The sequence below is a fragment of the Rhinatrema bivittatum genome, chromosome 1 (assembly GCF_901001135.1).
Source record: "Rhinatrema bivittatum chromosome 1, aRhiBiv1.1, whole genome shotgun sequence".
Classification (NCBI taxonomy): Eukaryota; Metazoa; Chordata; class Amphibia; order Gymnophiona; family Rhinatrematidae; genus Rhinatrema; species Rhinatrema bivittatum.
This window is the reverse complement of record NC_042615.1, coordinates 838,837,118-839,053,456: the sequence shown is the minus strand read 5'-3', so window position 1 is coordinate 839,053,456 and position 216,339 is coordinate 838,837,118. Positions and strand designations below refer to the sequence as shown.

At 46.4% G+C, this 216,339-nt stretch overlaps 2 protein-coding genes across 10 annotated transcripts; one reads left to right on the top strand and one right to left on the bottom strand.

Moving 5' to 3' along the window:
* The first annotated feature begins 5,023 nt into the window (after positions 1-5,023).
* Positions 5,024-128,155, top strand: LOC115079733 (NACHT, LRR and PYD domains-containing protein 3-like). 9 transcript variants are annotated; one of them, XM_029583550.1, is made up of 12 exons: positions 5,024-6,179; positions 8,268-8,377; positions 13,067-13,227; positions 25,554-25,734; positions 54,765-54,836; positions 77,934-79,638; positions 84,441-84,527; positions 101,169-101,336; positions 113,518-113,685; positions 117,524-117,610; positions 118,341-118,459; positions 120,058-120,188. In XM_029583550.1, the coding sequence occupies exons 2-11, from the start codon at positions 8,308-8,310 to the stop codon at positions 118,414-118,416; spliced, it is 2,775 nt and encodes a 924-aa protein (XP_029439410.1). In that variant the 5' UTR covers positions 5,024-6,179; positions 8,268-8,307; the 3' UTR covers positions 118,417-118,459; positions 120,058-120,188. The 9 variants fall into 9 exon arrangements, with proteins under 9 accessions (XP_029439410.1, XP_029439393.1, XP_029439403.1 ...); XM_029583533.1 differs by lacking the exon at positions 118,341-118,459 and adding an exon at positions 127,669-128,155 and having other exon boundaries at positions 5,034-6,179; positions 120,058-120,225; XM_029583543.1 differs by lacking the exons at positions 101,169-101,336; positions 118,341-118,459 and adding an exon at positions 127,669-128,155 and having other exon boundaries at positions 5,034-6,179; positions 120,058-120,225.
* Positions 128,156-136,908: 8,753 nt separating this feature from the next.
* LOC115079728 (sphingomyelin phosphodiesterase 5-like) lies at positions 136,909-198,582 on the bottom strand. The gene is made up of 7 exons (XM_029583519.1): positions 197,079-198,582; positions 186,026-186,098; positions 185,055-185,195; positions 166,748-166,837; positions 156,555-156,618; positions 153,361-153,516; positions 136,909-137,521 (listed from the first exon to the last, which is right to left on the bottom strand). The coding sequence occupies exons 1-6, from the start codon at positions 198,165-198,167 to the stop codon at positions 153,366-153,368; spliced, it is 1,608 nt and encodes a 535-aa protein (XP_029439379.1). The 5' UTR covers positions 198,168-198,582; the 3' UTR covers positions 136,909-137,521; positions 153,361-153,365.
* Between the last annotated feature and the right edge of the window lie 17,757 nt (positions 198,583-216,339).

The window sequence follows — 216,339 nt, the reverse complement described above, 5'->3', positions numbered from 1 at the left end:
TACCGGTACCGAGGAATGGACCTGCTGATTTTCATTGTGAGGACTTAACTCCAGGAGCAGATGGGGGGTTACTGGATCTACCAAAAAGTCAGCCTCGAAAGGACTGAGACCAGGACTGTTGTCTACTCGTTTGCCGAAAGGAAGAACCGGTAGACCAGGGGGTTCAGAATCTCCAATTTCCCAGGAATCGAGACCGAGCAGAAAAGGAGCTCCTCGATCTGGGCCGATCCTCTGGTAGTTTATGTACTTTATTCTCTCCCAGGGATTGAATCATGTCCCCCAAGTCCTTTCCAAAAAGCAACTTGCCCTTGAAAGGCAGGGAACCCAGCTGAGCTTTGGAAGACACATCCGCAGAACAGTTTCTCAACCATGGAAGCCTGCGTGCTGAGACAGCAGAAACCATAGATCTGGCCGATGTCTGTAACAGGTCGTAAAGAGCATCAGCACTGTAAGCAATTGTCGCCCCCAGACGAACTGCCTGTAGAGCTTCCCCATCTGAAAGACCTTCATTGGCCTGTAAATGTTGCACCCAGCACAGGAAAAACTGCTGCACATAGCAGCCCGCACTCCCAGTGCTGAGACTTCAAACATTCTCTTGAGCTGCAGCTCCAACGTCCGATCCTGCAGGTCCTTCAGGGCTGTTGCCCCTGTGACTGGGATGGTGGTCTTTTTGGTACCTGCAGACACCGCCACGAAGAAGGTCCAAAGCATGCTCTGACAGAGGATATTGCTTATCCATTGCCTTGCTAACCTTCAATCCCAGGTCAGGAGTGTCCCATTCCCTGAACAATAAATCAGTGACCGAGAAACGAAAGGAGAACGATGTGGTCGGACCCCGCAGACCCAAGAATACTGGATCCATAGCTCCCATCCGGGATTCTTCTGGCGGCACCTCAATGCCTAATGCCCCCAAAATTGCAGGAATAAGGGGACCCAGCTCCTCCTATCTAAAAAGGTGGACCACCTTCGGATCATGCCCCCCAACTACATGGGAGCTGCGGGGAGAATCCTGCTGCTGATCAGCATCACCGTCAACCCCTAGCGTGGTTTGATCATCCGGGACCGAAGCCTCTGAGGAGGAGCCTGGGGTGCTGCAGAACGTAAGGGGCGCGTACCCTTTGATGCGCCAGCGCCACCCGTGGGCTTGGACTTCTCCCCCGCCTGCGTCTTCCCCGCTTTCCTGGCTTATGAAGCAGTAATATAAATTCTGATGAAAAAGAGGAGGGCGAGGAGTCAGAAACCCCCTCGGGGCTGTCCTCTGCCGCACCCATGTCTAATCTCAGCGTTCGCCCCCCCCCCCCCCCCCACCTTGGCTCGTGTGGCAGCTCTGAAAGAGCTTAAAATGGCTTCCATTCCCGCGCTCAGTGGGAACGGATCAAGAGAAGGAGCCCTGCGTCTCTGCCCTGTAGTTACAGCCGTGCGAGTGCTCCCCCTCCGTCATCCCCGGCTGAAACGGAGGTTCCTCCCCCCCTCCCCGGGGAGAGACGATGAGCACAGACCCTCGCGCGTGCCCCAAGCCGCAGGCCCAGCAAACGTCTCCTCGCGGCACGGCTGAGGGAGCCCCGGAGCGCCGAGACAGCAGGTGCACGAAAATAGCAACCGTGGGGGAAGGGAGAACCGATCACACAACACTTCAAAATTAACCTGTCCAGTCCTGGTCCTGCCGGGGTATCACCCCAGTATCAGCCCCAAAGTGGCACTTAGAGGCAGTAGAGTCCTCGACCCCGTCTTAGAAGCCTCTAGCACCGGGGGGGATGGTCCCCTCAGGACCTGACAAAACCCTGGGAGGATAAAAGAAATCTTCCTCAAAGAGCTGTAAATTTTTTTTTTTTTTTTAAAGAAGTCAAAACAACCTGCCTGCCTAGACTGCCTATCTCATTTTTATTTTAAAGGAACACCTCCCTAACTGAACAGACTGTGGGTTTTGCACCTCCAGCATGTGCTGGAGACAGAGAAATACTGAGGGACTGTAGGTGGCACCTCGGGGTTTAGGGCAGAGTCTGTTAAAACTTCTCTGTCTCCATCTGCTGGAGGGGAGGCCAAACCCAGGAGTCTGCACTGATCCGAGGTCGGACAGGGAAGGGTTTTCTCTCCCTGCAATCTTTGGGCGCATCCTTGCAGTTAAGTTATCCATGCAGATGTATCATTAAGTTAAATAATGATACATTTATATTTCTTGTACCTGAACATCTTAAATTGTTCCTTGCTTCTCCTCTCCCCTAGAGAGTACTATGGCTTAGGCAATTTAAAGGCAGGTTAGACCTGCTATTTCTCCTTTCCTGGGCTCCTTTGTGCTCCTTCCCCATGAAAAATGACTTGGGGTCTGTATACCATATATTTATTTCCTATTTCTTTTATTTCTGCTGTTTCTGTTTCTTTTCTTTCTACTGTACACAGATGTTAAATGCTTTCTCATTATTTTGAAATTATTTAAAAAAACAAATGTTAAGAAGCAGAAGAGCCTGCTAAGCACGAGTAAGAGCAGCGCACGGATGCTGGAGGAGCCCTGGGGTGAGAGACCCTTTACTCCCTGTGCCTGGAAGGGCTTTTCCTGCCCACCGGGACCCCCATCTCACCTAACCCTCTCCCAACTAAGCACAGAAAAGACTGCGGTGCTACAAACATTTCCAACTAATTTATCAGTAAAGACTTTAATTTTCAATCCTAAGCCAGGGCGTCCAGCGTCTTGGGCAAGCAGCACTCGGAGAGAAGAGATTACACCTCTCCCAGCCATAAGCAGAAGGAAGTTATCCCCCTGCACTGTGCCCTGAAAGGACCCTCCCCCCAATAATGCACACCCTGGGGAAGGGGCCTCAGAGAAGAGCTAGCAGGGTCCCTGCCCCAGAGAGCTTACACACTGCCTTATGGGCAGGCACAGGGCTGCGATTACACAGGGAACCCGCCCTCTCCCAGCCTTAAGCAGAAGGAAGTTATCCCCCTGCACTGCGCCCTGAAAGGACCCTCCCCCTAATAATGCACACCCTGGGGAAGGGGCCTCAGAGAAGAGCTAGCAGGGTCCCTGCCCCAGAGAGCTTACACACTGCCTTATGGGCAGGCACAGGGCTGCTATTACACAGGGAACCCGCCCTCTCCCAGCCTTAAGCAGAAGGAGGTTATCCCCCCTGCACTGCGCCCTGAAAGGACCCCCCCCCAATAATGCACATCCTGGGGAAGGGGCCTCAGAGAAGAGCTAGCAGGGTCCCTGCCCCAGAGAGCTTACACACTGCCTTATGGGCAGGCACAGGGCTGCCATTACACAGGGAACCTGCCCTCTCCCAGCCATAAGCAGAAGGAAATTATCCCCCCTGCACTGTACCCTGAAAGGACCCTCCCCCCCCCAATAATGCACACCCTGGGGAAGGGGCCTCAGAGAAGAGCTAGCAGGGTCCCTGCCCCAGAGAGCTTACACACTGCCTTATGGGCAGGCACAGGGCTGCGATTACACAGGGAACCCGCCCTCTCCCAGCCATAAGCAGAAGGAAGTTATCCCCCTGCACTGCGCCCTGAAAGGACCCCCCCAAATAATGCACACCCTGGGGAAGGGGCCTCAGAGAAGAGCTAGCAGGGTCCCTGCCCCAGAGAGCTTACACACTGCCTTATGGGCAGGCACAGGGCTGCTATTACACAGGGAACCCGCCCTCTCCCAGCCTTAAGCAGAAGGAGGTTATCCCCCCTGCACTGCGCCCTGAAAGGACCCCCCCAAATAATGCACACCCTGGGGAAGGGGCATCAGAGAAGAGCTAGCAGGGTCCCTGCCCCAGAGAGCTTACACACTGCCTTATGGGCAGGCACAGGGCTGCCATTACACAGGGAACCCGCCCTCTCCCAGCCTTAAGCAGAAGGAAGTTATCCCCCCTGCACTGTGCCCTGAAAGGACCCTCCCCCCCCAATAATGCACACCCTGGGGAAGGGGCATCAGAGAAGAGCTAGCAGGGTCCCTGCCCCAGAGAGCTTACACACTGCCTTATGGGCAGGCACAGGGCTGCGATTACACAGGGAACCCGCCCTCTCCCAGCCTTAAGCAGAAGGAAGTTATCCCCCCTGCACTGTGCCCTGAAAGGATCCCCCCCAAATAATGCACACCCTGGGGAAGGGGCCTCAGAGAAGAGCTAGCAGGGTCCCTGCCCCAGAGAGCTTACACACTGCCTTATGGGCAGGCACAGGGCTGCTATTACACAGGGAACCCGCCCTCTCCCAGCCATAAGCAGAAGGAAGTTATCCCCCTGCACTGCGCCCTGAAAGGACCCTCCCCCCAAATAATGCACACCCTGGGGAAGGGGCCTCAGAGAAGAGCTAGCAGGGTCCCTGCCCCAGAGAGCTTACACACTGCCTTATGGGCAGGCACAGGGCTGCGATTACACAGGGAACCCGCCCTCTCCCAGCCATAAGCAGAAGGAAGTTATCCCCCCTGCACTGCGCCCTGAAAGGACCCGACCCCCCCCCCAAATAATGCACACCCTGGGGAAGGGGCATCAGAGAACAGCTAGCAGGGTCCCTGCCCCAAAGAGCTTACACACTGCCTTATGGGCAGGCACAGGGGTGCGATTACACAGGGAACCTGGCTTCTCCCCGCCATAAGCAGAAGGAAGTTATCCCCCCTACACTGCGCCCTGAAAGGACCCCCCCCCCCACCCCCCAAATAACGCACACCCTGGGGAAGGGGCATCAGAGAAGTCCATTACCTGCTATTAAGTTCACTTAGAGAATAGCCACTGCCATTAGCAATGGTTACATGGAATAGACTTAGTTTTTGGGTACTTGCCAGGTTCTTATGGCCTGGATTGGCCACTGTTGGAAACAGGATGCTGGGCTTGATGGACCCTTGGTCTGACCCAGTATGGCATTTTCTTATGTTCTTATGTTCTTATGAGAACAGCTAGCAGGGTCCCTGCCCCAGAGAGCTTACACACTGCCTTATGGGCAGGCACAGGGCTGCGATTACACAGGGAACCCGCCCTCTCCCAGCAGCTCTGATGTTTACTCTTATGACTAAAGGGAGGCGGAAAGGCAGAGCAGGGAAGTCCCGTGGCGCCTGCACTGAGGGGAGGGAGGAGGAGGCGGCTCTGATCAGACCGGAAGTGCTGCTGCTGCAGGAAAGTGCACGCAGCCTCTGCCTATGGGGTGTCTGCTGTCTCAGGACTCCCACACCCCCTAACTGGGGCTCTGCTTCTCATTAAGCTGGGGCTCGGGGGGGGGGGGGGGGTTAACTTTTTTAACTGGGGCTCCTTTAACTGGATGCCGATTCCCCTCAGCTGGGTCTCTGGGGCTTTTGATCTCTTTTAACTGGTGCTCTCTTTTAGGAGGGGCTCTGGTGCTCTGGGTCTCTTAGCAGGGGCTCTGGGGCTCTTTTAGGACGGGCTCTGGGGCTCTTTTAGGAGGGACTCTGGTGCTCTGTGTCTCTTTTAGGTGGGGCTCTGGTGCTCTGGGTTTCTTTTAGGAGGGACTCTGGTGCTCTGGGGCTCTTTTAGGAGGGGCTCTGGGGCTCTTTTAGGAGGGGCTCTGGGTCTCTTTTTACTGGATGCTGATTCCCCCAGGCTCTGGCTCTGATTCCCCTCAGCTGGGTCTCTGGGGCTTTTGATCTCTTTTAACTGGTGCTCTCTTTTAGGAGGGGCTCTGGGTTTCTTTTAGGAGGGGCTCTGGTGCTCTGGGTCTCTTTTAGGACGGGCTCTGGTGCTCTGGGTCTCTTTTAGGAGGGGCTCTGGGTTTCTTTTAGGAGGGGCTCTGGTGCTCTGGGTCTCTTTTAGGACGGGCTCTGGTGCTCTGGGTCTCTTTTAGGAGGGGCTCTGGGTTTCTTTTAGGAGGGGCTCTGGTGCTCTGGGTGTCTTTTAGGAGGGGCTCTGGGGCTCTGGGTGTCTTTTAGGAGGGGCTCTGGGGCTCTCTTTACTGGATGCTGATTCCTCCGGGCTGAGGCTCAGGCTCTGATTCCCCTCAGCTGGGGCTCTTTTAGGAGGGGCTCTGGTGCTCTGGGGCTCTTTTAGGAGGGGCTCTGGGTCTCTCTTTACTGGATGCTGATTCCCCGGGGCTGAGGCTCAGGCTCTGATTCCCCTCAGCTGGGGCTCTGGGGCTTTTGATCTCCTGTATCCGGGGCTCTGTGAGCAGCGGGTAAGGCAGGATTGCTTCTCCTCTCAGGATGTGGATTATGAATGGATAAGTGACTCCCTTCATCCGAAGGACACATGGTGAGTGCGCTCAAGTTTACCTTCCACTTCTTACTCACTGTCAGGCTGATACAGTACGGTGCTCTCCGGCGGCGCGCACTGCTAACCCGCGATTGGATGCGCGTTTTCCATGCGCTAGCTTTACCCCTTATTCAGTAAGGAGCAATAGCGCGTCGAAAACGCACGTCCAACCTCCTGAAACTAATAGCGCCCGCAACATGCAAATGCATATTGATGACCCTATTAGTTATGCGCGTGGGATACGGAAAGTAAAATGTGCAGCCAAAGGTAGGCGCTAATTTCTGCCGGGGCCGGGGAAGTGCACAGAAAAGCAGTAAAAACTGCTCTTCTGTGCACCTTCCGAGTTAAAATCACAGCGATATTAAGTCGGAGGCCGCAAAAGTAAAAAAAAAGTTAAAAATAAAAAAAAATTTAAATTGGCTCACGGGTTGAAAACCGGACGCTCAATTTTGCCAGCGTCCGGTTTCTGATCACGTGACTGTCGGCGGGTTTGAGAACCAACGCTGGCAAAATTGAGCGTCGGCTGTCAAACCCGCTGACAGCCGCCGCTCCTGTCAAAAAGGAGGCGCTAGGGACGGGGAGGGGAATGTGAGAGGAGAGACTGAGACAGGTCAGGGAGGGAGGAGAGGCTGACAGGGAGGAGGAGAATAGAAGGGGGAGGGGAATGTGAGAGGAGAGACTGAGACAGGTTAGGGAGGGAGGAGAGGCTGACAGGGAGGAGGGGAATAGAAGGGGGGAGGAGAATGTGAGAGTAGAGACTGAGACAGGTTAGGGAGGGAGGAGAGGCTGACAGGGAGGAGGAGAATAGAAGGGGGGAGGGGAATGTGAGAGTAGAGACTGAGACAGGTTAGGGAGGGAGGAGGGGAATAGAAGGGGGGAGGAGAATGTGAGAGTAGAGACTGAGACAGGTTAGGGAGGGAGGAGAGGCTGACAGGGAGGAGGAGAATAGAAGGGGGGAGGGGAATGTGAGAGTAGAGACTGAGACAGGTTAGGGAGGGAGGAGAGGGCGAGGCACATGAGGGGGAGGGCATGGGACAGGTTATTTATTTTAATGTTTCTGTTGTGATCAGAACAGAATCAGAGTTAGGAAGCGGGAGCGGGAGGAGAGAAGCTGGGTTATGGAGAGGAAGAGGGAGGAGCGGAGGAGAGAAGCTGGGTAAGGGAGAGGAAGAGGGAGGAGCGAAGGAGAGAATCCGGGTTATGGAGAGGAAGGGGGAGGAGCGGAGGAGAGAAGCTGGGTTAGGGAGAGGAAGAGGGAGGAGCGGAGGAGAGAAGCTGGGTTAGGGAGAGGAAGAGGGAGGAGCGGAGGAGGTTGGGTTATGGAGAGGAAGAGGGAGGAGCAGAGGAGAGAAGTTGGGTTATGAAGAGGGAGGAGCGGAGGAGAGAACTGGGTTATGGAGAGGAAGAGGGAGGCGCGGAGGAGAGAAGCTGGGTTATGGAGAGTAAGAGGGAGGCGTGGAGGAGAGAAGCTGGGTTAGGGAGAGGAAGAGGGAGGAGTGGAGGAGAGAAGCTGGGTTAGGGAGAGGAAGAGGGAGGAGTGGAGGAGAGAAGCTGGGTTAGGGAGAGGATGAGGGAGGAGTGGAGGTGAGAAGCTGGGTTAGGGAGAGGAAGAGGGAGGATGGAAGGAGAGCTGGGTTAGGGAGAGGAAGAGGGAGGAGTGGAGGAGAGAAGCTGGGTTAGGGAGGGATGAGGGAGGAGTGGAGGATAGAAGCTGGGTTAGAGAGGAGAGGGAGGATTGTAGGAGAGAAGCTGGGTTGGAGGGAGAGGCAGATGGAGGAGAGAAGCGGGTCTAGGGAGGACGAGGAGGAGAGAAGGGGTAGGAGGAGATGGAGAGTGAGAAGAGAGCTGGGGTTAGGGAGAGGATGAGGGAGGAGTGGAGGAGAGAAGCTGGTTAGGGAGAGGAACGAGGGAGGAGGGAAGAGAGAAGCATGCGGTTAGGAGAGAAGAGGGAGGATAGGTGGAGGAGCGAGAAGTTGGGTTATGGAGCGGAAGAGGAGGACGTGAGGAGAGAAGTTGGGTTATGGAGAGGAAGATATGAGGGTGCGACCCCTGCTCATCAGCTGAACGTTCTTGTGTTTTGTGTTTCAGGCTGCGGAGCTGCAGGGAGCTGGACGGTAGGACTGGCGAGATGGACTCGGGGGTCAGAGAGAGGGGTCATCTCCCTCCCGGGCCCCCTCTGCAGGACACCAGAAGCTCAGGTATGCGGAATCTGCTGTAAGTGCTGCCTTTCCTGCCATGAGCCGACCCGTGGCACGTTAAACGTTTTATAATTCAGAACTTTTCTAAATTCTCTGCAGATCTTATGTCAGCAAAATCGTTAATAAAAGTAATGGAGCCCCAGGCGATAAACCCCTCCAGTTCCAGGCGAGAGCCTTTTTCCAAGCAGGAAATAATGAATGCCAGATCTTTAGCAAGCACTGACCGCGACAGAGAGTCAAAATTATATAACAATTATATTATTTCAGGGGCAGGCAGCAAAAACACAGGCAGGTTACACTCACTGTCAAAGTGCGGCTGTAGGCATGAGTCGCTTTCAAAGTTTTCCTACTAAATTTACCTGAATATAGGTTTGCACCTACGAAAATGTATACATGTGAAGGAGAATGTTCAAAACATTATGGACTTATTTTCAAAGGAGTTATGCACATAAATGTAACATACTATTGTAGCAATTTTCAAAAGCCATTTACATTCGTAAAGTGCATTATATGTATCTGCTTTTGGAAATCAAGCCCTTTGTGCATAGAAATTACCACATATATTTATTTATTTATTTTTAGCTTTTATATTTGTTGCCAGAGGATGTGGTTAGTGCAGTTGGGTTCAAAAAAGGTTTGGATAAGTTCTTGGAGGAGAAGTCCATTACCTGCTATTAATCAAGGTTACTTAGGGGCGGATTTTCAGAGCCCTGCTCGCGTAAATCCGCCCAAAACCGGGCGGATTTACGCGAGCAGGGCCCTGCGCGCCGGGAAGCCTATTTTACATAGGCCTCCCGGCGCGCGCAGAGCCCCGGGACTCGCGTAAGTCCCGGGGTTTTCGGAGTAGGCGTGTCGGGAGGCGTGTCGGGGCAGGGCCGGAGCGCGCGGCGTTGCGGGGGCGGGTACGGGGGCGTGGCTACGGCCCGGGGGCGTGGCCGCGCCCTCCGTACCCGCCCCCAGGTCGCGGCCCGGCGCGCAGGAGGCCCGCTGGCGCGCGGGGATTTACGCCTCCCTCCGGGAGGCGTAAATCCCCCGACAAAGGTAGGATGGGGGTTTAGACAGGGCCGGGCGGATGGGTTAGGTAGGGGAAGGGAGGGGAAGGTGAGGGGAGGGCAAAGGAAAGTTCCCTTCTAGGCCGCTCCGATTTCGGAGCGGCCTAGGAGGGAACGGGGGTAGGCTGCGCGGCTCGGCGCGCGCAGGCTATACGAAATCGATAGCCTTGCGCGCGCCGATCCAGGATTTTAGCCGATACGCGCGACTACGCGCGTATCGGCTAAAATCCAGCGTACTTTTGTTTGCGCCTGGAGCGCAAACAAAAGTAGGCTGTTCGCGCTCGTCTGAAAATCTACCCCTTAGGGAATAGCCACTGCTATTAATTGCATCAGTAGCATGGGATCTTCTTAGTGTTTGGGTACTTGCCAGGTTCTTATGGCCTGGTTTGGCCTCTGTTGGAAACAGGATGCTGGGCTTGATGGACCCTTGGTCTGACCCAGTATGGCATTTTCTTATGTTCTTATGTTCTTGCATTGGATACAAATCAAACCGGTTTACAGTGAACAGTAAGAACTTGCCAGTGGGCTTTACAAAGAACAAGATACATCTAAGCAAAAACTTTAAGTAACATAGTGTGCAACTTAAGTAACAATATATACACATTGGTAGCCTCTGCTCGCATGCTTATAAATGTAAAAAACGCACATATTTCACATGCACATGTGTAGAAAAGGGGCAAACACGCAAAGACGCTCACATACATTTCCCAGCGTGCTCAGGTGTTTTTAGACCCAGTAATTATCTGGCGTAAGGGCTAATAAATGTGATTATTGTGTGGTACTGACCTGGGTGGGAGGTCTCTAATGACCTGAACAAGGGCTGGGCAAATTGATGGATGCACTGATAAACTGCTTATTCCCTGTATGTCCCCGGATCAGTGCAGAGCCTCCTTTCCAGCAGGTGGAGACAGAGAAAAACTGGAAGGGTGTCCTATATCAGGACAGTGCTCCCCCTGTGTCCCTTCAGTATTTCTCTGTCTCCAGCAGTTTTTGGTTTGCGGAAGTTTCTTCTTCCTCCTTTCTCCAGTTGTAAGGATCAAGCAAGCATTTGTTAATTCTCAGTATTTAAAAAGTGAAAGAAAAAAAAGTTTAGTCATCAGGAGCAGTTTCGTTCTGACTCCTCGCTCTTGCTTGGGCCTAGGGGGGCCCTGTCCCCTTGATTCCTTCAGCCTAGGACCCTGTTTCCCGGTGGCCTCTTGCCTGTCTCTGGGGTGATACTGGAGGTCCAGTCCCTCCCCCGTTGAGACCCCTGAGAAGTTTCATGCCTTGGGTCTCTTGTTGTCAGAGAAGTAAACTTCCTCTGTCACTTTAAGCTGTCTGGAAAAAAAAAAAAAGGGAAGTTTGTCTTTTTTATTAATCAGTACCTTGGACAAGGACCGGCAGCTTACGGGGGCGGAGAGCAGTTTTCCCTCTCTCCCGCTCGCAGCCAGGCAGCAGCTCCTCACCCCCCTCCTAATGCTGCGATCGCCATTTTGTATTGCATGCGAGGAGCCGGCTTCGCGGCTCTCCCGTGACAGGGCACGTTCTAATTGTTTAACTGGCGGCAGGGTCCCTCCTCGGTGCAGGTGAAGTCAGCTGCCCGCGTTCCAGCCAGCAAGCGCGCTGCTAGGCCGGCCCTGAAAACCGCGGGAACGGCGGCCATCTTGTTTCTTTACCGGACAGGGGAAGGGATTCTGAAGTTCAGCAATCCCCCCCTGATTTAAGCCCACTGGACTCTCCGGATTTGATCCCGGACCCTCAGGACGATATCCCCCTCCTCCAATGCCCATGAAAGCCCCCTCTCATTTTCCCACTGGTTTTGTACTTCTGTTACACAAAGGTTACGTCGCTAGCTTGCCGCAGCAGGACGATCCCCCCAAAGACCCCCCACCGGTGAAGCTTTCTATAGGCCCCACCTGCAAAGGTGCTTAGGGTATCTACAGACTAAGGACCCAAACTCCCAGGGGACTAATCGGGTTCAGACCATACCAGGGGTGCAAATCCCGCCGGATCTTCCTACCCCACCTCCTCAGCTTCCAGACCCTGCTCCGGATGCAGAGACTTCGACTCAGAGCCCCCCAGTCGAAGGGGATAGCCTGCGGGTCTTAAGCTTGTTCCAGCGGGAGGAGCTGGACCCGCTCATCCCTTTTGTTCTAGCCGAGGTGGGCATAGATGCCCCTCCGGAGGAAGCCGCAAGTACCCCAATTTCCAGTAACATGGACCCTGTCCTGGCAGGACTGAGAGCCCCTCCACATACCTTCCCTTTTCATCCTATGCCAATGCAGTTACTACTTCGGGAATCCAGGTTATGGGTGAGCAGAGCAGTGGACAAGCTCTGTCCCCTCCCGGACCACTGCCTAGAGATGCTCAAGGTCCCAAAGGTGGATGCTTCGGTTTCCACTGTCACAAGGAGAACCACCCATCCCGGTGGTTGGGGCAACGGCTTTGAAGGATCTTCAGGATCGGAAGTATCTCAAAAGGATCATTGAAGTTTTGGCACTCTGTGTTCGGCCGGTCTGCAGCAGTCTCATGCAGCAGGCAGGTCTCAGGTGGGTTCAACAACTACTCAGCACCCAGGACCTCCCGTCTGCAGAGGCGGAACAGGCGGAGAGGCTGGAGGCGGTGGTTGCGTATGAGGCTGATGCCCTCTATGATCACTCAGGGTGCAGGCCAGAGCCATGGTTTCAGTGGTGTTGGCCAGATGCCTCCTCTGGCTGAGAAATTGGGCGGCAGACTACTCTTCTAAATCGCAGCTGGGCCCTCTCCCATTCAAGGGTAAGTTGCTTTTTGGGGAGGACCTGGAACAGCTTATCAATTCTTTAAGCGACAACAAGATTCATAAACGGCCTGAGGACCGCCCTAAGCAGTCCTTTTTTCATTCGTGCTCTCGTTTCAGGGGGCAGCGCAGGTACAGCAAGCCACGGGGGGCTTCACAAAGAAATTCCTCCACTAGATCTCAATCATGGTCTCATTCCTTTTGTGGACGACGGCCGTTCCAGGATGGTACCCCTCAAGCATCCACCCCAAAGTGAGGTTCCAATAGTAAGAAAAGTAAATCAAGTGCCTGTAACTAAAAACTCACCTGAGCTAAAAAATTCTAACTTATCCCTATCAATTAAAAAGCAGAATGAAAATGCAAACAAAAAACAAACTTTGAAATGTTTGTATGCTAATGCCAGAAGTCTAAGAAGTAAGATAGGAGAATTAGAATGTATAGCAGTGAATGATGACATAGACTTAATTGGCATCTCAGAGACATGGTGGAAGGAGGACAACCAATGGGACAGTGCTATACCGGGGTACAAATTATATCGCAATGACAGAGAGGAGCAGTCGGGAGGAGGTGTGGCGCTTTATGTCCGGGATGGCATAGAGTCCAACAGGATAAACATCCTGCATGAGACTAAATGCTCAGCAGAATCTATCGGGGGGATTTTAAATCCCCGGTGCTTGGAAATTGCAGCAGAGCTGAGCGCGCACTGAGCACAATTTCAGAATGACCTGGCCACGCACACATCTGCCGGCACATGTGGAAGAGCCGGGATTTTGAAAAGGTGTGGGCCGGCCAGGGCATGTTTAATGAGTGTCCCATCGTGGAATGCTTGTTAAACGAACTTCCTGTTAATACGTCTGAGCACACTATCCCAAATTCTCCTAGATGCTGAGCTGAGGCAGATTCTCACCTCCTTTGATGACAGAGACCTGCGCAGGATCACCACCTTATACCAGCCAAGACTGCAGCAAGCAATGAACGAAATTAGCTGCACCATCTCTGCAATTCTACACCAGAAAAACCTGATCACAGACACAGAGCAACAGGTAATGAGAGTGACAGCCCTGAGAGACACAGGAGGGACTCACAGACACAGAGCATCAGATAATGAGAGTGAGAGACAGAGTGAGAGTGACAGCCCTGAGAGACACAGGAGAGACTCACAGACACAGAGCATCAGATAATGAGAGTGAGAGACATAGTGAGAATGACAGCCCTGAGAGACGCAGGAGGGACTCACAGACACATTGCATCAGATAATGAGAGTGAAACAGCATCAAATAATGAGTGAGAGACAGAGCGAGAGTGCTAAGAGTGAGCATGAGGGAGGGGAGACATGGGAGGAATTCACAGACAGAGCATCAGATAATGAGAGTGAGAGACAGAGCGTGAGGGTGGAGAGACACTGGAAGGACTCACAGATACAGAGCATCAGGTAATGAGAGTGAGAGACAGTGAGAATGCTAAGCGTGAGCATGAGGGCGGGGAGACACGGGAGGGACTCTCAGATATAGAGGGGAATAGAAGCCTGGCTGTTTCATGGTGATTCTTGGATGACTGGATATGGAGATCTTTGACCTGTGTTGTTCTGGAGATGTTTGACCCGTGTTGTTCTGTGCTGATCTAGTTCTGGAGATGTTTGACCTGTGTTGTTCTGTGCTGATCTGGTTCTGGTTGGGATGTTTGACCCGTGTTGTTCTGTACTGATCTGGTTCTGGACATGTTTGACCCGTGTTGTTCTGTGCTGATCTGGTTCTGGTTGGGAATGTTTGTATCTTTATTGTCCTTTGATTTATGTGTCTGGGTTCTTCAATGTTTGTGCTTTGTTTCTTTGTTCGATGTTTTTATTACTTATTTTACTGTTTTTATATGTACGTGTTTATTTGCTTGCTCAGTTTCTTTGTGTAAAGTTTGTAAGCTGCTTTGGGTGGCCTGTGTAGGACGGGGGCAGTGGGTTAGAAATGTAAAAGCAGAGTAAGGGAGGAAGTTCTTGGGCAGATTTGCTTGCAGCTCGGTTAAGGGCCACAGCATCACTGATTTATGCTATGAAAGAGTAACTGCTTCATTGTCCAACCTGGATCTTACCTGGGGAGGGAGATTTCTAACAGCCTCTGAGGGCTGAAGTCTGCGTGCATGCTTTAGCCCAAATTTTCAGAGCAAACTTTCAAGCGCACACATTTATATGTAAATAGTTTCCCCGCCTCAGCTCCAGCACGGCAATGCTACGTGGATCAGTCCAGACTCCTGGGTTCTGCCTCCCCTCCAGCAGATGGAGACAGAGAAAGTTTCACTGTCACTGCCGTATAAGCTGAGGTGCCACCTGCAGTCCCTCAGTATTTCTCTGTCTCCAGCAGATGGAGGAAGTGCAAAGCCTGCAGTCTGTCTTATTGTAAAAAAGAAAAAAGATAATGTCTACAGCGAGGGAAGAAGAGAATCCATAGCAGCCTCCCGGGGGGTCATTAGGTCCTGGTGGAACCATCCTTTCTGGGCTGCGAGGCGGACGAGCAGGGGGCCGGGGACACAGATTCCTCTATTGGGATAATTGAAATCTCCCATTATTACCGCACTACCAATTTGGTTAGCTTCCCTAATTTCTCTTAGCATTTCACTGTCCGTCTCAGCATCTTGACCAGGTGGACGGTAGTATACCCCTATCACTGTAGTCTTCCCTGACACACAAGGGATTTCTACCCATAAAGATTCAATTGTGCATTTAGTCTCATGCAGGATGTTTATCCTGTTGGACTCTATGCCATCCCGGACATAAAGCGCCACAACTCCTCCCGACTGCTCCTCTCTGTCATTGCGATATAATTTGTACCCCGGTATAGCACTGTCCCATTGGTTATCCTCTTTCCACCATGTCTCTGAGATGCCAGAGAAGGGCGACCAAAATGATAAAGGGGATGGAACAGCTCCCCTATGAGGAAAGGCTGAAGAGGTTAGGACTTTTCAGCTTGGAGAAGAGACGGCTGAGGGGGGATATGATAGAGGTGTTTAAAATCATGAGAGGTCTAGAATGGGTAATTCCCTGTACGTGCCCTGATCAGTCCAGACACCTGGGTTGTGACTCCGCACCAGCAGATGGAGACAGAGCAAGACCTGTCGGGCTCCCCTACATATAGTAATGCGCCACCCACAGCCCCTCAGTCTTACTCTGTCTCCAGCAGATGGGGCAGGTTCACCCACAGCCTCTGGGATCCCTGGGTAGCTTTGTTAGTTAGTCAAGAATCTGTTTTTCTTTGGTGAGAAGTTTGAAATAAAAAATAATAATAATAATAGAAGGCAGGAGAGAGGAAACGGAAGTAAGAAGACTCCCTCGCCCTGGGAGCCTCCCAGGGGGTTGAAAGGTTCTGAGGGGACCATCCCCCCTGGTTGAGGACCCGGCCTTCCTCTGGTAGCAGCGTCGGGGGTGACACCGGGGAGCCCGGTTCACTCACCCCCACTGGAGCAGGAGGCTCAGGCCGGGGGACAGTGGCGGCAAGTAAAAAAAAAAAAAGCGTTGTTTTTTCTTCTGCTTGGCCTCGCCGACTCTCCGTGCTTCGTCGTCGCCTTCGCTGCATTTAATTAGTTTTAATTAATTTTAATCCTACTCTGTTTTGGTGCTTCGCAGATGCCATGGGAATCTTCTTGCCGCGCGATGGAATCTGCTCGAGTTGTGTTTCGGGCGGGGGGGCCGGTCTCGGCCGACGTTATCGCCGCCGCACACCGGGCAGAACGGGGAAGGCAGTGCTGAGCCGTTCCCGCTTAGCGTGGGAATGGTGGCCATTTTGGGTGCAGTTCGGGAGGCCATGCGGAAGGCTGCCGGTAATGGCGGCATGCGTCCCGCGCTTTCCCCGCAGCAGCGGCCCCCCCGGGGGGGGGGGGGGGCTGCATCGCCGGTGGACGTTAGTCTAGAGGAGGCATCTTCGGGTTCGGAGGCTTCCTTTTCTTAGGATTTCGCGCTTCTTTTACGCAAGGTTCTGAAATATAAAAAATCCAAACGGAAGGCGAGTAGGGCGTTCGCCACGGGGGGCTCGGACGGACAGTCGGGGTCCCGGAAGAAGAAAGTTAGGGATAGGTCCCGGAGAACCTCGGACCCACCGAGGGAGAAGCGCCCTGTGCGGGGTATCACTCAGGATGCTGACACCGAATCTACATCATCGGATGAAGCGGACCCGTCTGTAGGGCCCCTGGGGGGGCCGACGGGCCGGATGAAGAGGGGTCAGTCCAGCCCGGTACCGGCAAGGGAACGCCGGCGGTGGATGGTGATGACCCGAGGGTGGTATGCTTGTTCCGGAAGGATGAATTAGCACCGCTTATTCCGGCCATTCTTCAGGAGCTTGGTGTGGATGCCCGGTGCTGTTGGACCTTACAGGTCTGGCAGTGGCTTTCCCGTTCCACTTCTCGGCGTCGGACATTCTATTCCGGGAATGGGATACCCCGGAGTTGGGCCTGAAAATGAGTAAGGCTATGGATAAGCTGTATCCACTTCCAGAGGACGCGCTGGAGCTCCTTCGTCTTCCCAGAGTGGACGCAGCGGTGTTGGCAGTAACGAAGAGGTCAACGATCCCGGTCACAGGGGCCACGGCACTCAAGGATATCCAGGATTGGAAGCTGGAGTTGCAGCTTAAAAAGGGTTTTGAGGTTTCGGCTCTGGGGGTCTGCGCGGCTATTTGTAGTAACTTTGCCCTGCGGGCAGGGCTGAGCTGGGCCCAGGTGCTCCAGGCCAATGCAGATCTCTCTGAAGAGGAGTCTGCACAAGCGGATCACCTGGAGGCGGTGATCGCTTACAGTGCGGATGCTCTGTATGACCTGCTGCGGACGTCGGCCAGAGCCATGGTTTCAGCGGTTTCCGCGCACCGTCTGCTCTGGCTCTGCAATTAGGTGGCAGATGGGTCCTCTAAGGCTCACCTTGGCTCGCTACCGTTTAAGGGGAAGTTGTTGTTTGGTAAAGAGTTGGATGACCTGATGCAGTCGCTTGGAGAAAACAAGGCCTTTAAGTTGCCTGAGGACAGGCCCAGGGCTCGGACTTCTTTCACCAATCGGTCCCGGTTTCGGGGGAATAGAAGGTCGCGTCCGCAGAGATCGTCAGGTTCCTCTTACCGTTCCGGATCCTCCAGGTCGTCTTCGTGGTCTCAGTCCTTTCGTGGGAAAAAGTTTGGGAGGCAAGGTGGACCCTCGTCGGGAACGGGGTCCAAGGCGTCCCAATGAAACGCGGACGGTCCATTCCTCGCGGCAGATCCCGTCGGTCGTGCCAAACGTAGGAGCCAGGTTGGCGTTTTTTCCCGAGGAATAGACCAAAATAACAGCGGACCAGTGGGTCCTCAGCATGATAAGTCAAGGTTACGCTTTAGATTTTGCACGGATTCCTGCGGACAAGTTTCTCGTGTCACCTTGCAAGGGCCAAGGCAAGCGTGTAGCGGTGAGAGACACTCTTCGACGGCTGGAAGACCTGGGCGCAATAACCCCCGTGCCCCCAGGGCAACAATGGACGGGCCGGGACTCCATTTACTTCATCGTGCCAAAGAAGGAGGGCACGTTCAGACCAATTTTAGACTTGAAAGGGGTCAACAGGTGTCTTCACATTCCATGCTTCAAAATGGAGATGATTCAGTCGGTGGTAGCCTCGGTTCGGCCAGGCGAATTCCTGGCTTCATTGGACCTCACGGAAGCATACCTTCATATAGGCATCCAGCTGTTCTATCAGAGGTCCCTCAGGTTCTGCATTCTGGGCAGACACTACCAATTCAGAGCTCTTCCCTTCGGTCTTGCCACCGCTCCCCGCACATTTACCAAGGTGATGGTAGTGGTGGCAGCACAGCTCCGGAGGGAGGGGTTTCTGGTGCACCCCTACTTGGACGATTCGGGCCAAGTCCGAAATACTGTGTTGACAGGCAGTCAACAGAGTCCTACAGCTCTTGCGCTCCCTCGGATGGGTGGTCAATCTCGCCAAGAGCCGTTTGGTCCCCACCCAGTCCTTGGAGTATCTGGGAGCTCTGTTCGACACAAAGTAGGGCAAGGTGTCTCTCTCCATGGAGCGTGTGTGCAAGCTTCAGAGTCAAGTGAGGCGTTTATTGTCGCTACGGATTTCTCAGGTGTGCGATTATCTGATGGTTTTAGGCTCTATGGCATCAACGCTAGCTTTGGTTCCCTGGGCCTTCGCTCATCTATGTCCATTGCAATCAGCATTGCTCTCCCGATGGAAGCCGGTGTCAGAAGAATTCCACCTCCTGCTCCCACTCACGGCCCAGGCGAGGGCCAGTCTTCAGTGTTGGCTCAATCCCGACCATCTGACGTGCGGGGTTTCCCTGCTCATGCCCAACTGGACAGTAGTCACGACGGACGCCAGTCTCTCTGGCTGGGGAGCGGTCTGCCTTGGACGCTCGGTGCAGGGACAGTGGTCCAGGGCTCAGTCACGGTGGTCCATGAATCGCTTGGAGACCAGGGCGGTAACGCTAGCGCTGCAATCCTTCCTACTGCTGATTCGAGGGAAGGCGGTCAGAGTGTTGTCGGACAATGCAACTACCGTGGCGTACATCAATCGCCAAGGCGGGACGAGGAGCCAGCTAGTGGCGGAGGAGGCGCAGCGCCTGATGCGCTGGGCGGAGCAAAATCTCAGCAACATTGCGGCGTCTCACATCGCCGGAGTCGACAATGTCCAAGTGGACTTCCTCAGCCGTCATCATCTGGATCCAGGAGAATGGGAACTGGCGGAGGTCGCTTATCACCTCATCTACAAAAGGTGGGGGACGCCACACATGGATCTGATGGCCACCGCTCAAAACACAAAGGCTCCACGCTTTTACAGCCGACGGAGAGAGCGAGAGGCCGAAGGCGTCAATGCGCTGGTGCTTCCCTGGCCCACAGACGTGTTACTGTATGTGTTCCCTCCTTGGCCCCTGATAGGCAAGGTTCTTCGGCGGATAGAGCTGCATTTGTCGGATGTGATTCTGGTAGCGCCGGATTGGCCAAGGCGGCCTTGGTTCGCGGATCTACTCCACTTGGCAGTGGAACCTCCCCTTCGTTTTCATGGATCCGCGGCTCTCCTCCAAGGACCCGTTTGTTTGGAGGACGCGGATCACTTCTGTCTCGCGGCATGGCTTTTGAGAGGAAACGCTTGAAGAATAGAGGATATTCGGATGCGGTGATAGCCACCTTGTTGAGATCTAGGAAACAGTCTACGTCCTTAGCCTACGTTCGGGTTTGGGCGGTGTTTGAGGACTGGTGTAGGGATCGTAGGGGGGATCCTATGTCAGCGTCCGTATCCGATGTCCTCGCTTTTCTTCAGGCGGGCCTCTCGAAAGGTCTCTCTTTTAGTACCCTTCGGGTCCAGGTAGCGGCACTCGGTTGTCTCAGGGGCAAGGTGCAAGGGGTGTCCCTGGCACTTCACCCGGATGTAGCGTGTTTTCTTCGGAGGGCTAAGCATTTATGTCCTCCGTTGCGTCATCCTTGTCCGTCCCAGGCAAAGTGATTCTGATAGCTGTGAAGTGCCAAGGCGGCCATGGTTTGTGGAACTAGTCAGCCTCGCAGTGGACAGACCCTTTCAGCTCGCTCATCTATCAAATCTTTGACATCAGGGCCCCGTTTGTTTAGATCAGGCAGATCGATTTTGTCTAGCGGCCTGGCTTTTGAAAGGCAGTGCTTGAAAGGCAAGGGTTATTCAGACACAGTCATCATTAGACTGTTACAGTCTAGGAAGACATCCACTTCTCTAGCATATGCGAGAGTCTGGAGGGTTTTTGAGACCTGGTGTACCAGTCAGCGAGTGGATCCTAGGTGAGCCACGGTGGGGCATATTTTGGCCTTTCTCCAAAATGGTTTGGTTAAGGAGTTATCCTTCAATTCTCTCTGGGTCCAGGTGATGGCAAAGGATGTCTGCGGGGTATGGTTCACAGAATTGCTCTTTCGGCTCATCCAGACGTGGTACATTTTCTTTGAGGAGTGAAGCATTTACGCCCTCCGGTCTGACAGCCGTGTCCTTCCTGGAGCCTGAATGTGGTCTTAAAGAGTATGTACGTACCTTCCTTTGAACCTCTGAGGCGTGCAGCCATGAAGGATCTCGCACTGAAGGTGGTTTTCTTGGTGGCTATCTGTTCAGTTTGCAGGGTTTCCAAGTTTCAGGCGTTATGTTGTAGGGACCCCTTTTTGAAAATCTTGGACAATGGGGTTTCCTTGCGAACAGTTCCTTCTTTTTTACCTAAGGAGATGTCATCTTTTCACTTAAATCAATCAGTAGAGCTCCCATCCTTTTCAACTTTGGATCCTTCGGAGCGGTGCTCTAAATACTTAAGACATTTAGATATGAAGTGCACCTTGATGCGGTATTTAGAGGTTACCAACAGTTTCCGCTTGTCAGATCATCTTTTTGTTCTGTGGAGTGGTGCCAAAAAGGGGCAAAAAAGTGGTTAGTACAGTTAGTATAGCTGTGTTTAAAAAAGGATTGGATAAGTTCTTGGAGGAGAAGTCCATTACCTGCTATTAAGTTCACTTAGAGAATAGCCACTGCCATTAGCAATGGTTACATGGAATAGACTTAGTTTTTGGGTACTTGCCAGGTTCTTATGGCCTGGATTGGCCACTGTTGGAAACAGGATGCTGGGCTTGATGGACCCTTGGTCTGACCCAGTATGGCATGTTCTTATGTTCTTACCATTGCACGGTGGTTGAAGGAAGCTAATACTTCGGCGTATATCTGTCAGTGGCGCCCGGTTCCGGAGGGACTTCAGGTGCATTCTATTCGCTCTCGATCGGCCTCCTGGACCGAGTGTCAGCTGGTTTCTCCACAGAAGATCTGCAGAGCGGCTACTTGGAAGTCATTGCACACTTTCGCCAGGCATTATCGTCTGGATGTCCAGGCTCTAGTGGCCAGGGGCTTCAGTGAAAGTTTGCATCGAGTGGGACACTCTCAGTCCCATCCTGGTTAGGGAAGCTTTGGTACATCCGAGGACTCTGGACTGATCTGGGTATGTACAGGGAATGGAAAATTGGTTCTTACCTGCTCATTTTCGTTCCTGTAGTACCACAGATCAGTCCAGAGTCACACCCTCTGGAGGATTTGGGTAGTGAGGAGAGTCCGCTCGATCTATCTGTCTTTTTTCTGTTCTCTCTCTCTGAAGAATGGAAGAGGTTCCGTTAGTCCTCCACTATTTTCTCTGGTGTGGGAGCAGTTTCATTTATAGAGGTTTTTTCCTTCTCCCCCTGCTCATTTGGGAAGAGCTGCCAGGGCCCTCACAGGGAAGATGGACCAGGAGCGTCAGGGTGTCCCCAAGGAGCGGGAACTGGTGACGTACTACTGGAGGCAGAGAAGAACACAATCCAGTCCAGAGAATCAAACCACTGGGCCCGGCAAGCGGAAGTGAACGAAATCAGAGTCCAGGCAAAGTCTGAGGCAGTGTAAAAAGGCTGACACCCCCCCCCCCCTGACTAATTGACCCCATAAAGACCAGCTCTAAAAAGGTCATAAGAGTAAGAGGTTTATTTATGGAGGAAGGTGAGGTTCCTCCAGGAGCAGAAGCAACACAAAGCAAGTGGTATATCTGAGCGTGCTCAAAGATCTGACGTGTGTGCTCAGCAATTTAAGGGTTTCGTTTAGCCAATCAACAAATGTCTGCAAAAGCCCACCCATTACCTTATAGCCAATTAATAAATTTTAGCATGTGTGTGTGCCCTGTTACTATGGGCAGGAGCCTCTTGTTATTATTAGCAGAGAATAAGACCAAGTTAACTTTCGTTTTCCCAAGAATGATGTCATCTGTGCTGGCTGGTTCTCTGGTAAGTTTAGTTTTCATAGTGCTTCATAGTGCTAGCGTCATGTGTGTAGGATATATCAATCTACTATTATTACAGCAGGCAGCGAGTAACAAAGTCAAAGTCCAGGCAAGAGGTCCGAGGCAGGCAGCGAGCAACAAAATCCGTATCCAGTCCAAGTCAAGCCAGAAGACAGGGAATCCAAGCCAAAGGTCCAGGGCAGGCAGCAAGCAACGAGATCCGTAACCAGTCCGAGTCAAGCCAGAAGACAGGGAATCCAGAAGAAACAAAGCAGGAAACCACTGGAACCTTGTTGCAAGGCAATTTCCTGGCTTAAGGAAGAGGTTTAAATCTCCCTGGCTGATGATGTCATCTTCCGGGGCCGGCCTGGTTTTCGCGCCACGGCCCCTTTAAGGGGCGGAGCAGTCGCACCGCGAACCGTGCTCGACTGGCCGCATCAGGAGGGACCCTGTGCCGGCGGACCGACCAAGGTAGGGGGGCCTGGCCGAGGGCCACCACAGATAAACTGCATTTAACACTTGTTGCTTGCTGTTTTACTCGCAATATTGCCTTATTGCACCTTAGTAAATCTAGGCCTAAGCTTTTAAACCCTCTGAGGATAATATTGCAGTGTGGTAAATGACCTCCTTAGATTTATCTATTTATTTATTTAAAGGCTTTTATATACCGATGTTCATGTACTCGTACATATCGCGTCGGTTTACAGGGAACTAAAGACGGAAATTGCATCGAACATGTAGGTACAAATAACAAAGCAAAACTTCGTATGGAATTATAGATAAGGCAAAGAAATTGTCTAACAACTATTACAAGTCATAGTCAATTAATGATAGTAATGGATAACCATAAAACTTAAATTTACAACAGACTTAGTAAACTCTAGCATTGATAGCCCCCCCAACCAGCCACCCTCCACTCTTTCGAACGAGATCAGAGACCTAGGCTTCCACCTCGATTCTTCCCTCAATTTGAAGAAACACATCAACCACACAATCAAAGAAGGCTTCTACAAACTAAAAATCCTCAAGAAGCTCAAACCACTTCTTTTCCACCACGACTACCGCACAGTACTCCAATCCCTCATACTATCGAAGCTTGACTACTGCAACTCCCTCCTCCTCGGTCTACCCACCTCGACCATTAAACCACTTCAGCTACTCCAAAACGCCGCAGCCAGATCCCTCACAAACTCCAACCGATCCTCCCACATCACCCCCACTCTAAAAGCATTACACTGGCTCCCCATCTCACACAGATCTCAATACAAAACCCTCACTGTATTACACAAAACCATCAACAACCATAAAACCAAATGGTCAAAAAACCCTCCCCAACTTCATCAAAGCCAGAAATGCCTACACTCCCAAAACACAGGCCTCCTGGTCATTCCACACACAAAACTTGCCCACTTGTCCTCCACTAGACAACGCTCCTTCTCAGTAGCCGGTCCTACCCTCTGGAACCAGTTACCCTCCCACCTCAGACTGGAACCCTCTCTCCAAACATTCAAAAAACATCTGAAAACATGGCTGTTCCAGAAAGCCTACCAACTAGCGACCTAACCCCTCCTCCCCTCCCTTACCCTCAAGAAAGCCTCACTGTAATAATAAGTAAGACATAAAAAAAACAAAAAAAAACACCTTGTATAAAGTTCTCCCCAATTGTTACTATGTACAAATACTGCCCTTACGCTTCACTATGTTTCACTGTTAAATTGTTAACCTGTGTTCCACTGTTATACTGTTCCTACACTTGTTTTAATGTTACAATGTAAAAATGGTACGACTCCCGTCATGCTATTATCCTGTTATAATGTGAACCGATGTGATGTACCCCAACGAATGTCGGTATATAAAAGCAAGCAAATAAATAAATACATAAATAAAATAAATCATAACGCATTGTAAGCCCTTTAGGGATATTATCACAGCTTATAAAATAACCCCTTACATTTACGTTTACATTTATTGAAGTTTTTAATTGCTTAACACAATGAAGGCCTGAGTGATGGGCAGAAAATACATACATAATAAAATTCACATAAAATAAGAGCACAGTAAAATTATAATATCAACTAAAATATTCACTTTAAATTAAATAACACTGTAAAATCATAAAGTACTAAAATTAATATTGCAACACTAAAGCAAAATAATATAAAGTCAGAAATCTGAAGGTAAAAACATAACGAATAAATCATTAAAAATAGCATAATTTAAACAAATGTTTTTACTAATTTTCTTAAATCTTTATACGAGTCTGATTGTCTTAAATCGAATGGGAGAGTGTTCCAAAATGCGGGTCCAGCAACTGAAAATGCACAGTTTCGAGTGATGTGTAGCCGCACCACCTTTGGGGAAGGAATTTCAAGAAAATCATGATGCATTAACCTTAGGGCTCTGGTTGGTTGATAAAATTTAAGCATTAATAATGTCATAGCTTAGTTGATGACCCCCTTAGGTTGTAAACTCTCTGGGGATAATGTCACCACTTAGTTGATGACCCCCCCCCTTAGGTTGTAAACTCTCTGGGGATAATATCACAGCTTAGTAAATGACCCCCTTAGGTTGTAAACTCTCTGGGGATAATATCACAGCTTAGTTGATGACTCCCCCTTAGGTTGTAAACTCTCTGGGGATAATATCACAGTTTAGTAAATGACCCCCTTAGGTTGTAAACTCTCTGGGGATAATATCACAGCTTAGTTGATGACCCCCTTAGGTTGTAAACTCTCTGGGGATAATATCACAGCTTAGTTGATGACCCCCTTAGGTTGTAAACTCTCTGGGGATAATATCACAGCTTAGTTGATGACCCCCTTAGGTTGTAAACTCTCTGGAGATAATATCACAGCTTAGTTGATGACCCCCTTAGGTTGTAAGCTCTCTGGAGATAATATCACAGCTTAGTTGACGACCCCCCCCTTAGGTTGTAAACTCTCTGGGGATAATATCACAGCTTAGTTGATGACCCCCCCCCCCCCCTTAGGTTGTAAACTCTCTGGGGATAATATCACAGCTTAGTTGATGACCCCCTTAGGTTGTAAACTCTCTGGGGATAATATCACAGCTTAGTTGACGACCCCCTTAGGTTGTAAACTCTCTGGGGATAATATCACAGTTTAGTAGACGACCCCCTTAGGTTGTAAGCTCTTTGGGCCAGTTTACAATCTGTACCTAAATTTGTAACTTGTCTTGAGCACGCGCGTGGGTTTGGAAAGGAGAGTAATTAAATTCACAGTCTAAGCCCAGCCCAGGCTATGCCCATAAAAAAGTCGAAGTCTCTGCAGGGATGAGGGAAACGTCTAGAAGAGATAAGAAGAAAAGCAACTCATGGGCAAAAGGAACTGGGAGCAAGCAGCAGAACAGGAAGGAGACTGACAGGAAGAAAAATTATTACCCAGTTAGGAGGTGCTACAGACTTGAGCAATCAGGGCTGATTTTTAGAGAATAGGGGCTGCATCTAAGGCAGACACGTTGTAAAATAATGAGAATGCAAGAAGCAGCCAGCCCGCAGTGACATTTTAGCATTGGGAAGATCTCAAAATACATAACTGGAGCTTCCTGCTGATGTGAGAAACCGTTCTCTTTCCTTATCTGATGTCTTTTCACTTCTCTCCAAGGAAATGAAAAGGTTGGACGAGACCCATCAGAAGGTGGCAGCCTCAGAGCACCTATTTAAAGTGGTCCTTGGAAAGCAGAATGCAAAAGCTGGGAGAGCAATGTGGGAGGAGATCATCAACTTCCAACACAATCTTCACTGCCAGAAGCTGAAGAGCATCCTCGGTGAAATTCACGCAAAAGGTGCAGTATTCATCCACCATCCAACACCATAGAGACCTCTAAAAGTACTTACAGCATCTATCCACCACCCAAAATCAGAGAGACCTCTAAAAATACTTACAGCATCTATCCACCATCCAAAACCAGAGAGACCTCTAAAAGTACTTACAGCATCTATCCACCACCCAACACCATAGAGACTTCTAAAAGTACTTACAGTATCTATCCTCCACCCAAAACCAGAGAGACCTCTGAAAGTACTTACAACATCTATCCACCACCCAACACCAGAGAGACCACTGAAAGTACTTACAGCATCTATCCACCACCCAACACCATAGAGACTTCTAAAAGTACTTACAGTATCTATCCTCCACCCAAAACCAGAGAGACCTCTGAAAGTACTTACAGCATCTATCCACCACCCAACACCAGAGAGACCACTGAAAGTACTTACAGCATCTATCCACCACCCAAAACCAGAGAGACCTCTGAAAGTACTTACAGCATCTATCCACCACCCAAAACCAGAGAGACCTCTGAAAGTACTTACAGTATCTATCCAACACCCAACACCATAGAGACTTCTAAATGTACTTACAGCATCTATCTACCACCCAAAACCATAGAGACTTCTAAAAATACTTACAGTATCTATCCACCACCCAACACCAGAGAGACCTCTAAAAGTACTTACATTATCTATCCACTACCCAACACCAGAAAGAGACCACTAAAAGTACTTATAATTTCTGTCCTCCAGGCTACACATGAGAGAGCCCAGCAAAAGTACTTACAGTATCATAAGAACATAAGAAAATGCCATACTGGGTCAGACCAAGGGTCCATCAAGCCCAGCATCCTGTTTCCAACAGTGGCCAATCCAGGTCATAAGAACCTGGCAAGTACCCAAAAACTAAGTCTATTCCATGTAATGGCAGTGGCTATTCTCTAAGTGAACTTAATAGCAGGTAATGGACTTCTCCTCCAAGAACTTATCCAATCCTTTTTTAAACACAGCTATACTAACTGCACGAACCACATTCTCTGGCAACAAATTCCAGAGATTAATTGTGCGTTGAGTAAAAAAGAACTTTCTCCGATTAGTTTTAAATGTGCCCCATGCTAACTTCATGGAGTGTCCCCTAGTCTTTCTACTATCCGAAAGAGTAAATAACCGATTATCCACCACCCAAAACCAGAGAGACTTCTAAAAGTACTTACAGCATCTATCCAACACCCAAAACCAGAGAGACCACTAAAAGTACTTACAGTATCATTCCACCATCCACTGTCAGTGTAGCATGGTGGCAAGAACTAAATAGTGAGATGGAGATAAAGGGAAATAATCCCAAAGCAATGCAAACAACGAATTTTCCATAATAGATACATTTTTATCTAAGGAATCAAAGTGCTTGTGTGACTAACTAAAATATTTTAATACGTTTATTTTTTATTTTAATAAGAAGGAAATAAAATTTAGTCGATAAAGCCAAACTTGCAAATGGGTATGAAAGCTCCAATCATTGGTCAAGAAACCTCCAAATTTGTTGGCAACACTTGCTTGAATGTAATGTGGCAATCTGCTAATCTGTCAAATACTGACGATTCATATAAATAGAACGTGCACAGAAAACTTAAACATGTTATACTCATCTTCCCATGTGAATTGCTCGTATTGTCTATAAAACTAGAAAAATGCTGAATGACTATAAAGAAACAGAGCCGATGTGGCCCATGTTCTGCAACAACAGCTGCTTATGAGATTAAAAATTGGATGAACAATATTCACTTAAATAAATATGTAAAAAGGGCAATTAACCTGCTGAGAAGTATAAGCCTCAAAGTGATAACGCGTTCTCTTGTGAACGGCAAAGCAGAGGGAATATTTTAAAGAAAAAAAACGTATTTTAAAAACCCAGACAATAGGCCAATAAGTCTTTGATAACAGATGAGTGATGTAGGATATCATGCAACTGAATGCTTAGATCAAAAAGGCATAATTTTTAAACAAAGCATCTAATCCAGCTGAAATATTCCAAATTCATTCATGAGAAAAAGGGAATACAAAAGTTACACTCTGATGCTTGAACTAAATCTTCAAAACCATCCTTTTCTGATCTTAGCTTTGAGAAGTTCTTTGATTGTGTTTTCTAATTTGGTCTTTCAGGAAAATGTTAAAGCAAGCCTGCCTGTGTCCAGGGGCGGATTGGCCTATCGGGGGATCGGGCATCCCCCAGTGGGCCGGTCGCGCTAGTCACGTGGTCTCTCCTGGGCCAGTCTTCATCGGGAATCCACCGCTGCCTGTGTCCTCAAACATGTGCATTGACACGTGACTGGAGATAAGCTGGAATTTTAAATCATGCGCACACTTTTATTTTAAAATACGCCTACCACATGTAAGCATGTTCCTAATTTTAAGCACTTGACCAAACCTACTTTGTGTATCTTCTGTAGGACTTTGGTGGCTTAAATGAACATATGCAAGTGGATTTTAAAATATGTTGGCATGAGGGACATTCACAGTTTATCCAATTAGGCCATCAGTTTCCCAGTCAATCTGGTTCTGCAGCCTGCCCTCTCCCCAGTTGACCTGAACCCCTCAGTCTATTGTGTTAGGTATCAAACCCGACTTCCGCAGACTTGTTCCTCATCCCGAGCAGCATTAAAGTTATGCGGCTAAGAAGCCAACGCACGCCGAGGCCTCCGGTTCTAAAACACGGAGTTATGCTCATAACTGTTGACCCCCAACCCAGAACGCCCATTCCCTGCCCAGGCCCCACCCAATTTCAGCCACCTTTTACCCTTTGTGCATGCATGTATATGCGTGTAACTAACAGCTTTTAGAATCTACATTATTCACACGCAGCCCACGTACTCACAGATATGGGCATTTTAGTGTAAACAAAACTTTTAAAATAGACCCCACTGTGAGCACCACTTCAGTTGTTTGAAACAGAGGTTGAAAACCAGACTGGAATGAATCAAGAATGGCTTGAAAAGAGAGATAGTCAAGGCAGCAGAAGTAAGCAGCTCATTCTAGTAGTTTGGAATTAAAAGGGAGGAGGGAGATGAGATGATAGTTGTCAGGGCAGGAGGGTTATTTTGAGGAGGGGTGTGCTCAGGAACAGTAGCAGTTGAATGTAGTAGACTGAGGATGTGACAGATGGGAGGGAAGACTGCAGACTAACTACAGCTGAGGAGATAGGTGGGAATGAGGTCAGAGGAGCAAGTAGTGAATTTGGAAGAGGAGAGAAGATGGGCAGTTTTCTCCATGGTGATTTTAGAAAATGAGAAGAGGGAGGTAGGAGCCAGAGGAAGGTTGAGAACTTGATACTAATTTTGTGAACCTTGTCATGGCCATAGTCATCCATACTCTGGGCAAACAGTGAAGTGGGAGGTGAAAGGTGAAGGCAGTTTGAAGAGCGAATTATGTGATTAAAGTCAGCAAAGTTTCTTTCCACATTAAGAAAGATGGAAGGAAGGCAAAACGATTACCATCATAGTTAAAAGGTGAGGTGAAAGAGGCTATTTTAGCTAAAAGATTTTCATTCAAAAATTGGAAGAAAGATCCAACAGAAGAAAATAGGATAAAGCATAAACGTTGACAAGTTAAATGTAAAACACTGATAAGACAGGCTAAGAGAGAATTTGAAAAGAAGTTGGCCGTAGAGGCAAAAACTTTTAAAAATATATCCAAAGTAGAAAGCCTGCGAGGGAGTCAGTTGGACCGTTAGATGATTGAGGGGTTACAGGGGCACTTAGAGAAGATAAGGCCATCGCAGAGATTTTTAATTTAAATATTTATTAATTTTCAATATTCACATTACAGCAAATATATTACAGTTCGTAGATTCTGTAAATAAATTTTAAACAAAAAGACTTTTCATCACTTACTCGGTCTAAATATATCATAACTTGTTTTATCTACTATTCCAAGAAAATGGGGGGAGACTAAACCATAGGCGGTTTACAAGTATTTCTTATCATTTTAAACAAAGAATATTGACCGTCAGGAGACTGCAGGAGAAACTTCTACATTAAGCTTCGACTACAACTGAGTCTGGGGGATTACTAGGCTCAAGAAACCTCTGCAATTGGTCAGGTTCAAAGAAAAAATATTTTGCGTTCAAATGCTTAATTACACATTTGCTGGGATACCTTAGACTAAAACTGGAACCCCTTGCTACAACATCAGACCTGAAAGTCAAAAATTTCTTACGCCTCTCCTGGGTCACACGAGATATATCCGGGTATATCCAAACTTTACTTCCATAATATACCACCTCTCTGTTTCTCATGTATCTTTTTAATATTAAATCTCTATCAGAGGAAAAAGTACATTGTAGAAATAGTCATTCTTTTCTTAATTTCTGTTTCCATGGACATTTCCAGGATTTGAGTCAAGTCCAATACGTTTTCTTCTTCTTGCTGCTGATCTTTCCTTCTTTCTTCTTTACTTGGTAAGTAATATACCTTAGATATTACTGGCAATCCCTCAGATGGAATCTTCAAAATTTTAACCATATACTCTTTCAGCATATCATATGCAGATATTTCTTTCATATATGGAAAGTTCAGAACCCGCAGGTTCAGATATTTTATTTGATTTTCCAGGTTCTCAAGTTTTTTCAGATTTATAGTCTCTACCCTCATGGTTTCCAATTGGACTTTTTCCATTTTTTCTAGACGTTGCTCAGTTCCTTTTATTATCTCAGTGTGATCCATTATATTCTTCTCCAGGTTCAATATTTTACTGTTAGATTGTAAAGTTATGCTGGTTAAATCCATAACTGCTTTTTCCAGGCCTTTTATTGCATGCCATAGCGATTCCAGTGTAAAAGTCGTCGGCATTTCAACAGGAGTGTACATAGCCAGCAAGGGCCTTTGAGCCGTTTCTCCCCTCTCAGCGGTTTCCCCACTCACAACCTCCCTTAAAGATCTTTCTTCATCGTCTGTACTGGCCTGGGGTAAATCCCTTTCAAAAACCTTTTCTTTAGACAATGTTCCAGGTAATATTTGTATTTCAGGTACACTTAGCCATCGCAGAGATTAAATGATTTCTTTGCTTCGGTGTTTACTGAAGAGGATGTTGGGGAGGTACCCGTAATGGAGAAGGTTTTCATGGGTAATGATTCAGATGGACCTGAACCAAATCATAGAAGATGTAGGCCTGATTGACAAACTGAAAAGTAGTAAATCACCTGGACCAGATCGTATACACCCCAGGGTTCTGAAGGAACTCAAAAATGAAATTTCAGATCTATTAGAAAGACATGGTTTAATGCAGTGGTATCAACCAGTATGTCGCCAAGCACACGCCCCCTACCCGAGCAAAATAGGTCCTCGACCCGGGCTTAAAATGCTGATAGCCCGAGCGGAACGTGGCAGGACAGCTGGAGTCAACGGCACCGGCATGCTTTCTTCTTCCCGCCCCCCCTCCGCAGCCTGGAAGAGGAAGTGGTGATCAGCGGGTGCGTGTGCAGGAAGAAGAGACCATGCTAGTGCAGGCAGCATTGACCCGAAGAAGAGAAGAGAGGCACAGCCTGAGGAATGAGCAGTGTGGTTCGGAGAAAAACGAAGAACAACGTCAACCCCCCGCAGCCGATGGGACTTCTTTCTCCGCAAGGGCTGAAAGTGAAGGAGGTTGCTGCTGCCTTTAGGGTTTGAAGTGGAAGAGGCTGCTGCTGTCACTAGTTTTGGGGGAGGGGGGAGTGAGTGAATGAGCAAGCATATGTGTTTGAGGTGGTGTGTGTGAGTGAGACAGCATGTATGTGAATGATTGAGAGCCTGTATATGTGACACATAGAAACATAGAAATGACGGCAGAAGAAGTCCAAACGGCCCATACAGTCTGCCCAGCAAGCTTTGACATTTATTTTTTTCTCATACTTATCTGTTACTCTTGGCCCTTATTAGTAACTTTTTGGTTCTATTTACCTTCCAACCACGCCATTGATATAGGGAGCACTGCTGGAGCTGCATCTAAGTGAAGTATCTTGCTTAATTGGTTAGCGGTAATAACCACCGCAATAAGCAAGCTACTCCTACGCTTATTTGTTTACCCAGACTATATAATTCAGTCCTTGTTGGTTGTTGTCTGAATATAAATCCTCTTTTCTTCATCCCCACTGCCGTTGAAGCAGTGAGCTGCGCTGGATATGTATTCCAGTATCAGACTTAATTGATTCGAGGTAGTAACCGCCGTAACAAGCAAGCTACACCCATGCTTATTTGTTTACCCAGAAAGAGAGTATGTGTATGATGAAATTTAATGTGGACAAGTGCAAGGTGTTGCATATAGGGAAAAATAACCGTTGCTGTAGTTACACGATGTTAGGTTCCATATTAGGAGCTACCACCCAAGAAAGAGATCTAGGCATCATAGTGGATAATACTTTAAAATCGTCGGCTCAGTGTGCTGCAGCAGTCAAAAAAGCAAACAGAATGTTGGGAATTATTAGGAAGGGAATGGTTAATAGAACGGAAAATGTCATAATGCCTCTGTATCGCTCCATGCTGAGACCACACCTTGAATACTGTGTACAATTCTGGTCGCCACATCTCAAAAAAGATATAGTTGCGATGGAGAAGGTACAGAGAAGGGCAACCAAAATGATAAAGGGGATGGAACAGCTTCCCTATGAGGAAAGGCTGAACAAGTAGATGTGACTCAGTTATTTTCACTTTCGAATAATAGAAGGACTAGGGGGCACTCCATGAAGTTAGCAAGTAGCACATTTAAGACTAATTGGAGAAAATTCTTTTTCACTCAATACACAATAAAGCTCTGGAATTTGTTGCCAGAGGATGTGGTTAGTGCAGTTAGTGTAGCTGGGTTCAAAAAAGGTTTGGATAAGTTCTTGGAGGAGAAGTCCATTAATGGCTATTAATCAAGTTTACTTAGGGAATAGCCACTGCTATTAATTGCATCAGTAGCATGAGATCTTCTTAGTGTTTGGGTACTTGCCAGGTTCTTATGGCCTGGATTGGCCACTGTTGGAAACAGGATGCTGGGCTTGATGGACCCTTGGTCTGACCCAGCATGGCAATTTCTTATGTTATGTTCTTATTGAGAGCCTGTGTGTGAGAGATAGCATGAATGGAAGTGCATGACTGAGAACCTGTATGTGTAAGTTTTGATTGAAAACCTGTTCCCTGTACGTACCAGGATCAGTCCAGGACACCTGGGTTGTGACTCCGCACCAGTAGATGGAGACAGAGCAAAACTTGTGGGCGGAGCCATATATGCCCCTGTGCCAGTCACAGCCCCTCAGTCTTACTCTGTCTCCAGTAGATGGTGCAGGTTTGGTCACAGCCCTGGTTCCCTGGGGTTTTTTTCTTATAGTCAGGGTTCTTTGGTTAGTTAGTTTGTCTTACTGTTAAAAGCTATTTTCTGTTCTATTTGGATTCCCGCTGGTCCTGCCTCCCAGGGGGGTTTTGAAAGTCCTGAGGGGACCATCCCCCCCTGGTTGAGGCCGCTGCTAGGGTCGAGGACCCGCCTTTTGCAGTAGCAGCGTCGGGGGTGACACCGGGGAGCCCGGTTCACTCACCCCTGCTGGAACACAGGCCTCAGGACCGAGGACAGCGGCAGTAGTTAAAAAAAAAAAAAAAAAAAAAGTTTTGGCTGCTTTTATTTTGCTGCGGCTCCTGTTTCCTTTCAGTGCCGGCTCTCCGTTCCTTCGGGGGGGGGGGGGGCTGTTGGTGCACTTCCGCTGCGATTATTTTAATTTAATTGCTTTTATTATTTTTTTCCTCCTTCTTGTTTGTGCGGCTCGTGGCATGCCGAGAGGCTCGGCTTGCCGCTCCTGCGGCTCTGCGCGCGCGCGGCTCTCTATTTATTTATTTATTTATTTAAAAACTTTTATATACCGGTATTAGTATGCATACATCATACCGGTTTACAATGTAACTTTAAAGGTAGAAATTACAATGAACAGGGAGGGCGAACAAGGAGGAGTATACAAAGAGCAGGAGGTGGAGGAATTAAAGCAATAAATAAAAACTGCAACGGACTATTTACAGGAATATACAAGGCGTAGGCAAGATACTTGCAGAAGTCGGTGTACTTAATCAGGGTAGGCTTGTCGGAAGAGCCATGTTTTAAGTTTTTTTCTGAACTTGGCGTAACATGGCTCTAGCCTGAGAGTGGTAGGGAGGGCGTTCCATTGTTTAGGGCCTGCAATGGATAGTGCACGGTCCCTAGTAGAGGAGAGGTGGGCTTTTTTCAAAGGGGGAATGGAGAGGGTGCCTTTGTTGACAGTGCGAGTGGGTCGTTCAGTGCGTATAGGACGAAAGGGTTCATCCAACCAATTGGAATTGTGCGAGTGGATGGACTTGTGCACTATGGTTAGAATTTTGAAGAGAATTCGGGATGCGATGGGGAGCCAGTGGAGTTCTTTGAGTATTGGGGTAATGTGATCAGCTTTCCTTGAGTTGGTGATGACCCTGGCGATGGCATTCTGGAGCATTTGTAAGGGCTTGGTGGTGGAGGAGGGTAGGCCAAGGAAGAGGGCATTACAGTAGTCCAGCTTTGAGGAAAGGGTGGCTTGGACGACGGTGCGGAAGTCATGATAGTGGAGGAGGGGTCTGAGTTTCTTCAGGATGTGAAGCTTGAAGAAACCTTCTTTGAGGATGGAGTTGATCTGTTTTTTGAGATTGAGTTGTTGATCTATGATAACCCCAAGGTCTCTTACTGTGGGTTGGGGTGTTATGACGTTGAAAGCTGGATCGTTGGAGATCGGTGGTTTGGGAGGGAGGTGAGGAGAGATAAGGAGCAGCTCTGTTTTGGAGGAGTTTAGAGCGAGGTGGATGTTGGTGAGGAAGTCATTGATGTTGGCAAGACATGTGTTCCAGAAGGCAAGGGCATCTGAGAGAGAGTTGTGAATGGGAATGACGATTTGAACGTCATCTGCATAGAGGTAGAATTTGAGGCCGAGGTCTGTGAGGAGCTGACATAGAGGTGTGAGATAAATGTTGAAAAGGGTGGAGGAGAGGGAGGAGCCTTGTGGGACACCTTGAGACAAGGGATAGAGTGTGGAGTTGGCGTTTCCTATCTTGACGGAGAACTTTCTGTTAGATAAGTAGGATTTAAACCATAGTAGGGCTAGGCCTGAGATGCCTATTTCGGATAGCCGGTTGATGAGGAGGTTATGGTTGATGGTATCAAAGGCAGCTGAGATGTCGAGTAGGGCGAGGAGGTAACAGTTGCCTCGGTCCATGCCTATGAGTAAGTGGTCCGTGAGGGAGAGCAGGAGGGTTTCTGTATTGAGGTATTTACGGAAGCCGTATTGGGCTGGATGCAGAATGTTGTTGCTTTCTAGATATTCTGTAAGTTGGATGTTTACAATCTTTTCCATAATTTTGGATAGGAAGGGCAGGTTAGAGATAGGGCGGAAGTTAGCGGGGTCTTTAGGGTCTAGTGTTGGTTTTTTTAGGAGGGGCTTGACAATAGCTTGTTTAAGAGCATCTGGGACAGAGCCTGAAGAGAGGGAGGAGTTTATGATGTCTGCGATGGGTTTGGATATAGTGTTCGGGATGGAGAGGAGGGATTTTGTGGGAATGGTGTCTGAAGGGTGGGAAGCTGGTTTAAGTTTTCTGAGAATAGATTCCACTTCTTTAGCGGAAGTCAGGTCAAGGGTTTGGAGGGTGGGTGAAGTGGGGGAAGGTTGGAGGGAGGGGGAAGGGGAGGTGGATGGAGAAGGGTGTTGAAATCTGCGGAGGATGTTGGTGATTTTTGTGAGGAAATACTGGGCGATTTCTTCGCTCTTAGTGGAGGCATCATTCTCAGGGATAGTGGGCTGAGAGGATTTGGTGAGGTTGGCAACATAATTGAAAAGGGCTTTCGGGTTGTACATGTATTGGTGGATCTTAGCTGAAAAGTAGTCTCTTTTTGTTTTGAGGGTGGTTATTCTATATTGGTGAAGGGTAGTTTTGAAACTTGAGGCGAGTTGGGGTGAGGGGGCTTTACGCCAGTTTCTCTCACGCTGCCTGAGGGTATTCTTTAGGGATCTTAGAGACTCTCCAGAGTCTCTAAGAGACTCTAAGAGTCTCTAGACTCTAAGAGTCTAGACTCTAGACTCTAGACTCTAAGAGTCTCTAGACTCTAAGAGTCTCTAGAGACGGAGTTTGCTCCGTCTGCGTCTCTGGCGGCGAGGGTTCGTCGGGAGGGCGCTCCGGGGGTCCGGGCTAGGGTGCCGCGATCGCCGGCGTGCGAATCGGCCGTCGCTGCAGGCCCGGGGGACCCTTTCCCGCTCAGCGCGGGAGTGGCGGCCATTTTAGCAACAGGCCGGGAAGCCACGAGGGAGGCAGCAGGAGATGGCGGCTTGCCTCCCGCGCTTTCTTCACAACGGCGACCCGCCGGGAGTGCCCCGGGGGAGCGGGGTCTCCCGCGCATTCCGGATCCGGGGAGTCCGGGTCTTCCTACTCCTCAGATTTCGCGCTTTTATTGCGAACGATTTTAAAATGCAAACGCCGCAGTAAAGCCAGGAAGACAGGTGCGGCGAAGGGATCTGGTAGATCCACCAGATCCCGGAAGAGGAAATCTATCATGGCCCCTGATGGGGTCGCCATACGACGAAGCCGTCCCTTGCGGGGTGTTCCGCAGGACACGGACTCAAGCTCTTCCTCTCAGGGAGAGGATGACCCGGCCGAAGAGCCTCTGGAGGGGGCTGATGGGGCGCCGGATGAAGGGCCGGCTCAGCCAGCGGCGGGAAAAGGAAATCCTGCCGTCGAGGGGGACGACCCCAAGGTGGTTCGCTTGTTCCGTAGGGAGGAACTGTCCCCGCTTATCCCGGCTATACTCCAGGAGCTGGGGGTGGAAGCGCCTGCGGTGGTGCCCAGACAGGGGGCTAATATGGACCCAGTTCTCCTGGGTCTCACGGGGCCCGCAGTGGTTTTTCCGTTCATCTTTACGGCCTCGGACATCCTGTCTCGGGAGTGGGACACTCCGGAGCTGGGTCTCAAGGTGAGCAAGGCCATGGATAAACTTTACCCGTTGCCTGAGGAGGCGCTGGAACTGCTCCGTCTGCCGAAAGTGGATTCGGCGGTGTCCGCCGTAACGAAGCAGTCGACTATTCCTGTTACGGGAGCCACGGCTCTCAAAGATATCCAGGACAGGAAGCTGGAGGTACAACTAAAGAAAAATTTTGAGGTGTCTGCTTTAGGGGTCCGTGCAGCCATTTGTAGTAATTTCGCTATGCGGGCCAGCTTACGCTGGGCGCAGACTCTGCAGGCCAACGCAGGTCTCTCGGAAGGGGAGGCCAGGCAAGCTGATCAGCTTGAGGCGGCGATTGCTTATAGTGCTGATGCGCTCCATGATCTCCTTCGTACTTCGGCTAGATCTATGGTTTCGGCGGTGTCGGCTCGTCTGCTCCTCTGGCTTCGTAACTGGGCAGCGGACGGTTCATCCAAGGCCCATTCAGGGGCCCTGCCGTTCAAAGGAAAGTTGTTGTTTGGCAAGGAATTGGATGAGTTGATGTTGTCCCTCGGTGAGAATAGGGCGTTCAGGCTGCCGGAGGACCGGTCTAGATCTCGGTCTTCTTTCTCGGGCCGTTCCCGCTTCCGCGGCGGCAGGAGATCCCGTCCGCAGAGGGCCGCTGGCTCTTCTTACCGTTCGGGGCCCTCATGGTCGTCCTCTTGGTCCCAATCCTTTCGATGGAAAGGATTCGGTCGGCAGGAGCCCCGGGAGGCGCGGGTCCAAAATCCTCCCAATGAGATGCGGCCGGTCCATCCCTCGCAGCAGCTGCGGTCGTTCGTCCCAAACGTGGGAGCTTGGCTGCAGTTGTTGGCCGAGGAATGGGCCAAAATAACGTCGGACCAGTGGGTTCTCGACGTGATAAGTCACGGTTACGCGTTAGATTTTGCACGGATCCCATTCGACAAGTTTCTGGTGTCGCCATGCAAGTGCCCCAAAAAGCGCGCAGCGGTAAAGGGTACCCTCCAACGCCTGCAATCCTTAGGGGCAATTTCCCCCGTGCCCATAGGGCAGCAGGGCTTCGGCCGTTACTCCATTTACTTCATCGTGCCAAAGAAGGACGGCACCGCAAGACCTATCTTGGATCTGAAAGGTGTACACAGATGCTTTCGCATTCCACGCTTCAAAATGGAGACTATTCGGTCAGTAATTCCTCAGTCCGGCCCGGCGAATTCCTGGCATCCTTGGATCTCACGGAGGCGTACCTTCACATCGGCATCCAGCCATCTTACCATCGATTCCTCAGGTTCTGTATCCTGGGCCGACATTATCAGTTCCGAGCCCTTCCCTTCGGCCTGGCCACGGCTCCCTGGACATTCACCAAGGTGATGGTGGTGGTCGCTGCTCAGCTCCGGAGGGAGGGGTTGATGGTACACCCCTACTTGGACGATTGGCTGATTCGAGCCAAATCCGAGACTCAGTGCCGGCAGGCAGTCAACAGGGTTCTCGCTCTCTTGCGATCCCTGGGATGGGTGGTGAACCTCAGCAAGAGCCACCTAGTTCCCACTCAGTCTCTGGAGTACCTGGGGGCTCTGTTCGATACCAGGAAGGGCAAAGTGTTCCTGTCCATGGACAGAGTTCGCATGCTTCAGGGTCAGGTACGCCGATTGTTGTCACTGTGGTTTCCACGGGTCTCCGATTATCTGACTGTTTTGGGTTCTATGGCTTCAACTCTAGCGTTGGTCCCTTGGGCTTTTGCTCATCTGCGCCCTTTGCAATCAGCGTTGCTTTCCCGTTGGAAGCCGGTGTCGGAGGAGTTTCATCTGCCACTTCCGCTTACGGACCAGCCACGGGACAGCCTCCTCTGGTGGCTAGAAGCAGACCACTTGACTTGTGGAGTGTCTCTCCTGGTGCCCAACTGGACGGTGGTAACCACGGATGCCAGTCTCTCCGGCTGGGGAGCAGTCTGCCTAGGCAGGTCGGTACAGGGCAGGTGGCCCTCGTCCCAGACTCAGTGGTCCATCAATCGTCTGGAGACCCGGGCAGTGCGTCTGGCTCTACAGTCCTTTCTGCCGCTGATACGGGGAAAGGCGGTTCGGGTGTTGTCGGACAATGCCACCACCGTATCCTACATCAATCGCCAAGGGGGAACAAGGAGTCCTGTCGTGGCAGAGGAGGCGCAGCTCTTGCTAGCTTGGGCAGAGCGCAATCTCAGCGGCCTAGCGGCGTCTCACATTGCCGGAGTCGACAATGTTCAGGCGGATTTTCTCAGCCGTCATCATCTGGATCCCGGAGAGTGGGAGCTGGCGCCGGAGGCTTTTCAGCTGATCTGCCAAAAGTGGGGGACGCCTCATATGGACCTCATGGCTACCTGGCAGAATGCCAAGGCGCCCAGGTTTTACAGCCGTCGGAGAGAGAGAGAGGGGCCGAAGGCGTCGACGCGTTGGTCCTTCCGTGGCCGACGAATGTCCTGCTGTACGTGTTCCCTCCTTGGCCGATGATCGGCAAGATTCTTCGGCGCATCGAATTACATCCGGCAAGTGTAATCTTGGTAGCGCCAGAATGGCCGCGGCGACCGTGGTTCGCAGACCTCATCCAGTTGTCGATAGCGTCTCCCCTTCGCTTCCAGGGGTTTCCGGGCCTCCTCCGTCAAGGCCCTGTTTGTTCGGCGGATGCGGATCACTTCTGTCTCGCGGCATGGCTTTTGAGAGGCAGCGCTTGAAGAGGAAAGGTTATTCGGATGGGGTAGTCGCTACGTTGTTGCGGGCCAGAAAGTCGTCTACCTCTATGACTTATGTTCGCGTCTGGGTAGTCTTCGAATGGTGCGCAGAGCGCAATGTGGAGAGTACAGGTGGCGGCTCTTGGCTGTCTGAGGGGCAAGGGGCACAGGGGTTCCCTGGCCTTGCATTCGGATGTTGCGCGTTTTCTCAGGGGGGCTAAACATCTTCATCCTCCATTGCGCCATCCCTGTCCGTCATGGAATCTCAACTGGGTACTCTCCGCGTTGTGCTCGTCTCCTTTCGAGCCCATTAAACGGGCAACGCTCAAGGATCTTACGTTAATGGTAGTTTTCCTTGTCGCTATTGCATCGGCGCGGTGCGTCTCAGAGTTGCAGGCTCTGTCCTGTAGGGAGCCGTTCCTTCGGATCTCGGATTCTGGAATCTCTTTGAGGACGGTCCCTTCTTTCTTGCCCAAGGTGGTTTCGGCCTTCCACGTGAATCAGTCCATTGAGCTTCCAGCTTTTCCCATTCACGATGCGTCGCTGCCACAGATGCAGGAGTTGCGGAAGTTGGATGTCCGGAGGGCAGTCCTCTAGAGGTCACCAATCCGTTCCGGGTTACGGATCATCTTTTTGTTTTGTTCTCAGGCCCAAAGCGTGGGGGTCCGGCTTCCCGGGCTACGATTGCACGCTGGCTCAAGGAGGCCATTGGTTCGGCGTACATAGTATGAGGAAAGTCTGTGCCGCAGGGTCTCCGAGCACATTCTACTCGTGCCCACGCTGCTTCCTGGGCAGAGGCTTCTCAGGTGTCGCCCCAGGAGATTTGCAGGGCGGCTACTTGGAAGTCGTTGCATACCTTTACACGTCATTACCGGCTGGATGTTCAAGACACTGCCGGGGGTTTTGGAGAGAGGGTACTCCGTGCGGGACTCTCTGCTTCCCACCCTCGGTAAGTTAGCTCTGGTACATCCCAGGTGTCCTGGACTGATCCTGGTACGTACAGGGAAAGGAAAATTAGTTTCTTACCTGATAATTTTCGTTCCTGTAGAACCAAGGATCAGTCCAGGATCCCGCCCCAGCTGCTCTGAAGAATCGGAGAGTCCGCTCGTTGAGTTATTCGGTTGCTGTTTTCAAGGGGTTTTGGACATGGCTCCCGTTGGGGATGGGTTTTGTAGTTAGTTTACCTGTCCTATGCTACTTTGACATTACGTAAGACTGAGGGGCTGTGACTGGCACAGGGGCATATATGGCTCCGCCCACAAGTTTTGCTCTGTCTCCATCTACTGGTGCGGAGTCACAACCCAGGTGTCCTGGACTGATCCTTGGTACTACAGGAACGAAAATTATCAGGTAAGAAACTAATTTTCCTTTTGTGTGAAAGAGTATGTGTGTGATTGCGATCCTTTCTGTGTGAGAGAGATCATATGTATGTATGATTAAGAGCCTGTGTGTATAAGTAAGAGAGAGACCATGTGTGTCTGCATGTGGTTGAGAGCTGGTTTAGGTGAGGGAGCATGTGAGTATGTGATTGAGGGCCTGTGTGTAAATGAGAGAAAGAGAGAGCAGTTGTGTGTAAACGTGAATGAGAACCTGTGTGTGTAAGCGTGAAAAGAGAGCATGTGTGTAAATGTGTAATTAAGAGCCTTTATATGTGAGAGAGAAAAAGCATGTGTATATATGAGTGATTGACAGCCAGTGTGAGAGAAAGAGAGAGAGAGAGGAGAAAGTTCCAAGCAAATCATCCCTCCTGCTAATTCAAAACAATCTCAGGGCACCTGGATATCAAACGTTCCCAGGTATGCAGAGCAAAACATTTTTTGTATCCTTATTATTTTTCATTATTGGGCCTTTGTGTCTGCTATTTTGAAATATTTTATTGATATCCAGAAATTTTTGATATGAGTTTTTTAAATTATTGGATATTCCACTCATCAGCTGTTTAGAAATAATCTGTTCTTTTTGTTAGTATGGTTTTACTGCTACTGATTTTATATTTCTTGATTTTGTTTTATAAGGACTGGTGATGTTTCTTTTTTTCCTTTGTTACACTGCATACAGAGACTCTGGCTTGTTGCGGTTTCCAATTCAGTTTTTTCTGCATGCTTCTAGTTATGTGTTTTGGTCTCTTTATTCTTTGTTAGGTGAGGGTCAGCACATGTGATTCAGGTGAGGTTCTCTGCTGGCGTGTAGTTTCTGTGTAGGGCTCTATAGCAGCCTGGCTTGGTACGTTTTCATAAGAGGAGGTGTATTGGTGTCTTAAGGCCTGGTGTAATATTTTCAGTGTTGCCTTTTCTTAAGAAGGTGTTTACTGTTTGAGCACTGGAAATTGGTACTGTTTTGGTGTGGGATGTTTACTATTTATGCAATTTCTGTTCAGACAGTATGTGTATCTTTCCCTTCTGTCATTCTTAACAATAAAAATAATACTGGGCCTTTATTTTTTATTTCCGCCGTGAATTGTAATGAGCAGTTGTCACACATCTGAGGGTGGTTATTCAAGTGTGTCATGATGGGAAAAAGGTTGAGAACCACTGGTTTAATGGAACAAAGTCAGCTTGGCTTTACCCAAGGCAAGTCTTGCCTCACAAATCTGCTTCACTTTTTTGAAGGAGTTAATAAACATGTGGATAAAGGTGAACCAGTAGATGTAGTATACTTGGATTTTCAGAAGGCGTTTGACAAAGTTCCTCATGAGAGGCTTCTAGGAAAAGTAAAAAGTCATGGGATAGGAGGCGATGTCCTTTCGTGGATTACAAACTGGCTAAAAGACAGGAAACAGAGAGTAGGATTAAATGGACAATTTTCTCAGTGGAAGGGAGGGGACAGTGGAGTGCCTCAGGGATCTGTATTGGGACCCTTACTGTTCAATATATTTATAAATGATCTGGAAAGAAATACGACGAGTGAGGTAATCAAATTTGCAGATGACACAAAATTGTTCAGAGTAGTTAAATCACAAGCAGATTGTGATAATTGCAGGAGGTCCTTGTGAGACTGGAAAATTGGGCATCCAAATGGCAGATGAAATTTAAAGTGGATAAGTGCAAGGTAATGCATATAGGGAAAAATAGTGAGAGGAGTATACTACCATCCACCTGGACAAAATGGTCAGACAGATGATGAAATGCTAAGAGAAATCAGGGAAGCAAACCAATTTGGCAGTGCAATAATAATGGGAGATTTCAATTACCCCAATATTGAATGGGTAAATGTAACCAACACACATGGGAGTTCTACCCATATAGATTCTACTGAGCATTTAGTCTCTTGTATGATCTTTTTCCTGTTGGACTCTATACCTTCCCGGACATAAAGTGCCACACCCCCACCAAGTTGATCTTCCCTATCATTGCGATATAATTTGTACCCTGATATAGCACTGTCCCATTGGTTATCCTCCTTCCACCAAGTCTCTGTGATGCCAATTATGTCAATCTCATCATTTACTGCTATACACTCTAACTCTCCCATCTTACTTCTTAGACTTCTGGCATTGGCATACAGACATTTCAAAGTGTGTTTTTTGCTTGTTTTAACAACCTGCTTTTCAGTTTTTAGGGATAATTCGGAACTCATTAGCTTCGGTGATTTTTTACATATAGGCACATGAACTATGTTTGCTTTTAATGGAACCTCTCTGTTGGGATGCCCTAACTCTCCTGTTTCATTACTATCCTTCAAGGATACATTTCTCCGAACCATGCACTGCTGAGTGACTGTCGGCTTTCCCCCTTGTTCTAGTTTAAAAGCTGCTCTATCTCCTTTTTGAAAGTTAGTGCCAGCAGCTTGGTTCCACTCTGGTTAAGGTGGAGCCCATCCTTTCGGAAAAGTCTCCCCCTTCCCCAAAAGTTTCCCCAGTTCCTAATAAAGCTGAATCCCTCTTCCTTGCACCATCGTCTCATCCACACATTGAGACTCCGGAGCTCTGCCTGCCTCTGGTGACCTGCGCGTGGAACAGGAAGCATTTCAGAGAATGCCACCCTGGAGGTTCTGGATTTCAGCTTCCTACCTAAAATACTAAATTTTGCTTCCAGAACCTCTTTCCCACATTTTCCTATGTCGTTGGTGCCCACATGTACCATGACAGCCAGCTCCTCCCTAGCACTGTCTATAATCCTATCTAGGTGACATGTGAGGTCTGCCATCTTCGCACCAGGCAGGCGAACAATGGATGATTTTAATGATAGGTTACAAATTTTTACTAATAGGTCTGAAATGTCATTTTTTAGTTCCTTCAGAATCCTGGGGTGTATACCATCCGGTCCAGGTGATTTACTACTCTTCAGTTTATCAATCAGGCCTACCACATCTTCTAGGTTCACCGTGATTTGGTTCAGTCCATCTGAATCATTAACCATGAAAACCTTCTCCGGAACGGGTACCTCCCAAACATCCTCTTCAGTAAACACCAAAGGAAAGAAATCTTTTTTTTTTAAATTATTTATTTATCATTTTATAAATACAAAACATCATAAATGTTGCATTTAAGGAAAAGTCATGAGATGACAGTCACAGAAATATTTAACAAAAGAAAAAACAATCAATGAAATAAGTAAATTCTACTTATTTAACTGACTTCATCTTCATTACATTATCAATCAATAGGAGAGATGCTATGAATTATCCATGAAATTAACTGGGAGAAACAAAAACAATACTACATACAAATTCAGATAATTATGTGGCAAATCCTATCACATCTACTCTTTATTCCATTACTGGATAATAGGAGATGATGTAGGCAGTTTTCTCTGGTCTATGAAAACCTTTAATTGGTCTGGATTGAAAAAAATAAAGGATTCCTCCTGTTTAGAAATGAAACATTTACATGGGAAATGCAATCTGAAGGAGAGTCCCATAGAAATCAAATCCTGGCGAAAGGCTAGAAAAGCCTTCCTTCTTTGCTGTGTTTCCACAGCTAAGTCGGGAAATATCTTAATTGGCTTCTCCAAATATTTATTTATTTATTTAGCACTTTTATATACCGATTTTCTAGTAACAGAATTACTAATCAATTCGGTTTACATTCTAAACAATAACAATGACAAGTTGATGTCTCACAATGAACAGGTAGTTAGAACTTGGGTACAGATATATGGGGTTAATAACATATGAAATAGCATATAATAACATATGAAATAATAACATATGAATAATAATATATAATAACATATATGAAATAATAATAATAACATATGAAATAGCATATAATAACATATTATAATAATAACATACATAATAATAACATATGAAATAATAATAACATATGAAATAATAGCATATAATAACATATGAAATAGCATATAATAACATATTATAATATAGGAATAATAATAACATATAACATAATAACATATGAAATAATAATAATAACATATGAAATAATAGCATATAATAACATATGAAATAGGAAACCTATTAAAATATTTCTTCATGATTTGATTTAAATCCTTAATTGAAAAAAGGGTCACCAATAATGTTCCCCAATCAATTACATTTACACTGGAATCCTCCAGAAAATTAGTCAAATTACCCTGAAACATTTCTTCAGATGTACTTCTTATTCTATACTTAGGAAGAAAATAACAATTACTGACTATGGGTGATTCACCAGGGATAAATCCCAGCGCTTCATGAAAAAATTTCATAAGGGTAACTTGAGAATTCTCTCCGGTCACTCTGGGAAAATTTAATATACGTATATTTAAGCGCTTGGCATTATTCTCCAGTATCTCAATCTTCCTAGCCATTTGATCACTATCCTTAATAACAGCTGTTTTGAAATCTTGTGTTTTTAACATTTAATTTTCTCATTAACCTCTTTAATATGTGATTGCATATGTCTAATACTTAATAAATCTAATTTCCCTTCTAACTCTTTGGAAGAACAAAAGGATAGATGCCAATAGTCTATAAATATCCTTTATTAAAGTGGAGACACAAGGGTAGCCCGACTCTGGCCGAGTTTCGCCGTATCAGAACGGCTGCCTCAGGGGCTTACAGATGTTCTCTTCAATTTTCAAATTAAACAATTTGTGTATAAAGGATCATATAAACCATTATATGACCAACAAGAAGTAATCTTTTGTGCACATTCACAGATCAATCTCCACTTGTGCAGACAAACAATGCTTGTTTAATTTGAAAATTGAAGAGAACATCTGTAAGCCCCTGAGGCAGCCGTTCTGATACGGCGAAACTCGGCCAGAGTCGGGCTACCCTTGTGTCTCCACTTTAATAAAGGATATTTATAGACTATTGGCATCTATCCTTTTGTTCATCCTGACGGCTTTTATAGATCGCCTTCCTTTGTGTTTTTTGGGTCCTTCTAACTCTTTTACATTAACAGATAATCCTGCCGTCAGCTCCCATATTGTCTCCAGAGTTATTTGTTCAGGACGAACAGGCATACTTACTCTCCTACTACTACTAGAAGTAGTTGTATCGAGACCAGACCTAGTTTCCACAGAGGGTGGCAAAGGGAGTTGTATATCCCCTATACCTGCTCCGTGGGAACTGCTATCTAACAGGACTGCTTCAGTTGCCTGTAGAACTATTCTCTGAACTGGAGGTAGTCCCTCATTGGGACTTAGAGACGCCTCCTCTGTGGAGACAGGTTGACCTCCCAAACCCCCTGTCTCATCAGGCTCCTTAGCTCTCCTAATCTCTTGTATAGGTGAGGCCATAAAATTAGTGATAGTCTGCTGTATGGGGGACGCAAAAGAAGAGGGCAGAGAGGGAAAAACCCTGACTTTCCCTTTTCTTTTTGCAGGCATGATGTTAAACCCCAAAAGCAGATCTCACTCAGGACTCTAAATTGCCACACAAACAATGAACAATTCCAAGCTGGATAAGAGATATTGGAATTACATTATCAGAAAAGTCTTTAAAGGCAATAAGGCAGACAGTCCCGCAACTCCCGGCAAGATCCGGCGAAGTCCGGCAAAGTCCGTTGAAACATGCGCCCCCCCTTGATCGCGAGCTTCAGCGGCGCGCCGGCTCTGCCGCGCGCCGCAAGCAGGCCTCTTTTGTAGGCCGCTTCCGGGTCCTCGTCCAGGGACCGCCCTCTGGGTCACGTTGACTCCGCCTCCGTCGGGGCTCCGATTTGCCCCCGGTCACAGCTGCTGGATATTATCTCGAGTCAGCGGCTGGAAACCTTGCAGGAACCAGGTCTTTCTCTCTCCTCTCTCCGAAAGAAATCATTTAATCTTTCCGCGATGGCCTTATCCCCAGTTCCTAACAAACTGAATCCCTCTTCCTTGCACCATCGTCTCATCCATGCATTGAGACTCCGGAGCTCTGCCTACCTCTGGGGACCTGCGCGTGGAACAGGGAGCATTTCAGAGAATGCTACCCTGGAGGTTCTGGATTTAACCTTTCTACCTAAGAGTCTAAATTTGGCTTCCAGAACCTCCCTCCCACATTTTCCTATGTCGTTGGTGCCCACGTGTACCACGACAGCCAGCTCCTCTCCAGCACTGTCTAAAATCCTATCTAGGTGACGCGTGAGGTCCGCCACCTTCACACCAGGTAGGCAAGTTACCAGGCGATCCTCACGCCCACCTGCCACCCAGCTATCTACATTCCTAATAATCGAATCACCAACTATGACGGCCGACCTAACCCTTCCCTCCTGGGCAGTAGGCCTTGGGGAGATATCCTCAGTGCATCACCTGGAGAGCAGGTCCTTGCTACAGGATCCTTTCATGCTGCATCAGGTTGATGCTTTCCAATCATGAGACCTTCTTCCTCCAAGGCAGCACCAGAGCTGCCAGTCTGAGGTTTTGTAGGTTGTCTGGATCCAGCTTGGTCTTTTTTAGGATGGGCTTATTGCAGATTTTAGGCAGTCTGGATAGTGTGGACACTGAAGCATTGTGTATCTATGCAATGATAAGCAGTGCTGGGTAGCATGGACACTAATGCATTGTGTATCTGTGCATGGATAAGCAGTGCTGGGTAATGTGGATACTGAAGCATTGTGTATCTGTGCATGGATAAGCAGTGCTGGGTAGTGTGGATACTGAAGCATTGTGTATCTGTGCATGGATAAGCAGTGCTGGGTAATGTGGATACTGAAGCATTGTGTATCTGTGCATGGATAAGCAGTGTTGGATAGTGTGGATACTGAAGCATTGTGTATCTGTGCATGGATAAGCAGTGTTGGATAGTGTGGACACTGAAGCATTGTGTATCTGTGCATGGATAAGCAGTGTTGGATAGTGTGGACACTGAAGCATTGTGTATCTGTGCATTGATGAGCAGGGCTGGGTAGTGTGGATACTGAAGCATTGTGTATCTGTGCATTGATAACCAGGGCTGGGTAGTGTGGATACTGAAGCATTGTGTATCTGTGCATTGATAACCAGGGCTGGATAGTGTGGATACTGAATCATTGTGTATCTGTGCATTGATAAGCAGTGCTGGATAGTGTGGATACTGAAGCATTGTGTATCTGTGCATTGATAACCAGGGCTGGGTAGTGTGGATACTGAAGCATTGTGTATCTGTGCATTGATAACCAGGGCTGGATAGTGTGGACACTGAAGCATTGTGTATCTATGCAATGATAAGCAGTGCTGGGTAGCATGGACACTAATGCATTGTGTATCTGTGCATGGATAAGCAATGCTGGGTACTGTGGATACTGAAGCATTGTGTATCTGTGCATGGATAAGCAGTGTTGGATAGTGTGGATACTGAAGCATAGTGTATCTGTGCATTGATGAGCAGGGCTGGGTAGTGTGGATACTGAAGCATTGTGTATCTGTGCATTGATAACCAGGGCTGGGTAGTGTGGATACTGAATCATTGTGTATCTGTGCATTGATAAGCAATGCTGGGTTGTGCGGATACTGAAGCATTGTGTATCTGTGCATGGATAACCAGGGCTGGGTAGTGTGGATACTGAAGCATTGTGTATCTGTGCATTGATAAGCAGTGCTGGGTAGTGCGGATACTGAAGCATTGTGTATCTGTGCATGGATAAGCAGTGCTGGGTAGTGCGGATACTGAAGCATTGTGTATCTGTGCATGGATAAGCAGTGTTGGATAGTGTGGATACTGAAGCATTGTGTATCTGTGCATGGATAAGCAGTGCTGGGTAGTGTGGATACTGAAGCATTGTGTATCTGTGCATTGATAACCAGGGCTGGGTAGTGCGGATACTGAAGCATTGTGTATCTGTGCATGGATAAGCAGGGCTGGGTAGTGTGGATACTGAAGCATTGTGTATCTGTGCATGGATAAGCAGTGCTGGGTAGTGTGGATACTGAAGCATTGTGTATCTGTGCATGGATAAGCAGTGTTGGATAGTGTGGATACTGAAGCATTGTGTATCTGTGCATTGATAAGCAGTGCTGGGTAGTGCGGATACTGAAGCATTGTGTATCTGTGCATTGATAAGCAGTGCTGGGTAGTGCGGATACTGAAGCATTGTGTATCTGTGCATGGATAAGCAGTGTTCCCTGTACGTACCAGGATCAGTCCAGGACACCTGGGTTGTGACCCCGCACCAGTAGATGGAGACAGATTAAAACTTGTGGGCGGAGCCATATATGCTCCTGTGCCAGTCACAGCCCCTCAGTCTTACTCTGTCTCCAGTAGGTGGTGCAGGTGTAGTCACAGCCTCTGGGTGCCCTGAGGACTGATACTTAGTTTTTAGTCAGGGTTATTTTACTTATTTTGTTTATTTTAAGCTCAGTTGGTAGTTTTTGATTCTACTTCTGCTTAGAGTAGTTTAAAGAAGCTGTCCGTCCTGCCTCCCAGGGGGGTGGGAAAGTTCTGAGAGGACCATCCCCCCCTGGTTGAGGACGCTGCTGAGGGTCGAGGACCCGAACTACTAAAGCAGCAGCGTCGGGGGTGACACCGGGGAGCCCGGTTCACTCACCCCCAACAGGAGCAGGAACCCCAGGACCCTGGACAGCGGCAGGTTTGATTTAAAAAAAAAAAAAAAAAAAAGTGTTTTTAAATTCTTTTGTTTGTGCCGGCTCTCCGTTTCTTCTTCGCCGGGGGGGGGGGGGGAGAAAAGGTCCTCGGTTCGGCAAGGGGAGGGGAGTTTTTCGGCATTCAATTCTTTAATTTTATTTTTCATTTTTTCTTCACGTTTTCCCGCCGCGGCCGCGAGAATGCCTAGAGGCACAACTTGCTGTGCTTGCGGCTCTGCGCGCGCGCGGCTCTCTCGTGAGGGAATTTGTTCTGCATGCGTCCCGGGCGGGGAGGGACCCTCTAACTCAGGTAGGGGGGTCCGTTCCCGGTCGGTGCGGTCGCCGTCGTGCACTCCCGCCGCTTCTATCGCGCCAGCTGACTCCTTCCCGCTTAGTGCAGGAGCGGCGGCCATCTTGGCATCAGTTCACGAAGTTGTGCAGGAACCTGCAGGGGTTTCTGCCGCGCCTCCCGAGTTATCTCCTCAACAACGGCCTTCGGGGGGGGGCTTCCGCTGGGGGGGCTGAGTCCCCGGATGAGGCTGGCGAGGAATCGGACTCCTCAGATTCGGGGTCGTCTTTTTCGGCGGATTTTGCCCTCCTGCTGCGAAAAGTTTTAAAATATAAGGGCCGCAGGCGCAAGGAACTTCATGGACACTCTAAAAAGGATACTCCAAGGAAGAAAAAATCTCGGGATGACTCTGCGACAGGAACTCGGACACCAAGAGGTATCCCGCAGGATACAGAATCAGAGTCCACCTCACAAGATGAGGTAGATCCGCCCGACGAGCCCCTGATGGGGGCCGATGGCGCGTCAGGGGACAATTCTGCCCAAACAGGGCTGAGCAAACCTTCGCAAGCCGGTGATGGGGACGACCCAAAGGTGGTACGCCTTTTCCGAAGGGACGAGCTGTCCCCGCTTATCCCGGCAATCCTCAGCGAGTTAGGGGTTGAAGCCCCACCGACAGTCTCGCGCCCCGGAGCAACTATGGACCCGGTCCTGCTAGGACTCACTGGTCCAGCGGTAGCCTTCCCATTCCATTTCTCGGCGTCTGACATTTTGTTTCGGGAGTGGGATACTCCTGAACTAGGTCTGAAGGTATCTAAGGCAATGGATAAGCTCTACCCTTTGCCAGAAGACGCACTGGAACTTCTTCGGCTTCCAAAGGTGGATTCAGCGGTGTCGGCGGTAACTAAACGTTCCACGATTCCGGTCACTGGGGCCACAGCCCTTAGAGACATACAGGACGGGAAGCTTGAGGTGCAGCTCAAAAAGATCTTCGAGGTCTCAGCGTTGGGAGTCCGGGCTGCCATTTGTAGCAACTATGCCATGCGGGCTAGTTTGCGCTGGGCCCAAGTTCTACAGGCGAATGCAGGTCTTTCTCCTGAAGAGGCCACGCAGGCGGATCGCCTAGAGGCTGCCATTGCTTATAGTGCGGATGCTCTCTATGACCTACTACGTACTTCAGCAAGATCCATGGTCTCTGCAGTCTCGGCGCGTCGCTTACTTTGGCTTCGCAATTGGTCGGCGGATGGATCCTCCAAGGCTCACCTTGGAGCCCTGCCCTTCAAGGGGAAGTTGTTATTCGGCAAAGAGTTGGATGATCTCATGCTTTCTCTTGGAGAGAACAGAGCTTTTAAACTCCCAGAAGACAGGTCCAGAGCCCGATCCTCCTATCCGTCCAGGTCCCGGTTTCGAGGTAACAAGAGATCTCGTCCTCAGAGGTCCTCGGCTCCTTCTTATCGCTCGACTTCTTCCTGGGCCTCTTCGTGGCCACAGTCCTTTCGTGGGAAACGTTACGGCAGACAGGGAGGCACCCCGTCCGGCACGGGTCCCAAAGCCTCTCATTGAGATACGGCGGGTCCATTCCTTAAGGCAACCAAGAACCTCCGTTCCAAACGTAGGGGCGAGGTTGACTTTATTTTTCGAGGAATGGACCAAAATAACATCCGATCAGTGGGTCCTCAATGTAATAAGGCCCGGTTACGCGTTAGATTTTGTACGGACTCCAACGGACAAGTTCCTGATGTCGCCCTGCAAGTGCCCAAAAAAGACCATGGCAGTGCTAAGCACTCTCAGGCGTCTGGAGGACTTAGGAGCAATCGTCCCCGTACCTCCCGATCAGCAAGGTGCAGGTCGTTATTCCATCTACTTCATCGTGCCAAAGAAGGACGGCACGTTCCGGCCAATTTTGGATCTCAAAGGGGTAAACAAATGTCTGCGCATTCCACACTTCAAGATGGAAACAATTCGGTCAGTGATTGCCTCAGTTCGTCCAGGCGAATTCATGGCCTCTTTAGATCTCACGGAGGCGTACCTCCACGTCGGAATTCAGCCGTCTTTCCAGAGGTTCCTCAGATTTTGCATCTTGGGCAGACACTACCAATTTCGGGCTCTTCCCTTCGGCCTCGCCACAGCTCCGCGAACATTTACAAAGGTAATGGTAGTAGTGGCGGCTCATCTTCGACGAGAGGGGTTCCTGGTACACCCCTACTTGGACGATTGGCTGATTCGGGCCAAGTCCGAGACCCGTTGCCGTCAGGCGGTGGCCAGAGTCCTTCAGTTGTTGCAGACCTTAGGTTGGGTTGTCAATCTCAACAAGAGTCAGCTTGTTCCTACCCAGTCCTTGGAATACCTGGGAGCTCTTTTCGACACGAAGCAGGGCAAGGTTTTTCTGTCCGCGGATCGTGCACGCAAGCTTCAGTGTCAAGTGCGTCGATTATTAAGTCTTCAGCTGCCGCTGGTTCGCGATTATCTGACGGTTCTGGGATCTATGGCGTCCACACTGGCGTTGGTTCCTTGGGCTTTTGCTCATCTGCGACCATTACAATTTGCGTTGCTCTCCCGATGGAAGCCGGTATCAGAAGAGTTCCACCTACCACTTCCACTCACGACTCAGGCGCGGGAGAGTCTTCACTGGTGGCTCGATCCAGGCCATCTCTTTTGCGGAGTGTCTCTGTTGGTCCCCGACTGGACAGTGGTGACGACGGATGCCAGTCTCTCCGGTTGGGGAGCGGTCTGCCTAGACAAGTCGGTACAGGGCCGATGGTCCTCCGTCCAGTCGCAGTGGTCCATCAACCGTCTGGAAACCAGAGCGGTGCGCCTGGCTCTGCAAGCCTTCCTCCCGTTGGTCCAAGGGAAGGCGGTCCGTGTGTTGTCGGACAATGCAACAACAGTATCATACATCAATCGCCAAGGAGGGACAAGAAGTCCACTTGTGGCGGAAGAGGCAAAGCTTCTGATGAGTTGGGCAGAGTGCCATCTCAACTCCATAGCAGCATCTCACATAGCCGGGGTCGACAATGTTCAGGCGGACTTCCTCAGTCGACACCACCTCGACCCCGGAGAATGGGAGCTGACGGAAGATGCCTTTCATCTCATTTGTGATCGGTGGGGGCTGCCCCACATGGACCTGATGGCCACGTGGCACAACGCGAAGGCTCCTCTGTTTTACAGTCGACGTCGGGAGCGAGGTGCCGAGGGCGTCGATGCGCTGGTTCTTCCTTGGCCAACCAACGTGTTGTTGTACGTATTCCCTCCGTGGCCAATGATAGGCAAGATCTTAAGGCGCATAGAGTTGCACCCGTCCAACGTGATCATGGTAGCGCCGGAGTGGCCACGGCGCCCTTGGTTTGCGGATCTCGTTCAGCTGTCAGTGGATGCTCCCCTTCGGCTACAGGGGTTTCCGGGGCTTCTTCGTCAGGGCCCCGTTTGTTTGGAGGATGCGGATCACTTCTGTCTCGCGGCATGGCTTTTGAGAGGCAACGTCTAAAGAAAAAAGGCTATTCAGATGCGGTGGTAGCCACGTTACTGCGGTCCAGAAAGCAGTCTACGTCCTTGGCTTATGTACGTGTCTGGGTAGTTTTTGAGGAGTGGTGTATCAGCCGAGGGCTAGATCCCATTTCCGCTTCCGTCTCTGATATTCTGGCTTTTCTTCAGGCCGGTCTAGCCAAAGGGCTTTCTTGTAGTACCCTTCGTGTACAAGTGGCGGCGATTGGTTGTCTGCGGGGTAAGGTTCGCGGTTCCTTTCTGGCCCTGCATCCCGATGTCTCTCGTTTTCTTCGGGGGGCTAAACATCTTCGTCCACCACTACATCATCCATGTTCCTCCTGGAATCTTAATTGGGTCCTTTCTTCTTTGTCTACGGCTCCGTTCGAACCCTTAAAACGGTCTACTATTAAGGATCTTACTTTAAAGACCGTTTTCCTGGTTGCGATTACCTCGGCTCGGAGAGTCTCGGAATTACAGGCTTTGTCTTGTCGGGAGCCATTCCTGCGGATTTCAGATACGGGAGTTTCCCTGCGGACGGTTCCGTCTTTTTTGCCAAAAGTGGTGTCACCGTTTCATTTGAACCAGTCTATTGAGCTTCCTGCTTTCGCAGGTACTGAATATTCGGACCCACAATGGAAAGAATTGCGGAAGTTGGATGTGCGGAGGGTTCTCCTCCGATATCTAGAAGTCACTAACCCTTTCCGGGTGTCGGATCATCTCTTTGTTCTATTCTCGGGCCCAAAGAAAGGAGTTCCGGCTTCCAGGACGACAATCGCACGGTGGCTTAAAGAGGCCATCGGCTCAGCGTACGTGTTACGAGGAAAGCCTATTCCGAACGGTCTCAGGGCTCATTCGACAAGAGCTCATGCTGCGTCTTGGGCGGAATCTTCTCAGGTTTCGCCTCAAGAGATTTGTAGGGCAGCTACCTGGAAGTCCTTACATACCTTCATTAGACACTATCGGTTGGATGTTCAGGCTGCGGATTCCGGGGGTTTTGGAGAGAGGGTACTCCGAGCGGGACTCTCTGCTTCCCACCCTCGGTAATTTAGCTCTGGTACATCCCAGGTGTCCTGGACTGATCCTAGTACGTACAGGGAAAGGAAAATTAGTTTCTTACCTGATAATTTTCGTTCCTGTAGTACCAAGGATCAGTCCAGGATCCCGCCCGTGCTGTTGTGAAGAATCGGAGAGTCCGCTCATCTCTTTTGTTAACTATTCCGGTTATTGCTTTGCTCCCTCGTTTTGGGGTTCTGTTCCGGTTGGGGGTCCTTGAATGGCTCCCTGTTAAGGTTAGTTATTTAGTTTGGTTGTTCTGTTTTTTGTCTACTTTGACATTACGTATGACTGAGGGGCTGTGACTGGCACAGGAGCATATATGGCTCCGCCCACAAGTTTTAATCTGTCTCCATCTACTGGTGCGGGGTCACAACCCAGGTGTCCTGGACTGATCCTTGGTACTACAGGAACGAAAATTATCAGGTAAGAAACTAATTTTCCTTTGGATAGTGCGGATACTGAAGCATTGTGTATCTGTGCATTGATAAGCAGTGCTGGGTAGTGTGGATACTGAAGCATTGTGTATCTATGCATTGATAATCAGGGCTGGGTAGTGTGGATACTGAAATATTCTCTCTTAACTGAGCATAAGACTGTAGGAGAAGCTGTGCATCTCTCTGTATTTTGAGTTTTGCCTGTAATTAATTGCTGAATTTTATCACATTCCAGCTGGTTCGGCTTTACTTCAGGAAATCACTTTGAAAACTCTGGGAAGTGATGCTGTCCAGGAAGACCTCAAAGGTGAGATGTGATTTTTGTGTCTTTTTCCTGACAGTGGAAGTGTCTGCTCCCAAAGCATAATGCACCTGGTTAGTTCTACCGATTGCAAACTAATCTGTGTACAGAGGGTATGCATGTCTGATTCTCAGTGTCACTGGGGCTGCATCCGTGGAGAGACAGGAATGAGTGCGGAAGAGAGCAGGAGCTGAAGAAATGGCACTACACTGGGTAAGGACATGCACAATGTAATGCAGCATAGCAGCCGTCCCATCTATTTATTTATTTCCAGGTTTTATAAACCCTCGTTCCAAGTGAGAATCACTAGATCACAATGGTTTACGGTTTAAACATTCACAAATATGAGAGAGCACATCTAGAATGCTAATTGAGGCGTGGTTAAGAGGTAATAATTGTAGGAGATGGTAACGTCTCTTCATACAATTGGTTTCATAACTGTGATTTACGAGGGCATCATTCTGTTAGTTTGTTATTTAGATATTATGTATTTGAGAAACTGGACGGTTTATTTTATTATGAGATTATGTAATCAGACAGTTTATGTTTGGAACAGCCAGGTTTTCAGGTCCTGTTTGAATTTCTTTTGTCTCTCGTCATTCTTAAGTCTTCAGGCATTGGGTTCCTTAGCTCAGGAACCACTACAGACGGTGCCCGTTCTCTTCTTTGCAACAAGTGAGAGGTTTGTAATGTTGGGGTTGAGAGGAGACCTTTATTTTCTGATCTCAAAGTTCATGCAAGTTTGTGCTGTTTAGGTGACACCCAAGCAGATCATTGATATTGAGGTTAATGTTATTGAATGCGAGTTGAGTTGAAAGGTGGTGGGACTTGGTGATCAGAGGGAATAACTGAATTCCCAGATGGCTTGAGAGCTTTGAGGGCCTTCGTGTGCCCTGGTACCACAGTGGATCAGGAATCCGGCATGAACCAGGCTTTTGGACCACCATTTCCACAGCAAAGGCTTCAATTCAGTGTTTGCACCAGTAAAAGGGTTGAGAGGCATGGGCTGCTTGTATCAGCCTCCAGTCTGGGGATGCACCAAAGGATGGTCCCAGGAACTTTTTTTCTGGAAAAGAGATGCCAGTTCTCACATTCAGAGCCCTTCTTGGGGGTGGGATGGGAAGGGACAATGACCTAGAGCCGGATGGTATACACCTGAGGAATCTGAAGGAACTCAAAAATGAAATTTCTGATCTATTAGTTAAAATTTGTAACCTATCATTAAAATCATCCATTGTACCTGAAGACTGGAGGGTGGCCAATGTAACCCCAATATTTAAAAAGGGCTCCAGGGGCGATCCAGGTAACTATAGACCAGTGAGCCTGACTTCAGTGCCGGGAAAAATAGTGGAAACTATTCTCAAGATCAAAATCACAGAACATATAGAAAGACATGGTTTAATGGGACACAGTCAGCATGGATTTACCCATGGCAAGTCTTGCCTCACACATCTGCTTCACTTTTTTGAAGGAGTTAATAAACATGTGGATAAAGGTGAACCGGTAGATATAGTATACTTGGATTTTCAGAAGGCGTTTGACAAAGTTCCTCATGAGAGGCTTCTAGGAAAAGTAAAAAGTCATGGGATAGGAGGCGATGTCCTTTCGTGGATTAGAAGCTGGTTAAATGACAAGAAACAGAGAGTAGGATTAAATGGATAATTTTCTCAGTGGAAAAGGGTAAACAGTGGAGTGCCTCAGGGATCTGTACTTGGACCGGTGCTTTTCAATATATATATAAATGATCTGGAAAGGTTATCAAATTTGCGGATGTCACAAAATTATTCAGAGTAGTTAAATCACAAGCAGACTGTGATACATTATGGGAGGACCTTGCAAGACTGGAAGATTGGGCATCCAAATGGCAGATGAAATTTAATGTGGACAATAACCCATGCTGTAGTTACACGATGTTGGGTTCCATATTAGGAGCTACCACCCAGGAAAAAGATCTAGGAATCATAGTGGATAATACTTTAAAATCGTCGGCTCAGTGTGCTGCGGCAGTCAAAAAAGCAAACAGAATGTTATGCATTATTAGGAGGGGAATGATTAATAAAACGGAAAATGTCATAATGCTTCTGTATCGCTCCATGGTGAGACCGCACCTTGAATACTGTGTACAATTCTGGTCGCCGCATCTCAAAAAAGATATAATTGCGATGGAGAAGGTACAGAGAAGGGCAACCAAAATGATAAAGGGGATGGAACAGCTCCCCTATGAGGAAAGGCTGAAGAGGTTAGGGCTGTTCAGCTTGGAGAAGAGACGGCTGAGGGGGGATATGATAGAAGTCTACAAACTCATGAAAGAACTTGAACAAGTTAATGTGAATCAGTTATTTACTCTTTCAGATAATAGAAGGACCAGGGGGTACACCATGAAGTTACAAGTAGTTTAAAACAAATTGAAGAAAATTCTTTTCCACTCAGTGCATAGTTAAGGTCTGGAATTCATTGCCAGAGGATGTGCTTTCAGCAGTTGGTGTAACTGGGTTTAAAAAAGTTTTGGATAAGTTCCTAGAGGAAAAATTCATAAACTGCTATTAATAAATAAGCAATATTAGCTTGAGATTTATTTAATGTTTGATTACTTGTGACTTGGATTGGCCACTGTTGGAAACATGATGCTGGGCTTGATGGACCCTTGGTCTGACCCAGTATGGCATGTTCTTATGTTCTTATGTTGACTATTGCAGTTCTTTCTATGTGGGCCTGCTTTTAAAGAAACTTCAAGCAGGACAGAATGTACCAGATTACATAGAAAGATATAAATGACGGCAGAAAAGCACCAAATGGTTCATCCAGTCTGCCCAGCAAGCTTCTTATGGTAGTATCTGTTGCACGTGCACGTTACCCCCATGTTTCTCATGAGGATAGCAACTGCTGCTCTGTGCAGTTATTCAATGAGCCTTCTTGAAAATTCAGACTCTGCTGCTTGAGGTGCTTTGCTTATGGTCTTGGCCTTAGAAACAGTCCTGTGATTTTTCCCTTATGTCTGCATATCAGTACCCCAGACCGTAAAAGCTAAGGCCCGTGCTAGTGGTCATATGAATCCAATTCCTCTTCCACTCCCTCTCCACTGCCATCAAAGCGGAGAGTGATGTTGCAGTTGTGTCAAAAGCATCAAGGTTTATTGGTTAAGGGTAGTAATTGCTGCTTCATGCAGGTTACACCTATGCTTAACAGTTCCCCTGACCATAAGTGTCGGGACCCTCCTTGGTTGTTGCTGAATCCAGCTCCCTTTTCCCCCTGCTATTGAAGTGGAGAGCAATGTTGCAGTAGTATCAAAAGTGAAGGCTTATTGGTTAACAGTAATAACCAGCAAGTTACCCCCATGCACCCTTTCCTGCATTTTGTCCTCCAGCCTTTAGGGATCCACAGTGTTTATCCCATGCCCTTTGAATTCTTTGATTGCTTTTGTCTTCACCACCTCCCATAGAAGCGCATTCCAGGCATTCACCACCCTCTCTGTGAAAAAATATTTCCTGACGTTGGTTCTGAGTCATCCCCCTTGGAATTTCATTTCATGACCCCTAGTTCTACTGATTTCTTTCCAGTGGAAAAGGTTCAAAGTTCATTCATCTTTAAAACCTTTCACGTACCTGAAGGTCTGTATCATATCTCCCCTGCACCTCTTCTCTTCCAGGGTGTACATATTCAGATCCTTCAGCCTCTCCTCAGAAGGCTTCCAATACTGACCCCTCACCATTTTGGTCGCTCATCTCTAGACCGCCTCCATCCTGTCTTTGTCCCTTTTGAGATATGGATTCCAGAATTGAACACAGTACTCCAAGTGAGGCCTCACCAAGGACCTATCAAGAGCATCATCACCTCCTTTATAATAACATAATAACTTAAGAAATTTATTTATTTTTATTTATTTAATATCTTTTCTATACCGACGAACGTTGGGAACATCTCATCGGTTTACAGGGAACAGAACTTAGCAACAGGCTTTACATTTGTCACATGATTATAATAGGAACAGTAGAAATAACAATAATAACAAAAACAATAACATACGAATATTATGGAAGTTATACAAGTAATAATTAACTAAGTGGGATACATGATAGTGGTTAGTCAGAAGAGGGGCAGGGAGATTCTGCTAGATATGATTGATATCAACATTTGTAGGACCATGCTGGGTCAGACCAAGGGTCCATCAAGCCTAGCATCCTGTTTCCAACAGAGGCCAAACCAGGCCACAAGAACCTGGCAATTACCCAAACACTATCTTACTAATTATTCCTCTCTCTGTGCAGCTCAGGATTCCTTTGGCTTTAGCTATTGCTTTGTCACATTGCTTTGCCATCTTCAGATCTCTAGACACTATTACCCAAAGATTCCTCTCTTGGTTTGTGTTAATTAATTTTTCATCTCCCATCACATACAGCACTTTTAGATTACTGCACCCCAGATGCATGACTCTGCACTTCTTTGCATTGAATCCCAGATGCCAAATCTTGACCACTCTTCCAGCTTTCTTAAATCCCTTTTATTCTCTTTACTTTTCCAGGCATGTCCATTCTATTGCAGATCTTAGTATCAATCACAAATAGACAAATTTTATCTTCTATCCATTTCACAATGTCGCTCACAAAGACATTGAACAGAACCAGTCCCAAAACTGAACCCTGTGACACTCCACAACACAGTTTTCTCTTTAGAGTAGGTTCCATTTACAATTACACTCTGTCTCCTATCAGTTGTCCATCATGAGTATTGAAGGCGGTCTTCCATTCGTTGCCCAGTTTTATCCGGACCAAATTGTATGCTCCTCGAAGATCAAGTTTTGTGAAGATCCTGGCTCCCTGTAATCGATCCAGGAGTTTGGGGATAAGTGGTAGGGGGTACCGGTCCCGGTGGGTAAAGGTGTTGAAGCTCCGGTAGTCTATACATGGCCTCAATGAGCCATCCTTCTTAGCCGCGAAGAAGAATCTGGCTCTGGCCGGAGTTGATGAGGGCCTGATGAACCCCTTCTTGAGATTGTCTTGGACGTACTGAGTTATAGCTTGCATCTCGGGCAAAGACAGAGGGATACACTCGACCTCTGGGAGGAGTAGAGCCGGGGAGTAGATCGATAGCACAATCGAAGGGTCTGTGCTCTGGTAATGTCTTGGTTTTTTCCTTGTAGAAGAAGGACGAAGAAGGTAATTTGTTCTTCATGAAGGACCCCCGTGCGGAGGGTCATTAGGGCGGTAACTGAGGTCAACAAGCCAGGAAGAGGACTTCCATGTATGGAGGAAATCCGCAGCAGTGGGGTTCTCGGGAGTACCGAGAGCTGTAGTTGTCTCACCAATTCTGCCAGGATGAAGTTCCCGCCAGCCCCCGAATCAACGAAAGCCAGCGTAGAGAAACAACCTCTGGAGTAAGATAAGAACACTGGAACCGTGCATTGGGGAGCAGGATTCACACAGCCTAGGGTCAGCTCCCCTGTGACTCCTAGGCTTGAGAGTTTTCCGGATGTTCCTTGCATTGAGCCAATAAGTGGCCTTTGCCACCGCAGTAGAGACAGAGTCCCAGAAAGCGTCTCTCCTCAGGGGTGAGGGGACTGTGGCCTAATTGTATGGGTTCCTTAGATCAAGCTGTATGGGCTTCGGTAGCAGGAGGTGCCAGCGGGCGTGAAAAGGATGGTACCAATGGAACGGGCCTACATCCAGGTTTTACTTATTTTATTTATTTATTTATTTATTTAACGGTTTTATATACCGACATTCATCAAAGATATCACATCGGTTCACAGCGTAACAAGAAACTAGTGCCAGTGACGGCGCTTTACATCGAACAGGTTTAACATAATACAATTAAAAAATATTGGAACATAATAACTAGAGCAAGAGGAAAGGAAGGGGAAATAAAACATTAAACTAAAATTAGAATAACATGATTACAAGATAGTAAAAGCAGAGAAAAAAGGGGGAAGAAGTGACAGAAGAATAAAATTAGATTAGTAAATTATTGTAAGCGAAGATTGCAGGTATATACAAAATGTACAATTATAGGGAATAATATAAAATAACAATAGTTCAGGGAAGGGGAGAGGTGAGATGAGAAGGGGAGGGGGAGAGGTAGGGAATGGAGGGGGGAAGGGTAACACAGGAGGGAGGGAGAAGAGGAATGGTGTAAGCTTAGGTAGAAGCCGGTTCAAGCGGGGGCTCACCCGCTTATAGTGAAAAACCAAGTCAAGGGGGACAGAGAAGGGAGGGTGTAGATGAGAGCACGGGGACTTTAAGTATATGCTTTGGTGAAGAGCCAGGTCTTGAGCTTGCGCTTGAAGGTTTTTGAGCATTCTTCTTGGCGAAGTTCAACTGGCATTGTGTTCCAGAGAATAGGCCCGGCGATAGATAATGCACGGGCTCTCGTGGAGGTTAATTTGTAAAGTTTGGGTGAGGTGGTGGGCATGGTGGCGAGATGAATGTGTCTAGTGGGTTTATTGGCTTGGTGAAATCGGAGGGTGTCATTGAACCAATTCATTTCAGGATTGAACAAGGCCTTATGAACGAGTGAGAGAGCCTTATATTGTATACGGGAGGCTATGGGAAGCCAATGTAGATCTTTTAGGACCGGTGTGATGTGGTCGTGTCTGTGAGTGTTGGTCAAAATCCGGGCTGTTGTATTTTGTAGTATTTGAAGGGGGTGGATGGCATTGTTGGGGAGTCCGAGGAGAAGGGAATTACAATAGTCGATTTTGGCAAAGATAATGGTTTGTAGAACCGTACGGAAGTCAGGGGGATGAAGTAGAGGTTTAAGTTTTTTAAGGGTGTGAAGTTTAAAAAATCCATCTTTTATTATACTACTGATGAATTTCTTCAGTGTGAGGTGGCCATCGAGAATGATACCCAGATCTCGGACTTGTTGAGCAAATGGGATGTGTGAAAGAAGAGAGGGGTTCAGTTGGTTTTGGGGTGAGATAAGCATAATTTCAGTTTTAGTGGTATTGAGGGCTAAGTGGATGGAAGATAGGAGATTGTTTATGGATTGAAGGGTATCTTTCCAGATATCCATGGTTTTTGAAAGAGAGTCGGTAATGGGGATGAGCAACTGTACGTCGTCAGCGTATATATAGTGAGGGAGGTTGAGGCTAGAAAGGAGGTAACAGAGGGGTAAGATGTAGATATTGAAAAGGGTTGAGGAGAGGGATGAACCTTGTGGGACACCTTGCTTGAGGGGTATGGCCTTGGAGATATGATTTCCTAACTGAATTTTGAAATCTCTGTTACTAAGGTAGGAGTTGAACCAATTGAGAGCAACACCTGTGATGCCAATTTCAGTTAATCGCTGTAGGAGAATGGAATGGCTGATGGTATCAAATGCAGAGGAGATATCAAGAAAGGCAAGGATATAAGATTGTCCTTTCTCAAAGCCTTTGAGTATATGATCTGACAGAGAGAGTAAAAGAGTCTCGGTGCTATGAGATTTTCGAAAACCGTACTGAGAAGGTGCAAGGATGTGGTTGTCATCGAGATAGTCGGTAAGTTGTTTGTTAACGGTTTTTTCAAGGAGTTTGGATATGAAAGGGAGATTGGAAATGGGGCGGTAATTGGCTAGATCAGAGGGGTCTAGTTTAGGCTTTTTTAGAATAGGTTTGACGATTGCTTGTTTAAGGGGGACAGGTACCTTTCCTGAGTTAATGGACAGGTTGATGATGTTAGTTAAGGGTTTAGCAATGAGGTTAGGTATTGCGAGGAGATGTTTGGTGGGTATTGTGTCAGTTGGATGGGTGGAGGGTTTGGCTTTTTTAATGAGAATTTCTATTTCTAGTGTAGAAGTGCATGATAGAGAAGATAGAATATTAGTGTTATTTCTAGTCTTAATTTGGTTGCAGATGGGTTCAGATTGTTGGGTGGGAGTGGATGATGCATTGGTGAACCTGGATATCAACTTGTCTATTTTGGTTTGGAAAAATGTGGCAAGTTCTTTACATTTAGATTTGGCTACGTCATCTGGGACGTCAGAAGCTGCTGACTTGGTAAGAGAGTTAACGTACTCATATAGCACTTTAGGATTGTATTGGAATTGGTGTATTTTGTTAGCGAAGAAATCTCGTTTTGTATTGTTAAGTTTTTCTTTATACAGGTGTAGGGAGGATTTGAATTGTGCCAAATGTTTATGAGATGGGTCATGGCGCCAAATCTTTTCGGATTTTCGAAGTTGTTGTTTGAGGTTTTTTAGTTCGTGGGAGTACCAAGGTTTCTTTTTGTTGTTGTTTTGTGAGGAGATGAGTTTGGCTTGTAGGGGGCACGTGGAATTGGCTATATTATTTGTAATGTCATGCCATGAAGCCAGTGCTGTGTCAGCGTTGGAGAGGTCTAAGTGATCAAGATTGTTTGAGACTGCTGAAATAAGGTCATCTCTAGTACAATTTTTTCTGTAGTGGATAGTTTTATTTGTGTTATCGAGGCGTGTGGGTATCTTGATGGAGAGAGAAGCATTGATAAGGTGATGATCTGACCAAGGGATGGGTGTTTGGGAGGGAGGGTCAGTTTGAATGAGGGCATTAGTAAAGAGGAGATCGAGGGTATGGCCTGCCTTGTGAGTAGGGAAATCAATGGATTGTTTGAATCCAAGAGCATTTAGTGAGTCGAGTATAGCGTCACATGATGGGGTCCGGGGGGAGCTATCAACATGTAAGTTGAAATCGCCTAATATGATTGCTGGGGTGTCGATAGAGATGTTCTTAGCGATGTATTCTATAAGGATTGACGGGTTGCTATGTAGAGTTCCTGGGGGGGCATAGACGAGACAGATTTGTAGAGAGGGGGACTTGAACAGTCCTATTTCAATTTTAGGTGGGGGAGGGATGGGGAGGAGAATCATATTGAATTTTTTCTTGATGGCTAAAAGTAAACCACCTCCTTTCTTTTTTGCCCTGGGGATAGAAAAAATGTCGTATGTATCAGATGGGAGCTGATTAAGGAGAACCGTATCAGATTCCTTAAGCCAGGACTCTGTTATGGCACAGATATCCGGATTTTGGTCTATGAGTAGGTCATTGAGTAGAGGGGTTTTTTTTGTTTAGTGACTGGGCATTGAGGAGAACAAGAGAGAGAGCGGTAAGACCAATGATTTGGGTGAGAGGGGGGGAGATCATGGAAGGGAGGATGGTTTTTAGATGTGAGTAATGCCGTGGGTATTGGGGAGAGTTGGGCCTACATTTGTTGTATTTGAGAATGGTGATTTGGTATTGATGCATGCTGAATGGGTGTTAGGATGTAGTGTATGAATGGAATTGGGTGCTGATGAGAGAGATAGGAGGAGGTTCTTATCTTTCAGATTATAGAATGCACTGAATCAGAGGTGAGAAAATGGTGAATGTGTGGAAGGGGGAGAGAGGGAGGATTGGAAATATTTGATGGAACGAATTCCAGTGTATAAGGGAGTGGAAGAGGAGAACTATGAGTCACAGCAATTGATAGAGTGTGGTAATAGAGAGGTGTACAAAACTTTTCAAATACAGTAGAGGTAGTTATCCTAAATCCAGCAGTTATCAAATACAGTGGTTATCAAGAACATTGCAGTTGACAAGTACATGGCTGTTATCAAATACAGTAGACTTTAGCGAGCTCGCTGCTAAAGTCGACTGTCAATCCGGCCTGTCAACTCAATCAGAGATTCAAGGTCATCAGGTAATTCTCGAGCTGCTGGTTCATCTATGATCCTGGAGGACAGGTCCTCCAGGAAGATACTTTGCAGGCTGTCCTCATGCCAGCCCAGCTCAGTGGCCAACATGCGGAATTTGACTGCATAGTCAACCCAGGGGTCGAGAGCCCTGGCGTAAATGGAGGAGTTCCATGGCGGCCGTAGAAAGCCGAGCCAGCTCATCAAAAACCTGCTTGAAGGTTAGGCAAAGCACTGGAGGTCTCTGAGCAAAGAGACGCCTCGCTTCCAGAGGGGGGAAGCCCATGCCAGGGCTCTGCCATCCAGCATGTACGTGGTCTTGACTTGATCGGACGGAAACTGCGTTGGTTGAAGCGAGAACCACATAAAGCAGTGGTTAAGGAAGCCCCGGCACTGCTTGGGATCTCCAGTGTAGCAAGGAGGTGCGGGTAGATACAGAGACAGTGAAGGCACTGGGGCTGGAAGTGAAGGAGAGACCGCAGCCTGTGGACTGGAGTCCAAGAGGTTGGTCAGCTGCTCCATGGTGGCTGCCAATACGTCCAGGAAATGCTGCTGCAATCACTGAGCCAGGCCTGGAGGCCAGAGAGGTCCGCCAGGTCCATGGCCTTGGCAAGCTGTTGGAAACATGGACCCTTGAGCCGGCTCAAGGATAGAAGAGCCACTGGAAAGAGCCTCACAGTGGTACTCGAGGCCGGGAGGTGGAACAGGACCAGGAGACCTGACAGGACCTTCACCTATACCAACCCTCGTTCCCCGCAGGTTGAGCCTTTGGGTGCCAGGGCCAGCAGGACTTAGGCGAAGGTCTCCTGGTGGAGGAAGTCTGAAGAGCAGTCCAAGTCGAGGCAGGCTGAAGACTAGAAGAGGGGTTGAGGCGGGCAGCAGAGGTGCAAGACGAGGAAGCATTACTCCAGCATCGATTATTTTCTCATCTCTCGTCAACTGGTTCCCTCCATAAAGTTAGCGTCTATTTGTCCTATCCTAGTCTCTGATCATCATCTATTCTCACCTATTCAATCTGACCATCGGTGGCACTTCAACCCCACCCTTTTGGCTGATCCTTCTTTTATTGGTGAACTCCAGCCAAAGATTGCAGAATATTTCCAGATCAATTCCACCCCAGATGTCTTACCGGATACTATCTGGAATGCCTTCAAAGCCACTATCAGATGTCAGATAATCAGTCATGCGACAATGCTTAAATCTCAGAAAGCTGTTTTACTCAATTTACAAGATGAAGTTGATACGCTAGAGCAAGCTCACATTATATCGCCGACATGTGACACTCTTACATCTCTCCTGAAAGCAAGATACCGGTATAACCAACTGACACTATTATAGGGGTTTGAATCGCGGACTTTTTCGCATCAAGAAAAACTCTTAGTTGCTCAACTGAAAAAAATATATATAATTCTGGTCCCTTTTTCAAAACACATTTGCAAGGGAACTTTAACAAATAGGAATAACCTAAATCAATAGCGGCTAGTCATAGAACTAAAAAACTTCTACATTTTGCTTGCGTTGTAGGGGCCAGATCCGGAAAAATTTTTACTGTCGCACTCATGAATTGCATAGGAAATAATTGAAAATACTTTTTCATAATAGTTTGAATATCCAACCTAGTACTAAAAGACACTAGTAAAGTAGCTCTGTCCATTATTTCAATAGATGAACTTTCTAGGATTTCGGTCAGATTTTCTTGCAGGTTCAGTCTAACAGATGGTGGCCCAGATTTAGGTTAAAAATAACATTTATTGATAGAAGGCATATTTTCCTGGGTGAAACCTAATATTTCTTGAAAGAATGTCTTTAATGTTGTAAACGGTATTTCTCCCAATACCTTGGGGAAATTTAAAATCCTTAGGTTTAAATGTCTATTACAATTCTCCAGGGTCTCCAGCCTTCTCTCTGGTGCTTCCCTGTCTTTGACTGTTGCAGCCTTAAAGTTCATGTTTTCCTTGTCTTTTCCTTCCAGAGCAGAAACCTTTACTTGAGATTGAATTTCTGTTGTAACTTGATCGTCCAGTTTCATATTTAACATGTTAACTGCAGTCATAAGTCCAGCCATTAAATCCCATATAGTGTTGAGCGTGACTACTTCAGGGCGTATCGGGGTTGCTAGGGGTGTGAATTCAGGGGGTTTTCCTCGCAGCAGCTGCAGGTTTTCTGCTGGTGGTCTCCCCCCACACAACCCCTGTCTCCGACCGAGTACCTGAAGTTCCAGCGTTGTTATTCACTTCACTCGGTGCCGCTCCTCCTTGCTCCGAAGCTTCAGTCACGGATCCCTTCTCTGCAGGTGACCCAAATGTGGTGCTCTCGAACTGCGGTCCGGGGTAGGACAGCAACCCAGCTCTGAAGGTTGGTGCTTGCCTCAGATCTGGGCTCAATGAAGTCTCCTCCGGTATCAGCGGTCCTCTCTCCCCTGCTGATACAATGGGCTCCTCAGCTCGCGGGGTTTCTGCTGGTGAGCTCAGAAAATGTGTTATCTCCTGCTGCATTATCGGTGAAGGCAGCGGTACAGTTGGGTACAAACGTACCTTTCGCTTTGCGGGCATCTGCTCAGAAGGTAACGGAATTCAAAACGGCAGAGAGTCACTCGCTCTGAGCTCTGCGTGCGGCCATCTTCTGATTTAACCTCTCCTGAGGTACCATTTGTAATCTCACTCTATCATACATACGGTGCTCAAGGCCACCTTGCTTCTCGTTTGTATAAACGTATTAAATTGTCAATGTCTACCAGGTTCGTCTCAGGTCTGCAATCTCTCTGGGCTATGGACCTCGATACCACCTCGATATTTCCAACTGACGGAGTCTCTTTACCTCGGACTCCGTCAGTTGGAAATATCTTTGGCAGGTGTCAATTCGCATATCACTTTCTTCTAGTTTGACTCAGACATTCTTTTTTATTATGCATAGGGCGCTGTGGACTCCCTGGAAACTACACCGCGCTGGGTTGGTCGCATCACATGCCTGTTGGTCATGCCACACAGATAAGGGCACATTATCTCACATGTTATACTACTGCTCTTATGTGCACCATTTTTGGACCCAAATTTGGATCACTATCTCTACAATTCTAGGTATCTCCCAACCCATAACCTATTCCTTGGTCATTTTAAGAAGTGCTGAGCCTGCAGTACATCTCCCGACGGCTCCCGATAAACTACTAGACTTTCTTTTATTAGTGGCATTACATATTATACTAGCCGATTGGAAACACAGTGATATGCTCTCTGAACACATGTGGTGGAATTCTGTATGCCTATTTAGTAAATATGGAAAAGCCATGGCGATAAAGTTTCACAGGCTATCGTCTTGGAGTCAGGTGTGGAAGCCGCTTGACGATTATGTAGCATTGCTTTCTTCATGATCTGGGTGGCACATACTTGTCAGCTCCCTCACTATGCATTGCTTATTTTCCCATTCTCGTCCCATGCTACGGCTGCTGCTCCTTCTTTTTCCTTCTTATCTCTTCTTCCCTCCCTACGTCTCATTGGACTATCTTCCCTATCCTCCCCCTTTCTTTATATTTAATCTCTTTTTATTAATTTTTAAACAATTTACATCAAGAACATTTTTTATATTAAATAAGTATACATTCCATATACAAATACAAAACAGTAACATAGTCTTATTACTTTTATCTAATTTGGATATGTATACTTTTAAGTCCACAATGTGAATTCCAAGTCTTTTTCAATAATAATTCTAACTTCGGAAATACCGAAAGACACAATACAAAATAGATTATTTAAAGATAGCACTTTAATGGGTTTATGTCTATACCATAAGGGAATGTAATCTCAGATTTATCTAAGGCAGTGATTTTCAACCAGTGTGCCGCGGTACACTAGTGTGCCGCAACACATGGTCGGGTGTGCCGCGGGGAAAGTTCCCCAAACTATAGTGCCCCCTGTGCAGGGCCGGCGGAAGCACTAGGCGAACTAGGCGGTCGCCTAGGCTAGGGCGCCAGCTTCCCGGGGGCGGCACTGCCCCAGTAAAATTAAGAGAGCCGCGCTTTCAAGCATGTGAGTCCTTTGCTGTCAGCCCGGGCGGAACGCAGCAGGACAGCTGGAGTCAGCGGCACCGGGCGTGCTCTCTTCTTCCCGCCCCCCCCCACCGCGGTCCGGAAGAGGAAGTGGAGAGCATCGGGTGCCTGCGCGGGAAGAAGAGACCACGCTAGTGTGGTCTCTTCTTCCGCGCAGGCACCCGATGCTCTCCACTTCCTCTTCCGGGGGGGGAGGAGAAGAGAGCACGCCGGGCACGACTGGAGTCAGCCGGGTGCCTGCGCGGGAGTCATCGGGTGCCTGCGCGGGAGTCTTCCTCTTCCGGGCCGCGGGAAGAAGAGAGCACGCCGGTGCCTGCGCGGGAAGAAGAGGCCACGCTAGTGTCCGACGGGAAGAAGACTGCAGCGCGGCTCGGAGGAAAATGGAGTTTCAACCGCGGCCGATGGGACTCCGCCTCCGCGAGGGCTGAAAATGAAGAGGTTAGCGTTGGGAGGAGGCTGCTGCTGCTGCTAGTTCCCGGGGTGGGGGAGAGAGATAGTGAATGAACGAGCAAGCATGTGTGTTTGAGATCCTGTGTGTGTGAGTGAGAGATTGCATGTATGTGAATGATTGAGAGCCTGTGTATGTGAAAGAGAGTATGTCTGTGATTGAGAGCCTGCCTGTGAGAGAGAGAGCATGAATGTAAGTTTACCATTGGGAACCTGTATGTGTAAGTTTGTGTGAAAGAGTATGTGTGTATGATTGAGATCCTTTGTGTGTGAGAGAAATCATGTGTATGTATGATTAAGAGCCTGTGTGTATAAGTAAGAGAGAGATCATGTGTGTCTGTGTCTGATTGACAGCTGGTTTAGGTGATGGAGCATGTGAGTATGTGATTGAGAGCCTGTGTGTAAATGAGAGAAAGAGAGGACATGTTTGTAAGCATGTGAATGAGAGTCTGTGTGTGAGAGAAAAAGACAGCATGTATTTATGTGATTGAAAGCCTGTGTGTGTGTGTGTGTGTGTGTAAGCGTGAAAAGATAGACAGCATGTGTGTAAATGTGTAATTAAGAGCCTATATGAGAGAGAAAAAACATGTGTATATGTGAGTACTGAGAGCATGTGTGTATAGGTGTGTCATTGAGAGCCAGTGTGAGAGAGAGCGCTGGTATGTGACTGAGAGAGGAGAAAGTTCCAAGCAAACCACCCCACCTCCTGCTAATTCAGAACAATCTCAGGACACCTGGATATCAAATGTTCCCAGGTATGCAGAGCAAAAAAATTTTTGTATCCTTATTATTTTTCATTACTGGGTCTTTGTGTCTGCTATTTTGAAATATTTTGTTGGTATCTGGAAATGTTTTATATGAGTTTTTAATTATTGGATATTCCACTCATCAGCTGTTTCGAAATATGTTCTTTTTGTTAGTACAGTTTTACTGCTGATGATTTTATATTTCTTGATTTGTTTTATAAGGATGGGTGATGTTTCTTTTTTCCTTTGTTACACTGCATACAGAGACTCTGGCTTGTTGCAGTTTCCAATTCAGTTTTTTCTGCATGCTTCTTGTTATGCGTTTTGGTCTCTTTATTCTATGTTAGGTGAGGGACAGCACGTGATTCAGGTGAGGTTTTCTGCTGGCGTGTAGTTTCTGTGTAGGACTCTCTAGCAGCCTGACTTGGTCCGTTTTCCTAATAGGAGATGTATTGGTGTCTTAAGGCCTGGTGTAATATTTTCAGAGACTTATTGTACTTTAAAAGTGTGATCTTACATAAAATGCACACATTTACTTGTATTTAGTTTTAAACATATTGTATGGCTCTCATGGAATTACATTTTAAAATATGTGGCGTTTATGGCTCTCTCAGCCAAAAAGGTTCCTGACCCCTGGTATAGAGCTTAGCCACTACTGCTGCTTCTGGTGTGTACTACAGCCTGCATGGAAGAAGAGTAAGAGAGCTGCTGGAGGGGGTAAGTAAAGATGGCTTTTTAAGTTCATTTTTCTTGATTGACTGCCATTTTAATTATTTAATATTATGTGATGTGTCTGCTTTTTTTGTTTGAGCAACAAGTATAGCTTTGGTTTATGTTTATTTTATATATTTTTATTTATTTATTTATAAAAGAGTTTCTATACCGTCGATAAGACAAATCATCTCAATGGTTTACATGGCATAAAAATGTCAAATAAGTGTTCTGTTATAAATACAGACTTCGTTATTTTCATTAATGCACAATGTAAGTTAATTGTGTGTGGAGGCGGGGGGGGGGGGGGCGGCATAGCTGACGTTTTGCCTAGGGCGCCTAATACCCTTGCACCGGCCCTGCCCCTGTGTTTTGTTCCCCTACGATGCGCAGTCACGCTTCCTACAGTGTAGGAGCCGTGTACAATAACACATGCGCGAGCTTTGAACGCTCGCGCGACTTAATGACATCACCGAGCTGGTACTTGTACTCTGGCCTCATGACCATAGTATTTCTCATTGTACCCCTTTATATTGCAGTATATACTTGGCAGAGGTCCTTTAAGTGTGGCAGATAATGTAATACTCTTCTATTTTAGTGTGTGGCTGCGCACACTATCTCAGCAGTGATGGAGAAGTATTTGAGAATGGAAAAGGCAAATGCCGAACAGGACCCTGGACACAATTCTGACCTAGATGAAGGCCCTAGTATGAGAGGTCGACAAAAGAAAAAAGACAAGACGGTGAGCTCAAGGCAATACAGTGAAAGCTATCTTTCATTTGGATTTACTTTCACTGGGGATGCGACAGCACCAACACCACTGTGCTTGGTGTGTGGTGAGAAGCTATCCAATAGCGCCATGGTGCCAAGCAAGCTTAAACGCCATCTCCAAACGAAACACTCTTCCGTTCAAAACAAGCCGATGGAGTATTTTGTACGCTTACGTACAAACAATGAGAAAGAAGCAACTTTTTTGAGAAAAAGCACACAGGTAAATGAGAGAGCCCTCAAAGCTAGCTACCTTGTTGCTGAACTCATAGCTAAATCAAAAAAGTCTCACACTGTGGCAGAAACATTAATACTACCAGCTTGTAAAGCTATTGTAAATGAGATGCTTGGCCCTGACGCAGCCAAAGAGATAGCTAAAGTGCCTCTCTCTGATAACACAATTTCCAGACGGATTGATGACATGTCTGCTGACATTGAAACAGTTGTTTTGGAAAAGGTGCGCATCAGTAAGAAATTTGCCTTGCAACTTGATGAGTCGACGGATATCAGTGGACATTGTCAGCTGTTGGCCAATGTGCGTTTTGTGGATGGAGAAGCCATTAGAGAAAACTTCCTATTTTGCAAGGCACTGCCAGAAAAATCAACAGGAGAGGTAATATTCCAGGTCACATCGGAATATCTTGATAAAAGTGGGCTTACATGGGAAAACTGCACAGGTGTCTGCACTGATGGAGCCGCAGCCATGGTCGGGCGCATCAAAGGCTTTGTAAGTAGGGTTAAAGAAAGAAACCCAGATGTTCTTGTTACCCACTGTTTCTTGCACTGTGAGGCCCTCGTTGCAAAGACCTTACCAGCAGATCTAGTTCCTGTGTTGGATGATGTTGTGCGCATAGTGAACTTTGTGAAGATGCGACCTTTGCGATGTCGCTTATTTGCGTCTTTGTGTACAGAAATGGAAGCGGAACATAAAATCTTATTGCTCCACACGGAGGTCCGGTGGCTGTCACGCGGCAAAGTGCTGGCCCGTGTGTATGAGTTGCGAGAGGAACTTAAAATATTTCTGACAAACGAGAGGTCCGATTTTTCAAAGCTGCTTGCAAGTGATGAGTGGTGTACAAAGCTGGCATACCTGGCTGATATATTTCAATATCTGAATGAACTGAACACACGGATGCAAGGCCGAAATGAAAACCTGCTTACAAGCACTGATAAAATGAACGGATTCCGTTTAAAGGTGCAGCTCTGGCAACAACATGTTCAGGGTGGCAACCTTCAGATGTTCCCGCTCACCGAGAAACTGCATGATGGCAACACTGCTGCAATGTGCGAGGTGATTGGCAGACATTTGAAAACTCTTGAGGAGAAATTGTCGTTTTATTTCTCTTCAGCCTTCACAGAATGCCTTGACTGGGTTAGGGACCCATACAGTTCATTATCCGTTGCTGGAAAGGACATGACTTTAAAGGAGCAAGAGGAACTCATTTAACTGAAGCAAGATCGCGGTTTAAAGCTAAACTTTGCTGATCTTCCTTTAGACAGTTTTTGGTTATCTGTTGCCAAGGAGTTCCCCATTCTGGCCAACAAAGCTATTTTGACATTGCTCCCATTTTCAACCACATATCTATGTGAGCTGGGCTTCTCAAGCTTGACTGCCATAAAAACTAAAAACAGGGAGAGACTGAGAACTGTTGAGGAAGAGCTTCGTGTGTGTCTTTCCACCATTCCTGCCAGGATATCCCTTTTGTGTTCATCGAAACAGGCCCAGGTTTCACACTGAATGAGTATAGATACATTTAGAATCTATATTTTTAAACATATGTATAATATGTACTGTTTTAGTGTCATTTTGTGCCATTTTGGTTGGTGGTGTGCCCCGGGATTTTTTAAGTGTAAAAAGTGTGCCGCGGCTCAAAAAAGGTTGAAAATCAATGATCTAAGGTATCCAGAAGGTAAATTACCATCATTTCTTCAATTTATCAGACAAAAACTGTTTTAATTGGGAGGGACAATAGAAAAGGAAAGAGTTCTCTTTATGTTTAATATAACATTTACAGGGGAAAAGGAGTCTAAAACTGGCTCCAATCTGTAAGACCATAGAAACTGTTTCCTCTTCTTTTGTGTTGTTTTAGAAATGTCCGGATATATCTTGAGTATCATTTTCAGAAAAGGCACCAAACTATGTTTAAAAAATAGCTTTAACAACCATTCCTTATCTGATTCTAGGGCCAACTTAATAACTAAAGTTGCCAGTTGGGCTAAAACTAGGGATGTGAATCATTTTTTGACGATTTTAAAAAATCGTCAGATATTTTTTAAATCGTCAAAAATCGTTAAGAGTCGCGATACAATAGAAATTCCCCCCATTTATCGTGAAAAATCGTAAATCGGGGGAGAGGTGGAGGGCGGGAAAACCGGCACACCAAAACAACCCCTAAACCCACCCCGACCCTTTAAAACAAATCCCCCACCCTCCCGAACCCCCCAAAATGTTTTAAATTACCTGGTGGTCCAGTGGGGGGGGGGGGGTCCCGGCACGATCTCCTGCTCTCGGGCCATCGGCGCCATTTTGGCTGCCACTAATATAAATGCAGCCGATGGCCCGATTTAAAAAAAAACAAAAAAAAAACCCCACCCGACCCTTTATAAATGACCCCCTTAGCCTCCCCCACCCTCCCGATCCCCCAAAAACATTTAAAAATTACCTGGTGGTCCAGTGGTGGTCCCGGGAGCGATCTCCCATTCTCGGGCCGTCGGCTGCCACTCATAAAGATGGCGCCGATGGCCCTTTGCCCTTACCATGTGACAGGGTATCCGTGCCATTGGCCGTCCCCTGTCACATGGTAGGAGCGCTGGCCATCCAGTGCTCCTACCATGTGACAGGGGCCGGCCAATGGCACGGATACCCTGTCACATGGTAAGGGCAAAGGGCCATCGGCGCCATCTTTATGAGTGGCAGCCGATGGCCCAAGAGCGGGAGATTGCTCCCCGCGCGCCCGCTGGCCCACCAGGTAATTTTAAAAGGTTTTGGGGGGGTTCGGGAGGGTGGGGGAGGCTAAGGGGGTCATTTTAAAGGGTCGGGTGGGGTTTTTTTTTATCGGGCCATCGGCGCCATTTTTGAGTGGCAGCCAAAATTGCGCCGATGGCCCGAGAGCGGGAGATCGGTTCCTGCGCCCCCACTGGACCACCAGCTACTCGTAAAATGTTTTGGGGGGTTCGGGAGGGTGGGGGAAGGTAAGGGGTCAATTTTAAAGGGTCGGGCCTCACTAAAAAAAAAAATTAACGATGTGAATCGGAACCGATTCCGATTCACATCGCCACCGATCAGATTTTTTTCTCCCTCCAGCCGAACCCAATCGTTAAGACGATCAGGCACACAATTCATATCCCTAGCTAAAACCTCATCCGATGTTTCAAGTATCTCAGTAATATTTAAACCTTCTTCTGCTACTATTTCCCTTGTAGGGGCATCAATAGTCTCTTTACCATTACTTTGTTTTACCCCTTCTATCTTCTTTTTAACAGATACATAAAATGCCCGTGTCAGTGGTGGAATAAGGTCTTCCTTAACCTTCAACACTTCCGTCACATATCTGTTAAACATCTCTCTGGGTAAAATATGTGGTGGTCTAGGAAAATTAACTAGATGGAGATTTCTCCCTTTCAGGGTACTCTCCATATTTTCTAATTTATTTAATAATACCACATTATCTTTAACCAAGAGATCATGTTTATCCTTATTAGCATTCAATGATAGTCTCAATTCAGAGCTTTGTTGGTTCAAGTCTTTAGTTATATTTTCCCAAGTTTTTATCCTCATTTCATGATCTTCTAGTTTAGTAGTTAAAGGTGCCAATTGTTTTATAATCAGGTTTCCAAAACCCTCAAATGCTTCCCATAATGTTTCGTTAGAGAAAATTTTGTACCTAATTTGGAGGGTGTTGAGGTAATACCAGATGTTATTAATCTGAATATTCCTTCATCTGAGCTACCATTACTCAGTTCATACCAATCAGTTCTCAATCCCAAGCTCTCTCCACCCGGGGACGGGATCCCTGTCAGACTCCCAACATCTGCAACTTCGGCAGGTGTCGCCTCCTGTTTCCCCACCAGATTTTCTTAGCTTAGGGTTAACTGGTGCTTCTCTTAACATGGGGGATAATGTTGTTTCCAAGTCAGGTAGGGAACACAACCCCTCTTCTATAGTTCCCTGCCTTTGCGACTCCACATCCGATGTGTAAACCCCACGGATCACGTGGCTATCCATTGGGCCAGCCCTTGACAGGTCGGGAGTTGCCCCAGGGTTAGCTTTGTCCCTAGCCCGTCTTTTCCTAGCTGAATGGGGCATTTAATTCTAAAGACCAGGAGAAGTAACTTTATATAAGAAATATAAATAATGCACCACGTTTCCCGTGCTATCTATGACCCAATTCGTACTTGGATCCAATGAAGGCTCCCAGGAGTTAAAGAGAGATAATTCAAAATTACGAAGGACCAAAAACAAAAGAGCTAAAAAGCAAAAAGTAAAGAGAACTTAACTTAATGATACAAAAATAAAACAAAGCCGCGTGCCGGTATCGACTGCGCGCCGCAGTAGGGCAGATTTTATAGTCCCTCAGCATCGCTTACCGCTGACATCACAGTGGGTGTTCCCGACTGAGACCATCATCTGGGCCGGTCCAAGCCTGTCTCACCCCCAGTAAGGCCTTCTGTCCCACTCACACTGCTGCAAACGTTCTCTTTCTCTCGTGGAGCCTCAAAGATTAAATGCAGTAGGGCAGATTTTATAGTCCCTCAGCATCGCTTACCGCTGACGTCACAGTGGGTGTTCCCGACTGAGACCATTGTCGGGGCCGGTCCAAGCCTGTCTCACCCCCAGTAAGGCCTTCTGTCCCACTCACACTGCTGCAAAAGTTCTCTTTCTCTCGTGGAGCCTCAAAGATTAAACGCAGTAGGGCAGATTTTATAGTCCCTCAGCATCGCTTACCGCTGACATCACAGTGGGTGTTCCCGACTGAGACCATCATCTGGGCCGGTCCAAGCCTGTCTCACCCCCAGTATGGCCTTCTGTCCCACTCACACTGCTGCAAAAGTTCTCTTTCTCTCCTGGAGCCTCCCTATCCTCCCCCTTTCTACTCCTCTTTCCCTTCCTCCTTCTGTCCTCTCTTTGGAAAACAAGGGGTATGAGACAGGTTTCTTTTTTCTGTTGTACACGTGTGGTATATCTTCGCTTGTTTCACATGTTTACTTATATTTGTAATTATGTTAACCTCTTAATAAAGAGATTTAAACAAACAAAAAAAAAGCTGATGGAGATATTCTGATGGTCATAGAATCAACAGCTCATATCTCTTTCTTTCTCTACACCTTGCTTTCCCCACTTAGTCCTCCCAGCAAACATATAAACATAGAAATGACGGCAGAATTCAGGTTTTTCCTGACACTGTGCCCAAGAAGTATCATAGAGTCTGCGCCCAAGTGTTTGTAGCTACCCGCATTCTCATAGCAGCCAAATGGAAAACGGGGGACATCCCCTCCCTTAAGGAGATTCAGGGGAAGCTTCATTTATATTATCGGTTGGCTTACTTGACAGCCTCCAGACACCACCGGCTTACCTCCTTTACCACTTCCTGGAAACCTATTGCGATTGCATTGGGCTTGACATAATTCCTTTAAGTCTCTGGATTCGTGATTGGGAGGTACTCCTACCAATCTAGACTTGGTTAGCTTCCTATAGTTTATAAGTGTTTTGCTCTACGCCATTACTCACTGAATGATGCTCTGTACCACTTATGATATTCACTTCATCACTTGTCTTATGTTTATAGTCTGCATACCAGTATACTCAATGGCCTGTGTTTGGTGAACTGACGGACTTTAAGTTGAATTTTGCTACTCTGTCAGGGGGGAAGGGGGGGGATGGGGGGATAACGCTCAGGGGATTCTGTAGGGGTCGGTGTACTCCTAACCTGCTGAGTTGTTCTAATGTTTGCTTCTTATGTGGCTATGTATTATTTGTTATAAATCGAATAAAAATTGTCAAATTCAAAAAAAGAAATGACGGCAGAAGAAGACCAAACGGCCCATCCAGTCTGCCCAGCAAGCTTCACACATTTTTTCTCTCATACTTATCTGTTTCTCTTAGCTCTTTGGTTCTATTTCCCTTCCACCCCCACCATTGATGTAGAGAGCAGTGATGGAGCTGCATCCAAGTGAAATATCAAGCTTGATTAGTTAGGGGTAGTAACCGCCGCAATAAGCAAGCTACACCCATGCTTATTTGTTTTACCCAGACTATTGTTTTTCTTCTCCCCTGCCAATAAGCAAGAAAAACTGTTACTCCAGGGGAGTAACAGTTTTTCTTGCTTATTGGCAGTTTTTCCTGCCAATAAGCAGGAAAAACTGTTACTCCAGGGGAGGTGTGCACTGCAGCCCCAGCCAATCCTCTGGCTTGGTTCCTCCAGAGGCCTACTCCTGACACTCCTTCCAAAGACCAAACAATTCCAGAAAATCCCAGCCACCAAATCCCTAGGGAAAGGGCTATCTACATGTCTCCTCCTACTAGCCAGCCCCTTCTTGTGCCCTAGGATGAACTCGTTGAACCAGAACATTCCATATTGTAAAACATAGAAATGTACTTTTAACCTCAAATTTTAAAACACAGGCCTAGTAACAGCTTAGCCCATAAACTCATATAGCTAGTGTGCCATCTAATGATCCGTAAATTAATAAATATATAAAATATCTGCTCTGAAGAATTGAGTATGTATTCCAGGTGGCAGCTGACACATCTCTGTTATATTTCAGAACCTCACCAGCTTCACAAGGAAACGCTAAGGGACAGAAACCAGAGACTGGTGATGAACACAATAAGTGGCCGAGAGAAGGTGAGGAGCCTCCTGCTGGAGGATCACTACACTGACCTGGTTGTGATCTCCTCCCTACGAGAGATGAGGGTGGTGGAACATGAGCTGCTGGTTCGTGGACGGGACCATGAGAGGTGGCGGCAGCAGGTGATCAGGAAGGAGCTAGAGACCCTCCAGCACCATCAGATCTTCAGAAGCTGCTTTGGGATTGAGAGCAAGTCAACCTCGGTGGCCATCAGTGGAGTAGCAGGCATTGGAAAGACCACCTTACTGCAGAAGATTGTCTATGATTGGGCCATGGGCAAGATTTATCCCCAGTTCCATTTCATCTTTCATTTCAAATTCAGGGATTTAAACTCTTATGGCAGTACAAACATCAGGACCCTGATTCTGGACTCTTACCCGTACCTTTGTGGGGTCCTGAACAAGATCCTGCAGGACCCCTCCAATCTGCTATTTATATTTGATGGCTTGGATGAGTTCAAAGCTTCCATCAGCTTCACGGACTCTCTTGAGTGTAATCCAGGTGTTAGCGTGTGTCCTGACCCCGTGACCCTCTGCCCCATTCCTGACATTGTGCGTTGCCTCGTCCAAGGGAAGGTGCTGAAGGGGAGCTCGGTGCTGATCACCACTCGCCCCACGGTGCTAAAATCCCTGAAGAAATCTGTCATCCACCTGCATGCAGAGATATTGGGCTTCAACGCCGAGCAGAGGAAAAGATACTTTCTGAATTTTTATGATACAGAAGCGATTGGAGAAGAGGCCTTCCAGTACGTGGAGCAGAATGACATTCTGTACACGATGTGCTATAATCCCTCCTACTGCTGGATCATCTGCTGCTCCCTACAGACCACCTTCAGGGACAGCCCTGGGGAGCAGCAGCGTCCCAGAACCATCACTGAACTCTTCTCCAACTACATCTACAACATCTTGCAGAACCATGCCCGGGAGGATGGCCACTCACAGGAGGTCCTGCTCCGGTTAGGAGACATGGCCTATCAGGGCGTATCTGAGAGAGTCATCGTCTTCAGTGAGAGCCACCTGCAGGAGCACTCATTGCAGCCCTCTCAGTTCCTCTCCGGCTTCCTCATGGAGATCCTGCAGACGGAGCACTCCCTGCAAAGGGAGGCCTACTCCTTCTTCCACCTCACTGTCCAAGAGTTCATTGCTGCTCTGACCCGCTTCATCTGCACTCCTCCTGAGCAGGTCACACAGCTCCTGGACAGGGCGGGCAGCATCAAAGATGGAAAATTTGAAATCTTCCTCCGCTTCTTTGCCGGCCTGTCCTGCCCATGGTATCAAAAGCTTGAGCCATTTTTTGGGGAGCTGCCTCATGCTACCACCTGCATGGTCATTGACTGGGTGGGGAAGAGGCTGCTGAGGAAGACGAGGAACAAGAGGAAGCTGCTGAATGCCTTTCACTGTCTGTACGAGTGTCAGAACAAAGGCCTGACCCAGACCATCGTCAGCAAGATCAGGAACATTAACCTTAGCAAGATGAGTCTAAGTCCTGTGGACTGCTACCTGCTAGCCTGGGCCCTTGAACCCTGTGAGCTGATTGGGATCCTTAACTTGCAGTACTGCCAGATGACTGCTGAGGGGCTGAGGAGGCTGGTTCCTGTGCTCCACAAGTGTACTGAGCTGTGGTAAGATCTCATACATATGTATTAGTGGTGGATGTTCTGCTGACCAAAGACTCCTCTGTACACACGTATCACCAAAAACGTTACTCCCACACATTATAAACACGCATGGATTACCACACATTCTACACTATCTTTTGATATCATGCTACCTATCTTTTCCCTCTCTTCTCCTGTCTCCCCTTCCCCTCTCCTCTTTCTGGCCTGCTCCCATCCCATGCTCCCTGTTCATTGTAATTTCCTCCTTTATTTGAGTTACCTGTAAACCGGTGTGATGTGCCATACGAACGTCGGTATATTAAAAGTTGTTAAATAAATAAATAAATAAATACACACTGTATCTATGCATGGATCAGCACTCTGCACTCACTAACTATATATCCATGCACGGAAAAGCACACATTCTACACTACACACTGTATCTATGCATGGATCAGCACTCTGCACTCACTAACTATATATCCATGCACGGAAAAGCACACATTCTACACAACACACTGTATCTACGCATGGATCAGCACTCTGCACTCACTAACTATATATCCATGCACGGAAAAGCACACATTCTACACTTACACACTGTATCTACGCATGGATCAGCACTCTGCACTCACTAACTATATATCCATGCACGTAAAAACACACATTCTACACTTGCACACTGTATCTACGCATGGATCAGCACTCTGCACTCACTAACTATATATCCATGCACGGAAAAGCACACATTCTACACTTGCACACTGTATCTACGCATGGATCAGCACTCTGCACTCACTAACTATATATCCATGCACGGAAAAGCACACATTCTACACTTGCACACTGTATCTACGCATGGATCAGCACTCTGCACTCACTAACTATATATCCATGCACGGAAAAGCACACATTCTACACTTGCACACTGTATCTACGCATGGATCAGCACTCTGCACTCACTAACTATATATCCATGCACGGAAAAGCACACATTCTACACTAGACACTGTATCTACGCATGGATCAGCATTCTGCACTCACTAACTATATATCCATGCACGGAAAAGCACACATTCTACACTACACACTGTATCTATGCATGGATCAGCACTCTGCACTCACTAACTATATATCCATGCACGGAAAAGCACACATTCTACACTTACACACTGTATCTATGCATGGATCAGCACTCTGCACTCACTAACTATATATCCATGCACGGAAAAGCACACATTCTACACTTACACACTGTATCTACGCATGGATCAGCACTCTGCACTCACTAACTATATATCCATGCACGGAAAAGCACACATTCTACACTTACACACTGTATCTACGCATGGATCAGCACTCTGCACTCACTAACTATATATCCATGCACGGAAAAGCACACATTCTACACTTACACACTGTATCTACGCATGGATCAGCACTCTGCACTCACTAACTATATATCCATGCACGGAAAAGCACACATTCTACACTTACACACTGTATCTACGCATGGATCAGCACTCTGCACTCACTAACTATATATCCATGCACGGAAAAGCACACATTCTACACTTACACACTGTATCTATGCATGGATCAGCACTCTGCACTCACTAACTATATATCCATGCACGGAAAAGCACACATTCTACACTTACACACTGTATCTATGCATGGATCAGCACTCTGCACTCACTAACTATATATCCATGCACGGAAAAGCACACATTCTACACTTACACACTGTATCTATGCATGGATCAGCACTCTGCACTCACTAACTATATATCCATGCACGGAAAAGCACACATTCTACACTCACACACTGTATCTATGCATGGATCAGCACTCTGCACTCACTAACTATATATCCATGCACGGAAAAGCACACATTCTACACTCACACACTGTATCTATGCATGGATCAGCACTCTGCACTCACTAACTATATATCCATGCACGGAAAAGCACACATTCTACACTACACACTGTATCTATGCATGGATCAGCACTCTGCACTCACTAACTATATATCCATGCACGGAAAAGCACACATTCTACACTTACACACTGTATCTATGCATGGATCAGCACTCTGCACTCACTAACTATATATCCATGCACGGAAAAGCACACATTCTACACTTACACACTGTATCTATGCATGGATCAGCACTCTGCACTCACTAACCATATATCCATGCACGGAAAAGCACACATTCTACACTACACACTGTATCTATGCATGGATCAGCACTCTGCACTCACTAACTATATATCCATGCACGGAAAAGCACACATTCTACACTTACACACTGTATCTATGCATGGATCAGCACTCTGCACTCACTAACTATATATCCATACACAGAAAAGCACACATTCTACACTACACACTGTATCTATGCATGGATCAGCACTCTGCACTCACTAACTATATATCCATACACGGAAAAGCACACATTCTACACTACACATTGTATCTATGCAAGGATCAGCACTCTGCACTCACTAACTATATATCCATGCACAGAAAAGCACACATTCTACACTACACACTGTATCTACGCATGGATCAGCACTCTGCACTCACTAACTATATATCCATGCACGGAAAAGCACACATTCTACACTACACACTGTATCTATGCATGGATCAGCACTCTGCACTTACTAACTATATATCCATGCACGGAAAAGCACACATTCTACACTACACACTGTATCTATGCATGGATCAGCACTCTGCACTCACTAACTATATATCCATGCACGGATTACCACACATTCTACACTACACACTGTATCTAAGCACAAATCATCAAACACTCTACATTCATATACTGTATTTATGTTTAAATCACCTAAAACTACACACACACTCTAAAACCACGAATGAATCAACAAGCACTCTATACTCACACATTATAGCCACACATGGATCACCACACGTTCTACGCTGACACATTATATCCACCCATGGATACCACACACTCTATATTCACACATTATGTCCACTCATGGATCACCACACACTCTACACTCACACATTATGTCCACTCATGGATCACCACACACTCTATACTCACACATTATGTCCACTCATGGATCACCACACACTCTAAACTCACACATTATGTCCACTCATGGATCACCACACACTCTAAACTCACACATTATGTCCACTCATGGATCACCACACACTCTATATTCACACATTATGTCCACTCATGGATCACCACACACTCTACACTCACACATTATGTCCACTCATGGATCACCACACACTCTATACTCACACGTTATGTCCACTCATGGATCACCACACACTCTAAACTCACACATTATGTCCACTCATGGATCACCACACTCTACGTTGACACATTATATCCATCCATGGATACCACACACTCTATATTCACACATTATGTCCACTCATGGATCACCACACACTCTAAACTCACACATTATGTCCACTCATGGATCACCACACACTCTATATTCACACATTATGTCCACTCATGGATCACCACACACTCTACACTCACACATTATGTCCACTCATGGATCACCACACACTCTATACTCACACATTATGTCCACTCATGGATCACCACACACTCTAAACTCACACATTATGTCCACTCATGGATCACCACACTCTACGCTGACACATTATATCCATCCATGGATACCACACACTCTATATTCACACATTATGTCCACTCATGGATCACCACACACTCTACACTCACACATTATGTCCACTCATGGATCACCACACACTCTATACTCACACATTATGTCCACTCATGGATCACCACACACTCTAAACTCACACATTATGTCCACTCATGGATCACCACACTCTACGCTGACACATTATATCCATCCATGGATACCACACACTCTATATTCACACATTATGTCCACTCATGGATCACCACACACTCTACGCTCACACATTATGTCCACTCATGGATCACCACACTCTACGCTGACACATTATGTCCACTCATGGATCACCACACACTCTATACTCACACATTATGTCCACTCATGGATCACCACACACTCTACGCTGACACATTATGTCCACTCATGGATCACCACACTCTACGCTGACACATTATATCCACCCATGGATACCACACACTCTATATTCACACATTATGTTCACGTATGGATCAGTTGTTGTGTGTCCCATCCATGGCAGGCCCACGACTCACCTGCAGTGCCCGGCTCCCGGACCTGGCCCGTCCTCACTGGCGACAGTAGGCTGCCTATTGCAGACAGAGAGATCGATCTGCCCCCAGTTGTGCTTGCCTTATAGTTTGGGTCATTATAAGATAGAAGGTGGAAGAGCAGACGGAATAGAGGAGGGGGAAGGGCAGACATAATGTGCGAGAGGAGCAGAGGAGGGCTGGCTTTGAGTTGGGATTTGGCGTAGGAGATGCAGTGAAAGTCCTTTGCTGCTGGGTATAGAGAGACGGGGACTGGCAGTGCACGGTAAACATGCGACCAGGCATCCCACCCTTTCTTAGTTTCATAACTGCAGACCAAAGCAAGGAGGGTGACTGTTTTGGGGAGTTCACCACCCCATCCTCTCGAATCCGTCTGACATTGAAGCAGGGGGCTTAAAGCAACCCTTGCCCGTGGCATCGTTTTGTCCTGCATCTGCCCTGGCTATGTTTTTATATATTTTTGTGGTTTGATGAGTGCTTTGAGTTTTTTCCTGAGGACATTAGCGAATATAAAACTTGTGTACTTTCTCCAATTTGATATTTTATATACCACTTTGTGGTTTATGTTTTCATGCTCAGGCTGCAAAGTGCGAGCCTGGGAGATGCGGGAACAGGCATCCTTTGCGAGGCACTGAAGAGATCAGACTGCAGAATATGGAACGTAACGTAAGTAATGAAGAGAGGTGCAATAACAGTAATGCTTTTAAACTAGAACAAAGGGGAAAGCCGACAGTCGCTCAGCAGTGCACGGTTCAGAGAGAGGTATCTTTAAAGGATACTAATGATGCATTAGAATTAGGGCATCCCGACAGTGAGGTTCCAATAATAAGAAAAGTAGTCCTGTAACTAAAATCTCACCTGAGCTAAAAAATTCGGAGAAATGTATCCTTGAAGGATACTAATGAAACAGGAGAGTTAGGGCATCCCAACAGAGAGGTTCCATTAAAAGCAAACATAGTCCATGTGCCTATATGTAAAAAATCACCGAAGCTAATGATTTCCGAATTATCCCTAACAACTGAAAAGCAGGTTGTTAATACAAACAAAAACCACACTTTGAAATGTCTGTATGCCAATGCCAGAAGTCTAAGATGGGAGAGTTAGAGTGTATAGCAGCAAATGATGAGATTGACATAATTGGCATCACAGAAACTTGGTGGAAGGAGGATAACCAATGGGACAGTGCTATATCAGGGTACAAATTATATCGCAATGATAGGGAGGATCAACTTGGTGGGGGTGTGGCACTTTATGTCCGGGAGGGTATAGAGTCCAACAGGATAAAGATCATACAAGAGAGTAAATGCTCAGTAGAATCTATATGGGTAGAAATCCCATGTGTGTTGGGTAAGAGTATAGTGATAGGAGTATACTACCGTCCACCTGGAAAAAATGGTCAGACAGATGATGAAATGCTAAGAGAAATCAGGGAAGCAAACCAATTTCGCAGTGCAATAATAATGGGAGATTTCAATTACCCCAATATTGACTGGGTAAATGTAACATCAGGACTTGCTAGAGACATAAAGTTCCTGGATGTAATAAATGATTGCTTTATGGAGCAATTGGTTCAGAAACCAACAAGAGAGGGAGCTATTTTAGATTTAATTCTTAGTGGAACGCAGGATTTGGTGAGAAAGGTAACGGTGGTGGAGCCACTTGGCAACAGTGATCATAACATAATCAAATTTAAACTAATAACTGGAAGGGGGACAATAAGTAAATCTGCAGCTCTAACACTAAACTTTCAAAAGGGAAACTTTGATAAAATGAGGAAAATAGTTAGAAAAAAACTGAAAGGTGCAGCTGCAAAGGTTAAAAGTGTTCAACAGGCTTGGACATTGTTTAAAAATACAATCCTAGAGGTGCAGTCCATATGTATTCCATGCATTAAGAAAGGTGGAAGGAAGGCAAACAATTACCGTCATGGTTAAAAGGTGAGGTGAAAGAGGCAATTTTAGCCAAAAAAAATCCTTCAAAAATTGGAAGAAGGATCCATCTGAAGAAAATAGGATAAAACATAAGCATTGTCAAGCTAAGTGTAAAACATTGATAAGACAGGCACAGAGAGAATTTGAAATGAAGTTGGCCATAGAGGCAAAAACTCATAATAAAAACTTTTTAAAATATATCCAAAGCAAGAAACCTGTGAGGGAGTCGGTTGGACCATTAGATGACCGAGGGGTTAAAGGGGCTCTTAGGGAAGATAAGGCCATTGCAGAAAGACTAAATGAATTTTTTGCTTCCATGTTTACTAATGAGGATGCTGGGGAGATACCAGTTCCAAAGATGGTTTTCAGGGGTGATGAGTCAGACGAACTGAACGAAATCACTGTGAACCTGGAAGATGTAGTAGGCCAGATTGACAAACTAAAGAGTAGCAAATCACCTGGACCGGATGGTATGCATCCTAGGGTTCTGAAGGAACTAAAAAATGAAATTTCTGATCTATTAGTTAAAATTTGTAACCTATCATTAAAATCACCCATTATACCTGAAGACTGGCCAATGTAATGATCCGGGTAACTATAGACCAGTGAACCTAACTTCAGTGCCGGGAAAAATAGTGGAAACTATTCTCAAGATCAAAATAGTAGAGCATATAGAAAGACATGATTTAATGGAACACAGTTAACACGGATTTACCCAAGGAAAGTCTTGCCTAACAAATCTGCTTCATTTTTTTGAAGGGGTTAATAAACATGTGGATAAAGGTGAACCGGTAGATGTAGTGTATTTGGTTTTTCAGAAGGCGTTTGACAAAGTCCCTCAGGAGAGGCTTCTAAAAAGTCATGGGATAGGAGGCGATGTCCTTTCGTGGATTACAAACTGGTTAAAAGACAGGAAACAGAGAGTAGGATTAAATGGTCAATTTTCTCAGTGGGAAAGGGTAAACAGTGGAGTGCCTCAGGGATCTGTACTTGGACCGGTGCTTTTCAATATATATATAAATGATCTGGAAAGGAATACGACGAGTGAGGTTATCAAATTTGCAGATGATACAAAATTATTCAGAGCAGTTAAATCACAAGCAGACTGTGATACATTATAGGAGGACTGTGATACATTATAAGACTGGAAGATTGGGCATCCAAATGGCAGATGAAATTTAATGTGGACAAGTGCAAGGTGTTGCAGATAGGGAAAAATAACCCTTGCTTTAGTTACACGATGTTAGGTTCCATATTAGGAGCTACCACCCAGGAAAAAGATCTAGGCGTCATAGTGGATAACACATTGAAATTGTCGGCTCAGTGTGCTGCAGCAGTCAAAAAAGCAAACAGAATGTTAGGAATTATTAGGAAGGGAATGGTTAATAAAATGGAAAATGTCATAATGCCTCTATATCGCTCCATGGTGATACCACACCTTGAATACTGTGTACAATTCTGGTCGCCGCATCTCAAAAAATATATAATTGTGATGGAGAAGGTACAGAGAAGGGCTACCAAAATGATAAAGGGAATGGAACAGCTCCCCTATGGGGAAAGACTAAAGAGGTTAGGACTTTTCAGCTTGGAGAAGAGACAGATGAGGGGGGATATGATAGAGATGTTTAAAATCATGAGAGGTCTAGAACGGGTAGATGTGTATCGGTTATTTACTCTTTCGGATAATAGAAAAGACTAGGGGGCACTCCATGAAGTTAGCATGTGGCACATTTAAAACTAATTGGAGAAAGTTCTTCTTCACTCAACGCACAATTAAACTCTGGAATTTGTTGCCAGAGGATGTGGTTAGTGCAGTTAGTATAGCTGTTGTTATGGGAGTCTCTGTTTAGTGGACCCTTGGGCCGACCTGCTGGAGACTTAGAAAGGTGAACAATGTCTCTGTAGCAAAGCAGGCCGGGAGGCAGAATTTCGGGCAGGACGTAGATGCTCTTCACCCTGGAAGTTGGCACTCCCCCGGGAGGAACCCGTAGGAGCCCAACCGCTGGGACTTAGGTGGCTTCACCCATGGAAGCCGAAGCCCCCCCCAGGAGGAGCCCGTAGGAGCCCGGCCGCTGGGACTTAGGCGAGTAGTGGATCAGGACAGTTAACTGGAACCAGACTAAGACAGTAGCAAGTGGGTTCGGGTTCTGGAACCAGGCAGGAACTGTAGCAAGATTCGGGTACTGGAACCAGGCAGGAACTGTAGCAGGATACAGGTACTAGAACCAGGCAGGAACTGTAGCAAGCAGGCAGGAACCAAGCAGGTACTCTAGCAAGCAGGCAGGAACCAGGCAGGTACTGTAGCTAGCAAGCAGGCAGGAACCAGGCAGGTACTGTAGCAAGCAGGCAGGAACCAAGCAGGTACTGTAGCAAGCAGGCAGGAACCAGGCAGGAACTGTAGCAAGCAGGCAGGAACCAAGCAGGTACTCTAGCAAGCAGGCAGGAACCAGGCAGGTACTGTAGCAAGCAGGCAGGAACCAGGCAGGAACTGTAGCAAGCAGGCAGGAACCAAGCAGGTACTCTAGCAAGCAGGCAGGAACCAGGCAGGTACTGTAGCAAGCAGGCAGGCAGGAACCAGGCAGGTACTGTAGCAAGCAGGCAGGCAGGAACCAAGCAGGTACTGTAGCAAGCAGGCAGGCAGGAATGGAGCGACAAAGCCAAGCGAGTCTCTCCGGGGCACAGCGCAACAGGAAATCGGGAGGCTAACCCGTTGCAAGGCAAAGACTGGATGGCCGCGGCCGGCTTATCAAGGCCCCAGCATCTAACGTCAGGATTTGGGCGGAGTCACCGCTGGCAGGAAATGGCCTAGAAAAGCACCCGTGCCTAAGCGCAGGGCGTCTACAGAGGACCTCGCAGCGGCGCAGCCCCAGCGGGGACACCGCCATCCAGGCCGCGAACTAGGCCTCAGAGAACGGGAGCAGGTAAGGATCTGGCCGCTGCGCTCGCGGCCAGAACCGCATCAGAACCTCCCCTCTTACGCCCCCTCTTAGCCAGTCCGGGTTTACTTGGATGGTGCAAATGGAACTGCCGTAGCAAGTCCTTGTCAAGGATGTTACGGGCCGGTTCCCAAGAATTGTCCTCGGATCCACAGCCCTGCCAGGCAAGCAAGTATTCCCATCGGCGTTGATGAAACCGGACATCCAAAACCACTTGATACGTGACCTTGTCTGGTACTGATGGATCCAATGGTTCAGGAGCCCGGGAGTGGCACCTGTATAACACAAGAGGCTTCAGCAATGACACATGAAACAAGTCATGTATGCGCATGGAGGAGGGTAGGCACAGACGGTACGAGACTGTTCCCACTCGTTCGGCGACTCGAAAAGGCACACAGAATTTCGGAGCTAGTCTTCTAGATGGAATACGTAGCTGTAGATTTCTGGTGCTAAGCCAGACACTGTCTCCTGGGAGGAAGATGGGTGCTGGCTGACGGTGCCTATCTGCCCACTTCTGAGTGGCCAGAGCGGCTTTACGGATCTTTTCCTAGGTAGAGATCCACAAGAACCGAAGCCGACGAGCTGAGAGTTGCACTGCCGGGAGTGCACTAGGTTCAGGCGAAGGTAAGGGTGGACGAAGTTGCTTCCCATAAACAACGAGGAACGGCGAACTTCCAGTGGCGGCATGCATGTGATTATTATACGAGCACCCACAGGAGTAGTTCGGCCCAATTATCTTGTCTTTCATTCACAAAGGCACGAAGAAAGGTCTTCAGGATTCGATTGGTTTGTTCTGTTTGCCCATTACTTTGAGGATGGAATGCTGATGAAAGACTAAGTTGCACCTTGAAGCGTTTACATAGGGCTTTCCAATAACGAGCTGTAAACTGTGGTCCTCGATCAGAGACTATATCCTGCGGGAGACCGTGAAGTCTAAAAATATGCTGGGCGAACAGGCCAGCCAGGTCAGGAGCAGAAGGTAGATTAGGCAGAGGGACAAAGTGCGCCATCTTGGAAAATCGGTCCACGGTTACCCAAATGACCAAATTACCTCCTGAGGCAGGAAGGTCCACGACGAAGTCGGTTGAGATGTGGGTCCAAGGTTCCACCGGGATGGGTAATGGTTGCAACAAACCCCTGGTCTTCCCGATGAGCGGTTTTTGAACCGCACAGGTAGGGCATGAGCCCCCAAAGGCTTGGACGTCTTGTCTCACCGTTGGCCACCAGTAAAAACGGTTTAACAGGTCCAAAGTCCCTTTCCAACCAGCATGGCCCCCAGTGAGGGAGTCATGGGCCCAGGTGAGAACTGCTCTTCGGGAGCGACGTGGAACCACGGTCTTCTCTTGAGAGGATACTGAGGTTAAAGCAAGGCTTACTTTTTCAGGATCCAGGATATTTTGAGGCGTATCAGGAGTCTCTTCCACCTCAGAAGAGCGCGAGAGCGCATCAGCTCGAACTTTCTTCGACCCGGGTCTATAGCGTAACGTAAAGTCAAACCGGTCAAAAAACAGCGACCACTGGGCTTGTCTTGGATTCAGGCATTGGGCTTGCTTCAAGAATGCTAGGTTTTTGTGATCGGTGTAAATCGTAACTGGGTGGTTGGCTCCTTCCAACCACTGTCTCCATTCCTCTAGAGCAAGTTTCATTGCTAGTAACTCCTTGTCACCAACACAGTAGTTGCTCTCCGCCGGGGAGAATTTCCTTGAGAAAAATGAACAGGGCGACAGCTGTCCAGAATCAGAGTACTGACTCAGTACTGCCCCCACGGCCACATTGGAGGCATCAACTTCCACCACGAAGGGCCGGCTGGGATCTGGATGGCAAAGGCAGGTGTCTAACAAGAAGGCCTCTTTGAGGGCTTCAAAAGCTTGACAGGCAGAGGCAGGCCAATCCACCGTGTTAGCCCCCTTTCGGGTGAGTGCAGTTAACGGGGCCACAATACGAGAATAATTGGGGATAAAGTGACGGTAGAAATTGGAAAAGCCGAGGAAGCGTTGCAACGCTTTAAGACCCCTCGGCCGGGGCCAGTCCTTAATAGCCGCCACTTTCTGTGGATCCATTCGAAACCAGTTGCAGAGACTATGTAGCCTAGGAACGGCAGGGACATTTTCTCAAAGCTACACTTTTCCAGCTTTGCGTAGAGACCATGCTCCCTAAGTATCTGGAGCACTTGACGGACATGCTGACGATGTGACGACAGATCCTGGGAGTAGATTAACACATCGTCGAGGTAAACAATTACACAGGTGTTCAGAAGGTCCCGCAACACCTCATTCATCAGGTGCTGGAACACCGCTGGGGCATTACACAAGCCAAAAGGCATTACGAGGTACTCATAATGCCCGACGCGGGTATTAAATGCGGTCTTCCACTCGTCTCCAGGACGGATCCTGACTAAATTGTATGCTCCTCGCAAGTCCAACTTTGTGAAGATCTTTGCTCCTTGAAGCCGATCAAGGAGCTCCGGGATTAACGGGAGCGGGTAACGGTCTCGCTTGGTAATAGAATTTAGGCCTCGATAGTCTATGCACGGCCTCAATGAGCCATCTTTCTTGCTGACAAGAAAGAACCCTGCCCCTGCAGGTGACTTGGACGGGCAGATAAAGCCCTTGGCTAGATTCTCCGCAATATATTCAGACATGGCCCGGGTCTCAGGTATAGATAAGGGATAGACCCTTTCTCGAGGAGGCATGGTACCAGGTAGCAAGTTTATAGCACAGTCATACGGATGATGTTGCGGAAGGATCTCCGCCTTGGTCTTGGAGAATACATCCTTGAAGTCCTCATAAGGTGCAGGAGGACCCACGGCAGAGTGCATCAAGGGAAGTGCAGAAGTCTTAGGCACTTTCATACAATTGGCTAGGCAAAAAGGACTCCATTTGACAATCTGTAGCATATCCCACTGGATCGTAGGCGAGTGTTTCTGTAACCACGGCAACCCTAGCACCACGGGGTGGACAGCCTTCTCCAGGACTAGGAAGGCTATCTCCTCTGAATGGATCGCCCCGGTGTGGACCGTAATGGGTGCGGTGGACATCTGGACAGGTCCGGGAAGAAGCGTCCCCTGGATAGAGGTAATTCGTAACGGGACCTCCCGTCTCTGTGTCGGAATTCTCAGCTGGGAGACTAAGTCCTGCAGGATAAAATTACCTCCAGCTCCAGAGTCCCGGAACACCATTGTCTCAAAGGAGCCCCCGGGATATTCCAAGGTAATCGGGACAGTACATTGAGGAGCTGTAGCACAGCCTAGGAGGAGCTCCTCCCGACCTCCTAGGCTTTGGTGTTTTCCGCACGCTCCTGGCAGCGTGCCAGGAAGTGGCCCTTCTGGCCACAATACAAGCACAAGTTCAATGAACAGTGACGTTGCTTTTCTTCAGCAGAAAGCGGGGCATGACCCAGCTGCATAGGTTCGCAGGTGGAAGCGTCTGGACGAGGAATCTTGGGCGAGGACACAGGTCTCGGCCCACGAGGCGGACTGTAGTGAGAGGAGCGTTGCTCCTTGGCCCGTTGCTGTAGGCAGCGGTCAATGCGGGCAGCCATCTCGATCAAGGCATTGAGGTCCTCCGGCAGATCTCGGGCTGCAATTTCATCCTTTATGCGTCCGGAGAGGCCTTCCAGGAAGATGGCCTTAAGACTACCATCTTGCTAACCTACCTCTTGGGCCAGCGTCCTAAAGTCCATTGCGTAATCTGCCAGGGAGCGAACCCCCTAGCGAAGTTGCAGCAGCTCAGACGTAGCTGTGGCTACTCAGGCGGGCTCATCAAAGGCCCGGCGAAAGTTCGTGATGAACTGTTGTAGGTTCGTTAACGAAGAATCATTGTTCTCCCAGAGGGGAGAAGCCCAAATTAAGGCTTTTCCATCAAGCAGGGACAGGATATATGCCACTTTCACCGCATATGAGGGAAACTGCCGAGGCAACAAGGAGAACCGTACAAAACATTGGTTCAGGAAGCTGCGGCAGGTCCTTAAATCACCAGCGTAGAGGGAGGGTGCCAGCAGCTGCGTCACTGAAGAGCCTTGGGTCTCAGGTGCTGGGTCTGGGGCAGAAGCGGCCCTGGCATCCAATCGGGCCGCTAACTCCCCTACTGAAGCGGTAAGGACCTCGAGGTACTGTTTTTAATACTGCAGCTGCTGGGCCAACCCAGGCAGGTCCATCGGCCGAGTCCATGGCCTTGCAATCTGTTATGGGAGTCTCAGTTTAGTGGACCCTTGGGCTGACCTGCTGCAGACTTGGAAAGGTGGACAATGTCTCTGTAGCAAAGCAGGCTGGGAGGCAGATGTTCGGGCAGGACGTAGATGCTCTTCACCCTGGAAGTTTGCACTCCCCCAGGAGCCCAACCGCTGGGACTTAGGTGGCTTCACCCTTGGAAGCCGAAGCCCCCCCCAGGAGGAGCCCATAGGGGCCCGGCCGCTGGGACTTAGGCGAGTAGTGGATCCGGACAGGTAACTGGAACCAGACTAAGACAGTAGCAATACTGTAAGTGGGTTCGGGTACTGGAACCAGGCAGGTACTGTAGCAAGCAGGCAGGCAGGAACGGAGCGACGAAACCAAGCGAGTCACTCCGGGGCACAGCGCAACAGGAAACCGGGAGGCTAACCCGTTGCAAGGCAAAGACTGGATGGCCGCGGCCGGCTTATCAAGGCCGCGGCGTCTGATGTCAGGATTTGGGCGGAGTCACCACTGGCGGGAAACTGCCTAGAAAAGCACCCAAGTGGCGCACGCGCGCGCCTAAGCGCAGGCCGTCTACAGAGGACCTCGCAGCGGCGCAGCCCCAGCGGGAACGCCGCCATCCAGGCCGCGAACTAGGCCTCAGAGAACAGGAGCAGGTCCAGGAGCCCGGAGGTAAGGGTCTGGCCGCGGTGCTCGCGACCAGAACCGCAACAGCTGTGTTTAAAAAAGGATTGGATAAGTTCTTGGAGGAGAAGTCCATTACCTGCTATTAAGTTCACTTAGAGAATAGCCACTGCCATTAGCAATGGTTACATGGAATAGACTTAGTGTTTGGGTACTTGCCAGGTTCTTATGGCCTGGATTGGCCACTGTTGGAAACAGGATGCTGGGCTTGATGGACCCTTGGTCTGACCCAGTATGGCATTTTCTTATGTGAACCTGGCAGATGCGGGGAACAGGCATCCTGTAGGAGGCATTGAAGAGATCAGACTGCAGAATATGGAACGTAACGTAAATAATGAAGAGAGATGCAATAACAGTAGTAAAGTCTTACTAGAGACTAGTGTTAAGAATGCCAGAGTGAATGAGAAAGTAGTGAATAAGAAATAATAAGAACATAAGACATGCCATACTGGGTCAGATCAAGGGTCCATCAAGCCCAATATCCTGTGGCCAATTCAAGGCACAAGTATCTGGCAAATACCCAAACACTAAGTAGGTCCCAAGCTACTATTGCTTATTACTTAATAGTAGTTTATGGATTTCTTCTCTAGGAACATATCCAAACCGTTTTTAAATCCAGTTACACTAAGTATTGTAACCACATCCTCTGGCAATGAATTCTAAAGCTTAATTATGCGTAGAGTCAAAAAAGAATTCTACAATTAGTTTTAAATGAGCTACTTGCCAACTTCATGAAGTGTCCCCTAGTTCTTTTATTATCTGAAAGAGTAAATAAAGGAAAATTGTTTCTTACCTGATCATTTTCGTTCCTGTAGTACCACGGATCAGTCCAGACACCTGGGTTTTGTCTCCCCCCCAGCATATGGAGACAGAGAAGTTTTAAAACAACCCTGCCCTATATACCAAGGTGCCACCTACAGTCCTTCAGTCTTAAGAACATAAGAACATGCCATACTGGGTCAGACCAAGGGTCCATCAAGCCCAGAATCCTGTTTCCAACAGTGGCCAATCCAGGCCATAAGAACCTGGCAAGTACCCAAAAACTAAGTCTATTCCATGTTACCATTGCTAGTAATAGCAGTGGCCATTGCGGAAAGATTAAATGATTTATTTGCTTCGGTGTTTACTGAAGAGGATGTTGGGGAGGTACCCGTAATGGAGAAGGTTTTCATGGGTAATGATTCAGATGGACTGAATCAAATCACAGTGAACCTAGAAGATGTGGTAGATCTTATTGACAAACTGAAGAGTAGTAAATCACCTGGACCGGATGGTATACACCCCAGAGTTCTGAAGGAACTAAATGAAATTTCAGACCCATTAGTAAAAATTTGTAACCTATCATTAAAATCATCCATTGTACCTGAAGACTGGAGGATAGCAAATGTAACCCCAATATTTTAAAAGGGCTCCAGGGGCGATCCGGGAAACTACAGACCGGTTAGCCTGACTTCTTACTCAGTATCAAAGCATAATGGATCAAAAACCAAACTATGTACAGCTAAATAACTTTCTCATATCTAAGAAAGCTCAGCCAACCCCCAACTGGAAACAGAACTCGCTGAACCAAGAGAACAAGCGATCAACAGATTGCAGTGCAATTACCAAAAGAAATGTTGAACGAGCGGACTCTCCGTTACTTCAGTGTATACAGCCATGGGCGGGGCTCTGGACTGAACCGTGGTACAGGAACGAAAAATTATCGGGTAAGAACCAATTTTCCTTTCCCTGTACATATCCGGATCAGTCCAGACTCCTGGGATGTCCCAGACCTAACTTACCTAGGGTGGGAGCCGGAGAGGCCTGCTCGGAGCACTCCTTCTCCAAATCCTCCAGACTCCAGATCTCACACATCCAGTCTGTAATGCCTCGCAAAAGTGTGTAACGACTTCCAAGTAGCCGCCCTGCAAATTTCCTGAGGCGAACCTTGATGACATTCCAACCAGGAAGCAGCTTGTGAGTGGGTAGAATGGGCAAGAAGTTCAACTGATACCATTTTACCACGCAGTAAATACGCGGAACTTATAGCTTCCTTCAGCCACCAGTCGCTAAGATCCCCTTCCAACAAAGAGGAGCCACATAAACTAATTGCACACAGAAATGTCTGAAAAAAATAATAAAATTTAAAAAATATATTTAAATTGCAAATATATACAGAAGCGATCTGCCTCTTCCAAACAAACAGGCAGGATGCAGGAGGATAGTGAGTGAGGATGAGAGGGGATGCAGGGTGAGTGAGTGAGGATGAGAGGGGATGCAGGGTTAGTGAGTGAGGATGAGAGGGGTGCAGGGGGTTAGTGAGTGAGGACAAGAGGGGATGCAGGGGGTTAGTGAGTGAGGACGAGAGGGGATGCAGGGTGAGTGAGTGAGGATGAGAGGGGTGCAGGAGGATAGTGAGTGAGGATGAGAGGGGATGCAGGGTGAGTGAGTGAGGATGAGAGGGGTGCAGGAGGATAGTGAGTGAGGATGAGAGGGGATGCAGGGTGAGTGAGTGAGGATGAGAGGGGGTGCAGGATGAGTGAGTGAGGATGAGAGGGGATGCAGGGTGAGTGAGTGAGGATGAGAGGGGTGCAGGGGGTGAGTATCAGAGGAGGTGCAGGATGAGGGATTGAGAGTTAGGGGCTCAGAGAAGGATGCAGGAGGATAGTGAGTGAGGATGAGAGGGGATGCAGGGTGAGTGAGTGAGGATGAGAGAGGGGTGCAGGGGGTTAGTGAGTGAGGATGAGAGGGGATGCAGGGTGAGTGAGTGAGGATGAGAGGGGTGCAGGGGGTGAGTATCAGAGGAGGTGCAGGATGAGGGATTGAGAGTTAGGGGCTCAGAGAAGGTTGCAGGAGGATAGTGAGTGAGGATGAGAGGGGATGCAGGGTGAGTGAGTGAGGATGAGAGGGGATGCAGGGTGAGTGAGTGAGGATGAGAGGGGTGCAGGGGGTGAGTATCAGAGGAGGTGCAGGATGAGGGATTGAGAGTTAGGGGCTCAGAGAAGGATGCAGGAGGATAGTGAGTGAGGATGAGAGGGGATGCAGGGTGAGTGAGTGAGGATGAGAGAGGGGTGCAGGGGGTTAGTGAGTGAGGATGAGAGGGGATGCAGGGTGAGTGAGTGAGGATGAGAGGGGTGCAGGGGGTGAGTATCAGAGGAGGTGCAGGATGAGGGATTGAGAGTTAGGGGCTCAGAGAAGGATGCAGGAGGATAGTGAGTGAGGATGAGAGGGGATGCAGGGTGAGTGAGTGAGGATGAGAGGGGATGCAGGGTGAGTGAGTGAGGATGAGAGGGGTGCAGGGGGTGAGTATCAGAGGAGGTGCAGGATGAGGGATTGAGAGTTAGGGGCTCAGAGAAGGATGCAGGAGGATAGCGTGCAATTGGCCGCTGAAGACACGTCCTCAGCGGCCAATTGCACGCTTTCCCCGTGCAGGCGGCCATCTTTTTGTCTTCGTCGGGGGAGCTACTGATGGCTACTGATGGCTCAGAAAAGTTTGTTTTTTTTTTCACCTACCCGCCCGCCCGATCGAACACCACCCCCCCGATCCCGATTCCGCTGCCGCTGCGGTGAGACACAGCGGCAAAGCAAAAAAACCAAAGGCAGGAAGTAAGTCGCTTCGCTGCCTCCCTCCTCCCGGTGCCTGTCATTCCAAATGACATTTCAAATGTCATTTGAAATGACATTTGAAATGACAGGCACCAGCGCACCCTGGTTACTGTATAGGCGCTGTATTAAGCGCTTATACAGTAAAATGGGTTACGCGGGCATAACCCTTCCCTAACGCTTCACAGCCGCGGCTTGCATTTGCATGCGATTAGAAGAGAGAATCAGGCGCTAGGTCAAGAGAACTGTGCGTGCGGGGAGGAAGGGTGTGCCTGACACTGCCGCACTGCTTCTACCGCGGCCTTACAGTATCGAGCTGTGAGTGAGGTGTGGGGGATAGGGAGTGAGTGTATCAGAGGGGATGCAGGAAGGTGGTGAGGGGGTTGTTTGGAAGGGCTGTGGGGTGCAGTGAGGGAATGGAGGGGCTGTGCTCTGTGAATGAGGAGATTGGAGGGGTCTGTGGGGGGGGGGGGAGTGACTGAGAGGAATGGAGGGGCTGTGCTCTGTGAATGAGGAGATTGGAGGGGTCTGTGGGGGGGGGGAGTGACTGAGAGGACTGGAGGGGGTGTGGGGTATGAATGAGCGCGTCGATGTCTGGGGGAGTGGTGTGAGTGGATTCCTCTTCCCTCTCCTCCTCTCATTCCTTTCCATCTCCTCCCTCTGTGTCTCTTCTCCTTCTAGCCCTCCTGCTTGAGAGTCCCTCTCCCCACCCCCTTCTCCTCCCACTTCAGCACCAGTCCCTAAGATCCCCTTCCAACAAAGAGGAGCCACATAAACTAATTGCACACAGAAATGTCTGAAAAAAATAATAAAATTTAAAAAATATATTTAAATTGCAAATATAATCAAATTTGCCAGATAATTGCTGCAGAATCTTGAAAAATCTGAGACAGGAAACGGGGCTCCGGTCCAGGCAGGCCTAAGCCTCGCTGGCAGCTTCTTCCAAGAGAGACTTTTCAATATCCTCTCTCTCCCTCCATAAACTCTCAATTGGCGTCACTTGGATTCATCAATTAATCTTATCTCTCCCAGCCATCAGCTTCAAGTCTGCCCGGACTACAACTCTCAGCTTCCACCATTTCATAAAGCAGCCTTACTTTTCTTTTGTTCTTACTTTCTCCTTTACTGTTTCCTTTAGAGATCCCTCTACCTGTACCACAGTCTCAGCTCCATGACACAGAGATACAGTAATGGGCAGCTTTACGTGCAGTGCCAGTGATGTGCTCTTTCCTACCTCTCTCACTCCTCAGTCTCAGCTCCATGACACAGAGATACAGTAATGTGCAGCTTTATGTGCAGTGCCAGTGACGTGCTCTTTCCTACCTCTCATTCCTCAGTCTCAGCTCCGTGACACAGAGATACAGTAATGGGCAGCTTTACATGCAGTGCCAGTGACGCGCTCTTTCCTACCTCTCTGTCTCAGCTCCGTGACACAGCAGTTTTATGACCAGTGCCAGTGACGCGCTCTTTCCTACCTCTTACTCCTCAGTCTCAGCTCCGTGACACAGAGATACAGTTATGTGCAGATTTACGAGTGCCAGTGATGCGCTCTTTCCTACCTCTCTCACTCCTCAGTCTCAGCTCCGTGACACAACAGCTTTACGTGCAGTGCCAGTGACGCGCTCTTTCCTACCTCTCTCACTCCTCAGTCTCAGCTCCATGACACAGAGATACAGTAATGTGCAGCTTTATGTGCAGTGCCAGTGACGTGCTCTTTCCTACCTCTCATTCCTCAGTCTCAGCTCCGTGACACAGAGATACAGTAATGGGCAGCTTTACGTGCAGTGCCAGTGACGCGCTCTTTCCTACCTCTCATTCCTCAGTCTCAGCTCCGTGACACAGAGATACAGTAATGGGCAGCTTTACGTGCAGTGCCAGTGACGTGCTCTTTCCTACCTCTCACTCCTCAGTCTCAGCTCCGTGACACAGAGATACAGTAATGTGCAGCTTTACATGCAGTGCCAGTGACGCACTCTTTCCTACCTCTCACTCCTCAGTCTCAGCTCCATGACACAGAGATACAGTAATGGGCAGCTTTACGTGCAGTGCCAGTGACGTGCTCTTTCCTACCTCTCACTCCTCAATCTCAGCTCCAAGACACGTAGATACAGTAATGTGCAGTGCCAGTGACACGCTTTTCCTACCTGTCTCACTCCTCAATCTCAGCTCCAAGACACGTAGATACAGTAATGTGCAGCTTTACATGCAGTGCCAGTGACGCGCTCTTTCCTACCTCTCTCACTCCTCAGTCTCAGCTCCGTCACACAGATACAGTAATGTGCAGCTTTACATGCAGTGCTAGTGACACGCTTTTCCTACCTCTCTCATCCCTCAGTCTCAGCTCCAAGACACGTAGATACAGTAATGTGCAGGTTTACGTGCAGTGCCAGTGACGCGCTCTTTCCTACCTCTCTGTCTCAGCTCCATGACACAGCAGCTTTATGACCAGTGCCAGTGACGCGCTCTTTCCTACCTCTTACTCCTCAGTCTCAGCTCCGTGACACAGAGATACAGTTATGTGCAGATTTACGAGTGCCAGTGATGCGCTCTTTCCTACCTCTCTCACTCCTCAGTCTCAGCTCCGTGACACAACAGCTTTACATGCAGTGCCAGTGACGCGCTCTTTCCTACCTCTCTCACTCCTCAGTCTCAGCTCCATGACACAGAGATACAGTCATGTGCAGCTTTACGTGCAGTGCCAGTGACGCGCTCTTTCCTGCCTCTCACTCCTCAGTCTCAGCTCCGTGACACAGAGATACAGTAATGTGCAGCTTTACGTGCAGTGCCAGTGACGCGCTCTTTCCTACCTCTCTCACTCCTCAGTCTCAGCTCCGTGACACAGAGATACAGTAATGTGCAGCTTTACGTGCAGTGCCAGTGACGTGCTCTTTCCTGCCTCTCACTCCTCAATCTCAGCTCCGTGACACAGAGATACAGTAATGTGCAGCTCTATGTGCAGTGCCAGTGATGCGCTCTTCCTACCTCTCTCACTCCTCAGTCTCAGCTCCGTGACACAACAGCTTTACATGCAGTGCCAGTGACGCGCTCTTTCCTACCTCTCTCACTCCTCAGTCTCAGCTCCATGACACAGAGATACAGTCATGTGCAGCTTTACGTGCAGTGCCAGTGACGCGCTCTTTCCTGCCTCTCACTCCTCAGTCTCAGCTCCGTGACACAGAGATACAGTAATGTGCAGCTTTACGTGCAGTGCCAGTGACGCGCTCTTTCCTACCTCTCTCACTCCTCAGTCTCAGCTCCGTGACACAGAGATACAGTAATGTGCAGCTTTACGTGCAGTGCCAGTGACGTGCTCTTTCCTGCCTCTCACTCCTCAATCTCAGCTCCGTGACACAGAGATACAGTAATGTGCAGCTCTATGTGCAGTGCCAGTGATGCGCTCTTCCTACCTCTCTCACTCCTCAGTCTCAGCTCCGTGACACAACAGCTTTACGTGCAGTGCCAATGACGTGCTCTTTCCTATCTCTCTCACTCCTCAGTCTCAGCTCCGTGACACAGAGATACAGTAATGTGCAGCTTTACGTGCAGTGCCAGTGACGCGCTCTTTCCTACCTCTCTCACTCCTCAGTCTCAGCTCCATGACACAGAGATACAGTAATGTGCAGCTTTACATGCAGTGCCAGTGACGCGCTCTTTCCTACCTCTCACTCCTCAGTCTCAGCTCCGTGACACAGAGATACAGTAATGTGCAGCTTTACGTGCAGTGCCAGTGATGCACTCTTCCTACCTCTCTCACTCCTCAGTCTCAGCTCCGTGACACAGCAGCTTTATGACCAGTGCCAGTGACGCGCTCTTTCCTACCTCTCACTCCTCAGTCTCAGCTCTGTCACACAGAGATACAGTAATGTGCAGCTTTACGTGCAGTGCCAGTGATGCGCTCTTCCTACCTCTCTCACTCCTCAGTCTCAGCTCCATGACTCGTACATACAGTAATGTGCAGCTTTATGTGTGATACTTGGAACTCTTGTCTTCCTCTTCTCTCCAGGTTGGCCAGTAACAGTCTTACAGATGCCTGTGCTCCAGTGATTGCTGATGCCATTTGCTCTAGTCAGTGTCTCAAGTATTTGGCTCTGCCAGAAAACTCCTTCACCAGCACTTCTGTCTTGAGTTTTAACAGCATCCTCCTAGGCTGTGGCAGCCTGAAGGAAATCCAGTGAGTGATTATTGCCTCTCCAAAGTCAGACATGGAATATTTGGTGTAAGAGCTGTCTCTTTTCTCTCTGTCCCTTTCTGAGTGGACCATGGAGAAAACTCTTCTTTGCACATTAAGCTAATGTTTATTGCATCTAAAATTACCCAACATTGTGCTGCGGCAGTCAAAAAAGCAAACAGAATGTTGGGAATTATTAGAAAGGGAATGGTGAATAAAACGGAAAATGTCATAATGCCTCTGTATCGCTCCATGGTGAGACCGCACCTTGAATACTGTGTACATCTCAAAAAAGATATAATTGTGATGGAGAAGGTACAGAGAAGGGCTACCAAAATGATAAGGGGAATGGAACAACTTCCCTATGAGGAAAGACTAAAGAGGTTAGGACTTTTCAGCTTGGAGAAGAGACGGCTGAGGGGGGATATGATAGAGGTGTTTAAAATCATGAGAGGTCTAGAACGGGTAGATGTGAATCGGTTATTTACTCTTTCGGATAGTAGAAAGACTGGTGGGCACTCCATGAAGTTAGCATGGGGCACATTTAAAACTAATCGGAGAAAGTTCTTTTTTACTCAACGCACAATTCAACTCTGGAATTTGTTGCCAGAGGATGTGGTTAGTGCAGTTAGTATAGCTGTGTTTAAAAAAGGATTGGATAAGTTCTTGGAGGAGAAGTCCATTACCTGCTATTAAGTTCACTTAGAGAATAGCCACTGCCATTAGCAATGGTTACATGGAATAGACTTAGTTTTTGGGTACTTGCCAGGTTCTTATGGCCTGGATGGGCCAGTGTTGGAAACAGGATGCTGGGCTTGATGGACCCTTGGTCTAACCCAGTATGGCAATTTCTTATGTTCTTAGGCATTCGGTCAGACCACCAGAGGTATCTTTGGTTTTCAGTTCTGCATCAGCATTTTCTGTTTCGGGCTCTATCCTTCTGTCTGGCTACAGCACCCAAGACATTCACTAAGGTGATGGTGGTGGTGGCAGCCCATCTCTGCAGAGAGTGGTTACTGGTGCATCCTTACTTGGACGATTGGCTGATCCATGCGAAGTCAAAAGCGCTTGCCCAGGAGGCAGTTCAGAAAGTATTTCAGCTCCTGCAATCCCTAGGCTGGGTGGTCAATCTCAAACCTAAGGTAGAATCTGCTGTAATGTGTAGGTTACCCCAATGCTTGTCAGTGTCCCAGACTTTAAAAGTCAAGACCCTCGTTGATTGCTGTTGAATCCAATTCCCCATTATGCCTTGCCATGGAAGCAGAGAGCAATGTTGGAGTTGCATCAAAGTATCAGTATTATTAGTTAAAGGTAGTAACTGCTGCATCAGAGAGTTATCCTCATACTTGTTTCCCCAAATCATAAATCTCAGGGGCCCTCATTGGTTGCTGTTCAAATCCAATTCCCCCTCTCCCCCTGTCCTTGGAGCAGAGAGCAATAATGAGTTGCATCAACAGTATGAAGGCTTCTTGGTTAAGAGTAGTATCCGCCGCACCGGCAAGTTACCCCCATGAGAAGGCTTCTTGGTTAAGAGTAGTATCCGCCACACCAGCAAGTTACCCCCATGAGAAGGCTTCTTGGTTAAGGGTAGTATCCACCACACCAGCAAGTTACCCCCATGAGAAGGCTTCTTGTTTAAGGGTAGTATCCGCCACACCAGCAAGTTACCCCCATGAGAAGGCTTCTTGGTTAAGGGTAGTATCCGCCACACCAGCAAGTTACCCCCATGAGAAGGCTTCTTGGTTAAGGGTAGTATCCACCACACCAGCAAGTTACCCCCATGAGAAGGCTTCTTGGTTAAGGGTAGTATCCGCCACACCAGCAAGTTACCCCCATGAGAAGGCTTATTGGTTAAGGGTAGTATCCGCCACACCAGCAAGTTACCCCCATGAGAAGGCTTATTGGTTAAGGGTAGTATCCGCCACACCAGCAAGTTACCCCCATGAGAAGACTTATTGGTTAAGGGTAGTATCCGCCACACCAGCAAGTTACCCCCATGAGAAGGCTTCTTGGTTAAGGGTAGTATCCACCACACCAGCAAGTTACCCCCATGAGAAGGCTTCTTGTTTAAGGGTAGTATCCGCCACACCAGCAAGTTACCCCCATGAGAAGGCTTCTTGGTTAAGGGTAGTATCCACCACACCAGCAAGTTACCCCCATGAGAAGGCTTCTTGGTTAAGGGTAGTATCCGCCACACCAGCAAGTTACCCCCATGAGAAGGCTTCTTGGTTAAGGGTAGTATCCACCACACCAGCAAGTTACCCCCATGAGAAGGCTTATTGGTTAAGGGTAGTATCCGCCGCACCAGCAAGTTACCCCCATGAGATGGCTTCTTGGTTAAGGGTAGTATCCGCCACACCAGCAAGTTACCCCCATGAGAAGGCTTATTGGTTAAGGGTAGTATCCGCCACACCAGCAAGTTACCCCCATGAGAAGGCTTATTGGTTAAGGGTAGTATCTGCCGCACCAGCAAGTTACCCCCATGAGAAGGCTTATTGGTTAAGGGTAGTATCCGCCACACCAGCAAGTTACCCCCATGAGAAGGCTTATTGGTTAAGGGTAGTATCCGCCACACCAGCAAGTTACCCCCATGAGAAGGCTTATTGGTTAAGGGTAGTATCCACCACACCAGCAAGTTACCCCCATGAGAAGGCTTATTGGTTAAGGGTAGTATCCGCCACACCAGCAAGATACCCCCATGAGAAGGCTTATTGGTTAAGGGTAGTATCCGCCACACCAGCAAGTTACCCCCATGAGAAGGCTTATTGGTTAAGGGTAGTATCCGCCACACCAGCAAGTTACCCCCATGAGAAGGCTTATTGGTTAAGGGTAGTATCCGCCACACCAGCAAGTTACCCCCATGAGAAGGCTTATTGGTTAAGGTTAGTATCCGCCACACCAGCAAGTTACCCCCATGAGAAGGCTTCTTGTTTAAGGGTAGTATCCGCCACACCAGCAAGTTACCCCCATGAGAAGGCTTCTTGTTTAAGGGTAGTATCCGCCACACCAGCAAGTTACCCCCATGAGAAGGCTTCTTGGTTAAGGGTAGTATCCACCACACCAGCAAGTTACCCCCATGAGAAGGCTTCTTGTTTAAGGGTAGTATCCACCACACCAGCAAGATACCCCCATGAGAAGGCTTATTGGTTAAGGGTAGTATCCGCCGCACCAGCAAGTTACCCCCATGAGAAGGCTTCTTGGTTAAGGGTAGTATCTGCCACACCAGCAAGTTACCCCCATGAGAAGGCTTCTTGTTTAAGGGTAGTATCCGCCACACCAGCAAGTTACCCCCATGAGAAGGCTTCTTGTTTAAGGGTAGTATCCGCCACACCAGCAAGTTACCCCCATGAGAAGGCTTCTTGGTTAAGGGTAGTATCCACCACACCAGCAAGTTACCCCCATGAGAAGGCTTCTTGTTTAAGGGTAGTATCCACCACACCAGCAAGATACCCCCATGAGAAGGCTTATTGGTTAAGGGTAGTATCCGCCGCACCAGCAAGTTACCCCCATGAGATGGCTTCTTGGTTAAGGGTAGTATCCGCCACACCAGCAAGTTACCCCCATGAGAAGGAAGGCTTATTAGTTAAGGGTAGTATCCACCACACCAGCAAGTTACCCCCATGAGAAGGCTTATTGGTTAAGGGTAGTATCCACCACACCAGCAAGTTACCCCCATGAGAAGGCTTATTGGTTAAGGGTAGTATCCGCCACGCCAGCAAGTTACCCCCATGAGATGGCTTCTTGGTTAAGGGTAGTATCCGCCACACCAGCAAGTTACCCCCATGCGAAGGCTTATTGGTTAAGGATAGTATCCGCCACACCAGCAAGTTACCCCCATGAGAAGGCTTATTGGTTAAGGGTAGTATCCGCCACACCAGCAAGTTACCCCCATGAGAAGGCTTATTGGTTAAGGGTAGTATCCGCCACACCAGCAAGTTACCCCCATGAGAAGGCTTCTTGGTTAAGGGGAGTATCCGCCACACCAGCAAGTTACCCCCATGAGAAGGCTTATTGGTTAAGGGGAGTATCCGCCACACCAGCAAGTTACCCCCATGAGAAGGCTTATTGGTTAAGGGGAGTATCCGCCACACCAGCAAGTTACCCCCATGAGAAGGCTTATTGGTTAAGGGTAGTATCCGCCACACCAGCAAGTTACCCCCATGAGAAGGCTTCTTGGTTAAGGGGAGTATCCGCCACACCAGCAAGTTACCCCCATGAGAAGGCTTATTGGTTAAGGATAGTATCTGCCACACCAGCAAGTTACCCCCATGAGAAGGCTTATTGGTTAAGGGTAGTATCTCTGCCACACCAGCAAGTTACCCCATGAGAAGGTTTATTGGTTAAGGGTAGTAACCGCCACACCAGCAAGTTACCCCCATGAGAAGGCTTATTGGTTAAGGGTAGTATCAGTCACATCAGCAAGTTACCCCCATGAGAAGGCTTATTGGTTAAGGGCAGTATCCGCCACACCAGCAAGTTACCCCCGTGAGAAGGCTTATTGGTTAAGGGTAGTATCAGTCACATCAGCAAGTTACCCCCATGAGAAGGCTTATTGGTTAAGGGTAGTATCCGCCACACCAGCAAGTTACCCCCTTGAGAAGGCTTATTGGTTAAGGGTAGTATCCGCCACACCAGCAAGTTACCCCCATGAGATGGCTTCTTGGTTAAGGGTAGTATCCGCCACACCAACAAGTTACCCCCATGAGAAGGCTTATTGGTTAAGGGGAGTATCCGCCGCACCAGCAAGTTACCCCCATGAGAAGGCTTATTGGTTAAGGATAGTATCCACCACACCAGCAAGTTACCCCCTTGAGAAGGCTTATTGGTTAAGGGTAGTATCTGCCACACCAGCAAGTTACCCCCATGAGAAGGCTTATTGGTTAAGGGTAGTATCTGCCACACCAGCAAGTTACCCCCTGAGAAGGCTTATTGGTTAAGGGTAGTATCCGCCACACCAGCAAGTTACTCCCATGAGAAGGCTTATTGGTTAAGGTTAGTATCCGCCACACCAGCAAGTTACCCCCATGAGAAGGCTTATTGGTTAAGGGTAGTATCCGCCACACCAGCAAGTTACCCCCATGAGAAGGCTTATTGGTTAAGGGTAGTATCCGCCACGCCAGCAAGATACCCCCATGAGAAGGCTTATTGGTTAAGGGTAGTATCCGCCACACCAGCAAGTTACCCCCATGAGAAGGCTTATTGGTTAAGGGTAGTACCCGCCGCTCCAGCAAGTTACCCCCATGACAAGGCTTATTGGTTAAGGGTAGTACCCGCCACACCAGCAAGTTACCCCCATGACAAGGCTTATTGGTTAAGGGTAGTACCCGCCACACCAGCAAGTTACCCCCATGAGAAGGTTGCTACTGGTTGTTTAATCCAGATGCTGGCGCCTCCAGCGGGTCGAGGAGCAAACCCCGCGGATCTCTTAAAGAAGTCCAATCCAGTAGTCGTGAGCCAGAGAGATCCACAGCCAGTCCAGGGGTCAAGAGCCAGAGAAGTCCGCAGCCAGTCCAAGGGTCGAGAGCCAGAGAAGTCCGCAGCCAGTCCAGGGGTCGAGAGCCAGAGAAGGTACGTCGCCAAGCCAGGGATCATGGAACCAGAGGGGATGTCAGCCGGACCAGGAATCAACTCAGGAAGACAAACAGGAACCAGGAACAGAACAAACGCAGGAGCCAAGAAGTCAAGGCAAGGTCTGGAGGTCCAGACCTTGCTTAAATAGTCCCCAGCCAATAGGGAACCGCAGGAAGGAACCAGCTCACATCCTGTGAGTGTTCCTTTAAATTTAGGGCCAGAGCCACCCACGCAGCCCTAGCAGAAGTCTTGGGGCGGGGCGAAACGCCGCGGCCATCTTGAATCTGCAGTGATAGCTGCCGCTGAGGAGCCCAGGAGACCCGCCTAGTGCCGGCGGTCCGACCAGCCCCTGGGGATGGTGGTAAGTGCTGTTCGCGGCTTGCCACGGCCGGCATCTATTTATTTATTTATTTATTTTAAGTTTTTTTATACCGATTTTCCTGCATAAAATGCATATCAAACCGGTTTACAATGAAACAGAATGAGCAGGAAGTAAAATTCCTTAGTCTAATACATTTAAACATTTAATCTATAACAGTACCCCCTCCTTTAGGCCTCCCCCTAGAAGGCTTGGGTTTTTCTGGATGGTTGGTGTGAAAAATCTTGAGAAGATCCTTGTCCAGAATATTAGTAGCGGGCTCCCAGGAGTTCTCCTCAGGCCCAAAACCTTCCCACGCCAAGAGATATTCCCATCTACGGCCCCGTCTCTGAACATCGAGAACCTCTTGGACTTGATATGTCGGGTCTTCCTCCAGCTGAACGTGCGAAGAGACAGGAGCCTTCCGAGATGGCCAGTTGAGGAGCAGTGGTTTCAACAAAGAGACATGGAAAACGTTGTGTACGCGAAGGGAGGTGGGTAGGCGTAGTTGATAAGTTACAGGACCGATCTGCTTAGTCACTGGAAAAGGACCGATATACCGGGGAGCCAATCTCATCGAAGGGACCCTCAAACGAATGTTTCTGGTGCTCAGCCACACCTTATCACCCGGATGAAATTGAGGTGCAGGTCTCCGATGTCTATCAGCGAACCTCTTAGCCGTAAGAGCCGCTTTACGGAGCATGCGTCGAGTGTGCACCCATAACCGCTGGAACTGAGTGGCAGTAAGTTGAGCCGCCGGAGAGGGCACCGCCAGAGGTAGGGGCACCGGTGGTGTAGGTTGGTAGCTAAACACAACTTGAAACGGGGAGGATCCGGTTGAGGTACACTTGTGGTAGTTATGGGAAAACTCCGCCCAGGGCAACAATGCTGCCCAGTCATCCTGTCTAGCATTAACATACGAACGCAGAAACTGCTTGAGAGTACGATTAGTCCGTTCTACTTGACCATTGGCTTGCAGATGAAAGGCGGGCATGAAATCTAATGAAATTTGAAATTTGGCACAGAGATTCCGCCAGTATCGGGCAGTGAACTGGGAACCTCGATTGGAGGAAATGTGTGAAGGCAGGCCATGAAGTCGGAATATATGTGACATAAAAAGTTGAGCCAAACGAGGAGCAGAGGGAAGGGCGGGCAGGGGTGTAAAATGAGCCATTTTAGAGAAGCGATCAATCACTACCCAAATAACTGTGTCCTTCAGAGGCAGGTAAATCAACCACGAAGTCGGTGGAGATATGCGTCCAAGGTTTGGTCGGTGCCGGCAATGGTTGTAAACTTCCCCACGGCCGTCCCACTGGAGTCTTATGTTGGGCACAAATGGGACAAGAGTCCACATATGCCCGAATATCTTTGTACATCCCTGGCCACCAATAGAAGCGCTGAAGGAGGTCCCGTGTCCTCTTGCGTCCAGGATGTCCAGCGAATTGGGAATCATGTCCCCATTTCAATACCCTGTTGCGGAGTCGGCTGGGAACCACCGTCTTCCCCATCGGAACCGGAACAGTAGCTGCCAGAATGATACGGGCTGGATCAATGATGGTCTGCAACACCTCTTCTCCATCCTCGCAGACAAAGGACCGGGATAGTGCATCTGCTTTGACATTCTTACTGGCAGGTCGATACCAGAGCTCAAAATCAAAACAGGAAAAAAATAATGCCCAGCGGGCTTGCCGTGGGTTAAGTCATTGGGCTTGTAGGTAAATCAGATTCTTATGATCAGTGAAGATAGTGATTTTGTGCTGGGCCCCCTCCAGCCACTGTCGCCATTCTTCCAATGCGAGTTTAATGGCTAATAATTCTTTGTCGCCAATAGCATAGTTGCGTTCAGCGGAAGAGAACTTCCTTGAAAAATAGGAACAGGGGTGAGACGTACCCTTGACATCGGTCTGGCTTAATACCGCTCCTACACCTTCGGTGGATGCATCAACTTCAACTGTGAATGAGCGGCTTGGGTCCGGATGGCGAAGACAGGGCTGTCGTAAAAAGGAGTCTTTAAGGGCCTGAAATGCTTCTTCGGCAGCAGTGGGCCAAGTGGCGATATTAGCTCCTTTACGTGTGAGTGCGGTGAGGGGTGCAGATAATTTGGAAAAGTCCTTAATGAAATGTCGGTAGTAATTTGCAAAACCAAGGAATCTCTGCAAGGCCTTTAGCCCCTTCGGTTGAGTCCATTCTTGTATACTTTTTAGTTTAGTGGGGTCCATTTGAAAACCGCGTTTAGAAATAATGTATCCCAGGAACGGCAAAGACTCTGTTTCAAAAATACATTTTTCCAGTTTAGCATACAACTGATGGTCCCGGAGTCTTTGTAGTACTTGTAGCACGTGTTGACAATGAGTAAGTAAGTCCTTAGAAAAAATCAAAATATCATCAAGATAAACCACAACGCAAGTATATAACAGATCCCTAAAGATTTCATTAATAAAATTCTGAAAAACTGCAGGTGCATTAGTTAAATCAAACGGCATTACCAAGTACTCATAATGTCCGTCTCTGGTGTTGAACGCAGTCTTCCACTCACCCCCTTCTTGAATTCGTACCAAATTGTATGCACCACGTAGATCCAGTTTAGAAAAGATTTGAGCTCCTTGCAGACGATCAAATAATTCAGCAATAAGAGGCAAGGGATACCGATCCTTGATAGTAATAGCATTGAGTCCTCTGTAGTCGATGCAAGGGCGTAATGTCCCATCTTTTTTTTCCACAAAAAAAAAATCCAGCCCCCGCGGGCGAAGTAGATCGCCGGATAAATCCTTTTTGCAGATTGTCCCGAATATATTCAGTCATGGCTCGAGTTTCGGCAGCGGACAAGGGGTAGACTCGCCCACGCGGGGGTGTGGAACCAGGAATCAACTTGATAGCACAGTCGAACGCCCGATGAGGCGGCAAGACATCGGCCGCTTTCTTAGAGAATACATCTGCAAATTGGTTATATGAAGGGGGTAATTCCCCCAAAAGCGAGGCGCAGACATAACTGGAAGCGGAACCGGAGTCCTTCAAACAGGTTCCAGAACATTCGGGACCCCACTGTATCAGCTGTAAGGAAGTCCAATCAAATTGGGGGTTATGGCGTTGCAGCCAAGGTATGCCCAATACCACAGGATGAATGGCTTTGTCGAGGACATAGAAAGTAATTTGTTCAGAATGGTCCGGTGCAATAAAACAATTCAGGGGTTCCGTCTGATGCGTGATTCTGCCTGGTAAAGAATTGGTAGTATACTAATTTTTAGTGATAGGTTGGGATGTATGGTATGGGATGGTATGATTGGTACAAGTGGATTGATGCGTCGTTGTTGGTTTTAATTTGTAATGTTTATAGCACATAGTGGACCTTATGTAATACTGATATATAAAATTTATGTTTAAATAAAACTCATTATATACTTAATGACTGGCATCATAATTTGCCGAGTCCTCTGTTTTAGTAGTTTAACTTTGGGAGGGTGCACGCATGTTATAAACTCCGATGGCTGTGCAGACATGCGCCGGATTTTAAAATCCATGTATGCATGTCTGGGCAGCCCGCGGAGGGGGAGGGGGATTTTATAACCTGCGTGCAGTGACACAATCAGGCCTTCCCCACTTCCCTCCCACTCCTCTCCAATTAAGGATTGGGAGGGAACTTTCCTATCTCTAACCCTACCCTTCCTACCTCTTCCCCTCTCCCTAAGTTTTTTATTTTGTTACTTACTGCTCCTCAAGCAATCTGTGCACGCCGGCCAGCTGCCAGCACAGACTTAAGAACATAAGAACATGCCATACTGGGTCAGACCAAGGGTCCATCAAGCCCAGCATCCTGTTTCCAACAGTGGCCAATCCAGGCCATAAGAACCTGGCAAGTACCCAAACACTAAGTCTATTCCATGTAACCATTGCTAATGGCAGTGGCTATTCTCTAAGTGAACTTAATAGCAGGTAATGGACTTCTCCTCCAAGAACTTATCCAATCCTTTTTTAAACACAGCTATACTAACTGCACTAACCACATCCTCTGGCAACAAATTCCAGAGTTTAATTGTGCGTTGAGTAAAAAAGAACTTTCTCCGATTAGTTTTAAATGTGCCCCATGCCAACTTCATGGAGTGCCCCCGTGTCTTTCTACTATCCGAAAGAGTAAATAACCGATTCACATCTACCCGTTCTAGACCTCTCATGATTTTAAACACCTCTATCATATCCCCCCTCAGTCGTCTCTTCTCCAAGCTGAAAAGTCCTAACCTCTTTAGTCTTTCCTCATAGGGGAGTTGTTCCATTCCCCTTATCATTTTGGTTGCCCTTCTCTGTACCTTCTCCATCGCAATTATATCTTTTTTGAGATGCGGCGACCAGAATTGTACACAGTATTCAAGGTGCGGTCTCACCATGGAGCGATACAGAGGCATTATGACATTTTCCGTTTTATTCACCATTCCCTTCCTAATAATTCCTAACATTCTGTTTGCTTTTTTGACTGCCGCAGCACACTGAACTGACGATTTCAATGTGTTATCCACTATGACACCTAGATCTCTTTCTTGGGTGGTAGCTCCTAGAAGCCTCTCATGAGGAACTTTGTCAAACGCCTTCTGAAAATCCAAATACACTACATCTACTGGTTCACCTTTATCCACATGTTTATTAACTCCTTCAAAAAAGTGAAGCAGATTTGTTAGGCAAGACTTGCCTTGGGTAAATCCCTAGGACAGCGGATAATGGTGCTATCCCGGGCTGCTCCTTTTCCCTCGGCCGGCACCTCTGCACATACCGGGGTTTACACGCGTGGTTAGGTCATGCACACAGACCCCAGTTTTTACATGCTTAGCCATTTGCAAATTTACTTGCTAGAGAATAGCCTCAGCTATTAATTGCATCAGTAGCATGGAATAGACTTAGTTTTTGGGTAATTGCCAGGTTCTTGTGGCCTGGATTGGCCTCTATTGGCAACAGGATGCTGGGCTTGATGGTCCCTTGATCTGACTTAGTATGGCAGCTTCATTTGTTTTTATGGTGAGGTAGTATGTATGTATGTATTTATTTATTTATTTATTTAAAGGTTTTTTATATACCGCGGAAAGTTTCAAACATCACCTCGGTTTACAATGAACAATAATTTAGCAACAGGCTTTACAATCAATTTAGAGAGAACAAGCAAATATAAATCAACAATGCAATGAATCAGCATATGGTACAATTAAATCCCATCTAATCTTATGGGAGTATAGTATATACTATATATATATAGATATATATATATATATATATATATATATATATATATAGTATAGAAGAGTTATGGTATCTGTGGTATGCAGGCTATGTCGATACACGTCACTCCTTCCCTAAGATTAGGCTGAACTCTCAGTCTGAGAAATACAAGCTGTATCTCATCTTTGCTCCCTTCCCAGCCTAACAACAAGAAATCCAGGTGAGGAAGTCCATTAAGTAAAAATGATGTCAGAACTATTTTACAGTCCCTAATGTTTGCAAGTATTGATTAGTGCAATTCTTTGCTACTTGGCCTACCATCTTGTACTATTAGACCACTACAAATTTTACAGAATGCAGCAGCAGCAAGAGTATTAACCAGTGGCAGAAAAAAGGATCATATTACACCAATATTAGCGGAACTACAGTGGCTTCCAATCAAATATCGAATACAGTATAAAAGTACACTGCACAAATTAGTATATGACGAGCATTCAGACTGGCTCAATACAACAATTCGTTTCCACACACCCCATCAGCAAATAAAGGCCTATTACTGATACCATCAGTAAAAACAGCACATCTAACTCAGCTTAAAGACAGAGCAATCTCGCTTGCGGGGTCAAAACTCTGGAATGCCATGCCTTTGAAATTCATACTTCAACATGACCTCAGCCAGTTTAAGAAGGATTTGAAAACCTGGCTATACACACAGGCTTTTACCACTGTGAAAGTGGTTGTTGTTTTTTTTCTAATTAGCATTTTAGTGTTTATTGTATATTTTATACTATTAATGATGTTTTATGCTTTTAGAGATTTTTATATAATTTTATTTGGCTTTTATTTTTGAGTACCTATTTTATGTATTTTATTATCTGATTATTAATATTTATTATGTTATTATGTTAGTGTTTGAAATGTAAACTGTTGTGATGGTCCAACTTAATGACGGTATATAAAAGCTGTTAAATAAATAAGCCCTGTGACGGTGTTGAGCATGGACTGGGGGTGCAGCAGAGATAGTGAGTTACTGTCTACGCTTTTCCCTCTCCGCAGTCTGTGGGATAACTGCCTGACAGATGCCTGTGCAGAGGATCTCTGTGCTGCTCTCAGACACAACGCCACACTCCTGAAGCTGGACCTCTCCAAGAACGCTTTCACTGCTCAGTCTGTGTCCAGCTTCGTGCAGCTCATTCTGACCTCTCCCAGCCTGCGAGAGTTACAGTAAGTAGCAGCTTTACAGGCAGCACACTCACAAAAAACTGATCACCTGCGGAGCGACATTGCAGAGAACGGTAAAGAGCCTGAGAGAACAGTGGAAAGCTGTAGGAAGAGGGAACGCTGAGAGCAGAAGCAGCGTCAGCTGATGGTTGAACCGGACTTACAAGTATTAGTTTGCTGGAGGAAATGTGTGTTTACTGCTTACAGAAGAAATGCCGGAGCTCCATCCTGTGTCTATAAAGTGTGCTTAGGAAAACAGAAGGCTACAATTATTCTGTGTCGAAGAGCTTGCAAAAGTCAATTCTTGTGCTCTGTGCAGCAATCAGCAGTGTGCAATCCCCCTTCCCCCATCACATAGTTTCAGATATAGACTGCTACTAAAATTAGGTGGTCTAATTTTCACAATAAGAGTCAATTAGTGGATAATTAACCCTAAACGTAGCAACTGAATAATTCATCAACATCATCAGTTGTTTATATCAGGCATTTCCAATCGGAAAGTTGAAAGCATGTTACAGCAGATTTTAGTTACGCTGGGTGCTGGGCAGAGGGGGCGGTTATGTTTCAAAGGTTTCATAGTAGCCATGGCATTCGCTGGAACCAGAGAAGAAGCTCTTAATAAACCAGAAGAATATAACATAGCACAGTGCCCTGCTTAAATAGATAGGTGGCTAGAATTTAGCTGGATAGGTTGGGACATTCAGTTGCATAAGCAGGAGGAGTAGAGAAAGCTAAGTTATCTTCCTAACTCCAGTATTCAATGTTAGCCGGATCACGTCGCCAGCTAAGTCTGCTCAGGTCAAAGAGCTGACCTGAAGTTAGCCGGATAGATTCATTACTGCAGCTGCCCTACTCAATAAACTTCCAAAGGTACACGTTCTCGTCCTTGTGTTGGTGATGTGCATTGTGCTGGGGGGGGGGGGGTATTGGAAGTGACCTGTAGATGTTCCCATCCTTGTGTTGGTGATGTGCATTGTGCTGGGGGGGGGGGGTATTGGAAGTGACCTGTAGATGTTCTTGTCCTTGTGTTGGTGATGTGCATTGTGCTGGGGGGGGGGGTATTGGAGGTGACCTGTAGATGTTCCCGTCCTTGTGTTGGTGATGTGCATTGTGCTGGGGGGGGGGGGGGGTATTGGAAGTGACCTGTAGATGTTCCCATCCTTGTGTTGGTGATGTGCATTGTGCTGGGGGGGGGGGGTATTGGAAGTGACCTGTAGATGTTCCCGTCCTTGTGTTGGTGATGTGCATTGTGCTGGGGGGGGGGGGTATTGGAAGTGACCTGTAGATGTTCTCATCCTTGTGTTGGTGATGTGCATTGTGCTGGGGGGGGGGGGTATTGGAAGTGACCTGTAGATGTTCTCGTCCTTGTGTTGGTGATGTGCATTGTGCTGGGGGGGGGTATTGGAGGTGACCTGTAGATGTTCCCGTCCTTGTGTTGGTGATGTGCATTGTGCTGGGGGGGGGGGGGGGGGTATTGGAAGTGACCTGTAGATGTTCTCGTCCTTGTGTTGGTGATGTGCATTGTGCTGGAGGGGGGGGGGGTATTGGAGGTGACCTGTAGATGTTCTCGTCCTTGTGTTGGTGATGTGCATTGTGCTGGGGGGGGGGGGTTATTGGAAGTGACCTGTAGATGTTCTTGTCCTTGTGTTGGTGATGTGCATTGTCCTGGGGTTATTGGAGGTGACCTGTAGATGTTCTTGTCCTTGTGTTGGTGATGTGCATTGTGCTGGGGGGGGGGGGTATTGGAGGTGACCTGTAGATGTTCTCGTGTTGGTGATGTGCCTTGTCCTGGGGGGGGGGTATTGGAAGTGACCTGTAGATGTTCTCGTCCTTGTGTTGGTGATGTGCCTTGTCCTGGAGGGGGGGGGGTATTGGAAGTGACCTGTAGATGTTCTTGTCCTTGTGTTGGTGATGTGCATTGTGCTGGGGGGGGAGGTATTGGAAGTGACCTGTAGATGTTTCTCGTCCTTGTGTTGGTGATGTGCATTGTGCTGGGGGGGGGGGGGGGTATTGGAAGTGACCTGTAGATGATCCCGTCCTTGTGTTGGTGATGTGCATTGTGCTGGGGGGGGGGGTATTGGAAGTGACCTGTAGATGTTCTTGTCCTTGTGTTGCTGATGTGCATTGTGCTGGGGGGGGTATTGGAAGTGACCTGTAGATGTTCTCGTCCTTGTGTTGGTGATGTGCATTGTGCTGGGGGGGGGGGGGTATTGGAAGTGACCTGTAGATGTTCTCATCCTTGTGTTGGTGATGTGCATTGTGCTGAGGGGGGGGGTATTGGAAGTGACCTGTAGATGTTCTCGTCCTTGTGTTGGTGATGTGCATTGTGCTGGGGGGGGGGGTATTGGAAGTGACCTGTAGATGTTCTCATCCTTGTGTTGGTGATGTGCATTGTGCTGGGGGGGGGGGGGTATTGGAAGTGACCTGTAGATGTTCTCGTCCTTGTGTTGGTGATGTGCATTGTGCTGAGGGGGGGGGTATTGGAAGTGACCTGTAGATGTTCTCGTCCTTGTGTTGGTGATGTGCATTGTGCTGAGGGGGGGGGGGTATTGGAAGTGACCTGTAGATGTTCTCGTCCTTGTGTTGGTGATGTGCATTGTGCTGAGGGGGGGGGGGGGTATTGGAAGTGACCTGTAGATGTTCTCGTCCTTGTGTTGGTGATGTGCATTGTGCTGAAGGGGGGGGGTATTGGAAGTGACCTGTAGACATTCTCGTCCTTGTGTTGGTGATGTGCATTGTGCTGGGGGGGGGGTATTGGAAGTGACCTGTAGACATTCTCGTCCTTGTGTTGGTGATGTGCATTGTGCTGGGGGGGGGGGGGGGATTGGAAGTGACCTGTAGATGTTCTCGTCCTTGTGTTGGTGATGTGCATTGTGCTGGGGGGGGGGATTGGAAGTGACCTGTAGATGTTCTCGTCCTTGTGTTGGTGATGTGCATTGTGCTGGGGGGGGTATTGGAAGTGACCTGTAGATGTTCTCGTCCTTGTGTTGGTGATGTGCATTGTGCTGGGGGGGGTATTGGAAGTGACCTGTAGATGTTCTCGTCCTTGTGTTGGTGATGTGCATTGTGCTGGGGGGGGGGGGTATTGGAAGTGACCTGTAGATGTTCTGCATTGTGCTGGGGGGGGGGTATTGGACGTGACCTGTAGATGTTCTCGTCCTTGTGTTGGTGATGTGCATTGTGCTGGGGGGGGTATTGGAAGTGACCTGTAGATGTTCTCGTCCTTGTGTTGGTGATGTGCATTGTGCTGGGGGGGGGGGGGGTATTGGAAGTGACCTGTAGATGTTCTCGCCCTTGTGTTGGTGATGTGCATTGTGCTGGGGGGGGGGTATTGGAAGTGACCTGTAGATGTTCTCGTCCTTGTGTTGGTGATGTGCATTGTGCTGGGGGGGTATTGGAAGTGACCTGTAGATGTTCTCGTCCTTGTGTTGGTGATGTGCATTGTGCTGGGGGGGGGGGGGGGGTGTTGGAAGTGACCTTTCTCCGAGGCTCAGGATATATCAGACTGGGAGATGTCTCTGAGAGTGTGGGTGATAATAACCCTTCCCTCTCTGCCAGGCTCACGATATATCAGAGTGGGAGATGTCTCTGATAGTGTGGGTGATAATAACTCTTCCCTCTCTGCCAGGCTCAGGATATATCAGACTGGGAGATGTCTCTGAGAGTGTAGGTGATAATAACCCTTCCCTCTCTCCCAGACTCAGGATATATCGGACTGGGAGATGTCTCAGAGTGCGGGTGATAATAACCCTTCCCTCTCTGCCAGGCTGAGGATATATCAGACTGGGAGATGTCTCTGATGTTGATTATTTTAATGAATCTTCTCTTCCCTCTTTGCCAGGCTAGGAAGGAACAGGCTGGAAGATTCTGGGGTGCGGCTGTTTTCGGAGGCACTCGGAAATCCCACGTGCAAGCTGCAGAGACTCGGGTGAGTGATTGTGTCTCACACTCGGGGGCCTGTCTGCTTTCCTGGTGTAGTGAGGCACTAGTAATAGTCAGATAGGGGCGGATTTTAAAAGCCCTGCTCGCGCGCCGGCGGCCTATTTTCCATAGGCCGCCAGCGCGCGCAGAGCCCCGGGACGTGCGTAGGTCCCGGGGTTTTTCGAAGGGGGCGTGTCGGGGGCGGGGCCGACCGACGTGACATTTTGGGGGCAGGACGCGGCGTTTCGGGGGCGGGCCCGGGGGCATGGTTTCGGGCCGGGGCGTTCCGGGGGCGTGGCCGCGCCCTCCAGAACCGCCCCCGGGTTGGGTCTTGGCGCAAACAAAAGTACGCGATCGCGCTTTTTTAAAAAATCTACCCCATAATGAATTGCTCCTGTAATTTCACTGTCACACACTGATTGCTTTTTATTGAGTGAGACGAGCTGCAGAGATTTCGGTAGCAGGACACTAGAGTACAAGGAGCAAGGTGTTGTTTTGGGGAAAGGGAAGCCCATTCCAATATCATGAGCTGCACCGTTACCAGGAGGGAACCAGGCTGCTGGCACTAAAAAGGAGAGAGCGCTGCTTGTAATCCAGATGGTGGGGGAGAGCAGACAAGAGCCTGTTCTGCGTGAGACTCTGGGGGCGGTGCAGCTTCAGACTTTGCCTTCCTTTTTGCCGAAAGTGGTTTTGGACTTACATTTGAATCGGTCTCTTTCTCTGCCCACTTTGCATAGGGATAGAGATGAGAGTGAATTTAGTCTTTTGCATGGACGTCAAGAGGCATCTAATGCGGTACTTGGAGGTTACTAAATCTGCCTGGAAGTTTGATTGACTGTTGGACTCCATGGTGGAGGTAAACAGGGCTGAACCGGCGACGCGTGCCAAGTTTAGCCATTGGGTTAAGGAAAGTTATCCCAGCCACCTTTGTGGATGCCGAGATTCCTTTGCCGACGCAGGTTAGACTGAATTCCTCGAGGGCTCAGGCAGCATCATGGACAGATTACTGTCTCTTGTGGAGATTTGCCGAGTAGTACTCAACGATTTTATTCAGGTTTGACATTGAGCAGTAATTTTTAGGACATTAGGGTCATGGTTAAGCTTCTTCACCGTGGATCTCCTGATCACAGGTAGACTTAAGAAACAGCCACTACTTATCACTGCGCGATAACAGCTTGCAATCTTTCTACCCCTTGGGGATCCTGCCAGGTACTTGTGACTTGGATTGGCCTCTGTTGGAAACAGGATACTGGGCTTGATGGACCCTTGGTCTGACCCAGAATGCCAACTTATCTTCTTATGAGGACCTTTGAGACTTTTTTACTCTCATTCTTCCAAAACCAGAAGAGCTCCACATTTTTGTCTGTTCTGAGGAGCAGTGACCCCCAAACTAGAGGAGCTCCTCTTCTCTTCCCATACTCAAGAGCAGTGACACCCCCCCTCCCTACCACCACCACCACCAAAACAAGAGGCAATCCTCCCTCTCTCCTCCCATCCTCAGTAGCACTGACCCCAAGCCATCAGAGCTTCCTCCTCTCTTCTCATCAGAGCTGTTTCTTGGGGTGGGCGAACTGGGCTGTTGCCCGGGGTGCCATCAGCCAAGGGGAACCCTGACACTTTTGGGACAGAAGAGCCGCTCAGAATGGTCAGAGCAGATCCCATCCTGTCACAACTGAAGAGAGGAGCCATGTGGCTTTGCAAATCCCATGCACCTACGGTTGAAGACAGGTCTGGTGTAACTAAAGAGAAGACTGGGGAGAGCCATCAGGAGGGGGTACTTTTCGCACAGGGCATCATTTGCCCTAAATCTAGGCCTGATTCCTGTGCTTATGAGCAGTGATTTCCAAATTGGTAGAGCACCTATTTTCGCCCCAACCTCAGAAGCAGTTAAGCAAAAATGAGCAGAGCACCCTCCTCTCTCCCCATTCTCAGGAGCACTGACTTCCATCCTCTAAAGCTCCCCCTCTCTCTCCATTCTCTGGAGCAGTGACCCTCAATCCAGCAGAGAGCCCCCTCTCTCCCCCCATGGTCAGGAGCTGTGACCCCCAAACAAGAAGAGAGCCCTCCCCTCTCCCCATCCTCAGGAGCAGTGACCCCCAATCTCCTCATTCTCTCCTCCCATCCTCTAGACCCCATATAAGAGCACCTTCTCCCCCATCTCTTGCTACAGTGATCCCTAATCTAGCGAGCTCTCCATCCATGCTTTAAAGGCATTCTTTCCTTCACGTTTGCTTTGGCCACTGCCCAATATCTGTTTGATATTGGGCAGAGAGTGGGGGGACAAGAGGCGGAGGAAGTTTTGTCCTGGCAGATATTCCCTGATTGTCCTAGCCCTGAGCAGATGTGAGCTGGGGAGGGTACATACAGAACTATTAACAAGCTCACCAGCTTTGGAAGAGAAGCTCCAAGGTATTCATGACTTTCATATCCAGCCCTTTCCGTCTCTTTTCTCAGGCTGCGAGAAAATAATCTGACCGATTGCTGTCTCCAGGATCTCAGCACCGCTCTCAGCTCCAACCAGATCTTCAAATACCTGGATCTGTGCAAAAACTCCTTCAGCAGCCAATCCCTGCCCCTCCTGACTGCGCTGATCCGAAACTGCTCCCGTCTGAGGGTGATAACGTGAGTAATTTTTACTTTTACTTTTTTTTTTTTTTTATTTATAACTTTTTAATAATTCTTACAAGAAAATTCTTGTTGCAAATAGAAAAGAAGATGATAAATTTCCAGTCCAATATCTTATACATAATATATACTCTATATCATACATTTATTTATTTATTTATTTAAAATTTTTATATACCGACGTTCATCCGGGATATCACATCGGTTTACAGTGTAACTGAAACAGGCGCCTGGGATGGCGGTTTACATCGAACAGATATAACGAATTTAACATAAGAACAAATGAGGAGGGGGAAAAGAGGAGGGAAATAATTAAACAAAACTTATGAGCAAAATTTACAAATATATATAGAGTATCACTATGTACAATGTATTCATAAATACAGCAATGCCATGGAAATACAATAGTGTAGAGTTATACGGGAGGAGGGGGGATGGGGAGGGGGTGGGGGGTGTAGGAGGGGAGATGGGGTCCATCTTTTCTAATAGTCCACAATAATAATAAATGCTGATTTATCAATTACTATTTCCATAAAAGAGAGGAAATAAACATACATAGAAACATAGAAATGACGGCAGAAGAAGACCAAATGGCCCATCCAGTCTGCCCAGCAAGCTTCCCTCATTTTTTCTCTCATACTTATCTGTTTCTCTTAGCTCTTGGTTCTAATTCCCTTCCACCCCCACCATTAATGTAGAGAGTGGTGATGGAGCTGCATCCAAGTGAAATATCTAGCTTGATTAGTTAGAGGTAGTAGGGGTAGTAACCGCCGCAATAAGCAAGCTACACCCATGCTTATTTGTTTTTACCCAGATTATGTTATACAGCCCTTATTGGTTGTTTATCTTCTCCCCTGCCGTTGAAGCAGGGAGCTATGCTGGATATGCATGAAGTATCAGTTTTTCTTCTCCCCTGCCGTTGAAGCAGAGAGCTATGCTGGATATGCATCGAAAGTGAAGTATCAGGCACATTTGGTTTGGGGTAAGTCAAACAGTTTAGCCTGGGACAAGCTGGGTAAAGCAGGGCACTTCTGGACTGTTGCCTTTGCTTTGGTCAATTGTTTTAAAAAACAGTCTTTATGCCCCAATTTGTAGTTTGAACCGATTTTTTTTGTGCCAACTAACTCCAAGGGAGAGTTTAAAAGCTGTTTTAAAAGCTGTTTAAAAGCAGTTTAAAAGCTGGAGAGCTATCTGTTTGGAGGTTTCTTTTTTGGTTTTTTTTTTTTTTCCTTCTAGCTTTATTCAAACAGCAAATCAACTTACTAGATTAATAACTTACTATAAAGAAATGAAACACAGACTATAAAGAAAATTAAAAACAGACAGGAATAATCACAGAACCTTTCTACAGTAATAGTAATTACTTTCTACAGTAATAGTAATAACTATAAAGAAATGAAACAGACTAAGAAAATTAAAACACACAGGAATAATCACAGAACCTTGCAATAATCAAAAACCTTGCAATAATCAAAAAATATACTTAGCCACAATGCAGATTTCACAATGTAATATACACGTCCACCAGGAGAAAAACCCCTCCAACTTGTGCTCAGGAACACAATGGCTCCCCTCCTCTACGAATACCTTTGCCCAAGGTCGGGGACACACCCAATTCAGTTAGATTACGTCACTTCTGGACTGTTGCCTTTGCTTTTGGTCAATTGTTTTAAAAAACAGTCTTTATGCCCCAATTTGTAGTTTGAACCGATTTTTTGTGCCAACTAACTCCAAGGGAGAGTTTAAAAGTTGTTTTAAAAGCTGTTTAAAAGCAGTTTAAAAGCTGGAGAGCTATCTGTTTGGAGGTTTCTTTTTTGGTTTTTTTTTTTTTTCATACACAATTATAATACACATTATTATTGTTGTTGAGCAGTAACTGCAACGGTATTTTATAATATTTAGGGAGCGCCCATTCCTAATGTAGAGAAGTAGATAATCAGACCTAACCTTATTTCACGGGAATTTTATCACTTAAAAAGAAGGATAATTGAGATGGATAATAAAAAATATATGATACTCCTTTATATTTTATGCAACATTTACAGGGGTATTTTAATAGGTATATCCCCCCAATCTGGACTACCTTAGGTCTTAGTAATAGAAATTGTTGCCTTCTTTTCTGTGTTGTTTTTGACACATCTGGATATATTCTAACCTTCAATTTATAAAACTCTTCATGTCTATATTTAAAGAATAGTCTTAAAGTCCAATCTTTATCTGGCTCCAAGACAAACGACACTATCAATGTCGCTGCCTGAACCAGTTCAGTGTTGGATGTCTCTAAAATGTGTGATAAGTCCAAGGATAGAGTACTATTGCTTATCTACCTTCCTGGTTAGAATCCAGATTTTCTTGTTTTTTATATGGCATTAAGTAGTATGCTTTTACTATTGGAGGTACCATTTCTTCAGATACTTTCAGTATTTCTACCATATTTTTTTTTAACATATCTTTTGCTGTTATATGAGGTAATTTTGGAAAGTTAATAAATCTTAAATTCCTCCTCCTATTAACATTTTCTAAATTTTCAACTTTCATTTGTAAAATTCTCTTCTCTGCTATTATTGAGTCCTGAAGTGGTTTCCACTTAGAAATGTCCGTCTTTACTCTTTCAGTTTCTTTAGTTGTTACTTCTTTAAATTTTTCCAGGTCGCATACTCTCTCTTGTATTTTGTTGACTTTCCCCACAATAGGATTTATCTGTGTAGACATAGACATCGTCAATCCAGCAGTCGCTTCCCATATTGTATCCAATGTGATTAATTCAGGTTTTGCCAATACCGGGGGTTTAAATTCTTTAAGCAAAACATCTCCTCATCACTACTTTCCCCCTGTAATGTCTGAGTATCTTCCTCTACGGATGGGCTTATCATGATCAGCCTACCCTCTCCAGATTCTCCGGGACTTGCTGACCCTGCCCTCGATGTTACATTCGCGCCTTCCGCTTGTGGAACTTCAGGCAGCATTTCTCGGGCTCTAAAGAGTGCCGGATTCGTAGGTGGTTCCCTGTAAATCGGGGACAATGTTGTTGAATGGTCTGGAGGTGTGGACGCTTGAAATCCTACGTCCACTCCCTTCAACTGCAACCCCTCCGATTTACTGCCCCGTTGCACATGGGCATCCATGGGCCCTAAAACTTGAGTTGTCTGAGAGATAGCAGGGTCTAATCTCTCTTTAGCTCATCATTTTCTGGCAGTATGTGGCATTATTTTAATCAAATGTTAGGGCTCAAATACTGGTCAACAACACTTATTCATCAGCATCAAAACCAACTTTATAGGGCTTTAGAGGGAAAGGAATGATTAATAGTCTATGGAAATCTCTGAGAAGTTAATAATAATAATACCTTACTTGATTGTAAAGTCCACCGATAAGATCTCCACAATTTAAAACAAAGCCGCGCGCCCCTTTGGCGCGTGTGGCTTCGGTGACGCACCGGCGGCGGCTTACACACCGCAAAAGGGGTGGAATTTAAAGAGCTCTCAGCGTCGATGTTAATTGATGTCAGCATGTCCTCACGTCCCAGCTGATCCCTGTCGGGGCCAGTAATTACCTGCACCCCTGGAAGGCCGCTGGGTCCGTTCTTTACTCAGTCCTTCTCCTCTGCCCCTACTTTTACTTATTTTAAAATAATTTATAAATTGCTGTTTCCACATGAAAAATCACTTAAAGCGATGTACAAATAAACGCAAATAATACAATACACATCAATGGCCGTACAGCTTAAACCAAACTTAAAAACAAGACACCTATCATAGCGCTATATCTGCTTAAGTTTATGCCTTCCCCACAAATTATCCCCTGATCACATAACCTCTCACTACTGGGCTGTCCAACCTCTTAATCCCCACCACTCGTTAGCCAAGTTTTCAAACCCTTATGAAATTTAAACTGGTCTCACAGTTGATCTATTTACTTCACATCCATCTCCAATGCCTGTCCCCCGCTTTATTTCCACTCACTCTAGATATTAATTATACCAGCTCTATTATTTCTCCCAAGCAGTTGAACCAATTATATCCGTTGCACCAGTTTGTGCCAGCCCTTGTTTTCCTCTGTTATTTATACGGCCTGCGAGCTAAGTTTTTACTGTTCTTGTTTTCTATTGTTCTATGTACAGCCTATGAGCGAAGTTAATGTTTACTGTAAACCGAGGCGATCTGTATCTCATACAGGAACCGCAGTATATAAAATCTAATAAATAAATAAACAGATCCTTCTGCCAATAAACTTTGGTAATTCATTCTGCAGTGTAGAGACTGCTGTAGAGAAAGCTCTGTGCTGCAAATGCATGGGTTTGTTTGATGGCACTGAAGCTGTGATTTCAGGTTAGTTCTCAACTCAATCAGTTCCCTATCACTGGATTCAGCCTCTCAGATGCGGCGGGCCAGCCCCCTTCAGTACCTTAAATGCTAAACTTTAAGCTTTTAAATTTAAATCGCTGAGCGATAGGGAGCCAGAGCAACTCCAACAAGAAAGGCGCAGCTGGTATATGATGGACTTCAGCTGTCACACTTTGCACAACTTGCAACCTCCTAATCCCTTACCCTGGTAATCCAAGGTAAAGTACGTTGCAGTAATCCAACTGCAACAGCACCAGAGCATGGCTCATCTTTTCCAAACTCCAAAACAGTTTTAGTTCTCTAACCCATTTCAATCTTTGTTAGTTCTCTAACCCATTTCAATCCCTGAAATGGGTTAGAGAACTAAAACTCTTCAACAGCACCATGCTCTGGTGCTGTTGCAGTTGGATTACTGCAACGTACTTTACCTTGGATTACCAGGGAAAGGGATTAGGAGGTTGCAAGTTGTAAAAGGTACAACCGCTGAAGTCCATCATATACCAGCTGCTCCTTTCTTGTTGGAGTTGCTCTGGCTCCCTATCGCTCACCACCAATGAGATCTCTTTCTCCATAGACAATAATGAATCCAACTTTACTCCAAGCAATTCACTTCTTGTAGAGTAGTGAACATACAGCCCGATCCAGTAAAGTCCGTGGGAGAGCGGACTAACGCCCGCTCTCCCGGCGTGCGCACCGGCCCCTCGCCGGTGCGAGCGATCCAGTATTTAAATGAGGCGACGCGGTGCAAACGAGGGAAAGGAGGCGCTAGGGACACTAGCGCGTCCCTAGCGCCTCCTTTTGGCCTGGAGCGGCGGCTGTCAGCGGGTTTGACAGCCGACGCTCAATTTGCCGGCGTCGGTTCTCGAGCCCGCTGACAGCCACGGGCTCGGAAACCGGACGCCGGCAAAATTTTTTTTTTTTTTTTTACTTTTGGGGACCTCCGACTTAATATCGCTATGATATTAAGTCGGAGGGTGCACAGAAAAGCAGTTTTTACTGCTTTTCTGTGCACTTCCCTGGCGCCGGAAGAAATTAGCGCCGACCTTTGGGCGGTGCTAATTTCTTAGAGTAAAATGTGCGGCTTGGCTGCACATTTTACTTACTGGATCGCTTGGTAATACCTAATAGGGCCATCAACATGCATTTGCATGTTGAGGGCGCTATTAGGTGCCGCGGGTGGGCCGCGTGTTTTCCTCCCCTTACTGAATAAGGGGTAAGGGAAAACACGCGTCCAGAGCAGGGTGACAGTGCGCTCCGACGGAGCACACTTTACTGGATCGACCTGATAGTGCTGTCCAACGAAGGACAGGGGAGCCCAACAGGAATGAATATAGTGCTGTCCAACGAAGGACAGGGGAGTCCAACAACGAAGTGCAGGGGAACCCAAAAAGAGTGAACATAGTGCTGACCAACAAAGGACAGGGGAGCCCAACAGGAGTGAAGATAGTGCTCTCCACCAAAGGACAGGGAAGCCCAAAAAGAGTCAATATAGTGTTGTCCAACAAAGGACAGGGCAGCCCAACAGGAATGAATATAGTGCTGTCCATCAAAGGACAGGGGAGCCCAACAGGAGTGAAGATAGTGCTCTCCACCAAAGGACAGGGAAGCCCAAAAAGAGTCAATATAGTGTTGTCCAACAAAGGACAGGGAAGCACAACAGCAGTGAACATAGTACCACCCAATGAAGGACAGGGCAGCCCAACAGGAATGAATACAGTGCTGTCCAACGAAGGTCAGTGGAGCCCAAACTTCAGATTTTCCTGAATTTAAAATCAACCCATTCTCTCACAGCTGTAGTAATACTTAAACGTTCGTTTAATTGCAAAAGAGCCTCACCTTCCCTTTTACCCAACAGGGCCTAAAGTTGGATGATATCCAAATCAATAAATGGGATAAACCCAAACGATGGAATCAATTCACCCACTCTAACCAAAAGCCTTTTAAAGAGCAATGGAGATAGGGAAGAGCCTTGAGGACCCTATAGGAGAATTTGTGAGTCTGGCAGGAATCCTGCATGCCCTAAAATATAAAACAATATCACAGCACCACTTCCGTTTTTCATACCCCTCTATATTGCTTGCTTTAACATTATTTTTTTATGTAAAGAACTGTCTACTCTGTCCCTCCTTAAAAGATAAACCTGGGTAAGGCTCTATCTCAAAGGGTCACATTCAGCCACAATAACAATTACTAACCAGGGAGCTCTGGGAGTGAGCAACAAGGAATGGATTTCCCATTGGAATCTGTTGGGTACTTCCAGGCAAACAGAACTGGCCACTGTTGGGATGCTGGCCTCGATGGACTGTTGGGATGCTTGGTCTCACCCAGCACGGCACTTCTTATGTTCTAATGTTACATGAACTTTCATGATTACACAGATCCCGTCTTTATACATCTGTGACTCTGAACTTTAAAAATAAGACTTTACCAAATGGTTGAAAAACTATTGGAAGAGGAAGAACAGAGAGAGAAAATTCCCATTCCCTGTTCTTTCTGTGTGGTAAGAGAATCATGCAGAATGCCCCAGGTGACACACTTCTGACAGCTAATAACAGTAATGATGAGGAAATAGAGAGTATCCCAAACTGAAAACGTTTCTGAAGTAGAAATCGGAGCCTTAGTTGGGAAGCAGACAGTGTAGTGAATGTAGTAGCACCACCGGGGACTCGTGTAGCCCGTGCAGAATGCCCCAGGTGACACACTTCTGACAGCTAATAACAGTAATGATGAGGAAATAGAGAGTATCCCAAACTGAAAACGTTTCTGAAGTAGAAATCGGAGCCTTAGTTGGGAAGCAGACAGTGTAGTGAATGTGATAGCACCACCGGGGACTCGTGTAACCCGGGCAGAAAGCCCTCAGCTCTACTCTCTTCTCTCTGAGGCATTTCCTTGAAGCTCAGTAGCTTGCACTAACATTAACACAGGAAATGCACGTGTTAGGTACTGAGTCAGTCCCATTGGTAATAACGGGGCCACAGCAATTAATGTGCACATTAACCCACGTTAATGTTCGCAGGGTTAAGTGAACACGCCTCATTATTGTTGACGTTTGATGTTCTGGGATGAGTCCTTTCTAACAACTCTCTTTCTCATGCAGGCTGTATGGCAATGATCAGCTGAGTCCCCAGACAAAGGATGAACTGAGAGCCCTGAACAGAGAGCTGCGTGCCTTGCGACCGAAACTGAAAGTAGAGGTGTGACAGAACCTCCCCACGACTTTTTATATAAAACTTGAGTTCTCCGGCAATCCTTCCCAGATTGTACTGGGAGAGGCGGTGTGAGGGACAGCAGCAGCAGCTTTGTTACATTACCAGCATCTTCACTCACATAATCCTGAAAGCAGCTGGGCCTTGCCTGAAATGGATGTGGGGGGGTGTTTGGTGATTTCTGTTGCCTATGGAGGTCAGTTGGATAGTTAGCAGCACTAAGTTATTTATTTATTAAAATGATTTATATACTACATTTGTAGAAATGTATACTGGTAATAGTAAAAAAAAGTTCCTGAACATAATGAGATCTGTAAATAAATAATCTGTAAATAAACTGTAAAGGACTTCAAAGGGGCGTGGGATAAACTCTGGATCCATAAAGTCTAGAGGACGTGAATGAAGAGTGGGTGACTCGCCAGAATGATGGCTACTGCCTGGACACAATACCCTTATTCAATAAACATACACATGCTTACTGTGACTCCAACATCACTCTAAGCTACAACAGCAAGAGGAAATGTGGAAAAAAGGATTTGCACTCACAAAGAGGGGAGTAGCTGGCTTGTTATGGGGTTTACTACCCCAAACCAAATAAGCCTGATACTTCACTTTCAATGCATATAAAGCATAGCGCTCTGCTTCAACAGCAGGGGAGAAAGACTGATACTTCACACATATCCAGCATAGATCTCTGCTTCAACGGCAGGGGAGAAAGACTGATACTTCACTTTCAATGCATATAAAGCATAGTTCTCTGCTTCAACAGCAGGGGAGAAAGACTGATACTTCACGCATATCCAGCATAGATCTCTGCTTCAACGGCAGGGGAGGAAGACTATTTCACTTGGATGCAGTTCCAGCACTGCTCTCTACATTAATGGCGGGGGTGGAAGGGAAATAGAATAAAAACGGTTACTAAGAGCCAAGAGAAACAGATAAGTATATGAGAGAAAAAAAAAAAGTGTGAAAGCTTGCTGGGCAGACTGGATGGGCCGTGTGGTGGTCTTCTGCGTCATTTCTATGTTTCTATCAGTCCAGACCAGTGGGTTGTGCAGCCCTACCAGCAGATGGAGTCAGAGAAACAAAGCTTTGGGCACTGCCTCAGATCTGAGAGTGCCACCTGCAGTCCCTCAGTATTTCTCTGACTCCAGCAGATGGTAGAGGTGCATTGCTGCAGTCTGTAAGTTTAAAAAAGAGAGGAAAATAGTGACAGGGAAAGTTTTTCCTGGACGTTAGAGTAGTTAGTGAGTTGTACAGCTCCCTGAGGGTTAGGCACCTTCGTGGGCCATCCCTTAGTGGAAGCCGGGCGACCGGGGGCTTGGACGCCGCTGTCTGAGTCTCTACCCTGGCGTCCATAACCAGGGTTTCCTGGTTCCCTGGACCACCTTCTTCTCCCTGATCCTGCAGACTCCACAGGTAACTGTATAAAGTTACAAAAAAGAAATAGAGTCTGAAGGCGGAGGTAAGCAGAGTCTATGCCAAGGATTGACCTGGTCAGCTTAGTGGCAGGCCAGTTGGGAGAGTGTGGAGCTAGAGACCCCATGGGACTCGTCAATGAACCGGGACTCCGGGCAGGGTCAGCGGGGGAGGAGTGCGAAGGCCCTCGCGCCAGAGGTAAGCCGCGTTTGCGCGGCCCCGAATCACATTGGCGGGCCCCAAAGAGCAAAGTCATCCACCTTGAGGGAGCTTTTTTAGCCCCAGACAATGTCGGAGGCTTCCCAGCCCAAACCGTCTCCTTTTTGCCGGCAACCGTGTGGCAAATCCATGGCGCAACGGGCCAGGCCCTCGATGCTAACTCCCTGTGTTCTGACTGCAGCTCTGGACAGGAGGGATCTTCTGCGGGCGGAAGGGCTCTGGTTCGACCGGGTCGATGTCCTCTTCCGTTTGGGGGGGGAGGAAGTGGCCTGCATTGGAGGCCGCAGGAAGAGGAGTCCTCCCCCCATTTTATTCCCTGTAGATCAGGATTGCTCCTTTGAGGATGTTATAGATTACGGTTTTGGTATTACTAACATCTAATGTTTTAGTATTTTTATTATGATTCCATGTTTTTATTTGAGTCGTTATGGCACGTGAGTTAATTTTATTGTTGTAATTATTAATTATATTACGTGCCCTGTGAACGTTGTGAAAGGAATTGCTCCAATGACGGTTTACCAAAACCTTACAAAAGAAATAAATACTGAGGGAGAATGAGGTCCTGGGAGAGTTCCTCCCCGGAGTTTGTTCTTCTCTTCACCAGGCTTTCCTGGCAGGAAGCAGACGATGTTGAAGAGAGCAGCAACGGCCGGGGAATCCTTCGGAATTTTAAGCCCAAGCGGGGCGTCCAGGGGGTCCTCACATCTCCAGCAACGTTTAGGGGACGCAGGGGACGGGGAGTCGAGGATAGCTTGCCGGCCCCGCAGGGGGGAGCCCCAGATTAGGGGTGGATCAGGATCCTGGAATTGATCATGATCTGGGTGATGGGACCCAGGATCACACGGATCGGACAAGCTCCCATCTTCGGAAGGTGATGATCCCAGCGTACTGCGCTTGTTTAAGCGTGAGAAGCTCTGGCCACTTGTCCGCCAGGTTTTGGAGGGTCCTGGGAGTCAAGGTCTCTCAGGACAGTCTGATAGCGAAGGGGTTAACCGGTCCTGGATGGGATTCAGGGGCCGACGACATCCTTCCCTTTACTGAAGAAGATCCGCAAGCTGGTGAACTGGGAGTGGAAGTCTCCAGATGTGGGCTTGAAGGTGGGCAGAGAATTGGCAAAGAATTATCCCCTACTGCAGGAAAATTTGGATCTCCCTTAAGGTCCCGAAGGTAGACGCGGCTATGTTTATCACAGGTAGGACTCTCCTTCAGAGAGAGGTTCCCACGGTTTGGCATCACTTGCAAGTCCTGGGATCCATGGCCTCCACCTTTGGATTTGGTTCTGTGGGCGTTTCACTCACATGCGACCAGTTATGCGTGCTCTGTTGTTGAGGTGGAGTCCGGGTCGGAGCACTTCCATTTTTTTATAATTTTTTTTATTTATGCAATTTTTAGATATATTACATCATATATCAAAAGAAATAAAGAATCCAAACTTTAACATCATTAATTAGAAATATACAAGCCGTTAAGCCCGTCACAACGGGCTACATTACATTTTTGTTTTCGGTCCATTTTCGAAAACAGCACCCTCCTACACTTTTTCTCCCTCATTCCCCTTCCCCTCAGTCACTCACCCCTTCCCACCCCTCAGTCTTACTCACTCTGTCTCCCACTGCCTCCTTCCCCTCACTCTCACCTCCCTCCCCTTCCCTCAGTCACTCCCCACCCTGTCTCAATCCCATCCCCTCTCCTCAGCCCTCCTCCACTCCTTTTCTCTGCTCCACAAACTTCTTACCCTTCCACTTACTCAATCACTGCTCACTCTCCCCATTCTCCCTCTCCCCCAACTCTTCCCCACCCCCTCCCGTCCCCCCTCTAAGTCCCCCTCCCCCGTCCCTACCTCCCCTCCCTCAATCCCTCCCTCCCTCCCACTCAGTCCCTCCCTCCCACTCAGTCCGTCTCTCCCTCTCACTCAGTCCCTCCCTCCCCACCTCAGTCCCTCCCCTCACTCAATCCCTCCCTCCCTTCCACTCAGTCCCTTCCTCCCCCTCAGTCCCTCCCCCTCACTCAGTCCCTCCTCCCCCTCCCACTCAGTCCCTCCCTCCCACTCCCTCCCTCTCACTCAGTCCGTCCCTCCCTCTCTCTTCTCCTCCCTCCCTCGCTACTGGCCCGCCGTCCTCGTCTTCGTTCGCTGCCGTCGCTGCCGCCGCCGCTCAACGCCGCCGCTGCCACCGACGCCGCCATCGCCGCTGCGCTGCCACTCGACACCACTGCCGCACGACGCCGCCATGTTTTTTTTTTATTACATGGCTAAGACAGACGTCCTTGCCCGCACATGCGCAGTAGAGCTGCGCTCTACTGCGCATGTGCGGGCCATCGGTCATGGCCCATTTATAAGGTAGATACAAGTAATTATTCCAATGGATCTCGTAATCATTGGACCAAGACTTTAAGCATTTATTTTATTTATTTATTTAATTTTATATACCGAGGTTCTTGTATCAAAAAAATCCCTCCGGTTTACATAAAACACTGAGATGCCCAAAAAGGGAGGGGCTTTACATAGAACAATAGAACAAAGTACAAATTGAACAAAGCATAGTATAGTTACAAGAAACGTTGGGACTCAGTATCATAGTATAGTAACAAATAAAACAATAAAGCACAATATATACAATAAAGTATTATATACAATAAAGTACATTTATATTTATAGAGCTCATCACTTATTTATCGAAGAAAGAAAAAAAAAAACTAGAAATAAACCATACACATAGGACTCTACCCCTACAAATTTGATACAGCAATTCATGCCTTCCCATCTAGAAAGTCCCTTAATTGTTCAGGTTTCTAGGAAAATATATTTAGCCTCTTGATACTTCAGAAGACATTTACAGGGATATCTTAATATCATACTGGCTCCTCGATTAATCACTTCACTTCTCATGTGGAGAAATTTCTTCCTTCGCTCTTGAGTACTTCGGACTAAGTCCGGATATATCCAAATACTTTGCCCATAGTATTGAACAGATCTATTTCTAAAAAAGAATTTTAAAACAAGATTTTTATCCTGTTCAAAGGCAAAGGACGCCAGCAATGTCCCTCTTGATTTAATTTCAGAATGTATAGTTAACTCAATCAATTCAGAGACATTCATAGACGTTTGTTCAGGTGTTTCCACAGGTTCTGCCGATGTCATTGGCTTCTTTGAAACAAAAAACACTTTAGTAATAACCAGAATAATGTCTTTTGGAATTTTTTAACTAACCTCCATGTACTCTTTAAACATGTCCAGAGGTGACTGTTTTTTAAGAAAGGAAAATTAACTATTTGCAAATTTAAATAGCGCAATGAGTTCTCAATATTTTCAATCTCCTTTCTGAAATACCTTCAGTTTTAATCAAATTACACTGAACCTTTTCAATTATTGCAACTTTTTCTTCTAGTTTTCCTATTTTCTCTTGAATGTTCACTTGTAGCCTTTTCAACCTTCAACCCTCTTTTATTAAGCTCCAGAAATGCTTGTGTAAGTGTTGTAACTGCCAATTCAATAGAAATAGCATTCCACAAAAAGTCTAGAGTAACAACTGGTGGTTTCTGCAATGAAAATGCCATTTTAGGTTGTAACTGTACCAAATCCTGAAATGCTGTACTGTCCTCGTTGTTCCTGCCGGACTGGCCAAATGGGGGTTCGGTGTGGAGGTGACCACATCTCCCGTCGCTCCTCCAACTTCTCCGGGCTTTGACCCTCCGTCCTCCTCGTCCGTTTCAGGATGTAGTAATTCTCTCCTCTCTGGGAGAGCCCGCAATGTTTCCCTCTGCTCCTCCCCTCGAACTGAGTGCCCCCCCACCATCTTGGGGCACCTGAAAGCACCTCTCCACCGCCATGAAAGGAAACAGGAGAAAAACATCATAAAAAAGGAACAGTGATGAGAGGGAGAGAAACGATCTGAAGCCCCGCCCCCTGACATCACAGAGGGCAACACCGATGGTTGAAAGGCGCCGTGCCACCAGGCGTCGCGCGCCGAAGGGGCGCAACAAAGGGGCCCTCCCCTTTGTGTACCCCTTTGTGCAATCCGTAGTGCATGTTCCAACTAATATCTTTGCAATTGATTGTCTCTCTTTCTTATTTAGTATGCTTCCTGGTATGCCTTTTGTTCAATTGTTAAAATTTCTTGCATTTTGAAATTTTGTAAACCGTTATGATGGCTTTACCGAATGACGGTACATAAAACTAATAAATAAATAAATGAATGAATGAAAACCTTCTCTGGAATGGGTATCTCCCCAACATCCTCTTCAGTAAACATCGAAGCAAAATCAATCATTTAATCTTTCCGCGATGGCCTTATCTTCTCTAAGTGCCCCTTTAACCCCTCGATCATCTAACGGTCCAACTGACTCCCTCAGAGGCTTTCTGCTTCAGATATATTTTTTTAAAGTTTTTACTGTGAGTTTTTGCCACTTCGGCCAACTTCATTTCAAATTCTCTCTTAGCCTGTCTTATCAATGTCTTACATTTAACTTGTCAACGTTTATGCTTTATCCTATTTTCTTCTGTTGAATCCTTCTTCCAATTTTTACATAGTAACATAGTAATGATGGCAGAAAAAGACCAACATGGTACATCTAGTCTGCCCAGCAAGCTTTCCAAGTTAGTAACTGCTGCTCCATGCAGGTTACCCCCATGTTTCTCTTAATGAAGATCTTTTGGCTAAAATAGCTTCTTTCTCCTCACCTTTTAACCATGCCGGTAATCATTTTGCCTTCTTTCCACCTTTCTTAATGTGTGGAATACATCTGGATTGTACTTCTAGGATGGTATTTTTTTTTTAACATTGTCCATGCCAAATCCACACTCTTAACCTTTGTAGCTGCACCTTTCAGTTTTTTTCTAACAATTTTTCTCATTTTATCAAAGTTTCCCTTTTGAAAGTTTAGCACGAGAGCCTTGGATTTGCACACTGTTCCTCTTCCAGTCATTAAATCAAATTTGATCATATTATGATCACTATTGCCAAGCGGCCCCACCACCGTTATCTCTCACCAAGTCCTGTGCTCCACCGAGAATTAGATCTAAAATTGCTCCCTCTCTCGTCGGTTCCTGAACCAATTGCTCCATAAAGCTATCATTTATTCCATCCAGGAACGTTATCTCTCTAGCGTGTCCCGATGATACATTTACCCAGTCTATATTGGGATAATTGAAGTCTCCCATTATTTCCACACTACCAATTTGGTTAGCTTCCCTAATTTCTCTTAGCATTTCACTGTCCGTCTCACCATCTTGACCAGGTGGACGGTAGTATACCCCTATCACTACAGTCTTCCCCAACACACAAGTGATTTCTACGCATAAAGATTCAATTTTGTATTTAGTCTCATGCAGGATGCTGTTGGACTCTATGCCATCCCGGACATAAAGCGCCACACCTCTTCCCGAGTGTTCCTCTCTGTCATTGCGATATAATTTGTACCCCGGTATAGCACTGTCCCATTGGTTATCCTCCTTCCACCATGTCTCTGAGATGCCAATTAAGTCTATGTCATCATTCACTGCTATACATTCTAATTCTTCCATCTTACTTCTTAGACTTCTGGCATTAGCATACAAACATTTCAAAGTTTGTTTTTTGTTTGCATTTTCATTCTGCTTTTTAATTGATAGGGATAAGTTAGAATTTTTTAGCTCAGGTGAGTTTTTAGTTACAGGCACTTGGACTACTTTTCTTATTACTGGAACCTCACTGTCGGGATGCCCTAATTCTAATGCATCATTAGTATCCTTTAAAGATACCTCTCTCCGAACCATGTGCTGCTGAGCGACTGTCGGCTTTCCCCTTTGTTCTAGTTTAAAAGCTGCTCTATCTCCTTTTTAAAGGTTAGCGCCAGCAGTCTGGTTCCACCCTGGTTAAGGTGGAGCCCATCCCTTCGGAAGAGACTCCCCCTTCCCCACAAGTTTCCCCAGTTCCTAACAAAACTGAATCCCTCTTCCTTGCACCATCGTCTCATCCACGCATTGAGACTCCGGAGCTCTGCCTGCCTCTAGTGACCTGCGCGTGGAACAGGGAGCATTTCAGAGAATGACACCCTGGAGGTTCTGGATTTAATCTTTCTACCTAAGAGCCTAAATTTGGCTTCCAGAACCTCTCTCCCACATTTTCCTATGTCGTTGGTGCCCACATGTGCCACGACAGCCGGCTCCTCCCCAGCACTGTCTATAATCCTATCTAGGTGACGAGTGATGTCCGCCACCTTCGCACCAGGTAGGCATGTTACCAGGCGATCCTCACGCCCACCAGCCACCCAGCTATCTACATTCCTAATAATTGAATCACCACCTTTGATGGCTGACCTAACCCTTCCCTCCTGGGCAGTAGGCCTTGGGGAGATATCCTCCATGCAAGAGGACAATGCATCACCTGGGGAGCAGGTCCTTGCTACAGGATCCTTTCCTGCTGCACCAGGTTGATACTTTCCGATCATGAGACCTTCTTCCTCCAAGACTGACACCAGGGCTGCCAGTCTGAAGTTGGGACGTGGCTACTATGTTCCTGAAGGATCTCATCTATATACCTCTCTGTCTGCCTCAGCTCCTCCAGGTCTGCTTAGGTATACACTGCTCCTAGCTTATTTCTAGCTTCTGGCTATTTTTTTTTTTTTAATACAAACACACTAACTTTTGCTTATTAGCTGCCTTACTGACTATTTAAAGGGCAAACACACAAACATACTAAATATATCCCAATAGTTTACTTCTCTCCAATACTTAAAAAAAAAAATTCCCAAGCAAAATTTACTGATTCCTTTCAGCCACCAGCAAGGTGATCCTCTCCCTCTCAGTGCTCCCACTGAGTCTGCTCCTCACGCTCTGATTTAGGGGATGTGGAGCTTTTATGAGGTTAGGGTAAAGGATTATCTTAATACAGTATCACAGTTTAATAGCAAGGAAACAGAATTCTATTGATTAATTTGACAAGAAGTTTCTGTAATAGTGCAGAGGGTGCGGTTATAGTATTATTAATACCCTGGAGTGTATTATTAATATTGGGCCAGATTTTAAAACTTAGGTGCGAGCGTAGATTTGTGCGTGCAACCCGGCGTGCACAAATCTATGCCTGATTTTATAACATGCAGACGCAGCCGCGCGCATGTTATAAAATCCGGGGTCGGTCACGCACCGAGCCCTAGGGGAGCCCCAATGGCTTTCCCTGTTTCCTCCGCCACCCCCCACCTTCCCCTATCTAAGTTGCCCCCCAGCCCTATGTAAACCCCCTCCCTTACCTTTGTTCGCGAAGTTGCGCCTGCCTCAAGGCAGGCATAGGTTACGCGTTCTAGTGCCGGCCGGCCCACGATTCCAGACCCGTCCCAGCTACGCCACCTTTTTCAAGCCCCGGGACATACGCGCATCCCGAGCCTATGCAAAATAGGCTCAGCGCACCCAGGAGGCTTTTAAAAGGATTACGCGCATAACCCTTTTAAAATCCACCACATTAAACCTCTAGAGGTCACATTTTTCATTAGTGCTACTTGAATACACAGACGCAGAAGAATGTAGGAAAATATTTTTTTTATTTCTGATATTTCTGGAACAAGCAAGTCATCCCTGGCAGGAATAACAGTACTTTTTCTCTGACGTGATACCTAGCACAGGGTCCCTGAGAAAGAGACTTCCACCCTGTCCCAGACTGTCTCTTACACAGGCCTTGGGATGTTCCCATGCTCTCTCGTTTCACACAGTGAAGAGAAACCGTCTCAGCTTTCTTTTGTCTGGCACAGTCTGAGAAGAAGGCACAGGAGGTCTCGGCCTGCTGTGACCTAGTGCTGTCACATACAGTTTGGCAGGGTTGTCTCTACGAGGAGCAGGGCTACTGGCACATCATTCTTTAGAGTCTGGCTCAGGGAGAAGGGATGCAGTGGTAACGGCAGGTCTCCTTGGGGAGCAGTGGCAATAAGATGTCTCTGTAAGGAATCCATTAACTTGAGAGATCCCTCTGGGTGAGCAGGAACTCCAAGACGTCGCTGGAGGGGAACAGCAACAACAAGAGGTCCCTCTGCGGTGTCTTAGTCCCATCCAGCTGCAGAAGAGACAAACAGCTGCATTCCTACAGGTACATGGTCAGTCAGTCCAGCCAGCTGGGTGATAAACGAGAACTCCTTAATCTCCTGCAGCAGAAAGCAAACATATAAGAACATAAGAACATGCCATACTGGGTCAGGCCAAGGGTCCATCAAGCCCAGCATCCTGTTTCCGGGAAAGTACCTTGAAATCTTCTGCTCAGTGTGCAGCAGCAGCAGCCAAGAAATCAAACAGAGTGCTGGGGATTATTAGGAAAGGACTGGAGAATAAAACAGAGAATATCATAATGCCCCCTGTATCACTCCATAGAGAAACCATACAATGACCATTGTGTGCAGCATCAGCCAAAAAAACAAATAGAGTGCTGGGGATTATTAGGGAAGGAATGGAGAATAAAACAGAGAATATCATAATGTCTCTGTATCACTCCATAGAGAAACCATACAATGAGCATTGTGTGCAGCAGCAGCCAAGAAAGCAAACAGAATGCTGGGGATTATTAGGAAAGGAATGGAGAATAAAACAGAGAATATCATAATGTCTCTGTATCACTCCATAGAGAAACCATACAATGAGCATTGTGTGCAGCAGCAGCCAAGAAAGCAAATAGAGTGCTGGGGATTATTAGGAAAGGAATGGAGAATAAAACAGAGAATATCATAATGCCTCTGTATCGCTCCATAGAGAAACCATACAATGAGCATTGTGTGCAGCAGCAGCCAAGAAAGCAAATAGAGTGCTGGGGATTATTAGGAAAGGAATGGAGAATAAAACAGAGAATATCATAATGTCTCTGTATCACTCCATAGAGAAACCATACAATGACCATTGTGTGCAGCAGCAGCCAAGAAAGCAAATAGAATGCTGGGGATTATTAGGAAAGGAATGGAGAATAAAACAGAGAATATCATAATGTCTCTGTATCACTCCATAGAGAAACCATACAATGAGCACTGTGTGCAGCAGCAGCCAAGAAAGCAAATAGAGTGCTGGGGATTATTAGGAAAGGAATGGAGAATAAAACAGAGAATATCATAATGTCTCTATATCACTCCATAGAGAAACCATACAATGAGCATTGTGTGCAGCAGCAGCCAAGAAAGCAAATAGAATGCTGGGGATTATTAGGAAAGGACTGGAGAATAAAACAGAGAATATCATAATGTCTCTGTATCACTCCATAGAGAAACCATACAATGAGCATTGTGTGCAGCAGCAGCCAAGAAAGCAAATAGAGTGCTGGGGATTATTAGGAAAGGACTGGAGAATAAAACAGAGAATATCATAATGTCTCTGTATCACTCCATAGAGAAACCATACAATGAGCATTGTGTGCAGCAGCAGCCAAGAAAGCAAATAGAGTGCTGGGGATTATTAGGAAAGGAATGGAGAATAAAACAGAGAATATCATAATGACCCTGTATCACTCCATAGAGAAACCATGCAATGAGCATTGTGTGCAGCAGCAGCCAAGAAAGCAAATAGAGCGCTGGGGATTATTAGGAAAGGAATGGAGAATAAAACAGAGAATATCATAATGTCTCTGTATCACTCCATAGAGAAACCATACAATGAGCATTGTGTGCAGTTCTGGTCACCGCATCTCAAGAAAGATATAGCAGAATTAGAAAAGGTACAGAGAAGGGCAGCCAAAATGATAAAGGGGATGGAACAGCTCCCCTATGAGGAAAGACTAAAGAGGTTAGGACGTTTCAGCTTGGAGAAGAGACGGCTGAGGGGAGATATGATCGAGGTCTATAAAATAATGAGTATAGTAGAATGAGTAAATGTTAATTGGTTGTTTATTTATTTATTTCTTTTAGAGTTTGAAGGCTAGGGGACACACAATGAAGTTACTAAGTTGTACATTTAAAATTTATAAGAGAAAATATTTTTTACTCAATGTATAATTAACTGTGTTTAAAAAAATTTTGGATTGGCCAAAAATGTTTGTAAAATTTAGTTGTGAACCCATCCAAACCCGGGGCCTTGCACAACTTCAAGTCTTTATCACCTGAATAACCTTGCTTGCACTAATTTCTTTATCCAGAAAGATGTACGCCTCCTTCAGCAAAACGTGGAGCCCTTTACATGAAAGTCTAGACCCAATACATGGATTCAGGGGGTATGGGTGAGAACGGTTACATATAAACGATCTTTATTTGTGCATGACCTTATCTTTACTTTGACTAGCCCAGAGATCTCTTTGGAACAGTAAGTTTGTGAGGTCTCGGGTTTCAAGGTCAATGAGGAAAAGTCGGAAGTTCTAAATACTTCAGCACCTGTGAATCTGATTGCACATTTCAGAAACTGGTGTGAATCTGATTGCACATTTCAGAAACTGGTGTGAATCTAATTGCACATTTCAGAAACTGGTGTGAATCTGATTGCACATTTCAGAAACTGGTGTGAATCTGATTGCACATTTCAGAAACTGGTGTGAATCTAATTGCACATTTCAGAAACTGATGTGAATCTGATTGCACATTTCAGAAACTGGTGTGAATCTAATTGCACATTTCAGAAACTGGTGTGAATCTGATTGCACATTTCAGAAACGGGTTTCCTTTCAGGTGGGCAAAAGTACATGGGAGTGCGAACTGGGCCTCGGTTAGATTATCTGTTTAGAATGAATTATGAGACCCTTATTGCGGATTTATTTCAAGATGTGAAGTGATGGGAGAGGTTAGGCAGAATCTCCATGGTGAAAATAAATATTCTCCAAGATTTTGTTATGTGTTTCACTCTCCTGATCCAGGTTTTGGAGCAAACCCTGGAGCAGTAGTAGAGAAGGATAACTAGCTTTATTTGTAAGCAGAGACCTCCACGGGTTGCAAAAGGTGTTACTGCAGAAAACGTGTGAGGTTAAACCCTGGTGATATGCCCTTAGATACGAGTGCGCGCGCGACTAAGGGATGGAGTCTGGGCTGCGAGAGTGCTCTAACACTTGTTGAATGGAGGAAACGGGGATCCATGCCACTTTCTTATGTACAAAAGAATTTCCCCCAGGGAAGAGATCAACATCCTTTGAAGTCAGTGGACAAAAATATCCTTTAACAGAGGAAGACAGATTCTTAGATCGGCAACCATGCAAGAAAGAAATTATTGCTGGGCGAACTCAGGGAAAAAAACTTATTGTGAAGGGGCAGATAAAAATCTCTCGCTCCATCGTCAGGGTGTAGGCCATGCTGAATGAGGACATGAAATCAAATAGAGATATCCGGCTGTATGGAAGAAGGATTTAGCACAGGTTATGGAAGAGTCCTTCTGGAATGATTATTTTTCATCTACAAGTAAAAGTTGCATTTCCTCCCAAATAGTGGAAAACGGGTCGTTGGTATCTGTCCCCGACAATAGAATATAGCCTTCAGTGTCTGATCTGTGTTGGAGGAAATGAGGAGGGGTTTGCTGGGAATGACATTAAATCTTGCATATCACAGGTATTTGGGTCCTTAAGGATCCTAAGATGCTGCTGCTTAACTCAATCGCTTATAGAGCAGACCTGTATTGCAGATAATTCTTGCAGTGAGATTAAAATTGTCATTCAGGTGGAGGGCAGCAGCGCCTACCATGAATCGAGTTAGATCTTGCACTGAAAGGGTATTTTTCATGGGAAAGTTAAGAGCTTATAAGCCTGATAGAGTGGGTAAGTTTGAGAAGCATTAGCAACACTTTATGGAGTGGAATAAAAGGTCTTAGATGAGGAAACAGATACTAAACTGAGATACCGGAGTGGTAAGAGAGAGGAAGCTGCAACTGCAGGCTGGTTAGGCTGACCTCAGGGGTCGGGGAATTAATGGAGACTCTGCTGAAGGAAAGATGAGTGAACGCCTGCAGTCCAGTGAGTTGTAGGTTTGGAAGCTGACCTCAGGGTCGGGGAATTAATGGAGACTCTGCTGAAGGAAAGATGAGTGAACGTCCACAGTCCAGTGAGTTGTAGGTTTAGAGGCTGACCTCAGGGGTCGGGGAATTAATGGAGACTCTGCTGAAGGAAAGGTGAGTGAACATCCGCAGTCCAGTGAGTTGTAGGTTTGGAAGCTGACCTCAGGGGTCGGGAAATTAATGGAGACTCTGCTGAAGGAAAGATGAGTGAACGCCTGCAGTCCAGTGAGTTGTAGGTTTGGAGGCTGACCTCAGGGGTCGGGGAATTAATGGAGACTGTGCTGAGGGAAAGATGAGTGAACGCCTGCAGTCCAGTGAGTTGTAGGTCTGAAAGCTGACCTCAGGGGTCGGGGAATTAATGGAGACTCTGCTGAAGGAAAGATGAGTGAACGCCTGCAGTCCAGTGAGTTGTAGGTTTGGAGGCTGAATGGCTTTACCAGAGGAATGAATCAGATTGATTTCTTTGATTTCGTGAGGAGAGAATTAGCTCACGGAAGAGCACGTGATGTGATTTATGTGGATTTCAGATACGCTCCTGCATAGGAAGCTGAGAATAAAACTAAGCATCCTGGGAGTGGGTCCTAAGGTGGTGGAGTGGATGAAGACTCGGCTGCGGGTCGTGGTAAATGGAAATCACTCTTTGGTGAGAAGGGTGATCGGAGGAGAGCTTCATGGATCGGGACTGGTTCTGTTCAATATCTTTGTGAGCGAGATAGAGAAGGAGTTTGTTGTGTGGGCAACACTAAGATCTACAATGGAGGAGGCACCCCTGAGGGAGAAGAGAGAAGGAGAAGATCTAGGGGAGCTCGAGTGTCTCTCTTCTTCCTGCTGTTTTGACTTTAGAAGTGGATCATCGCTGCAATGAGGGAGAGGAAGGTGACAAGTTTGCATTTATTGTTTTATATTTTCATGTAATCTGCCTTGCATAAACCTTGGGTTTGATAAGGTGAAGTATGACGAGCTTATGAAGTGATGTGAGAAAGCCGGAGGAGAGGATGAGCGCTTAGCAGCTACAATTTAAGTCCAGCGAGACCGCGTTCCAGACCTGCGTGTGTGGCTCTGTGCATCCACATCCAATGGCGACCTCTGAGTTTGTCTTGTAGCAGAGGATTTGTACTATTTCCAGCTTTCATAGGGGCCCCAGCAGGATGGGTCAGGAAATCACTGCTGACTACATCACAAGTCCCAGATCTCTGCTCCAGGGAAGCCTCGGGAATTCCACATGCTGCCCAGAAAGCACTGCACAAGAGACAGTCACAAGCACAGACAGCACTGCGCCACAGAGACAGTCACATAGAGACAGCACTGCGATACAGCAGCAGTCACAAGCACAGACAGCACTGCGCCACAGAGACAGTCACATAGAGAGTGCACTGCGATATAGCAGCAGTCACAAGCAGAGTCAGCACTGCATTAGAGGCAGTCACAAGCAAAGTCAGCACTGCACAAGTGACAGTCACATAGAGAGTGCACTGCGATACAGCGGCAGTCACAAGCAGAGTCAGCACTGCATAAGAGACAGTCACATAGAGAGTGCACTGTGATACAGCGGCAGTCACAAGCAGAGTCAGCACTGCACAAGTGACAGTCACATAGAGAGTGCACTGCGATACAGAGGCAGTCACAAGCAGAGTCAGCACTGCACAAGAGACAGTCACATGCAGAGTCAGCACTGCACAAGAGACAGTCACATAGAGAGTGCACTGCGATACAGCGGCAGGCACAAGCAGAGACAACACTGCACAACAGACAGTCACACAGAGACAGTCACACAGAGACAGCACTATGATACAGCAACAGGCACTAGCAGAGACATCACTGCGCCACAGAGACAGTCACAAAAAGACAGCACTGCGATACAGCGGCAGTCACAAGCAGAGACAGCACTGCACAAGAGACAGTCACATAGAGTGCACTGCGATACAGCGGCAGTCACAAGCACAGTCAGCACTGCACAAGAGATAGTCACACAGAGACAGCACTACCATACAGCGGCGGGCACAAGCAGAGACTTGTCAAAGAGACAGTCAGAGAGACAGCACTGCGATACAGTGGCAGTCACAAGCAGAGACCACTGCACAAGAGACAGTCACAAACACAGATAGCACTGCGCCACAGAGAGTCACATAGAGAGTGCACTGTGATACAGCGGCAGTCACAAGCAGAGACAACACTATGCCATAGAGACAATCACATAGAGACAACACTGTGCCACAGAGACAGTCACACAGACAGCACTATTCTACAGCAGCAGTCACAAGCAGAGACAGCACTGTGAAATAGAGACAGTCACACAGAGACAGCACTGTGATAAAGCAGCAGTCACACACAGAAACAACACTGTGCCACAGAGACAGTCACAAACACAGACAGAACTGTGATACAGCAGCAGTCACAAGCAGAGACAGCACTGCATCACAGAGACAGTCACATAGACAGTGCACTCCGATACAGCGGCAGTCACAAGCAGAGACAGCACTGCACCACAGAGATAGTCACACAGAATGTGTATTGTGATACAGTGGCAGTCACGAACAGAGACAGCACTATGGCATACAGACAGTCACATAGAGACAGCACTGTGATACAGTGACAGTCACAAAGCACTTTAGAATCAGTCACACAGAGAGTGCACTCTGTCACAGTTATAGTCACATAGAGAGAGAGCACGACATGAGAGAAAGACAGTCACACACAGAAACAGCACTTCAACACAGAGACGGTCATACAGAAAGAGACATTCACACATAAAGACAGCACTGCACTACAGAGATAGTCACAGAGACAGCACTGTGGTACAGCAACAGTCACACACAGACAGCCTTACACAGAGACAGCACTGCACTGCAAAGACAGTTACAGAGAAAGAAAACACCTTGGTAAAGCGATAGTCTTGCACAGAGACAGCATTGTATTACACAGAGACAGTCACATAGGGCGGATGCACCATATTACAGTGAAAGTCACATAAAGACCCGGCACTGCACTACAGAGACAGTCAAACAAAGAGAAAACATTGTGATACAGCAACAGTCACACAAAGAGCACTGTGGTACAGCAACAGTCTCACACAGATTCTTCACTACAGAGGCAGTCAGATAGAGATGGCACCATGACACAGCAATGGTAACACATGGATACAGCACGTGCTACACAGATAGTCACATACAGAGACTGCACTACGCTAAAGGCATTCACACAGGGAGAGCACTGTGGTACAGTGAAAGCACTGCACTACAAAGTCACATATATAAACAGCACTGCACTACAGAAACAGTAAAAGGCACAGCACTGTGCTGCAGGGACAGTCACACAGTGAGAGCACTGCAGTACAGAGGCAATCACACAGGGAGAGCACTGTGGTACAGTGAAAGCACTGCACTACAAAGTCACATATATAAACAGCACTGCACTACAGAAACAGTAAAAGGCACAGCACTGCACTGCAGAGACAGTCACACAGCAAGAGCACTACAGTACAGAGGCAATCACACAGGGAGAGCACTGTGGTACAGTGAAAGCACTGCACTACAAAGTCACATATATAAACAGCACTGCACTACAGAAACAGTAAAAGGCACAGCACTGTGCTGCAGGGACAGTCACACAGTGAGAGCACTGCAGTACAGAGGCAATCACACAGGGAGAGCACTGTGGTACAGTGAAAGCACTGCACTACAAAGTCACATATATAAACAGCACTGCACTACAGAAACAGTAAAAGGCACAGCACTGCACTGCAGAGACAGTCACACAGCAAGAGCACTACAGTACAGAGGCAATTACACAGGGAGAGCACTGTGGTACAGTGAAAGCACTGCACTACAAAGTCACATATATAAACAGCACTGCACTACAGAAACAGTAAAAGGCACAGTACTGCACTGCAGAGACAGTCACACAGCAAGAGCACTACAGTACAGAGGCAATCACACAGGGAGAGCACTGTGGTACAGTGAAAGCACTGCACTACAAAGTCACATATATAAACAGCACTGCACTACAGAAACAGTAAAAGGCACAGCACTGCACTGCAGAGACAGTCACACAGCGAGAGCACTGCAGTACAGAGGCAATCACACAGGGAGAGCACTGTGGTACAGTGAAAGCACTGCACTACAAAGTCACATATATAAACAGCACTGCACTACAGAAACAGTAAAAGACACAGCACTGCACTGCAGAGACAGTCACACAGGGAGAGCACTGTGGGACAGTGATAGTCATACAGGGAGAGAGCAGAGTTGCATACCTGTAACATGTGCTCTCCAAGGACAGCAGGAATCTAGTCTTCTCACATGTGTGAAATCATCAGATGGAGCCCCGATGCCAAAAACTTATGTCAAAGTTTCTAGAAGCTTTGACTAGGCATACTGAGCATGCTCTATACCACTCGTCTACGTAGGGTCCCTCTTCAGTCTCGTGACATAGAATTACAACAAAAATAAAAAAATCATTTGAAACCCAAACCCACAGAGTGGTGGGCAGGTTTCGTGAAGACCCACATCCTGCTTTCCTCGGAGAACACCTGCTACAAGTAAGCAACTCTGCTTTCTCCAAGGACAAACAGGATGATAGCCCTCACTCATGCTCTCCAACACAAAAGGAGATCAACAGACACCTAACCAGATGCCAATGAGCACAATAATACCGGCGCTGTTGATACAGGGAGAGGCAGCCTGAACACAAACAACAGGCCCTAGGTTGGGAGAGTTGGGTTCTACACCTCAAACAGGTTCTGGAGGACAGACTGGCTGAACCTGCTGTCGCTTCAGCCATTCCTGGCCAGACAGTAGAGGGATGCGAATGTGTGGAGAGAACTCCACGTCGCAGCCTTGCAGATCTCCTCCATGGGAATTGCTTGTAAGTGGCCACAGATGTCGCCATGGCTCTGACAGAATGAGCCTTGACATGACCCCCAAGATGCAGTCCCGCCTGGGCATAACAGAAGAAGATGCAATCTGCTAACCAACTGGATATTGTCTGTTTTTGCAATGGCAAGGCCCAACCTATTCTTATCAAAAGAAACAAAAAGTTGGGTGGACTGTCTATGGGCTTCTGTTGGCTCCAGGTAGAAGGATAAGGCTCGCTTGGTTCAAATGGGGCCTGGGAAAGAATGCTGGCAGGATGATTGACCTGAAGATGGAAATCTGTCATCACCTTAGGCAGGAACTTCGGATGCGTACACAAGACCATCTGTCAAGATAAAAAACGTACTTAAAGGTGGATAAGTCACTAAAGCCTGGAGCTCGCTGACCCTGTGCACTGAGGTGACCACCACCAAAAATATGACCTTCCAGGACGGGTACTTCAGATCACAGGTGTGCAGCGGCTCAAAAGCAGCTTTCATCAGCTGAGCTAGCACCACATTGAGGTCCCAAGACACAGGAGGAGGCCTTAGAGGAGGCTTCAACTGAAGCAGGCCCCACATGCAGCATACAACTATAGGCTGTGCAGAGATGGGCAAACCATCTACACCGTGGTGGTAAGCACCAGTTGCACTCAGATGAACTCTAACGAAGTTGGTTTTAAAGCCAGCCTCAGATAGGTGTAGAACAGGGGTGGGCAATTCCGGTCCTCGAGGGCTGCAAACCAGTCGGGTTTTCAGGATATCCTTAATGAATATGCATGAGAGAGACCTGCATACACACTGCCTCAGTTGTATGCAAATCTATTTCATGCATATTCATTAGGGGTATCTGAAAACCCGACTGGTTTGCAGCCCTCAAGGACCAGACTTGCCCACCCCTGGTGTAGAAGGTAGTCAAACAGTTTTTGTGTGAGGCAGGAGAACGGATATAGAGCCTTCTGCTTACACCACATGGGAAACCTCCTCCACTACAGTCCATAGGACTTTCTAGAAGCCACCAGGACCCAAGACACATCTTCTGAAAGATCAAGCGGTTGGAGAAAATTCTTTTTCACTCAATGCACAATTAAGCTCTGGAATTTGTTGCCAGAGGATGTGGTTAGTGCAGTTAGTGTAGCTGGGTTTAAAAAAGGTTTGGATAAGTTCTTGGAGGAGAAGTCCATTAAATGCTTTAATCAAGTTTACTTAGGGAATAGCCACTGCTATTAATTGCATCAGTAGCATGGGATCTTCTTAGTGTTTGGATAATTGCCAGCTTCTTGTGGCCTGGTTTGGCCTCTGTTGGAAACAGGATGCTGGGCTTGATGGACCCTTGGTTTGACCCAGTATGTCAAATTCTTATGTTCATCCCAACCTCCAGGCTGTGAGCCACAGGGCCTGGAGGTTGGGATGCCGCTGATCTTGTGTGATGAGATCTGGGGAAGTCTCCAGACTGATCAGTCTCCGGATGGATAACTCCCACAGGAGTGGACACCAGACCTTTCTCAGCCAATGAGGAGCTATGAGGATCATGGACCCTCTGTCCTTGCAAAGCTTCAAGAGAGTCTTCGCTAATAAGGGAATCAGAGGATATGCCCAATGACAGGCAAGGGTGTCTGAGGCTGGTATGCCCTCTGACCTGTACCGGAAGCAGAACAGAGGCACCTTCCTGGTGCAGGGGAAGTTAAACAGATTTATGTCCAGGATTCCTCAGAGGCGGAATATCCTATTTACGACCCCAGGGACCAATCGTGGGGTCTGAAGGCTCCTCAGCCTGTCTGCCACCACATTCTCCATCCTGGCTAGGTACATGGCCCTGAGCACCATCCCATGAGGTAGGGCCTGGGCCCAGATATGGACCGCTTCCTGACACAAGAGGTACGCTCCCGTGCTTCCCTGCTTGTTGACATACCATGTGGCTACCTTTTTGTCAGTTTGGATCATGACAACTTTGTTGGACAGCCTATGTCTGAAAGCCCAAAGCATGTACCTGATTGCTCTGAGCTCCAGGAAATTGATTAGACAAGAATGTTCCTGCGTGGACCACAGACCCTGGGTGCCGAGCCCATGCACATGAGCTCCCCACCCCAGGGTGGATACATCCGTGGTTAGCACGATTTGAGTAGGAAGATTCCGAAAGGAAATTCCTTGTTCCAGATTGGAAATTACCCACCACCAGGACAATGAGTCCCGGAGAGATGGGGTAATATGGATGCAATCCTGGAGGCTCTAAGTGGCCTAGTACCACTGTGACTTCAGGGTCCATTGGGCTCTGCGCATGAGTAAGCGTGCCAAGGGAGTGACATGGATGGCTGCTGTCATATGGCCCAAAAACCTCAACACGCATCAGGCCGATACCTGGTGGCTCTGTTGAACCTCTGGTACAATGGTCACCAAGGTGTCTGTCCTATGGCAAAATAGAAAGGCCTTGGCCTAAGCCGTGCCTAGCAGGGCTCCTATGAAGATCAATTAAGGTGACAGACTGAGATCGGACTTTGGGTAGTTGAGAATGAACCCTAGTGACCAACACCTGAATGATCAAGCGCATGGACCTGACAGCTCCTGCTGGTGCTCTTGACCAGCCAATCATCCAGGTAGGGGAAGAAATGAACTCCCAGTTCAAATCCTGCGCCACCATGGCCAGGTATTTTGTAAAGACCCATAGGGCGGACGCTAGCCCAAATGGCAACCTCTGGTACTGTAAGTCCTGTGAACCAGCACCTGCTGGGTCAGTAGTGTAAAGATAAGCATGTTGAACTTCTCCAGCAGTGGATAACGGGCAATACCGGCTCCAGTGCCATTGGTGCCATAGGCCCAATGCTCTGCAGTGCTCGATCCATCGCCAGCTGGACTCAATGCTCCAGTTCCTCCCCGAACTTTGCCAATGCCAACACCAGCTGGGAAGGAGGTGTGGCCAGATCTTCCTTGGAACCCCAAGGTGGATCAGAGATTGGCACCAAGACCGGTGAGGACCATCACAGACCCCCAGTACCAACAGAGGATAGGCCCTCCTCACCAATGGGGCAGTTTAGGGGCATCGTGGCAAAAGCCAGTGCATCCTTGTGTCCGGCAACGTGTATAGATGGGGACTGGTGCCGATGCTTCTTAGGTTGCCCTCGATGTTTGGCCCGGTCTTTCTCCAGTGCAGAGGTCGAAAGACGATGAACCCAGCATCCTCAACCTGGGAGAAATTGACAACAATTGGTCTCCGGTGCCCCTATCCGCCGATGGCACAGACTGTCCCACCTATGTCAATGGCACGGTGTCCATTGGTATAGCTCCAAGGTCCATTGATGCCGATGCCGTCGATGGCTTAGACTTCCTCAACCTGAAGAGCTGATCCATCTTATCAAGTCAATGCCGACGTCCCTTCTGGGTCATTTGGGTGCATGAGCAGCAACCCCAAACAACATGTGATGCCCCCATGAAGAGGGTACAGACCTTAAGTGGATCAGTGATCGACATCAGTGAAAACTGGACGTGGCTATGATGGAATGAAAAGAAAAGGAGCTGCAGTTGGAAATGATAGTGGTGGGCAGTGGTGGGCAGTGGGCACTGGAGCACTGCCACCATGGGGGGAATCAACCGTGAAAGTAAACTTATGCGAAACCTCGAAAATCCTGACTAGTGGCATAACTGGAAGGCACCAAGATGGACCCAGCGACGAACTGATACGGAAAAAACGAGAAAATCCATAAAAACGTTTTCCAGGCAAAAGCCAAATGAGCTCAACCATACCACGAAGCTTTCTTTATTTATAAAATGTTATATACCGTCGTTTAGAGGGGTTCCATCACAACAGTTTACAAATATCCATGATAATAAACATAAGATCAATAATACAAAATAAAATCTTTAAAAGACAAATATTAACTACTATATTATACATAAAATCAATAGTAAAACATTAAAACAGGCTACTAACTATATCAGGAAATTACAGTGCATCAAGAATAAAAATAAAATTAAAATTAAAATATAAATAAGAAAATAAAAATCGACCAGCAATGCCACCTGGTTCTGCTCATTGTAGGCTCTGCAAAAAAAGCCACGTTTTCAGGTCTTTTTAGAATGTTTTTTCATTTTGCTGCATTCTTAGGTTTTCAGGTAGTGCGTTCCATATCTTTGGTCCCGCGAGAGAGATTGCTCTGTTTCTGACCTGCGTTAAATGTGCTGATTTTACTGTCGGAATAGATACGAGAGCCTTATTACATGATCTGAGGTTTCTTTGGGGGGGGGGTGTAAACTTATAGAAGAATTTAGCCATTCTGTTCCTTCCCCAAAGATTGTCCTATGTAGGATGCAGAGGGCTTTATATTCAATGCGATGTTGTAATGAAATCAGAACCGGTGTGATGTGATCATATTTTTTTGTGTTGGTTAGTACACGTGCTGCAGTGTTTTGCAGTACTTGTAACGGTCGAATTGTTGATTGTGGAAGTCCTACGAATAGTGCATTACAATAATCTATGCTTGAGAACTGTGATCAAGTAAAGGTTTTAAATGTTTGAGTGTTTGCAGTTTATTGTAACCTTCTTTGAGTTTCATATTAATATGTCTATTTAAATTGAGTTCAGAAACAATGATCACGCCTAGGTTTCGTGCATTATTTCTGATTTCCAGACTAGTTTTGTTATCTTCTAGGGTCAAAATTGATGGTTTAATACTGTTAGTTCTCCTAAATATATGACTTCAGTTTTTTCAACATTTAGACTCAATTTCATATTCGTTAACAGCTGTTTAATCAATGGTAGATACATTGCCGTCAGTTTAAGTGTTTCGTCTATTGAATTCTTCATGGGAATTAAAATTTGCACGTCATGAGCATAAACGTAGTGAGTGAGACCGAGTCCACTAAGAAAATGACAGCTCCGTGGAAAAAAGACAGAAGAGAGACCCCTCGTGGACACGTGCTGGGCATGCTCAGTGTGCATAGTCAAAATTCTAGAAACTCTGACATAAGTTTAGTCACATAGACAGACAGCAGTTTGCTACAGAGACAGTCACACAGGGAGCGCACTATGGTACAGTAACAGTCACATACAGAGACAACACTGCACTACAGGACAGTCACATACAGAGACAGTACTGAACTACAGGACAGTCACATACAGAGACAGTCACACAGGGAGCAAACTATGGTACAGTAACAGTCACATACAGAGACAGCACTGCGCTACAGAGACAGTCACATACAGAGAAAGCACTGCGCTACAGAGACAGTCACATACGGAGACAGCACTGCACTACAGGACAGTCACATACAGAGACAGTCACACAGGAAGCGCACTATGGTACAGTAACAGTCACATACAGAGACAACACTGCACTACAGGACAGTCACATACAGAGATAGTACTGAACTACAGGACAGTCACATACAGAGACAGTCACACAGGGAGCGAACTATGGTACAGTAACAGTCACATACAGAGACAACACTGCACTACAGAGACAGTCACATACAGAGAAAGCACTGCGCTACAGAGACAGTCACATACGGAGACAGCACTGCACTACAGGACAGTCACATACAGAGACAGTCACACAGGGAGCAAACTATGATACAGTAACACATATAGAGACAGCACTGCACTACAGAGACAGTCACATACAGAGAAAGCACTGTGCTACAGAGACAGTCACATACAGAGACAGCACTGCACTACAGGACAGTCACATACAGCGACAGCACTGCGCCTCAGGATAGTCACAAACAGAGTCACATACAGAGACAGCACTGCACCAGAGACAGTCACATACATAGGCAGCACTGCACTACAGAGACAGTCACATACAGAGAAAGCACTGCACTAGAGACAGCACTGCACTACAGGACAGTCACATACAGAAACAGCACTGCGCTACAGAGACAGTCACATACAGGGACAGCACTGTGCTACAGAGACAGTCACATACAGGGAGAGCACTGTGCTACAGAGACATCGCACAGGGAGGGCACTATGGTACAGTAACAGTCACATACAGCAACAGCACTGCACTACAGAGACAGTCACATACAGAGAAAGCACTGTGCTACAGAGACAGTCACATACAGAGACAGCACTGCACTACAGGACAGTCACATACAGCGACAGCACTACGCTACAGGATAGTCACAAACAGAGTCACATACAGAGACAGCACTGCGCTACAGAGACAGTCACATACAGAGACAGCACTGCACTACAGAGACATCGCACAGGGGGGGGCACTATGGTACAGTAACAGTCACATACAGAGACAGTCACATACAGAGAAAGCACTGCGCTACAGAGACAGTCACATACAGAGACAGCACTGCACTACAGAGACATCGCACAGGGAGGGCACTATGGTACAGTTACAGAGACAGTCACATACAGAGAAAGCACTGCGCTACAGAGACAGTCACATACAGCAACAGCACTGTGCTAAAGAGACAATCACATACAGAGAAAGCACTGCGCTACAGAGACATCGCACATGGAGGTCACTATGGTACAATAACAGTCACATACAGAGAAAGCACTGCGCTACAGAGACAGTCACATACAGCAACAGCACTGCACTACAGAGACAGTCACATACAGAGAAATCACTGCGCTACAGAGACATCGCACAGGGAGGTCACTATGGTACAATAACAGTCACATACAGAGACAGTCACATACAGAGACAGCACTGTGCTACAGAGACAGTCACATACAGAGACAGCACTGTGCTACAGAGACATCGCACAGGGAGGTCAATATGGTACAATAACAGTCACATACAGAGACAGCACTGCACTACAGAGACATCGCAAAGGGAGGGCACTATGGTACATTAACAGTCACATACAGAGACAGTCACATACAGAAACAGCACTGCACTACAGAGACATCGTACATGGAGGGCACTATGGTACAGTAACAGTCACATACAGTGACAGCACTGCGCTACAGAGACAGTCACATACAGAGACAGCATTGCGCTACAGAGATAGTCACATACAGAGACAGCACTGCGCTACAGAGACAGTCACATACAGAGACAGCACTGCACCACAGGACAGTCACATACAGAGACAGCACTGCACCACAGGACAGTCACACCAAGTCACTTGTTTGTTTCCTAATTAGCCTAGAGGAACTTAAGCATTAGCCAATCCCAGGGCAGGCTTTTGATAAGAGTCCATGTGGTTTCAGTCATACGTGAGTGCTTTGTTACTTACAGTAATTAAGGTCCTGGAGACGGTCTCCTCTCGGTACAGAATGTAATCAATCCTCCGCCCAGGCCCCGGGGGCCCTGTTTCAGGGTAACCAGCACTACCATCACGATTAACTGGGGAGCAATGTACTGGGTCCGGTGTGCTTCCATCTCCAGAATCCTGACCCACATAAAAGGAAGGAGAGAGAGTGAGAGAGCAACTCCACCAGCCTCTGGTTCTGAGAGAGTCACATCCAATCTGCAGTATCACTACCAGCCCTCTCCCTCCTAGATACCACCCAGGCTTCATACCCCCCATCACCACTCAAACAACCCCTCCCAAGCTTCTCTCCCTCTCATCACCATTCAAACCACTCCATCCAGGCTTCTCTCCCTCTCCCCATCACCACTCAAACCACTCCATCCAGGATTCTATCCCTCCCCCCATCACCACTCCACCCAGTCTTCTCTCCCTCCTACCACCACTCAAACCACACCTCCCAAGCTTCTCTCCCCCCCCCATCACCACTCAAACTACTCCACCCAGACTTCTCTCCCCCACATCACCACTCAAACCACCCCTCCCAAGCTTCTCTCCCTCCCATCACCACTCAAACCACTCCATCCAGACTTCTCTCCCCCCCCCATTACCACTCAAACCATTCCACCCAGACTTCTCTCCCTCCCTCCATCATCACTCCAACCACTCCACCCAGACTTCTCTCCCCCCCTACCACCACTCAAACCATTCCACCCAGACTTCTCTCCCTCCCATCACCACTCAAACCACTCCATCCAGACTTCTCTCGCCCCCCCCATTACCACTCAAACCATTCCACCCAGACTTCTCTCCCTCCCTCCATCATCACTCCAACCACTCCACCCAGATTTCTCTCCCCCCTACCACCACACAAACCATTCCACCCAGACTTCTCTCCCTCCCATCACACTCAAAACACTCCATCCAGGCTTCTCTCCCTCCCCCCCATTACCACTCAAACCATTCTACCCAGACTTCTCTCCTCCCACATCACCACTCAAACCACACCTCCCAAGCTTCTCTCCCTCCCATCACCACTCAAATCACTCCATCCAGGCTTCTTCTGTCCCCCCCGTTACCACTGAAACCATTCCACCCAGGCTTCTCTCCCTCTCCCATCACCACTCAAACCACTCCATCTAGGCTTCTCTTCCTCCCCCCATCACCACTCAAACCATTTCACCCAGACTTCTCCCCCCCTTCCACCACTCAAACCAAACTTCCCAAGCTTCTCTCCCTCCCATCACACTCAAACCACTCCATCCAGGCTTTTCTCCATCCCCCCCCCCCCCCATCACCACTCAAACTACACCTCCCAAGCTTCTCTCCCTCCCATCACCAACTCAAACCACTCCATCCAGACGTCTCTCCTCCCACATCACCACTCAAACCACTCCATCCAGGCTTCTCTCCCCTCCCCCCATCACCACTCCAACCACTCCACCCAGACTTCTCTCCCCCCTACCACCACTCAAACCATTACACCCAGACTTCTCTCCCTCCCACATACCACTCAAACCATACCATCCAGGCTTCTCTCCCTTCCCCCATCATCACTCAAACCATTCCACCCAGACTTCTCTCCCTCCTACCACCACCATCTACTCCTACAACTCTAACTGGCTTGATGAACCCTTTTGCCCCATACGCTCTGACCGACGCACGCGGTCTGTCAACAAAGGGACTCTATCCATACCTCCCATCAAAAAAGTCCACCTCTCCGCCACAAGGGATCGCGCACTCTCCATTGCAGGCCCCAAACAATGGAATTCCCTCCCGACTACACTCAGACTGGAGCCATGCTACTCTAAGTTCAGAAAGAAACTAAAGACCTGGCTCTTCCGACAGGCCTACCAAGATTAATTGTCTCCATCTACCATCACTCCTCTCAACCCTCATGAACAATCCTCACATAGGCGACACTTAAATTGTATATTGTTTATAGTCTCTTGTAATTAACCCATCTGTTACCGTTCAAAGTTGATGTTTTTTCTTCTTCAATACTTTCTGCACTATGTATTTACTCTTTCCCCCTTCCCCGCCCTGTTAATTGTATTTTCAGTCTTTTAGTTACAATGTAAACCGGTATGATGTTTGCATACTAATGCCGGTATATAAAAGTTTTAAATAAATAAATAAATAAATAAACAAACAAACAAACCACACCTCCCAAACTTCTCTCCCTCCCATCACACTCAAACCACTCCATCCAGGCTTTTCTCCCTCCCCCTACCACCACTCAAACCACACCTCCCAAGCTTCTCTCCCTCCCATCACCACTCAAACCACTCCATCCAGGCTTCTCTCCCTCCCCCCCCATCCCACTGCACCCAGACTTCTCTCCCCCCTACCACCACTCAAACCACACCTCCCAAGCTTCTCTCCCTCCCATCACTACTCAAACCTCTCCACCCAGACCTCTCTCCCCCCTACCACCACTCAAACCACACCTCCCAAGCTTCTCTCCCTCCCATCACACTCAAACCACTCCATCCAGACTCTGGAGCTCTGCCTGCCTCTGGTGACCTGCACGTGGAACAGGGAGCATTTCAGAGAATGCTACCCTGGAGGTTCTGGATTTAATCTTTCTACCTAAGAGCCTAAATTTGGCTTCCAGAACCTCCCTCCCACATTTTCCTATGTCGTTGGTGCCCACATGTACCACGACAGCCAGCTCCTCCCCAGCACTGTCTATAATCCTATCTAGGTGACGCGTGAGGTCCGCCACCTTCGCACGAGATAGGCATGTTACCAGGCGATCCTCACGTCCACCAGCTACCCTGCTATCTATGTTCCTAATAATTGTGACTGAAGAGGCTCCAGCCTGTCTGCGAACTTCTGTACATGCTCAGTAAAACTCAAATTTCTAGTAGCTAGGAGAGACAAGCCCATTCAGTGTCGCCGAACGACAGCAGCCACACATAATGGCTAATTCACCCTAACTACGGAAAACACCATTTATAAGCGCAAACTTGCTTTACAGTTGTTAGGCGTGAGTTTTGATAAACTGATGTATTTATACACACTTATATTGACTCTTTAATAAATTTGTTCACACACAGTCCTTTCTTCTCATCAGTGGAGATCAACACACCAGGCGTCCCACTCCTTGTTCACTGGAGAGGACTCAAATGTGGCCTTTACACATTTCCCACAGGAGACGAAAAATATCTTTTTACCTTTTCATGCTTTCTGGTGTCACCATGACATCATCATAAAGTATCAATGGTCGCAGTAGAGTACCTGTGAACACACAACAGATCAGATATCATAGCCCAAGGCAAAGACAGAGAGAGAGATAAAGAGCACGTCTCTCCCTCCTACCACTACTCAAACTACACCTCCCAAGCTTCTCTCCCTCCCATCACCAATCAAACCACTCCATCCAGGCTTCTCTCACCCCCATCATCCCTCAAACCACTCCACCCAGGCTTCTCTCATCCCCATCATCCCTCAAACCACACCTTCCAGGCTTCTCTCACCCCATCATCCCTCAAACCACACCTTCCAGGCTTCTCTCATCCCCATCATCCCTCAAACCACACCTTCCAGGCTTCTCTCACCCCATCATCCCTCAAACCACACCTTCCAGGCTTCTCTCACCCCCATCATCCCTCAAACCACACCTTCCAGGCTTCTCTCACCCCCATCATCATGCAAACCACACCTTCCAGGCTTCTCTCATCCCCATCATCCCTCAAACTATTCCATCTAGTCTTCTATCCCCCCCCCCCCCAGTATTTTCACTCAAACCACCTACCCAAGCAGTCACACAGCATAGCAAGGTGCAAGGGTAAATCCCGAGGTTATGGTGCCGCTGCGTTACTGCTGCATGGGCCTTGCAGTGCAAATCTGATATCATTTACTTTCCAGCAGCCTAACTGTAAACCCCTATGGAGGGAATGGGGAGGAAAGGATTGAAGAGGGGGAAAGACTGGAATGGAGGAGGAGGGAGTTCTCTGAAAAGATGAGGAGTGGGGGAGCCAAGATATCCAAGCAGAGCAGAGTGAAGGTCGCTGTCTTTGGTGGTTAGCCCAGTTTGAATCCCTAATTGTTGTAGCTGAAGGTCGTGTCTATGGATGTCTGGGACAGGTGGTGTCACTATTGTAGTACCTGCCTTGCAGGCCTCGGCAATCTGAAACCACTGATTTTCTCTGGTGCTTTGAACGTCTGCCTCAGTTTGAAGAGGCTTGGTAAAGTTGGGCAGCAGCAGAGCACCCAGTCACATTTGGAGCTCCAGTACCAGTGAATTATTTGAGTATTGTTCATGTGTTTGATTTTCTGTTTCTGTGAATAAAGCAAAGGAGGGAGGGAGAAGGAGCCCCCGGACTCAGCAACGTGTTCGGTACTCCTGGAGCCTGTCAGTATTGGAGTGACCCGACTGCTGACATTGCTCTGACCATGGCTTCTGCAATGCTGGACTGATACTAGCAGCAACTGAAGTGAGCAGCAGAGTAGAAGAAGGACATGTCTGCAGCTTCAATGCTAGTTGGGTGGGATGTCTGTTCTGCTTACTGGCTTACGTTTTCCATGGGGTTTGCCTTCATTGGATTTGGTGTTCTCTGCTGTGTTTTGACTCAGACCTACAGGGCATTTGAGATGATTGAGTTACACTTCATTCCATGTTAAAGTCTTTATGCGAAGAGCCATTCCCAGTAAAAAAAAAAAATGAACAGCACAGTTCACCATTTTTTTTAGCATCTTAAATATACTAATCTGCTAAACTATGCAAAGAAATGCATTTAGAGTACAAAGGGAAAGGTACAGTATTGGAGGTGAAATTCTAAGCACACAGTAAAAACAGGATTTGGAGTAAGAGACAGAAGTCTCATCTGCATACTGCTCCCAGCATCCCCCAGGAGAGGAGTCCAGAGGTCACAGCAACTGATCCAGGGATTGACTTCCACAGCCCCAGCTTCCAGAGGCCCCGCACCCTTTGCAGTAGAAGAGAACTGGAAGCACGAGATGCTCGGCACGCAAATCTCAAACCTCTCAATCCTTTGAGTTAAGATCAAATTAATGGTGGTTGAAGAGGACTGGTAAGTACAGTTTTGGAAATACTTGGACTTTAAAAAGTTTGGAGAGAGGTTTAATAGTGGGATATATTCTTTAGAGTTTGTGTGTTTCTGAGATAATAAGCAAACCAAAGGGAGTTAATTCTAGTATCTGTCTTTCCCTCCCACCCACCCCTAGCTCAACGCTTGACTTTTAGGCAAGAAACACTTTCTCAGTAAAAATCTATCAGGCTCTTTTCTAATTCATACTAAACCACCAGCCCTTATTGAGATTTTAATCATCCCTTTGTAGGTCACTAGCAGATTAATTAGTGAATACAACTATACAATTAAAGTACTCTAATTCCCACTCCCTTAAAAACCTAAACTTAACTAGGACCTCAACAAAATTAAGATGAAGGCAGCAGTCCAGCAGCAAGAGAGGGGCTTCCCAGTCTTTTGCATCGATTATCACTTGTATGATTTTTTACCAGCCGGTGAGAGATTGTATGTGTGCACTCGGTGCAAAGAGAGAATGGCTCTCAGAGAATGAGACCAATCTCTGGAGGCTAGAATGGCAGACCTGGAGGAGATGAGACAGATGAGACAATCAGGGACATAGTAGCCAAGTCCCAAATCCACTCTGGAAGCCCTGGTGCTGCCTTGGATCAGAAAGATCTCCCAGTAGGAGAACATCACCCTGGTGTAGCAGGAAGTGATCCTGTAGCAAGGACCTGCTCTCCAGGTGATGCATTGTCCTTCCTCTCGCACTGAGGACAAATCTCCCAGGGCTACTGCCCAGGAGGGAAGGGTTAGGTTGGCCGTCATAGTTGCTGATTTGATTATTAGAAATGTAGATAGCTGGGTGGCTGGTGGACGTGAGGACCGCCTGGTAACTTGCCTGCCTGGTGCAAAAGTGGCGGACCTCACACGTCTCCTAGATAATACAGTGCTGGGGAGGAGCCAGCTGTCGTGGTACATGTGGGCACCAACGACATTGGAAAATGTGGGAAGGAGGTTCTGGAAGCCAAATGTAGGATTTTATGTAGAAAGCTGAAATCCAGAACCTTGTGGGTGGCATTCTCTGAAATGCTCCCTGTTCCACGAGCAGGTCCCCAGAGGCAGGCAGAGCTCCAGAGTCTCAAAGCATGGTGAGACAAAGGTGCAGGAAAGAGGGATTCAGCTTTGTAAGGAACTGGGGAACCTTTTGGGGAAGGGGGAGTCTCTTCCGAAAGGATGGGATCCACCTTAAGCAAAATGGAACCAGGCTGCTGACACTAACTTTAAAAAAGGAGACAGAGCAGCTTTTAAACTAAAACAAGGGGGAAAGCCAACAGTCACTCAACAGTGCATGGTTCGGAGGAATGTATCCTTGAAGGATACTAATGAAACAGGAGAGTTAGGGCATCCCAACAGAGATGTTCCAATAAAATTAAAAGTAGACATGTGCCTATAAGTAAAGAATCACCTGGGCTAAAGATCTCCAAATTATCCATATCAACTGAAAAGAAGGTTGTTAATAGAAACAAGCAAAAACCACACTTTGAAATGTCTGTATGCCAATGCCAGAAGTCTAAGAAGTAAGATGGGAGAGTTAGAGTGTATAGCAGCAAATGATGAGATTGACATAATTGGCATCACAGAGACTTGGTGGAAGGAGGATAACCAATGGGACAGTGCTATATCAGGGTACAAATTATATCGCAATGATAGGGAGGATCAACTTGGTGGGGGTGTGGCACTTTATGTCCGGGAGGGTATAGAGTCCAACAGGATAAAGATCATACAAGAGAGTAAATGCTCAGTAGAATCTATATGGGTAGAAATCCCATATGTGTTGGGTAAGAGTATAATGATAGGAGTATACTACCATCCACCTGGACAAAATGGTCAGACAGATGATGAAATGCTAAGAGAAATCATGGAAGCAAACCAATTTGGCAGTGCAATAATAATGGGAGATTTCAATTACCACAAAAGTAATAACAGTTAACCTTGATGCACAATGAACCACAATATCTCATAAAAATACGTTTCTCCTTCAATGTGCTGTAACCCTGGATGTGCCTTTTGCATTTAAATTTGAATCTATGTGCAATGAATAAGTTTAAAGTTCATGACATGTTGGTATCTGTCCTTCATAGAATAGAAATAGCCATGTGGACATGATGATTTTCACGTCTCAGTGATTTGTATAGGAGAATCCATGTTGGTTGCAGTCCCTGAAGCAGCTTTGCAAAACGTACGTTGGGCTGGACTGGATTTGTTGAACAACTGTTTCCTGAGTAAAATTAATTCTTTGAAGTGCGGCAGCAACATCAAAAGAATTGGATTTTCTGAAGCGCGGTAGCGCTGTCATCTACTAAGGGAAGTATCAGTTCCACATTAATTTTAAGAAAAATTAAGAAAAAGCAACAATGAGAAAAAATGAAAAAGCATAATTATTAATAAAAGGACTTGGACCGATGATTAAAAATGACCCGTAGCGGTTAATACATAAAGCTATAATAGCTAGTATACCGTGGGTGTTATGACGGTCCTTCACACAAATTAATTCACATTAATAATAATATACAGCACATTGAAGGAGAAACTATAGCTTCACAACGTATTTTTACGAGATTTCAATTACCCCAATATTAACTGGGTAAATATAACATCAGGACATGCTAGAGATATAAAATTCCTGGAAGGAATAAACGACTGCTTCAACAACTGGAGCAATTGATTCAGAAACCAACAAGAGAGGGAGCTATTTTAGATTTAATTCTTAGTGGAATGCGGGATTTGGTGAGAGAGGTAACAGTGGTGGGGCCACGGCAATAGATTTAGATTTTATATATTTATGAATCACCTAATACACATGGGACTAGGCGATGTACAATAAAAACATAATATAATTCCCACTATTACCTAGAAAAATTGGGGATAAATATTTCAGTTTAAAAATAGTTGTATTATTACAATTTATTTGGTGTAACATTTTTCTTTTGAATATTCCTCTTGATTGAATGCAAAGGATTCTTTGTGTATAAAATGTAAAATTGAATAAACAAATAATAAAAAAAAAAAACCATAATATAACAACAAATAAAACATATTTAAAAGGAAAAACAAATATAAATAAAATTTATTTTTATTTTATTTATTTATTGATTTTTATATACAGTCATTTGGTGTAGCCATCACAACGGTTAACAAAGCATGACAGAAACAATTACTCACACAGGTAAGTACAGTGCATGCTAAAAAAAAATAAAAAGCGACATCACTCATGATAAGAGCAGGTTAAATTTAAGCATTAAAAGGGAATAAATATTAAAAGCAAGACTAAAAGAAATTAAAATTGTGGAATGAATATGGAGAACAGGTAGTAGAGGATGAGTGGATTATTAGGGATCTTGATATGCCTTTGTGAATAGTCAGGTCTTTATGTCCTTTTTAAATGTTTTGCGACTCGTTTGTAATCGTAATTCAGTAGGAAGTGCATTCCATAATTTTGGGCTTACAAGCGAGATTGCACGTTCACACACTTGCAAGAGTTGTGCAGATCGAACCGAGGGGATTGTTAGTAGACCTTTGTTAGCTAAGCGTAGATTTCATTGGGTACAGGAAGTTTATTTGCTGCATTCAACCAGTCTGTCTGCTCTTCATATATAATTTTATGTAATATGGAAAGTACCTTGTATTCGATTCGGAATTTTATTGGTAGCCAATGTAGTGATGTTAAAATTAGGGTAATATGCTCATATTTCTTGGTGCCAGTTAGGATTCTCGCTGCTTTGAAGAATTTGTAGTTGACGAATGGTGGAAAGTGGTAGGCCAAGTAAGAGCGAACTACCGTAGTCAATGTCAACAAAACAATAAATAATAATAAAACAAGCTATAATACATGAGCCAATAAAAGGAACCTAAAAAAGCTCTTAAAAATAAGTAAAATTAAAAAGATAAGTTTTAATTAATTTTCTGAAACTCTTAATTGGGTCTGATTGCCTTATTTCAATGGGTAAAGAGTTCCAGAGAGTGGGCCCTGCAACTGAAAAGGCACAATCTCTAGTGACATGGACTCTGGCAAGCTGAGGAGATGGAACATCCAACAAACCACGCTGAGAGGAACGCAAAGATTATAACATGATCAAATTTGAACTAATGACTAGAAAGGGGACAATATGTAAATCTACAGCTCTAAAAACATTTGCAAAAAGGAAACTTTGATAAAATAAGGAAAAAAGTTAGAAAAAGTATACAACAGGTGTGAACATTGTTTAAAAATACAATCCTAGAGGCGCAGTCCATATGTATTCCGTGCATTAAGAAAGGTTGGAAGGAAGGCAAAACGATTACAGTCATGGTTAAAAGGTGAGGTGAAAGAGGCTATTTTATCTAAAAAAAAAAAAACATCCTTCAAAAATTGGAAGAAGGATCCATCTGAAGAAAATAGGATAAAACATAAGCATTATCAAGCTAAGTGTAAAACATTGATAAGACAGGCAAAGAGAGAATTTGAAATGAAGTTGGCCATAGAGGCAAAAACTCATAATAAAAACTTTTTTAAATATATCCAAAGCAAGAAACCTGTGAGGGAGTTGGTTGGACCATTAGATGACAGAGGGGTTAAAGGGGCTCTTAGGGAAGATAAGGACATTGCAGAAAGACTAAAGTGCCGATGCAATATTTTGGTGAAGAAAGTAGGCGCAGAACAGTCAGCGCCCGCTTTCTTATTGCGAACCCAAGGGGGCGCCATGCAATATTTAAATTAGGGGGTCACGTTAGCAAGGAGAGCCAGAGTGCGTCAATCTTCCGCCGATTAGGAAAACCGACGCTGAGCTTATGGGCATTTTCCCTAAACACTGCCCTGCCAGGGGGTTCAGCAAACGGACGATTCTCAATTGGGTGGGGTTTTTTTTACTTTTTTTAAAACTTTATTTAGTTTTGTTTTTCATCCTACTCAATATCGTAACGATATTAAGTAGGAGGCAGTAGAGAAAAGCATTTTTTTCTGCTTTTCTGTACTGGTTTAAGGAGCGCTCAGCTATTAATGTCTGCTCCAGGCAGGCGTTAATTTCTGATTGCTAAAAGTGCGTGAATGCCTAATAGCCTCATTCACATCCATTTGCATGTCATGAGCGCTATTAGATTCTCTCGCCTTGGATGCGTATTGTAGAGGCGCTAATCCCCTTATCGCATAACGGGATTAATTAATGCCTAAACAACCCCATGCCTTCTGTTAAGGGCAGTAACTGCTGCTCCATGCAGGTTACCCCATGCCTTCTGTTAAGGGTAGTAACTGCTGCTCTTTGCAGGTTACCCCCAATGCCTTCTGTTAAGGGTAGTAACTGCCGCTCCATGCAGGTTATCCCCATGCCTTCTGTTAAGGGTAATAACTGCTGCTCTTTGCAGGTTACCCCATGCCTTCTGTTAAGGGCAGTTACTGCTGCTCCATGCAGGTTACCCCATGCCTTCTGTTAAGGGTAGTAACTGCCGCTCCGTGCAGGTTACCCCATGCCTTCTGTTAAGGGTAGTAACTGCTGCTCCATGCAGGTTACCCCATGCCTTCTGTTAAGGGTAGTAACTGCTGCTCCATGCAGGTTACCCCCATGCCTTCTGTTAAGGGCAGTTACTGCTGCTCCATGCAGGTTACCCCATGCCTTCTGTTAAGGGTAGTAACTGCCGCTCCGTGCAGGTTACCCCATGCCTTCTGTTAAGGGTAGTAACTGCTGCTCCATGCAGGTTACCCCATGCCTTCTGTTAAGAGTAGTAACTGCTGCTCCATGCAGGTTACCCCCATGCCTTCTGTTAAGGGCAGTTACTGCTGCTCCATGCAGGTTACCCCATGCCTTCTGTTAAGGGTAGTAACTGCTGCTCCATGCAGGTTACCCCCATGCCTTCTGTTAAGGGCTGTTACTGCTGCTCCATGCAGGTTACCCCATGCCTTCTGTTAAGGGTAATAACTGCTGCTCCATGCAGGTTACCCCCATGCCTTCTGTTAAGGGCAGTAACTGCTGCTCCGTGCAGGTTACCCCATGCCTTCTGTTAAGGGTAATAACTGCTGCTCTTTGCAGGTTACCCCATGCCTTCTGTTAAGGGTAATAACTGCTGCTCTGTGCAGGTTACCCCCATGCCTTCTGTTAAGGGTAATAACTGCTGCTCTGTGCAGGTTACCCCCATGCCTTCTGTTAAGGGTAATAACTGCTGCTCTGTGCAGGTTACCCCCATGCCTTCTGTTAAGGGTAATAACTGCTGCTCTGTGCAGGTTACCCCATGCCTTCTGTTAAGGGTAATAACTGCTGCTCTGTGCAGGTTACCCCATGCCTTCTGTTAAGGGTAATAACTGCTGCTCTGTGCAGGTTACCCCATGCCTTCTGTTAAGGGTAATAACTGCTGCTCTGTGCAGGTTACCCCATGTCTTCTGTTAAGGGTAATAACTGCTGCTCCATGCAGGTTACCCCCACGCATTGAAACTCTGGAGCTCTGCCTGCCTCTGGTGACCTGCGTGTGGAACAGGGAGCATTTCAGAGAATGCTACCCTGGAGGTTCTGGATTTCAGCTTCTTACCTAAAATCCTAAATTTGGCTTCCAGAACCTCCCTCCCACATTTTCCTATGTCGTTGGTGCCCACATGTACCACGACAGCCGGCTCCTCCCCAGCACTGTCTAAAGGTGCGAAGGTGACGCGTGAGGTCCGCCACCTTCGCACCAGGTAGGCATGTTACCAGGTGATCCTCACACCCACCAGCCACCCAGCTGTCTACATTCCTAATAATCGAATCACCAACTATGATGGCCGGCCTAACCCTTCCCTCCTGGGCAGTAGCCCTGGGAGATTTGTCCTCAGTGCGAGAGGACTTAAGCTTTACTAGTACCAACTTCTTGTTTCCCTCCCCCATCCCTCCAAGGCAGGATCAAACCCACAGCCCTTGGAGGAAAGAATACAGCCCTCTGACAGCTGGAGTCACAGTCACACAACTCCTCTGGAAAAGATGGATCTAAGGGTAGACCATCAGAAGCATTGTTGGAGACCCCTGATGAGTCATCTGTCCACGGGTCATAGGTACCCTCATCCCCACTATCAATGACTGGGGATGGAGTCCTGGATGCTGGGCCTTCGCCCAGTGGTGCAGGACCTGATGGAACTGAGTGTAGGGCCATAGGACCCGGTGACTTTGACAGTCTGGGGAGAGCTTTCTCCTCCGAGGAACCAGTAATGACGACCAGATCAGAAGGGGGAGGCAGCAGTGTCTAAAGGGCTTTGATGCCATCCCACGAACAGATGCCGGTTGGGTCAGTAACACGCCAATGAGCTTGTGCAGGGATTCCAGTGGGGGCACAAGGAGTGACGGTTCTGGCTCCATCAGTGCTGCAATGCCAATGTCGCTCATTGCCTTCATGACGGCCAGGTGCACATGCCTCTCCAGTTCCTCCTCGAACATCAATGATGACAATACAGTCTGGGACAGAGGAGGTGTGATCAGATCCTCTTTGAAACCGAGACGAGGATTGGTGAAGGGCATCAGGATCGATGGAGTCCAAGGCGCACCCCTAGAATCAGTGGAGGAATGGCTCTCCTCACTGCGGGGTAGCTTCATGGCCATCACAGCAGAAGCTGGTGCAGCCCCATGCCAGGCATCATGCATCGATGGGGACCAATGCCGATGTGTTTTCAACTTCCCTCAATGCTCGGCATGGTCCTTCCCCAGTACCAAGGTCGATGGTGAGGAACAGTAATGGCTTTGGAACAACCTGAGTAAAAAGGAGGTGGACTACGGCTGTTCCTTAATTGCACTTTAGTTACAGTGAAAAACAACTCAAAACAAGCAATGCAACTCATCTTAACTTCAGGTAATACACACACAGAACAAGTCTTAGCATACGGTGGACTTCTGTCTGCAACACGGCTCACCTTATCTTCAGCTAATACACAATCTTTAAACTTAACAGGTCTTTGCATACGATAGGTCTCTGCCTGCTCCCCAGAGCTCGCTTACCCTTCTATGCCCTGAGTTCTTATAATCTGGTGAAGGGCTCCTCTCTTCACCCAGGATTCCCTGTGGATCTCAAGAAGGACCGGGTGAGACAGCTGTGCCCAGTCCTTTAAGGCAGTCTGAGGGAGTTTTCTGTACACTCCCTCAGACCCCCTAAGTAGGAGTAAAAGCAGCACACACAACTGTCAGACATAAATACAGAATTACAATGTTGTCAGTTCCAAATAAATCAACAGAGTAGTAAAATAGAGAACACACCTTTCTAACAACTGAAAAGTGTTTTAGGAATCACCATTACCTGACATAGTCCTAAATGTTGCATCTTTGAAAGGTATGAAATCATTTTTTAACTCGTTTATCCATTGTAGTTAATTAAATGTCACAATGTCCACTCACCTATAGCCCAGTCCTTCTCCTTCCGAGGACCTTCACGGCAAGGGTCTTTGTACACATCAAATATTCTGTGATTCTGCTCCAAGTCATCATCTGTAAGTGTAAATGTCTTGTTTTATCAAGAATCCCATGAATCCAGCCCTCCTCTAAAGGAAGAAGTAAAGACGTCTGTGTTACCACACATCTGATGAATCCAGCCCCTACTCTGGAGGAAGAGGTGAGGAAGTCTTGTCTTTTCCTAAAGGACGGGCTCCACCTTAACCAGAGTGGAACCAGACTGCTGGCGCTAACCTTTAAAAAGGAGATAGATCAGCTTTTAAACTAGAACAAGGGGGAAAGCAGACAGTCACTGAGCAGTGCATGGTTCGAAGAAATGTATCCGTGAAGGATACTAATGAAACAGGAGAGTTAGGGCATCCCAACAGAGAGGTTCCATTAAAAGCAAACATAGTTCATATGCCTATATGCAAAAAAATCACCAAAGCTAATGATTTCCGAATTATCCCTAACAACTGAAAAGCAGGTTGTTAATACAAACAAAAAACACACTTTGAAATGTCTGTATGCCAATGCCAGAAGTCTAAGAAGTAAGATGGGAGAGTTAGAGTGTATAGCAGCAAATGATGAGATTGACATAATTGGCATCACAGAGACTTGATGGAAGGAGGATAACCAATGGGACAGTGCTTTATCAGAGTACAAACTATATCGCAATGATAGGGAGGATCAACTTGGCAGGGGTGTGGCACTTTATGTCTGGGAGGGTATCGAGTCCAACAGGTTAAAGATCATACAAGAGACTAAATGCTCAGTAGAATCTATATTTATTTATTTATTTATAACTTTTTTATACCGAGGTTCAGGTAACAGAGTTACTTATCACTCCGGTTTACATTCTAACAGGCAATAAATAATGACATTAATATGTCATGGGTAGAAATCCAATGTGTGTTGGGTAAGAGTATAGTGATAGGAGTATACTACCATCCACCTGGACAAAATGGTCAAACAGATGATGAAATGCTAAGAGAAATCAGGGAAGCAAACCAATTTGGTAGTGCAATAATAATGGGAGATTTCAATTACCCCAATATTGACTGGGTAAATGTATCATCAGGACTTGCTAGAGACATAAAGTTCCTGGATGTAATAAATGACTGCTTCATAAGAACATGCCATACTGGGTCAGACCAAGGGTCCATCTAGCCCAGCATCCTGTTTCCAACAGTGGCCAATCCAGGCCATAAGAAACCTGGCAAGTACCCCGAAAACTAAGTCTATTTCATGTTGCTGTTGCTAGTAATAGCGGTGGTTATTTTCTAAATCAACAGTTAATAGCAGGTAATGGACTTCTCCTCCAAGATCGTATCCAATCCTTTTTTAAACACAGCTATAATTGCTTCATGGAGCAATTGCTTCAGGAACCAACGAGAGAGGGAGCTATTTTAGATTTAATTCTTAGTGGAACGCAGGATTTGGTGGGAGAGGTAACGGTGGTGGGGCCACTTGGCAACAGTGATCATAACATGATCAAATTTAAACTAATAACTGGAAGGGGGACAATAAGTAAATCTGCAGCTCTAACACTAAACTTTCAAAAGGGAAACTTTGATAAAATGATGAAAATAGTTTGAAAAAAAGTGAAAGGTGCAGCTGCAAAGGTTAAAAGTGTTCAACAGGCATGGAAATTGTTTAAAAATACAATCCTAGATGTGCAGTCCATATGTATTCCATGCATTAGGAAAGGTGGAAGGAAGGCAAAACGATTACCGTCATGGTTAAAAGGTGAGGTGAAAGAAGCTATTTTAGCCAAAAAAAATCCTTCAAAAATTGGAAGAAGGATCCATCTGAGGAAAATAGGATAAAACATAAGCATTCTCAAGTTAAGTGTAAAAGTTAAGGCGAAGAGAGAATTTGAAATGAAATTGGCGATCGAGGTAAAAACTCATAATAAAAACTTTTAAAAATATATCCGAAGCAAGAAACCTGTGAGGGAGTCGGCTGGACCACTGGATGACCAAGGGGTTAAAGGGGCTCTTAGGGAAGATAAGGCTATTGCAGAAAGACTAAATGAATTCTTTGCTTCCATGTTTACTAATGAGGATGTTGGGGAAATACCATTTCCGGAGATGATTTTCAGGGGTGATGAGTAAGACGAACTGAATGAAATCACTGTGAACCTGGAAGATGTAGTAGGCCAGATTGACAAACTAAAGAGTAGCAAATCACCTGGACTGGATGGTATGCATCCTAGGGTACTGAAGAAACTCAGAAATGAAATTTCTGATCTATTAGTTAAAATTTGTAACCTATCATTAAAATCATCCATTGTACCTGAAGACTGGAGGGTGGCCAATGTAACCCCAATATTTAAAAAAGGCTCTAGGGGCGATCCAGGTAACTATAGACCAGTGAGCCTGACTTCAGTGCCAGGAAAAAAAATAGTGGAAACTATTCTCAAGATCAAAATTGTAAAGCATATAGAAAGACATGATTTAATGGAACACAGTCAACATGGATTTACCCAAGGGAAGTCTTGCCTAACAAATCTGCTTCATTTTTTTGAAGGGGTTAATAGACATATGGATAAAGGTGAACCGGTAGATGTAGTGTATTTGGATTTTCAGAAGATGTTTGATAAAGTCCCTCATGAGAGGCTTCTAAGAAAACTAAAAAGTCATGGGCTAGGAGGCGATGTCCTTTCGTGGATTGCAAGTTGGTTAAAAGACAGGAAACAGAGAGTAGGATTAAATGGGCAATTTTCTCAGTGGAAAAGGGTAAACAGTGGAGTGCCTCAGGGATCTGTACTTGGACCGGTGCTTTTCAATACACATATAAATGATCTGGAAAGGAATACGACGAATGAGGTTATCAAATTTGCGGATGATACAAAATTATTCAGAGTAGTTAAATTACGGACAGACTGTGATACATTACAGGAGGACCTTGCAAGACTGGAAGATTGGGCATCCAAATGGCAGATGAAATTTAATGTGGGCAAGTGCAAGGTGTTGCATATAGGGAAAAATAACCCTTGCTGTAGTTACACGATGTTAGGTTCCATATTAGGAGCTACCACCCAGGAAAAAGATCTAGGCATCATAGTGGATAATACATTGAAATCGTCGGCTCAGTGTGCTGCAGCAGTCAAAAAAGCAAACAGAATGTTAGGAATTATTAGGAAGGGAATGGTTAATAGAATGGAAAATGTAATAATGCCTCTGTATCGCTCCATGGTGAGACCACACCTTGAATACTGTGTACAATTCTGGTCACTGCATCTCAAAAAAGATATAGTTGCGATGGAGAAGGTACAGAGAAGGGCAACCAAAATGATAAAGGGGATGGAACAGCTCCCCTATGAGGAAAGGCTGAAGAGGTTAGGGCTGTTCAGCTTGGAGAAGAGACAGCTGAGGGGGGATATGATAGAGGTGTTTAAAATCATGAGAGGTCTTGAACGAGTAGATGTGAATCGGTTATTTACACTTTCGAATAATAGAAGGACTAGGGGGCATTCCATGAAGTTAGCAAGTAGCACATTTAAGACTAATCGGAGAAAGTTCTTTCGAGTGAACAAGGGAAAGCTATGCCGTCTATGTCTGCCGTCATAAGTTTAAAGCATACCGGTACATCCATTACCCTTGTGTTGATGAGTATATGAAAAAAACAGAGATATCGCTGCCATAAGTTTTTTCAAGCCAATACAATAACTACAAAATGTACAGTCTTTTTTAAGACTTGGATTCTTTGATCAATACACGATTTGCGTTGAGCCCCTGATGTAGCCCCATTGTAAGAGGGCAAAACTCGGCCAGAGTTGGGCACTTTTCACACACTCGTGTTACCTTACAATAAAGAAATCCAATTTTGGACATTTGGCTGCTAATCCTGTTTTGTTGCCCTCATGGCTTTTTTAGGCAGCCTTCCTTGCTGTTTCTTCAGTCCAGCTTGGAGAAGAGACAGCTGAGGGGGGATATGATAGAGGTGTTTAAAATCTTGAACGGGTAGATGTGAATCGGTTATTTACACTTTCGAATAATAGAAGGACTAGGGGGCATTCCATGAAGTTAGCAAGTAGCACATTTAAGACTAATCGGAGAAAGTTCTTTTTCACTCAACGCACAATAAAGCTCTGGAATTTGTTGCCAGAGGAAGTGGTTAGTGCAGTTAGTGTAGCTGTGTTCAAAAAAGGTTTGGATAAGTTCTTGGAGGAGAAGTCCATTAACGGCTATTAATCAAGGTTACTTAGGGAATAGCCACTGCTATTAATTGCATCAGTAGAATGGGATCTTCTTAGTGTTTGGGTAATTGCCAGGTTCTTGTGGCCTGGTTTGGGCCTCTGTTGGAAACAGGATGGTGGGCTTGATGGACTCTTGGTCTGACCCGGCATGGCAATTTCTTATGTTCTTATGTGTTACCACACATCTGATGAATCCAGCCCCTCCTCTAGAGGAAGAGGTGAAGAAGTCTTGTGTTACCACACGTCTGATGAATCCAGCCCCTCCTCTAGTGGAAGAGGTGAAGAAGTCTTGTGTTACCACACGTCTGATGAATCCAGCCCCTCCTCTAGAGGAAGAGGTGAGGAAGTCTTGTGTTACCACACGTCTGATGAATCCAGCCCCTCCTCTAGAGGAAGAGGTGAAGAAGTCTTGTGTTACCACACGTCTGATGAATCCAGCCCCTCCTCTAGAGGAAGAGGTGAAGAAGTCTTGTGTTACCACACGTCTGATGAATCCAGCCCCTCCTCTAGAGGAAGAGGTGAGGAAGTCTTGTGTTACCAGATGCCTGATGAATCCAGCCCCTCCTCTAGAAAAAGAGGTGAGGAAGTCTTGTGTTACCACACGTCTGATGAATCCAGCCCCTCCTCTAGAAAAAGAGGTGAGGAAGTCTTGTGTTACCACACGTCTGATGAATCCAGCCCCTCCTCTAGAGGAAGAGGTGAGAAGTCTTGTGTTACCAGATGCCTGATGAATCCAGCCCCTCCTCTAGAGGAAGAGGTGAGGAAGTCTTGTGTTACCACACGTCTGATGAATCCAGCCCCTCCTCTAGAGGAAGAGGTGAAGAAGTCTTGTGTTACCACACGTCTGATGAATCCAGCCCCTCCTCTAGTGGAAAAGGTGAGGAAGTCTGGTGTTACCACATCTGATGAATCCAGCCCCTCTTCTAGAAAAAGTGGTGAGGAAGTCTTGTGCTAGATGTGAATGTGGCCCACTCTGTCTCCATATCAGATGCCTTTGTAGGGTTGTCTTTTATTGCAAATGCCTTGAAAGCATTCTGTACAGGTATCACTTGGGAATCTTCTTGGATTCCTGGGTCTTAACCTACCAGAACTCATTATATTCAAAGTGGACTCCAATTTCTTACCTATAATCCTAAATGTATCCTGCAGACCCTCCTATATTGTTGGTATCCACATGTAACACAATGACTGGCTCTCTTCTATACCATCTATACCGTCATTAAGTCGTTAAGTCTATATCATCTATACCTTCGTTAAGTTAGTTCACCATCATATAGAGCTCCATATTCACCAACTGGACAGCTAGCTAACGTTGCAGGGCTATTTAGTAGTGCTCCCACACCGCTACGAGAAGTTTATCCAGCTAAGTTTAGGACTGCTCATCAACAGTCCTAAATCTATCCAGTTATATCCGCTGGACAACACTGGAAATCAGCATTTATTATCTAGCTAATTTAACCAGATAGCCAGCTCGATCCCGGGACCTCCCCACCCTGCCCCTGGCCTAGCTGGATAAAAAGTTATCCCGCTATCTGAGGACTACTCGGTATGATAGGATTTTCAAATCCTGCCGTAAGTCCAGCTAAGTCCAAAATTTGCCAGGCAAAAGGCTCTAATTACTGGCCTCACAGAGGTCAAAATTCAAAACCTTTCAGATGGATAACTCACAGGTTATTCATGTAAATGGTAAGTTCCTGAATATTGAGCCACTTACCCAGCTAGATGTTAATTGGGTAAAGCATCATCCATCTAGAATCCTGCTGAATACAAAAGACATTCCAGGGGTATCTTTGGGAGAAGCTAAAATTATCCAGCTAATTTAGCTGAATCTCAGTTCTGTCTGGTTAAGTTATCGAGCCTGGTTTGGCCAGATATCGTCAAAAGATATAACTAGTACACCTTTGCTAACAACAACAACAAAAAAGAGACAAAATTTTAACTACCAGCATCCTGGTCTTGTCCTGCCACATCCAGGCTGAACTGAGAACAGAATGAGATGCACTCTGCTCGCCAATGTGATATTTATTTATTGTGCATTTAGATCATGCCTTTTCCTTCAGGCACAGTAAATATTTAAAGTGCATTTGGCAACAGCAATCCCAGATCTATTGGTGTAAAAAAAAAACCCAAAAACTTGGTAGACTTTAAGGCCTTCAGTCTGCTCCACATAGAAGGAAAAAGCTCTCTTGCAGTCCATAAGAACAAAAGATTTTCCATAGTGGGTCAGACCAAAGCTCCATCAAGCCCAGCACCCTACAGCAGTCAATCCAAGTCACAAGTACCTGGCAGGATCCCAAAGGGTACAGAGATTCCAAGCTGCTTATCCCAAGAATAAGGAGGGGATTTCTGTAACTCTTCCTTAATAATTGCTAATTGACGTTTCCTCCAGGAACTTGTCCAAACTTTTTCTAAACCAGCTACACCAACAGCTTTCACCACTTTCTCTCGCAATGATTTCTAGTCCTAAAGTTGCATTGAGTAAAAAAATATTTTCTATTAGTTTTACATGTGCTACTTAATAACTTCATCGCATGTCCCATAGTCTTTGTACTTTCTGAAAGAGTAAACAACTGGCTTGTATTTATCCGTTCCACTCCATCATTATTTTATAGACCTCTATCATATCTCCCCTCGGCCATCTCTTCTCCAAACTGAAGAGACATAACCTCTTTAGCCTTTCCTCATAGGGGAGCTGTTCCATCCTTATCATCTTGGTAACCCTTCTCTGTACCTTTTCTAATTCTGCTATATCTTTCTTGAGCTGTGGTGACCAGAACTGCACACAATACTCAAGATGAGGTCATAGAGCGATACAGAGTCATTACGATATTCTCTGTTTTATTTTCCAGTCCTTTCCTAATAATCCCCAGTGCTCTATTTGCTTTCTTGGCTGCTGCTGCACACAATGCTCATTGTATGGTTTCTCTATGGAGTGATACAGAGGCATTATGATATTCTCTGTTTTATTTTCCAGTCCTTTCCTAATAATCCCCAGTGCTCTATTTGCTTTCTTGGCTGCTGCTGCACACAATGCTCATTGTATGGTTTCTCTATGGAGTGATACAGAGACATTATGATATTCTCTGTTTTATTCTCCATTCCTTTCCTAATAATCCCCAGCACTCTATTTGCTTTCTTGGCTGCTGCTGCACACAATGCTCATTGTATGGTTTATCTATGGAGTGATACAGAGACATTATGATATTCTCTGTTTTATTCTCCATTCCTTTCCTAATAATCCCCAGCACTCTATTTGCTTTCTTGGCTGCTGCTGCACACAATGGTCATTGTATGGTTTCTCTATGGAGTGATACAGAGACATTATGATATTCTCTGTTTTATTCTCCAGTCCTTTCCTAATAATCCCCAGCACTCTATTTGCTTTCTTGGCTGCTGCTGCACACAATGGTCATTGTATGGTTACTCTATGAAGTGATACAGAGGCATTATGATATTCTCTGTTTTATTCTCCAGTCCTTTCCTAATAATCCCCAGCACTCTATTTGCTTTCTTGGCTGCTGCTGCACACAATGCTCATTGTATGGTTTCTCTATGGAGTGATACAGAGACATTATGATATTCTCTGTTTTATTCTCCATTTCTTTCCTAATAATCCCCAGTGCTCTATTTGCTTTCTTGGCTGCTGCTGCACACAATGCTCATTGTATGGTTTCTCTATGGAGTGATACAGAGACATTATGATATTCTCTGTTTTATTTTCCAGTCCTTTCCTAATAATCCCTAGCACTCTATTTGCTTTCTTGGCTGCTGCTGCACACAATGCTCATTGTATGGTTTCTCTATGGAGTGATACAGAGACATTATGATATTCTCTGTTTTATTCTCCAGTCCTTTCCTAATAATCCCCAGCGCTCTGTTTGCTTTCTTGGCTGCTGCTGCACACTGAGCAGAGGATTTCAATGTATGAGACCTAGATCCTTTTCCTGAGTGGTGACTCCTAATGCAGATCCTTGCATTGTGTAGCTCTAACATGGATTGCTCTTCCCCATCTGCATCACTTTGCCCTTGTCCACATTAAATGTCATCTGCGATTTGCATGCCCAGTCTCTGAAACTTGTGAGGTCCTCTTGCAGTTTCTCACAATTCTCTTGTGAATTAACATATCTGAATAATTGTGTGTCATCTACAGATTTGATCATCTCACTCATTCCCATTTGCAGATCATTTATAAATATGCCAAAAAGCAGTGGTCCCAGAACAGATCCCCTCCACTATTCACCTTTCACCATTGAGAAAATTGACCATTTAGTCCTTCTCTCTGTTTTCTATCTTTTAATCAGTTCCAAATCCAATGTTCATAGGACATTCCCTCTTATACCATGACTATTTTTTTTTCAGAAGACTCTCATGAGGGACTTTCTGGAAATACAGATGCCCTTTTTCAACTGGCTCACCTTTATCTACATGTTTATTTACACCCTCAAAAAAATGTTGCAGTTTGGTGAGGAAAGACTTCCCTTGGCTAAATCCATGTTGGCTTTGACTATTACTATATTCAGTAATTTTGTTCTTTATGATAGTTTCTACCATTTTTCCCAGCACTAATATCAGGCTCACTAGTCCGTAGTTTGCTGAAACCCATTTTAAAATTGGCGTTATATTGACAACCCTCAAATCTTCAGGTACCATAGATGATTATCAAGATAATTTACAACTTACTAACAGTAGGTCTGCAATTTCACTTTTCAGTTCTTAAACACTGAGATGTATACCATCTGGTCCAGGTGATTTGCTACTCTTTAGTTTGTCAATTTGCCATATTATATCTTTCAGGATCACTGAGACTTGTTTCAGTTCCTCTGACTTGTCACCTTTAAATTTAATTTCTGGCATAGGTATCTCCTTTATATCTTCCTCAGTAAAGACTGAAGCAAGGAATTAATTTAGTCTCTCCTCTAAGGCCTTGTCTTCCCTAAGTGCCCTTTTTACTTCTTGATCATTTAGTAGTTCAACCGACTTCCTTGTGAGCTTTCTGCTTCGAATGTACCTGAAAAAGGTTTTATTATGAGTTTTTGTTTCCAGGGCAAGCTTCTTTTCAAATTCTCTCTTTAACTTTCTTATCCTACTTGCCAGTGCTTATGCAGTTTCCTATTTTTTTCATTTGGATCCCTTTTGCGTTTTTCAAAAGATGTTCTTTTACCTATAACAGCCTGTATTAGATTACAGGGAATGTGGATATGAAGATATTTTGGTGTACACATAGGGATAAGGTAGCCCCACGTTAAAGAACACTGCCAAGAGAAGCATAAGACATTGCTTTTTATGAATAAGTCACAATGTAGCTTAAATGAAAGTTACCATGAACAGGTATTATAGCTTAAAGAGAGAGAGAGATTTTAGCTAGAGCACAAGAAACTGTTTTTACTATGCACAGGCAGCTGCTTCGCTTAGTCGAGCCTGAAGAAACATTATAGTTTAAAGGTAAGGGAAGTGCGTTGCCTGGAGAGGCAATAATGTGAATAATGTGTATATGGTTCAGTTGCTGTATCTCCTTGCTGGGGGGCTGGTTAAGCTGTAAAGAACAAAGAAAAGAGAACAGCGAATGTGTAAGGCAGATCTGTTTTAGAGAAAGTATAAAGAAAGTAAACTGAGCCTGGAAGCCCATCTTCAAGAACAACAAATGCAGCTCCCGTTGGCCACCACAGGCTCTTCACTCTATGCAATTCCATGGACCAACCCTTTCTCTCCACTCGAGGAGGCTATGGAACTGGTACATGCCTTTCCGAAATGGAGAAAGGTCACAGAAAGAGGCTAGGACTTAGTTTCTATTGTGCTGACCTCAGACACTTGGTCAGAATCTGTTCATGTGCACCCAGACCTCATCAACATTCACCTCTGTCATCCCAGGAGCAGATTCCTTTGGATTTTGTTGATGATTTTCTGAACTATTTGGCCCAGTGCTTCTCAGTCTCAGTCTCTTTGCAATGGTCATGGGACTCAGTGGAGATCTTTGCCTTCATTGAGTCTGGGGCAGCAGGCAATCTCATCAGCCTGGATTTTAAATCAAGGAGGCGCACAATGGGTCACAGTGGACCTGGACCTGAATTTACTAGTGAGTATATGGCACTCCACAATCATTTCATTCTGAGTCTTGAGTCACCTTCCTATATGGTTCTCCTGGGATTACCATGGCTTCAGTTACATAACCTACTCTTTGACTGGCATTTGAGAAGATTGTCTCTTGGTTTCCTTCTTGCTTTTTGCCTTTTGTTCCAGATCCAGAGTCTGTGGCCTTTGTAGTAGAAATACCTCAGGGCCTTCCAATGCTTTTACGGATATTTTTAGCAAAAAGCAAGCTGAGACACTTGTGTAAGGGAAGTGGAAGCTTGTGCTGTGCTGTGGTTGGTGCAGCCTAGCAAGCGAACCCCTTAGGCCCACACCGGTAGCTGGCAAATGTGCCCTGGGATGGGAGTGAGCTGGAGTTTCACCTTTACCAGCCCTGTTCCCCACTTGTTGAGCCCTTGGGTTCTAGGGGCCGGCAGGGTATAGGCAATGGTCCCACAGGGCAGAGAGTAGGAGAGAGTTTGGGGGTCAAATCGAGGCCTGGGCAGGTAGCAATCAGAGAAACACCAGGGACTGGCCAAGAGTCAGTGCAGACAGCGAGAAAACGTAGTCCAGGTCCAGGTAATGGTCAAATCCAAAAGGTCAGTCCAAGGCAAGGGTAGAAGCAAAGCAGGGGGAGCTGGACGAGGCGGGACAGGCAGGAAGGATGGGACAGAGTGGATGAGGCAAGGATTCAGGATAACACAGCAACACAGGCTGCAAAGCAGGGGACCTGTTTCTGTGGCACTGGCAGGAAGCATGAGTGGGGTTTAAATAGCCAGCCACGCCAATGTCATCAAGAAGCACCACAGAGCTCCTTCCCCAGACAGCCAGGATGAGGGCGCGTGGCTAGGGACAGGTGCAGTGCACCTAGCTGGGGCCTTGGTGGCGGCGTCTGGCCACTGAAGAGCCACATAGTGCTGGTGGCCACCACATTCCTGAGAGTGAGTGCCACAACTTGCAGGATGGCCCCCATTACTGGCAAACTTTACAGTAACCACACACATACACCACACACACACAAGCCCTCTCCCCAAGCTCCTAGGCTTCTGGAAGAAGAGACGATGGACGTTTCTCACCATCAGGGGCCTCACAGGTTGGATTCTGCCTCCCAGGAATTCTCCTCTTTCCAAACAAGTATTTGGGAATACAAAACTTAGCGACAGCCTCAGCCATAGCTTCAGTGGGGTTAGGAGGATGTCATAAAAGCCAGAAGAGAACCAGAGATTTTAAGAGAAATGTGGAAAGTGCTGTGAATGTCAGCTGATACGTTACAAAACCTGGGTGTGAACTTGGTAGAGGGCATTTTAGGATGCAAGTTTAGTGTGCTAAGTCACACTAGATCTCCAGGTTTAAATTAAGGGACAGCTCGACGCCTCTTATATGCCTGTTTTTAATCAGCAAGCAGTTATCTTTTAGATCTTTAGTTTTGTAGGGTATTTGTCAATCTATTACTGGAATATTTTTTATCTTTATTCATATATGTCTTATCTTTATATTTAAATTATACAATTGTATTGATGGTATATTGATTCAACATATGTGTATGCTTTATAGTTATTTTATCTATTTATATACTTCATACTTTGTTATTTTACAGCCCCTGACACAGCCTCTTATTAAGGCGAAACTTGGCCAGAGTTGGGCAAGAGTATTTTATTTATTTTGATATTGTGCTAAGTAAAGACTATTTTTTTTAAACTATACAACGATTGGTCTCACCCTACTTTTGTTGCATTCTGCAATACGAGACCGTCTTCCGTTTCTTTTCGTTTTAATCACCTTGTCACATTGTTGAGTGAAGGCAGCCCCTATCCCAAGGGCAGAAGCATCTACTTCCATGACGAAAGGTTTAGCCGGGTCGGGGTGCTGTAAGCAAGGCTCTTGTGAGAACGCCTGTTTGAGGTGCAGAAAGGCCTTAGTGACCTCTTCTGGCCAGTGCTTAGTGTCCACGCTCTTCTTGGTCATGGCATTAGGGGATCAGCCTAAGATGAACATCTGAATATAAACTGTCTCTGATAACCGGCAAAGCCAAAGAAGCATTGCAATGCCTGGGCCAGTCCAGGATGGCTTTTACTTTTCCAGGGTCCATCCGAAACCCATAGCAGGAAATGATGCACTCCAGGAATGGGAGCTCTTCCTCTCGAAAGTGCACTTTTCCAGTTTTGCGAACAGATGATGTCCTCACAGTCTCTATAATATTTGCTAGATGTGCACCTGATGTTGAACCAGAGATCGTGAGAAAATGAGGATGTCATCTAAGTACACCACAACTTGGGAATACAGGAGGCCCTGAAAGATTTTGTTGACCAAATGCTGGAATAACACAGGGGCGTTACATAGTCAAAACAGCATGACTAGGTACTCATAGTAGCCATCTCTAGTATTAAACACCGTCTTCCACTCATCACCTTCTTGTATGCATATGAGGTTATCACCCCTTGGAGATTAAGTTTGGTGAAGATCTGTGCTCCTAATCCAACCTGATCTCAGACTCGCCATCTTCTCGCTTATGTCCTGTCAGCACCCGGAACCCGAGGGCTGAATCTGTGGTGAAAGGGGCTGCTAAAGGTGAAGCTCCAGTTCAGTTCCATCCCAGGATTCATCTGCCTGCTGCTGGCGTGGACCCAGCATGCTCACTCTCTAGGTTGTGCCGACCACACTACAGCACAGGAGTCCACCTCCTTTTACAATTTCAGGGAAAGGAAAAGATCACGGAGCCCTACAAAACTGAATCCTGCGTTCTCAGGAAGTACAGATCAAAGATGTAATATCAGAAAAAATAAACCTTCAAACAGGAGTACCACAGGGATCAGCCTTGTCTGCAACACTCTTTAACATATACCTACTGCCATTTTGCCACCTACTGGCAGGCCTGGGTATCATATATTACATATATGCGGATGACATTCAACTAATCCTACCCATCAATAACACAATTGAAAAAACACTAAACCTAGCTAACATGTACCTAGATATCATCAAACAGCTACTAAACCAAATGGAGCTAGTTATTAACATTGAAAAAAACGAATTTTTACACTTAGAACAAAAGAATATTGAGGTCATTCAAAACACAATTATGCTTAAAAATAACCAGAAAATAGAATTATCAGAGAAAGTACGGAACCTCAGAGTGATAATAGACTCAGAACTCAGCAAGAAACAACACATATCTTTAAAAGTAAAGAAAGGCTATGCAAAGCTCATGATCCTCAGGAGATTAAAACCACTACTAACACCTACAAATTTCAGAATAGTGCTACAAGCTTTAATATTTGCAAGCACTGATTACTGCAACGCATTACTATTAGGATTACCATACACAACGCTAAGACCACTCCAAATACTACAAAAACACTGCAGCAAGAATTCTGACAGGTAAAAGAAAAAAAAAAGAGACCGCATTACTGGAACTCTAGCAGAATTACACTGGTTACCCATCAAGCAAAGAATACAGTACAAAACACTATGCACCATACACAAATTAATACATAATGAAAAAGCAGAATGGCTGAACACAGCACTATGTGTACATGTCCCACATAGAAACCTGAGATCACTCCTAACTGTCCCTTCTATCAGAACAGCAAGACTAACCCGAGTTAGAGAACGGGAATTATCATTAGCAGGCCCTATACTATGGAACACCATGCCACTAGAGATCAGATTACATAGCACTGCTAACCATCCCTTCTATCAGAACAGCAAGAGTGACCAGAGTTAGAGAACGGGCATTATCATTAGCAGGCCCTATACTATGGAACACCGTGCCCCTAGAGATCAGATTACAAAGCACTGCTAACCATCCCTTCTATCAGAACAGCAAGACTAACCCGAGTTAGAGAACGGGCATTATCATTAGCAGGCCCTATTCTATGGGACACCGTGCCACTAGAGATCAGATTACAAAGCACTGCTAACCAACCCTTCTATCAAAACAGCAAGACTAACCCGCGTTAGAGAACGGGCATTATCATTAGCAGGACACCGTGCCACTAGAGATCAGATTACACAGCACTGCTAACCATCCCTTCTATCAGAACAGCAAGAGTGACCCGAGTTAGAGAACGGGCATTATCATTAGCAGGACACCGTGCCACTAGAGATCAGATTACATAGCACTGCTAACCATTCCTTCTATCAGAACAGCAAGACTGACCCGAGTTAGAGAACGGGGATTATCATTAGCAGTGCCTATTCTATGGGACACCATGCCCCTAGAGATCAGATTACATAGCACTGCTAACCATCCCTTCTATCAGAACAGCAAGAGTGACCTGAGTTAGAGAACGGGCATTATCATTAGCAGGACACCGTGCCACTAGAGATCAGATTACAAAGCACTGCTAACCATTCCTTCTATCAGAACAGCAAGACTGACCCGAGTTAGAGAACGGGCATTATCATTAGCAGGCCCTATACTATGGAACACCGTGCCACTAGAGATCAGATTACATAGCACTGCTAACCATTCCTTCTATCAGAACAGCAAGACTGACCCGAGTTAGAGAACGGGCATTATCATTAGCAGGACCTATTCTATGGGACACCGTGCCACTAGAGATCAGATTACATAGCACTGCTAACCATTCCTTCTATCAGAACAGCAAGACTAACCCGAGTTAGAGAACGGGCATTATCATTAGCAGGCCCTATACTATGGAACACCGTGCCACTAGAGATCAGATTACATAGCACTGCTAACCATTCCTTCTATCAGAACAGCAAGACTGACCCGAGTTAGAGAACGGGCATTATCATTAGCAGGACCTATTCTATGGGACACCGTGCCACTAGAGATCAGATTACATAGCACTGCTAACCATTCCTTCTATCAGAACAGCAAGACTGACCCGAGTTAGAGAACGGGGATTATCATTAGCAGTGCCTATTCTATGGGACACCGTGCCACTAGAGATCAGATTACATAGCACTGCTAACCATCCCTTCTATCAGAACAGCAAGACTAACCCGAGTTAGAGAACGGGCATTATCATTAGCAGGACACCGTGCCACTAGAGATCAGATTACATAGCACTGCTAACCATCCCTTCTATCAGAACAGCAAGACTGACCCGAGTTAGAGAACGGGCATTATCATTAGCAGTGCCTATTCTATGGGACACCATGCCACTAGAGATCAGATTACACTGCTAACCATTCCTTCTATCAGAACAGCAAGACTGACCCGAGTTAGAGAACGGGCATTATCATTAGCAGGCCCTATACTATGGGACACCGTGCCACTAGAGATCAGATTACAAAGCACTGCTAACCATCCCTTCTATCAGAACAGCAAGAGTGACCTGAGTTAGAGAACGGGCATTATCATTAGCAGTGCCTATTCTATGGGACACCATGCCACTAGAGATCAGGTTACATAGCACTGCTAACCATCCCTTCTATCAGAACAGCAAGACTAACCCGAGTTAGAGAACGGGCATTATCATTAGCAGGACACCGTGCCACTAGAGATCAGATTACATAGCACTGCTAACCATCCCTTCTATCAGAACAGCAAGACTGACCCGAGTTAGAGAACGGGCATTATCATTAGCAGGACCTATACTATGGGACACCATGCCCCTAGAGATCAGATTACACTGCTAACCATTCCTTCTATCAGAACAGCAAGACTGACCCGAGTTAGAGAACGGGCATTATCATTAGCAGGCCCTATACTATGGGACACCGTGCCACTAGAGATCAGATTACAAAGCACTGCTAACCATCCCTTCTATCAGAACAGCAAGACTGACCAGAGTTAGAGAACGGGCATTATCATTAGCAGTGCCTATTCTATGGGACACCATGCCACTAGAGATCAGATTACACTGCTAACCATTCCTTCTATCAGAACAGCAAGACTGACCCGAGTTAGAGAACGGGCATTATCATTAGCAGGCCCTATACTATGGGACACCGTGCCCCTAGAGATCAGATTACACTGCTAACCATTCCTTCTATCAGAACAGCAAGACTGACCCGAGTTAGAGAACGGGCATTATCATTAGCAGGACACCGTGCCCCTAGAGATCAGGTTACAAAGAGACATCAATTCTTTTTTTAAAAAGTTTAAAAACGGCTTTTTAAACAAGCTTATCACAAAGAGAATGGGGAATAGAAAGTAGAAGGGGACAGGCAGTAGAACATCTGCACACAGCACCTAATTTGTGTGCATTTTATTATTTTACCTTACTGCTAACATAAAATATACAGCTTATAAAATTATTCTTGTAAATAAAATGATACCTGTATAAAAGGACAAGATTGACCACATTCACCAAATAGTATTGATCACAAAACTATGTAACCGAATCTTAATGGCACCGGTCTAGAATGTATGTTCCTATACATTTATCATCATTGTTTTATGTGCCTTCCTGCAAACCGCTGTGATGGTATTTAACTTAACGACGGTATAGAAAAGATTTTAAATAAAAACAAAATAAAAAGAAGCAGGAGAGACAAAGAGCTGTGAGTGGTGGGCTGCATAGAAGAGATGAGACACGTTGCGGTAGGAAATGCTGAACACCTGCCAGGGAAGATGCAGAATATAACTGCGTGCAAATAAGTAAATACATAAATAGAGTATGCTCAAAGTTTCTATAAACTCAAAATCAGATTTCCCTGCCAGGCTGCATCAGATGATGTCACCCATGATTGAGACTGGTCATCCTGCTTGTCCTCAGAGCAAGAGCAGCTCCCACGTCCTGTTACCCACAAAGCCCAGTCACCCCAATCATACAGAGCACCCCCAATGCTGAGTCACCCCAATCATACAAAGGATCCCCAATGCTGAGTTACCCCAATCATACAAAGGACCCCCAATGCTGAGTCACCCCAATCATACAAAGGATCCCCAATGCTGAGTCACCCCAACCATACAAAGGACCCCCCCCCCCCACACACACACACAACCCAATCACCCCGACCATACAGAGCACCCCCAATGCTGAGTCACCCCAATCATACAAAGAACCCCCAATGCTGAGTCACCCCAAACATACAAAGGACCCCCAATGCTGAGTCACCCCAATCATACAAAGGATCCCCAATGCTGAGTCACCCCAATCATACAAAGGACCCCCAATGCTGAGTCACCCCAATCATACAAAGGATCCCCCCCACACACACACACACAACCCAATCACCCCGACCATACAGAGCATCCCCAATGCTGTCACCCCAATCATACAACCCCCCCCCCCCCAACAACCCAATCACCCCAACCATACAGAGCACCCCCAATGCTGAGTCACCCCAAACATACAAAGGACCCCGCCCCCCACATCCCAATCACCCCAACCATACAGAGCACCCCCAATGCTGAGTCACCACAACCAATCTGTGGCTCAACAAACACAGCACGAGCCATGAATCCAGCAGAACCCATTGCAAGGCCAACATCTGCAAACCTCCAAGGAATAAATGCACCGGAGAAGAGCCTTCGTCAATAGAAAGGAGTCAGGCGATGAGGGTGAGAGAGGATAGAGACAGGAGTAAGCTTAGGAAATGTTTCTTTACAGAGAGAGGGTGGTGGGTGCATGGCACAGCCTTCTTATGGAGGTGGAGGAGATGAGCATAGTTTCTGAATTCAGGAAAGCGTGGGACAAGCACAGAGGTTCTCCGAGGGAGTGCAAGGGACTTCGCAGATGGGCAGACTGGATGAGCCGTACGGTTTTTATCTGCCGTCATGTTCTCTGTTTCAACAGAACACCATCCCCACAGCCCAGTCATAAAGTTCACCAGCAAAGCTCAGTCACCTAAACCACACAGTGCACACCCTCACCCCCCCCAGCCAGGGGGAAAATGAGGCAGAATCCATTTCAGATAAGACAATACTCCCCATCATTGCACAGAACAGCTCCTGAGATGGAAGAATGATGGGGACTGTAAGAGATACGTCTGCTCTTTAACCAACGCAATGCTGCTGACAATACCACCGTAAGAATCAGAAAAACTTTATATCAGAATAAATATTAAACCATGGAAATAACTCACCAGCGGAGCAGTTATCAAAATTTAAATCTCCACAAAGAACATCAAATGCTACAATGTCACTGCTCATAGTATTCATTTCTTGGAACTCCGTAATCCACTGAATGAGAAAATCCAGCTGTGCGCAGCGGATGTGACCATCAGCTGCAGAGAGAAACAGAACATGAGAGAATTCAGATGTGGGCAGATGTGACCATCAGCTTTAGAAAGAAACAAGAGCGTGTCCAGCTGTGACAGCAGATGTGACCATCAGCTTTAGAAAGAAACAAGAGCATGTCCAGCTGTGGCAGCAGATGTGACCATCAGCTTTAGAAAGAAACAAGAGCATGTCCAGCTGTGGCAGCAGATGTGACCATCAGCTTTAGAAACAAGAGCATGTCCAGCTGTGCACAGCAGATGTGACCATCAGCTTTAGAAAGAAACAGGAGAGTGTCCAGCTGTGCGTAGCAGATGTGACCATCAGCTTTAGAAACAAGAGCATGTCCAGCTGTGCACAGCAGATGTAACCATCAGCTTTAGAAAGAAACAGGAGAGTGTCCAGCTGTGACAGCAGATGTGACCATCAGCTTTAGAAAGAAACAAGAGCATGTCCAGCTGTGAACAGCAGATGTGACCATCAGCTTTAGAAAGAAACAAGAGCATGTCCAGCTGTGCGCAGCGGATGTGACCGTCAGCTGCAGAGAGAAACAGAACATGAGAGAATTCAGATGTGGGCAGATGAGACCATCAGCTTTAGAAAGAAACAGGAGAGTGTCCAGCTGTGACAGCAGATGTGACCATCAGCTTTAGAAAGAAACAAGAGCATGTCCAGCTGTGAACAGCAGATGTGACCATCAGCTTTAGAAAGAAACAAGAGCATGTCCAGCTGTGCGCAGCAGATGTGACCATCAGCTTTAGAAAGAAACAAGTGTCCAGCTGTGCGCAGCAGATGTGACCATCAGCTGCATAGAGGATCAGAACATGAAGGCTCCTACCTTCCGGGGCATGCAGGTGAGTGCAATTCAAGTATCCTATCAGCTGCTGTCCCTGGATCTCTCCCAGCTGAACCTAGGAAAGAGAGAAATGTTAGTTCATGCTTTACCTCGCCTGCCATCAGCCTTGCAATCATAACAAGACCGGTCACACCTTATAACCAGGACACCATCAGGAAGCCACCAGAAATGCATGAGGGCAGGTCTGAAAGCCACTGACCGGGATAAAATGACGCGTCTGAATATTGCACTCATCAAACCGGTAACAGCATGTACAGGCATTCATCACACACAAAGAATGCATAGACATCCATAACATACACAAAGCATATGGGGGTGGAAAGCACACATGGGCTACCATAACTCACATAAAGCATGCTCTGGCAATCATTATACATGTAAAGCACGAGCGGGCATTTATGACACATGTAAAGCACACATGGGCTACCGTGTAATCATTATACATGCAAAGCACGAGCAGGCATTTATGACACATGGAAAGCACACATGGGCTACTGTAACTCACATAAAGCATGCTCTGGCAATCATTATACATGTAAAGCACAAGGGGGCATTTATGACACATGTAAAGCACACATGGGCTACTGTAACTCACATAAAGCATGCTCTGGCAATCATTATACATGTAAAGCATGAGCGGGCATTTATAACACATGTAAAGCACACATGAGCTACCGTAACTCACATAAAGCATGCTCTGGCAATCATTATACATGTAAAGCATGAGCGGGCATTTATAACACATGCAAAGCACACATGGGCTACTGTAACTCACATAAAGCATGCTCTGGCAATCATTATACATGTAAAGCACAAGGGGGCATTTATGACACATGTAAAGCACACATGGGCTACTGTAACTCACATAAAGCATGCTCTGGCAATCATTATACATGTAAAGCATGAGCGGGCATTTATAACACATGTAAAGCACACATGAGCTACCGTAACTCACATAAAGCATGCTCTGGCAATCATTATACATGTAAAGCACGAGCGGGCATTTATGACACATGGAAAGCACACATGGGCTACCGTAACTCACATAAAGCATGCTCTGGCAATCATTATACATGTAAAGCACAAGGGGGCATTTATGACACAGGTAAAGCACACATGGGCTACTGTAACTCACATAAAGCATGCTCTGGCAATTATTCATGTAAAGCATGAGCGGGCATTTATAACACATGTAAAGCACACATGAGCTACCGTAACTCACATAAAGCATGCTCTGGCAATCATTATACATGTAAAGCACGAGCGGGCATTCATGACACATGTAAAGCACACATGGGCTACCGTAACTCACATAAAGCATGCTCTGGCAATCATAGTACATGTAAAGCACGAGCGGGCATTTACGACACATGTAAAGCACACATGGGCTACTGTAACTCACATAAAGCATGCTCTGGCAATCATTATACATGTAAAGCACACATGGGCTACCGTAACTCACATAAAGCATGCTCTGGCAATCATTATACATGTAAAGCACGAGCGGGCATTTATGACACATGGAAAGCACACATGGGCTACCGTAACTCACATAAAGCATGCTCTGGCAATCATTATACATGCAAAGCACGAGCGGGCATTTATGACACATGTAAAGCACACATGGGCTACCGTAACTCACATAAAGCATGCTCTGGCAATCATTATACATGTAAAGGACGAGCGGGCATTTATGACACATGTAAAGCACACATGAGCTACTGTAACTCACATAAAGCATGCTCTGGCAATCATTATACATGTAAAGCACGAACGGGCATTTATGACACATGGAAAGCACACATGGGCTACCGTAACTCACATAAAGCATGCTCTGGCAATCATTATACATGTAAAGCACACATGGGCTACCGTAACTCACATAAAGCATGCTCTGGCAATCATTATACATGTAAAGCACGAGCGGGCATTTATGACACATGTAAAGCACACATGGGCTACTGTAACTCATAAAGCATGCTCTGGCAATCATTATACATGTAAAGCGCGAGAGGGCATTTATGACACATGTAAAGCACACATGGGCTACCGTAACTCACATATAGCATGCTCTGGCAATCATCATACATGCAAAGCACGAGTGGACATTTATGACTCATGTATTTTAGGCAGCCCGGTTTGTTGTGTTTTCTAAATAGGAGGTATATTGGTGTTTTAAAGTCTGATGTAATATTTGCAGAGTTGCCTTTTCATTGGTAGGGTTGAGTCTGAGTGCCGGCATTTACTGCTGTTTTAGTATGGGAGGTTTTCTATATTATAATTGTTTATTTGTGGCTTTCTGAGAGCCAAGCCCACACCCAATAAATGTTACAATAGGCCTAATGCCATGTGCGTTCCATGTGTCTTTTTTGTCTCGAGGGGAGAGGGGATTGAGGGTTAGGGGACTATGGGCAGCACATGTGGGAGGGGGAGAGAGGACCGAGGGAGCGAGACTGAATCCCTTGCTATGAATGTCACTGCACACTGAGAAGGAAAGCTGTGATGATGTTTGTGGCCTACGTGTGGGGTTCCCAACCCACCATGGGCGGAAGAGGAGGCGGCGATGTTTGTGGTCTGCCCATGGGTACTCGCCCCGTTCTCCATCTTGATCTATTGTGAAAATAAATTTCATACTGCATCAGACCAAGGTCCATCGAGACCAGCATCTGGTATCCAACAGAGGTCAGTTCAGGTTACAAGTACCCGGCAGCTCCCATAAAGCAGAACTAATTCCTGCTATTCACTCCCAGGGATAGCAATAGCTTTCTTTAGTCTGCCTTGCTAATAATGTGTTTTGGACTTTTCCTCCAAGAACTTGTCCACATCTCTTTTAAATCCTGCTATGCTAGCCAGGTATTCTTCCTGTTCACTGCCTCAACCTTACTGTCTTCAGTTACTCTTTCGTTCACCACGTCAACCTCATCTTCCTTCAGTTACTCTCTCTTTCACCACGTCAACCTCATCTTCCTTCAGTTACTCTCTCTTTCACCATGTCAACCTCATCTTCCTTCAGTTACTCTCCTCATTCACCACGTCGACCTCATCTTCCTTCAGTTACTCTCCTCATTCACCACGTCGACCACATCTTCCTTCAGTTACTCTCCTCATTCACCACGTCGACCACATCTTCCTTCAGTTACACCCCTCATTCACCACGTCGACTTCATCTTCCTTCAGTTACACCCCTCATTCACCATGTCGACCTCATCTTCCTTCAGTTACTCTCCTCATTCACCACGTCGACTTCATCTTCCTTCAGTTACACCCCTCATTCACCACGTCGACCTCATCTTCCTTCAGTTACTCTCCTCATTCACATCGACCTCATCTTGACATCTTCCTTCACTTACTCTCATTCACCACGTCGACCTCATCTTCCTTCAGTTACACTCCTCATTCACCACGTTGACCTCATCTTCCTTCAGTTACTCTCCTCATTCACCACATCGACCTCATCTTGACATCTTCCTTCAGTTACTCTTCTCATTCACCACGTAAACCTCATCTTCCTTCAGTTACACTTCTCATTCACCACGTCAACCTCATCTTCCTTTGCGGATGATACAAAATTATTCAGAGTAGTTAAATCACAGGCAGACTGTGATACATTACAGGAGGACCTTGCAAGACTGGAAGATTGGGCATCCAAATGGCAGATGAAATTTAATGTGGACAAGTGCAAGGTGATGCACATAGGGAAAAATAACCCTTGCTGTAGTTACACGATGTTAGGTTCCATGTTAGGAGCTACCACCCAGGAAAAAGATCTAGGCATCATAGTGGATAATACTTTAAAATCGTCGGCTCAGTGTGCTGCAGCAGTCAAAAAAGCAAATAGAATGTTAGGAATTATTAGGAAGGGAATGGTTAATAGAACGGAAAATGTCATAATGCCTCTGTATCGCTCCATGGTGAGACCGCACCTTGAATACTGTGTGCAATTCTGGTCGCCGCATCTCAAAAAAGATATAGTTGCGATGGAGAAGGTACAGAGAAGGGCAACCAAAATGATAAAGGGGGTGGAACAGCTCCCCTATGAGGAAAGGCTGAAGAGGTTAGGGCTGTTCAGCTTGGAGAAGAGACGGCTGAGGGGGGATATGATAGAGGTATTTAAGATCATGAGAGGTCTTGAACGAGTAGATGTGACTCGGTTATTTACACTTTCGAATAATAGAAGGACTAGGGGGCATTCCATGAAGTTAGCAAGTAACACATTTAAGACTAATTGGAGAAAATTCTTTTTCACTCAACGCACAATAAAGCTCTGGAATTTGTTGCCAGAGAAGGTAGTTAGTGCAGTTAGTGTAGCTGGGTTCAAAAAAGGTTTGGATAAGTTCTTGGAGGAGAAGTCCATTAATGGCTATTAATCAATTATACTTAGGGAATAGCCACTGCTATTAATTGCATCAGTAGCATGGGTTCTTCTTAGTGTTTGGGTAATTGCCAGGTTCTTGTGGCCTGGTTTTTGGCCTCTGTTGGAAACAGGATGCTGGGCTTGATGGACCCTTGGTCTGTCCCAGCATGGCAATTTCTTATGTTCTTATGTTCTTAGTTACTCTCCTCTTTCACCATGTCAACCTCATCTCCCTTCAGTTACTCTCCTCATTCACCACATCAACCTAATCTTCCTTCAGTTACTCTCCTCATTCACCATCTTGACTTTATCATCTTCAGATACTACTCCTTCCCTTTCCCGTATAATGAGAAGTAAATACTGCTCCATAGCATTTCCTCTAATCAGATTTTAAAGAGTAATAAAGTCAGGTGCTATAGTAAATGTGGTAGGATACTAGATGTCAACACACTAAAACACATAAAAAGCACCACACACACCAAAATTGTGAAGGAAACATCTTACTATCTACCAACTTTTCCGTTCACAATGGAACTTTCAACATGGTGAAAATAAGCAAAAAACAAAAGTCAATTTTCAAAGGGTTTGGGGCCTAAAGGCCCCTACATCAGCCCTTTGAAAACTGACTAGGCCTTAGCGCCGAAATTTAGAACCTAACTGGAGGCAGGGCACAGGGTGCAAGACACCTAAATCTAGTAAATGAATTGCAGGCCTAAATTTGGGGAAATTTACAACTGAAAACTTAAATTTTCAAATTGGTTTTTTTTTTTAAAACTGACCTCCAAATGTTTAACTTCCTCAGTCTATTTCTCAAAGACCATCTGAGAGGTGTAAGTATTGTTAAAGGAAATAAAACAGGGAGACTAGAGGGGCCTGACCTTCCTCCTCTGCCTTACACAGCATGGGCCACCCGCTTTTTTTCTTTTCATTAAGTTTAGTAAATTATATTCAAGAAACACACTTCCTGTTTGAAAATAGAGATACATCATAGTAATTTGTGCTATCATAAAAGGTAGTGATAATACACGAATTTATCAATCCTAAACTATTAGTAACTCGAATCAAAGTCCACTATGAGAGATCACAAGACTTGAACCTAAGGAAAAGAAATTGTAACTTACAGTTTACATTTCTAATGGAAAAGCAGCTTACATGTTAATATTCAGCACGTTATTTCACACTGGCAGACTGTCTACCAAACTTTGCACGCGCTCCATAGGAGAGGAACTTCCTGGGAAGAGTTTTACCCACAAGAAAAGCTTCATTAGGTTGAAAAAAAACATATGGCAATCCTTGATATTTTATGAGGCACTTACAGGGAAATTTAAGCAAAACCATGGCACCAATTTCCAGAACTCTGGAAATTTTTATTAAAATTTTTGTTATTAAAACTGTTTTCTTCTTTTTTTGCGTGGCCTTGGAAAGGTCTCACCTGCTTTCTTAATGCGCCCCCAGGTGCCCCCAAGGGGGCGCCATGCAATATTTAAATTAGGGGGTGGCGTTAGTAAGGAGGCGGTAAGGTTGCTTGCGCGCCCCAGCACCTCCTTGCTAACGCGAATCCGATCGGCGTCGGCGGTTTCCCTAAACACCGCACAGCCAGGGGGTTCAGGAAACAGACGCTTGTTATTCCGGCGTCTGTTTCCTGCACCCGACGGCCAGTGGGGGTTTTCTCTATTTTCTTTTTAACTTTAGTCTCACTTTTCCTCCTATTTAATATCACAACAATATTAAGCAGGAGACAGGATAGAAAAGCAGTTTTTTCTGCTTTTCTGCACTGGTTTAAGGAGCGCGCCAGGCAGGTGTTAATTACTGAGCGCTAGATGTGGGTCCTAGACGCATGTTTTCTTTTTGCATCTGGAGTGAATGCTAATAGCCTCAGTCACATGAATTTGCATGTGATTAGCGCTACAAGACTCACTCTGCCGTGCGTGGAATAGGCGCTAAACCCTTATTGCATTAGGAGATTAATTAGTGCCCATTCGACCCGCGTCTGACTGCAGGGCTCAGCTGAGTGCACTGCATTGCATTGGCCCCAAAGTTTCCAGAGACGATAATAGCCACGACCATGATAGAATTTGAGTACACGTGGGGCAGATATAGAGGGCGGTGCCAACATCAGTGCTGAAGAAGAATAAGGTCAAATAAGTAGGTGTTGCGTCCAGTCGCAGACGGCTGTGACCGCTCTGCCTCACCTCTCTTCTGCCTTTCTTCTCTTCCATGGGAAATTTGGTTGCCTCTGGTGCTGAGTGCCGAGACCCTCAGTGTCTCCAACACAGAATGGGCGTCCCCGTCCGCCATGCTTCTTCCTGTGGCCTCCTAGGGCGCGCACGCGCATGTTGCCTACGCATATCAATACGTCATGGCGGGAAGCTCGGGGGCGTCCCCACCGCATGAGGTCAGTGCCTCCGGTATCTAAGCCCCTGCTCCAATTCAACGAGTTAGCAAGGACTTCGGTTTTGCTACTCTGACCGCTTCTAAGCTGCTCGCTTGGATTCCTCGCTACCCTCCGGGGTATCTCGCTCCTGCAGAAGCTCTGGGCACCCACTCCTCGGGGGCCTCTCGCTTCTATCTACCTAAGAGAACCGCTCCTCGGGGGTCTTGTCTTCTCTCTTAACAGGGTTCCTCAGCGCTCCGAGGTACTCGCTCCTCGAGGGCCTCTCGCTTCTATCTACCTAAGAGAACCGCTCCTCGGGGGTCTTATCTTCTCTCTTAACAGGATTCCTCAGCGCTCCGAGGTACTCGCTCCTCGAGGGCCTCTCGCTTCTATCTACCTAAGAGAACCGCTCCTCGGGGGTCTTATCTTCTCTCTTAACAGGGTTCCTCAGCGCTCCTAGGTACTCGCTCCTCGGGGGCCTCTCGCTTCTATCTACCTAAGAGAACCGCTCCTCGGGGGTCTTATCTTCTCTCTTAACAGGGTTCCTCAGCGCTCCGAGGTACTCGCTCCTCGAGGGCCTCTCGCTTCTATCTACCTAAGAGAACCGCTCCTCGGGGGTCTTATCTTCTCTCTTAACAGGGTTCCTCAGCGCTCCGAGGTACTCGCTCCTCGAGGGCCTCTCGCTTCTATCTACCTAAGAGAACCGCTCCTCGGGGGTCTTATCTTCTCTCTTAACAGGATTCCTCAGCGCTCCGAGGTACTCGCTCCTCGAGGGCCTCTCGCTTCTATCTACCTAAGAGAACCGCTCCTCGGGGGTCTTATCTTCTCTCTTAACAGGGTTCCTCAGCGCTCCGAGGTACTCGCTCCTCGAGGGCCTTGCCAGCTCAGGGTATCCTGCACCATGGACCTCGGGTCCCTTTCTCCACCCTGCTACCAGGGAGGAAATCTGCACTGCTTCCTCTGCGAGTACCTCTATGCTCCAGCTCTCCATTTCCACCCTTCAGGTTCGGCTTATCCCGCTCTGCAGAACACTGTGAACCTTTGCTACATTCAGGTGAGAACATCTACATCTGAGGCTGTCCGAGCTTATTGGAATATGACTGGACAGCAGTGCTATCCCTGAGCAAGTATCATCTATAAACCTGTAAACCGAGGTGATGTGTATTACGTTCCGCGGTATATAAAAAACTATAAATAAATAAATCAATCTACCTACAGCAGTACAATCAAAGCTTTCCATCATCAGTGTCTGCTTCCTGAGTCTAGGCTATCGCTGTGGTAAACAACGGGGCCCCTCCCCTGGGAGGAGTCATCGCCACTTCCAGCAAGAGTCCACATTATGCCACAAACCCAACAGTAGGGGGCCCGGGTTTTGCTTTAGGTATGAAAAGCACAGAGCAAGAGGCAGGCAAAAAGGGGTGCAAGAAAAGAGGCCTGGCATACAGCAGCAGGTGAGCTTTCAGCCCCCAGGGAGAGCTGATGGTGTCAAAGAGCAGGGAGCAGCAGTAAAACCCTTCCAATGCTCTCAAATATAACTGGGTAAGGGCAATAAAGTTAAAGATGCGATCTTCTGCAGGTGTCAAACTTATACAGTTAGCAAATTAGCAAAAAAATAATGTGCGGCAAATAATTATACTGGGCAATGACAATTTAACAAAGGATTGCTTTTTTTATTCTATTTATGCACACATCGATTGTGCACAAGTGTTCAATACCACAATACAATATTTATTAATTAGAAGACTCTGACACGGCCATGTTTCGCGTCACTCCGCCCTCTCTTTGTGAAACTTATACAGTTGGCAGCTGTGAGATGTCCATAGTCAGAAAAAGTACTGCATATGTGCTGCCTTTTTGGGACATTTAATGATTGATTTTGTTTCTTTAAGATGTACGTTTGGTACCCTGCTAAAAACTGCTCCTTAATAAACTTAATTGAAGACCTAATACCATAAAAACATAGAGAGGGCAATTTTCTACATGTTTTATATAAAAAGGCGCTCTGATCATTATCCCACCTCTGGGACATGCACTGTTACCCGCTGGGAGAACTGTGTGTTCTGCTCAGCACCCATTCATTTATCTGCCGGAGAAAGCAGCAAGCAACACCATAAAAACATAGAGAGGGCAATTTTCTGCATGTTTTATATAAAAAGGCGCTCTGATCATTATCCCACCGCTGGGACATGCACTGCTATCCGCTGGGAGAACTGTGTGTGCTGCTCAGCACCCATTCATTTATCTGCCGGAGAAAGCAGCAAGCAACACCATAAAAACATAGAGAGGGCAATTTTCTGCATGTTTTATATAAAAAGGCGCTCTGATCATTATCCCACTGCTGGGACATGCACTGTTACCTGCTGGGAGAACTGTGTGTTCTGCTCAGCACCCATTCATTTATCTGCCGGAGAAAGCAGCGAGCAACACTATAAAAACATAAAGAGGGCAATTTTCTGCATGTTTTATATAAACAGGCGCTCTGATCATTATCCCACCGCTGGGACATGCACTGTTACCTGCTGGGAGAACTGTGTGTTCTGCTCAGCACCCATTCATTTATCTGCCGGAGAAAGCAGCGAGCAACACTATAAAAACATAGAGAGGGCAATTTTCTGCATGTTTTATATAAACAGGCGCTCTGATCATTATCCCACTGCTGGGACATGCACTGCTATCCGCTGGGAGAACTGTGTGTTCTGCTCAGCACCCATTCATTTATCTGCCGGAGAAAGCAGCGAGCAACACCATAAAAACATAGAGAGGGCAATTTTCTGCATGTTTTATATAAACAGGCGCTCTGATCATTATCCCACTGCTGGGACATGCACTGTTACCTGCTGGGAGAACTGTGTGTTCTGCTCAGCACCCATTCATTTATCTGCCGGAGAAAGCAGCGAGCAACACTATAAAAACATAAAGAGGGCAATTTTCTGCATGTTTTATATAAACAGGCGCTCTGATCATTATCCCACCGCTGGGACATGCACTGTTACCTGCTGGGAGAACTGTGTGTTCTGCTCAGCACCCATTCATTTATCTGCCGGAGAAAGCAGCGAGCAACACTATAAAAACATAGAGAGGGCAATTTTCTGCATGTTTTATATAAACAGGCGCTCTGATCATTATCCCACCACTGGGACATGCACTGTTACCTGCTGGGAGAACTGTGTGTTCTGCTCAGCACCCATTCATTTATCTGCCGGAGAAAGCAGCGAGCAACACTATAAAAACATAAAGAGGGCAATTTTCTGCATGTTTTATATAAACAGGCGCTCTGATCATTATCCCACCGCTAGGAGAATTGTGTGTGCTGCTGAGCACCTGCTCAATTATCTGCCAGAGAGCACAGCGAGCAAACTTTCAGTTGCAGAGGAAAAGAGCATTCCCAGGGCAAGGGAAGATTGAGGGAGTGAATCTATTCGTTTGTATCTGTTTTCCCCATAGTTTTGGATTGTCCCATACCCTAGTGTGTGTGTTTGTGCTGTAGCTAGAGAGCATGGCATGTAAGTGCTGTGAATTGGGCCCCATGATACAAGGATGTAACTGGTGTGCGAGTGCATCAGGGACACTACAGTGGCTAAAGTGAGTGGCTGGTGGATTTCATGGCCCTATAGTGACAGGTGTAAGAATTGTGTGGTTGTGGGGAAATCACAACCAAGTTTTACTGGTTGGAATGTGGGCCATATACATTGTAGTGGCTGAGGGGTAATGATGGGAGGGTTTCATGCCCATCACTGCTGGTGTGAGGCTGCAGTGGGGTGGGTTCCATGGCCATATGTTTATTTATTTATTTACTTGCTGCTTTTATGTACCGGCATTCATGACAGCGTCATATCACGTCGGTTTACAGGAAACTGGGGTACAAAAACCTTAAAACATTAATTTAGTAGAGAAGTAAAAAAGTTACAATAAAACCGGGGTGAAGAACTGGGGGAAGAGGAAGACAGGGCATAGGTAACTCAGTACAGTGCCAGTTATGTGAAGTGCGCTGAGGGTTCGAAAAATCAGTGAATTTATGCAAAGGCTTCTTTAAATATACACTACGGGCTAGATTTTCAAAGGGTTACGCGTGTAATATACGCGCGTAACCCCCTGCGTGCGCATGTTATAAAATCGGGCGCCCGCGCGCAGGTTTTAAGATCTGCCCCTAATTGTTGGACATGTGTATACATGAAATGTCCTAAGTGTTTAGAAATATTCATTTGCTTTCATTCTTCCTAAAGTGCCCTTCTTTCTGAGCTTTCAGCACTCTCCCATCTCCCACTGCATTCACTATGGAAGAGGATGCACCATTCACTCGCTTTTACCTTCACACAGAGTATTCCTTTGGCAGCCAAGGCATCTTCTCCACACCCATTGGGGTAATAGCGATACTGGGCTGCAAGGATCGGATAACGACTGGCCAGAAAAAGTCCACTGTTAAAAAACTTGAAATCGGTGCAGCCTAAGACTCCATAAACACCAACATTATACAGGATATGTTCAAAGCATGGGCTGAGAATAGAGCGAAGAGTGGCTGCTGCTCTCTTATCAAAGACTTCTTGGAGGCAAATGAAATCTGCATCAGCAGGGAATGACGAGGAGATCTGACAAGGAACATCATATGAACTTTGTGCTGTCCTGTAAGGGCTACTGGGATCTGGCAGACTTGATGCCACTCCTTTCTCCTGGATGTGGTGACTCTTTGGTTGCATTTCTACAATATCAATAGTTACTGATGAAGGGTCAGCTTGACTGCTCCTCCTAGGAAGGTTCATGGCCTTCATTTGTTGCATGGCTCCTCCATAATGCGAGTTGGCATCCATCCCCAGCTGACACACTTCTGGCGAGTTCAGGTTGGTGGCACCATACATCGGGTTGTGAGGATTTTGGTGACTCAGAATGCCAGTGGTGGGTATGTCCATGTACAGCTGATTAGTGGTTCTGGTGACCCCCTGGACAATATTCTTGCCTACCATGACAGACCTCCTCTGTGTATGACTGAGGTTACTAAACCTCGCCAACCCATCTGGCAGAAAACAAAGATTTGCACTAATGAAGCTGAACGGCTTGTTTTGCTCTTGTGCTGACCACTCTTTCTTTGCTGTAAAAGTTGGGTTCAGCTGATAATCAAAGGGCCTGCGGAAAAACTGCAAAGGAACCCAAAAGATAAACCCAAGCAAGGCAATGGGCATGGACAGGACAAAGAGGACCAAGAAGACAAATCCACTGCAGAAGACCTTCAAAGGGTAGAGGGAACATCGCTGCTTCTCTCTCTGCTTCTTATCTACTGTGGTCTCTACTATAGATGCTAGGAAGCGGTCCAGGAACCAGTAACAAGGGAAGATAAGGGCCCAGCAAAAACTATGGAGGCCATGTAGAAAACAGTTTGGGAATGGCGATTCTTGGAGAACCATGACTTGAGAAGAACAGTAAATTATTTTTAAGACATTACCAAGAGCATGGAACTCTATAGGAATGTTGAACTTCCAGCTTTCTGGGAAATCTGAGGTAGAGGAAGAGTGTCTATTTCCTATCACAGAATGCTGATGTCCACAGTGTATCCTATGGGATGAGGTCTGTGTTAGAACAGTTCTAAGGATGGCTTCACGTGAGTCCAATAGTCAGCATCATGGCCTCTCCAATGAATCCCTACAAGTCCCAGAGTAGTCTCTAGGAGATATCCCAGGCCTTGCTTCATGCTCGTATCCATTGAAGATTTAGCGTTGGCATGATACATACAACAGGATGAATGTGTTCCATCTTGCCGACGTCCAGTTGAACAGTTTCATTTTTCAGGAACGCAAACACTGAAAACAAGGAAACAGAGAATATGATGACAAAGACATCAAGGCCCATGTAGCCTGCTCATTTTCAGTACATACTACAATACCGCACCATCCTCCTAAACCTCTGCCTTTATCATTTGCTCCCTTCTGTTAAGATCCCTCTCTTTGCTTTCCCAGGCCTTATTAAATTCTGTTACTGTTTTTGTCTTCACCATCTCTACCCATCCTTGTATCCACTAGTCTTTCCATAAAGAAATACTTCCTTGTGGTTAATCTGAGTTTCTGCCCTTCAGCCTCATACTGCAATGCCTTGTTCTAAAATTTCCTTTCCACTATAAAAGGTTTCCTTTGCATGATTTATGTCTTTGATGTATTTGAAGTTCTCTCTCATCTCCCCTCTCTCCTTAGCATTGATCTCGTGGACCCAGATTCTGACATGCAATGAAAGATTTAGCAGTCAGCAGGGGTAGAAATGTTCCAGTGCCTGCTCCTTATGTAGTCCCACCCGTAGGAGCTGCCACAGGGACCAGGTGTGGGCAATCTGTGTCCTGACATTCTGTGCCTGACACTGCTCGACAGTGGAGATAAAGGCAAGAAGAGAAAGGAGAGGAACATGTTGAAGAGATTGAAACGAAGAGGAACTTAGGGCAGATGGAAAGTATAAGCATGGATGAAAAAAAGAGAAAAGCAATGAAATGAGGAGGGAAGCATCAATAACTGATCATTTTTGTTTATATTCCACCTTTCTGTGGCATTTCGAAGCACATGACATTTAGGTCCTGTTGGTATTTTCCTATATCCAAATGCCTTATGATCTGTTTTTACCTGAGACAATGGAGGTGAGAATTTGAGCCCTGACGTCTGTAAAACCTCGGACTAAATAAGACTAGTAGAGACCAGCTTGAGTAATCTAATCAGTGAGAAGTTTTAATAAAAGAAATGCGTGGTTTCTTTGGAGCAGCAAGATATACAAAGCAAGGGTTGTACTCTCAAACCTGCGCAAAGATCTAATGCAGGGGTCAGGAACCTTTTTGGCTGAGAGAGCCATAAACGCCACATATTTTAAAATGTAATTCCATGAGAGCCATACAATATGTTTAAAACTAAATACAAGTAAATGTGTGCATTTTATGTAAGATCACACTTTTAAAGTACAATAAGTCTCTGAAAATATTACACCAGGCCTTAAGACACCAATACATCTCCTATTAGGAAAACGGACCAAGTCAGGCTGCTATAGAGTCCTACACAGAAACTACACGCCAGCAGAAAACCTCACCTGAATCACGTGCTGTCCCTCACCTAACATAGAATAAAGAGACCAAAACGCATAACAAAAAGCATGCAGACAAAAACTGAATTGGAAACTGCAACAAGCCAGAGTCTCTGTATGCAGTGTAACAAAGGAAAAAAGAAACATCACACATCCTTATAAAACAAATCAAGAAATATAAAATCATCAGCAGTAAAACTGTACTAACAAAAAGAACATATTTCGAAACAGCTGATGAGTGGAATATCCAATAATTAAAAACTCATATAAAACATTTCCAGATACCAACAAAATATTTCAAAATAGCAGACACAAAGATCCAGTAATGAAAAATAATAAGGATACAAAAATTTTTTTGCTCTGCATACCTGGGAACGTTTGATATCCAGGTGTCCTGAGATTGTTCTGAATTAGCAGGAGGTGGGGTGGTTTGCTTGGAACTTTCTCCTCTCTCAGTCACATACCAGCGCTCTCTCTCACACTGGCTCTCAATGACACACCTATACACACATGCTCTCAGTCACTCACATATACAAATGTTTTTTCTCTCTCACTTATATAGGCTCTTAATTACACATTTACACACATGCTGTCTATCTTTTCACGCTTACACACACACAGGCTTTCAATCACATAAATACATGCTGTCTTTTTCTCTCACACACAGACTCTCATTCACATGCTTACAAACATGTCCTCTCTTTCTCTCATTTACACACAGGCTCTCAATCACATACTCACATGCTCCCTCACCTAAATCAGCTCTCAATCACACACAGACATACATGGTCTCTCTCTCTCATTTAAACACAGGCTCTCAATCACATACTCACATGCTCCATCACCTAAACCAGCTGTCAATCAGACACAGACACACATGATCTCTCTCTTACTTATACACACAGGCTCTTAATCATACATACACATGATCTCTCTCACACACAAAGGATCTCAATCATACACACATACTCTTTCAAACAAACAGGTTTTCAATTACAAACTTACACATACAGGTTCCCAATGGTAAACTTACATTCATGCTCTCTCTCTCACAGGCAGGCTCTCAATCACAGACATACTCTCTTTCACATATACAGGCTCTCAATCATTCACATACATGCAATCTCTCACTCACACACACAGGATCTCAAACACACATGCTTGCTCGCTCATTCACTCTCTCTCTCTTCTCCCCGGGAACTAGCGGCAGCAGCAGCCACCTCCCAACGCTAACCTCCTTCATTTTCAGCCCTCGCGGAGGCGAAGGCGGAGTCCCATCGGCCGCGGTTGAAGATTTTCATTTTCCTCCGAGCCGCGCTGCAGTCTTCTTCCCGTCGGACACTAGCGTGCCTGCGCGGGTCTTCCCGTGCAGGCACCCGATGCTCTCCACTTCCTCTTCCGGGCCGCGGGAAGAAGAGAGCACCGGCGTGCTCTCTTCTTCCCGCGGCCCGGAAGAGGAAGTGGAGAGCATCGGGTGCCTGCGCGGGAAGACCCGCGCAGGCACCCGATGACTCCAGCGCTGGCACCCGGCTGACACCCGATGACTCCCGCGCAGGCACCCGGATGACTCCAGTCGGCGTGCTCTCTTCTCCTCCCCCCCCGCGGCCCGGAAGAGGAAGTGGTGAGCATCGGGTGCCTGCGCGGAAGAAGAGACCACGCTAGTGTGGTCTCTTCTTCCCGCGCAGGCACCCGATGCTCTCCACTTCCTCTTCCGGGCCGCGGGGGGGGGGGGGAGGAGAAGAGAGCACGCCGGTGCCGCTGACTCCAGCTGTCCTGCCGCGTTCCGCCCGGGCTGACAGCATTTTAAGCCCGGGCGGCGGAGGACCGGGGAGCAGCTGGGTCAGCGGGGAACCGCGAAGTATGGCGACACTTGTCTGCGAGCCAGATGCAGCCCTCAAAAGAGCCATATCTGGCTCGCGAGCCATGGGTTCCCGACCCCTGATCTAATGGATGTGTACAGTAATTTAAGGGTTACCTTCAGCCAATCAACAGGTGTCTGCATATGCCCGCCTCTTACCTTATGACCAATCATTAAATTTATGCATGTATGTACGTGCCTGGTTACTATGGACAGAAGCCTCTTGTTATTACTTGCAGAGAATAAGTCCAGTTAACTTTCGTTAAGTATGATGTCATCCGTACTAGTTGGTACCCTGGTAGGTTTCGTTTTCATAGTTCTTCATAGTGCTAGTGTCACGTGTGCTGGATATCAATCTACTAGGTGTAGTTTTGTGCTGGCTATTCTTCCACGTTCCTGGCTCTCATTCCACTGCTCTAACCACTGGGCTACTCCTCCACACCAAGAGGGAGTTGGGGAATAAATAAAGGCAAGACAGAAAAAGATGTGGCAAGGGTGCAGAAAAATGGAGATGAGGGAGGGAGCTCAACCTATAAGAAGGAAGGAGAGAGAGCAAGGACAGGGAAGAGAGTGGAAGATGGCTGGAGCTGGAAGGGGAATGTCTGGAGGAGTGTAAGTTAAAAAATATATAATTGTTGGGTTTGAATTGGGGGGCATGCTGGGGTGGAGGTGAGTGTCCTGCCACTGAGCCACTGGTTGGTGTGGTAATTTGGTCTGAGGCAAGGTATGGAAACCTTGCATTAAGCCTGGTATCAGAACCAGTAACCCTGCCCTGAAGGACCATATCTGTCCTTGGGACTAGAAAAGGAGTTATTGTGTATGAGGAAGTTGCTCTTGCCAAATTGAGGTCTGCCTCATCAGGTTTAGGAAAAACTGTAAAATTGTTCTTACCTAAAAGTTTTCTGTCCTTGAGTCCTGCTAGACCAGTCCTCGGCCGTCAGAGTCAGAGGGTACATCCCCTTCATGACCTCATCCTCAGCCATAAAGGGGGAGTGGCCACAAATCTTTGCCATTAGCCTACCATCAAAGCCACTAGACAAGAGCCTCCTCCTTCTTACCCCTTATGTATATTTTCTTTTTTTTTTTTTTTTGTCTATCCTTTGAGGTTATTCCCCTTCCCACGGGATGGCAAAGATGGGAGAGAAAAGATTTATTATTATTTTTATTTATTATTTAAAGAGTTTTCTATACCGAGGTATAGCTATCAGCCTTCACCCCGGTTTACAGTTACAACAACATGTTACATTTAACAGTGAACTGAGAAGAAAACAGAGGTTACATTAGAAAATTAAGTAATTGAAAATAACAATATTATAAATTAAACAATTAAAAAGTCTTACAGGTAATTTCAGGGGAAAAGAATAACGTTTAACACTGGATGTGTTTATGATCAAACCATGTAGTCCTTAGTTTATAAACGTTCTGATAAACGATTGTAAACTAGATATCTTGTGTGCATTTAGCCAATACCATCTTTGAATGCTTGACAGAATAACCAAGTTTTGAGCTCTTTTTTGAATGTCTTGATGTTGGTTTGAGCGGATAAGTGAGCTGGTAGCAAGTTCCATAATTTTGGACCAGCTATGGATATGGCTCTTCTCCTTCTGTTGGATAGTTTGGCTGATGGGAGTGATGGCATTTCAAGTTGTAATTTACTTGTTGTTCTGGTTGTCCAGAACAACAAATAAATTTAAGAGAGTAAATTGACGAGTTACAGTCTATATATTTATATATTTATACCATTCTATTTTAGTTTATTATTTATTTTATTATATGTTAGTTAATTACACTATTTATTTTATTACATGTTATTTATCATATATTTTCACGTTATTTGATCAGTCACTGTTGTCTATTTAATATTTATATTCTTATGTTCTGATACTCCGTTTATTGTAACGCCTAATGTTCTGATACTCCGTTTATTGTAACGCCTCACCGCGATAGTTTTGTTTTATGTAAACCGACCTGATTTGATATTTGTATCGAGAATGTCGGTATATAAAAATGCTAAATAAATAAATAAATAAATAAATTTAAGAGAGAGAGAGAGATTTCATGCATCTCTGTTTGTGACCCCAATGTTCCTGGGTGGGGCCTGAACTCGTCTAATAGGACTCAAGGAAAGAAAATGATCAGATAAGAAAACTTTTAGTTTCCTTTTTCTCTTACTAGACCAGTCCTTATACTTGGGATGTTGTCTGAATGTGAATCCTGTTTTCCACACTTCCTCCTGTCATTGAAGCAGAGAGCAATGCTGTATATGCATTCAAAGTGACGTATCGGGCTTAATTGGTTCGGGGTAGTAACCGCCGTGATAAGCAAGATACCCCCACGCTAGGGGTGTGCATTCGTTTGCAACGTATTGGTAATCCGCAACATATAGATTGCCTTGTTGGATGTGGCAAGGGTGCAGAAAAATGGAGATGAGGGAGGGAGCTCAACCTATGCTTTAAGGACCCCCTGAACCAAAAGCCGTGTCCTCATTAAACTGTACATCCAGTCTCTAGTGTTTGGAAATGAGTGCAGAGATGACCATGTGGTGGCCCTGCAAGTTTCGCCTGGAGAGGCAGATGATGCTTCTACTAAGGATGTCGCCTTTGTCGTCATAGTGTGTACGTGGAGCACCACTGGCGTTTGCCTACCATTAAGTGTGTAGGCCAAGGCAATTGCTTCTTTGATCCATCTAGCTAGCATGGCCTTGGAGGCCACTTCTCCCTTTCTTGGTCCACCAAACAACACGAACAGCCTATCAGATTTCCTGAAGGGGGTTTATCACCTTTAGGTATCTTCATATTACATGCTCCTCATCCAGAAAGTGCAATCTTTTGTCCTTTCCGTTACATTCCTTTCTTCTAAACACTAGCAGCAACACAGTCTGATTCAGCTAGAAGGGGGATATCACCTTCGGAAGGAATGAGAGCATCAGTAAAAGGTAACTACAGGTAGAGAAATTTTAAGTAGGATCTTCCTCGTGAGAGTGCCTGTAATTCCAAAATGCCTCTGGTGAAGAAGATTCCTACCAAAAAGGTGGCTTTAATGACAGATCCTTTATGGATGCTTGCTTCAAGGGTTCGAAGGGTGCTCTAAGGACCAGGTTAAAATCCCATAAATCAGTCTAAAGTGATCATATGCACTTCAACCCTTTTTTTTTTTTAATTTATATCAATTTCCAAAGAAATATGCAATTAATCCACTTGTTAGGAATAGCATAAGAAGAAAAAGAAGAGCTCATAGGAAGAAAACAAACTCAGGTAATATCTATGCCATGTCAATCCACAACTAAGGGGGAAGTCGTCACAAGATCAAAGAAAAAATAAAGAAACTTTACATAACAAAATTAAAGGCAGAACGCCAACAGGGCCCCATTTTACTGTAGCGTCTAACTGAATGGTGAAGAAATGGCTCCAGGAATGGAAATCTCAAAGCCATTCGTTCATATTGTTGTTGCCTCTTATTCAAGAAAATGGATGGCTGGACGGGGTCAAAAAAGGCATATTTAACCCCTTGAAATTTTACAACACATTTACAAGGAATATTAAACAAAAATAAAAGCACCCAATTGCAAACTCCAAGTCATAACAAGAAAAATCTCTTCCTTTTAGCCTGGGTTACTTTTGAAACATCAGAATAAATACGGACTTTGAGACCATGAAATAAAGACTCCTTGTTGCAAAAAAAAATAACTTTATAGATATAATCACGATGAGAGTTCAAAGCTAAAGTCACAATAAGAGTCGCTGGAAATACTGTTTCATCCACAGATTTCTCGAACTCCGCAGTCAAACTGAGGACATCCATAGAAGCTTGAGCTAAAACTGGCTCTTGTTCAACATGTGTGAAAGGCAGATAGAAGGCCTTAGAAATAAGAAACATTAGATTTTCAGGAATTTTCAATACCTCAAGAAAATATGTCCTCAACATTTCAGTGGGAGAGACCATTCTTTTCTTCTCCCAATGACATTCTCTAAGTTCTCAATATAATTGACCAATAAAGATGACCTTTTGAGAAAGTCCCTATAGAATCTTGAAGTGCTGCAGTTTCCGTTTCCAAAGTTTGTACCTTTTGAAAGGTGGCATCAGTCTGCTCCCGAACACTATGCAGAGCTGAAGCCAAGCCCTGTTGCTGACCAACAAACTGACCCAATTGTGAAGAAACTTTGGTCAAACTTCCCAGATGACATTCAGTGTGACAGTTTGTAGTTGAACGAGAATAAAAGACTGTCCCTCCTCTGAAGAAACTGGCCCCACAGGCTGCATGGAAGGGAGAGAAGCAATTCCAGGGGAGCGACTCAGCTCACCCGCCATTTTGCTGGACACCGCCAGCGTGTTCGCAGCTAGTAGTCCAAGTTCCCAAGAAGCCTATATGCTTGCACGACGATGCATGTGGTCATCTTGTTACAACAATGTCAACATAACACCCTCAAACTCAGGTGGCTGAAAAACTGCCTGGAGAGGGTTCCAATGCTGCTCTGGGGTAAGTGTGACATCCAGGTCTAAGGCAGAGGTAGATGATCCGTCTGCCTGTTCGGCGCCCAATGACCACCGTCCAGAGTGAATCAAGGCAAAATTCAGGAGAACTGCAGGGGACTTCCTGCTAGAAGCATTACTAGGTCTGCCTACCAAGGCCTTTTTCGCCAATCTGGGGCTGCCAATATAATCTCTGAAGAGTGATCCTCTATTCTCTCTATTACTTTGTCGATCAATGGCCACAGCGGGAACACAAATAGGAACATGCCCTTTGCGCGCCCAAGGTTGAATTATATCTATCCTGCTGGATTTTGGCTCCATCCATCAGCTGAAAATTTGTCCTGATTTGGCAATTGCCCGGGTTACCATTAAATCCATGGACAGTAGACCCATCATTCCCCTGCCATCTTGAAGGCGTCCTGGCTGGTCTCCCATTCACCTGGTCTTAGCCTATATCTGCTGAGAAAGCCCACTTGAATATTTTCTTTTCCTGAAATATGAGATGCTGACAGTAGAGGCAGATTCTTTTCTGCCTGAATATTCTGCTCACTTCTTCCACAAGTCTGGTGCTGTGAGTGCCCCCTTGCATGTTCACGTACACTATTGTGTCACATTGTTTGAGAGGACTCTAAGTGCCTTCCCTATTATTATCGGTAGGAAATAGTTGAGTGCTAGTCTGATGGCCCTTAACTCCAATAAATTTATTGGCCATAACACTTCCTCCTCTGACCAATTGCTTATAGCATGGTGGCCCTGGCAATGCGCTCCATACCCAAAGCTGCTGGTGTAGGTAGTTAGAATGACCCGGTAGGGTAGCTCTAAATACAGCAACCAGTCCAAATTCTTTTCTACCTCCGGGGAAATTCAGAAGTACTGCTCATAATTCTGCGCAATGGGGGATCTGCGCATCAGCAGTGATTGGTGCAATGGGAGCATATACGCCCTGACCCACAGGAATAAAATCAATGGTGGCTGCCATTCATCCCAACAGCTGAAGATAATCCCATACCTTCCCTGGGTACGGGATTATCTAGAAAGGGGTTCGACGAGTGAGGTGATTAAAGTTGCAGATGATACAAAATTATTCAGAGTAGTTAAATCACAAGCGGATTGTGATAAACCGCAGGAGGACCTTGCGAGACTGGAAGATTGGGCATCCAAATGGCAGATGAAATTTAATGTGGACAAGTGCAAGGTGTTGCATATAGGGAAAAATAACCCATGCTATAATTACACAATGTTAGGTTCCATATTAGGAGCTACCACCCAGGAAAAAGATCTAGGCATCATAGTGGATAATACTTTAAAATCGTCTGCTCAGTGTGCTGCAGCAGTCAAAAAAGCAAACAGAATGTTAGGAATTATTAGGAAGGGAATGGTTAATAAAACGGAAAATATCGCTGGAGAGTTTTTCAAGATGGCCGCCTGACTGGTTGCAGCGTAAAGAGCTCCCGAAATTTCTTCTTTAAACAATTTCCTAATGCCTCATACGAAGCGTAAAGCCCGGGTGAGGGCTGGAGAGATTACTTCCACCCCCTGGAACTAACGCAACCAACGATTGGACGTTTCTTCGCTGCTGTACAGGTCACTGGAGAGTCAGCTCCGGAGCAAGTATCTCCGACCGAACTATCTTTAACCCCCGGATCGCCGGATAGGCCGGCGCCTCCAGGTCGTGACGAGGAGGGGAGTTGCCAGAGCGAGGAATGCATACCGGCGGGCAGCTAGGAGAAGGCCGGAGCCCTGGAGCAAGCTCAAGCGGAGGAAGGACTGGACATACAAGGGCAGGAGGTAAAGTCAGCACCCGGAGTCGTGGAGGAAGGTACGGGGCTAGACTCTGTTACCGGGATTAAACTTCTTGTACCTGGAAATGGCGCCGGAAAAGCAGCAGGACAGGGCAAAGCATGGAGTCCGGTTCACAAACTCCATTAAAAATGATTGCTGAACCTGAAATATCATTAAATATTATATGGAAAGCTCTTCAATCTTTGGAAAAAGCGATAGTGGGATTAACTAATGAGGTCAAAGAAGTAAAACAACAAGTTAAGGATAATGCACTGGAATTAACAACGCAGAAAAATGAAATTCAAAAAATGGAAGAAAGAGTGACTGAATTGGAGAAATCCAACGCAGTGATAATTCGGAAAGATATGGAAGTTGAAAATAGACTTGAAAAAATTGAAAACATGCTGAGAGTTCATAATCTAAGATTTATTAATTTTCCTGTCTTAAAAAATATTTCTCCAATTGACCTGTTTAGATTATATGTCTCACAGGTTTTAAAAATTCCTGAAGAGATTAAGCCAATGATATCAAAGGCATATTATTTATATACATCTGAAGATAGACAAGAAAATAATGAAGAGCAAGATATTCAGGATTTAACTTCTCTGCTGAATTCATCTCAGGATATGGTGGTAGCATATCGTAGACCTTTCCTTGTTACGTTTACATTTCTTATGGATAAGAATAACATCTTCAAGCATTACTTTAGAAATTCTCAAACACTTTTCTTTGGTCAAAAGGTGTGGTGCTACCAAGATTTAACAAAGCAAACAGTTGAGAAGAAAATCCTTTTTGGAATTAAGAGGAGAGGTAGTACAGAAAGGAATATCTTTCAAGTTACAATTTCCATGTAAGTGTTGTTTGATGTATCAGAGGAAAAGATTTGTTTTCTTTGACCCGAGTCAGTTGAGAGTGTTCTTGGACTCACTTGCTAGCCGTGTTTAGACCTGATGTTTAATGGTGTCAATGGAATATGGTGGGAGGTACTTTCAGGCGTGCCTGAATTTCTGATGTTTTATTCTCTTTGTTCCGCTCTATTTTGAAGCTCTCCATTTTTCTTATATTTTTCTACAAACAGAGAAATGCTCTCTATATTTGTTTGTTTAACTGAATATTTCAAATCTGTATTGTAGTTTATTCTATTACAAGTTGATGCTTGTCAAATTATATAAATAAAAAATAAAAAAACGGAAAATGTCATAATGCCTCTGTATCGCTCCATGGTGAGACTGCACCTTGAATACTGTGTACAATTCTGGTCGCCGCATCTCAAAAAAGATATAATTGTGATGGAGAAGGTACAGAGAAGGGCAACCAAAATGATAAAGGGAATGGAACAGCTTCCCTATGAGGAAAGGCTAAAGAGGTTAGGACTTTTCAGCGTGGAGAAGAGACGACTGAGGGGGGATATGATAGAGATCTACAAAATCATGAGAGGTCTAGAACGGGTAGATGTGAATCAGTTACTTGCTCTTTCGGATAATACAAGAATTAGGGGGCACTCCATGAAGTTAGCAAGTACCACATTTAAAACAAGTCTGAGAAAATTCTTTTTCACTCAATGCACAATTATGCTCTGCAATTTCTTACCAGAGTTTGTAGTTAAGACAATTAATGTAGGTGGGTTTAAAAAAGACTGGATAAATTCATAAGAACATAAGAAATTGCCATACTGGGTCAGACCAAGGGTCCATGAAGCCCAGCATCCTGTTTCCAACAGAGGCCAATCCAGGCCACAAGTACCCAGCAAGTAGCAAAAACTAATTATACCCCACGCTACTGATGCTAGTAGTAGCAGTGGCTATTTTCTAAGTCCATAAACTGCTATTAATCAATATGGAATGTCCACTGCTTGTTGCTGGCATCAGTAGCATGGGATCTTCTTAGTGTCTGGGTACTTGCCAGGCTCTTATGGCCTGGATTGGCCTCTGTTGGAAACAGGATGCTGGGCTTGATGGACCCTTGTTCTGACCCAACATGGCATGTTCTTATGTGTACTAAAACAAAAACTGTTCAGTCTTGGAAGAAACACACAAGACGTTAAAAGTTTGAACTTGCTGGCTGAACATTTTATTGTACTTATGCCACGGTGAGCACTCCTATGCAGGAAGATTAAATGACTTCGTGGTGCAAATGATTCACCCCCGACTCTGCCTCATTTCTCTACAAAGGATGTAAGCAGGAACTTTCTCTGCATGGATTAGCATCGCTGCACTCATCCGACTGCCACAGCCTCAATGAACTCATTTGTGGGACCCTCCCACGGCAGCCTCACTAGCACAACACGACCGTGGTGGGGACTGAATTTCTGTTACATTTTCCATACTACAAAAGCTCAGCCAGAAATTTCAAACCTTTACAGTGTTGTATAAGGGTTTCTTCCAAGACTGAAACGTTTCAACTTTACTACTTAAGGATCTGCCACTTAAAGCCCTCGCATAGCTGCTCGGATTCCTGGAAGACAGAGCCCGTGACCTAAAATCCCCCAAATCCTTTACTACTAATTCGTGTCTGAACAGCCACCCCCATTAAAGGAGAGTTTGCTTTGGACTCAGAGTCCTCTGCCACTCCCAAGGCAACTGAGCCAGAGGACACTACTCATTCACCTTCATTAAGTCCCGACCCAGATTGGTGTAATGGGATCGCTGCTTACTTTTGTAAGAAAGCTGAAGATCTCTGTATTAAGTTACCACAGAATGATCAAGCCTTAGTTCTTAATAAAGGAACTGCCATCCCTGTATGGGAGCCTTTTTCAAGAGCTGCTACTTCTGACAAGTTACAAGTCCTGTGTTTCGATTTCTTTTACTGTGCAGCCTCATCGTACTCTATGACGCTTCCCCAACTGCAGAGGCCCCCCGTGAGCTCTGCCCCAGCCACATAAGCCGTCTCCTCACTGGGCGTCCAACTCAGCCTGCCGTGCAGCCTCCTACCCTCAAGGAATCCTCAGCGAACCTAGTCTTCAGCCTTACCAAGGTCTTCCTCTCTGCCTGCACCACACCCAAACCACAGGCCTACTTAATCCAGCCTTGCCAAACCCTCCTCACTTTCACATGGAGTCGCCTAGGCTCCTTGCCCTACCCACTGTTTCCTTGCCTTGTGGTCTTCAGACCTTCTTGCTTCTTGCCTTGTGGCCTGCCCAGTCCTATCCTTGCCTTCTGGCCTAAAGGCCTTCTTGCTCCTTGCCTTGTGGCCTGCCCAGTCCTATCCTTGCCTCGTGGTCTAAGGGCCTTCTTGCTCCTTGCCTTACCCAGCACCTTATGGGCTTCCTGTATTGCTGTCTTCAGACCTTTATGTTCCTTGTTCCATGTTGTCCTTGTCTCATCTTGCTCTGTCTTATCTTCATCCAGTCCTTGCATGCACTCTTTTCTAGTTCAAGTTTGAGTGCTTCCCTACACTATTCCAGTCCTTACCTAAACTCACCATGATGTACTGCCGCTGCAGCCAAGCCCTACTCATCCCCAGATCCCAGGGTCCTATCTGTGGGGAGGCAGCTGGCTAGGTGGAAGTCCAGGCCATGTCCTGACCTGCTGTCCTGCTCGACTCCCAAGCTCAGTCCAGCATCCCATGACAGAATGTGAAAGCTAACTGTCGCGTATGGGCATGACTACAAGACTCTCAGCCCGAATGGCGAGTGTGAATCTAACTTTGATCTTACGAACATGAGCAATTGTTTTTCTGCCTTTGCACCTCCAGCTCTATGATGAGTGCACCATCTGCCTGGAGTGGAATCATCCACCATTTCCTTAATCCTGCTAGGGGGAAATGTAAAAAACATCAGGGCGGGAATCCTTATTCTACAGGAACCAAAATCTCTCGCTAGCACTCAAGCAGTTAAGAGAGAGCACTTTGCCAGAATAATTTAAATTGTATCTCCAATGCAAGCACTGCTGGCCAAGCCAAACCCAATCTCCTACCTGGAAGGGTAAACTCCGCCTCTTCTGACTCCTTGCTTTCACTTCGCTTGCCAGAGGCTTGCAACCAGCAAGAGTTTCTTAATCCTGCTTCCGGACTACATCTAAGCCTGAAGGAACTTTATCATGCCTCTTCTCACTCGCAACCAGCAAGAGTTAATTAATCCTGCTTCCAGACTACATCTCAGCCTGAAGGAACTTTATCATGCCTCCTCTCACTCGCAACCAGCAAGAGTTAATTAATCCTGCTTCTAGACTACATCTCAGCCTGAAGGAACTTTATCATGCCTCCTCTCACTTGCAACCAGCAAGAGTTAATTAATCCTGCTTCCAGACTACATCTCAGCCTGAAGGAACTTTATCATGCCTCCTCTCACTCGCAACCAGCAAGAGTTAATTAATCCTGCTTCTAGACTACATCTCAGCCTGAAGGAACTTTATCATGCCTCCTCTCACTCGCAACCAGCAAGAGTTAATTAATCCTGCTTCTAGACTACATCTCAGCCTGAAGGAACTTTATCATGCCTCCTCTCACTCGCAACCAGCAAGAGTTAATTAATCCTGCTTCTAGACTACATCTCAACCTGAAGGAACTTTATCATGCCTCCTCTCACTCGCAACCAGTAAGAGTTAATTAATTCTGCTTCCACACTACCAGCTCAGCCTGAAGGAACTTTATCATGCCTCCTCTCACTCGCAACCAGTAAGAGTTAATTAATTCTGCTTCCACACTACCAGCTCAGCCTGAAGGAACTTTATCATGCCTTTTCTCACTCGCAACCAGCAAGAGTTAATTAATCCTGCTTCCAGACTACATCTCAACCTGAAGGAACTTTATCATGCCTCTTCTCACTCGCAACCAGCAAGAGTTAATTAATCCTGCTTCCGCACTACCATCTCAGCCTGAAGGAACTTTATCATGCCTCCTCTCACTCGCAACCAGCAAGAGTTAATTAATCCTGCTTCCGGACTACCATCTCAGCCTGAAGGAAATTTATCATGCCTCTTCTCACTCGCAACCAGCAAGAGTTAATTAATCCTGCTTCCGCACTACCATCTCAGCCTGAAGGAACTTTATCATGCCTCCTCTCACTCGCAACCAGCAAGAGTTAATTAATCCTGCTTCCGGACTACCATCTCAGCCTGAAGGAACTTTATCATGCCTCTTCTCACTCGCAACCAGCAAGAGTTAATTAATCCTGCTTCCGCACTACCAGTTTACTTTTCCTACCATTTCCTTTAACTACGAGTTAAAGGAAATGGCACACATTATTGCTCCAACCATAGCAGCTATAATAGACAAATCTCTCGAAGAAGGTGAACAACCATCTAAACTAAAAATCGCAACTATCACTCCAATATTGAAAAAAAAGAATCTGGATCCAAAAGACTTGCATAATTACCGTCCCATCTCTAACCTTCCCTACTCGCAAAGATGACCGAGAAGCAGCACTGATTCAACTCATTGAACACCTAGAGAACAACAATATTCTTCATCCCTCACAACACGGTTTCAGAAAGAACCGCAGCACAGAAACCCTGCTACTCAACCTATCCAATAAAATAATAAGAGGTTTTGACAACAATTAAGCCACTTACTAATCTTACTCGATCTCTCTGCGGCTTTCGACACCGTAGACCACAAAAGCCTGATATCAAGACTTACAAGCATAGGTCTATCAGGCAAAACTCTGGAATGGTTCACCTCATTCCTTAATGACAGGTTCTTCAAAGTCACCATTAATAACAAATCCTCTGATTCCTTCCCCCTTGAAACAGGTGTACCACAAGGGTCCGCCCTCTCAGCTACCCTCTTCAATATCTACCTTCTCCCACTCTGCCAACTCATCTCAAGTCTAGGTGTCACATGCTTTATGTACGCCGATGACATTCAACTCCTCATCCCAATAACCTCAACGATCGAAGATGCACTCTGCCTTACAGCTAAACACCTTATCTCAATTAGAAACATGCTGAACCACCTAAAGTTATGCCTCAACATGAACAAAACCGAATGCATCCTCATTGAAAGAAACAACTCAGTTCAATCAACCCCAATGCTGTCCTTACAAATGAAGCACGAACATCCAACTGAAGAACAATGCAAAGGACCTCGGTATTTGGATCGACAACGAACTGAACTACAAAAAGAACATAGCAGCGAAAAGAAAGAAGGATTTCTCAAACTTCACCTACTCAAACACCTTAAAACCTTAAACCGCTTCTACACCAACAAGAATTCAGAACCGTCCTGCAATCACTCATTTTCTCCAGCCTCGATTACTGCAATCGCTCCTGATTGGCCTTCCTAAATCTACCTTAAAACCACTCACAATTGTTACAGAATGCCGCAGCCAGAGTACTTACCGCAAGAAGAAATCAGACCACATCACCCCTGTTCTGAAGAGTCTCCACTGGCTACCGTCGAACAAAGAATCGAATACAAAACTTTAACAATCCTACACAACACAATCTACAAAGCAGATAACACCGCCCTCGATAACATAATTCAAAAACACAAATCTCAACGCACGACAAGAACCACCAGCAAACTGCACCTAGTCATACCCTCTCTTCCCTCAGCTAAACTGTCCAACACTAGGAATAGAGCCTTCTCATTGCAGGACCAAAGGTATGGAACTCATTACCAGACTACCTAAGCATGATCAGTGACACCAACTCATTCAAAAAGGAACTCAAAACATGGATATTTAGACAAACATTCACAGATGGCGTTGGATAAACTAAACGCATCTTCTCCGACACATTTCCCCCCGGCTCTGCTCGAACTAATTCCTTGTATGAACTCCTCCCACGACATACCTCACTTATGTCTCCTTGATTAATTTTAGTATGTCTCTCACGACTCCAGAATCCATCCTCCCCCTCAACCCCTATCTTACATCAAGAGAATTATAAACATACCAGTTGCTCTTTAACTTATTTAAATTACTACGTTATATGTTTATCTTGACCTGTCTTTTCACTGTTTATACACAGTTAATCCGCTTTATGGTTGTACACTATAATACCTACTTGTACACTATTGCCTTATGCTCTAACTGTAATAAGTCTTAAACTGTAATAAGTTGTTCGTTCTCATTCACATTATGCTTTATCTGTAACAAGTTGTTAAAACTGTAAACCGGAGTGAAGGCATCTTGCTATACTTCGGTATATAAAAGAGTCCAAATAAATAATAAATAAATAAATCTCAGCCTGAAGGAACTTTCTCATGCCTCTTCTCACTCCAGGCACGTGAGGAGCTCAACTTTGCCTCCAAGGAGATAAGCCTGCAGCTTCGGCAGTCCTGTTGCCTCCAAAGCTCTCCAGCGTAACCTGACTCCTATGATTGGATCCTGTCTAACCCTTTACTGCCACCACCACTGCAGTTCTTCTATCCGGAAAGCTTCAGGGCACGCCAGGTCAGCAGATCCTCCTCTTGCTCAGCTCCTGGGAGATGCTGTCTCTCTAATCAACCACAGAGGGGCTTGGAATTAAAAGCCCAGCAGAGAGGATCCTGAAGTCAATGCCTTAATTGCAGAAAGACAGCTCCACAGAGCCCTATAGAGGAACTCCAAGTCAGCCATGCCTCCGTTTCAGGAGGAGCCCAGTCTTATTGATGGCTCTCTTTTTTTTTTTTCCAGAAAGAGCCTGCAGCCTTGGTCCTACACCAAAGGATCCTGCCCTTCCACTTACACCTCCGAGGGACGTCGCACGCTAATCCAGTGCCCTGAATCAGGTACCATTCTCCACTCCCAGCACCCAGAGGAAGGTGCTCTGGTTCCAGTTCTAAGAGCCCAGAGGAAGGCATTTCCAGATGCAGCCACTCCCAGCCCCGAGGAAGATGCTCTGGTTCCAGTTCTAAGAGCCCAGAGGAAGGCATTTCCAGATGCAGCCACTCCCAGCACCCAGAGGAAGGTGCTCTGGTTCCAGTTCTAAGAACCCAGAGGAAGGCATTTCCAGATGCAGCCACTCCCAGCCCCCAGAGGAAGATGCTCTGGTTCCAATTCTAAGAGCCCAGAGGAAGGCATTTCCAGATGCAGCCACTCCCAGCACCCAGAGGAAGGTGCTCTGGTTCCAGTTCTAAGAGCCCAGAGGAAGGCATTTCCAGATGCAGTCACTCCAGCCCCCAGAGGAAGATGCTCTGGTTCCAGTTCTAAGAGCCCAGAGGAAGGCATTTCCAGATGCAGCCACTCCACAACCACAGGGAGGCACCGACGTTCTAGGTCCAGCCGTTCAACCTCCAACAGCCCTAATCAGGAGAAGGCACTCTCCACCACTCCCAACCTCAAGGAAACCCTGTGCCAGTGGTCCAGCCATCAAGGGATCCTGAGCCGGGGGCTTCACCCTTCACTCACCCTATGCCAGTGGATCCACTTACCACTCACCCTGTGCCAGTGGTCCAGTCAAAGGATCCTGAGCCAGGGGCTTCACCCTTCACTCACCCTATGCCAGTGGATCCACTTACCACTCACCCTGTGCCAGTGGTCCAGTCAAAGGATC

Excerpts from the sequence above, each read along its gene's own strand:
- LOC115079728 (XM_029583519.1), bottom strand. The coding sequence starts at position 198,167 with ATGGTTCTCCAAGAATCGCCATTCCCAAACTGTTTTCTACATGGCCTC. Across the intron at positions 156,619-166,747 it reads GGAGAAGGACTGGGCTATAG|GTACTCTACTGCGACCATTG; the intron begins GTGAGTGGACAT and ends GTGTGTTCACAG. Across the intron at positions 153,517-156,554 it reads ACACCAGAAAGCATGAAAAG|GATTCTGGAGATGGAAGCAC; the intron begins GTAAAAAGATAT and ends TATGTGGGTCAG.
- LOC115079733 (XM_029583533.1), top strand. The coding sequence starts at position 8,308 with ATGGACTCGGGGGTCAGAGAGAGGGGTCATCTCCCTCCCGGGCCCCCT. Across the intron at positions 25,735-54,764 it reads CGGTGAAATTCACGCAAAAG|CTGGTTCGGCTTTACTTCAG; the intron begins GTGCAGTATTCA and ends ATCACATTCCAG. Across the intron at positions 117,611-120,057 it reads TGCAAGCTGCAGAGACTCGG|GCTGCGAGAAAATAATCTGA; the intron begins GTGAGTGATTGT and ends CTCTTTTCTCAG.